This window comes from Neofelis nebulosa, chromosome 18 (genome assembly GCF_028018385.1).
Source record: "Neofelis nebulosa isolate mNeoNeb1 chromosome 18, mNeoNeb1.pri, whole genome shotgun sequence".
Lineage (NCBI taxonomy): Eukaryota > Metazoa > Chordata > Mammalia > Carnivora > Felidae > Neofelis > Neofelis nebulosa.
Window position 1 is genome coordinate 30,212,743 of NC_080799.1, and position 279,827 is coordinate 30,492,569.

The 279,827-nt window shown below is 46.2% G+C and overlaps 5 protein-coding genes and 2 long non-coding RNA genes across 13 annotated transcripts in view; 6 read left to right on the plus strand and 1 right to left on the minus strand.

Moving 5' to 3' along the window:
* Positions 1–226: 226 nt before the first annotated feature.
* On the minus strand, positions 227–16,185 carry LOC131500768 (uncharacterized). The gene is made up of 4 exons (XR_009256451.1): positions 15,982–16,185; positions 5,019–5,111; positions 2,560–3,130; positions 227–339 (listed from the first exon to the last, which is right to left on the minus strand). It is a non-coding gene; the product is annotated as an uncharacterized LOC131500768 (long non-coding RNA).
* A 5-nt stretch (positions 16,186–16,190) lies between these two features.
* Positions 16,191–75,984, plus strand: TMC7 (transmembrane channel like 7). Of its 4 annotated transcripts, XR_009256450.1 has the most exons (17): positions 16,191–16,411; positions 32,801–33,044; positions 36,539–36,687; positions 38,842–39,009; positions 41,112–41,194; positions 46,927–47,072; positions 50,454–50,601; positions 52,144–52,317; positions 53,953–54,110; positions 56,584–56,701; positions 57,137–57,234; positions 59,730–59,916; positions 62,106–62,236; positions 68,715–68,870; positions 72,689–72,767; positions 73,775–73,912; positions 75,193–75,984. XR_009256450.1 is itself a non-coding variant. In XM_058710225.1 (16 exons), exons 1-16 carry the CDS (start codon positions 16,345–16,347, stop codon positions 73,853–73,855), a joined length of 2,187 nt encoding a protein of 728 aa, XP_058566208.1. In that variant the 5' UTR covers positions 16,191–16,344; the 3' UTR covers positions 73,856–73,953. The 4 variants fall into 4 exon arrangements, 3 of the variants coding, with proteins under 3 accessions (XP_058566208.1, XP_058566210.1, XP_058566211.1); XM_058710225.1 differs by lacking the exon at positions 75,193–75,984 and having other exon boundaries at positions 73,775–73,953; XM_058710227.1 differs by lacking the exons at positions 68,715–68,870; positions 75,193–75,984 and having other exon boundaries at positions 73,775–73,953.
* A 4,832-nt stretch (positions 75,985–80,816) lies between these two features.
* On the plus strand, positions 80,817–103,536 carry COQ7 (coenzyme Q7, hydroxylase). 3 transcript variants are annotated; one of them, XM_058710331.1, is made up of 7 exons: positions 80,817–80,929; positions 85,461–85,639; positions 87,071–87,185; positions 87,933–88,072; positions 88,754–88,822; positions 89,231–89,309; positions 103,518–103,536. In XM_058710331.1, the coding sequence occupies exons 1-6, from the start codon at positions 80,857–80,859 to the stop codon at positions 89,306–89,308; spliced, it is 654 nt and encodes a 217-aa protein (XP_058566314.1). In that variant the 5' UTR covers positions 80,817–80,856; the 3' UTR covers position 89,309; positions 103,518–103,536. The 3 variants fall into 3 exon arrangements, with proteins under 3 accessions (XP_058566314.1, XP_058566313.1, XP_058566312.1); XM_058710330.1 differs by lacking the exon at positions 103,518–103,536 and adding an exon at positions 89,895–90,815; XM_058710329.1 differs by lacking the exon at positions 103,518–103,536 and having other exon boundaries at positions 89,231–89,573.
* A 12,706-nt stretch (positions 103,537–116,242) lies between these two features.
* ITPRIPL2 (ITPRIP like 2) lies at positions 116,243–122,101 on the plus strand. Its single transcript, XM_058710211.1, has one exon. It carries the CDS (start codon positions 117,138–117,140, stop codon positions 118,734–118,736), a length of 1,599 nt encoding a protein of 532 aa, XP_058566194.1. The 5' UTR covers positions 116,243–117,137; the 3' UTR covers positions 118,737–122,101.
* A 7,077-nt stretch (positions 122,102–129,178) lies between these two features.
* Positions 129,179–133,274, plus strand: LOC131501139 (uncharacterized). Its single transcript, XR_009256658.1, has 3 exons — positions 129,179–130,308; positions 132,242–132,435; positions 132,915–133,274. It is a non-coding gene; the product is annotated as an uncharacterized LOC131501139 (long non-coding RNA).
* Positions 133,275–170,641: 37,367 nt separating this feature from the next.
* SYT17 (synaptotagmin 17) lies at positions 170,642–253,693 on the plus strand. Of its 2 annotated transcripts, none has more exons than XM_058711931.1 (8): positions 170,642–171,067; positions 174,721–174,738; positions 175,413–175,561; positions 182,943–183,091; positions 185,653–186,272; positions 219,506–219,626; positions 221,168–221,323; positions 252,311–253,693. In XM_058711931.1, the coding sequence occupies exons 1-8, from the start codon at positions 171,053–171,055 to the stop codon at positions 252,505–252,507; spliced, it is 1,425 nt and encodes a 474-aa protein (XP_058567914.1). In that variant the 5' UTR covers positions 170,642–171,052; the 3' UTR covers positions 252,508–253,693. The 2 variants fall into 2 exon arrangements, with proteins under 2 accessions (XP_058567914.1, XP_058567913.1); XM_058711930.1 differs by lacking the exon at positions 170,642–171,067 and adding an exon at positions 174,258–174,548 and having other exon boundaries at positions 174,716–174,738.
* A 6,490-nt stretch (positions 253,694–260,183) lies between these two features.
* CLEC19A (C-type lectin domain containing 19A) overlaps positions 260,184–279,827 on the plus strand; it is a 23,015-nt gene continuing 3,371 nt past the window's right edge. Inside the window, exons 1-3 of the mRNA XM_058711932.1 lie at positions 260,184–260,397; positions 269,615–269,780; positions 277,287–277,380. Of these exons, the coding sequence (XP_058567915.1) occupies positions 260,310–260,397; positions 269,615–269,780; positions 277,287–277,380 (348 nt within the window). The 5' untranslated portion in view covers positions 260,184–260,309. The remainder of the gene's footprint in view (positions 260,398–269,614; positions 269,781–277,286; positions 277,381–279,827) is intronic.

Genomic DNA, 279,827 nt, shown 5'->3' on the forward strand with positions numbered 1-279,827 from the left:
AACTCTTCCCAGACCCAAAGTTTTCATGGAGAAACAGAAAAAAAACTGTTGAGACTTGCCTATGACTCAGCAAATTGACTTGCAAATTGACTCAGCAGTGAAAGAACTATGATTCACCCATGACTTCTGACCCTGAGTCCAGGAGTCTTCACCTCAAGCAAAAAGGCTGTGTGTGCAGTGGTTAGACCCACCAGCTGTGGAGTTTGAACAAACAAGACCATGAAACTTACCTCTACTACTCCCTAGCTGTGTGACATTGGGAAAGTTGCTAGCCCTCTCTGTGACTCCCATTTTCTCAATCATCAAGCAGGGATAATAATATCCTCCTCATACGTTGTCCTGAGGGTTGAACGAGGTAAGATTAGGTCTGTCATGATTAGCCAGTTAAAAAAAAAAAAAATACTTTGAAAAAATAGGAGCATGTTATTTCGTGGTCATTCACTTTTTTCAGTGGCCCCGGCTCTGCCCGTTGCTCCAGCTAACCTGATGGGGAGAGACTGGAAAGTATGATGCCATCTATCTTAAAGGTGGTGAAACTAAGGCTTTTTGGTCCCAAAAGGGATTTGACTCGGTGCTTTTGGGAAGAGAACGGCTGTGAAAATTCCATAGCAACCAGAAGGCAGGCTCCCCAGAGGCAGAGCAGAGCTGTTGCCACCCCCCGGGGCACTCATTATATTCACGACACAATCTCATTCAGCCACCTCCGGAGAGGACAGGACCGTGTTTACACATACTCCAGGGATGTTTGCAATGTTGTGGCCGCTGAACCGCTGTAGCCCCCACCGCGGCGCTCAAAGGGCTGCAAGGCACTCACGCCCGCTCACTTGCGCCCTCTTGTGGGAAGTTCCGCAGTCCGTCCAAAGGGTGCGATGACTGGAAACGCAGCTAACCTACACTGAGTAATTCAGGCTGGGAGTCCGCCTGACACTTGACATCACGGATGACCTCACTTAATATCTCCATGAGGTGGCTTTACAAATATGGAGACTGAAGGAGAGAGACTGATACAAAGAGAAGCAAACCTTGCCCAGAGTCATCCTGCTAGTAAGCATCAGAGCCAACATTCAAATCCAGACTTGCCTTGACTCCAAAGCTCACAGACTTTCCCCAACATTTGCATTACAGATTTGAAATAGAATCAAGCCTACCGACCTATCTGGGGATCAAACTTTGTCATGACTCCATTATTCCATTCCACATCGTGGAATGGTAAATTATGAAAATATGCCCCTACTCCCTAGGAAAAAAAAATCTCTCAATGGTCAGTCCCTGGGGAGTAGGGTGGGACTGGCGACCATCACACAAATGCACAGACATAACATACATGATTCCCAAGATAAACCATTCAACCAATTTCTAAGTCACCCACCCATACACACACTAGAATCCCATTTATTTAACACTAGTATAATATATCTATAAATTAGGATAAAGTGGTCAGAAGAATATAAACTTAAAAGTAGTTACTCCCAGGGAGGGAAACAAGCATATATTATACATACTTCTGTAAGGTTGAACAAGCATTGTTATTTTCATAAATTTAAAAACCACTTAAAATTGTTTTTAAAAGTATATATTTTTTAAAGTTTATTTATTTACTTATTTATTTAGTGGGAGAGAGAGAGTGAGCACATGCTCATGTGAGCAGAAATGGAACAGAGAAGCAGAGAGGGAGAGAGAAAATCCCAAGCAGCCTCCATGCTCAACTCAGAGCTTGATCCCACGAACCCGTGAGTTCACAGCTGGAACTGAAATCAAGAGACCAACGCTTAACTGACTGAGCCACCCAGGCACCCATATTTATTTATTTTGAGAGATGGAGGGGGAGGGGCAAGGGGGGAATCCCAAGCAAGCCCTGAGCTGTCAGTGCAGAGCCCAACAGGGGTTCCACCTCAGGAACCATCAGTTCATAACCTGAGCCGAAATCAAGAGTCAGACTCCCAGGGCACCTGGGTGGCTCAGCCAGTTAAGCGACCGACTTCCACTCAGGTCATGATCTCATGATTTGTAAGTTCGAGCCCCATGTCAGGCTCTGTGCTGATAGCTCAGAGCCTGCAGCCTGCTTTAGATTCTGTGTCTCCCTCTCTCTGCCTCTCCCCCATTCACACTCTGTCTCTCTCTCAAAATCAAAATTAAAAAAAAAAAAAACATAAAGAAATAAAAGAGAGTCAGATTCCCAACCAACTGAGCTACCCAGGTACTCCTAAAAAGTAGTATTAAACTGAAAAATCCCACAGGTGATTTTGAGGAGTGCCCTAGGTTAAGATAGGTTAAGAGTGAAAGATTATTGCCTTAAAATTTGTGACAGTGATATATAGTTAAAGAAAAGCAAACTGCTACCTTGTGGGCCAATAATACCAAAAGCTAACATTGATAAGAACCTACTGTATGCAGAGCATTGGTCTGGAATCCTTTCCATTTATTAATGCATTTCATTCCTTCCACAACCCCATGAGGTAGGTACTTGTGGTAGGCAGCCTGTAATATGGCAGTCAGGGACCCTCATCCCATGGTGTTCACACCCCTGTGTACTCTCTTCCCACACTAAATAGTACTGACCTGTGTAACCAATAGGATAATGTGGAAATGATAGTATGTGACTTCCAGGACCAGGTCATAAAAGATACTAGTGCTTCTGCCTTTCACTCTCTTGAATCACTGGCTCTGGGAGAATACAGCCGCCATGTTGTGAGGATGCTCAAGCTAGCTGCCCTGGGGAGAGGCCCGAAGGATCATGAATGGCATTTAGCTTCATGCCTCTTTATCCTTCTTTAATCTCCTTTTCCTTGAATTTTAATTTGTCTCATCTTTTTTTTTTTTTTTTTTCTCGTAAGACATTGGCACTGCTGAAACACCCTGGCCAGTTGCCTCTCAGGAGCATCCCACAATTTGCATTTGCCTCTTTCTTCCTGAATAGCTCCAGTTAACAGGTGAGGTTGTGTCAGAGGAAGAGGTTCATCCCACCGGTGTGGTTGACCTGATCTCTTCTTTAATCAGGTGCTTACAAGTTTCTCTAATGCACAGATATTGTTTGTTTCTTGCTGATGATCACAAATCACTCTGGTATTTGACTTTTTTTTTTTTATTGCAAAGATGTGATTAACCCAAATCTTGACCCTGAGAAAGGACCCTAAAGAAAAATTATAAATGTTAACAAAAGGAATATAATTTACAGATATAACTATAAGCAGAAAGAGTTGGGGGGGGTCCCCAGAAAAAGAAAGGTGAGATATAACTTTTGTGGCACAGAAGTCATTTTAAACCCCCAGCTATCTTCTGTGATCTACAGTTCACCAGCACTACTTGCCCTGGCAACACTTCTTACAGAACTCTTCCTAAGAGGTGTAAGAACTAAGAAATACAAAAACCTCAGTAGTTAAAGATCTTAAGGGAACAAAAGGGAATGCAAAACCCAATGGTCTCTACCAAGCCAGAAAATAGCCTAAACATATCAGACACAGTAAATCAATTGTAACACTCCCAGCACTGTTCAAAAATAAAGATTGACCTACTGCAGGATTGAAACTGTGCCCCACAGGATTAATGAGGTTAAAACTGTCACCAGCAAGTCCCCTACTCATCCCCCTTCTTGACAGAAACATTAACCTTATCTTTTTTTAATTTTTTAACATTATTTTTGAGAGAGAGAGAGAAACAGAGCGTGAGCAGGGGAGAAGACAGAGAGGGAGACACAGAATCAGAAGAGCTATCAGCACAAAGCCAGATGCAGGGCTCAAACCCATGAACCACGAGATAATGACCTGAGCTGAAGTCTGATGCTTAACTGACTGAGCCACCCAGGCACCCCAACCTTGTCTTTTAGAGGCAAACAAGAGCTCCCGCCAGCCTAGACCAGTTTGAGCTCAAACACCTACTCACACCTGCTGACAGCGAGCTCTATCTCATTCTAATGTTAAAATCTCCATCCAAGGGGCACCTGGATGGCTTCCTTGGTTGAGCATCTGACTCTTGATTTCAGTTCAGGTCATGATCTCAGGTTCATGAGTTCCAGCCCCATATCAGGCTCTTTGATGACAGCACAGAGCCTGCTTGAGATGCTCTGTCTGCCCCTCCCCTGCTGACGTGTTCTCTCTCTCTCTCTCTCTCTCTCTCTCTCTCTCTCTCTTTCAAAATAAATAAACATGAAAAAAAAATTAAATCCCCACCCACGGAGGAACACAGGTTTATTAACACAACATGGGATACATGCATAGGCATGTTTTCAAAGTATGCCTGGGCAACCTTACGCCCAACTTTACATGCAGTGACAAGATTCCCTTTTCTGAATATTCATTCTAACCCTAAAGAACAGCAACCCACTCACCTCCACTTGAAGAGTTACCACTTTGCAAGTTATTCCTCCTGATCTCCTTATTTGCTCCAAATAAAGTTTCCCTTGTGACACAACTCCGCCTAGAGTGGTCTCTGCCTGTAACTCACCAAAGAGCAAACGCGTCACCAGCTAGACCCCAGGAACTGACCTTTACAGCCCACCTGCATGTACTCACTAGCCTTTGTCTTACGTTTTTCCTTAAGCGCTTTTTTCCAGCTTTCCTCTTAACTCTGGCAAATGAAACCCAAAACTACCTCAGGGGTGGGATGGCGACTGCCCTGACCACACCCACAAGCCAGACCGTTTGGCCCTGCGCAGATGGACTGTGGAGTGACCCCTAGAACGACCCAACATAACCTTTACCTCATTATACCACTAAAATCCCCTCCCCAGGAGGAGCACAAGCCTCATTTGCATAACACACAACGTTGTCTAGGCACGTTTCCTTATGGCGCATGTGCAATTTTATGCCTGCCTCTCGTCCAATGACAGAGATCCCCTATCTAAATATTCATCCTAATCCTAAAGATATCCATTCACCCTCTCTTGGGGAGTCAGGGCTTTGGAAGCCATTCCCGTGACCTCATTTATTTGCTGCAAATAAAGTTTTCCTTGTGCCACAACCCACCTGGTGAAGTTTCTGTGACTGGTCGAGAATCGCACTCACGTTGGTTTGGTTACATACCTGGAATGTTTGCAAGTCAAAGTGGTCCAAACTTGGCGCTTTAAAATTCCCAAATGCGAGAACTTAAGAAAACAGTTCCATCTGCAATTGCCCCTAAAAGAATAAAATGCCAAGGAATAAACTTAACCAAGGAAGTAAAATTTCCAAACCTAGCATCTCAACAAAGCCAACATCCATCATCAATCAGTGTCAGTGGGACAATCTGACATCATATGCCTCCTGGTGTGGTGACTGAAATGTACAAAACAGTAACATTTCTCGAATAAACTTTGGGAGCAAACCCAGGGTTACCAGTCTTTTTTTCCACATGACCAACACCGGGCAAAATTATATAAAAAGAAGAGAAAACGAAGGGCACCTGGGTCGGTCAGTCGGTTAAGGGGCACCTGGGTCGGTCAGTCCGTTAAGCGTCGGACTTCAACTCAGGTCGTGATCTCACGGTTTGTGGGTTTGAGCTCCCCGTGGTGCTCTCTGTGCTGAGGGCTCAGCGCCTGGAGCCTGCTTCAGATTCTCTGTCTCCCTCTCTCTCTGCCCCTCCCCGACTCACACTCTGTCTCTCAAAAATGAATAAACATTAAAAACAATTAAAAGAAGAAAAAAGGGGCGCCTGGGTGGCTCAGCCGGTTGAGTGTCCGAGTTCGGCTCAGGTCATGATCTCACAGTTTGTGAGTTCAAGCCCCGCGTGGGTCTCTGCACTGACAGCTCCGAACCTGGAGCCTGCTTCTGATTCTGTGTCTCCCTCTCTCTCTGCCCCTCCCCCACGCTTGCTCTGTCTCTCTCTGTCTCTGTCTCTCAAAAATAAATGTAAAAAAAATTTTTTAATAAAAAATAAATTTAAAAAAGAAGAAAAAACAACATTAGCATTTAGTAATATAAACCCTTAATAAAAAATGTTTAGTGCATTTAACAAACATTTATATAGCAATTATTCTGGACCAGGCACTGTTCTAAGTGCCTTAGAGAACTGATCTCCTTATGTCATTCTGATGTGGAGAACAAAGGCAAAAGAAACGTAGATAAATTAAATTTCCTTATAACCTGCAGCCCCTTGACAAATACTGGAGATAGGCAGAATATGACATTCCTCCAGCAACTTCTGTCTTAAAGTCAGTGCTTTGCTAGAGGGGAAAACAATGTTTGCTAGGCCTCCAGGATCCTGTAAATCTTCTTTAACATAAGAGAATCCTTTTTGAAGCTTCCGTTGCCTTTACCTCCCTCAACTCCAAAGTATATAACCAGTCACTCCTCACAACCTCAGTGCAGCTCTTTCTGCCCACAGGTCCTGTCCCTGTGCTTTATTTAATAAAGCCACCTTTTTGCACCAAAAACATCTAAGAATTCTTTCTTGGCCGTTGGCTCTCAGACTCTACTTTAAGCCACATCAATTCCAACAATCTTAAGAGCTCGGCTGGGACTAGGGTTGGGGGAAGAAGAAGAGGGTGGAGGAGGGAGATACTCTCAGGTGCTAACCCTGCACTTGCAAAACGCTGGATGTCTCTATAAATGTTGCCCCCAGGACCCCTGCCTGCCTTACAGCCCTGTGTTGGTGGTAGATGATGTTGATGGGGTTTTAAGGTGGTGGGGGTCCGGAGCTGCCCAAGAAAGAATTCTTGAGATGTCTTTGGTGCAAAAAAGGTAATTTTATTGGAGAAAAAAAAAAAAAAAGGTGATTTTATTAAAACACGGGGACAGGACCCGTGGGCAGAAGAGCTTCCGGTGGGGGGGGGGGTTGTGGAGAATGACTAGTTATATACTATGGAGTTGAGGAGATAAAGGCCGAAGGGAGGCCTCCAGAAGGACTTTCGTATGCTAAAGAGGACTCCTAAGATACTTGAGGCCTTGCTATTGTCAAGCTAAGGTGGTTTTCCCTCTAGTAAGGCATTACCATTAGGACAGTAGGGGGTTCTGGAGGAATGTTCTACTTTGTATTTGCCTCAAGTATTTGTCAATGGGCTGCAGGTTATAAAGAAATTTCATTTTACCAGCCATTTCCTTCTTGTCTTTGTTTCCCACATCACTATGGAGGGGAGGGTGATGTTGGGGCTCCAGGAAACTGAGTCTATAGGTTCCTGGAGATTAGGCTATTGATAAGATTGCCGTTTTCTTGTAATTTACCAAGACATATGTAAACTGATGGAGACCCCTGTCCTGCATGACTGTGATCTGAGTTAACCATTTGTTTCCTTTCCTTTCCTTGGTTCTTGGGTAGCCATGAGTGCCTAAGGAATGTCACACACATCCCACCTGGGGGAGGGGTGTTTGCGGGGTGTCAGCTTGCCTTATGCTCCCTCATCACTGCCATTAGAATCCTTTGATGAGAAATCAGGAGCACAGAGAGGCTTAGCAACTGGCCTCAGACCACACAGCTATTGAGTGGCAGAGCTGCCTGTGGAACCCAGGCTGTCTGGCTCCACAGCCCATGCTCTCAGCCACCTCTCTCTGCAAATGGACATTTTCACATGAAAAAGGATAACAACAGAATAAAACAGTCCTTCTGAGAAAGAAGGCTTTGCAACCTGATCCACTCAGAGGCACAGGTGAACCTAGGCGTTTACAATAAAAATTTAATGTGGCAATTGTCCTGTGCCCCACAGCTTGGAGGTGTGTGCAAAACAAGCTGAGGGGACAATTTTTTCTCCCCTGTCACCCAAGTGGACACGGTCGGCTCTAACAGCTGTGTTTTAGGCTTGTGAGCAGACTATGGGAATACTCTCGGCTTTTGTTGGGATTCAGCTCTTCAAGGGAGGGGATTAAAACTGAATCCTCCTGGGGGGAGGGGGATGGTCTGTGCTTTGTGGGAAGGCAAGGGAGTGGTTTAAAGCTGCAGTCCAAGTGGGGACTGAGAGTCAGGAAGGAAGCGATTTCCAGATGGGCCCTTGGTCCATCTCTGAGCCCCCTGGGAAGGGACAGGCCAGTGTGGAAGTGCATGGAGGCCTGACTGTAAACACTTAGGTCTTTAAAATAGCAGCTGAGCTCTCTCCAGCAGGGTGGGGTCCTTTGCTAAGAGCCTTTTCTTTGCTGACAGCCAAGAGCCTGGAAAACTCAAAACGGGCTGAGCCTCTCCTGACCTCAGAGGTGTTTGGCCATTTCTGAATGACCTTGCAATTTGCCTTAAGATTGGTTTTCATGACTCCAAATAAAGAAGATTTGTATTTAAACATCCTGGGACAATTCATACCAGGAAGAGAGAGTCCCCCTCCCACACCCCATTATTTTTCCCATTTTCACAGAAAATTTCATCAGGAGCTGACTCAGAGTTTGGATCCCCTTTTATAATCCTAAATGAACAAACCCAATTTATGCAATCAGCTGGAATCGTCGAGCGCCTCCTGTGTGCTAGACAATTGAGACAAGGGGAATCTGTCAGTGACCACTGACACCAGGATCCCTGCCCTTGTGGGACTTTCATTTTAGTGAGGGAGACACACAATACACATAAAACAGTCAAATGTGTATGTGTATTTGTTATGTTCGTGTTTTGAGAGAGAGAGAGTGTGAGCAGGGGAGGGGCAGAGAGAGAGAGAGAGAGAGAGAGAGAGAGAGACAGAATCTAAGGCAGGTTCCAGGTTCTGAGCTGTCAGCACAGAGCCCAACGCGAACTCACAAACTGTGAGGTCATGACTTGAGCCGAAGTGGAACCCTTAACCCACTGAGCTACCCACGTGCCCCCAGTCAAATGTATATTTCGTTAGAATGTGATGACTGCCAGGAAAAAAAATCATACAGAGTAGCAATGAGGGAGCATGGGGCAAGCTGAGGGCAAAGTACAGGCTAGCAGCAACCCCCCTCCTCCAAGGTGAGGTATGTGTGATATTCCTGACACTCTTGGCTGCCCAAGGACAAGGGAAAGGAAAGAAAGCAGATGGTTGCCTGATAGAGATCAGAGTCATACAGGAGTCTCCTTCAGGCAACTCAGTAAACCGCAAGAAAAAAGGCAAGCTTATCTATAGCCTAATCTCCAGAAACCTATAGACCCCATGTCCCGGAGCCCTAATATCACCTTCATCAAGATGTAAGGGGGTTTAAGTGCTTGCCATGGTGATGTGGGAAACAAAGGCAAATGAAAAATTAAATTCCCTTACTGTCTTACTCTGCCATCTTTTTTTACCCCACTTACTCCACCATCACCCCAAAACCCCATGAGTAGGTTACAGTGTTATAGACAGTTTGTGGAATTTATGTGGTTTGAAGTGTTGGGGTTCAGAGCCTATGGCTAAGAAAGAATTCTTGAGACATCTTTGGTGCAAAAAGGTGGTTTTATTAAAGGACAGGGACAGGACCCATGAGCAGGAAAAGCTGCACTGGGGTTGTGAGGCTCCTCACAACTGACTATATACTTGGGAGTTGGGAGAGGTAAAGGCAACGGGAAGTTTCCAAAAGGACTTTTAGGGCACCTGGGCAGCTCTGTCGGTTAAGCATCTGACTCTTCACTTCGGCTCAGGCCACGATCTCACGGTTCATGGGATTGAGCCGCACATCGGGCTCTGTGGTGACAGAACAGAGCCTGCTTGGGATCCTCCCTCTCCTTCTCTCTCTGCCACTCCCCTGCTCTCTCTCTCTCTCTCTCTCAAAATAAATAATCTTTAAAAAAAATTTAAAAATTAAAAAAGAACGACTTTCATATGCTAAAGAAGACTCACAGGATCTTGGAGTTCTTGCTATTGTCAAGTTAAGGTTATTTTTCCCTCTAGTGAGGCATTAACTTTAAGTCAGGAGTTCCTGGAGGAGAAATGTCATACTCTGCCAGCCTGAAGTATCTCTGAACTGGCTGCAGGTTATAAGGAAATTAAATATTACCTATATTTCTTTCTACCTTTGTTTCCCACCTCACCAGGAAAACCTACACGAAGAACATGGGTGATGAGGCCAAGAACTTATTCTTGATTGAAGTCAAGGGTCAGAGGGGTAAGGATAGGGGAACAGAGGGGGCAGTATTAAACACGTGGTCTGGAGGAAGACTGGTGAACAAGGGGCATGTGAATCTACTTAAATGAAGGAGAAGCAAGGGAGGGAGCCTCTTGGCTCTCAACAGGTGTTCCCTGAACATGGTATAACCCTACCTGCACAAATAATGTGGGAAACCAAACAATATACTGACCCAAGCCTAAGAGGAAAAAAGGATAAAACCAAAGTATTTGTAAGAGGATAATAGTCATGAAACAGTGGATGTCTTCTAGAAGAAACATCTCAAAGGCTTCAGCTACAACAGCAGAGTGATACAGGGGTGTAGTAGTGATGACCCAACTACCCTGAGCAGCTTTGATTTTCTGAAATAGCGAATAACTCTTGACAGAATTAGAAGCTAGGAGATATGCACTCTCCTCAATGTATACAGTGGCTGTGTTCCTGAGAAACTCAGTACAGGTTCAAATCATGCAAAAACACTGGGTATTTATTTGTCAGATGGGGTTTGGTTTTGGCTCTGATCATTAGAATGGGTTTTCATCTGCTTGCGTGTCTGCTTGGATCTTGGGCACTTTGTGTCCCAGGAAACAGGATGTTTATTCTGTGGGATGGAACCCATCAGCTCATTGCTAGGGAGTAACCTGGCTTTCACTTTTGAATTAAGTCAGTAGCATCCCCTGTCCATGGTAACTGCTAAGCTGCCTCCCCACATTCCCAAAGTGCCCCCTGGCAGGGTATCACTTTAGGTTAAGAACCACTCCTCTAATCTGTTGATTTTGCAAATGTGAAATCCGGGGACTCTATGGGTAAAATTGTTTATGAACACACAGCCAAACTAGCAGGCATATATTATTACCTGTTGTAGCAATGATAAAAATTACATGTTCAGCATCTTTGTGTTTTTCTATTAAGAGCGTGACTCAGGGGCATCTGGGTGGCTCAGTAGGTTAAGCATCCGATTCAGCCCAGGTTATGATCTCGCGGTTCGTGAGTTTGAGCCTCACATTGGGCTCTGTGCTGACAACTCAGAGCCTGGACCCTGCTTCGGGTTCTGTGTCTTCTTCTCTCTCTGCCCTCCCCCACTCACTCTCTGTCTCTCTCTCCTCCAAAAAAAAAAAAAAAAAAAAAAGTTTGACCCAAGAGGAAGCACAGGGATAAAGAATAGGTGTCCTATAATATGTTTAAAAATAATAACTTTCATTTATCGATTATGAGTGCAATTTTGTAGCGAAGCTGGTGAATACAGAAAGGCAATAAGAAAAAAAAAAGATGTCTACCGTCATCACCTAGAAAAACTGCTCAAACCTTGGTATGACTGTTTCTGTCTCCTTCTGAAGCCCAGTAGCATCTTGCCCACTACCCTTCCGACAAATTCCCGTTATCCCTTAAGAGAATCACACTGGGTTATCACTGCAGCCAAATAAAAACGAACCAGCCTACACCAAGTTAAAAAATGAGTTAAAAAACCAACCAAATGAGTAAAAAACGCAAACAAACCAACAACAAACTCAAATTATCCACGAAAATTTAAAGTTGCAAAAACAGGGGCGCTTGGGTGACTCAGTCGGTTAAGCGTCTGTCTGACTCTGCACTTCGACTCAGGTCGTGATCTCACTTCATGAGATGGAGCCCCGTTAACAGGCTCTACACTGACAGTGCAGAGCCTGCTTGGTCTCTCTCTCTCCCTCTCTCCCTGCCCCTCCCCTGCGTGCTTTCTCAAAATAGATTTTGAAAAATGCAAAGTAGCAAAGACCTTGGCTAATTCTTTTTTCGTAAATTAACTGAAACAATATGCTTTATTTGCTGCATCTATTGGTGTGTAAAATTCTCTCTCCTTTGTCCAATTTTGCAAACCTATAGTTATAAGTCTATAGCACAGCCAAGCTACTGTATAAACATGTATTTAGAGATTTACAGTTTACAGAGCATTTCTGTTGTAGGCAACGTGTGGAATGACAATTGGTGGGGGCAGGAAGATGAAGTTTCCAAGGCTGTCAATGCACAGGGAATCCTGTTTGTACCAGGACAACCTACATGAAGAACTTGGGTGATACGGCCAGAAATTTACTCTTGATTTAAGTCAAGTACATCAGTTTCAGTGTAAGTATATCAGACGCTCCCTCCCAGGACTTGGGAATTATGACTCAGATCTCTACTCAGTCCTCACAGAGGTTATGTAAACTTGGAGCTGAGACACCACCATCTTTTGCCATGGGAAGAGAGAAATGGACAAAATCAGGGGCAAGTGTGATATGCAGGTTCCAAGCATAAAGAAACAGCAAACATGAATTCCGCAGGCAAGAACATGCTAGATGCATCCAAGGAGCAGAAAAGAGGCCAGCCACAGTGGCGATGGTAGGAGATGGGGTTCTGGTCCATACACAATAAGCAGGGTGCATATGTATTCTAAGTGGCAAGAGGAAACCATTGGAGGAGGGTTGTTTAAGCAGGAAAATGCCAAGATCCAACTTTCTTTTTGGAAATTGGCTTTGACTGCTGCGTAGACAACTTTTGGATAAGTCAGGGAGACAGTCAGGAGGCAGTCCCTGCCTTGGGGGAGGCAGCGGTGCTCTGGGTGGTGACCCAGAGGAGGATGGTGGGAAGGAGGAAACAGGAGTGATTCCATTGTGCCTCTCTCTTAAGGAAAACATGGCTCTTTTCTCTATAAATGGGGTTTAGAGACTCCCATTGTCTTAGTATTGATGAAAGTTAAGTGAGGTAATGTATGACAAAAGGTTGATACAAAGTAATTTTTCAATAAGCAGTAATTATTATTATCATTATTCCCCTAATAATAAAAGAGAATCCTCACCAAGCCTCCTACATTGTCTTGTAGAAAATAGACAAAACAAAGCGCTAAACTGAGAAAGAAGATGGGGTGCTGTGGCAAGACGTGTGCCTCCCCTTGAAAATGAAAGCAATGTTCTGTTCTGTTTTCTGTCCTACTTGCCATCCTTCTGTCTGAATTTATCCAGCTGACAGCCTTCTTCCTCTTCTACTTCAAACAGGAGATTTCTGTGACTTTTTCCTGAAGAACTACCCTATTTCTATTCCTGTAAAATTAGTCCTTGGACACATGGGTGGCTCATTCTGTTAACTGACTGACTCTTGATTTCGACTCAGGTTATGATCTCACTGCAGGGCTCTGCACAGTCAGCATGGAGCCTGCTTGGGATTCATTCTCTCTCTCTCTCTCTCTCTCTCTCTCTCTCTCTCCCTCTCTTTCTGCATCTCTCTGCTCTCTCTCTCTCAAAATAAATAAAATTTTAAAAAAATTAGTTCTCTCCTGGGAGAAAGGAGTCTTCTTCAGCAAGCTGGGCTCATTCCCTTGCTTTGGAGAGGATCTCAGGCCCCGCCTAGTCCAGGATGCAAACCCAAGCCAGGGCTAGGTGCCAGGTGAGACCAGCAGGAAGGAGCTTTGCACCTGGAGTTCTGAGCCTCTTCTCCAAGGTCATCACACACCTCTACCCCATTGGGTTCCAGCCACTCCCTTCCAGGCCAGGACAGGGGACTGGGAGGTAACTAACCTCTAGTGAGGAAGGGAAGAGGGAGGCACTGTGTCATGATAGAAATTGCCACCATTTGTCAATATTTCTCTGCCTCAGACTTTTACTTTTTAAAAATACAAACGTGCATATAGGTAATATGTCTATGCAGTACAAAAAAAGAACACTTGCTAAATACCCCCACCCTACAACCTTGTTTGGAGATAAACTATCCATTTACAAACATATACTTTCTTTTTTTTAAATAATGTTTATTTATTTTGAGAGAGAGAGAGAGAGAGCAAGCAGGAGAGGGGTAGAGAGAGAGGGAGACAGAGAATCCCAAGCAGGTTCCAACAGCTGTCAGCACAGAGCCTGACTCAGTGCTTGAACTCACAAACCGTGAGATCATGACCTGAGTTGAAACCAAGAGTCGGTCACTTAATGGACTGAGCCACTCAGGCGGTGCAAGCATGTACTTTCTTTACCTAAATGGTAGCTTATCTAATACACTTCTTTTGTTCTTTGCTTTTGTCACTTAATTATATACTTCTACATGCAGAACTTTCTATATGTCTACGTGTAGAGTTATATAATAGCTGGACACTTGTGTCAAAATGTATTTAACCAGCATCCTACATATGGAGATTTAGGCTACTTCTGGTCTTTTGTTGTTATAAACAACACTGCAAAGAATATCCTTGCACAAATGTCACTGTGTTGCAGAACTTTACATTTTTATATAGTTGGATTTATGCTTCTTTGGCTTCTGGGTTTTGGTCAAGCTCAATAAGGCCTATCCCCTTGATGATACTCTAAAAAAAAAAAAACCCTTCTCTAAAAATTTTTTTTGAGTACTTCCATGGTTTTACTTTCTCACTTATATCTTTGTTTGGATTTTCTTTTGTGAAGGTGTGATATTCGCATCCAGATTAGGATTCCTCCCCTATCAGCAGATGCTCTCCCAGGCATTTCAGACAAGAGTATTGTCACTACAGCTCAGGACCTACGAATATATCTTCATTTTACATGTGAAAAACAGAGGCCCAGAGAGGTGGAGGCATGTGGCCCAGCTCACTGAGGGAATAATTGGAAACTGGGTTCCAACGGGAAACCCAGAGACCCCACCCTTAACTACAATAAAAATAGCCTTTATTTTGAGCCAAGCAATTACTTAAAAAAAATAAATACATTTTCTATTTTGGAACAGTTTTAAAGTAACAGAAAATAGTCCAGAGAGTACAGAGTTTCCATACAGAGAACAGTAGGGAGAGAATAGTACAAAGAGTTTCTCTACCCCCCACCCCCAACTCCTTTGAATGATACGTTTCTCACAGTAGATGAACCAATACTGACACATTGTTATTATCTAAAGTCCATACTTTATTCAGATTTGCTTAGATGCTTCTCCCCACCCCCTCCAGTTCCACATCCTGTATCCTCCTCATCCCACTACACTTGAACTTGGTAGTCATGTCTCTTTAGGTTCCTCTTAGCTGTTGACAGTTTCTCAGACTCCCCCCGTTTTGGATGAACTTGACAATTGGGGGAGTACTTATCAGGTATCCTGTAAAATGTCCCACGTTTGTGGTTTGTCTGTTTTTATTTCTTTTAATTAAATTTTTTTTTAACGCGTATTTTGAGAGAGAGCACATGCGTGAGCAGAAGGGCAGAGAGAGGGAGACAAGAGGATGGAATCAGTTCCACGCTGAAAGCACAGAGCCTGATGAAGGGTTCAAACTCATGAAACCTTGAGATATGACCTGGGCTGGAGTTGGTCTCTTAACTGACTGAGCCACCCAGGCACTTCTGTTCTTTGTTTCTTTTTTTTTAGAGAGAGAGAATGAGGGAGAGGGGCATAGGGAGAGAATCTTAAGCAGGCTCCACCACACCAGCTTGAGGCCCCATGTGGGGGCTCAATCCCGAGACCCTGGGATCATGACCTGATCCAAAAAACCAAGAGTCTGAAGCTCCCAGGCACTGCTGTCTGATGTTTTCTTATGATTGATTAGGCTATAGTTACAGGTTTTGGGGAGAAAGACCCCACAGTTAGCGTGATTCTCATCACATCATACCAAGAGTGTATGCCATCAATGTGAACTTATCACCGTGGCGGTGACACTTCTGACAAAGTGTTTCCCAGGTTAAGTTACTTGCCCTCCCACCCATAATGTACTCTTTAGAAGGAAATCACAGTGTGTAGGCCACATTTAGGGTGGAGAATCAGGCTCCACCTCCTTGAAGTATCTAAATTATTTGGAATTCTGCACAGGAGTTTTATCTACACTTCCTCATTTATTTCACTTGGCAATTACTTATATACAAATGCATATAGAATTACATTTAGTTAATCGTTCTACATTTATTTACATTTGGCAATTACTTTTAATTGTGTTTTAAACCGTACATGGATAGATGTAGAGCGATGAAACATGGATATGCTGCGAAATTTGTAACACACACTCATATGGTGAGATCCTCCCTTGCACCTTACTCAGCCAGCTCCCCAATCGCATTTACAAACGGTACAGGTATCTTTTTTTCCCCCTTTTTGTACCCAAATGGTAACTTACTAGATACACTTGTTCAGAGTCTCGGTTATTTTTATTAATCAACCTTTTTAAGTTTAGTAAGACGTCGGGAAGCCTCCCCTTATCTCGGCCGCTGGGTGGAGCCTTCCGGGGCCGTGGGCGCCGCAGCCACGTCTCCGATCCCGGCTCCCGCAGCCGGCGACCGGCACTTCCACCAGCTCCCGGGCCCCCGAGGGGTCGGGCGGGCGGCGCACGTGCAAAGGGCCTCCTCCGCGCCCCGCCCCCCGCCCCGGCCTCTGTGACGTCCGCGCCGGAACCTGGAATTTCGGCTCCGGGAGCTGGCGGCGGCGGCGGCGGCGGCCAGAGCGGGTCCCCGACGGCCTCTCCGGGGCGCAGGGCGCAGCCATGAGCGAGTCCAGTGCCAGTGCGCTCCCGCCAGGCAGGCCCGGCAGGCAGCCCTTCAGCCACCCAGGTAGGGCGACGGGGACCGCGCTCCGGGCGGCCCGCGGGCGAGCTGCCGGGAGCTGGGCGGGGGCCCAGCCCCTCGCCACCTGCCCGCGCCGGGTGCTCCTGGCTTTGGGGGAAAGCGGATCTCCCATACTCCTGGTCTCCTTCCTGCAAGCCATACTCATTCAATTCAGAGGCCGCATGCCCTCCCCAAAGGAGCACCGGAATGGGAGCCCTGACCGTATGGTGCCTTCCCGTCACTGCTCTAGGGATCCCTAATCTGTTAACTGAAAAGAGTGTGAGCGCCTCGCCAGCCCTAACATTGTGGTACGAGATGTCTGCCTCCCGTAACATTTCAGGCTTTACAGTTAGACAGACTTGGAGCTGAATTCTGCTTTGGCTGTTTATTGCTGTGTGATGTTTGGTAGATGGCTTGCCTTCTCTGAGCCTCAGATTCTTCAGCAGTAAAATGGGACTAGGATGTTGGTGGGATTAGTTAGGAGAAAAATATGTGAAGTGCCAGGCACAGTGCCTGGTACACTGTGAGAAAGGCATAATAAATGGTAGCCAGCCAAGTGTTATAGTCTTTTTCCTTTAAAAAAACAAAGTTTATTAATTAATTAATTTATTTAGTGCATGAGCAGAGGAGGGGCAGAGAGAGAGAGAGAGAGAGAGAGAGAGAGAGAGAGAGAGATTCCTAAGCAGTCTCTACACTCAGTGCAGAGCCCCACACAGGGCTTCTTCCCACAACGGTGAGATCATGACCTGAGTCAGATGCTTAACTGACTTAGGCACCCCTCTTTTTCATTTTTTATCAAGTAAAACTTACAGTGAAGTGTAAGCATAGTGAATTTTTACATAAATATGTACAACTGCTACCCATTCAAGATAAAAAGTTGCCAGCACCCGGGCGGGCTTCCCAATAGTGTTTGCATCTTACATGTGCCCTGAACCTGCTGTGAGTTTTACAAGCAGCGTTTCCTCTATTTCAATTTGAGAATAGAAGTTTTGTCACAAGAATTTACAGTAAGTAAACCGTGAGTGTAGATTGGGGCATTGGGCCCTTCTGATTGGATTGTTCTCTGCATCTTGAAGAAGAGGAAGGAAGATATCTAGAGAGACCCAAACCCTGGAAACTTGCTCAGGAATCAGAAAACAGAAGTCAGATTCATTTGGATGCGAATTATTTTTTAGCTCATTGTTAATAGTGTTGGCATCAGTTCAACTTCAGGCATTCAATCAGAGCCATTCAAGTGTTTTTCTAGTTGGTTTCCATTTACCTCGCTCTTAGTTTGGCACAATCCATCACATTTAAGATGCCAGCCGTGGTTTCCCAGACAGAGGGCATGAGATTCATCTATTTTCGATCTCTGCTGGGTGTTTAAGGAGACTTTGTAAGCCTCTTTTTATGGCTTCTCTGACTGAAAGGTCTTCCCTGTCCTTAGGAAAAATGATGTTTTATCATCTTGTATCCACCAGCCTGACTGGGAGGCTCAGAAGGGATTGTGTTTGTAACTCTGTTGTACTTTGTAAATGGTGGCCTGTTCTATGGGCATCACGAAAGCACAGTTGGAATGGCAGGAGACAAAGGGGATCTGGTTTACAGATTGGGGAATATGCATCTTTCTAAATGATGAAAATTCCTCCAATATATTGTTGCTGCCTCGGGGCCTTTGCACCAGCTGTTCTCTTTGCCTGAACTACATTTCTCTTTGATCTTCCTATGGTAGCCTCTTCCTCCTCCTGTCAGATCTCTGCTCAGATGTCACCTCAGAGAGGCAGATCTCTGGAGACTTTCTCTGAAGAAGTGCTCCCATCTCTCTTCCCCTGATTGGTTCCCTTGTTTATTCCTTCAAAGCACTTACCACCTTCTGAAGTCATCTGGTTTGATTGTTTTCTTGTCTATTAGATGTCTCTTCTACAATGTGCGTGCCATGAAAAGCAAGTGCTTTGTCTTTTTCTGCCAACACCTAGAACAGTGTCTGGTACGTAGATGCTAAATATGTGTTCAAAGAATGAATGAATGAATGAATGAATGAATGAAGTGTACCCGAAGCCACACTGACAGCTATAGCGTAGTGGCTGAGAATCTAGACTCTAGATTCCCAGATGTAAATCCTCATTTTCCATGTACTGGTTTTGTCTTCAGGCAAGGCACTGAAGTGTTTGGTGCCTCAGTTTCCTTATGTATTAAATGGAGGTAGTGACAGTACCTACTTCGGGGGTCAGTATAAGGATTAAGAAAGTTAATTTACATTAAAAACTTCGTAAGGACTTGTATTAGTTATCTATACTGTTGACAAATTATCCCCAAACCCAGAGGCTTAGAACAGTGATAATCTCTTCTTATCTCACAATTTCTGCAAGTCAGGAATTTGGGGATGACCTATCTATGTGGTTCTGGCTCAGGGTCTCTTATGAAGTTGCAATCATGGTATCAGCCAGGGATGCAAATCTTAGGAAAGCTTGCCTGTGGCTAGAGGTTCCCTTCCAAAGATGGCTTGCTCAGATGGCGAACCGACACTGGCTGTTGGCCGGAAGCCTCTCCATATGGACCTCCCAGAAGGCTGTTTGAGTGCCCTGTTGACATGGCAGATGGTCCAGGAGAGGGCAAAGAAGTCCTAATGTCTTTGATCATCCGCTCTTGGAGATCACACCTGTTATTTCTGCAATATCTTATTGGTCACAGGGGGCAGCCCTGTTCCGTGTAGAAAGGACCTATGTAAGGATGTGAATATCGGTATTTGGGGGAGAGGGTCACTGGCAGCCACTTTGGAGACTTTTGTGGCTGTCACAGGACCATGTAAGTATTAACTGTTGTTATTAATGTCTCTGTTCCCTACTAGATGATAAGCCCCAGGAGGGCAAGGGCTGGGCTCACCGTCATGTCCCCATGCTTAGTATAGTGCTTAGTACATAGTACACCTTCAGGAAATAGTTGAGTGCACACCTTTCATGATTTGGTACTGTGATGCTTCTAGAGCCTGCAAAGCCCCTTCTGTTCCCTCTGCCATGGGTGCCATTCATTACCTTATTCCTTTGTAAGGCATACTCCTCTTCTTTTAGTCTGGTGTCACTTCCTCCTGGAAGCCTTCCCTGACTGCCTCCCCTTTCATAGGCTAGACTCTGTCCCTGCTTCATGCCCACATGGCCCACTGGCCTCATCCTGTCCAAGTATCCATTGGACTGTATTCTCACTTCTCTGGAGTTTTATCAGTTTTTTTTTTCAACTTTTTTTTTTTTGTTTTGTTTTTAATTTATTTTTGGGACAGAGAGAGACAGAGCATGAATGGGGGAGGGTCAAAGAGAGAGGGAGACACAGAATCGGAAACAGGCTCCAGGCTCCGAGCCATCAGCCCAGAGCCTGACGCGGGGCTCGAACTCACGGACCGCGAGATCGTGACCTGGCTGAAGTCGGAAGCTTAACCGACTGTGCCACCCAGGCGCCCCAAGTTTTATCAGTTTTTAAAATGTTTACTTATTTTTGAGAGAGAGAGAGTGCATGCAAGTGGGGGAGGGGCAGAAAGAGAGGGAGACAGAGGATCAGAAGCAGGCTCTGGTGCAAAGCCCGATGCAGGGCTCAAACCCATGAGCCATGAGATCATAATCTGAACCAAAGCTGGATGCTTAATCAACTGAGCCACCCAGGCACCCTGAGTTATATCATTTAAAATAGTTTTTTAGGGGCGCCTGGGTGGCGCAGTCGGTTAAGCGTCCGACTTCAGCCAGGTCACGATCTCGCGGTCTGTGAGTTCGAGCCCCGCGTCAGGCTCTGAGCTGATGGCTCGGAGCCTGGAGCCTGTTTCCGATTCTGTGTCTCCCTCTCTCTCTGCCCCTCCCCCGTTCATGCTCTGTCTCTCTCTGTCCCAAAAATAAATAAAAAACGTTGAAAAAAAAAAAATTAAAATAGTTTTTTAAAAAATGTTTGTTTATTTTTGAGAGAGAGAGGCCGAGCACAAATGGGGGAGGGGCAGAGAGAGAGGGAGACACAGAATCCCAAGCAGGCTCCAGGCTCTGAGCTGTCAGCACAGAGCCTGACCCGGGGCTCGAATTCACGAACTGTGAGATTGTGACCTGAGTCGAAGTCGGATGCTTAACCGACTGAGCCATCCAGGTGCCCCGGCAATTTATATCATTTTAAGAGCAGGGATTTTGGAATTGAACAGACCCAAGTTCAGACACTGATTTGCCTCTGTTTCCATGACTAGGAAGTGAAGGTTCTGATAGGAGTAAAGGCTGGAGGCCCACCTTCTCCCAGGATCTATAGACAGGATTGCCACTCTGAGCCAGCCCCTGGCTACCTCTCCTGACCCCTGCTCCTGTCCCACTCATGCCCCCAGGCCCCAGCCACCCATTGTTCCCTTCCAATGTTCTCCTCCTCAGGTCTGGAGGTCATTGTTCTGTTCTGCCTGATCTCAGCTGAAATGTCACCTCCGAGGAGCAAAGATCCCCCTCTATCTCAAGTGCCCCCAGGAGGCTTTTGCCCACTCCATACCCCTCAGTCCCATGACTCCTGGCATGTGCTGTTTGTTGAATGGAATGACTTGGTGTTTCCCCTTTGCCAAACATTTACCATATTCCAGTCAGTAAGCACTTCATATGACATCATCTTCAACCAGAATGCATTCAGTGATTTATTTATTTTTTAAATTTTTATTTATTTATTCTCATTATTATTATTTCAGTGTTTGTTTTTGACACTGAAAACAGTGTCAAACTCTGTTTGGGGGGGGGAAAGGAGGAGAGGGACAGAGAGGAGAGAATCTTAAGCAGGCCCAGGTGCCCCATTCAGTGACTTTTAAGTTGAGGTATAATTCACATAACGAAATCAACTATTTGAAAGGGTCCAATCCAGTGGCATTTAGTACATTCATCACCTCTATCTAGTTGCATTGTCATCACTCCCAAAGGAAGCCCTCTGTCCATTAAGATATCACTCCCTGATTCCCCTTCACCCAGCCCCTGGCTGCCACCAGTCTGCATTCTCAGTGGGTTTTACCTAGTTTAGACATTTCATAGAAATGGGATCATACAGTAGTGTGACCTTTTGTGACTCCCTTCTTTGCTTAGCATAAACAATGTTTTCAAGGCTTATCCACATTATAGCTGGTATCCATTCTTCATTCCTTTTTATGGCTGAATATTATTCCATTGTATGGTTATACCAGCGTTTGCTTATTCGTTCATCCGTTAATGCACATCTGGATTGTTTCCAGCTTTCAGCTCTTAGGAAAGATGCTGCTGTGACCACTTGTGTACAAGTGTTTGATTGAACATCTGTTTTCAGCTCTTTTGGGTAGGTACTTAAGAGTGGAATTGCTGGGTCATGTGGTCATTCTGTGTTTAACCTTTTGAGGATTGGCCAACCTCTGGGACTCTTAACCCTCATGTGGGGGTTTGCTGTGACCATTACCCCTTTGTTTATCGGGGGTACCGAAGTGACTCAAGATGGCCTGATTGTCATTGTGTCATGGCCAGGCTTGCAACTTCTGTGATGGCTTCGGAGCCACTCACCCCTCCTCTGTCCTCCTCAAGAGGCACTACTCTGGGGAGGGGCCCTCGAGGGCCCCGATGTTGTGACTATTTGCATTGACCCCATTTTCCAGAGGGTGGGACTTAGTCTGGGCCTTTGGAGCAGGAACGCTTGGAAGGGTAAGGGGTAAAACTACACAGCCCCTTTAGACTCCTTCTGTGAGGGGGTGCTGGGACCCATTTTATTATTACTCTTATCGTCATTATTATTATTATTATTTTGTTTTTAAGATAAAGAGAGTAGTAGTTTGTACCTGGCCCAGATACAAATCCCAACTTGGCCAGTTATACGGTGTGTGACCTTGAGCGAGTCCTGTTACCTCTCTGACGTTCAGTTTTCTTACCCATAAGATGGGGATAATCAGACCCCTATTTGCTAGGGTCTCTGAGAGGATTTAATGAGATAAGCATGTTGAAGGCTTGGGTGTTGAGCACTCAAATGGTAGCTGTTCCTATTATTATTATTATTATTATTATTATTAATTATTAGGGGCTTCTGTAGCCTTAATCTTATACGATTTGCTGATTTCATGTGCTGTGTACTTATACTCTCTGGAGTTACGCTATTAGATAATTAAAGCAATTCTTTGGGTTGTTTCAGCCCAAGAGGTTGTATTAAGCTTGAAGACAAGTAACCATTCATCCTGCAGTGTTTGTTGTCCTTACCCGCTAAGCCCATTCATCAGGGTCACTCGGCACCCTTACTTACACATGTCCCAAGGGTCACTTGGGAAGGTGGTACCCTGAAAGGTACCCTGGGAGGGAGGGATCTTCTGCAGGACTGGACACAGCTGGAGACTGCACGCATCACTTCAGGCCACACTAGTTCTCTGGTGAGCCAGCAGTCTGACCTTGAATTGTTTTTTCCCCTCTGTCTGAAAAGGCTGAGCTCTGCCCAGCAACTCAGGCCAGATGAGGCCCAAAGGCCCTCGGTGGCTTTTTTTTGTTTGTTTGTTTTGTTTTTTTCAGGAAGTGAAGAATTTAGAGGGATAAAAGGGGGAAATGACTTCTCAGTGTTGTAACCATTGTTGCAATCTGGTTGCTTTTTAAAGGAGCTTTGTTTGAGTGTGGGAGCACCCAGACCTTCAGTTGGGCTCCCCCCCTCCTACCAGCAGGGAGAGGAGGAAGGGAACTGACCCTGAGTCATGACCGTGTACCAGGCGTGGAACCTAGTGCTGAAAGAGGCAGGCCAGGGACATGCTTTTAAGAAGCTTCTAGTCAAGCGGGGGAGACACTCACTGAACAGGTAAAGAGGGAAATAGGGTAGTTACAGCTAAGTGTAATTGCTGAGAAGGAAGTAAACAGGTGATGAGCTAGAGAGGGGAAAGGCCTGCTTAGCTGAGGTGGTCAGAGAGGTCTCTCTGAGCTGTGGACTTGTGGACGGAGGCTGGAGGGTGTAACAGAACAGCCATAGGGAGTGCAGGTGGAAAGAGTGTCCAGAAGGGCATACAGCGAGAGCACAGGGTGGAGATGGCAGTGATGTTGGTGTCTTTGGGGAGGCCTCAGGCTGGAGCCGGCAGGAGGAGGAGAGGGGAGGAGGTCAGGTGAGCAGGAACCCGTTCCTCATACGGTAGGCCCTGGTCAGCAGTGTGACTTTGGGCTCAAGTGGGTAACTTTCTCGAATTACAGCAATTCCTGAGGTGTTATTTGCCCATTTGACCCCTGAGGAAACTGAGACTCTGGGAAGTTACTTGACAAAGTACTGAAACAGAAGGACATTAATGTTGTGACTGTAGAGCCACATGTAATAAACAGCATGTCTGCGTGTTTATTAGACAAATGTTTGTTTGATTTGGGAGTGCTAGGCCCCATGTCAGTCTCCAGAGATATAAGAGTGAATCAGGGGGCGCCTGGGTGGCGCAGTCGGTTAAGCGTCCGACTTCAGCCAGGTCACGATCTTGCGGTCTGTGAGTTCGAGCCCCGCGTCGGGCTCTGGGCTGATGGCTCGGAGCCTGTTTCTGATTCTGTGTCTCCCTCTCTCTCTGACCCTCCCCCGCTCATGCTCTGTCTCTCTCTGTCCCAAAAATAAATAAAAAACGTTGAAAAAAAAAATTTAAAAAAAAAAAAAAAAAAAAAGAGTGAATCAGACCCGTGGAAGTCTTTGCCCTCAAGGTTCAGACTTCAGCTCAACCTTGGGCAGAGTTCTCTGAGCTTTCCTTACTGCAGAATGAAGGCACATGTAAGGAGGACCCAGGGATGAAGCAATTGTAGGGATGACAGGAGATAGGTATATAAAGGGCTCGGCATAATCATGGTGCATGGTAAATGCTCAGTAAAGGCTAGTTTCTGTTGTTGCTTCCAGGAATGTTGGAAATCTTCTTTGGAGAAATCTTGGCCAAGGAAGGTAAACACTCCACAGAAGGAGTAGCTCGGTCCATAGCGAGATCCCTCACGGCACGTATAAAATCTCCCTGTACATTGAGTTCATTACTAAATGACCGGGTATAAAGCACAATGTGCTGGGCACTGCTCTAAGCCAAGGGTCTGCAAACTACAACCCACGGGCCAAACCCAGCCTGCCACCTATTTTTATAAATCAAGTTTTATTAGAACACAATCATGCCCATTCATTTATGGATTATGGCTGCTTTCCTACAGCAACGGCAGAGTTGAGGAGTTGTGACAGAGACTGGGTGGTAAATAGTAAGTAAATAGTAAGGTTTGCTGACCTCTCTTCTAAGCATATAATAGCCATCCAATCCTCAGGATGGTCATGCCAGGCGGATCCCCATTTTATAGGTGGAAAACTGAGGCATGGAATGGTCAACAAAGTAGCAAGTGGACCTTGTATTTGAATCCGGGCAGTGGGCTTGGAGGCTGTGCTCTTAACCACTACGTCTGTGGTCCACTCAGGTCCACTGGGACAGAATCCCAGTGATTGCCCACGTATAGCCCACCGGATGCTCCGCCCACTTGAAAACCAGGACACTTGGGTTCAGGGCCCAGCGTGGCTCTGATTGCCCAGTTAGTCACTCCTCTTGAAGGCTGTTTGCTCATCTGGTCGTAAAGCCTTGCACCCAGCCAGTCCCTAGGCCCCACCCAGGTGCCAAGCGGTGTGACTCATACAGGTCCTCCTAGCCTGGCAGTTGTGAAGTCTGGCAGATGGGGCAGGCTCCCAAGGCCCTGGATCCTCCCTTCTCAGACCAGGCTCTGGCCTCCTAAGAACGAGGCCCCTCTACATTGTCCGGTACATCGCTACTAGCCACATGGGGCTATGCAAATATAAATTTAATAAAGTTTGCTAAAACTAAAAATTCATTTCCTGACTCTCACCAGCCCCATTTCAATTGGTCAGTAGCCACATGTACTGGGCAGTGTGAACATAGAACATGTCTGTCATTGCAGGACAGTGCATTTTGACATTTGATGCCCTGGGATAGGACATAGCCATGCCAACCTATGCAGCTCATGGACAGAAATAGCCACAGGGCTGGCCAGAGAGATCTTGTTAAATCGGAGTCAGAATATGTCATTCTGCTGCCCCAAACCCCTCATGGCTCCCACCTACTCAACTGAAAGCCAGAGTCCTCACCATGGCTCACAGACCCTGTCTGGTCTGGCCTGTCTCTCCCCTTGAACTCTTACCTCATCACTCTCCTCTCTGCTGACTCTCCTTCAGCCATAGTGGCCTCCCTCCTGTTCCCTGAACTGAGTGGGCATGGTCCTGCCTCTGGGCCTTTGCACTTGCCCTTCTCTCTGCCTTGGATGCTCTTCTCCCCAGTAACCATGTGGCTCTTACCCCCACCCTTCACCTTCCTGCTGGCTTTGCTCCAACCCATCCCTGCTTTACTTTTCTCCACACAGTCTGCCTCTGAAATATATTACCTTTTTTTTCTTAACCTGAGCCGAAGTCAGACACTTAACCGACTGAGCCGCCCAGGTGCCCCTGAAATATATTGTTCTTAACTTGCTTACTGTTGGTCTCCTCTGGCTAGAATGTAAGTCCCATAAGGGCAAGAGAATTTGTATGTCATATTCAAGGCTATGTCCCAGTCTTAGAGGAGTGCTTGGCTGGCACATAGCAGTTGCTCAGTAAATGTTTTTGAGTGACTGAGGGAATGAGTGAGTGAATGATGGATGGACGGGCTGGTGGGTGGCCTTTCCAGGAGTAAGACAGTGATGAGACCCTGGCCTTGGAGCACTTGGGGGAGCTGTCATAGCATCTTCCACTAGATCCCCTGGGTTGTGAGCCCTTGGGTTAGGGTTAGGGTTAGGGTTAGCTGTGAGCGTATATTACTTTGGTACCCCACCTTCAGTTAGCATTCAAAATAAAAACAATGTCAAAGAATGTGAGTGGAAAGAGGTCCCCAAAATTCTGAAATCAGTGTCTACATTGCCTCATTGGTAATATGAGACCAGATGTGCATGAGCCATTTGATCATTTCTTGAGAAATGACAGCAAAGCATGCTTCTAACAGGGCTCATTTGTGTGAAGTACCTAAATAGGAATAATAGAGTATTCAGTCAACATCTCAATCATTATTTTTTGACGGCTTATTTTTTCTCCTTAAAAAATTTTTTTTCAATTATGGAAAAAATATATTATCCGTATAGAGAAGAATAATGCTTATGTTCCTTAAACCCTTTTCTCACTTTTTAGTGTCCCTGCTTTGCTGGTGTGCTGAACACATGCTTTGGTCTGCCTGGTGGGTTAGCTAATGTTGCCTGTATCCCAAACACCAAATTCATTCATTCATTCATTCATTCAGTTAGTCAGTCAGTCAGCAGGTGTTTATTGAGCAGTCACCATGAGTCAGGTTCTGTGCTAGACCCTGGGGACTTGGCAGTGGGGGAGAGAGATGGGGCCCCTACCCTCATGGAGGTTACAGTCTTAATGGGGGAGGAAGGGGGTGAGACACTAGGTGCAAGTAAACAGTGAGGAGGATAGAATTAGGGATGAGGGGTGCCTGGGTGGCCCAGTTGGTTAAGCATCTGACTCTTGATTTCAGCTCAGGTCATGAGCTCACAGTTCTTGAGTTCAAGCCCCACATTGGGCTCTGCTGACATCTCAGAGCCTGGAACCTGCTTGGGACTCTCTCTCTCTCTCTGTCTCTCTCTCTCTCTGTCCCTCCCCTGCTCATGTGCACTGTCTCTCTCTAAATAAGTAAACTTCAAAAAATTTTAAAAAGAATTAGAGATGAGTGCAGTGGGGTTGAAGGAGTTAGTGAAAGCTCACTGAGGCAGGAAGCAAGTCTGCAAACCCTCCTCCCTTCCAGAGTCCCTGCCTCAGAGTCTCGTGCAGAGAGGGGCTCCATACAGTATGTCAAACAGAACTCGTTCCCCCGGCAGCTGGCGAGAGGCCTGGACCAGATGACCCAGAAGGTCCCTTCTTGCCTGGAGTTTCTACGATTCTGTGAGTGGGAAGAAAAAACCCTGAAGTGAACCCAGCACCAAATACGGCTGGGCTAGATTCTTGGCAAGCATGAGAGGGACTCTGGTGGTGGTTTGAGTGCCATTTAGATCACAGTTGGCCTGTGCCCACGTCCTGACAGTGTTCATGCTTATGGGTAGGATTTCGTGGCCTGTGGAAAAAGCTGCTAAGGAAGTTGGGCCTAAGGATGCTCTTCAGGTGTACCTGCCTCTCCGCATTCATTCATTCATCCATCCTTCAGATGGAGGGCTGTCCCTCAGCAAGACACTGCTCTAAGTCTCAGAGAGAGTAACTTGGGCCTTAACCTGGAAGGATACCAGAAAACAGAAAAAGTACTTAATGGCCGCCCCGGCCCCCACATTCTCTGTAATTACCAGTCATCCTCCCACCTAAATAATAATCTAAGTGCCCAAATCCAGCTCCAATGGCCAATGGGTTCTAGACATTCCTAGATTGAGGCACCCCAATGTCTTAAGTATGCTCCTGCCTCCCATGCAAATAAATGGCCAACAGGCAGCCCACACACCGCCCACAGGACTTAATTGGCCATGCTGATGATAACTTTCAGCTGGACCACTTCAGGAGCACATCTGACAATAACTATGATGAGACATTCTTACTCTCTAAGGATGAGAAAAGCAAGTCTCTGCGAGATGATACAACCTGTCTTTCTAAGAAGGTAAAACCAGGAGTCTGTCTGGACAGCAAAGTCTTGGGCAAGCTGCCATTTCTCTGGGCCCCAGTTTCCTTGTTGAAAAGCCAGGGCAGGGACGCCTCTGTCTACCGCTCCAGGTTGGCGTGAGAAATCCGGTGATGTCATGCTCTGACCAATGTGTGGTCGTATGAAAATGGAAGGCGGTGGATCGTAGTGTTAAAAATAATGATGCCTGTGTTCAAAGGGTTGCTTGTAATTTTTTGTTTTCTTGATTTGAAGATGAAGCACTTCCCGAGAATGTCTGAAGAGGAAGAGTCATTCCTCTTTGATAACGGCCATTTGAAAATAGAGTTTTCCACCAGGGACTGTTGTTATGAAATATGAATAGGAGTACGTGGAAGAACAATTAAATAATTTGTATTTTAGTGTTTATGAAGCACTTTCTTAAAATTTTTTTAATGTTTATTTTTGAGAGAGAGAAAGAGTGCAAGCGGCAGAGGGACAGAGAGAGAGGGAGACACAGAATCCAAAGCAGGCTCCAGGCACCAAGCTGTCAGCAGAGAGCCCTACGCTGGGCTTGAACTTGCAAACCGCAAGATCATGACCTGAGCCGAAGTCGGACACTTAACTGACTGAGCCACCCAGGTGCCCCACGAAGCACTTTCAAATCCATGGCCCATTGAGTCATTTCATGGTGAAGACTACAGCTTTGGCATTTGGCAAACCTGTGATAGGTTCCTAATTCCCACACTTACTAGCTGTGTGAGTGGGCAAGGCACTTAACCTCTCCAAACCTCGGTTTCTTCATCTGTAAAAGGGGATGATTGTATTCAAAGAGCAGTTTAGAGTATTTAGTGTGGTGATGCATACAGAGCACCTCCAATAGCCTGGCACAAGGTAAGTGCTCCGTAATCCTAGCTAATGTTATTTGCATTGTTTGTAACACCATCCTCATGATCTCACTGATGAGGTCCATGGTATTATGTGCCCCGTTCCTGAGAAGAGAAACATGTGACTCAGAGACAGTCCTCGTGTTGCCTGGGGTGGCCTGGCTGGTGGGTGACAAGCCAACCCAGGCTCTAGCTCCAGCCCGTGGTCCCTGACCTCACAGTTGCTGAATATTCGACTGGTTGATGCTGCTTCATATTCAAAGACCTTTGTTTGTGGTGATAAGAGCTCTTTGTTGGTGGCCAGAAGGAGTGGCCTCCAGCCAGGGCTCTGACCCTTTAGCCTCCAGGCACACTGCGGCCCCCCCACCCCCCCACTCCCCACATTTGCTTTAGGAACTGCTGTTACTAATGGAAGTGTGTCATTTCCTCAGGGTGTGTTGGAGCAGGGAAATGCAAGGTTGAGTGAGATTCACAGGCTTGCACTTGGCAGCTGGCAGGGCTCCAGTCGCGTGTCTGTGTGTCATCTGCAGTGGGACAGCTGTTCCTTTGTGCCTGAACGTGCTTATCAGAGAGGCAAACATTACAGATCTGCACCGTCAGACTCCAACTCAGACAGCCCGGCCTTGGCTGGTTCCCCCCTCCCCAGCACCCCCTCCTCGTAATAGCTGTAAGTACATTTTATGGAGCCACTGTGTGCCAGGCGCTAAGTGTTTCTCCCTATGCGATTGCCTTTAATGCGCATAAGCCGGCCCCTGTGGTGGGTCCCATCCTTAGCTCTGCAGCCCCCAGAGGGATCCTCTAAAATGTGGTCAGATTGGGACATGTTTCGCCTCTGAGCCCTCAGTGGCTTCCTGTCTGCCACATCCAAGGGGCATTCCTGACCCATAGAGTCTCACTCGGTGTGGCCTCAGCCACCTCTCTGACCTCTACTTTTCCATGCTCCCTGTCCCAGTTACCTATTGTTGCTAACAGACTACTCCGAACGTGATGGCTTAGGCCATTTTATGGTTTCTGCTGATTCTGTGCATCAGGAAATCAGCAGGGCATGGAAGAGATGTTTTGCTTGGGCGCATGTCATGTCTGTTGGGTCTGGAGCGTCCAGGTAGTCCCTTCCTGCCCCTGGTGGTGCTAAAAGTGAGGGCGACCCAAGGGCTGGGGGCAGCTACAGCAGCTGCTGGGGTCAGAGCTGGGGTCTCTGGTTCTCACTGTCTGCTGGTTCCTCGCTTCTCTTCCTTGGACACCCGGGGCCTCTTCCTCTCCACTTGCCAACTTTCTACACGACAGCCTCGGCGTCCCAAGAACACAAAAGCGGACGCCTCTAGGCCTTTCAAGGATTGGGGCTACAGATGGCAGAGAAACACTTCTGTTGCGACCTTTGGTTAAAGCAAGTCACAGGTCCAGTCCCGATTCAAGGGGAGGGGACCGCAGAGGGGCTGGTGTGGTTCATCAGAGGTCAGCAACACCAGAACCTATCACTGCCTGTTCATTCACTCCTCTCCAGCCACACAGACCTCTGTGCCCTTCCTCAAGCATGCCGCACACACCCCAGCCTTGGGGCCTTTGCGTTTGCTGTTTCCCTCCCCTTGGATTCCCTTCCCCAAATATACGCAGGGATCAGGTCCTCTATTCAACCTTGGCTTACATGCTACTTTAATACCAAGATCATACCCTACCTACCTTATCAGAAACAGTGCCTTCCTTCCACATGTCACCTGTCTCCTTACCCCCCTCTGGTTTTGTTTTTGCACTTTTCACCTCCTGGTGTATTTATCACCTACTTACTGTCTAATCTTTCCCTGTCCCCACCCCAGAATATAAGTGCCATGTGAGTAGGGCATTTGCTTTGTTCACCGCAGTGTCCCTAGCTCTAGATCTGACCCGTGGTAGCCACATTTGGTGAATGAATGAGTATTTGAGATGAGGAGAGTGAAGTTCAGAGAGGTTAAGTAACTTTCCCAAAGACACACACACTAATATTCGACAGAGCTAAGATTCAAATCCAGGCTTAATCCATGAAGCCTTAGAAGTTTCACTACCTGTAGGGGTAATTGCTGCTTAGGTAATTATGGCTGTTTCCTATTTCCTCTCCCTGTTTCCTGTCTGCACTCAAGGTGGTTTTCCCACAACTAAAATTGGATCAGGCATAAACCCATCTTGAAGGGGGCATCCTCACCTTCCGCAGAAGGCCCTCCCTTCTTAGACCGCTGCACAAGGCACAGCAAAACTTGGCCTCCAGCTGTAGCCTGGTGTGGTAGAGCAAATAATAGATTTTTTAGTCAGGCAGACCTCGTTCTGTTTCCAGCGCTCCCACTCATTAGGCTAAGCATGGGCAAATTAGGAATGTCATCCATCCACCCATCCATCCATCCACCCATCCATCCACCTAATGAGTCTTTATTGAATTCCTCTCTGAGTCAGGGACGGTGCTAGGTTCCAGGGTGCATTGGTGAAGACATTGTCACCGCCCCAGCCCTCCGAGAACTTCCAGTCCACTGGAAGGGAAAGATGTGCTCACACACTCACACAAATAAATTTATTTACAAATACTCTACTTATTTACCTATTGTGATAAGTACTGTAAAGGACTTAGTGTATGTGTAGGGGGGGAATGGCACCTGTAATAGTACAGTGGGGCAGGGGCGGTTTCCCTAAGTGACGTTTGAGTGGGAGCTAATGGGATAAATAGATGTGGCCAGTTCATTCCAGGCAGAGGGAACAGCATATGCAAAGGTTCTGAGGAGGAGGGAGCAGGGCCCATCTTAGTGTCTGAAAGATCCTAAGAAATGTGTGGTCGGAGGGCAGAGAGCCTGAGGAACTGGAGACACAGATGGGAATCCAACCAGGCAGGGCTTTGAGGGGCCTGGGCATGGGGTTGGGGAACCCGTCAGCTTTATTTTTTCCTCTGTAAAATGGGAATGGCAACAGTACCTCCCTCAGTATGAGTGAGCAGCTGTGGCCAGCTGGGTGACAGCGGGGTGTGGCGAATCTGGGATGGTCTCAGCTGGGTTGATCATCCTCTGCTGCAATGGTCTCATCCTCCAGTGGGTTAGCATTGGACTTGTTCACAAGGCAGCAGCTGGGAGCCAGAGAGCAGCAGAAGCCAGCGAGGCTTAGGAAGCGGCACAGCATTGCTTCTGCTGCATCCTGTTGGTCCGAGCAGATCACAAGGCCGACCCAGATCCATGAGTGCATGTGAAACTCTCCACACAGTGCCTGGTGCACAGGAAATGCTCTGTAAATACGATTATTATTGTTGTTGCTATTGATGTTATCATCGTGCATTTGCATAGTGCTTTACGCTTTTCAAAGTTTTGTCCTATACATCATTATAGCCTACACTGTGTGAAGAGAGTTGGGGCAAATGGTACCAGCCCCATTTGACAAATGTGGAAGAGTTCATATAACTGTCTCAGGTCACACATTTAGCTGGTGGCTGCAGCCAAACACTAGAACTCAGATATCATGTAACCTAACGCATATTTGCACACACATCTGCTGAAAGTGAACCCATTTGTGGATGATGTCGTTGTCCCGAGCACCGTCCTGGTAAACAGAATAATTTAGATACAAATGTTTTAGGGGCGCCTGGGTGGTTCAGTCAGTTGGGCGTCCGACTTCAGTTCAGGTCATGATCTCACAGCCTGTGAGTTTGGGCTCCACGTCGGGCTCTGTGCTGACAGCTCAAGCCTGGAGCCCGCTTCAGATTCTGTGTCTCCCTGTCTCTCTGCCCCTCCCCCACTCATGCTCTGTCTCACTCTGTCTCTCAAAAATAAATAAATGTTAAAAAAAATTTTTTTGAAGACATTAAAAAAAAAGATACAAATGTTTTTGTCTGTGGCACAGGCTAGTGACCATCTGCTAGGTTTGGGTATGGCCTCTGAGACTCAAGTTCTCCTATGCAAGTTTTGTGTTTTTGGCTCCCAGGCTCAGTGGGGTCACTGATGATTCTCTTTTTTTCTTGCTCAGAGAGCCTCTCATTGGACTCCAGTTGCTTTTCCTCTCCACCTGTGAATTTCCTTCAAGAATTGCCAAGCTATCGGTCCATTGCACGCAAGAGGACGACCATTCCTACCCGAGAGAAGCAAAGTGGCACTTTGCTAAAGCCGACAGACTCTTACAGCTCCCAGTTGGAGGAAGGAATCACTGAAAACCTCAATAGCCAATCGATTCGGAAGTATGCACTGAACATCTCTGAGAAGCGGAGGCTAAGGTTTGTTCAGTAGCCATCTGGAAGGCATTTGATGTATGTTTTAGGCACGGGTGTGTTGTATGCATGGAATGCATTTCCTGAAGAGTTCATGTAATTAGAAATGTATTACTTAAGGTAATCCACACTTCAGTGACAAAGTTACCCGAACATGTAATAACTCAACATATTAGAAATTTCTTTCTTTTTTTTTTTAATGTTTTATTTATTTTTGAGAGAGAGAGAGAGAGAGAGCACAAGAAGCAGGTCAGGGAGGGGTGCAGAGAACAGAGGATCAAAACAGGCTCTGTACTGACAGCACAGAGCCACATGCAGGGCTGGAACTCACAAATGGTGAGATCGTGACCTGAGCTGCTGAGCTGAAGTCAGACATTCAACCAGCTGAGTCACCCAGGTGCCTCTAGAAGTTTATTTCTTGTTCACATAAAAATCCTGGGTTCAGATCAAGGGGGAACTTTGTAGTCATTCAGGGACCCAGGCTCCCTCCGTCTTGTAGCTCTGCAAACCCCCAAAGCCTCATCTTCTGTAGTTACTCCTCTCTGTTTCCCCTCCCCTCAGCTACTAATCTACTCTTTGTCTTTAGATTTGCCATTCTGGACATTCATATAAATGGAATCTTACAACATGTGACCTTTTGTACCTGGCTTCTTTCACTTAGCATCATGTTTTCAAAGTTCATCCAAGTGGTGGTGTATATCAGTATGCAGTTCCCTTTTTTTTTTTTTTTTTTTTGCCTTTAACAAGGAGTGGCTTTATTTATTTATTTATTTTCTGATTTGAATATTTTATTTTTTTAATGTATGAAATTTATTGTCAAATTGGTTTCCATACAACACCCAGTGCTCATCCCAAAAGATGCCCTCTTCAGTACCCATCACCCACCCTCCCCTCCCCCCCCACCCCCATCAACCCTCAGTTTGTTCTCAGTTTTTAAGAGTCTCTTATGCTTTGGCGCTCTCCCTCTCTACCTTTTTTTTTTTTTTTTCTTCTTCCCTCCCCCATAGACTTCTGTTAAGTTTCTCAGGATCCACATAAGAGTGAAAACATATGGTATCTGTCTTTCTCTGTATGACTTATTTCACTTAACACTCTCCAGTTCCATCCACGTTGCTACAAAGGGCCATATTTCATTCTTTCTCATTGCCACACAGTATTCCATTGTGTATATAAACCACAATTTCTTTTTCCATTTGTCAGTTGATGGACATTTAGGCTCTTTCCATAATTTGGCTATTGTTGACAGGGCTGCTGTAAACATTGGGGTACAAGTGGCCCTATGCATCAGCACTCCTGTATCCCTTGGGTCAATTCCTAGCAGTGCTATTGCTGGGTCATAGGGTAGGTCTGTTTTTAATTTTTTGAGGAACCTCCACACTGTTTTCCAGAGTGGCTGCACCAGTTTGCATTCCCACCAACAGTGCAAGAGGGTTCCCGTTTCTCCCCATCCTCTCCAGCATCTATAGTCTCCTGATTTGTTGATTTTAGCCACTCTGACTGGCGTGAGGTGATATCTGAGTGTGGTTTTGATTTGTATTTCCCTGATGAGGAGCGACGTTGAGCATCTTTTCATGTGCCTGTTGGCCATCTGGAGGTCTTCTTTAGAGAAGTGTCTATTCATGTTTTCTGCCCATTTCTTCACTGGATTATTTGTTTTTCCTTTTTTTTTTTTTCAGTTTGCTTATTTACCTTGAGAGAGAGAGGGAGAGTGTGCACGTGTGCTCATGAGCCTAGGAGAGGGGCAGAGAAAGAGGGAGAGAGAGAATCCCAAGTGGATTCTGCACTGTCATGCAGGGCTTAATCTCACAAACTGTGAGATCATGACCTGATCTGAAATCAAGAGGCAGATGCTAAGCTGATTGAGCCACCTAGGCACCCCCCCCTTTTTATTTTTTATTTATTTTATTTTATTTTATTTTATTATTTTTTTTATTAAAAAAAATTTTTTTTAACGTTTTATTTATTTTTGAGACAGAGAGAGACAGAGCATGAATGGGGGAGGGGCAGAGAGAGGGAGACACAGAATCAGAAGCAGGCTCCAGGCTCTGAGCCATCAGCCCAGAGCCCGACACGGAGCTCGAACTCACGGACCGCGAGATCATGACCTGAGCTGAAGTCGGACGCTTAACCGACTGAGCCGCCCAGGCGCCCTGGCACCCCCCCTTTTTAAAAATTTTTTTTAATGTTTATTTATTTATTTATTTATTTATTTATTTTTCAACGTTTTTTTTTTTTTTTTTTAATTTTTTTTTTAAATTTTTTTTTCAACATTTTTTATTTTTTTATTTTTGGGACAGAGAGAGACAGAGCATGAACGGGGGAGGGGCAGAGAGAGAGGGAGACACAGAATCGGAAACAGGCTCCAGGCTCCGAGCCATCAGCCCAGAGCCCGACGCGGGGCTCGAACTCACGGACCGCGAGATCGTGACCTGGCTGAAGTCGGACGCTCAACCGACTGCGCCACCCAGGCGCCCCATTTTATTTTTATTTTTGGACAGAGAGAGACAGAGCATGAACGGGGGAGGGGCAGAGAGAGAGGGAGACACAGAATCAGAAACAGGCTCCAGGCTCCGAGCCATCAGCCCAGAGCCTGACGCGGGGCTCGAACTCACGGACCGCGAGATCGTGACCTGGCTGAAGTCGGACGCTTAACCAACTGCGCCACCCAGGCACCCCTAATGTTTATTTATTTTGAGAGAGGGAGAGATAGAGCACAAGCAGGGGAGGGGCAGAGATACAGGGAGAGAGAGAGAGAATCCTAAGCAGGCCCCACAGTCAGTGCAGAGCCAGATGTAGGGCTCAAACTCAAGAACCAAAACGTCATGACCTGTGCTGAAACCAAGAGTCAGATGCTTAACCAACCGAGCCACCCTGGTGCCCCAATATGCCATTCCTTTTTATGGTTGAATGATATTTCATTGTATGGATGTGCCTCATTTTGTTTGTCCATTCATCCATTGGTGGACATTGGGTTGTTTCCACCTTTCAGTTCTTGTGAATAGTGCTGCTATGAAAATTTATGTACAAGTTTTTGTTTGAGACCCTGTTGTCAGTTCTTTTGGGGGTATCTACCTGGGGGTAGAATTGCTGGGTCATATCAGAATTCTGTGTTTAACATTTTGAGGAATATCCAGACTGTTTTCCTTAGCGGCTGCAGCATTTTGCACTTCCACCAGCAGTGTATGAGGGCTCCAGGTTTTCCACATCCTGTTGGCTGGGATTTTATTTGATACTGAGGCTTGATGACCTTGTCATGATCATTATCATGACTTTTATTTATTTATTTATTTTGAGAGAGAGAGAGCGAGTAGGCGCATGGGGAAGGGCAGAGAGACAGAGGGAGGGAGGGAATCCCAAGCAGGCCATGCCTTCGGCGCTGAACCTCAGGCAGTGCTCAATCCCACGAACTGTGGGATCATGACCTGAGGCGAAATGAAGAATCGGACGCTTAACTGACTGAGCCACCCAGGCGCCCCTGTCATGACTGTTTTTTAATGCAGGAACATTCAGGAGACCCAGATGAAGTATTTATCTGAGTGGGACCAGTGGAAACGGTATAGCAGCAAGTCTTGGAAGAGGTTCATAGGGAAGGCTCGCGAGATGACGACCCACCTGGAGCTGTGGCGGGACGACATTCGCAGCATAGAAGGTACCACGCCCCACACTCTGCGCACGGGCTCCGCGCTCCTTGGCAGAAGTCTCCCATGCCCGGCGGAAAGTACAGCTTCATTTTCTCTAACCTCTAGATGAAATTTAGCACTTCTTTCCGTGATGAATGGGAGCAACAGCCCCAGTTAGGATTAGCAGAACCTGTGTCTTTGTCAGCAGGAAAATCAGATATTTTCCTATCCCTTCCGGCTGTAATTGTCTTGGAACACCATTTATGCTCATCACTACTTTGAAATTGTAGCAGTTAACCTGCAGGATCTGCCATTAGGTCTTGTTATTTAATGTGCAATTGAAGATGCTACTATATTATTGTAGCACACGTTTGGCTTTTCATATTATAACCGGTTTTTAATATTATAACCATAGGTCTATTTGTATTTGGGGCATTTAAAATATTATTCTGAAATGGGGTTCATTAGGCTTCACTGGACTGCCAAAGGTGCCCGTGGCCCTGAAAATACCGAGGATCCGTCCTTCCCCATATTGGGGGGAATTGGGCTGCAGGATTCCAACAGTCAGCTCTGGTTGCTCTAATCAGATACTATAGACAGGGTGGCCTCAACGACAGAAATTTATTTTTTTATAGTCTGGAGACTGGAAGTTCAAGACCAGGCTGCCTTCTCGCTGTGTCTTTACATGACCTCATCTTTGTGTGCTCTTGGGAAAAGAGGAGAGAGGGGGGCGGTGAGAGAGCTTCAGTTCTGACGCCTCTTCTTATAACGTCACCGATCCCATCATGGGGCCCCACTCTTATAACTTCATCTGAACCTGAACACCTCCCAAAGACTCCACCTCGAAATACCATCAGATTAGGGCTTAGGGATTCAGCATATGAATTTGAGGGAGGGAGGAGACACAATTCATTCCATAGCAAGTATACAAAAAATTGCAAGTTGTGCCACAATATAAGATTAGAAAGAAACATTTCAACATTTGGGTGACATAGCAGGGCCAGGGAGAAAATACCTCTTAGGGTTACGTAGCCATAAAGCAAAAACAATTTACAAACAACTCCTCAAATCTGCTAAAGTGGGAATTTTGTAAAGTTTGTAGTGAATGTGGCAGGATGAATGGGAGAAATGCGGTCAATATTACTATTTTAAGACCTATAAAATACTCTTGGTAATTTATTCAATAAAATGGTTTTTAAAATTGTTTTATTGGGAGAATATAAACACAATCACAAGGGATTTCATAGGCTCACTTAAAACTTAACCATCTGGGGGGTGCCTGGGTGGCTCAGTCGGTTAAGCATCTGACTGCAGCTCAGGTCATTATCTCATGGTTCGTGGGTTCTAGACCCACATCGGGCTGGCTCTGTGCTGATAGAAATTCTGTGTCTCCCTCCCTCTCTGCCCCTCCCCTGCTCGCTCTCTCTCTCTCTCTCTCTCTCTTTTCCCCTCCTCCCCCCTTCAAAAATAAATAGACATTAAAAACAAACAAACTTAACCATTTAGTCGTACTTTTTTTGTGATCTAAGCACAACATCATGTTTGGAGCAAAATAATAAAAGCTGACCCCAGTTGAGCCTTTATTATCCAGTAGGTGTTGTGTTAAAGATTTCACTCATAACTAGCTTAGTTAATCCTCAGAAGAACCTTTCATATAGGTATTTATCATTCGCATGGCTCTGATGGGTTAAAATACTTGGCCAGGTTCACTCAGCTATGATGAGGCAGCTCCAGGATTTGAAGGATTTGATCCTGGCGGTCAAGCTTCCATACCCAGCTTCCTTTCTGGTTTAGTGATGGCCTTTCTGGAGGTTTTCATTCAGAAAGGGGCTTGTGAGAATTCAGAAACGGGTTCATACAGTCATGGTCAGTTACAAAAGCACCTATTGCAATTCACTGGGGAAAGGGTAGCCTTTTTAGTAAGTGGTGCTGAGTCAATTAGATATTCATATAAGAAAAGATACTGAGTCCTACCACACACCATTGTCAAATAGCTAATTCAAGATGGAGTGTAGATTTACAAGTGAAAGAAGGAGAGCCTTAAAGCCAACAGCAGATACACAAAATGTTTCTTCCTCCCTCCCCCACCAAGTCCCTCAGCTTTCTGGCTGATTGGATGTATCGCGGGTAGTGCGTGTGGGTCGATGCTCCTGGTTGGTGATGTCTGGATTTCTTTTTTCCAGGGAAGTTTGGCACTGGGATTCAGTCCTATTTCTCCTTCTTGCGGTTTCTGGTGTTGCTGAACTTGGTGATCTTTCTGATTATCTTTATGCTGGTTTTGCTCCCTGTCTTGCTCACCAAATACAACATCACCAACAGCACCTTTGTGCTTATTCCGTCCAAAGACACGGGTGAGTCTGAGGCCTGGTTTGCTGTGAGAATGTTCTTGTCACTGTGTGCCTATCTACCACTTGGGAGGAGCACTGTGGGCTAGGAAAGTGGAATATTTAGGAAGCATGATATAACCTACTCCAATAACTTTATTTCGAGACTTTTATCTCTGGTAACGGTGACACTCAGTTCCCACCAGTTATGTGCCAGACATTATAGCAAGTGCCGGACGTGTATTTCTTTACTGAATGCTCAACAGAAGTCACATCTTTTGGGCATTCTGTTTATTCTAATGTGGAGGGTTTCTGTCATCCACAGACATTTATCGATTCCCTTCTTGATTCCTAGCTCTGTGCTAGGGGCCAGAAGTAGGGTGAACTGAGTCAGTGCCTACTTATGTTAGAATTATAAAATGGCAGAACTGGAATTAGCCTTGGAGGAACTGGTGCAACTCCTTTTTTTTTTTTTTTTTTAGTAGCATTCACGCCCATTGTGGAGCCCAATGCAGGGCTTTAAGTCACCACCATGAGTTCCAGACCTGAGCTGAGATCAAGAGTCAGATGCTTAACTGACTGTTAACTTTCTTCTTTTAACAAAGGGGAACTGAGGTTCGGAGAAGGGTTCCGAGAGTCAGGGTTCAGAGGTTCAGAGATTGGGTTATTTTCCTCAATTTGTCACTCCCCTGTAATTGTGACTTTGTAGGGCCTCCCACTATGGCAGAGAATACTTTCTGCCCTGTTGGTATTGCAGTTGGCCATGTGACTTGTTTTGTCCAGAGGAATATTAGCTTGAAATGGTTTATGTGGTTGACTTGTCTATGAGAAGAGTCCTGGGGAGGGCCCATTGCCTCAGCCTGGGCCCCAGAATGAAGTGATATGGTGTAGACTTGAGCCCAGCTGGAAGACTGGAGTCCGTCCTAGCTCAGCCTAAATCAGCTACATGAGCGCAAACTGTAGCTCCATGAATGAGAAAATATATATTTAGTATGTTTAGTAACTGAGGCTTTGAAGTTATTTGTTACACAGCAAAGGTAACTGATAGAGAAAAAGTAAATCAGCTGTTCAAGGATAAGGTAGTTTCACTAAAATTAGTATTCAGATAATCTCTTGATCATTTGTACATATGTAAATATAGGTTGTTTTAATGAAGCTGCATGTTTATTTACACACCTGCAAAGATCTTTTAAAATTGGATGTGCTTCTGCTAGGAATTTATCCAAGGGATACAGGAGTACTGATGCATAGGGGCACTTGTACCCCAATGTTTATAGCAGCACTCTCAACAATAGCCAAATTATGGAAAGAGCCTAAATGTCCATCAACTGATGAATGGATAAAGAAATTGTGGTTTATATACACAATGGAATACTACGTGGCAATGAGAAAAAATGAAATATGGCCTTTTGTAGCAACGTGGATGGAACTGGAGAGTGTGATGCTAAGTGAAATAAGCCATACAGAGAAAGACAGATACCATATGGTTTCACTCTTATGTGGATCCTGAGAAACGTAACAGAAACCCATGGGGGAGGGGAAGGAAAAAAAAAAAAAAAAGAGGTTAGAGTGGGAGAGAGCCAAAGCATAAGAGACTGTTAAAAACTGAGAACAAACTGAGGGTTGATGGGGGGTGGGAGGGAGGGCAGGGTGGGTGATGGGTATTGAGGAGGGCACCTTTTGGGATGAGCACTGGGTGTTGTATGGAAACCAATTTGACAGTAAATTTCATATATTAAAAAAAAAAATTGGATGTGCTTACAATGGAATAACAATACATCAATCACATATTCCAAAACACGTGCAAACATGAACCCCAAAGCACACAATACCAATACAAACAAAACACATGCTATAAGTAGACCCACATACAACATGTACAGAAAAAGACACACATCCACAGATGTGTAGGGAGAATAGCGAGAGGGGGAAAATGCTGCTGTACTTGGTGTATTGAGGTTTGGACTGCAGACAGAAAACACAAGTTCATAAACACATCCACACATAATTATGTGCGACATGTCTAAATATATATACATATGCATGCATATGTACACAAATTATGATAGACAAATTGTAGAGACTGTGAAACTATTTCCACTGAAGTTCTTGTTTTTGTTTTTTCACAGATGTTCAATGCACAGTGTATCCAATAAGTAGTTCTGGACTCATTTACTTTTATAGTTATATCATAGACTTGCTCTCTGGCACTGTAAGTATTTCACATAATTCTGTATTTGGACCCTCGATATACTGCAAATAGGTTAATTTAAAATTTTTAAAAATGTTTATTTATTTTTGAGACAGAGACAGAGACAGAGTATGAGCAGGGGGGAAGCAGAGAGAGAAGGAGACACAGAATAGGAAGCAGGGTCCAGACTCTGAGCTGTCGGCACAGAGCCCAGTGTGAGGCTCAAACCCACGAACCGTGAGATCATGACCTGAGCCGAAGTCAGACACGTAACTGACTGAGCCCCCAAGGTGTCCCAAAAAATAGGTTAACTTAAAGATCAGTTTCCTGAGTATCTGTGGTGAGCCAAACATAAGAGTTGACCACCATCGGCAAGGATAATGTTCACCCACCTGCTGCTAGATTATACAGGAAATGGGCTTTGTCACTTTCAGCCTTTGGCCTTTCCTTAGTCCCTGCCACCTTTGTATTGACCTATAGCAGAATACTGAGCTCTCCCACAGAAAGAAGTTTCAGTGAAAATAAACCCAAATAGAATTTATTTAATTTCTCAGACATTGTAATACCTTACATTTTGGGGTCTTCAACCACCCGGATGAAAGCCTGGACTCTTCCTCCCAGAAATTACACACAAAGACCTGAGTCACACACATGTTTGTACACATCCATACACATTCCCTGAAATCCGGAGTTGATTAATCCCAGGTTAACCCCCTGCTCTAAAGTGGAACTAATCTCCTCCTTGCTATAGTACTTCCAAAGGGTTTTAATCTTCTTTCTTCTTAAAAAAAAAAAAAAAGATTTTTTTTGTGCACTTCCATTTGTTTATCCCACTTTTTCCAGGAAATGAGATTGCAGCTATGGAAAATGGCCATCTCTGCCTTCTAGACCAGGATTTCTCAACCTCAGCACGATTGATATTTGAGAGCCATACTTCTTTGTTGTGGGGGCCGTCCTGTGCACTGTAGGAAGTACAGCAGTGTCCCTGGCCTCTACCTACTGGACGCCCGTAGCAGCCACAGTTGTGACAATCAAAAATGTCTCCGGACATTGCCAGATGTTTCCTGGGGGACAAAATTGCCTCTGGTTAGGAACCACTCCTTTAGAGGGGTGCCTGGCGGGTTCATAATAGAGCCTGTGACTCTTGATCTCACGGTTGTGAGTTCTAGCTCCATGTGGGGCATGGAGCCTACTTAAAAAAAAAAAAAAAAAAAAGAACCACTCCTTTAGATGTTTAAAAAATACAAACATATAGGGGCCCCTGTGTGGCTTAGTCGGTTAAGCGTCCGACTTCGGCTCAGGTCATGATTTCACGGTTTGTGAGTTCGAGCCCCGCGTCGGGCTCTGTGCTGCCAGCTCAGAGCCTGGAGCCTGCTTCGGATTCTGTGTTTCCCTTTCTCTCTGCCCTCTGCCGCGTGCACTCTGCCTCTCGCATTATCTCAAAAATAAATAAACATTTAAAAAAAAATAAAAAATACAACTATATAAAAAGTCTTTCTGAAAGTTACTAGTCTTCATTTTATTTTTTTATTTTATTTTATTTTTTAAATAGACTCCATGCCCAGCATGGAACCCAGCCCAGGGCTTGAAATCACGACCCTGAGGTCAAGACTTGAGCTGAGATCAAGAGTCAGACACTTAACCAACTAAGCCACCCAGGTGCCCCTGAAAGTTACTTCTGCTTTACCGAATGTGCAAAGCTTTGAATTTGTCCATTGCATTTGATTTCGAAAAAGTGGTTTTTACATCTCTGAGCTTATGTTTTTCTCACAGCAATTGAGAGGAATTATCAGACACGTGTTAAAATGTCCACTATGCAAAAGAAGAAACAGAAGCTATATAAAACATGCAAGGGGGAAAGAAATTCAGTGAGTAACCCAAGGTGGCTAATGATAGCAAAGTGGGACCAAATTCCCAGAACTGCTGTTAGGCCCATTTCTGTAAATTACATTCCATAAGAAAAGTTTCTTTTTATAGATCTCCACACACCATAACCTTTTTTCCTTATAGGAGAAATTATAGGAGGCTTAGATGCACTTGATCATAAATGTTTAGCATACCATGATAAAAGGAGAGATGGCCAGAGAGGTTAAACAATGGCTTGTCTTTGCTGAAAACAGTTGAGCTCATGATCAAATCAGAGAAATCTTTTTCCAGGCCCACTGGATCTTGGCCCTATAATGTTACATTATTTTGAAGGGGAGATACTGATGACAGACAGCCCTGATACCGACCTGGGCCAATGAAAACAGGTTTCGTGTAGTTGGGCAAGTTTTTGTAGCCTGTGTACCCAGCCTTCAGAAGAATTAAAGATAGAATCTTCTGTTTCTACATTTTTATTTCTAATAAAAATTGACTTAAGGGAAGCCATGATCTCGTGGTTCGTGAGTTCAAGCCCTGTATCAGACTCGAAGCAGAGCCTGCTTGGGATTCTCTCTGCCCTTCACTTGCTGTCAAAATAAATAAATACGTGTAAACATGTATTTAAATACTCAATATAACAATATATGGTTATCATAAAAAATACAAAATTTATAGAGTGAAAAGTGAAAGTACCTCTCCCCAGAGGCCACCTAACCTTTAACACTGGTTCATAGCCTTCTTGACCTTTCTCGTGACCTTCTGGTTCACAGCTTTTTTGACTTTACTCTCAACCTTACTTTATATGGTCTTACTTCATATTTTATAATATGGATTTTTCATGGTCCAGACAGCCTTCTATTGCTTCCATATTCCTCCTTTATAAATGATACTATACTGAACATCTATGTACCTTGTATACTATTCCTGCTTTCTGTATATATTCCCTTTCCACTCTCCTACAGTTTTCCTGCTGTCAAAGGAGAAGAGTGAGGTGTTTGGTTATTCCCACCCTAAGTAGTCTGTGGGCTTTTCTATGCTATATTTTCACATAGGGCGCCTTTGGGGTTTTTGTTTTGTTTTGTTTTGTTTTGGTTTGGTTTTGGTTTTGTTTGGTTTTGGTGACAGCTTTATTGAGATATAGTTCATGTATCATATAGTCCATTTAAAGTGCACAATTCCATGGTTTTTCTGTGTGCCATCATTGCCAATCTTAGAACACTTTCATCACCTCAAAAAGAAATGTTGTGCCCTTCAAGTATCACCTACCAATCCTAACCAGCCCTGAGCAACCATTAATCTACCTTTGTGTACAAAATGCTGATTCCTGACATTTCATATACATGGAATCATACAATAGGTGTTTTTTTTTTGTCTCTGGCTTCTTTCATTTAGAGTGTTTTTAAAGGTTCACCCATGTTGTGGCATCTCTCAGTCTTGTTCCATTGGAACAAGATTCCAGTTGTGTAGATTCCATTAATAAGATTCCACTGTGTAGATACACCACATTTTGTTTATCCATTCACAGTGGACAGTTGGATTGTTTACAACTAGTGATTCCACACCTATACCTAGGAGTGAAATCACTAGGTCAAATGGTAACCCTGTGTTTAACTTGTTGAGGAACTTCCAGACTTTTCCAAAGTAGCTGCACCATTTTCCATTCTCACCTGTAATGTTTGAGGATTCTGATGTCTCCACATTCTTATCAACACTTGCTATTTACTGACTTTTTGATTATAGCCACCCCAGTTTGTGTGAAAGTGGAACCTCTTTGTGATTTTGATTTGCATTTCCCTAATGACTAATGGTGTTGAGCATCTTTTCATGTGCTTACTGACCATTGTGTATCTTCTTTGAATAAATGTGTATTTGGATCCTCCTTCCATTTTTAATTGGATTCTGTCTTTTTATTGTTGAGCTATAAGAGTTCTTTTTTTTTCTTTTAAGATTTTCTTTTTAAGTAATCTCTACACCTAACGTGGAACTCGAACTCACAACCCTGAGATCAAGAGTCTCATGCTCTATCAACTAACCAGCCGGGATCCCCAGGGATTCTTTATATATTCTAGATATAAGGTCCTTATCAGACACATGGTTTACAAGTATTTGCTTCTATTCTCTGGATTGTGTTTTCACTTTCTTGATAGTATCCTTTGAAGCATAAAAGTTTTTAATTTTGATGAAGTCCAATTTATTTTTTCTTTTATTGCTTGTGCTTTTGGTGTCATACTTAAGAATTCGTGGACAAATTCAAGGTCATGGAGACTTTAGTCCTCTATTTTCCTGTAAGAGTTTTCTAGTTTGGGCTCTTGCATTTAAGTTTTTGATCCATAAGTTAATTTTTATATAGGGTAATGTAGGGGTTCAGCTTCTTTTTCTTTTCTTTCTTTTGCATCTGCTACCAAGCTGTCTTAGTACCATTTCTTGAAAAAACCATTCTTTCCCTTTATCAAAAATCAATTCATCATAGATGTATTTGCTTCAATTCTATTCCATTGATCTATGTCTATTTTTATATTACTACCACAATGTATTGATGAGTGTTGTTTTATAGTAAGTGAAATTGGGATGTGTGAGTCTTCCCACTTTATTATTCTTTTTCAAGATTGTTTTGGCTATTCTGGGCCCCTTACAATTCAATGTGAATTTTAGGATTAGCTGGTAAATTACTGCAAAGAAGCCCCCAGGGATTCTGATACAGATGTGTTGAATCTGTAGATCACTTTGGAGATTGCCATTATTCTCCTGATCCATGAACATGGGATGTTTTCCACTTATTTAGATGTTTAATTTTTCTTAACAATGTTTGATAGTGTTAAGAATGAAAGAAAGATGGGGCGCCTGGGTGGCGCAGTCGGTTAAGCGTCAGACTTCAGCCAGGTCACGATCTCGCGGTCCGTGAGTTCGAGCCCCGCGTCAGGCTCTGGGCTGATGGCTCAGAGCCTGGAGCCTGTTTCCGATTCTGTGTCTCCCTCTCTCTCTGCCCCTCCCCCGTTCATGCTCTGTCTCTCTCTGTCCCAAAAATAAATTAAAAACGTTGAAAAAAAAAATTAAAAAAAAAAAAAGAATGAAAGAAAGAAAGAAAGAAGAAAGAAAGAAAGAAAGAAAAGAAAGGAGGGGGGTGCCTGAGTGGCTCAGTCAGTTAAGCGTCCAACTTTGGCTCAGGTCATGATCTCAACGACTCATGGGTTCGAGCCCCATGCTGGACTCTGTGCTGACAGCTCAGAGCCTGGAGCCTGCTTTGGAGTCTGTGTCTGTCTCTCTCCGTCCCTCCCCCACTCATGTTCTGTCTTTCTCTCTCTCTCTCAAAAATAAACATTAAACTGGATGGGGCGCCTGGGTGGCGCAGTCGGTTAAGCGTCCGACTTCAGCTAGGTCACGATCTCGCGGTCCGTGAGTTCGAGCCCCGCGTCAGGCTCTGGGCTGATGGCTCGGAGCCTGGAGCCTGTTTCAGATTCTGTGTCTCCCTCTCTCTCTGACCCTCCCCCGTTCATGCTCTGTCTCTCTCTGTCCCAAAAATAAATTAAAAAACGTTGAAAAAAAAAATTAAAAAAAAAAAAAAACATTAAAAAAAAAAAAAAAGACTGTGCGATTTACACTTCATGTTTTAAATCTATACCTAAGTATGTTATTCTTTTTGCACATGGAATTGTTTTCTTAATTTCATTCTTGGATCATACATCTCTGTATTTTTAATGCTCGGGTTTTATCCGTGCTTTGTTCCTCAAACACTAACCAAACATGCCTTATGATTCTGGCATTGTTCTGGTGTCTGGGAATTCAGGGATGAACAATGACACCGGAATGCGCGTTTCTTGAGGCAGAGACTGGTCTCCTGTTCCCTGAAGTGAATTCACCAGTCTGACCTCATGCCCTTGGTTTTGTTTCAGGGTTTCTTGGAGGAGACCTGCCTCTTTTATGGACATTACACCATTGATGGGGTGAAATTTCAGAACTTCACCTATGATCTGCCCCTGGCTTATTTGTTAAGCACGATTGCCTACCTGGCCCTGAGTCTTCTTTGGATAGTGAAAAGGTAAAATTTATCTCTTCATTGTGTTCTTTTTGCATTACCTTTGATGGCTGGGGTTTATTGGAGGTCTGTGGACTCTCGGAGCCATTGCCCAAAGGATGAGCAGAGGCCAGGAGGAGGATTTGGGAAGAAAGGTCCATGAGTCTTTTGCAGGCAGGGGAGACCTGGAGGAAATGGAAGCAAAATTTGGGAGCTGGAGCAGAAGCCTGGGGTGCTTCAGTCAGTCATAATTACACACACTGGCCAGCGCCATAATGTAACCTTACCTTGGATCTGGTGTGGATGCTAATCAGGTCTCTACTGGGTTGCAAGTGTTAGAGACCCTACTCTGATTAACTGCAGTAAAAGGGAACTGAGGGGCTCAGAGAACCAAGGTAGGGAGGAAGCTCCAAATTATAGGAAGGGTAAGGATATAGGTATGTCTTCCAAACAACCAAAAGCAAGGGCTCCTTCCTCTCTGATTCTCCTGGTGGCAGCTTCCTTACATAGACTCTCAGTCACAGGTTCAGAAATCCTTTTGAAGAGACTCATTGACTGCTTCATTCAGGTATCCAAACCCAACCCTTCAACTAAGGTCAGCAGGTCAAGGTCATAGGAGAACGTCTCATTTTCCATGGTAGACCAATGTTTCAGTGGGAGATGCCAATTCCCAAGACATGTATAGCAAGGAATATTAATTACTTTAATTACTAACAAACAACTGTCCTAAAAAGTACCAACAGCCAAACAATAGGAGTTGTATATCTTTCTTACATGAAGTTCTGAATAGAGACACAGGTTACTGTGGTAGACTCCTTCTCAGTCATTCTGGGATTCAAGTTTACCAAACTTCAGCCATTTTCAGCATTGGCTAAAAAGGCAGAAGGGAAAACAAACATGGAGGAGTATCACATGGGAGGTGTTTATAGGCTAGGCCTGGAAGTGATGCACATCGTTCACATTCCATTAGTTATAGACCAAAGATAACTGTGGGGGAGGCTGGGAGATGTCCCTGGCTGGCAGCTATTTTCTAGCACTAATATAATACTATAGGAGAACCGCAAGTTTTTAATGGACAGCTTGCTCGCTCTGCCCCAACAATGTTGGTCGGCAGGCAAGGTTATGGGTGGGCACCTCTCTTACCCGCTTCACTGTCTACATGAGAGCATAGGTGCTATAAGCCATGGGGCTCTGAAGCTCCTTATCACAGGCATAGAAGGGACCAGGATGTTGAGGACTGAGTTGCCCTCCACATAGACTAGGATTTATCACCACAGAAAAAGCCCCAGAGACTAGCTGGGCACTCATATCCTGTGTTGGCATCTATGAAATGAAAATTAAGTGCTGTGTGTCCATCGCCCACTCAAATGGGCAGCATACTGATGCAAAAAAGCAGTGGCTCGTTTTGAGAACAGAGAGATGCATGGTAGAGAAATGTTAGTTGATTGGGGTCTGGCTTTGCTACTCTATGATTATGGCAGGGACAGATCCAAGTTTTATGGGCCTGCGGTTTAGACAGTTTGGAGGGGCCCTCTTTAAGATGAAGAATACAAAAAGGTCTTGTGTAAAGTCTGAAAAAATAAACACAACAGGACCATATGAACACATTGCTGGAGGCTCTCCCAGGACCTTGGAAGGAGTCCTGGAGAAGATTTAAGCTTTATTAGCCGAATAGTGACTCCACCTTCAGACCTTGCCCAAGCTCCTCACCTCAGGGCTCTGATTGCTTCCTGAGGAAGACTGGAGGGAGGCCTGGGTGTGATGTCATGGGGAAAGTCTATCCCAGGAAGAGGAAGTGCTATTAACAGCTAAGAGCATGGACTTCAGGGTCCAGAGACCAAGGTTCAAACACCCCTTCACCTCTGTGAGCCTCATTTTCTTCCCCCTGTGAAATGGAAGATTAACTGAAACAAGGCAGGTAAAGGACTTAGTACTGGCACCTTCCAGACATTTATTGAATTAAAATTACCATCGTTGTCACCGTCAAATTAGCCCCAGTTCTTGCCCTCACTCTCTGGATCTAGGGAAATAATTTTTCCCATCTCTGTATCTCTGCTTTCTCATCTGTAAAATGTAGTTTTGGTCTAAATCATAGGGTTTCAACTGGGATAGGACCTCAGAATCCCCATGGAGCTTGCTAAAATAACGTATTTCTGGACCCCACGTGGGATCTCCTGAATTAGGAATCTCAGAGTGTGAGGCCTCCTGGGCGTCTGCATTTTGGAAGAGCACCCCAGGTGGTTCTGATATACAATTTTTGCTGTAACCTTTTGGCAGAATGACTGATAACTGTAATTTCCTTACACTTCAGCTGTCTTTACAACTCACTAGCAAATCCTAAAAACATCCTGTTGCCTCTACACAGTCTGTGGCATTCGATGTTTTCATATCATCAAAGGCTGGGGTGTATTTTTTCCAGGAAGGCATTTGAATGAATTAAAATTATGAAATGTGCCACCGAGTGGCATCTGACCTAAATAGGTGCTCACTAAATATTTGGCTATTTTACCATTTAAGTCATTTATACATTGATTTATCCATCAATTATATTTGGTCATATTATGGTCCAGGCATTCCAGATATAAAAATGGCCAGATAGCCAGGGTACTTGCCCTCAAGGAATTTAAAATCTAGTCAGGTTGGGGTGCCTGTGTGGCTCAGTCAGTTAAGCGTCCGACTTTGGCTCAGGTCATGATCTCGCGGTTTGTGAGTTCAAGCTCCAGATTGGGCTCTCTGCTCTCAGCACAGAGCCCGCTTCAGATCCTGTCTCCCTCTCTCTCTGCCCCTCCCCTGCTCATGCTGTCTCTCTCAAAAAATAAACATTAAAATTTTTTTTTAATTGAGTCAGGTTAAGGGGCTGCAAGATGATTGCGGATTAGGTTCATTGCCTTGAAGAAAATAGACTAATTTGAAGCAGGGGTCACAACTTTAGATGGGGCAGTGAGGAATCTTTGCAAGGGATATTTGAGCTGAAACCTGAATGATGCAAAAGGAGCAGCCTTGGGAGGAGGCAGGGGAAGAACTGTCCCAAGAGTGGGTAGAGGGTCCTGTAAGTACAAAGGCCCTGGGGCTGGAGAAATTTGTGTGTTTATAGAAAGGAAACAAAGCCATGGTAGTTACAGCAGAATGGCCGTATGGGAGGAAAGATGGCACAGTGCAGGATCTCTAGGCTGTGTTAAAGAGTTTAGATTTATTCCAGCTGTGAGAAAAGCCACTGGGCAGATGACATAATTGTCAACAAGCTACCTGTTTAACTGCCACTCATATTTAGAATGGTCCAGAACGTGTCCATGTCAAAATGAGTGGGAAATGCAGCCATGCATTTTTTTTTTAAATTGTAAACAAAGCCAATCGGTGGGCCTGTATGCTGTTCTTAAAAGAAGGGGAATCATGTCTTGGGCTCAGGTCAGTGGAAGGGTTCAAAATCAACCTGATCCGGAGCGAGGAGCACTTTCAGAGTTACTGCAACAAGATCTTTGCTGGCTGGGACTTCTGCATCACCAACCGTAGCATGGCGGACCTGAAGCACAGCAGCCTGCGGTATGAGCTCCGGGTGAGTGCTGCTGGCTTTTCCCTCGGCAGGTTCCTTGCCAGCAAAGTTGTGCCTTGGAAAGCGGGGGTTGTAGCTTGCAGAGCAGCTGGGTCGGGGCCAGGCTGTCTTCAGTACTCAGCAGGTTTCCCCAGTGTTGGTTTCAAGAGCTTTCCACAGAGGATGCCACTGGGTGGCTCAGTCGGGTAAGTGTTCGACTTCGGCTCAGGTCATAATTTCATAGTGTGTGAGTTCAAGCCCCACATCGGGCTCTGCATTGGTGGTGCAGAGCCTGCTTGGGATTCTCTCTGTCTCTCTCTCTCTCTCTCTCTCTCTGCCCCTTCCCCACTTGCGCTCTGTCTCAAAATTAATAAATAAACTTCAAAAAAAAAAAAAAAGAGCTTTCCACAGAGATCCCCTTACCCTAAGCATGGAGCTGATGGACTGGGGATTGGAGGAGATGTGGGGACATGATGGTGGGTGGGAGGGGAGAGTATCTTCCCTCCTTCCCCACCACCTCATGCTGTTATTTTTCCACCTGTTGAGAATCTGTCATGCATCACTTATGCCAGGAGAAACAACTAAGGGGGGAGGCCACAACGATAAGGTGGAGTGGAGAATACAAAAAAGTACAAACGAATTTCCAGATTCATAAGGGGAGAAAGAGGAACAAATAGTATCTTGACCAAACCTACCAAAAAAAAGAGGAGGGGACAATTATATCAAAACCATAATAAAGTAAGATGGAAGGAATCAAATTAAATGTATTATCTGTTTAAAGGAACGGCACAGGGGCACCTGGCTGGCTCAGTCAAGTAAGCGTCCAACTTCGGCTCAGGTCGTGATCTTGCAGTTCAGGAGTTCAGCCCCACATCAGGCTTGTTGCTGTCAGCCTGTCAGCACAGAGCCCGCCTTGGATCCTTTGCCCTCCTCTCTTTCTGCCCCTCCCCCGCTCACGCTCCCTCCCTCCCTCCCTCCCTCTCCCTCTCTCTCTCTTTCTTTTTTTTTTTTTTAATTTATTTTTTTTAACGTTTATTTATTTTTGAGACAGAGAGAGACAGAGCATGAACGGGGGAGGGTCAGAGAGAGAGGGAGACACAGAATCCGAAACAGGCTCCAGGCTCTGAGCTCTCAGCACAGAGCCTGACGCGGGGCTCGAACTCACGGACCGCGAGATCGTGACCTGAGCCAAAGTCGGCCGCCCAACCGACTGAGCCACCCAGGCGCCCCTCTCTCTCTGTCTTTCAAAAAATAAATAAAACATTTAAAAAAATTTAAAGGAATGGCACATACTGCATGTAAGTAATGTCATGAATAGGTTATGCTTCCGTTTTCACATTTATTATGGAGTCTAACTGTTGCCTTAAATAGGAGGCTCTACCTTGACTTAGGTCTTTAGTAGACATGAAGACTAGTTGAGCTTGGTCTGGGAAGATACCTGGGGGGAGATGAATGCTTAAGGAAGGTCTTATAGATGGCTGGATAGAGCACGACGGTGAATCACATGTTCAACCCCTGAATATCGCTTCACCCCGTGCTCACAGATGAGTTTTCTTTGGCCCTCAGGCAGATCTGGAGGAAGAAAGAATACGGCAGAAGATAGCAGAAAGGACCTCGGAAGAAACAATACGGATTTACTCTTTGAGACTGTTTTTGAACTGCATTGTTCTGGCTGTTTTAGCTGCATGCTTTTATGCAATTTATAGAGCAACGATATTCTCACAAGAGCACATGAAAAAAGTGAGTACTCTGTGAAAGTCAGTTTAACTTTTACTTTGGCTGGACATTTTGTAGGCCAAGTGCATTGTCTGAAGTGGATATAAATTTGGCTGATATGACAGAGAACTGGAAAATCAGAGGTGACCAATTTCCACTTTGATTTTATTTATTTACGTATTGTTTTAAAAGTAGGCTTCACTCCCAGTGGGGAGCCCATCGTGGCGCTTGAACTCACAACCCTGAAATCAAGACCTGAGCCGAGATCAAAAGTTGGACGCTTAACTGACTGAGCTGCCCAGGAGCCCACAATTTCCACTTTTAATAAAAATACAAAAGCATCCAAAAAGAGTGTTTGGAATTCCTCCTGGAATCCACAGGATTCAAAATTCAGGCTTGCCTGCCTAGATTTAATCGCCAACTCCACTACTTACCAGCTGGGGCCCCACTTTACCTAAAATAGCAGTTGTTTTAGGGGCGCCTGGATGACTCAGTCGGTTAAGCGTCCGACTTTGGCTCAGATCACGATCTCGCGGTCTGTGAGTTCGAGCCCCGCATTGGGCTCTGTGCTCACAGCTCAGAGCCTGGAGCCTGCTTCGTTCGGATTCTGTGTCTCCCTCTCTCTCTGCCTCTCCCCCACTTGTACTCTGTCTCTCTCTCTCAAAAATAAATAAAACATTTAAAAAAGTTTAATAGCAGTGGTTTAAAAAAGCCAAGTTGGTCTGGTGGCTCTACTTCATGAAATCAATCATCGGGGTCCCAGGTTCATTCCTGTTGTGACCCTGCCATTCTTAGGATGCGTTCTCTTCTATGTGGTACGAGACAGTTGAGCACATTCACGTTCTAGCCAATGGGAAGGGGTCGGGGAAGGCGCACCCTTTCCTTCAAGGGCAAGACCTAGTGCTTGCACTTAAAACTTCCACTCACATCCCTGATGGCTGTACCTAGCTATAAGGGAGGCCAGGAAACATAGTTTTATCCCAGATAGCCACATATGTGACCAATTAGTCTGTTACTCTGAAAGGAGGGACTGGCTAGTCCAAATCAATTACTACTATGGCCTTAATAATACTTTAAATTGCCCATTAATACAGATTCCATGGATTTTTTCTTTCTTTTTTTTAATGTTTATTTATTTATTTTGTGGGGGAGAGAGAGATATACCATGAGCAGGGGAGGAGCAGAGAGAGAGAGAGGGAGAGAGAGAATCCCAAGCAGGCTCTGCACTCGGCATAGAGCACGACTTGAGGCTCGATCTCACAACCATGAGATTGTGACCTGAGCCAAAATCAAGAGTCAGATGTTTAACCGACTGAGCCACCCAGGCACCCCATCCATGGATTTCTTTCAATACTTGACCTTAATCCAATAGAGCTAATTTTTCTTCCTGAGGTGCTAGAGCACAGTTTCTCTATTTGAACACCGAGGAAGGAAATGACTTATGTTTATGGGCCATGTTGAATGACATATATGTTTTCTTCTGTTTGTTTTCTAAATATGTATAGTTGAGCTCTTTTTTGTTTGTTTCTTCCAGTTTTATTGAAATATAATTGACATATAGCATATAAGGTGTTCAGCATAATGACTTGACTACGTCTGAGTTAAGTTCTTTCAAGGTCGATTCATCTGGGTGCAAACTTCCCTTTGTTATCTTCACAGGAAATTGACAAGATGGTTTTTGGAGAGAACCTTTTGATATTGTACCTGCCTTCTATTGTGATCACGCTGGCCAATTTTATCACCCCAATGATCTTTGCCAAAATCATCCACTATGAGGATTATTCTCCAGGCTTTGAGATCCGGCTGACACTCCTTAGGTAATGCCTAGACATGCCAAGCAGATCACCACTTGCCCGCTTTCTTGCTCATGGCAGACATTGCTGATCAATTGTGGCACCTTTTCCTGCTGAGCCAAGAGGCCTCTACAGCCTTCAGACAGCCCCTGTGAATGAATCGGAGTGTGCCCATGCAGTGAAATCTCTTTGACTTAAGCATGTACTCAGCGGTACTATATTTTTTGTACATGTGTTAGCATATCAACAGCTGAGGGCATGAGGTGGGGGCCCTGGGAGGCGGTGTTGCTCAGAAGATGTTAGTGTTTACCAGCAGGGGAGTGAGGGAATGAGAGAGAGAGAGAGAGAGAGAGAAGGGATAAAATGTATCTTACTGGAGCTGTTGGCAGCTGGGGCTCAGTCCTACTGGACAACTGGGAGTTTGGGTAGGAAAGCTCTTAAGAGTGTTCCCACCCAACAAGGTACTCATCCTGGACTTCCTAAAGGTGGCTGGCTCCTGGAGGCATGAATTCCCTCACATTGCCACCTCACTACGCGGTGTAAGGGCCTTGGGAGGAGAGGGGAGGAAAGTCACAGGGGTTTATTGCACGAACCTGCCTGAGGCATCTACTGGTATAGTGAGTACCAAGAAAATGTGGCTCAGTCACTGACCAGATGTGTTTCAGCTGACTTATTATAACTTGTTGTAATATCTCTCTTCATTCTTAATAAATGTTCAGTTTCCTAGATAAAAGAAAGAAAGGACAGCTGTAAAGCAGGGTCTGGGGAGCTAACACAAACGAGCTGAAGAGAACCAGGTGGGGACAGTGTGAAATAGAGCGTTTCATGCCTCAGAGGGCATTTGCTTCTTAAAAACAAATCTTTTTTTTTTTTTTTAATGTTTATTCATTTTTGAGAGAGAGACAGAGCACAAGCAGGGGAGGGGCAGAGAGAGAGGGGGAGACAGAGAATCCCAAGCAGGCTCCAGACTCTGAGCTGTTAGCACTGAGACCAACGCGGGGCTCGAACTCACAAACTGTGAGATCATGACCTGGGCTGAAGTCGGATGCCCAACCGCCTGAGCCACCCAGGCGCCCCCAAAACTTTTCCAGAACAAAAGGTATAATGAGCCCCCCATATGCCCATCACTTAGTTTCAATCATTACCAACATTTGGCTAATCTTGTTTTCACCTGTCCCGCTCCCCAACTTTTGCTGGATTATTCTGCCCAAATCTTATTTCACCTTTTTTTTTCTTCCTTAACATACTATCATCATACCTAATAAAATCAAGCCAGTTACCTGATGAAGTTGCAAATGGCTTTCTAGGATTGTTTTGTTCCAACCAGGATCCAAACAGGATCCACATGCTACGTTTGGTTGTTACGTCTCTTAAGCCCCCTTTATTCTTTTAAGAATTCCCCTTTCCCTTCTTTATGCCATTGATTTGGGTGGATACTAGGCATTTGTCCTGTAGAACATCGCCTAGTGTGGATTTAGTTCGTTGTTTCTTCGTGGTGTATTGTATCCTCCTGTTGCCTACAGTTGCTCTAAACCGTGTCAAATCTGACTTTTCGTTAGATTCCATTTTTAGTTGTGGGACCATCCCCAGTGGTGCTTGGGTACTCACATTCTGCCAGGAGGGACACAACGTCAGGTGGCAGGCTATGTATCCAGAAGAGTGCTTTGCTCCCCCCTCCTAACTTTTTCATATTTCTGTTTTTTTTACAAGCAAACAATAGAAAAGCATCTTTAAAAAAGGTTAGCCACTCTGTCCTCCTGTCTTTGTTTATTTGTGAGAGAAAGAATGCATGAGAGGTGCGGAGAGAGAGGGAGACAGAGAATCCCAAGCAGGCTCCACATTGTCAGCGCAGAGCTTGACATGGGGCTTGAACTCACAAACCTTGAGATCGTGACCCGAGCCAAATTCGAGAGTCGGACGCTGAACCAGTTGAGCCTCCCAGGCGCCCCTGCCCTCCTGTCTTGAATCCTGCTTCCCCCAGGCAGCACTCATCTGCATGGTTGCCATTGTCCATCTGCCTGTTTTGTGTTCTTCCAGAAATAGGATCCTATCTAAGTGACACTCTGTAACATGCTTTTTCCACTCCCCAATATACCAGACATCTCTCAAAGCTTCTACTTAAAAGACACAATTAGTTCCCTTCAGGAATGTGTAATGTTCTGTAGTGTGGCTGCATCATCATGGATGCAGGAATTCCCAGCTTTTTGATCTCCCCCCCGCCCCGCCATTTAAAAAATTGTAGCAAATTACATATACAGCATGAAATTTCCCATTTTAGATATTTTTAAGTGTACAATTCAGTGGCATTAAGTACATTCCCAGTGTTGCTACCAGCACTACTATCCTTTTCCAGAACGTTCTCATAATCCCAAACAGAAACTCTCTAATATTTCTAGATTTGCTTTGAAGCTTTTCCACTCGTAGCTTCAGTTCCAAGGAGCTGGCCTGCCCTGAGGCCTCCTCGTCCTGTGCCCTCCCCTCCCTCTTTTCCCTGCAGGTGTGTGTTCATGCGCCTGGCCACCATCTGTGTGCTGGTATTCACCCTGGGCTCCAAGATTACATCCTGTGATAACTACTCCTGTGAGCTCTGTGGCTACAACCAGAAACTCTACCCGGTGAGGCTGCAGGGATGCGGGTGTCCTGCAGGGTGGGTCATCCTGGGGTGACAGGCTCCAGGTTAAGAGAACAGCCCTCAAACCTCTGGGTTTGAATCCCAGATTGGCCCACTTTCCTGCTGTATGGCACAGTCCGACACAGGAGACACTTCTCTAGGCTTGAAAACCAAAGTCTGTGCTGGAGCTCAGAGGAGCATCTGCTGGTGGCCTCCAGAGGTAGCAGGATCTGTGGGCAAAAAGGGCTCTGGAAGGAATCTGAGAACCTGGCATTCTCTCTCTCTTTTTTTTTTTTTTTAACGATTTTATTTTTAAGTAACCACTCCACCCAGTATGCAGCTTGAACCCACAACCCCGAGATCCAGAGTGCATGCCCTACCAACCGAGCCAGCCAGGAGCCCCAAGGGCCTCATTTTCTCTTGATCTCTTTGGTTCCAGTGCTGGGAGACCCAAGTTGGACAGGAAATGTACAAGCTGATGATCTTCGACCTCATCATCATCTTGGCCGTGACGCTTTTTGTGGATTTTCCTAGAAAGTAAGCATGAGGGATACCCCTCTTATTTCCCCTACCCCTCCGACCCCCTCCTGAGTCCTCGCTGGAGGCTCCCACCACAGCTGCTTCACAGAGTGCTGACAGAAATCACCAACAACCATCTGGTGACTTTTAACTTGCTCTGGGCCATTGACCTCATGGTCCATTAGGTGCCCCCTTGAAAGGCAGCATAAACAGAAATGGTGCTGCTTTCCATGGGGCTTCCGTGGAGGTGGCTTCCAGCCATTAGCACAGCCACTGTCAGGGGAGACCTGGGTTCATCCCCCAGGACTGCCACTTGCTGGTCATGTGACCTTGGGCAAATTATTTAAGCTCTGTGCCTCTTTTCCCACCTGCGAAATGGGGATGGTAGCATTAGCCACTTGACTGCACTGTCGTGAGGATCACATGAGAAAACGCAGAGATAAGTACTGAGCACTCAAGAAAATACTATCACCACATGATCGCCATTATTTAAAAAAATTTAAAAAAATTTTTCTTAATGTTTATTTGAGAGAGAGAAATAGAGCATGAGCAGGGGAGGGGCAGAGAGAGAGAGAGAGACACAGAATCCAAAGCAGGCTCCAGGCTCTGAGCTGTCAGCACAGAGCCCGATGTGAGACTTGAACTCATGAGCCTTGAGATCATGACCTGAGCTGAAGGTGGACGCTCAACGGACTGAACCACCCAGGTGCCCTACATGGTCACCATTATTTTGTCATCATATTATTACTGGCATCTCCTTGAGCCTTAAGTGAAACTGTTTACTTAACCACTTTTTTTACCCAGGTGTACAAATTATTCAGGCATGTCAGAAGTCCAGTAAGCCCTTCAAAACCAACTTTAAAAAAGAAAGTGTCCTTTTATTTTTTTTTTTTAAATTTTTTTTTTTAACGTTTATTTATTTTTGAGACAGAGAGACAGAGCATGAATGGGGGAGGGTCAGAGAGAGAGGGAGACACAGAATCGGAAGCAGGCTCCAGGCTCCGAGCCATCAGCCCAGAGCCCGACGCGGGGCTCGAACTCACGGACCGCGAGATCGTGACCTGGCTGAAGTCGGACGCTTAACCGACTGCGCCACCCAGGCGCCCCGAAAGTGTCCTTTTAAAAACCTACACAAATATGACATGAATGTGTGCTTATTTAAAAATGTTAAATATTTAGTATTTAAATAAATACAGAAGTCCAGAGAATAGACTTCTCTTTTGTTACTGTCCCCTTAACTCCCCAGTCCTACCTTATTTCTCAGACGTGGCCATTGGGGTAGATCCAGCAGTCCTGGGGCATCTGGGTGGCTCAGTCAGTTAAGCATCTAACTCTCGATTTTGGCTCAGGTCATGATCTCATGGTTCATGAGATCGAGCCCTGTGTCCAGCTCCATGCTAACAGCATGAAGCCTGCTTGGGATTCTCTCTCTCCCTCTCCCCATCTCCCCTACCCATACATGTGCATTCCCTCTCCCTCTCTCAAAAAAATAAATAAATAAAAACAAAGACACATTTACATAACTGCATGTATAAGTAAACACACAGTCTTGCTAGAAGTGTTCTTTTTCCGCCTTTAAATGGGATCACGGTACATCTGCATTGGTCTGCAGCTTACTTGTTTTCCTCCCTTGCACACACAAAATATCATGAATAACTTTCCAGTCAGGACACATGGATTTTCCTTGTTCATTTTAAGGACTGTATAATGTTCCACTGTGTCTGTGGCATATAGTTTGTCAATGTAGCCCCTACTGATGGTCATTTAGGTTGTTTCTAGTATTTAAAAAAAATTTTTTTTTAATGTTTGTTGCATTTTTGAGAGAGAGAGAAAGAGAGAGGGAGAGAGAACATGAGCAGGGGAGGAGCAGAGAAAGAGAGAGGAAGACACAGAATCCGAAACAGGCTCCAGGCTCTGAGCTGTCAGCACAGAGCCTGATGCAGGGCTCGAACTCACGAATCATGAGATTGTGACCTGAGCTGAAGTCAGTGCTTAACTGACTGAGCCACACAGGCACCCCTGTTTCCAGTATTTTTGCTAACACGTGGCAATCCGCAGTGAACAACTATGTGTGTTAGTCACAGGCCCCTGCTTCTGGGGTTTCCGTGAGAAGATTCTAGGATTCCAGGAAGCGGTTACGCTAGGTGGTAGGATTCTCATAAGCCATTTTCTGTGTGAATGCACATTACTTTTTGAGCCGAGTGGCAAGCCAGAACACAGAGACTGCCATTAATGGTCACCACAACCTGGTGTGGTAGGTTGTGTTATAATTCCCCTACATTCCATATGAGGAAATGAACCTCATCTAACCTTATCTGGCTGGTAAACTGTAGATCTGAGATTCAGACTCTGGTCTCAATGATTCCAGAGTTCACGGTCTTCTGCATCTAAACATATGACTAACCAGTTTCCATGAGAAATGTATGTGGAAATAGCCGTGATTTGGAGGACGTGGTTCTGTGGCCTTGGCAGGTACTGGCAATCCAGGTGAGAAATTGTCCTGTTGTTTCCAGGCTCCTGGTGACCTACTGTTCTTCTTGGAAACTGGTTCAGTGCTGGGGACAGCAGGAATTTGCCATTCCTGATAACGTTCTGGGGATTGTTTATGGGCAAACCATTTGCTGGATTGGAGCCTTTTTCTCCCCTCTTCTCCCTGCAATTGCAACCTTGAAACTCATTATCATCTTTTATGTGAAAGAGGTAAGGAGAAGGTTGGGCAGGGGGCTGATATTCTGGACCATTCTTGACCTTGCAAGGCATTCGGCAGTCGTGTGACTGGAGCCTATCCACGTCCCATCAGATGTATTAAAACTACATTCCTTATCTGATACATATTTTTATTCTGGAAAAAAAGACTTTGAATGGATTTCCACATTTTTATAATTTTGAGAGTCTTAAGATTTTTTTTTTCTCCTGTGATTTAAATGTTGTTTTTGTAGGTAACCATCTAAAAGTTGAGTTGTAATTGATCCATCAGTTGGTAGTGGCACACTGGTGGTGTTTAACAAAGCATTTATTAATTTAAGTTTTGTCATTTTCTGTTTGGACGTTGGAGGCATTGTATTTATTTTCAGGTGTCAGTTATTTGTGTAGCTCCTTGAAGGGCTCACGGGAAGTAAGTATTGTGTCTGAACTAAGTGCTGAATGGGTAGAGTGGCCCTGCAGATGACTGACTGATCTGGGCTTCATTACTGAGCTTCTTTTATTATTATTGTTGTTGTTGTTGTTATTATTATTATTATTATTATTATTATAGAAGCAATAGATGCTCAATATTAAACATTTAAACAATGCAGATATGTATACAGTAACTTTCATCCCTTCTTCCAGAGGTGCCATCTACTAATAAGCCCCACACTTATTAATTACCTATTATGCCAAGCCCTGAGGATTCAGAAATGGAAATAATAATTATAATATTAATATTCATAATGACAGTAATCATAATGATAAGAATACCATGTACTCCCCTGCCCTGCTGAACACTTTCCATAGGCTGTCATATAATGCTTATACACATCTTTTGAAGTAGGTACTGACGTTAATCATATTTTATAAATCAGGAAGCTGAAGTTCAGAGAGGTTAAGTAACTGGTCCGAGGTCACATAGCTTATAAGTGACTCCAGGTTTACTTCACTCAAGACCTAAGCTATTTAATCCTTAGGTAAGCAGAGCCTTGAATTGAGCCTACCCAGATGTTTTGGCCTTTGAAGAATGTTCTGATGCTTTCATTTGGAAACTTCAATTGGTTGAAGTAACCGAAGGAGAGGTAGATGTGAGAAAACATATAGGAACTTGTTCCCTTTCCAGAAAATATTCGTTACCCAGTGCTTTCCCGGTGTGTAGCCCAGTAAAGATATGTGGGAGTAACGGAATAGGTCAGGGGCGCATGGCTGATACAGGCCTGACCAGCTAGCCACCCCCAAACAGGACACCGGGGGTCCCTAGTACTCTTTGCCTTCTGGCTTCTGCTGAAGTCAGAACGGCTTGCTGCTCCCTCCTAGTAATGTATTTTTTAAAAATATTAAGGGGGGGCGCCTGGGTGGCGCAGTCGGTTGAGCGTCCGACTTCGGCCAGGTCACGATCTCGCGGCCCGTGAGTTCGAGCCCCGCGTCGGGCTCTGGGCTGATGGCTCGGAGCCTGGAGCCTGTTTCCGATTCTGTGTCTCCCTCTCTCTCTGCCCCTCCCCCGTTCATGCTCTGTCTCTCTCTGTCCCAAAAATAAATAAAAAATGTTGAAAAAAAAAAAAATTAAAAAATATTAAGGGGAAATCTTATGCCTATTGCTATACCTTTCACCCTCTTTCCACTTGATATTTCCACAAGTCTTTTTGGCCCTGATGGAAATATTTGTTTTTAATATACAGGAGAAATAAATGCTTATAAAAAATTCATATGATGAATTGTATGTTCTCATGGATCCATTTAACACATATTTAAAGTCCTGTAAAGTTTTTTAAAAACTTAAATGAGATCATACAGCACAGAGTTCTGAAATCTGCCCTTTCATTTCATAGTACTGTCAGGGTAGGACGCAAAGCCCATATCCTTTCTACCGGCTCAGGGTATTCCATTGTGTGGATGCACTTTAACCTTTAAGTGACCCCTGTCGATAGCTCTTTCATTGCTTCCAGTTACTTCCTGGTATCAGTAACTATAGCAGTAAACATCCATATACGTGAACTTTGGCCCATGTATTCTATTTTCTCATCAAGATGAATTTCCCAGCGTTGGGGTCCGGATTAAACATGTTTCATTTTCATCTGTATTGCTGACTACCCTCTAGAAAAGTGGCATCAGTTTACATTCCCCTGGGATGCATGAATGTGCTCATTTACCTTCAAGGAAGCTATGCTCTTACTTTTTTCTCTTTCTTTCTCTCCCCTTAGATAAGTCTTCTTTACACCTGCCGGCCCTCCCCAAGGCAGTTCAGAGCATCCAATTCTAATTTCTTCTTCCTGTTGGTGTTGCTGATAGGGCTGTGTTTGGCAATAATACCTCTGACGATCAGCATGGCACGGTAAATATGATTTTGTTTTCGAGAACGTTTCCTTGCTTCTTGACATGTTCCTCTTTTATATCAAAGGGTCCATTGTGTTCTTTATTGGTTTTCCAAATTCATGGCGTTCCACCTGCAGAAGTCAGTAAGTCACTCCTGGTTTAGCCAGGCCCATCGTTGTTTTGGAATCTCTCTCTGGATGCTGGAATGTCTTGGTCCACTTCCAGAACTTTGGCTGGCTGTGTTGCCAGTGTTTTAGAGTACTGGTTGGGTCTGCCCTCCCCCACTCCCTTTTCCTAGGACCTCTCTGCTGGTATCCTTTTGGATTATTTCTTTGTTTCTGATTACAAAAATAATACATCTTCATTATAGAAGAATTTGGAGTATCTTCATTGTGACAGGCACTGGGCTCGGTGCTAGGAGTATGGAGACGATTCAGACATGGCACAAGGAATGTTGAGTCTAGTGTAGAATTTGGTAGGAGCAGAAATGCTTAAGACTAGGGATCAGAAGTTGAGTGTTCAGACCTCAGTGACCCTACTCCTTAAGAGTATAACCATTTATACCAAAGGCCAACAAACATTTTCTGTAAAGAGGAATCCTAAATATTTAGGCTTTGTGGCCATATGGTGTTGGTAGCAACTGTTCAACCCTCCTGTGGCATCACGAAAACAGCTGTAGACAGTATACACACTAATGGGCATGACTTATTCCAATAAAACTTTACTTATAAAAAACAGATGGTGGGCCACATTTGACACTAGGGCTATAGTTTACCAGTCTCTCTGACTTATATTCTCATGGAATTCCATTTCTTCATCTTTCAGTTAAAATCCTTGAACTTTTCTGTCTCTCAGATTTTATTTTTTAACCAATTTGACTGTATATCTTTATTGTTTTTTTATTATAGTAGTAGATGTTATGTATAAAAAAACTGTACACAAGGGTGTAAATGAAAGAGAAATAAATTTCCCATTATCCTCCCTTAGTTGCACTCCACCAAGGTAACCACTACGAATATTTTAATATTAATATTTAATATATTAACTATTCAGTATATTAATATAAATATATTACTTCCAGAAATTCATATGAACACTATTTATTTTTAAAATATTTTAAATTTAAAATCATTAACATTAAAAATTAATTAGTTTAAAATTATTAAAATATTAAGTTTTAATTATTTAATATATTAATAAATATATTTATTACAACCCAAAATTCATATGAACACCCTTTATTTTAAAAAATATTTTTGGAAAAAAAATATATATATTTTTGGGGCGCCTGGGTGGCTCAGTCGGTTGAGCGCCGACTTCGGCTCAGGTCACGATCTTGCGGTCCGTGAGTTCGAGCCCCGCATCGGGCCCCTGTGCTGACAGCTCAGAGCCCGGAGCCTGTTTCAATTCTGTGTCTCCCTCTCTCTGACCCTCCCCATTCATGCTCTGTCTCTCTCTGTCTCAAAAATAAATAAACGTTAAAAAAAAAAAAAATTAAAAAAAAAATATTTTTAATTTAGGGGCGCCTGGGTGGCTCAGTTGGTTGAGCATCCGATTTCAGGTCGGGTCATGATCTCACGGTTCGTGGGTTCCAGCCCTGCATCGGGCTCTGTGGTGACAGCTCAGAGCCTGGAGCCTGCTTCGTTCGGATTCTGTGTCTCCCTCTTCTCTCTGCCCCTCCCCTGCTCACACACTGTCTCTCAAAAATAAATAAATGTTAAAAAAAATTTAACAAAATATTTTTAATTTAAAATCATTAAAGTTTTTTAATGATTTAAAAATTTAAACTTAATTAAATTAATTTAAAAGTATTAAAATATTAAAATTTAATTGTTTAATGTATTAATAAATATTAATATATTTATTACTTCCAGAAAGTCATATGCACACTATTTATTTTTATTTATTTATTTTTTCCTTTTTTATTTTATTTATTTTTTTTAATATGAAATTTATTGTCAAATTGGTTTCCATACAACATCCGGTGCTCATCCCAACAGGTACCCTCCTCAATACCCACAGCCCATCCTCCCCTCCCTGCCACCCCCCATCAACCCTCAGTTTGTTCTCAGTTTTGTTTTTTGTTTTTTGTTTTTTTTTTTTTTTTATTTATTTTTGGGACAGAGAGAGACAGAGCATGAACGGGGAGGGGCAGAGAGAGAGGGAGACACAGAATCAGAAACAGGCTCCAGGCTCTGAGCCATCAGCCCAGAGCTTGACGCGGGGCTCGAACTCACAGACCGCGAGATCGTGACCTGGCTGAAGTCGGACGCTTAACCGACTGCGCCACCCAGGCGCCCCTGTTCTCAGTTTTTAAGAGTCTCTTATGCTTTGGCTCTCTCCCTCTCTAACCTCTTTTTTTTTTCTTCCCCTCCCCCATGGTCTTCTGTTAAGTTTTTCAGGATCCACATAAGAGTGAAAACATATGGTATCTGTCTTTCTCTGTATGACTTATTTCACTTAGCATCACACTCTCCAATTCCATCCATGTTGCTACAAAAGACCATATTTTATTCTTTCTCATTGCCACATAGTATTCCATTGTGTATATAAACCACAATTTCTTTATCCATTCATCAATTGATGGACATTTAGGCTCTTTCCATAATTTGGCTATTGTTGAAAGTGCTGCTATAAACATTGGGGTACAAGTGCCCCTATGCAGCCGTACTCCTGTATCCCTTGGGTAAATTCCTAGCAGTGCTACTGCTGGGTCATAGGGTAGGTCTATTTTTAATTTTTTGAGGAACCTCCACACTGTTTTCCAGAGCGGCTGCACCAGTTTGCATTCCCACCAACAGTGCAAGAGGATTCCCGTTTCTCCACATCCCCGCCAGCATCTATAGTCTCCTGATTTGTTCATTTTAGCCACTCTGACTGGCGTGAGGTGATATCTGAGTGTGGTTTTGATTTGTATTTCCCTGATGAAGAGCGACGTTGAGCATCTTTTCATGTGCCTGTTGGCCATCTGGATGTCTTCTTTAGGGAAGTGCCTATTTATGTTTTCCGCCCATTTCTTCACTGGATTATTTGTTTTTCGGGTGTGGAGTTTGGTGAGTTCTTTATAGATTTTGGATACTAGCCCTTTGTTTGATATGCCATTGCAAATATCTTTTCCCATTCCGTCGGTTGCCTTTTAGTTTTGTTGGTTGTTTCCTTTGCAGTGAAGAAGATTTTTATCTTCATGAGGTCCCAGTAGTTCATTTTTGCTTTTTAATTCCCTTGCCTTTGGGGATGTGTCAAGTAAGAAATTGCTGCAGCTGAGGTCAGAGAGGTTTTTCCCTGCTTTCTCCTCTAGGGTTTTGATAGTTTCCTGTCTCACATTCAGGCCCTTTATCTATTTTGAGTTTATTTTTGTGAATGGTGTAAGGAGGTGGTCTAGTTTCAATCTTCTGCATGTTGCTGTCCAGTTCTCCCAGCACCATTTGTTAAAGAGACTGTCTTTTTTCCTTTGGATATCCTTTCCTGCTTTGTCAAAGGTTAGTTGGCCATACTTTTGTGGGTCTAATTCTGGGGTTTCTATTCTATTCCATTGGTTTATGTGTCTGTTTTTGTGCCAATACCATGCTGTTTTGATGATTACAGCTTTATAGTAGAGGCTAAAGTCTGGGATTGTGATGCCTCCCACTTTGGTCTTCTTCTTCAAAATTACTTTTGCTATTCGGGGTCTTTTGTGGTTCCGTACAAATTTTAGGATTGCTTGTTCTAGCTTCGAGAAGAATTCTGGTGCAATTTTGATTGGGATTGCATTGAATGTGTAGATAGCTTTGGGTAGTATTGACATTTTAACAATATTTATTCTTCCAATCCATGAGCACGGAATGTTTTTCTATTTCTTTATATCTTCTTCAATTTCCTTCATAAGCTTTCTATAGTCTTCAGCATACAGATCTTTTACATCTTTGGTTAGGTTTATTCCTAGGTATTTTATGATTCTTGGTGCAATTGTGAATGGGTCCGTTTCTTTATTTGTCTTCCTGTTGCTTCATTATTAGTGTATAAGAATGCAACTGATTTCTGTACATTGATTTTGTATCCTGCGACTTTGCTGAATTCATGTATCAGTTCTAGCAGGCTTTTGGTGGAGTCTGTCGGGTTTTCCATGTATAATATCATGTCATCTGCAAAAAGTGAAAGCTTGACTTCATCTTTGCCAATTTTGATGCCTTTGATTTCCTTTTGTTGTCTGATTGCTGATGCTAGAACTTCCGACACTGTGTTAGACAACAGCGGTGAGTGGATGGTGGCTTATTTTTTTTAACTTAATTTTATGATGTTCCCTTTTCCATGCCAGCACATACAGAACTCTCTCATTCCTTTAAAATGTTTTTTAACTTTGATTTTTTAATATAATAAATAAATATATATAATATATAATATAAAATATATAAAATATAAAGTTCTACAAAATATGTAATAAATAGTTTACATCCCACAGAATTTAAATAACATAAGAATATATGATGGAAAAAATTAATTTTCCAATCCTGTTTCCCAACTATTTTCTGTATGGGAGCCAGTCATTTTACATCTCAATGTCTCTTTCAGTGGTTTTTTTTAGTGTTCTGTTTTATTTTTTTATTTTTTATTTTTTTTAAATTTTTTTATGTTTATTTCTGAGACAGAAAGAGACAGAGTGCAAGTGGGGGAGGGGCAGAGAGAGAGAGAGAGACGCAGAATTCGAAGCAGGCTCCAGGCTCTGAGCTGTCAGCACAGAGCCCGACACGGGGCTTGAACTCACAAACTGTGAGATCATGACCTGAGCTGAAGTCAGTGGCTCAACCGACTGAGCCACCCAGGCGCCCCAGTGTTCTTTTTTATGAATGGATCATAAATTGTTCATCCATTGCCTTAAACAATAGTTAGGTTGCTTCCAAGAATGTTTTTTTATCCATAAAAATAGGGCTACAGTGGAAAAGCTCATATACAGAACTTAATTCTTTTAGGCCTTAATTACAGATTTTTTGCATTGAATTTTATTTAGTTTTTATTTAGTTTTTTATTTTGAAAAATTTCAAATGTGTAGAAAAGTTAAAAAAAATAGCAGTAATGGAGGTTCACATACCCATCAACTGGATGTCCCAGTTGTTAACATTTTGCTACATTTGTTTTATCTCTCTCTATGCATATGCTTTTTGTGGGTGTGGTGACCTATTTGAAATTGTTATAGGCACCATGACATATGTAAATAATAACCTCAGCCACCCCCATTTTGAGATCTGGGGGTGCATAGAAGATATGAGCTAAATACTTGATTGTGCAGCTCTTAAAAATAAGGGTATATTCTCCTCATGCATCTGCAATAACATCACATCTCAGAAAATGAATACTGTCTTATTCTTGCCATTGTCAAATTTCTCCAATTGTCCCCAATAGTCTTTTAGAGCCTTATTTTTATATTTAAAAATTTTTTGTGTGTATTTATTTTTGAGAGAGACAGAGAGCAAGCATGAGTGGGGGAGGGGCAGAGAGAGAGGGAGACACAGAATCCTAAGCAGGCTCCAGGCTCTGAGCTGTCAGCACAGAGCCTGATGTGGGACTCGAACCCACGAACTGTAAGATCATGACCTGAGCCGACGTCAGACGCCCAACCGACTAAGCCACCCACGTGCCTCTATAGCCTTTTTTAAAAATGAGGATCTATCGGGGCGCCTGGGTGGCGCAGTCGGTTAAGCGTCCGACTTCAGCCAGGTCACGATCTCGCGATCCGTGAGTTCGAGCCCCGTGTCAGGCTCTGGGCTGATGGCTCAGAGCCTGGAGCCTGTTTCCGATTCTGTGTCTCCCTCTCTCTCTGCCCCTTCCCCGTTCATGCTCTGTCTCTCTCTGTCCCAAAAATAAAAAAAAATAAAAAATAAAAAAAAATGAGGATCTATCTATCCGGGGCGCCTGCGTGGCTCAGTTGGTTGCGTGTCCAACTCTTGATTTCAGCTCAGGTCATGAGATCAAGCTCCATGTGGGGCTCCACACTGAGCATGGAGCTTGCTTGGAATTCTCCCTCTCTCTCTCTCTCTCTCTCTCTCTCTCTCCCCCTCTGCTCCTCTCCCCAACTCATACACTCTCTAAAATAAAGTTAAAAAAAATTTTTTTAAATAAAATAACATGAGGATCTTTCGAGTTTTACCCATTGCTTTCATTGCCATGTCTCCTTACTCTCCTTTAATCTTTAATTCTTTGAAGAGTCCACAACTGTTTCCTCCCCTCCAAACTGAGAGATTGGTGCACAAAATCACTACCACCTTCTGGATCTATTTGATTGCTGTCTTACAGTGTCATTTAACTTGCTCTTCTGTGCTACATTTCCTGTACACTGGAAGTCAGTCTACAGATTAGATGGAATTTCAGGGTCAGCATTTTTGTCCAGAATATTCCAGAAGGCCCATAAGATTGGGCTGTTCCTCACAGGTCGCTGGATGACAAAGCCTGCGGCCGGGTGGAGGAGTGACACTCAGCCTGTGCCGCATGCCTCACCCTGAGCCCCTTGGTCTGTGTCCCGGCAGCGTCCCTTCCTCAAAAGCCTGTGGGCCGTTCACCAACTTCAACACCACCTGGGAGGTGGTCCCCAAGACAGTGAGCACCTTTCCCAGCTCCCTGCAGTCCCTGGTCCATGGCGTCACCTCGGAAGCCTTTGCAGTGCCTTTCTTCATGATCATCTGGTGAGTAAGAACTGCTTAGACCCTTGCAAGGATTCTCCATTGAGACATGTGGACTCCTCTCCACTGGGAAATGGAAGCCCACCTGTTACGCTTGATAAGTCACTAAACCTCTGTGAGCCTCACTTTCCCATCTCTAAAATGGGCATAATAATAGTGATTCTTAAAGAGGGTCGTTGAGCGGGTTCATTAAGATCCTGCAGGTGAAGCCCTGAGCCCAATGCCTGACATAAATCCAATGAACTTTGTCGATTAATATTACTGATTATTCACAAAATCACTGGCTCTTTGATAAAGTAAATCATTACTGGGCAGAGAGAAGAGCACCAGGTTAGACACATGCACTTGAACCCTGGCTCTACTGCTTCTAAGTAGTCTGTGTCCTTTCTGGGCCTCCATTTCCTCACCTGGAAAATGGGGATAAGAATGGCACATACCTTATAGGGTTGTGACATGAAGGAAATGTGGTTAATGATGTAAAATGCTGGTGCGCCTGGGTGGCTCGGTCGGTTAAGTGTCCGACTTCAGCTCAGGTTGTGATCTCACAGTTCGTGAGTTTGAGGCCCGTGTCATCGGGCTCTGTGCTGACAGCTCAGAGCCCGGAGCCTGCTTCGGATTCTGTATCTCCCACTCTCTGCCCCTTCCTCCCTCCCTCCCTCCTTCCCTCTCTCTCTCTCTCTCTCTCTCTCTCTCTCTCTCTCAAAAATAAACATTAAAAAAAATTTTTAATGTAAAATGCATTTTTATTTTATTTTTTTTAATTTTTTTAATGTTTATTATTTTTTTTAAATTTTTTTTCAACGTTTTTTATTTATTTTTGGGACAGAGAGAGACAGAGCATGAACGGGGGAGGGGCAGAGAGAGAGGGAGACACAGAATCGGAAACAGGCTCCAGGCTCCGAGCCATCAGCCCAGAGCCTGACGCGGGGCTCGAACTCACGGACTGCAAGATCGTGACCTGGCTGAAGTCGGACGCTTAACCAACTGTGCCACCCAGGCGCCCCAATTTTTTTAATGTTTATTTATTTTTGAGAGACAGAGAGCGAGAGAGTGAGAGAGAGCATGTGTGGAGGAGGGGCAGAGAGAGAGAGGGAGACACAGAATCTGAAGCAGGTTCCAGGCTCTGAGCTGTCAGCACAGAGCCCTACGTGGGGATCAAACTCGTGACCACAGGGGCGCCTGGGTGGCACAGTCGGTTAAGCGTCCGACTTCAGCCAGGTCACGATCTCGCGGTCCGTGAGTTTGAGCCCCGCGTCAGGCTCTGGGCTGATGGCTTGGAGCCTGGAGCCTGTTTCCGATTCTGTGTCTCCCTCTCTCTGCACCTCCCCTGTTCATGCTCTGTCTCTCTCTGTCCCAAAAATAAATAAAAAACGTTGAAAAAAAAATTTAAAAAAACAAAACAAAACAAAAAAAAAAACAAACTCGTGACCACAAGATCATGACCTGAGCTGTAGTCAGACGCTTAACCAACTGAGCCCCCCAGGCACCCCTAAAATGCATTTTTAAATGTAAAATGCCAGCAGAGGACCTGGCCCTTAGTAAAGGCTTAGTAAATGACAGGTGTTATATGTCAGGGTGACAAGAGTCATTGCTGCATAGTGATTGATTTTGCGTGTTAAAGTAATTCTAATCACAAATGTACATTGAGGGCTTACTGTGTGGTGGCCATTGTTCTAATCACAGTCTTATAGTCTGTCTTCGTTATTCATAGATCTCAAGGTGTTTTTTTTTTGTATTGTGAATATGCCTACTTGCTAAAATATTTTACAACCCCCAAAATCAGTTTCGAACCATCAGTTTCATGGTCATTTGTGGACTTGCACAGGGTAGCAAAAAATTTGAGTCACCCAAAGGGCATTGTCTTAGTCTGTTTGGTCTGCTATAACAAAATATCATAGACTAGGTGGCTTATAACAACAGAAATTTATTTCTTACAGTTCTGAAGACTGGGAGTCCAAGATCAGCATGATTAGGGGAGAGCCCTCTTCTGGCTTAGACTTCTGGTGTCCTCACATAGCAGAAGGGCTGAGCTAGCTCTCTAGGGTCCCTTTTATCAGGGCACTAATGCCATTTGTGAGGGACCTAATCACCTCCCAGAGGCCCCACCTTCTCATGCCATCACCTTGGGATTAGGATTTCAGCGTACGGATTTTGCGGGCACACATTCAGACCATAGCATGCATGTAAACAGCTGAGGTCAAACAAGGCAATAAGCCTGCTATCTTCTTTCCGCTTTCGTACTACAAATGTCTTTGGTGACCTATTTAGTGCCATGTTTCTTGCATTTTGTGCTTTTGGTGGCTCATTTCCCAGTATAAAACCGTCCCAAGCATAGTGCTGAAGTGCTTCTCATGTTCCTAAGTGCAAAGAGGCTGAGATATGCCTTACAAAGAAAATCTGTATGTTAGATAAGCTTCATTCAGGCATGGGTTATGGTACTGTTGACACCGAGTTCAGAGTTAAGGAATCAACAATAATGGTAACTAAATTATCTTTAAACAGAAGCAAGATTACGTATTGATAGCTGATTTGCTCAATGAATAAGAAACATAAGACAAGGTATTGATCAGTTGACAAAAATGTTGTGACCAGTGACTCAAGGAACCTCCCCTTGTATTTCCCCTAGGGCCATTGGTTCAGAATTCACTAATCAGGTGTTCCTAGAAGCTTTATAGAATGGAACTACCACAAATAACTAGAATTGATTGTAGCTGGTATGTATTAACTGTAATGAATGAAATCATCGCAATATACCCCATGATAGAGATATTCTTACAGTAAAACCCCACCCAATGAAGGAAGTGAGCTTCAGAAATGTATTTGTTAAAGGCATGATACCTTTGATGAGATTAACAACATGGTTTGGGGGAGCTGTGCAGACAACCAGCCTGGAATTCTGAGGACCCCAGGATGCAGAGACTCCTGGCCCCGTGCATTTACTCCAGCTGTCATTTGGCTGACGCCATCTGGTGGCGGTTACCTGATCTGGCCATTCTTGTCCTGTGGCCATGGTATCTTCTAGAAGAGTTTCATTGATATCAGTGTTTCCAGTGGCCCTCATTTCCTCAGCCCTATCTGGGGAGATTGGACAGGAAACCACCTCCCCTTCATGGAATGGAATGAGTTGCCTACTCTTTTCCTGGGGGCTTGCTCTCCACTCCACTTGCCCCTCACCTCAAAGACAGTCATTTCACTCACCCCACTTTGAGATCTGGGACTACATGGAAGATAGGAGCTAATTGCCAGTTGCTTTTATTCAAAAATGTATTATCCTAGGCTTGTTGTCCCTGGGGTTTACTATATTATCCCCATTTTACAGATGAGGAAACTGAGACGAGGGGGGTTCCACAGTGATTATCCACATCCAGTGCATTCTATGCTGAGCTGACTTTCTGGACCATTTCCTTGTCTCTCCCTATCATATTCTATGTGCCAAGGGAACAGCAACAACTTTTAATATTAGCTTAAAAAGCAGGGCATGAATCAGTCTCTGCTACCACTGCCAACTCACAACCCCTCTGGGGCCGTTTCTGATTGCCTTCTGCTTAGGATGAATGAGTTTTGTCTTTCTTTTTCTTTTTCTTTTTCCTTTTCCTTTCCTTTTCTCTTCTTCCCTTTCCTTCCTTCCTTCCTTCCTTCCTTCCTTCCTTCCTTCCTTCCTTCCTTCCTTTCTTCCATTCCTTTCTCCCTCCCTCTCTTTTTTTCCTTCCTTCTTTTCCTAACAACAGTAAAACTGTCCTGGGCAAAATGGATCAGGTGGTTTTTCTAATGGCCTTCAAATGGTGCAAACTCCCTACTGACCTCTCCACCTTGTGTTGCAGCCTCATTATGTTTTATTTCATCGCCCTTGCCGGAGCACACAAGCGGGTGGTGGTCCAGCTCCGAGAGCAGCTGTCCCTGGTAAGGAAGAGCAGGTCCAGAGGGTCATGGCTGGGGACCTTTACCCAGGACATCTAACAGAAAGTGGCACTTTTCCCAGGGAGAGGGTGGAATGCTGTGGCCCCGCTCACCACCACTTCCCTAAACTCTGCGTTCAGGCCGGGCCTTCCCCAGCTTCGTTCATCCAGTCCTTCAACATGTGTATTGATCACTCCCTGCTCTTCACACTGTGCTGGAATACAGTGGTGATAAAGGGAGACAAGATTGCTAAATAGTTACAGAAAAAGTGATAAATTTCAATAGCAGTAACTGCCGTGAAGAGAACACAGACAAGATGAGTGGCCATCTACTGCTGTCGATGGTGGCCACTGAAGCCCACTTTGAGGAGGTGACATTGGAGCTGAGACTTGAATGCTGTGGGAGGTCTTGGGGATGAGAGTAACAGGCAGAGGGGACAGTGAGGGCACCCCTGGGGCTGGAGGACGGTGGCTTATCAGCCGGGGTCACAGCACAGCCTGAAGGCTCTGTTGAGAAGATTGAATTTAATTCTGAGTGTGATGGGAAACCAGTGAAATGTGTTCAGTAGCAGTCTGGTGTACATTTCTTTTTAATGTTTGTTTATTTTTGAGAGAGAAAGAAAGAGAGAGAATATGAGCAGGGGTAGGGCAGAGAGAGAGGGAGACAGAATCCGAAGCAGGCTCCAGGCTCTGAGCTGTCAGCACAGAGCCTAACGCAGGGCTTGAACCCACAAACCGCAAGATCGTGACCTGAGCTGAAGTCAGATGCTTTACCAACTGATCCACCCAGGCGCCTCCTGATGTACACTTTTACAAGACTGTTGGCCACTTTGTGGACAAGGGGTCATGAAGGGGCAAGAGTGCCAGAGGCAGACCAGTTTGGAGGCCATTACAACCATCCGGGGGTTAGGATCATTAACCGTGAGTCTGACAGGCAATTTATTAGGTTGAAATGATGATACATGTATCCAAAAATATTGAATGTGCTCTTGCACCCATCTCTGTCCTTAGGAAAGTCGTGACAAGCGTTATCTAATTCAGAAACTAACAGAAGCCCAGAGGGATATGAAGAACCGTCTAGACTGGCAGTGAGGATCCTACTGCGTGTTGCTCAGAAGCTGACCTGCTGAGCCTACAGAGTCCACCTGGGTTTGGAGCAGAGATTTTAAAATATATTTTTCTGGAGTTGAGGTTTTTCCTGAAAGTAGCTCCATATTATGCAGCTGCGGTGGCTGTAACCCACCCCTAATGTAACCCAGCCCCCCATTTTAGTGTCTTAGAAAGACCAGGTTCAAACCTGGTTTGCCTATAGACCAGCAGCTTGGTGACTCCCCCACAAAACTAACTTACTTAGCCATTTAGGCTGATAGAACAAAATTTGAGGAGGAGAGCCCTTTTATATTTTTCAAAGTGCATTTGTGTTGTCTTTTACAGTTAATTGTGGGAGTCATCCGTTCATGAGACTGGGCTCGTTCTTTTGAACCAGGTTCTGGAGTTTTAGGCTGAAAAGTGTTCCTTAAGAAGTAGTAATCCTTTTTAAATGGTTCTGAGACCTGATTTTTTTTTTTTTTCATGAAGAGAAATCCTTGAATTCAGATGTTTGAAACGGATGGTGGAAACATGGAGAGGGTGGCTATATAAGTCCAGTTACCTGGTAGTAATATGAGAGAGAAAAGCCATCCCTGCTGTGTGAATAAGGTTAAGTTTGGGGAGGAGGGGAATGCTGTGGATTGGGGGCCTTGATGTCTTAGTTCCTGGGTATTTTGCTGCCGCCTTATTACTCGGGGGTGGGGAGGTGCTCAGGGTTGGGGGGGAGCTGTCTCTAAGGTGCTGGGTATCCATAGGTCTTGAGTTCCCTTCTGGTCCTGAGATCTGAGAGTTAGCAGAGGGCCCTGGGTATCAAAATTAAGAGGCAAAGCTTGTCTTTCAAGTCTTCCAAATGCCATTTTCCTTCCTGCACTGAGGTCCCCGTTTCTCATGGACACTTCACATTTCAGAGCCAGGCTGGAAAGGGCAGTTGAGTATGTGCACGGAGCACAGGGGGCCATGGTTTATGTGCGTAAGTGTTTGAGGATCAGGGGTTGCAGCATCAGACCAGCCTGTGCAAGTGTCCCAGAGGACACTGAATGCTGGCATCTGCAATGCCATATGTTCAGGGCTATTGTTTCCTTGTGCCTAAAATTTTAAGTTTTATTTTACATGATAGGCAGAGTATTGCTTAAGATTTCCGTTACAGCAAAAACCACATGCAATAAATACCTCATCATAAACTTACATGGAATTGATAGCTCTGAACCTTTTAGTAAGCCTAAGTTATGGTTTCACGTAATCAGTTTGTGTCTTAATTATCTTCAGAATCTTTTTTAAAGTACTGAGTTTTGTAACAGACCATCGGAGCCTTTCTTCTGTTGTTTTCCTTCCTTTCACAGGCTCTAAACCTTTCCTCGGGAGTAACCTGGAGTTTAAAGCTGGGTACCTGTTTTGGAAAGCTGTGCTCTGCTAAGAGTATTCCCATCCCCACCCCCAACCCGCCATTAGTCAAAACGATGGACCCCTTGCTCTGAGGAGCAAAGTATGCTTTCCACAGTTTACACATTTCTATATATTTGTCCCTTTGTCAGATCATTTTCTTGCTGTTCCCCAAAGTTACCATTAACATGTGATACTTTTGTACCTGTGAGACAAATGAGCCTTTCTGGCTAATAACTAGTATCACAGAATTTTGAGTAACCAAAAGTTCACTCTATCCTCACTTGAAAAAAATTCTAATTGTTGGTATTTTTACCTACTGCACTTATTTATATGTTTTTGCTTTCACCATGCTTCTGAGAACAGTCAAGTTTGTGTGTGTGTGTGTGTGTGTGCGCATGTGTGTGTACATATGTAAGTGTGTGAGATGGAAACTCCATTTTCTTTCCCTGTTATAAAATTGATACTGAAGTATGCTAATATATTCATTTTGGTTAAATGCTGCTGATTTGCATACCTCTTACTTGAATGTTTTTATATATTTTGATAACTTTAATAACTTCAAGTGATGTCTGTATAATTGTTGAAGTACAGGTCTCTCTAACAAATGTGCCTTAAAACTGATTAAACAGTGTCTTGAAGGTTTTAAAATGTGTTTGCGTATATTTGAATTCCTGGAGGTTTCTTGTCAGCAATGAAGTGATTGTGGAAAACTAATAGTTTGTAAAGTTGTTCTTTGCCTTTTCCTAGAATCACAGAAGTGTTTTTTTTTTTTTTTTTTTTAAGTTTATTTATTTTGAGAGAGAGTGTGCACAGGGAAGGGGCAGAGAGAGAATCCCAATCAGGCTCCATGTTCAGCACAGAGCCCAGTGGGGCTCAATTCCCCCAACCATAAGGTCATGACCTGAGCTGAAGTCAACTGACTGAGCCACCCAGGTGCCCCAAATGACAGAGGGTTTAATGCAGTCATCAGATGAGTGCTTTTAAGACTCCTTGGCTCTACCGAAGCCAGGAAGGAGTATAGGTATGTGTTTTAAACTAAAAACACATAAAATTATTTCAAGCACTCCTCTCCCAATCCTCCACCCCCCAGAGGGAACCACTGCTAATGATGTTTATTTTCTTTTCCCAGAAAATTATAATACATATTCAAATAGATATATATGTGTGGTTGAAGGCATGAAAAATGTATATTTCTGAGCTTCTCCCTTTTTCCTCCTTAATAACATCTTGAAGATCTTTCCATATAAATAGCCACATAGCATCCCATTGTATCTTTTTAATAGCTACATAGCATCCCATTGTATCATTGTGTACTTCCATAAGGATATGTTCCTTGCTAGGTACTTTATTTTCAACTCACCAACACTGCCCTCCACCCTCTCCTGTTACGAACATGGGGAGTTTTAAAAGTCCCTCCAATCATGTCTCTATTGTCTCTATTTCCCTGTTCTGCTCCATTCTCCTAAAGAAGGTTCTTGTTACTATTTTTTTTTTTTTTGCCTACAAAACAGGGCTTTATTGGAATTTAAAATTCTTAAAAATTTTTTTAACATTTATTTATTTTTGAGAGACAGAGACAGAGCACAAGGAGGGGAGGGGCAGAGAGAGAGGGAGACACAGAATCTGAACCAGGATCCAGGCTCTGCGCTGTTAGCACAGAGCCCGATGTGGGGCTTGAACTCGCGAACCCTGAGATCATGACCTTGAGCTGAAGTCGGACGCTTAACCGACTGAGTCACCCGGGTGCCCCTAAAATTCATAAATTTTTAAATCAAAGGAATAAAATTTAAAACAAAACATATATATATTTTTAATTTTCTATTATTTTCTATTCTTAGATTTTATTTCCAATTTTAATATAAATTCTAGTTAGTTAACATATAGTATAATACTGGTTTCAGGAGTAGAATTTAGTGATTCATCACTTACTTATAATATGCAGTGCTCAATGCAGCAAGTGCCCTCCTTAATGCCCATCACCTATTTTAGTCCATCCCACCCCCCACCTCCATTCTAGCAACCCTCAGTTTGCTGTCTTTAGTTAAAAGTCTCTTATGGTTTGCTTCTCTCCCTTCTCACCTCCCCTGTGTTCATCTGTTTTGTTTCTTAAATTCCACATATGAGTGAAATCATATGGTATTTGTCTTTCTCTGAATGACTTATTTTGCTTAGCATAATACACTCTGGCTCCACCCATATAGTTGCAAATGGCAAGATTTCATTCTTTTTGATGGCTGAGTAATATTCCATTATATATATGTCCATTATATATAATATCCATTATATATACACATATATACATGTATACACATATACATATACACACACGATCTTTTTAAAAAAATTTTTTTAAGATTTTTTTTTTGGGGCGCCTGGGTGGCGCAGTCGGTTAAGCGTCCGACTTCAGCCAGGTCACGATCTCGCGGTCCGTGAGTTCGAGCCCCGCGTCAGGCTCTGGGCTGATGGCTCGGAGCCTGGAGCCTGTTTCCGATTCTGTGTCTCCCTCTCTCTCTGCCCCTCCCCCGTTCATGCTCTGTCTCTCTCTGTCCCAAAAATAAATAAAAAACGTTTGAAAAAAAAAAATTAAAAAAAAAAAAAAAAAAAAGATTTTTTTTTAACGTTTATTTATTTTTGAAACAGAGAGAGACAGAGCATGAATGGGGGAGGGTCAGAGAGAGGGAGACACAGAATCTGAAACAGGCTCCAGGCTCTGAGCTGTCAGCACAGAGCCCGACGCAGGGCTCAAACTCACGGACCGCGAGATCATGACCTGAGCTGAAGTCGGCCGCTTAACCAACTGAGCCACCCAGGCGCCCCTCAAGAAAATTTTTAAGGTTTGTTTATTTTTGAGAGAGAGCGTGAAGAGGAGAGGGGCAGAGAGAGGGGGAGGCACAGAATCCGAAGCAGGCTCCAGACCCTGAGCGGTCAACACAGCCCGAAGTGGAGCTCGAACTCATGAACTGTGAGATCATCACCTGAGTTCAAGTCAGACGCTTAACTGACTGAGCCACCCAGGTGCCCCAACACATCACATCTTCTTTATCCATACATCAGTTGATGGACATTTGGGCACTTTCCATAATTTGGCTGTTGTTGATACTACTGCTATAAACATTGGGATGCATGTGCCCTTTCAAATCAGTATTTTTGTAGACTTTGGATAAATATCAAAGGCTATAAATTTGCTTAAATTGCTGGGTCGTAGGGTAGTCCGTTTTTTAACTTTTTGAGGAAACTCCACACTGTTTTCCAGAATGGCGGCACCAGTTTGCATGCCCACCAACAGTGCATCAGAGGGTTCCCCCAGAACATGTTCTTGTTCTTTCTCAAGGCAGCCTTGCATGTTCTTGCAATCACAGAATATTCTCATCCCAGCAAAGAGAAGAATCCAGCTGGGCAAGGGTTTTGTTTGCATTAATTCTTAAGTTGGCAATATCTGATAGCAGCTACTCAGGAGTAAGTAATGATGAAGAAGACAATCCATTTTGCCAGAGTGGAGCTGCAAGGTCTGATTCCTGGGAAGACAGGATTTCTGAATGTATCTTCTTTATATAGGGTATGGCTTTATTAGTAAATTCCATTTTCTGTATTTTCTCTCCAATGCATGGGATGCTTAGGGACCTGGAACGGCTTTGCTACTTGCTTCGTGTCTTCACCTTTCTGAGATAAAATTCCCTTTAAAATGGAAAATAATACATATGGTTACTTTTATTTTTGAGAATGGAGTTAGGGACTAATATACTTTTTCTTTCTGAAATGTTGTTTTCTCCTTATAAAAATACTTGTTTGTTATAGAAAATATTGAGAACACTGAAAGGTACAGAGAAAAAAATCACATATAAGCACCATTTATTGACATTCACTGCTAATCTTGCCAAATTCCTCTTAAGATAGAAAGCACAAAGGGAGGGAGGATGGGATGAAAAGAAAGAAAAAAAATGTTGGTATTCTTTTCACTTACCGTGTTATTTCATGTTATCAAAAGTTCTTTATAAACATTTCAATGGGCTACATAACATCATAAAGATGGGTCATAATTTCTAACATTCCTTTGCTGCTTAACATTTTGTTTTCAATTTTTCCTGACAATAACTTGGACTTCCATAAATTTTTGTCAATGTGGGATGGGATTACACTAAAGGTTTAGTAAGAATGTTTTAGGGCTTTTGAGAGACAAGTTTACACTCAGCTTTACATTAGAAGGTCACATCATCCTCACACTAATTGCTTGGGTTTAAAAAGCTATGGAATAGTTTGCCATAATTTATAATTACTGTACTGTGTTAGAAAAGTTTGAAACAACTGTATTAAATATTTTATTAAAATATAAATTATATTGGGGCGCCTGGGTGGCTCAGTCGGTTAAGCGGCTGACTTCAGCTCAGGTCATGATCTCGCGGTCCATGAGTTCGAGCCCCACGTAGGGCTCTGTGCTGACAGCTCAAAGCCTGGAGCAGGCTTTGGATTCTGTGTCTCCCTCTCTCTGAGTGTCCCCCGTTCATGCTCTGTCTCTCTCTGTCTCAAAAATAAATAAACGTTAAATTTTTTTTAATATAAATTATATTAAATGTTTTATAACTTGGAAAAAATATATAGTTCAAGGGTGTAAAGTAGAAAGTGAAAGCCCCTTAACAATCCCAACCCTCAGACGTTACTGAAATTAAATGTTTTGTTATATCTCCTTCCAGATACGCATCTTTGATTTTTTGCCTTCAAATATATATCCTACATTTGGAAAATTTCTGTTGGTTAGATCCCTTGACATAGTCAGTGGATATGCGTTATTTAAAAAATATTCCACAAAATTTTTTTGATAAAAATTTTTAAGTAGTTTCAGGATCACAGAAAAATTGACAGTAAAGTGGAAATGACCCTTTCCCCCTACATGCATAGTCCCCCCGCATTCTCAACATCCCCCCACCGGAGTGGTACATTTGCCAGAATTGATGAGCCTGCACGCACACATTGGGCATTCACTTTCAAAAGCATGATATGCGTTGCAAAATCTCCTTTTCCCCACCCCACACCCCTCAAAACAATTTGCATCAATAAAGATACACATCAATCGTAAAGTGGAGACAAACAACGAAACAAAAACCATGTTCTCTATACAAAACCTAAAATTAGAGAAAAAAACTAAGAATTTAAGTCGGCCGTTAGAACCATCACCTAGAGACACTAGAGACCATGCGGTGAATTTAATTTCGTCAGGCAACTTCTACAAGTGGATGCAGCATGTGAGATACACATAGGGAAAACTCTCCTTCCATGTTGGTAAAACAAAGTACAACAGCTGTGACAATAAAGAGTTCCCTCTTGGCCCTCTTTCCCAGGAATCTACCCAGTCGGCATCTTGGGAAAAGCAATTTAGCATCCTCAACTCCCTAGCAACCCAAGTCTCCTTTAGAAACGTCGGACTCCTGAGTGATTGATGGTGATCATACCCAATATCATCTTTTCCTTTGCCCTTTCCAACCAATCGAATGGAAGCCGGGGCCTAGGGGCGTTCCCACCGCTGCCAGGGCGGGCAGTGTCTGTCTTACGTCTGCTGTGCGTCATCAGTCTGCGCTGAGCGCACGTTTGGCCGTTGCGCTCAGGGAAGCGGTTACCTTGTCACAGCAATGAGCTGCGCGGGGGCGGCGGCGGTTCGCTCCCTGTGGCGGCTGCGCACGGGCGCCCTGCGGCCTCTCCCAGGTAAAGAATCAGCGCGGCCGCATAAGCGCGCTAAACCGCCGAACCAGGGAATTTTCGCCTGTGACTTGGGCCGTAGAGGTCACGGGGCAGACGTCGTATACGTCATAGGGCTGCGACGGCGCGCGACTGCGAAATGGGAAACTCGGACCGCTGACAGGAGGGGCGGAGTTTGTGGTGCTCTGGGGGAATGTGGGGCGGGAGGGCGTGGTTTTCGGCTGGGGCGCGCTGGAGTGTCCGTTCGCAGTTGGCACGCGGGAGAATGACATAATTGTACACTTCTGACGGGACGTCACTGCCGGTGTCGTCGGCATTCCAGGCTGAGGACAGGTGGAGGGAGACCTTGCAAGTTCAGTGTCTATGGGCGTCATCATAGCCGCCTTTTGGAGCCCTGCTAGGCAAAGTAGTCGCGCGACCTGCCGCGTGGGCTTGTTAGAAGTGCAGGTCCCACTCCTGACTTACAGGGTCGCATTGTCTTTTGTTTAGCTAGACCTTCGAATGTCTTGCATGTACTAGAAAAGTTTGTACTTTTGATTACCAAATGTGTTTTTTCTATAACCGTGTTCCATCTTTTAAAAATATTTATTTTTATGGGGGGAGGAGAGCACAATCGGGGGAGGGACAGAGAGAAGAGGACAGAGGATCCGTATCGGGCTCTGAGCTGACAGTCTCACAGCAGTGAGCCGGATGTGGTGGGGCTCCAACTCACCAAACCGAGAGGTTGTAACTTGAACCGGAGTCAGGATGCTCAACCGACCGAGCACGTCAGTGTGTTCCATTTTTAAATTAAATAATTTCACGGAAGCTAAGTTCTTATGGTGAAGACGGAAAACCAAGTATTGCCTGGCCCAAATAGACTAATCAAAAAATGAATGGGTTAAAAACAAAAAGTACGTTGTATTAGATACTATTGCCTACCAAGACTTGAACCCCGAACAGTCTTTCTGGGTGGGGGAAAAAAAGATTAGCAAATATTAGGAAGGTATTTGTAAACTGAGACATTCTCCTTGATGAAATCAAAGGGATTGCAAAAGAATTTAAAAGAGAGTAACTCTTAACTACGTGGGTGTTATTAAATGCATGTTCATAAGCCACTTAAGATCTTCCTGTATACTACTTTAAATCTCCTAGGTACCATCATTATTAGATTTTTCACACTGTGGGAAAGCACTAACTTAAAATGATACATTTGAGAGCTTCTAGCACAGGGCCTCAACTTATTTTTTCGCAATTTTAAAGTGTGTGACAATGCAGGCAAAACTCAATGCAGGATATTTAAACATGACTTTTAATGCTCCTTTGTTGAGCCAATGAGCATAACAATAAAAATCATTCTTTATCACTTATAAAGTTACTTTGCTTCCTTTATCTCATTTTATCTTCATGATAATTCAGTAAGAAAAGTGTTACTATTGTAGGTTTCCTTAAAAAGGAAAAAACCTGATTATTGCCAATTTTATATGTAAGAAATGGCAATTCTGATTTGTCCAAGGTTAGTGTTAGAGAATAGAACATGTATACGGTGCCTTGGTGGCTCAGTCGGTTAAGCGTCCAACTATTGGTTTCAGTTCAGGTCATGATCTCACATGGTTCGTGGGTTCGAGCCCCTCAGCTCTGCTGGTGTGGAGCCTGCTTGCAATTCTGTCTGTGCCCCTCCCCTACTCGCTCGCTCTCCCTCAAAATAAATAAGTAAACTTAAACAAACAGGACACAGTTTCTGGCTCTAGCTCTGTGCTCCTTCTGTGGTTCATCCCATACTTTTTATTTTTATTTTTTTTAATTTTTTTCAACGTTTTTTATTTATTTTTGGGACAGAGAGAGACAGAGCATGAACGGGGGAGGGGCAGAGAAAGAGGGAGACACAGAATCGGAAACAGGCTCCAGGCTCCGAGCCATCAGCCCAGAGCCTGACGCGGGGCTCGCACTCACGGACCGCGAGATCGTGACCTGGCTGAAGTCGGACGCTTAACTGACTGCGCCACCCAGGCGCCCCGATCCCATACTTTTTAAAGATACCTTACAGAGATTGTGAAAAGATAAAAATGGCAAATAATACAACCCAATCCTCCACACACCCCACAAAAAATCATTTATTAGGTGCCTGAGCCTGGAAAAGTGCAGTGCTGGGGAACTGTGTGGTATGTTTTTAGTACAAATACAGTCCTGCCCATCAGAAGTCAGCTGTGTGTTTACACTCATCCTGTGTACTCAGCCCCTTGCTATTTCTCATGAAATGTGTTTTTAGAAAACGAGTCCTGGGCTGTAAGTTCTTTCCTATTAACATGTTTTGGGATGGGAGTAACAAATGAAAGAACAAGCAAACAAGATTATCTTGAGAAGTAGAGCCAGCTCATTGTTTTCAATTCCAATTCCTAGGAGTCCTATTTCTGTAAGGAGGTAAGATTCATGGGAGCATCAGTCCTTGGACCTGGAGGAGAAAACTTTGGACAGGCAACCCTGACTTTGTCAAATGTGTCAAATTGTTCTCCATACGAGAACATGGTCATGGGGGCACCTGGGTGTCTCAGTTAAGCATCTGATTCCTGATTTCAGCTCAGGTCATGATCTCACGGTTTGTGAGTTTGAGCCACATGTCGGGCTCTGCAATGACAATGCAGAGCTTGCTTGGGATTCGCTCTCTGCCCCTCCCCTTCTCTCTCTCTGTCTCTCTCTCTCTCTCAAAATAAATAAATTTTTAAAAATAATGATAATAAAATAAGAAATCACAAAAACTGGACCACAGTGACCCACTGTCTGATGGCACAGATCCGAGTGGTACATTACACTCAGCAGAACTTGCACTCCATCTAGTTTTTGGTGTCCAGTTCCTAGACTCCATCCAGTTTCTTGAGTCAAGCAGGCACAGTGAGATGGAGCAGGTCCTGCAGAAGAGTGGATTAGAGCTGGGTCACAAGGCCTCAGACCCCCATATCCTTGCTCCTTTGTTTAGTGAAGCATTTAAAACCCCAGAATACAGAATCACTCAGATTTCAGCAGACCTACCCCATCACCTGTGTCCAAAGCACTCAAATCTTTTTTAATAAAAGTGAAGTTTTGCACCCATTTTCAGGGTGTTGAAGTTAGCCTAAATGAATAGAAGTATGTGTTAAAGATATGGTAGTCATGCATAAGAGCCTTAAGACACATCTCAAGATGACACCAGTACAAGTCAAAGTTCACATGACAGCTGCGTCCACCGCATTTTCATATCTACAAAAAGAGCTGATAACATCTTATACACATAACAACACATTGGAAGGCTCTTAGGGGAAAAAACTTTGGGGATGCCTTAATGCAAGGCTCAGAGAATACAATCAAGGCGTTAACGATTAGGAGATCTTTTTTAAGTTTATTTCATTTATTTTGAGAGAGAAAAAGAGAATGTGAGCGGCGGAGGGGCAGGGAGGGAGAGAAAGAATCCCAAAAATTCCAATGTGTGAGATCCCACAAACCATGAGATCATGACCTGAGCCGAAACCAAGAGTCAGATGGTTAACTGACTGAGCCACCCAGGCACCCCTCTTAGGAGATTTTTTTAAAGACAAAATTTAATCTATCTTGAAGAATTTACATTTTGAAGACAAGAGTTCAGTTGAACTGATGATGTACCATAAGGAGATGAAACTCAAGGTGTAAGGCTCTGCTCTCAAAATCCAACGCCCATGTGTGTTTTGAGAGAACTTAAATCTATGGTTCTCAACCTTGGCTGCACAGAACTTTTTAAAAATATGGCTGCTTCCTCTCCCCACCCCGGGGATTGACTGGGGAGGAGCATCCATGGTTTTGACAGCTCCCTAGGAGTTCTTATGCAGCCAGCATTGGGAACGAAGAGGCCTGAGGGGAGGTGAACTGGAGAAGCATGCTCATCTAGAGGTCACTGCCACGTTAAATACTGAGCCTGTCTTTTTCACTGCCTGATGAAAAGACAGGCTCAGTATTTCCAGATCTTTATATGTTTAACATGAAGCCAGAAGAATCAGATCTTTAGGTAAACTCTATGTTTTAAGTGTTGGTAATTAATTCACTTTTAAAAGGGGGTGGGGGCTGGCTGGCTCAGTCAGTAGAGCATGCAACTCTTGATCTCAGGTCATGAGTTCAAGCCGCATGTTGGGCATAGAGCCTACTTTAAAAAGTAACAAAACTATGGGGCGCCTGGGTGGCTCAGTCGGCTAAGCATCTAACTTCGGCTCAGGTCATGATCTCGCAGTTTGTGAGTTCGAGCCCTGTGTCGGGCTCTGTGCTGACAGATCGGAGCCTGGAGCCTGCTTCAGATTCTGTGTCTCTCCATTCTCGGCCCCTCCCCTGTTCATGCTCTGTGTCTGTCTCTCAATGATGAATGAACGTTAAAAAAAAGAATTAAAAAAATTTTTTTAAAGTAACAAAACTGCAGGTTTAACAGGATACATTTATGGGGATATCCTTCCTACGAGGAAGTCATCTGTGACCTTAGTTCCAAGGTACCCCTTTCTTCTGTCTGTAAAAGGAAACATCTGTTTTACCCGAAAGTAATGAAGAATAAACATTTCCATTGCAGCTTATGGAAGAAGAATCAGTGTCAGATTTTACAGTTCAGGAATGACCTTAGACAATATCAATTGGGCAGCTGTGGATCGAATAATCCGGGTGGATCATGCAGGTGAATATGGAGCGAACCGAATCTACGCAGGGCAGATGGCCGTCCTGGGTCGGACAAGTGTCGGGCCAGTCATTCAGGTGGGTGCTCCGTTATCCCTCTCAGGCTGGCCTCACTGAATAGCGTGGGGATCCAAAGGTCTTCAAGTCATGAATCACATTACGTCATGCACTGTCAAGGGAGGTACTGTCCCCAAGAGAACAAAAATCGGTTACTAAGGTGGGGTCAAGGGAGGGAAAAGTATATTATTATTTGTATGTATCAAGTAGAGACATATAGTACATAAACAGATATATGGTATATCTGAAGTATTAACATTTCACTGTGGGGTGGGCAATTAAAAACGTTTGAGAATCATCACATGAGGTGAAAGCACCAATTGCTGAGAGGTTGTGATCCTGTTCCCAGTGGAGATATTTTATATTTTATACTGAGAGGCAGAGGGAGGGGCCTGGGCTCTGTAGTCACAAAGACCCAGATTCACATTCCAGCTTTCTTCCACCTCCTACTTCTGTGACCTTGGGGAAGTTACATGACCTCTCTGGGTCTCTATTTCCACATTTGCAAAATGAACTGATAATACCTACCTCATTGGGTTTTCGTGAGGAATAAATGAGCTGGCATAGAGTAGCTAACACCACATCTGGTATGTAATAGACACTCAGCACAAGTTAAATTGCCTGCTGTGAGCCCTTGGGCAAGTTACTTAACCTCTCTGTGCCTCACTTTATCTGTGTAATGGGGATAATGACAATTAGTGCAAATTAAATGAATTGCCTTCATAAATCTATTTGATAGCACCTGGCACTTAGGACGTGCCAGCTAAGTGTTAGCTCTTTTGTCTTTCCCACTTAATCCTTTGATGTAAATGATACTTCTAGCATTCTAGAAGGAAATTACACAATCGGTGATTCTCTGCTCTCCTAATTGCAGAGTGGGCTGAGGATCTCATTTCTCTTTAGTGTGGACCTTGTCCTCAAAGAGGCATGTGTTTGGGCACCTGGATGGCTCAATCAGTTAAGCATCCGACTTCGGCTCAGGTCATGATCTCGCAGTTTGTGCATTCGAGTCCTGCATCGGGCTCTGTGCTGACAGCTCAGAGCCTGGAGCCTGCTTTAGATTCTGTGTCTCCCTCTCTCTCTGCCCCTCCCCTGCTCGCATTCTGTCTGTTTGTCTTTCTTAAAAATAAGTAAACATTAAAACACAAAAGGCACTTGCAGGTCTCAGAACTTCTGGAACCATGGTTCATGGCCCGCTAACCTGGAATGGAGATAATGGCTCTTCTTCTGGTTTGCTGGCACTCTCTTCTCCATATCCAAGATGCTTTTTAGTCCGATGCTTCGCTTTTTCCTTGGGTGATTGAAGGGGAAGGGGAGAAATAGCGGTTCTCATTCTTCCTCCATCTCCCTTGTGCTTCCTGTCTCCCACAAGGACAGGGCATGGAGCTTCCTTGGCATGTAGCAGGTGGTCTCTGAGTAATGCTTGCATTTATTTTTATGTTTTTCTTACAGAAAATGTGGGATCAAGAAAAGGACCACTTGAAAAAGTTCAACGAGTTGATGGTTGCATTTAGGGTGCGGCCCACCATTCTGATGCCCTTCTGGAACGTGGTGGGGTTTGCACTGGGTATGTGTCCAGAAGAGCTTGCTTGAGCTTAGGGATCTGGGGCAATTGCATCGTTAAAGTACTGAATCCACAGTTCTTTCTGTGTCCTCTTACAGCCTTTTTGTTGACTTAATATTTCTTAAAGTTAAATTGACGTTTTTTTTTTTGGCTTAAATTTATTTAAATATTTATGGATTTAAATCAGTGGTTTTATAAATAGAAAGTACAGTAAAAACAAACACATTGGAGGAAGAAAAAAACTAGAGCAATTCAGTTGTAGCCCGATGATGTTCCCTGACAAAGGTTCTAAGACCTGCTCACTCTTAAAAAGGGAGAAGAGTAAATGTTGGGAAAGAAATAAAGATGTACTCACTCCAGATGAGGACTTTCTTCTTGCCATAATCAGAGGGCTAAAAAGAACATTGAAAAGAGAATAGCATTCTTACTCTGTGATTCAGGATTTGACAGTGTGACCTGGTACCACCTAAAACAGCGATTTTCACTGGGGGCAGGTTGCTCCTAAGAATGCTTGGCAGTGTCTAGAGACATTTTTGGTTGTCACAACCAGGGGTGTTTCTGGCCTCTAGTGGGTAGAGGCCAGGGACGCTGCTAAAGTATCCTCCAGTGCACAGGATGGCCCCCACAAAAAGGAATTACTGAGCCCTAGAGCCTGTAGTGCTCCGGTTGATGAACCCTGACCTGACATGATCTCCCGCACCGGTGTAGTGTCTGTCCCATCCTTTTCTGTGCTGGATTTGACAATTCCAGGTGCGGGAACCGCCCTGCTTGGGAAGGAGGGAGCAATGGCCTGCACTGTGGCTGTGGAAGAGTCTATAGCACATCACTACAACAACCAGATCAGGACGTTGATGGAGGAGGATCCTGAAAAATATGAGGAACTTCTTCAGGTATTTGAATATACTCTGGAAATAGCCCAATAAGGGCGAAAAGGGTAGGTAAGCAACTTGGTGGGGAGGAAAAAAAATAGCAAGTTGGGGAATGACATGGCCTTAGAAACCTAGGTGAGTGCCTCATTCTATAGGCAAGAGACACAGAAAGCTCAAGTCATGTGCCCTGGTCACATGCTCGGGCAGAACTGGGACCAGAAGCCATGTCGTGTCTCCTGAGCCCACAACTGTATTCTCTCCACTTCTGGATCATTGATAGATTCTGAGCCAATGCTGTGAGCATAAATACTTCAGCTTAAATAAATTAACCAATAGATATCTTCATGTAATTTTCTATTACAAATAAGGGAACTGTTTAATTTTTTTTCAAGTGTAAATTGGGGGTTGGTAAACCCTGGCCTGGGGCCAACCACCTGTTTCTGTAAATTAAGATTTGTTGCAACACAGTCATACCCATTCTTTAATGTGTCTGTGGCTGCTGTCCCCCAAACATTGGCGGAGTTGAGTAGTTGTGGAGAGGCCCATACAGCCAGCGGAGCTTGAATAACTGACTTTTTCGCCCTTTATAGGAAAAACTTTGCCTACCCCTATCTTAGACCGTAGAATGAAGCTTTAGCCTCTAGAAGAAGATAGGACAACAGATTTCTTTTGATTTTCTTTGATTTCTTTTTATTTAACCAGGTGATAAGGAAATTTCGGGATGAAGAGCTCGAGCACCATGACATAGGCCTTGAACATGACGCACAGCTGGTAGGGGACCTTTCTTTACTATTTGCTTGTGCTGCCCCGGGCACCTTATTTGGAAGAGTAAAGGGTGGGAAAATTTTTGTTTCCAGAAAAATAGATTTCATAGTGACCACCAATACTTTGCTTTGATAAAAAATCAGGCAAAAGCATTGCTCCCAATGGGAAGTCTTATTTCTTGCTTCCTTTCTCATCATTTCCCCCTAGCAGCTTCTTTCCTCTTCCCGATGAGAAACCAGATGATTCAGATTTTCTGGCAATAGTGGAAGCTTCCCAACCTTTTGAATTAAAAGAGATGTTTAGATCTTATGTCTTATCCAGAGAGCTGCAGCCCTGCCATTTCAGGCCGTATCTTACTGCTACAAGTGAACGTAGAACATGTTTCTTTTGTTTGCTTATTGTCGTTTTCAACAGGCTCCAGCATATGCTGTTTTGAAGAGCGTTATCCAGGCCGGATGCCGCGTGGCAATATATTTATCAGAAAGGTTTTAAAGTATGTCCACTTTTCTGTCTATAAAAAAGGATAGTAATTAAACAAGGGGCATTGGCAGAAAAGGAACTGTGCAATTGTCATTGTATGAATTTTGTTAATAAACTGCAAGAGGTTATTTTTTTTCTTCATTAATAAAAGTCTCTAGTGATGATTTTTTTTTCTCCTGTGCCACCTTACGCCAGAAGGCTGACTGTTGGCCAGGTCTGTTCCAGTTAATAACAGACGAAGCTGCTGCTTGTTTGGGGCATAGTTAATTTTTTTTTTTTTAAACATCAAGAATGAATCATTAAGAAAATAACAGAAATCTTTAAGGGGAAAAAAATTTGAATTTACTTCTAACCAAAGGTAATTTAAAACATGAGGGTGTTGAAGATTGACAAAGCAAGACTGTCAAATCCATCGTTAAGTGGAAGACTGTCATTGTCTCCATTGTTTCCAGTGGCCTCCTTAGCTGTTGTTCCTCTTCTCTGGATTTTTCAGTGCCAGAGGGTCCCAGGCTGTGGTTCTTGGCCCTGTTCTGTCTGTCATCTTTTTCTTGGTATCTCATCCTGCCTTGTGGTTGATTCCTTCACATTCCTGTTTCAGCCCAGCTTTCTCATCTTCAAATATCCACCTGCCAGCCGGTCCCCTCCATTTGGAAGTCAGAGAGAATCTCAAGTTCCATGTGCCCCAAGCAGAACTCCTCGACCCCCACCCCACCATCCTGACACCCCAGTGGCCTTCCTTATCACAGTTAATAGCCACTCCATCCTTCTGGTCCTCAGGCCAAAAATCTCTGCAGTCACCTTTGACACCTGCTTTTATCACACCCCCATCCAGTCAGTCAGGACATCCTGCAGACTCTGCCAAATCCTTTTTGCGGCCTCAGCTGCTGCCACTCAGGGCCCAACCACCCTCATCTCAGCTAGGTTATTTCAGAAGCCTCCTAACTATTCTTCCTGCCCTGCCTGGCCTCCCCCAATCCATTCTCAACCCAGCAGCCAGAGTGATCCTTTGAACCAGAAGCCAGACCTTGTTACTGTTGCTCAGCTCGGAACCCCCCCTCCCCAGTGGTTTATCCCACTTTCCTCAGCACAAAAGTCAAAGTCCCTAAAATGGTCTCTAAGAACCCGCATGATCTGGTCCTCTGACCACTTCCTCCTTCCTCAGTCTGCTCCAGCCACACTGGCCTCCTTGCCATTTCTCAAAATACCAGGCACTGTCTTGTCCTAGGGCATTTGCAGTGGCTTCTCTTTCTGCCTGCAGTGCTCCTTCCTGTATATCTGCATGGCCAGATCCCTCACCAGCTCTTGGATTTTTGCTTGATGTCACCTTTTAACCAGCTGAGCCACCCAGGTGCCCTATTGATGTCACCTTTTAAAGGAGGCTCTCCCTGACCACCTTTTCCAGAACTGCAAACCCCACCCTACTGCTTGCCTCATCCCACTTGCTCAGCTCTTGCAGTTTTTCCCCACAACACTTACCGCCTTCTGACATATTACATGATGTATGTATGTATGTATGTATGTATGTATGTATTTATTTATTTATTTATTTTTGTCTGTTTCTCCCTGCAAGAGTGTAAGCTCTCTGTAAGGCAGGAATCTTTGTTTTAATCACTGACCCATAATAGGTGATCACTAGATAGTCTTCAGTGGGATTGAATGAAGAAATAGCTCTCCTTTGTTAGAAGTCATTTTCACATAACCAGTAATGTAAGAATTCAAGACTATGTGCTTCGCAGCAAAATTCAGTACAGATTTATTGAAAAGATGCTACTGGGCCAGGCTGGGCTCCTGGGTTCTGGGTCCATACCATATGATTTGCTATAAAACTCCAAATCTTCCAGCCAAAAGGAAAAAAAAAAAAAAAAAAAAAGACGCTACCAAGAAACTCAAGGCCATTCTCTTTAAAAAAAAATTTTTAATGTTTATTTTTGAGAGAGAGCACAAGTGGGGGAGGGGCAGAGAGAGAAGGAGACAAAGAATCCAAAACAGGCTCTGAGCTATCAGTGCGAAGCCCAGCATGGGGCTTGAGCTCATGAACTGTGAGATCATGACCTGAGCTGAAGTCGGATGCTCAACTGACTGAGCCACCCAGGCACCCCTTTTATCTATTTATTTATTTTAATGTTTAAAAGGCCATTCTCTATGCTTCTTGCTGATGATTAAACTAACAAACATGCAAAAGAATGAGTTTGGACCCCTGCTTCACAGTATATATATAAAAATGAACTCAAATGGATTAAAAATCTAAATGGTAATGCTAAAACACATAGAAGAAGACATAAGAGTAAATCTGTGTGACTGTGGATTAGATTAGTTTTCTGCATAGGATGCCAAAAGCATAAAGCAACAAAAGAAAAAAACAGATAGATTGGACTTAATCAAAATAAAAACTTTGGTGCTTTCAAAGAATACTATCAAGAAGGTAAAAGACAACCCAAAGAATGAGCAAGAATGTTTGCAAATCATAGATCAGATAAGGGATTTGTATTTAGACTATATAAAAAACGCTTTAACAACTCAACGATAAGAGCGCAATTAAAAATAGGCAAAGGATTTGAATAGATGCATCTTTAAAGAAGACACAGGCCACTAGCATTTGAAAAGAGGTGTAAAATCATTAGTCATAGGGAAAACCACAATGAGATACCACTAGTGTGGCCAGTGGGTAGTGTGGCGCTGCTCAAATAGTGGAAAATAACGTGTTGGCAAGGGTGTAGAGGAATTGGATCTGCGCACACTGCAACGGACACGTAAAGTGGTGCAGCCCCCTTTGGAAAACAGTCTGGCAGTTCCTCAGACAGTTAAATACGGAGTTACCATGTGACACGGTGACTCCTCTCCTAGGTATAAACCCCAAAGAAATGACAGCATATATTCAAACAAATACATATTCACGAATGATTGTAACAATGTTACATAGCCCAAAAGTGGAAACAATCCAAATGTTCACCAGCTGATGAGTAGATAAGCAACATGTAGCCTATCCATACAATAGAACATAAACTGGTCATAAAAACCCTTCAAAACATGATGTTTGGGTACAAAGTTTCAGAAAGGAAAGAGGAAAATAGTGAAGGCAGATGGTGGTGTGAATGTACTTACTGACACTGACCTCTGCACATAAAAATGGTTAAATGATAGGGATGCCTGGGTGGTTCAGTCACTTAAGTGTCCGACTCATGACTTTGGCTCAGGTCATGATGTCACAGTTGATGAGTTCAAGCCCCACATCGTGCTCTGTGCTGACACTGTGGAGCCTACTTGGGATTCTCTCTCTCTCTCTCTCTCTCTCTCTCTCTCTCTCTCTCTCTCCCTCTCTCTGTGCCCCTCCCATTTGCACTGTCTCTCAAAATAAATAAAAACTTAAAATGTTTAAATGATGTTATGTATACTTACCACAATTAAAAAAAAAAAAAATGCTAAGTGAAGGAAGCCAGACACAAAAGGCTAAGATTGTAGGATTCTGTGTATATGAAAATGTTCAGCAGAGGCAAATCCATAGTGACAGAAAATAACCTAGTGGTTACCTAGGGTTGTAAAGAATGGCGGGACACGAGGACCAATTGCTTTTGGATACAGTTTCTTTTTGGGGTGATGAATGTTCTAGAATTAGCTGGTGGTGGTGGCTGTACAACCTTGTGAACAGATTTTTAAAAACTGCTGAATTGTACACTTTAAAATGGTGAATTTTATGGAATGTGAATCATAGCAATAAAAAATAGACGATTTATAGTTATTTATAGTTTTATGCCGTATTTGAAAGCCAATTTCAATCCAGTCTGTTGAATGGGGGAACGATTTCCTTAATGTGCCACCCTTCAAGTCAGCAGAGCCTGTAGAAGCCTCAATCTTCTGAGATGCTCTTGCTGTTTCTTGCCCTCCCATATCAAAGCTAATTCTGTAAGTATTGCAGTCAGGAGTCTTAGTCCTATAAAGACATTTTGTACAATACTTATTAAAAGCCCAGATTTGCTGCCGTTTGTTTAGCACCTGCTTTAGAACTGATGGCTGATGTTTTATGCTTCTGAGAGCTTCCAGAACAAGACCAGAGAGATTTTCTGAATCCTCCTGGGATTGTTTATAATTCCATTACAGATTGTCCTCGTGTATTAACAAGGTAATCTTGTCTTTCCCTTACTTTACTGCTCTGACCTTTCAGGGAAAATGTGATTTCAAAATTGGACACCATCCAAAGATGATGCCAGGAGGACAAAGGATGTTATTCTTGCAAGCAGGATAGTTCCAAAGAGACAACCTGAGCTATAGTTCTTTGCATGTCTTGGATTCCCTTGCTGTTCAAAGTGTGGTCCACAGACCAACAGCTAGTGGCATCACCTGGCAACACTTTAGCAATGCAGAATTTAGGGCTCCTCCCCAGACTTTCTGAATTAGAATCTGCATTTTGACAAGATGTGGTGGTTTTCTACTCTGGCCAGAAATTCCTGGATAGTCCTCTGTTCAGTGGAGCCTTGTTCCCCTTGCCTTGAATGTGGGCTGTACTTAGTGACTTGTTTCTAACAAGTGGTGGAAATGATTGAGTGTGACTGCCAAGGCTGCCAGCTCATAAAAGACATTGCAGCTTTCACCTTTCTCTCTGAGATCACTCAATTTAGGAAAACATACATGCCAGTAGTCACGTATGTGTGCCATCTTGGGAGTGAATCCTGCAGCCCCAGTCGTGCCTTCAGATGATGCAGCCCCTGCTGACATCCTGACTGCAACATAATGTGGGACTCGGATTTCGAATCAGCCAGCTAAGCCACTCCTCAGTTTCTGACTCTCAGCAACTATGTTAGATAATGTTTGTTGTTTTCAGCTGCTGAGTTTTGGGGTAATTGGTTAAGTACAGCAATAATTAACCAATACATGACACTTAAGCACATTAGATTTGAGAAGCTGAACTAGACGGTGAACTCCTGGATGGCAGAGACCACGTTAGTCGTTTCCATGCCTTCACAGCTTGGCACAGTGCCTGACACTCAGTAAATTTTTGCTGGACTAAATACAATTTTCAGTTGCCATTTTTAAAAAATGAAAACTACCGACTTCGGCTCAGGTCTCGATCTTGCGGTCCGTGAGTTCGAGCCCCGCGTCGGGCTCTGTGCCGACAGCTCAGAGCCTGGAGCCTGTTTCAGATTCTGTGACTCCCTCTCTCTGTGACCCTCCCCCGTTCATGCTCTGTCTCTCTCTGTCTCAAAAATAAATAAACGTTAAAAAAAAAAAATTAAAAAAAAAAACTTTTTGTAAAAAAAAAAAAAAATGCACACGTCCACATGGTGAAATATTCCAACAGTGCTAAAGGTATTTACAGTGACAAGTAAATCTCTCTGCAGACCACTGTTGCTTTTCAGGAAACTGACCACTTGCCTTACTTTGTGATTAGTTGTTAGCAATCTGTCACATAAGACAGTACATTTTTTTCTTTCTTCCCCCCCCCCCCCACTTCCCAAAGAAATCGCTGCTTCGAAATGAAACAATATAAACTGCATATAGGTTAAAAAACACACAAAAAAACCACTGTTTCCAAATCTATCTTTAGAAGTAACCACTATTAAGAATTCATTGTGTACCTTTCCAGACTCGTTTTAAAACATCTCTTATTCAGGGGCACCTGGGTGGCTCAGTCAGTTAAGCATCCGACTTTGGGTCAGGTCATGGTCTTCTGTTCATGAGTTCAAGCCCTGCGTCCGGCTCTGTGCTGACAGCTCAGAGCCTGGAGCCTGCTTCAGATTCTGTGTCTCCCTCTCTGCCCCTTCCCTGCTCACGCTCTCTCAAAAATAAATAAATGGGGGCGCCTGGGTGGCGCAGTCGGTTAAGCGTCCGACTTCAGCCAGGTCACGATCTCGCGGTCCGTGAGTTCGAGCCCCGCGTCAGGCTCTGGGCCGATGGCTCGGAGCCTGGAGCCTGTTTCCGATTCTGTGTCTCCCTCTCTCTCTGCCCCTCCCCCGTTCATGCTCTGTCTCTCTCTGTCCCAAAAATAAATAAAAAACATTAAAAAAAAAATTAAAAAAAAAAATAAATAAAATAAATAAATAAATAAATGTTAAAAAAAAATAATAAGTCTTTTATTCATACATGTACACCTTTGGGTTTGTAGTGTTCCCTGTGCAGAGTGATACTGTGTGTCTTGATCTGCAGTTTGTGCTTTCCTTTTAGAGACCTATGCTGGTCATCCTTCTAAGACAGCATGTATAGATCCACCTCATCCCTCTGACCCGCTAAGCCACCACCACTACCGCGACACTGGCCTCCTGCCACCCTGCAGAACTGCTCTAACTGCTTCACCCACCGCATTCCCACCACCGCCTCTCAGAACAGGTACTTTCCTCACCCCTTTTAGGAGGAGGAGGTGGAAACAGAGTCTGCAGGTGCTGGAGAGCCTCGAACTTAACCACCGGGTCCCTTGGCTTCTAATTTCCTCTCTTCCTCTGTCAGGTGGACGTTTGGGCTATTAATAGCACCAAAATGGGGGACCTCTGATGCTTTAGGCGACCACCTTTGAACATAGTTCTATGGAATTTCAGGAGGAGAGACCTCTCAGGGTTCTTCCCCCTTTTTGGAGGTTCCAAACTTTTTGAGAATGTGATAAAAAGTCTGAATCCTCACCCCAGGGCCTCCTTAAGGCCCTCCTTAAAACTTCTTGATCCGGTGATTTGAGAAGAAAACTTGACCTTTCCCAACAGAGAGGAACAAAAGAAACCTTTCCACAAAACTGCTCTTTTCTGGCTCTGCCAGAGCACAAGGCGCTTTCCTGCTGAATGTATTTTCAAAGGTTTAAAAAGCTCCTCTTGCCTTAGGGGACGTGCTTCCTCCCACTCCTGTCTCCGGAAATGGCAGCCCTGCAGGGCTGTGACAGAACACGACAGGTCCTTTGATCTGGGATCGTGTAGGAAGATCAGCTCCCTGGTGCGCCAAGGGCAATGGAAGGTCCTGGGCCTCATTTCGCCCGCCTGCGGCCACCAGAGGGCGCCCTCGCCCCGAGTTCTGAGTCCGGGCGCGCAGCCTGCCCTGCTCGTCAGTCCAGAATGTCCCAGGAACAACGCCTGGTGAGCAAGGCGAGGTCATTGCTACGTGTGGTGATAATCGGGCCCCAGTAGTCCCACCTCCTGATCTCCGTTGTTGAACGGGAATGGATTGTCACATTTGCACACTGCAGGAGACGGAGGGCTCTTCCAGTCTGCTCTGGCCCACTGACTTGAGAGCATCCCTTATCAGGGAGGATGATTCATTTTCTCCTTTAGGAAAGGGAGAGAGGAAAACAGGGCAGGACGATTAGTCTCTGTATAGGAGTAAAACACGGAGAGACCAGCTTCAAGCATCAAACAGTATCCAAGGGGCAGCGTTGAATATTTATTCTTCAGTTCACGCTGCTCCCTGGACACACCTTGGTCACACACACCTTCCTCCCATTTGTACAATCCGCCCTTTTTCCGATGAAGGCGATGAAGGCCATTTGCCCTTCTAAACTGCTTATCTCTTAAGTGACGTCACCCCACACCGTCTCTTATCTCTCCATACTTGAGCTTCTTGCCCTGGTACTTTATTCTACCATCGTGTGGTCACTACCTGCCTTCCTGACATCTCTCCAACATGTTGTGGCCTTATTAAAGTCAAGGGCTGTTCGCACACCTCATTGGCCCTCCGCCAATGTGTGATAGATGAATCTTAGCTAAAAGAAAAAAAAGCCCATGTGAACGCGTGAGGTGGAAGAAAGTGAATTGACACGAGTAATTACGAGTAATGACAAACAATCTTCCTGATCTCAGTATGAACAACCTAGACACTGTGGTGGGACCCGATGAGGTGGAGGCCTGAGGTGCAGGCGGTGAAAGAATTCTGCTCAAGGCAGAATACAGGAGATACAAGAGCTAGAAGTTTGTTGAATACATTGCAAGGGAGCGAAGAGCAGACTGTCAGTCCAGAGGCAGTGGTGGGGGGTGGGGGGGAGGCTGGAGTTAAGGAGGAGAGGTGAGGAGGTATGGAATGTATGGAATTCTCCTTTTTTGGTACCTGTGCCTAGTTGGAAGTAGCCCATTGGTCAGCTAGGGCTCGTGCATGTTTTGAGGCGGTCGCCTCCTGAGCCTGTTAGCATTCAGCCCAGTGGTCACTGGGGGCACTTTTACCTTACTTAGGTTTCCATTGCTCAAGCCTCTTGCCTAAAAGAGGCTTCTACAGAAACTTCTGGATGAAAGGATGAAGTCAGGCAGGAGGGTCAACCTTTGAGTGTCTTCTTGTGCATCTGCATCCCAAACCCGGGATGAGCCTGGCCAACATTTAACCTGCGGCCGTGTCTCAAGTCTTCTTCCTCAAAATGCTTTTATTTTTTGCTGCTGTGTTTTGGTTTTTTTTTTTTTTAGAATTTCTCTTCATGTGACTTTCTTCCTTAAAAAAAAAAAAATTATTCATTTATTTTTGAGAGAGAGAGTCCATGTGCATACATATGCTCCCGTGAGCAGGGGAGGGACAGAGAGAGAGAGAGAGGGAAAGAGAATCCCCAGCAGGCTGGCTCTGTGCTGTCAGCACGGAGCCCAACTCAGGAACAGTGAGATCATGACCTGAGCTGAAATCAAGAGACGCTTAACCGACTTTCTTCCTTTTTTAAAATGTCAATTACATTTCTAGGGCTATACAGAATTTTCTAACTCTTAATCCTGGAACACTTAACTGGGCATGCTCCATCAGAGTCAACCCTGAGATTAAAAACAAATGTGCATCTGTTCTACCCAGCCTTCCCGAAGCAGGAGCTCCACGGCTGGCCTGGGGGATAAATGTCTTTTAAAAACTCACATAGGGGCTCTGATGTGCAGGCCTAGTTAAGAATCAGTGGTTCATTCCAAGGGCTTTATTTTAAATCTGCCCCCGAATAGACGCTTTTCCCCTGCTTTACATTTTATTTTTCCAGGCTGATTCGGGATTTCCACTCTGTTCCATTTCTTTCCTGCTGAGATGTGACTTGTAGTTCCAGTGTTCTCCGGCCCATTCAGTGCCATGACAGCTGGAAACACGTTCTTCATCAGGTGGAAACAATGGTGAAGAGCGATGCTCCCCGTTCTGCAGGGGGTGGGGGTGGGGAGCAGCCTTTGTGTGATGTTTTCCATGCCTAGCTTCCAACTGGCCTTATTGAAACAATGAAACCCTGTGTGGAGATGCCACCTGTTGCACTTGCTTGCTGATGCTCTGTGTATGTATACATGCTTAAATGAGACGTGGCCACTAAATGAATAATTATCTCAATTATTTGGTTTTAAGGGAGCATATTATTGTAAGTACTGTGGAGCAAACAAAAACAAAACCTTTAGAACATGAACTTCAGTCCTTTTTTATAACATTTAGAAGAGACCCAAAACATCTCATCTCTGCTGTAAAAGGAACTATTAGTTTTGCTAAATGAAAAACCCAGAGGTTGTTCTCTTCAGCTATGGTTTGATCCAGGAGCACAAACCAAATACTTGGCTTCTCTCTCTTCTCTCTGCTTTCCACAGTGTCGATATCAGGCTCACAATGACCCGCCAGGGGCCCTCCCCACGTGTGGCGGCAGAATTACTGCAGCAGTTCCATGCATCACCTCCTAACACTGCTCCAGCCACTAGAAAGATGAAGATCTCTTCCTCTAGCTTCTGCAGAAGAGAGAAAACTTTGCTTTCCCAGAGTCCCCAGCACATACCCGTCCCTCACCTCTAGGCTCATTTTTCTCCCATCAGGTCACACTCCTCACCATCAGCCAATCACTGTGGTCCAGGAGATTGCGGTGCTCTCATTGGCCATCCTTAGTCACATGGTTGCTTTTTAAAAAAATGTTTATTTATTTTTGAGAGACCAGACAGAGCACGAGTGGGGGAGGGGCAGAGAGAGAGGGAGACACAGAATCTGAAGCAGCTCCAGGCTCCGAGCTGTCAGCACAGAGCCCAATGTGGGGCTTGAACTCCTGAACCATGAGATCATGACCGAGGCCAAAGTCGGATGTTTCAAGGACTGAGCCGCCCAGGTGCCCCTCCAGTCACGTGTTTGCTCTTGAAACAAATGGAGTGGGAACACCTCCACCCAACCCACATGGGCCAAGAGTAGGGGCAGGGTGGTTTCCACAAAGGAAGCCAGAATTCCCTCACCAGGATGAGGGAGAACGGATGTTGGGGAAGGAAAAGGCCTGTTGTTCCCTGAGCCCTGGGGGTCATGATGGAGACAAAACTTGAGTGAAGGTAAATGGGGCAGCGGGTTTAGGATGGACTATGTACAGCAGGGAGGACTGACACCACTGGGGGGACATTAGGATAGTGCTCCCGTTTAGCATGGTGAGGACCTGGGTGAGAGCTCTGTGGTTGCAGGCAGAGTAGCATAACGGTTCACAACACCTGGGTGTGAATTCTTGCTCTGCTACTTAGTGGGTGTTACCTAACCTCTCTGTGCCTTAATTTCCCCACTTGTAAAATGACTGCACCTGGGTTGTCACGGATGACCCTGAAAACAGCATGCGAAGTGGAAGAAGTCAATCATAAAGGACCACAAATTATGGTTCCATTGACACGAAACATCCAAAGTAGGCAAATCAATAGATACAGAAAGTAGATTAATATTGCCTCCGTTTGGGGCAACAGAGATGTTGGGAGGTGATGGCTATGGGGTTCAGGGTTCTTTTGGGGGTAAGAAGTATGTTCTAAGACCGTGGGGATGGTTGCACAACTGTGTGAATGGACTAGAAGACACTGAATTGCGACTTAACTTGGTGAATTGTAGGATATGTGAATTATATCTCAATAAATTTGTGGATTTTTAAAATTATGTATTTATTTTGAGAGAGACAGAAAGCACGGGCAGGGGAGGGGCAGAGAGAGAGGAGAGAGAGAGAGAATTCCAAGCAGGACACAGGGCTCAGTCCCACGAACCACAACCCTAGCCTAAATCAAGAGTTGGACACCCAACTGAGTGAGCCACCCAGGTGCCCCCAAATTGTGGGTTTTTTAAAAGTCATAAGTGTCAAGTGCTTTTAATCGCACCTGGCACATCCTCTCTGCCTGCTCCATCGGGCCCAGAGGTCACGGTTGCTTCTGACTGATGTAGGCCCTAGGGGACTGTAGACCAGTCCTCAAGTCTAAGTTTCCTTTATCCCGCCCTTGCCTTTCTGAATAGTCCCATCATAAACTCCCTGTATTAGCCTCTTTTGAGTGTGCCTCTCTTTGCTGCCAGGACCCTGACTGCATAGAGACTACCTCTCCAGAAGAAGAGCGGGAATTGTTGGCTAATCAGAAAGGACTTGTCAATTTTTGTGTTCAGTTGACTGGGCCACAGGGTGCCCAGACATTTGGCTAAAGAGGATTCTAGGTGTCTCTGTGAGGGTGTTTTTTTGTTGAGATTAACATTTGAATTGATAGACTGAGTAGAGCAGAATGCTCTCCTTGACATGGGTGGGCCTCATCTAATCAGTCAAAGGCCTAGATAGAACATAAAGCCTGTCTCTCCAGAAAGTAGGAGGGAACCCCTTCTCCCTGACTGCTGGATGGGGACATTGGTCTTCTCCTGACTCAGGACTTGCGTTGGAACATCAGCTCTTTGGTCTTTTGCAGATTCGAGCTAAACCACTGGCCCTCCCGGGTCTCCAGCTTGCAGACGGCAGATCTTGGGACTTAACAGTGTCCTGAATCACGTGAGTCTCTTTTTTTCTGTATATGTAGATCCTTTTGGTTCTGTTTCTCTGGAGAACCCTGACTAACACAGGACCTAAAGAAAAGATGAGTCAGTGATGAGTTTCAGGCGAAATGACTGGGAAAACAGTCAAAATATAGGACAGAAATAAGGAAATCAAATCAAGGGAAGTGGTTGCTTTGGGGAAAATTTTTTTGGTAAACATTTATTTAACATCTGCCCTGTACCAGATAGAGTGCCAGCCGTTGGGGATTGAAAGAGCCACCCAGCTGACTAAACTAGACACCAAATCCATCCTTGACTGTATCTCCAGCCTCACTCTCAATACTGAATTAATCTCAAGATCTGTAATTTTACCTCCTTGAATTGCTTTCAAACTCATTTCTTTGGCAGGTAGAGAGGGCTTCTGTTGGAATTACCATCCCCCAACCCTTTTATTTTTTTATTAATTAGTTAATAAATTAATTAATTAATTTTTAGGTAGGCTCCATGCCTAGCATGGAGCCCAGTTTGGGGCTTGCACTCACGACCCTGAGATCAAGACCTGAGCTGAGATCAAGGGTCTGACACTTAACCGACTGAGCCACCCAGGATCTCCCCTCCCCCAATCCTTTTAGACCCATAACATTTTGTAATGACTTCACTCAGGGTTCAGCAGGACCGTGACATATTTGAGGTATTTGGAGAGCTTTTGTACGTAGAATTAGAAAATAGAAAGTCACAGGTATCGATCAAAGTACATGGAAATAAGGTTTATTTTGCAATTCCATATTAAGGTGATAAGGAAGGGTGTGGCTAACAATGTGAAGTGTTTGTTAGGGGATGAGATGGTGTCTAAAGAAAAATTATCTGCAATTTTTCTGCAAAATGCCATTAGTCAAAACAGGGCCTAGAGTAAGGGAAAGATGGGTGGAGGACAGGGGATACCTCCAGAGAGAGAGGGAAAAGGTGCCCTTGGTGTCCTGGGTGACAGCCAAGACTGAGAGTCCCCTCACACTTCATACTTTTTTTTTTAAGTTTATTTATATTTATTTATTGTTGAGGGAGAGAGAGAGAGAGAGAGAGAGAGAGAGAGAGACAGATTATGAGCAGGGGAGGGGCAGAGAGAGACGAAGACACAGAATTGGAAGCAGGCTCCAGGCTGAGCTGTCAGCACAGAGCCCAACGTGGGGCCTGAACCCATAAACTGCGAGATCATGACCCTAAGCCAAAGTTGGACGCTCAACCAAGTGAGCCACCCAGGCGCCCCTTTAAGTTTATTTTTATTTATTTTGAGAGAGAGAGAGAGAGAGAGAGAGAGAGAGCGCGAGCGCGCGCGCGCGCGCGCGCGCGCGCGCGCAAGTGGGGGAGGGGCAGAGAGAAGGGGAGACAGAATCCCAAGGCTCTGGCAGTGCAGAGCCTGAAGTGTGGCTTAAACTCATGAACTGCAAGATCGTGACCTGGGCCAAAGTCACCGAATGAGCCACCCAGGTGCCCCCACACTTCATACTTTGTCCTCCTCTGAGGGAAGGGTATCTTAAGAAGCCACAGCAAGGAGGGACAGCTTGGACCACCCCTGCCTCCTTGGAGTCCTGTAGGGTATCATGTTCTCCACCGATTTCCAAGGGAGCCCAGGGGAGGCGCTCAGACTGAGATCATCTCAGGTGAGGGTGGTGGGAGGTTGTCCATTCTCTGCTGAGTGAATCCAACAGCAGGAAGCCTTTTCTCCCTCCGCCCCCTTTCCTTCTTTTTGTTCTAGATGACTGGAGATGAGAGAAAGAATAAATCACTTTGCAAAAGAGACGCGGCTTTTGGTATTGATTTCTAGGCAGTGAAGCTAGAGAGTATTTGGAAGTTGTTATCATATTTAAAAAAATTCAAACCCCTGCCATTTTCTCTGCATTCCTATCACCTCTTCACAAGTATTGGCCGCTGTCATCTCTTACCTGATGCCTCAGTCTCCACGTTGGGCTCTGTGCAGCCCGCATTCTCTCCCTCCACATTGCAATGGGATGTGCCCACGTGACTATATTCGGGCCAGAAAAACAAGCAGAAGTTCTTAGGTGGGGTTTTGGGAAAGCTTCTTAAGGAATGGGGCAAAGAGCTAAAACTGGCTTTTGTTTTTCCCCTTCCCCCAAATCTTGCTTCCACCAAGGATGTGCATATGATGGCTGGAACTCCAGCATCTGTTCTGAAGACACAGTTCCGCATGTGCAAAATGACACGTGTACAGGGATGTTTGCTGCAGCGCTATTCACAACAGCAAAAGATTGTAACCCATCTCAGTACCTGTTAGGAGGGGACCAGCCAAACAACTTAAGACTCAGCCATATCGGGGATGACCCTGCAACCATTAAAAAGAATGAGGTGGCTCTATTTGTTGTAATATGGAAAAATCTCTAAGACTTACTATACTGGGGCTACGCAAAGATGCAGAACAGTGAATTACAGGTATATATAAGTATAGTTCAAATCCCAGATGAACCACTTCACTAGCCTGATGAGGTTGTAGGTCAGGGGTCAGGGAACTACAGTCAGGGAGCTAAATCTAGCTGTTATTGTACATCAGTTTTTATTGAAACACAGCCCTGTCCTTCATTTACAGGTCTATGGTTGCTTTCCCTCCAGAAAGACAGACTTTGACACCTGCAGCAGAATCCGTATGGCCCACCAAACATTAGTTTTTTATCTACTGGTCCTTTACAGAAAGCATTTGTAAACTGTGATCTAGACCTTGCTCTCATTATCTTTAAAATGGGTTGATAGAAACATGCCTTGGTTCACAGGGATTGTAAGGATTATGGAACACTTAGTTCCATAATCTACTTAGTATTTATAGTAACTAAAACTACTTAGTATTTATAGTAAATCCTCAATAAACATAGGTAATTATTAAGATTTTTCTCATTGATCTTATTCTCTTTTCTTCCAATAGAAATTTCCCTGTAGCTATTTAATGAATATAAGTTGTCTGTTTGTTTTTGCAGATCTAAGTAAATTGCTTAGCTATTAAAGAATAGTTTCCAAATCTAGGAAGTGTGTGTGTGTGTGTGTGTGTGTGTGTGTGTGTGTCGGGGGAGCTGGCCCTGAGTTAAGGGTAGGAAACCAATATTTGTTAAGCCCCTACTATGTGCCAGGTGTGGGATGAATGCTTCCCATGTGTTACGTCACTGAAGTTTTATTACCCAGGAAAGGACACATGACGCTCAGAAAGAAGGGATAAGTAGTCAATGACACCGTTACCAAGTCCCTGAGCTGGGACTCAAATCCAATGCTGCTTCCCTCCAAAGCACATGCTCTCTCCATTATAGAAGCACCTAACTGTTGAGCTGTGTCCACTTCAAGGCAAGATCTTGAACCACTGCACGCCTCGCTGACAGCCCTGGCCAATGCCTCTTGTCCACCTTATTTATCCATGGTAACCGTTTTCCCTCTCAAGAGCGAGTTCGGACAATAAATTCTGTGGTCCCCACTGTAATGTACAAGGCTGAAAATAGCAGCTCAGTGAGGGCTGATGTCTTTGTTCTGTTTCCTGAGTGCACTTGGAACACCTAGGTGTTCTAAGCACCTAGGACAGAGGATGGCACATAGTGAATAGGTGGTCAATAGGTGTGTGTTGAATTGATGGATGTTGAATGGATGATCAGTAACCCACACAGGTAGCTGCCACGTAAACAAAAGCCGCACAGTGGGAAGAGGGTTGTTCTGTTAAAATAACTCCGAACATGCCTGGGTACCTGGCTCTTGGTCCCTCTACAGGGTTACAGCAAACGGTGCCTAGTTTGGGTTTGGGGTTTTCAGTGATACATATTGAACACCCACTTCATATGGGATATGGACCAGTTGGGCATCCCGGATAAACGAGGTGAGTATTGTTCAAGGCCTCGTAAAGAACGGGGATGTTGGGGAAGGGGCCTCTCATGCAGGATCAGAAATTAAACACACGAAAGTGAGCCCCGGGTGGCCTTGCCAAAGAAAAGGGAGGTAGATTATGTGCTCAGCACAGCCATGACATGAAGGCAAGGCTGATAAGCCGTCCCTTTTATGCACACAGTGTGTCATGGGCCACTTCCAGCTGCAGAAGAAAGCCTGACCTTTGCAGAGGGGCTATAAAAAGACAGCCGAGCTCGCTCCTTCTCTCCTCACAATGTATCTTTAACAAAGGAAGAGAAGTGAAGGATGTTCTTGTGTTCAAGTGAAATGTATGTGAAGGCGACTTGGCGTTTTGTCAAGCTAATGGCCAGAGCACAGAGCGACAAACAAGATGCTCCTTTGGCTGGGATGGCCTCATGTGGCCTGGCAAGAGTTGGACAGTGGGGCTGCCAGCCGAGAGGGGCATCTTTTACGCCAGCTTTCCAGCACCATCAGACTGGGGCGGGGGACGGTTCTAGAAGATGCTCGAGAACTCCAGAGCCAGGAGTCCGAGATCACTGACAAAGCTAACTCTCCAAGACTTAGAAATCACATCTACATCTGCAAGGGGCTCAAACGGATAGGTTGAAGGGCGTCGTACCCTCCAGTGAGAGCATTCCAAGCGGCCAAGGACTAAAACATCCCAGAGGATGACAGTTGCTGAAGGTTCAGAGAAAGTGAGCAACCTGTTCGTTCTCCCCATCCCTTGCAGCCTAGGGATGGGATGTGGGAGGCTCGAGTCCACAAGGATGACGAAAAGGCACGTGTTGTCAGACACCCTTGAAATAATTTCTTAAATTCCTAGAATATGCAACATTGTACTATCTCCATACACCTGGTTTATTTTTTTCCAGGGCTGGAACAGGGTTGCTGCATTTCTGTGGTCGAGCTCAATACGTTGTTTCCTGGGACCATACTGAAGGAAATAGCAGTCTTTGAATATTAGTCACACCCAGGAGGTGGAAATTAGATAGAGGGAGGTGACAAGCAGATTGTCAGCTTCCATCTCACATTTAATCATGAGCCATGTGCCCGATGGAGTCAAAGGCAGATGGGTGGCTTTCCTGCAATAAATGTTAATATGTAATTCTCCTATCCCCCCTTTTCCTCCCCCCTCCCCATCCCCTGCTCCCCTATCTTTCTGCCAAGCCGTAGCACAGGCACCTCTGTCTAGCATTCCGTGGGGTCAGAAGAGTTCTCGCATCCTGGTGCAGGCCCTTGTTTTCTCCAAGCCTTTAGATTTCACAGGCTGGTAAAATAGATTCAACAAATATTTATTTATTGAGCGATTCTTGTGCCAGGCGCTGAGGAGATAACAGAGCACAACACAGATAAAAACCCTGCCCACATTCCAGTGCCAGACGGAAGTGATTTGGGACTCTGACCTAGGATTGCCCGCTTTTCACTTTGCTAAGTTAGGACTTAAGGAGAGAGACAGACCTCCTGTGATCATCATTATTATCAATTTCTCCTTAGGAGAAGATGGTTTTTTTAACCTCCATCAGAGTGAAAGGGCATACTCTTACTATTTTTTTAAAAAGCTTTTGTTAAAAAAAATTTTTTTTAATGTCCATTTATTTTTGAGAGAGATACAGAGTGTGAGTGGGGGGAGGGGCAGAGAGAGAGGGAAAGAGAATCCCAAGCAGGCTTTGCACTGTCAGCACAGAGCCCAGTGTGAGGCTCGATCTCACGAACTGTGAGATCATGACCTGAGTGGAAACCAAGAGTCAGACTCTTAACTGACTAAGCCACCCAGGTACCCCTAAAAGCCCTTAAGTAATCTCTACACCCAATGTGGGGTTCGAACTTACAACCCTGAGATCAAGAGCCGCATATTCCACTAAATGAGCCAGCCAGGCTACCCAGGCATACTCTTAAAGGACAAATTTTTTTTTCAATGATTTTATTAGAACCTTATTATATGCAAGTATAAGTTGTTGGGATTCAGCTACATAAACAAAACCGCTTTGGGTGTGGGAGAGAGCACTTTAAATAGTGTGGACAATTTTGCTCACTTCTTTACTTAAAGAGCTGACTTCCCCTGGTCTCCCATTTTCCATGTCTTACAATGGCTCCTTCACCATGCTGAATGCTTAAAGATATGTATTATTTATACAACTTGGTCGATAACTCAAACCAACTCCTTCATCAGGTGCTCAACGGATGGTTTCAAAGTTGGAGAAACATCAGACTGTGAGGGTCAGCGAGAGACAGAATATCAGTTTCCAAGACAGCAACTTTCTACTAGATTTTGAAATGTATTTTCTTCTTTCAACATTATATTGAAAACAGTTTTCTTTTTTTTTTTTTTTTTTTTTTTTTTAATTTTTTTTTTTTTTTCAACGTTTTTTATTTATTTTTGGGACAGAGAGAGACAGAGCATGAACGGGGTAGGGTCAGAGAGAGAGGGAGACACAGAATCGGAAACAGGCTCCAGGCTCCGAGCCATCAGCCCAGAGCCTGACGCGGGGCTCGAACTCACGGAACGCGAGATCGTGACCTGGCTGAAGTCGGACGCTTAACCGACTGCGCCACCCAGGCGCCCCTGAAAACAGTTTTCAAGCATACAGAGGAACCAAATGAATTGTGCAGAGGACGCCCACTACTGCCACTTAGATTCTACCGTGAATGTTTAACTCGACTTGCTTTCTCATGTCTGTTCGTTTATCCAGCCCCCTCTCCACCCATCATCCCAGCTCGTCTTCTTGGTACATTTCAAAGACAGTGGCTGAAATCAGTACACATCACCCCTAAACACTTCACCATGCATTTCACTCCCTAGAATCCAATTTGTGTTTATGATTTTTTTTTTTTGAGGTAAAACTGAGATACAGTGAAATGCACAAGTCTGAAGTGGACTATTCAATGAGTTTTGACAAATGTGTAATCCAAATCCCTGTGCTGATCTATCAAGGGTAATTTAAACGAAATGCAATTTTTCTTCTGCTATGTGATGACTTTGAAATGCCCCTACCCAGTGAGACGAGACTCCACTGTAAATTGAACCTTATGAAAAATTCTCTTTACATGTCTTATTTTGCTCTTTTGCCCCAGACCCTGGAAAACATCCTCAGATGTCCATTTGGAAGCAATTGAGGCAGTTTGTGGGGTGGTTCAAGTTATCAGCATAAGAAGCATGGGTTTGAATCCCAGCTTTTCCAGTTTCTGGCTCTATGAACTAGGGCAAAGTATATAGTGTGCCTATATGCCTCAGTTGCCCCATCTACAAAATAAAGGTAAAGATAGAACCTCCCTCATAAGGTTGTTCTGTGTGAATGAGTTAAATGATATAACGGCCTTAATTAGAACATTGCCCACCACTCAGCAGACATTCAGGACAGGCTGACCTGTATCACCACATTGGTAGCAGGAGACAGGGAAGGAGCTCTCGTATCCGACTCATTGACTTTGTAGACAGTGGCTTTTGGAACTCAGTGATTTTATGGTCCTCTCCGTTCTGAGTCTCTCTGGCTGAGTTGGCCTTCCAGCCAGAAATTTAATGACTGTCAAAATTCTCACCATGACATCACCAGACAATGTCAGTGGGAAGTCTGTGTCCATAAAATGACTCAAACTAGAAGAACTGGAGCAGGTGGGAGATCGGGTTCTTACTCTTTAATTGTGTTGGGTTTTAGTGTAAATCTCATGGCCTTGAATTTAATATTGCGCCATTTTATTGGCATCAAATTGCATTACAGACTCATTAGCTCTCTCTTGGCCCTTCATCTCTGCCGGACCAAAGCTTTCCTTTGACTGATGTTGGTTTCATTATTCAGGACTCTGAAACAGTGTCTTTGAAAATGGAGATCAGGGAAGGACACTTTCTGGTGGACAAGCTCTGTATCGATGTAGGGATACTTTGCTAGACTTCTGAAGGAAGACTCATTCATTGTTTCTTTCATTCAGTCAGCCATTCAACAATTAGTAATTGAGTATGTGCAAGACAGTTATGGTCCCGTTTGCAAAAACTCTCACAATATATTTAAAAATACAAGCACTTATTTAGTAATCACACAAATAATGAATCACAATCAGGATAGAACTCATCTCACAGCAGCCCTTGGAGCAGATCCTATTGGTTGCCTGCTATGGCAAAGGCTGATAATTGTCCCCTAATATTTATTTCCTTTCTTTTCTGTAGTCACAAAACACTTATTTTTAGCAGGATACATGCTATCTAGGGTAATGACTACATTTCCCAGCCTCCTTTGCTGTTCTATGTGAGAAGTAAGGGAGATGATTCATTTTCAGAAATACCAAATAAAAGCTGTGCTGTCTAGTTAACAATAGGTTTACCACCTATCGGAAATATATATGAGTCCTCTACCCACCCACAATGGAGTCCCAAACCCTTACACACTTCACTTCCTGGTTCTTTTTCCCCCTTTCCATTTCGCGGGCTTATTTTCATGGGCTTTGCGATGAGCTTGAGCCAAAGAACAAAGGAGGGACTAAAAGTCTCTGTGTGTTGTCAGGAAATATACATTTGTTCCAATCAGACTACTTTTTGCCTTACACGGGCATAGGTGACATTTGGGGTAAGGCTGTAACCTCTGTGGTACTCAGCCAATGAGGAATCAGGGGAGGGACTTGCACCCTAAGAGATAAATTGTCTGCTGTAACTGCCCTGAGTGCACCTGTCCATCTGACACCCGCTCTTGCAAGACCATTGATTAAAGCCTCACTTCACTGTGCTCCGAGGCCCCACGTCCCTCCTTTGATTGAGTCAGTGGCCTTATTTCTCACATTCTATAAGGCCGTGTATGATTCTAGGACCAATTCCAATGTATGGAAGGGGGTTCTCTCATATCACCAAGCAATTGTCCAAAACTAGCTCGGTGTCCAACAACTCAACTCAATTCTGACATTATGTACCTGGAGACAGTCAGATTCCAGTCCCAAAAGAGGTCCCCTTACCACCTCACTTTGGGTGCCATTTGCAAGACTAGTTTGTCACCTGTGCTTCTGCTATGAACTGAAATGCTCCCCACCTCATGCCATGACCAGCCCTGCATCAGGGTTACGAGGACGAGGCACACTCACGTGATCTGAGACCCCAGTGGGGATTATTATAAGGATCCAAAGAAATGAGGCCACAGCCTCTCACTCAAATAGGAATGAGGTCTGGAATGTCATCCAGGCACACAGTGGCTGTAGTGTCCCAACATCAATCATTCTTGGACACCCACCATTCTTGGATCAACTTCTTATTCTCCCTGCTTCTTCCTACCCTCCCCTGACCTGCCATGGTATCTATTTTCTCAAGGTCTTTGCATATTTTTTTTCTTTAAGTTTATTTATGTATTGAGAGACAACAAGTGGGGAAAGGGCGGAGGGGTGGGGACAGAGGATCTGAAGCAGGTTCCGTGCCAACATCAGAGAGTTTGATGTGGGGCTCAAACTCACAAAACCATGAGATCATGAGATCATGACCTGAGCCGAAGTTGGACACTCAGCTGACTGAGACACCCAGGTGCCACAAGTTTTTTGCATATTCTGTGACTTCTGCTTAATTCTGAATCCCGGTTCATCATGACTTATGCGTCTCATTCAGAATCCCTATGGGAAAAGATAGGTTTGGGGCATTTGGTCACCACCTAGTAGTGGGTGGCATTGTTGCAAAGCTGTGGGGGCAGACTCCCTTGTTCCTGGCTGCCCTGGTCCAGTCACTTGAGAGTGAATATTTAGAAACATATGCATCAACTTGGCATTGCTGTGACATCCAAAGAAGTGTGATTGATGAATTTGTCTCTCTGAAGAGGATAGACCAACATGGGTGTTCTGAGCTGTATGTGACACGAGCTGTGTGATAGTCGTGCATATGAGAACCAATAGGAAATTTTTAAAGAAATGGTAATAGATCATTTATCATATATGGTTTGAGAGGCCCTGAGAAAGCTGCAGGAAAGGACTGTGACCCCAACTTCCAGAAGATTCCTCAGCCACACAGCAGAACTGGGCCATCATGGGAGCTGTTGCCTCAGCCTCCACCGGAGAGCTGCCTATGAAATCAAGGCCCAGCTGTGGGTCGCAGAACCACCCCACCTTTGCCACCAGCCATATTACCAAAGTAGGTGTCTTGGGTGGATTCTGTCCCTCGGCCGGAGAATCCAAGAATGTGTCTGGGTTTCCAGTCCGAGATGCAGAAGAAGGGCTGCTGGAGAAGGCTGGAATGGATGGCCAATGAATGCCACCGTGTCCATTCACAAACTCCAGGCTCTTTTTTTTTTTTTTTTAACATTTATTCATTTTTTGAGAGAGAGACAGAGCACGACTGGGGCAGGGGCAGAGAGAGAGGGAGACACAGAATCCGAAGCAGGCTCCAGGGTCTGAGCTACCAGCACAGAGCCTGATACAGGGCTTGAACTCATGGGGACTGTGAGATCTTGACCTGAGCCAAAGTCAGACGCCTAACTGACTGAGCCACCCAGATGCCCCCACAAACTCCAGACTCTCGTGACAACAAGCCTGATGTCCTGCTCCCCACAACTGTCACATGCCCCTCAACCTCCGTGCATTTGCACATTCTGTTGCCATTACCTGAAACGGACTCCCCGCATTCCTGCTACCCAAAATCTTATTCATTCATTCAACCCTTGCTGGGGACACCAAGTTGAATATGGCCAAGTCCCTGCTTCCAAAAACCTCATCACCTGGTTAGGGAGATAGAAATGTAAATTAACCTGCCTTTCCAGAATGCTCCCTTTCTGTGCTATAAAACACTTTACACTGTGAAAGGGAGTCAAGGACCAGGTTTAAGCACTCAGCTCTGGGGTCAGATTTGCCAGCTGTGTGACTTGGTAGAAGTTGCTTACCCTCTCTTAGCCTCACTTTCCCCATGTGTGGAATGGCCTTAATAACAGAGCCTGCCTCACTGGGCTCGTTCTGACTATTTCAGGAGATGTTGCATGGGCAGGACTCCGTCCAGGAGGCACATGACATCTATCAAACGCAATGTCCTTTCCCATCCTTCAAAGCCTGATCATATATCTTATCCCAGTCCTCATGAGCCTTCCCCAAGCGTTCGGTGAGAAATGAATCACCTCAACCCTCTCTCTTCCTCTTACTAGCATTTTCCTCCACGGGATACACCTCTGGGATATCAGAAATGCTGGGAGAACTGTGTGTATATATTTGCTGACCTTTTAAAAAAAAAAAAAAAAAAAAACAGGAGTGGCCTTAGTCAAATATTAAACAATAAAGGCTATTTTTTTATTTAATTTAATTAAAAAAATTTTTTAACGTTTATTTATTTTTGAGAGAGAGTGCAAGTGGAGGAGGGGCAGAGAGAGAGGGAGACACAGAATCCGAAGCAGGCTCCAGGCTCCGAGCCGTCAGCACAGAGCCCCACATGGGGCTCGAACTCGGGAACAGTGAGATCATGAGCTGAGCCCAAGTTGGACGCCTAACTGACTGAGCCACCCAGGCGTGCCCCCCCTTTTTTTCCCTAATTTTTAAATGTTTATTTATTTTTGAGAGAGAGACAAAGAAGACTGTTTTTAATGAAATAAGAATCAAAAGTCAGTGAAAAAGTGGCAGTTTTCTGAACCCTCCCATGCAGTGCGTCTGGCGTTTCAGTTCCTGAGCTTGAAGCCCCGGGATGTTTTCCTTCACCCTCCCCTCTGCCTGGCACAAGGTGAGAACCCATGGAGGTGTGTAATAAATTAATAATAAATGAATTTGTGTTTGTTCTGACACATACAGCAGATTTTCCAAGAGCGAAGTTCTGAGGCTTGTACCTTGTACTCTTTGGAGGAAATGAGCTATGGAAACCGATTATCGGCTGGAAAAACCGTAAGAGCGAAGCATCATTTACTCAGTGTAGTGGGGTGAATCGTGGCCCACTGTGAGAGCATCGAAGACAGGTATATATTGGTCTCTGAGCCTGGTTCTTGGCACAGAGCTCCTTAAACCCTCGAAATTTCCTAGGTGATAAGAGCGCTAAGAGTATCTTTTGCTCTAATGAGATGACTGGGGCGGGGGCTCCTGGATGGCTCCAGGATTGGGGTGGTCACCAGAGAGATCAAGCCATGATTAGAAGCTTGGAATTTTCAGCACCCCTGCCACTTCTTTTCTTTTTTAATTTTTTTTATGTTTATTTATTTTTGAGAGAGAGACAAGGTATGGGTGGGGAGGGGCAGAGAGAGGGGGATACACAGAATCTGAAGCAGGCTCCAGGCAACACAGAGCCTGATGCGGGGCTTGAACTCACAAACTGTGAGATCATGACCTGAGCTGAAGTCGGCCGCTTAACCGACTGAGCCACACAAACATCACTCTGTTAATATTCCTCCCATTTCATAGATTAGAGGGGAGATTGAAGCAAAGCGAGATAAAGAGGTTTATACCAAAACGGCGGCCACTTTGCTGTCTCTGCATGCCTGAGCCTCCCCCTTCTTCCCAAGAAGTGCTGGGACTTTCCTTGAGGGGTACCCCTCCTACAGTCCCCGTGGGTTGGGCAGGGCTTACCCCACCTCCAACTGTAGTAGTCAGTGGGGGCCACATGTACCATAGACTGGATGGTTCAACCAACAGAAATGTATTTTCCCATAGTTCTGGAGGCTAGAGGGTCCAAGATCAAGGCACTCAGGGTTCGGTTTCTGGTGCAAGCTCTTCTCCTGGCCTGGCCTACAGATGGCCACCATCTTGCTGTGTCCTCACAAGGCCTTTCTTTGGTGTGCATGTGCATGGAGAGAGACCCCTATGTTTTCTTATCATGACACCAGCCCTATTGGATTAGGGCTCACCCTTATAACCTCATTTCATCTTAATTACCACTGAAAAGCCATTTCCAAATACACTCACATTAGGGGTTAGGGCTTCAGTATATGAATTTTGAGGGGACACAACTTAGTCTATAGAACCAGCCCAGACCAGGTGTATCAGCGCATTCTCTAACTTAGTCACTTTTATTTATTTTTTTAAAATTGTTTTTGGGGAGGTGTCTGGGTGGCTCAGTCGGTTAAGCGTCCGACTCTTGATTTCAGCTCAGGTCATGATCTCATGGTTTGGGAGTTCGAGCCCTGCATCTGGCTCTGAGCTGATGGTGTGGAGTCCGCTTGGGATTCTCTGTCTCCCTCTCTCTCTGCCCCTCCCCTGCTCACTCTCTCTCTCTCTCAAAATAAAGAAATAAACATTTAAAAATAAATAGGCACCTGGGTGGCTCATTTGGTTAAACATCAGACTTCAGCTCAGGTCATGATCTCACGGTTCCTGAGTTTGAGGCCCATATCCGGCTCTCTGCTGTCAGTGTGGAACCAGCTTTGAAAACTCTGTCCCCCTCTCTCTGCCTCTCCTCTGCATGTGCGCGTTTGTGCTCTCTTCATAAGCATTAAAAATTCTTTTTAAATAAGAATAAAAATAAATAAAATTTTAAATGTTTTTTAAATTTATTTTGAGAGAGAGAGAGAGAGCACACGAGTTGGGGAGGGGCATAGAGAGAGAAGGAGACATGGAATCCAAAGCAGGCTCCAGGCTCCCAGCTGTCAGCACAGAGCCCAATGCAGGGGCCCGAACTGAACCATGAGATCATGACCTGATCCGAAGCCAGACACTTAATCGACTGAGCCACCCAGGCGTTCCATACACACACACACACACACACACACACACACATATATATATATATGTATATAAATTTTTTTTTTTTTTAATAAATTCAACTCTCAATGTGGGGCTTGAACTCGGGATTCCAAGATCAAGAATCGCATGGTCTACCAACTGAGCCAGCCAGGCACTCCTAACATGGCCACTTTTAGCATATATCTCAAGTCTATCTCTAGGCATGGCCTTTGCTACAATTTCCAGGCAAGCACAGTTCTCTCTTCCTCTATGATGAGTTTAATGTGAAGATAACATGAGGGGAGAGCCACTGCAGGAGATGGAGGAGGCCTGGCAGAGAGCGCCCCAGCTTAGAAAAAAGCAGAGTCAAGAATAGGATGGAGAGTGTCTGGATCGAACTGTACTGAAGCAGGATCTCCTGGGTATCTCACTTAACATGACACAATAAGTTATTTTTTAAATTTTATTTTTTTACTTTACATCGAAGTTAGTTAGCATATAGTGCAACAACGATTTCAGTAGATTCCTTAGTGCCCCTTACCCATTTAGCCCATCCCCTCCCACAACCCCTCCAGTAACCCTCTGTTTGTTCTCCATATTTAAGAGTCTCTTCTGTTTTGTCCCCCTCCCTGTTTTTATATTACTTTTGTTTCCCTTCCCTTATGTTCATCTGTTTTGTCTCTCAAAGTCCTCATATGACTAAAATCATATATTTGTCTTTGACTGACTAATTTCGTTTAGCATAATACCCTCCAGTTCCATCCACGTAGTTGCAAATGGCAAGATTTCATTCTTTTTTTGATTGTTGAGTAATACTCCATTGTATATATATACCACATCTTCTTTATCCATTCATCCATCGATGGACATTTGGTCTCTTTCCATGCTTTGGCTATTGTGGATAGTGCTGCTATAAACACACAAGAAGTTATTTTTTAGCTATGTTTCTGTCACTCGCAGCCCAAAGAACCCAGACTAATAGACGATGGTCCAGTGGCTAAGAGTAGTAGAGATGGGATCTGAAAGCAGGTCTCCTCAGCTCTAAGAGGCTCAATCCAGGATTTCCTGAGAAGCATCTTGGTGCTTAACTCAGGAGCCATCCTCTTTGTGCTGAGTCCCAGATGGCAGCTGAGTTCTGACATTTTTAAAGCATTCCACCTTTGCTCTCTTTAAATGGTGTTGGGAGCAGGGAGGTGCAACTGACATAAGTAAATAAAGATAATGATTTAAATAAATCCAGGTTAGCTAAAGAAATCCCGATTATTTCAGGGAGTGCTCCCCGTTATGAAACAAAACAAAGCTTCTCAGGGACCGAGGCCCCAGTGTATGTCCCGACAACACAGACAACTCCCAGTAAGTAGGTGGAGAAGGGGCTTCTTGGTCAACCTCCTGGAGTCTTGCCCCCTGGCTTCTCTGGAGCCGGATGCTGGTGTTCAAGGCACAGCTCTGCTAAAGCTGTGTGACCCTGGGCAAGGGGCTGAACCTGCCTGTGTCTCAATTTCCTCCTCTGAACAATGGGGAAAATCATAGCGGACGTTTCATAGCATTGACAGGAGGCGGGAGCGTGTGTAAAAGGATTAGCCCAATACCGGCCCACAGTTAAGTCTTCTGTAAAAGCTGCTATTGTGATTCCCAAGGCTGGCTCCTCCTCGTTCAGATCTCAGACCAAATGTCAGCCGACCGCGAGAGCTTCCATCTTCTACAGGGCAACCCCCCGCCCCCGCCCTTCTCACTCCGTCGCGCAGTGTTATTTCCTTCAGAGCATTTTCTGCTATGGAATCCTTTCTCTTTTGGTTTCCTTTTTTAAGAAAGGCTGTATGTAGGCTTTACGGAGGGCAGGGACCTTGTCGATTGCTATTGCCCCAGCTCCTGGCCTACTGCCTGGCACGTAGTAGGTACTCAGTAAATATTGGTTGAATAAGGGACTGCAGCACAGTGGCAGCGGCCGCTTCCGTGCCCAAGCCTGCCACGCCACCAGCGCCACGACTTGCTTGGCTGGGGGATGGGGAGGCACACCCTGGGTGTGAGTCCTTTTCTCCTCCTTTTCAACTTGCCAGTGTAACTTTATGTGAGCACAACTCCAGAAGCTCCCAGGACAAGGCCACCGCCCCGGAATCAGGGCCTTCCCAGTTCTGCCTTCGGGGAGGGGAACGGGGGTGGCCCGCGAGAAGCCAGTTACGAGCGCCTCCTGAAGTCCCTCCCGCCGCCCCGCGTCGCTCTAAGGCGGAGGCCGGGGAGGGGGCCGCGCCGCCCGCCCGCTCTGCGCTCGGCTCCAGACTTCGGCATTTCCTCCCCGCTAGCTGGCGCGGACTCGCCTCCCCTCGGAAGAGGAAACTCCTGGGGCCGAGTAACGGGAACAAGAGCGGAGGAGAGCGGACACGAGCGCGGAGGGGGAGCCCGGGAGTGCCGCCCAGGGTAGGAGGCAAGCCGGGCCGGGTCGGAAGCTGGCCGCGGGCGGCGCGCCGGGCGGGGCGGGGAGGGCCGCCGGGCGGGACAGAGCTCGCAGCCCGCGCAGGGCGCGGCCCGGGGCCCGGGAGCGCAGGGCGGGCCGCAGCTGGAAGGAAAACTTGAGCTGGGAGAGGAGGCCGAGCTGGAGGGCGCCTTCCCCGGACCCTGCGAGGGGAAAGCCGCCGCGGAGGCGAAGGAGACCGGGACCGCGGGGCTGCCGGGGCGCTGCCCGCATGCTGGGCCGGGGGCGCCGCCGGGGCTCGCGCCCTGGGCTGCAGGGCCGCCGCTGTCCCGGGCGCCCGGTATGTCGGTGCACTACACCCTCAATCTGCGCGTCTTTTGGCCCCTGGTGACCGGCCTGTGCACTGCCCTTGTGTGCCTCTACCATGTCCTCCGGGGAAGCGGGGACGACCGGGCTGAGCCCCCCGACGGTGCGGACGGCGGCTTCCCGCTGCTCAAGGTGGCCGTCCTGCTCCTCCTTGGCTACATCCTCCTGCGCTGTCGCCACGCCGTCCGGCAGCGCTTCCTGCCAGGGTCTCCCCGCCTGGGGAGACACTCCACCTTCTCTCCTAAACACTTCCGAGAGCCGAGCCTTGGCATTTTGCTGGAGAGTTACTACGAGCACGAGGTGCGCCTCTCTCCGCACGTGCTGGGCCACAGCAAGGCGCACGTGAGCCGGATCGTGGGCGAGCTGGTGCGGGCTGGCCGCGCCCGGGGGTCCCCGGGCCCCATCCCCGGCGGGGCGCTGGCGTTGGCCTTCCGCGGAGACTTCATCCAGGTGGGCAGCGCCTACGAGCAGCATAAAATCCGGCGGCCCGACGGCTTCGACGTGCTGGTGCCACTGCGCCTCCCGCCATTGGTGGCGCTGGAGCCTCGGAGCCTGGGCGCCGAGCCCGCGCTGGCCCCAGCCTTCCACGGCTGTTTCGTGTGCGCGCTTAAGGCGCCGCCGGGGGCCTCCGGGGGCCACTGGCTCCGGGACTGCAAACCCTTTGCCGACGGCTTCTGCGTGGACGTGCTCGGGCGGCGTCACCTCTCCGCCACTATGGTGCTTCGCTGGTTCCAGTCGCACCTGCAGCGTTCCCTGGCCACCGTGCGCTACAGCCTGGAGGGGCGTTGTCGGGTCAGCCTGACCCCCGGCGGCCTGGAGCAGCCTCCTACCCTGCACATCCTGCCGTGCCGCACGGATTACGGCTGCTGCCGCCTTTCCATGGCAGTGCGTCTCATCCCCGCTGTGCATTTGGGCGATGGCGTTTTCCTCGTGGCACCACCGCCGCCACCCTCACCTGTGGGGCCCCTGTCGGAGCTCCCGGGAGGCCTGCGCACTGATGCACTGTGGGGTGTGAATACAGCGCGTCAGGAGCAGAAGCTGCTGAGCTGGCTGCAGGAACGGGCCCCTCCAGGTGCCTGCTACCTCAAGTGCCTGCAGCTGCTTAAAGCTCTGCGAGACCTGGGCGCCCGCGGGCTGGACCCGGCGGCCGCCACCCAGTGGGGACGCATTCTGTCCTCGTACATGCTCAAGACAGTGCTGCTGGCGGTGCTGCTGCGTGAGGGGGCTCCGGTTCAAGGCTGGGACGAGGCACACCTGGGTGAGCGGTTGGAAGAATTAGTGCAGTTCCTTAGAGACTGCCTGCTGCGACGCCATACGCTCTTCCACTGTGTCCTGGGCCCTGGTGGGGCCGCTGCCGAGGTGGGCCCACTGCCCAAGGTTCTGCGTGAAGCTGCCCCGGTTGACCTCCTGGCCGCGTTCGACAGACATGCCCGGGAACTCGCGGCTGCGAGGTTGCTGTCCACGTGGCGAAGGCTGCCCCAGCTTCTCCGGGTCTATGGGGGTCCTCGCTACCTTGCCAGGTGCCCCCCACCCCGGAGTCAGCGCACCCAGGGCTTCCCTGAAGATGAACCATAAACCTTGACAGTGCCTCCACCTGGCCAAAAGCTCCTAAAGCCAACACCCCCCACCCCCCACCCCGGGGGTGGGGACGGCAACGAAGCCAGTTTATCGCAAGGAAATGAGCTGCCACAGGTGTTGGAAAATTCGGAAGGTGACATCTGGTGACTTATTATGTCACCCCTGGCTCCAAAGCCAGTATAGTTATGGCATCTTTTTCACACCCACTAGCGTGTCCAGAGCAAGCCACAGAAAGACATCCAACCCCAGCAGCTAAGAGTTGGTCCAAATGTTGATTTGTGTGAAATGATTCTGTAGAAGGATCCAGCTTTTAGGGAAGTCCAGTAAAGGAAGCAAGAAATAGCTGCAGAGAACGTTTCCGCTGTCGGTTTTTGAGACACAGATCTCTGGCCCCCAGATTTAAAGAAGCTAATGTTTTTTTGATATAACTACTTGCTAGGTCCTGGGTTCCTGATGGTCTTCCTAAAAATCGGAATCTTTACAACTGGAATTGAAGTTCTATTCTAGGGGCTAATGTTCTGAGGAACACAGGTTCCACCGTTCAAATTAATATTCATGTATTTTTTAAATGGTGCAATCACGGGTGTCTGACAGGATTGCAAAGAATGAAGTCACATATTTGAGAGAGAGGTCGTCTAGAGTTGGTTAGAGAAACTCCCAGAGTAAACAGCACTGTATTTTGATCAGACCTTTCATTTTGTGCTAATGGCCAGTGCCAAGTTGTTGCATCTGAAAGGGAGACCAGTTCCATTTGTCATTAAGAAATGTGCAGTCTTAAAAAGCAGGCTTGCTTAACATCCCTGCAGGCATACAATGGGGTGAGTACCAGTCAACACCCATTCATGGAGAGCCTACTGCGAGCCAGGCACAGTGCAGAGTAGCAAAGAATCCATGTTTAGCACGACGCTGGTGAGGACGTAGAAACGTGTTGGGTTTTGAGGAAGATATAGTTCGATCTTCGTCTATGAAGATGACTCACCATAGCTTGCTGCTGGCTAGAGACAGAAACATGTTGGTTGGTTTGTTTGTTTTCAGCCTTTTTAACACACTCCTCTGCCCGGTGATTTCTTTCCGAGTGTCATGAGATGACGAAGAGGCAATGCGGGCTGTAGTGCCTAGGATGTGGTCAGCTCTCTCAGTCAGTGCTTGGCGATGGTTAAAAGTTCCTCTCCCATCGCCCCCCCCCCCCCCCCCCCGCCGCCCCCCGCAGCCTTTAAGTAAGTGGTCCTAAGGCCAACTTGAGGAGTAGTTGATTCAGCCCAGGTCTTGCAGGGCCTTTCGCAAAGAATTCAGTATCCTGGGTTCTGGGCTCCCTGACTGATCAGCCGAGGAGAGGAAGTGAGGGGGAGGTGAGGGGAGTCCTTGTCAGGAGTCTGCTGTTGTTTCTCTTTGGACATAAATGTCCCCAACTTGGCTGAGGTGTCAATAAGTCCACCATCCGCTTGCTTGCCGAATAGAAAATGTAACCAGTCCCACCCAGTGCTAGACTTGGGGACTTTTATTTATTATTATTTTTTTTGACAAAGACATGTACTTCCTTAGATTCTTAAAGGTAAAACTTGGAAGACAGAAGGAGCCATCTAAATGGGGCCGTTGTTCAACTTCTGAGTTGTTTTGAGGGAATTCTTTAAACTTGCTTGAGGGGACCTACTTGGCCACTGCAGGAAGTCATTGTGAATAAATGGTTGGCAGGGTATCCTCGTGGGAGCTGAGGAGACAACTTCTGTCCTTTGTCACTTTGGACTGTAAGAGAAATAGTTGCGAATGTTGCGCCTTCTCTTTGAGGTTGTTCTGGGGACAGTTCCTCTTGATGACACAAAGGTCATTCCCAGCTTTGGAGGTCAGTGTTAGGTCATAAGGTACTGCATTTAGTAAAGGGATCCGTCTACCAACTTCCTGCGAAGATATAAACTGCACAGTGTTTCTTAAACTTGTTTCTTAAACTTTTTAAAATAGATGCCAAGAGTACGTAGATCTTTATAAATATATATATATTTATAATGTTTCCATATCAGCCCCAATTCCCCCCATAGTCATTAAGTCTACTGAAGTGGGGAACAGCAAGGCTATTGGAGGGATTATAAAGCTTTAAAAACTGAATTTTTCAGATGTTTCTAGCTGAGTCAATAGGTTCCTTTTTTTATTTTTATTTTTTAAATCATACTAGTCTTTTGAAGTGTAAATCTGGTAACATTCTGTTCTTGTAGTGTTTTTGTTATTTTTTTTCTTCAGGTTAATTACCCAAAGCCTCATCCATCCTCAAGATTTTTAAATTTTATTCTTATTTTTTAATTAATGGGGCATTGTGTTTGTGAATTTTTAAAATATTAATGTTTTATTTAAGTGCCATGCTGAGCAGTTGTTCTCTGCACATGGTAACCAAAAGTTAGAGATGTCGATCAATTTTGATCAATGTTTAGTGATCCCAAACATGTACTGTGTACAAATGAAATAATATGGCATATTAGCCAGGTGTGATGGTTGTCTGAGGCACTTAAATTAAGCTCAATTCTGTATTTTATCAGGGCTCTGTCATGTCCTTGATCTGAAATGTACATACACATTTTTGGTGTATACTTGGTACTAGAGATTCATTTATGCAAATATTCTTATTCGAGAAGCCTCACAATTGCTCATGTTAAAGAAAAAAGATGAATTGTCCAGCCAGTGCCCAAAGAAAAAGTTTTAGGGAAGATGACTCAGCTGTTTTGCCCAAAGACACCCTTCAGTAACTCCCACTGACCAGTCTTGGGAGCCGTCCCGGAAGGCTCATGTGCTGAGAGAAGGAGATGTTTTTTGCAAAAAGGAAATGGAAGCTGAAAGAAGAGAGAATGGAAGCATGGAGGGGAGGGCGAAATCTGAAGAATTCAGGAAGAAGGCCTTAAGAGAGAAGTGAAGGAAGAGACGGGAGAAGGGCAGATGGTGTGGAAATCACATGGGGGTGCAAGAGGTTTGGGTAGGAAACACATTTTTAGGTATGTGCTATTTCAAACCAGGGGTCGCAAACTCAGCAGCCTGCAGAAGTAAGGCAGGGAGATGAATATGGGAAGGGGTGGGTGGGTGGTGGGGACTGTGCCCATCTTAAGTGGGGCAGCCAACGTTCAGCTCTGCTGGGAAAAGGGTAGGGAGAGGCCGGAAATCAGGATTTTCTTTCAAGTGGAACTTTCTCATTTTTAAACAAAATAATTTTAGGGGCGCCTGGGTGGCGCAGTCGGTTAAGCGTCCGACTTCAGCCAGGTCACGATCTCGCGGTCCGTGAGTTCGAGCCCCGCGTCAGGCTCTGGGCTGATGGCTCAGAGCCTGGAGCCTGTTTCCGATTCTGTGTCTCCCTCTCTCTCTGCCCCTTCCCCGTTCATGCTCTGTCTCTCTCTGTCCCAAAAAAAAAAAAAAAAAAAAAAAAACAACGTTAAACAAAATAATTTTAAAATCTTCCAAACACCATGTGGGCCGAACAGAACATTTGCTGGAGCCTGGGGGCCACCAGTTTGCGGCCCCTGCCTTACACAGTATGTATAAGGTTATATTTATTGTTATGGAGATAATGTTGTTATACATTGTTGGGGTTGTGATACTTCAAGTTCTTTTTATCTCTCAGAGCTAAGCTTTATTGTAGAAACAAACCAAAAAAAAAAAAAAAAAAATTAACATGGCCACAGATAACACTTAACTCATAATTCCCAGGAGGACCCTTGATCCTGGAGTTGTTCATTCCCAGTCACATCCTCCAATCAAACCGCTGGGGGCCAGTTCTTGGCATTTCCTTCCTGGTGAGTTGGGGCTAAACTCCTTGGCTCAGTTGGAGTTCGCAGATGAGTAATCAGGAAGGATTGCAGAAGAACTTGTTTCCTTTTTATTTGTATTTTGTTCTTATTTTTAAGTGAGTTTTTAGTAGGATCCCATACCGTGCCTTAGCAAGGATGGTTGGTGGCCATGGACAACAGAAATCCAGTGCTGGGTTTTCAAGCTCCTACTGCCAAAGAATACCGTTCTGATCAGATGTTTCTACCCCTTTCTGACTTGGGATGGGATGTCCCACCAAAACGGACATCCTAGGATTTGGAAGGAATTAACCTAACATGCTTCCAAAGTATCTCTTTTAACCTCACGGAGTAAGTCACTCTTTCTGTAAAATGTGGCTTTTGACCTTGGTGAAGACTTAACTTATCCCTACCTACAGGGAGGAAGGCTATGACTTCCTTCCCCAGTAGTGGGGAAGATGAACCTCATTAACATTTCCAGTGACCCTAGAGAGGGGGGGAAAAATGTTCAGTGTTATCATCTTGGTGTTCGTTAATTTTTTTTTTTTAATCGTACATCTGTTACTTAGACACTACTGTTTGTTTCCATTTATACCTACATAGCACATGATTTGGTGGAAATTTAGCAAGTATAAGTTGGGAGAGGGTGAAGATAATATGCAATCATCTATACAGAGAGAATAGACTGAAAAAATTATATATAATCTGGTTTTTGAAGTATCAGAGATATTCAGGAATATTTTTAGCACCTTTTGCTTTAAAAAAAAAATGTGCCTTGATTCAGTGACTTGACTTTAAAACATTCCTCTTATTTTATTGTTATTTTAAATGTGTATTCTGACCCCCAGCTATATATTATGATGTAGCCCATTGGCTGCAGTCATGGTGTATGGTTTGTTCCAGTAACAGAGACCAAAGAGTTAATCAAATATGATTCCGCTGCTACAGTTGTGTGATTCAAAGGAGTTTTCAATCACACCAAATTTCCATGGCCCAGGCAGTTGAGGCCAGCCATTTGTCTTCTATTTCAGGTTGGAGTAAATTTGCACTTTTAATCTTTTGGGTCATCTGGGGGGCCTTGTTCTTTTATACTTGGCTTTGTTAATAAAGGAACTTGTAGAAAACCCTGGACTGAGTGTCTGATTTGGGGAGAGCTCTCCTCTTCCCTTGGGGAGGGCATCCCATGGATGTACTGGCTTATGATTCCTTACACAAAGCTCACTTGACTTCCACCTCTGGGTGTCTGGGAGTCTTTTCCCACTCAGCAAAGCTAGAACAATTGTTCATCTAGAACTGGCACCATACACAGGTGGGAAAAGATGTTAGTTCATAGCTCTGAAGGTGTGCAGCCTGGGGTCCTGCCTTCAAGTCTTCTTCCTCGCCTAGAACCTTCTGCCTGGCTCCCCCACACACTCCCTAACACAGTTCAAGTCTTGGCCTGTAGCTAATTTATCGCTCAAGAATTTTGCTCAGAAATCTCTTAGGCCCCTGGGCCCTCTCCAAGTAGTAAACGTTTGCAAATAATGAAAAACCACCGGGCTTAGTGAAAGATGGAATCTTGGGGACGATGTAAGACTCCACAAAGCCTTGGAGCCAAGTGAAAGCTTAGAGAAACCTGCAGCCACAGGCTGATTAAACAGTAGTCGTGTAGGATACTTGCCCAGGGCAGAGGCGGTGGGTGTGTTTCATTCAGTTTTCAACAAGTAGTTATTGAGTCTTTACTGTCCCCAGTGTTGAGGACACGTGTAGAAATGACCGAGGCAGACGGGGTCTCCCTCTCAGGAACTCGCACACTAATTGTGAGAGGTTGGCAATGCAGTCGTTTCCATGCAGTGTGGTGGTTGGCGATGAGGAAGGGCTATGGAAACACAGAAGAGGGGCACCTTGTGCAGTTCAGGAGGTTCGGGAGAGCTGCTCGGAAGAAGTGGAGTCTAATGTGAGATCTAGAGGTAGGCAGGAATTCGCTAAGTGGAGGGAATTGGGTAGCAGAGGAATGTATCAAGAACAGAGATGAGTGGCTGGAAAGTGGGGGTGGGAGGGAAGAGGCTCCAGTAGCAAAGGATGGGGGCGGGGGGAGACAGGCAGGTGCCAGGAGACGGGGGTCCTGAAGACAGGGCTTCCCAAACCGGAGTGTGCAAATCACCAGGGAGACTGGTTAAATGCAGATTCTAACTCGGCAAGTACAGGGTGGGACCTGAGACTTACTTTCCCAACAAGCTCCCACATCATGGTGATGCCGCTGGCCCAGGGGCCTCACTTTGATCACAAGGTCATACATACCGCGATAAAGGTTTGGACTGATCCTGGAGATATTGGTGAAACACTTCAGGTAAGGAATGACAGGGTCACATTTGAGTCTGGCCCACTCTGGCTGCAAGGTGGAGAATGGATTAAGCAGGGGGTGGGCATTTAATTTATTTTTGCCAATGAAGTTTTATAGACGGTGTATATACTGTCTATACTGGTAGAACTGAATAATTGCAACACAACCCTGAAAATACTTACTCAGTGGACCTTTACAGAAAAAAATCGGTTGGAAGTAATCAGGCTGGAAGTCTTCAGATCCTGCAACAGTCCAGGCCTGGGCAGGGGGCCTGAGGTGGGGACAGAGAAACAAGTTGGCCTAAAGATAGAACAATGTCCTGATTAGGGCCAGTGCTTTGACACCAAGAGATGTGTCTTCAAGTCTTGTGTCCTGCATTACTCATCCTGTGTGTCTTTCTGCAAATTACCTAATCCTCTCTGAACCTTGATTCCCTCATCTATAAAATGGGATTAATAATGGAACCTCCCTCACAGGAGTGATTGAGGATTCAGTGAAATGGTGTTTAACATAATAAGCACCTGGGAAGGGGCAGTGAGTGTAGAAGTAATTATTGGAATGGAATTTTGATTTAATCTGTGTCTCCATCCTCTTCCTCTGTTTCCTTTGCTGCTCATTCTTTCTCCACTACAGGGCATGTTTCCCTTTTGTCCATGCAACCATCTCTCTATCTACTGTGATTTGGTTTATCTCTTTCCTTGATGTCCATGGCCATCCACTCGATGGAAAGCCCTCACTCTGGGTACGACAGTGGACTGATGACAAAAATGGCCCCTGTCCTCTTTCTCTTCCTGTGCCAATGTCTCCACAGCCTGTCTCATCAAGAAGGCGAGCCTTTTTACCTACCCCTGAAACTGGAAGGACTTTGGGGCTCTCTTTAGTCAATAGCATGTGGCAGAAGGGATGCTGTGCTAGTTCCTGGCCTGAGACTCAAGAGGCCTCGTCTGCCTCTGATTGTTCTCTTGGAAACCTGCAGCCACTGTGTGAATAGCCTGCTGGAGGATGAGGGACTCTGTGGCCCAATCAACCCTGTCCCTGAAGCTGACAGCGAGCTTCCTATGAGACTCGTGAATGAGGCCGTCCCAGACTGATGTGACCACGAACTGACCCAAGCACTTGAGCGAGCCTAGCCAAGACCAGTCACAGATTGGCCCAGATCAGCAGAAGCATTCAGCTGGCTCATAGCCTCTCAGGAATAATAGGTATTGTTTTAAGCCACTGAGTTAGTGGTCATTTGTAGCTCAGCAATAGAGAATTGATTTGGAATCTTAAAAAAACAATCTGGCAGTGATGCCTGGATGGCTCAGTTGGTTGAGCATCTGACTCTTGGCTTCTGCTCAGGTCATGATCTCATGGTTTCATGGGTTCGAGCCCTGCAACAGGCTCCATGCTGACGATGTGGAGCCTGTTTGGGATTCTCTGTCTCTCCTCTCTTTGCCCCTCCCCCACTTGCACTGTCTCTGCCCCTGTCAAAATAAATAAAGTTAAAAAATTAAAAAAAAACAAACAAACCACAATCTGGCATACTGGGCTGCCACTGGAGTGTGTACAGGCAGTCCTTAACTTTTGTACGTTTGACTTTCAAACAGCCTGACTTTGATACACGTGCTTGACTGACGCCCCAAAGCACCTTGCCCACAGTAATCCGGGTTTCCCTCATCAGCTGTGGCAGGAGGGTGTTGGCCTCCCCTTCAGTGGATGAGTTGGGCTAGTGTTGCCATCTTTGTGCAGATTGTTTACACAGTTGTTTGACTGTGTTCCTACATTCGCCCTTATCTTGTAAAAACAAATGGAATCTGGGAAAACGAAAGTGCTGATTCGGGTGACAAAAATGTCACAGGTCCCAAAGGTAATACAGTTAGGACACTGATTCAATGTGCCCCAAGTGGCTAAGCTTCAGCTGCAGTCAGATGCTGCCTGCTGTTGAGCTGGTGGGTGGGGTGCTCAACTGTAAAGGAAAAGACCCACCATAGTGATGAAGGGCATGCAGGAGACTGTGTCACTTAGACATAGATTAGGTCACAATTTATAAAAACCTAACCTACGGTGACTTAAACAGAGGCTTGTTTTTCCTCAACAGCCAGAGCCTGGAGGTGCACAGCCAGCAGTTCAGGGATGAATCACGGACCCAGGCATCTTTCTGCTCTGTCATTCTGGGTATTTTCACTGACCCCCCAACATTTTTTAAAATGTGTATTTATTTATTTAAAATATTTTTTTTAATTCTTTAAATTTATTTTTGAGGCATAGAGACAGCGATACAGAATCTGAAGCAGACTCCAGGCTCTGAGCTGTCTGCACAGAGCCCGTAGCAGGGACTGGAACTCACAAACCATGAGGTCATGACCTGAGCGAAGTCTGACGCTTGAACAACTGAGTCACCCAGGTGCCCCTGGGTATTTTCATTTTTATCATCATACTTGTCATCTCCAGATCCCACAGTTGCTACTACAGTTCCAGGCATTGTTTAAGGCAAGAAGAGAGAATGGATTAGGGAACGTAGTATACGTCATTTTACATCTCATTGGCCAGGATTAGGGAACGTAGTAGCCGTCTTCTTACATCTCATTGGTCAGGATGGTGTCACGTGACTATGCCTAGCTGTGAGGAAAGCTGGAGGAGAAAGCCTGCCCCATGGCATACAGCTGCCCAAGCCAAATATAATGGAAGAATGGATATTAGTGGGTAAATAAGATTCTGCCACAGAAATGCTAAGAATAGCCGAAGGTGGTGTCAAAGATGTAATCAGGGAATATATAATTTCATAGTTATATCATTTATACTTGTCTAAGTCTTTGCATATAGTAAATGCGCAGTAAATGTTAGAACTAAAGTCCCAGCTCCACCATTCAGTGGCTGTAATCTCTTGGGCAAGTCAGCTAACTTATCTGGACATTAATTTCCTCGTTTGCAAAATCGCCGGGAGGGCGGGGCGGGGGGGGGGGCGGCGATGAAGGAGGAGAATCCTGCCTTTTAGAGGTTGGTTGGGAGCATCAAAGAGCGATGCATGCGAACTTGAGAAGTGCCCTCCAAGTGTTAGCTGCTGTCTCAGGAGCAGCGCCCCAGCATCTGTGGAACAGGAAGAAGGTAAATCCATTTCTTAGGGGATAGTCACCATCTGGCTCTCTGCCCGGCACCTCCCCCCACCGCCAACCTTTTTCTTCAGGCCTGTGAGTGAGCTGCAGCTGTGAGTACTTGTTATACGTGTTCCCAGGAGGGAGGACGCCCAGAGAGAGGATCCAGTACCCCCGTGTCTCTTTCTTCTGAACTACGTCATTTTCTTACAAGCTTTCTCTGTTTCATTTCTCAAACGAAATTTCATTTTCGTGGCTTGAGTCCGAGGCAGAAAGCTTAGTGAAAGCTCGTAGTTCTCAGTCCTGGCTCTCTAACAACCTATGAGGGGCTTTGTGAAATTATCCACGCTCGGGACTCCACCCTGGCCCGATGAGGTCAGAAGCGCGGGGAGTGCGGCCCAGGTGTGGGTACTTTTTGCCGCTCCCTTGATGATTCTAGAAGGCCGCCAGGGTGGTGAACCACTTCCTTTAGTGAGATGGCCCTTAGGTCCGAGAACCTGGAACCTCCAGCTGGTATGTGTGAGGTTTGCTTTGCGGTAGAGACAGCGAAAAGAGGTGGTTGGCCGTAGTGGTGGTGGCGGGACAGAAATAGAAGCCCAGGATAGAATTCTTCAGCTGGGAGATACGGGGCAAAATAATACCAAGCAGGCATAGGATTTAATTCCTTTGGCACTCCCCCTTTTCTCCAGCCCCAGGGAGATAGAAACAGTTAAAAAAAAATTTAATTTAGGGGCGCCTGGGTGGCTCAGTCGGTTAAGCGTCTGACTTCGGCTCAGGTCACGATCTCGCGGTCCGCGGGTTCCAGCCCCGCGTCAGGCTCTGGGCTGATGGCTCAGAGCCTGGAGCCTGCTTCAGATTCTGTGTTTCCCTCTCTCTCTGCCCCTCCCCCATTCATGCTGTGTCTCTCTCTGTCTGAAAAATAAATAAACGTTAAAAAAATTTTTTTTTAAAAAATTAATTTATAAAAGGCATCAGAGTCATCCTGAAACTTCTCAGCAGAAAAAACAAAAACAAAAACAAAAAAAAACACCCAGCGTCTCTATTCAGAGGCACACTGCCCTTCTTCTTTTGTCTTCTAGCCTGGTGAGAACACACATCATATATAGCCTGTCTTTACAAACTGCTAGCTCTTTTCATGAATATTCAATGGTTTTGCCCACACTTTGTCTCAGTCTCTCTCCTCCCCTTCCCCCCATTACCATCTTAGATGCAGTGACTTTGAGCTACCACTTAAAAAAAAAAAAAAAAGTAAAGTCCATCAAGGCGCCTTCCAGTGAAGCCCAATGTCGTAGGGGGGTGGTGGTGGAAACTAGGAGTCCTACTGTGTACCAGACTCAAACTAAAAGGTTGTAATGACCTTATCTCAGCAAAAGATTTTTATCTTCACGGTTTATTTAATCACTGGTCCCCTCGAATTAGGAGCTAAGCCTCTGATGGGCGACTGTCGATCCTTATCAAAACTACCAAGACATATTTCAACCGTGGAGGAAAATGGTGTGGCATCTGGAGATGGGGGGCCCTCAGGGTCTTGCATGGCAAGAAACTGCAGACTGGAAACACTGCTCCTCGTATCTTAAGTAAAGGCTTTGCGATGATTGATTATTTTTCCTCTGATAACTACCTGGTTTTCAAAAGCAGTCTAATTAGTAGGGATCTCCATTTTCCAAGTATTCGAAATGCATTTGGCTGTCCTATCATTAAACCCAGACCCAGGAGACCAGCCGAGACGTCTGAGCCCTTCCCACGTTCGCGGCAGAGACATTCCTGCTCACTGAATATCCTTGAGTAACCCTGTATTTCCCACCCCGCTGCCATTTGCCAGGGCCAGCCGACTGGTTCTGAGCAATGGGCAGGGAGCACAAGGGACTTGTACATGATTCTGCAGAAGCCCTAAAGGTCACGCGTGAAAGCCATCACAAGATGGAACTGAGTCACCACAAAGAGCACAGCTGCCCTTGACGGTCACCTGATTCATCGTGGCCTTTGTATGAGTGAAAAACAAACCTCTGTGGTGTTAGCCTTCTGAAATGAAACACTGGGATTTTTTGTGACTGCAGAAAAGCCCAGCTTAACCTATCAATACAACAGGACGCTGAAGAGGGCTCCTATCATCACCCCATTTTGGAAGACCCCACTGCAAGCCTCTTATCTTGATGTGTTTGTAGTAGATGGAGAGAAGATGCTCTCTCCTCGGACCCCAAGGACTCCCCAGTCACGAAATGCTCCATCGGCATTCACACGTGCAGTAAATAATCATTGAGTGCCAACCACATGCCAGGGCCCTTATTGGCACTGGGGATTGCGTGGTTAGCAAAACGGACTCCATCTCGTCTTTGCCTACAGCTTTCAGTCCGTCGGAGGAGACTGCTGCTTGACAAATAAGCATGCCGATGAGCGCAGAATAACTAGCAGAGGTGAGTGCTTTGAAGGAAAGAGGTTTCTAAATCAGAAGGGACTTTACGGCAGCCCAGGGGGCTAGAGAAGGCTTCCCCGAAATTCTGAAGCCTGGCGGGCACGCTAACCATGAGGGTCTGCCTCTGGACGTCACCCTGCAGAGCACCTGCTATGTGCAAAGCTCTCTGCCAAAATGCTAGACACACACCACCCTCACTTGACCGTTGCAACAGTCCTGGAAGGTAGTAGTAATATCATCCCCATGTTACAGGTGAGGAAACTGAGGCTCAGCAAAAGGAGGCCACATGCCCTGTGTAAGTAAGTGCAAACAGGGATTTGAATCCACATCTGGCTACAACGCTAACACTCATTTCTGGCCCTTGCAAACCAAGCCAGGGAGGTTAGTCATGCAGGAAGTCACCCCTCGTGAGGCCCACAGTGGGAGATCAGAATGAAACCAGCAAGCAGATGTTGACAAGTTGCCTGGAAAAGCCACCCACTGTTGGGGGGGGGTGGGGGATAGCTTTCTCTCCAGTTCCCAAGCTCCTCCTTAAAAGTTCCAGTGTTCCTTTTTCATTTTTACAGCATCCCCTCCCCCTCTCCCCAGAGGACTGACTTCTCCTTTCAGCGGACGGGAAGGCGTGGGCTGCCTGCCCTACAGTAGCCCAGCCACTGACAGATGATGGCTTCCCTCCAAACTTAACCCAGATGAAAACGATAGGGACATACCAGCTCTTTCTTCCCTTGGCTTTGTACCATGCTTCCCTTTCTCCCCAGAATAGAAGCAGGAAGGCCTGAGGTAGCTGCGTTGAAATGTTAGCTGAGGGGTGCCTGGGTGGCTCAGTCGGTTAAGCATCTGACTTCGGCTCAGGTCATAATCTCACTGTTTGTGGGTTCAAGGCCTGAGCTAGGCTCTGTGCTGACAGCTCAGAGCCTGGAGCCTGCTTCGGATTCTGTGTCTCCCTCTGTCTCTGCCCCTCCCCTGCTCATGCTCTCACTCTCTCTCAAAAATAAATAAAACATTACCAAAAAGTTAAAAAAAAAAGTTAGCTGATATGAACCTATTGCTTTGTCTTACAGAAGGACTAAACGGATTCTGCATATAGACACATTTACACTCATTCTGGCACATGCTTCATGCAGACATGCCCGTATGCACGTGGGTACATAGACATACACTCTCTTTAACACATATACTCATAGCTAACACATTATAGTTATTTATTTTTATTTTTGAGAGAGAGAGAGAATGAGAGAGGGAGGGGCAGGGAGAGGGGGACAGAGGATCCAAAGCGGGTTCCTCGCTGGCAGCAGAAAGCCTGATGGCAGGGCTCAAACTCACGAACCATGAGATCATGACCTGAGCCGAAGTCAGACGCTTAGCCGACTGAGCCACCCAGGCGCCTCGTAGCCAACACTTTAAAGCACTCACCAGATCCCAGGCAACTTTCAAGCTCTGGGCAAACATTTGACTGCCAGGGGGGCAGATCCAGCCTGCCACCTGTTTGTGTAAATAAAGTTTTATTGGAACACAGCCATGCTTATTCATTAACGCATTACCTCTGGCTGCTTTTGCACTACACTTCAGAGTTGAGTAGTTGTGAGAATGACTGCATCACCTGCAAAACCTGAGATATTTACTACCTGGCCCTTTGCAGGAAAAGTTTGCCAACTTCAGTTATAAGTGCTTAAAAATTTTACAAGGCATGCCTGCTGCGTAGCTAACCATCCTGAAACCTAATGGCTTAAAAACGGCCACTGCTATTATTGTCTCTTATGATTTCTGTGTGTTAACTGAGTTCTGCTGGCAGTTCTGCTCCTCATGATGTCAGCTAGGACCACGGTCCTCTACAGCAAAGGGCAGTTGGTGCTACTGTGCGCTGTGAACTCAGCTGGCACTGACAACCCACACACGCTGGTTTCCCTCCTCATGGCCTTACTTTTCGGTTCTAGCATCTCACAGCTCAGCCACTGGGTTCCAAGAGGCAGTGTCATGTTTGCAAATGCAGAAGAACGGCAGATCTCCTAAGGTCCGGATTCCATTGGTCAGAACAGATCACAAGTCCAGCCCAGGTTCAAGAGGAAGTGACTCCACCTCCTGGTGGCAGGACTAGCAAAGGATTTGCAGCCACCTTCAATCCACCAGAGTAAGTACTTATCCTCACTTTAGACATAGGGACACAGAGGCACAGAATAGTTGAATAACTTGCCCACGACAGCCGGGGAGTGACACACAACCTCATACACACTCATTCACACAAATATGTGGGTGCATACATATTCACACATTATACATACATTCATCACACACACGTCCACAATTCACATACAGGCATACAGTGACAGTCACATGTTTACATCCTCATATTGACACCAAGTCCTCATGCACGTTCACATATACATGCATACATATTTGCACATAAGCACTCACATATACACATGTACACACATGCACATACTCCAGACATACACACCCTCACACACACACCCTCCACTTCCATGTGTAGAATCACACGTATCCACATGCGTGGGCACACATATACACACATTGTTTGATCCCTCTCCACTGAACATGGTAATTTCCTCCAATGACTCAGAGACCTTTTCCTCCTCTCTTTTGAACAAGCTGTTCCGATGCCAGAAAACCCTCCTGTCTTCCTTCCGTTGTGCAAAGTCTCTCTCCACATGAAGAGGCCCAGAGGCTCGGGACCCTGGATCCCTAGCCTTACTCGGAATGGCCATGGGGCTAGAGACCTACACATCTTTGTTGATGTTAGACGTGAGGGACAGGGAAGTTAAGTGCATTGCCCAGTGTCACACAACAGAAGCCACTAGGCTGGTGGTGATCACTGACAGCTGGGCTAGGTGCTGGGGCTCAGCGGTGCTTGATGAATGAATGAATTGGAAGTCCTTGTTCTGTACGGATTGTTTTTAAGAGAGTTTATTCTTTTAGAAGCAGTTTTAGGTTCACAACAAAATTGACTGAAAGGCACAGAGATTCCATTTATACCCCCTGTCCCCACATGTGGATAGCCTTCCCCATATCCACATTCCCCACCAGAGTGGTACATTTGTTATAATTGACGAACCTATATTAATGCATCGTTATTACCCAAAGTTCATGGTTTTAACCTCAGGGTTCATTCTTGGGTTGAGCATTCTATGAATTTGGACGAATGTACAATGACATATATCCACCATTAGAGTATCATACAGAGTATTTTCAGTGCCCTGAAAACCCTCTGTGTCTAGTCTATTCATCCCTTCTTTTTCCATAACATCTGGTAACTACTGATTTTTTTTTAATGCTTATTAATTTTTTTAAAGAGAGAATGAGTGGGGGAGGGGCAGAGAGGGAGAGAGAGAATCCCAAGCAGGCTCCACACTGTCAGTGCACAGCCATACACAATCTGTGAGATCATGACCTGAGCTGAAATCAAGAGTTGGACACTTAACTGACTGAGCCACCCAGGTAACCCGACCACTGATCTTTTCAATGTCTCCATAGTTTTGGCTTTTCCAAAAGGTCATATAGTTGGAATCATACAGTCCTTTTCAGACTGGCTTCTTTCACTTAGTAATATGCATTTAAGATTCCTCCATGTTTTTGCATGGCTTGAGAGTGCATTTCTTTTTAGCGCTGAATAATATTCTCTTATCTGGATGTAACCATAGTTCATTTATCCATTCACCTACTGAAGGACATCTTGGTTGCTTCAGCATTCATTTTTGCTTGTGACTGTAGAAAGCAGGTAGAACAGAAATGCTCCCCAAACCTTATGAGTCAGACATCAAGGACATCAGAGAGACACTGAAGATGTAGAGAAGCCCATTTTTCCTCCTTCATTTGGTCATCATTTATCCCAGCCATCTTCAGCCCTAGCCAGACATTATAGTGACCTGGGGAGGGGGATTTTTTTATTTTATTTTATTTTTTTAAATTTTTTTTTTCAACATTTTTAATTTATTTTTGGGACAGAGAGAGACAGAGCATGAACGGGGGAGGGGCAGAGAGAGAGGGAGACACAGAATCGGAAACAGGCTCCAGGCTCCGAGCCATCAGCCCAGAGCCTGACGCGGGGCTCGAACTCACGGACCGCGAGATCGTGACCTGGCTGAAGTCGGACGCTTAACCGACTGCGCCACCCAGGCGCCCCTATTTTTTTAAAATATTGATGCTTGGGTCCCACCCATAGGGACTGTGATTCAATTGGTCTGGGCTGGAGCTGAGGATCATGGTTTTTTTTTTTTTTTTTGGAAGTTACCCAGGTGACCCCACCAGGGGCTTGAAAACCATTGGTCCACCAAGACCCCACTGTAGGTGGAAGATTCTCCTGGTGGCTCTAGAGTAGAAGGTGAAGTTCATCTGTTGGGTTTAAAACAGATGGGTCTGGCTCGCCGGTAGGCCCTGTTTGGTACGTTGATTTCACTGAAATGTAAAGGTTCTAGCAGGACACGCTCTCTTTGTCCGCTCTCAGATACCATCCTCTATCACCTTCCACCAGCTACTTCACACATGTAGTTACTGGCCTGGCACCTGGGGCCACTGGGTCTTGCTGACTGTGGGACCTGGCTTTGGCCAAGGTGACCAACATGTCTCAGTCTGCCCAGGGCTTTCTAAGTTTCAGCACTGAAAATCCTGTGTCCCAGGACACTTCCTCAGTCCGGAGCAAACTGGACATTAGTCACCCTATTTTTTGACCCTTCTTATAAGAAAGGGAAGACAGACCTACCAATCACTCTAAAACACCTGTTCTCAATGTTAGCTGCACATTAGAATCACGTGGGTAGCATTAATAACTCAGGTCCCAGTATCACTCCCCATCATGCTCCTAAGTGACTGTCACAACCCCAGAGATTCTGATGTCGTTGATCAGTGTGCAGCTCAAGAAAAAGATTTTTAAAAGCCTCCCAGATGATTCCCATGTGAAGGTAGGGACAAAGAGCTCTGAGCAAGGTAAGAGAGAATTAGCCACCAGGGGGACAGTGCTGGGAAGGAGCAGGGGAAGCAAGCCTCCCAAAGGAAGTGACATCGCAGACGACACAATGTAGTTTGACTTCAGAACTTTGAGTAAAGTCCCTTTATCTCTCTGAGCCTCAGTTTCCTTATCTGTAAAATGGGAACCCCCTTTGAGGTCCTTGTGAGGATTATATAAAATCAAGCATGGAAGGTTTTGGGCACAGAACATGATTGACATTCATGAATAATAATAAAGGTGCCATTTATTCAGTGCTCATTATGTGCCAAATACTTTTAAGTCTATGACTTGTTTGGGCCTAGGAGGTAGCTAGTGGTCTTATTTCCACTTTAGAGTCAGAGTGGTCTTCAGTGAAGGAACCCCTGAAGTATCCTCGTTCTGTTAAATTATTTTTGCAGAGAGCCAGGCCAAGGAGCAAGTGACCCAGATAAATCAGAACTGACCCTGGGAATCTAGAAGGGTCAAACTGGCCTTGGATTCATTTTTCAAAATGAAAATAGCTTTGGTGGGAGGAGGGGAAAAATGAAAATAGCTTTCTTGTTTGTGATCATAGATGTAATAAAAATAAATAAAATAAAAAGTTCATATAATGCAGAATCCTACGAGACAGAAGTGAAGATCTTCAGGGCCAAGCTTCCCCCCCTGAGACCAGGAGCGGGAGAGAAGGGCTGCCTTAGCAAGGCCCCTCCCCACCCACCCTTGCCCATCCCTTTAGGAAAAAACCCATCAGTTCCCATGACATCATCTCCCGCCTTGGAGCTGGAGTGTTGGGGACAATGGCAGGATATGGAGTTTAAGGAATTCTGACATCAGCCTCATTGGAAAGGGCTTGGCCTGGAGCTGGGACTTGCCCCTGATGAAGGCCTCTCTGAGGGACCATTTCAGCTGGTGTCCAGAGCTGTCCCCAGAGTAACTAATAATAATGATATTGATCAAACACTCACAGTGTACCAGACATCACTCAGAAGGTGAATTAACTCACTGAATCCTCTTGACCACCCGAGCAGTTAGGTACCATTATGCCCTTCTTATAGAAGAGGAAGCAGGCTCAGAGAGGCAAATAACTTGCTAAAGGCCACACAGCTGGTAAGCAGCAGAGTCAGGATTGGCCCTGGTCCCCAAGCCACATGCTTTGCCTCGTGCCTCAAGAGGCTGATGTGATGCTCCGAACAGCCACCTGGAGCAGGTCTGTTTGGCATCCTCATTAGATAAATGAGTAAACCAGGGCTATGAACAGGCTGAGCGGCCTGCCCAGGGTCTTACAGCTAATGAGCACCAGTGCCAGGAAAGAAGCTCAGGGTCACCAGCCTGCAGAGCTGGCTCTCTTAGTATCAGGTTTCCTCAACTCTGGCCCTTGAGCCGCCACCTTGACTGTCTTTGCTACATCAGTGTGCCTTATTCATTTCATCTGTTGTTTCTTAATGTTGACTTTTGTCTGTAGCCTTATTCCAAACAACCATCTGTAAAACCGTTGGTTCAGTGCTAGTTACAACGTATTTTTCTAATACATTGAACACCTACTCCAATAAACCATATATGTCATATTCAACCAATTATACATGCACTCATCTATAAAAAACACAAGAGTTTCTGCGATGAAACCTGAATTCCACCTTTATTTAAGGAGCAGGTGAGTGGGGAGACGGGCAGTATTATGGACTGAATTGTGTCCCTCCCCCCCCCCCCCAAAATTCATATGTTGAAGCCCTAACTCCCAGTATTCAGAATGTAACTATATTTGAAGATAGTCTTAAAGAGGTGATTAAGTTAAAAACAGGCTATCAGGGTAGGTCTCTAATCCAATAGGACTGGTGTCTTTCTAAGAAGAGAGAGAGAGACACCAGCCATGCGTATGAACAGAGAAAAGACCATGCGAGGACACAGTGAGAAGGTGGTCACCTCAAGCCAAGGAGAAACCAGCCATGCTGGTGCCCGATCTTGGACCTCCAGCCTCCAGAACTATTAGAAAATAAACTTCTGTTGTTTAAGCCACCCAGTCTATCTGGTGGCATTTTGTTATGGCAGCCCTATAAGACTAATACAGATAGGGGGGCACCTGGGTGGCTTAGTTGGTTAAGTGTGTGACTTTGGCTCAGGTCGTGATCTTGCGGTTCGTGGGTTCGAGCCCCACGTCGGGCTCTGTGCTGGCAGCTCGGAGCCTGGAGGCTGCTTCAGGTTCTGTGTCTCCCTTGCTCTCTCCCCCTTCCCTGCTCACACTCTGTCTCTATCTCTCTCACAGTAAGTAAATATTACAAAATTAAAAAAAAAAACCCTGATACAGATAGGTTCTCAAATCAGCAAATCATCTGAGATGATCAGAAAAGAGGGCCATGGTGGGAGGTGGGAGCTGGGAAGGGACCAGGTTCAAGTATCCAAACTGGCATCAAGAGGGATGGTGGAAGAGATAATGTCTTACCCTAGGGGTGGAGTCAACGCTATAGACCCTGGTAAGGATCTGGGACAGGAAGGTAGACAGAGATGAAGAATGTATCTGCTACATATTGCTCCTTAATAAAGCATCCCAAATTGTAGTAGTGGCTTCACAGAGTGACCATTTATTATTTTTCACAATTCCTATGGGTTGACCAGGCAGTTCTTTTCTTTTTTTGATGTGTATTTATTTTTGAGATAGAGACAGAATGCAAGCAGAGGAGGGGCAGAGAGAGAGAGGGAGACACAGAATCCCAAGCAGGCTCCAGGCTCTGAGCTGTCAGCATAGAGCCTGACACAGGGCTCGAACTCATGAGCCGTGAGATCATGACCTGAGCTGAAGTCGGACGCCTAACTGACTGAGCCACCCAGGCACCCCGACCAGGCGGTTCTTTTGATGGTCTTATCAGGGCTCACTCAGGCAGCCACATTCAGTTGGCAGATCCACTGGGGTCTGGGCTTGTCCGGGGCCACCAGATGGCCAGGCCTCTCTTCATGTCGCCTTCCATCCCAGGCTCCTTCACAGCATGGCAGTCTCCGGGTTCTAAGAGAGCAAAAGTGGAAGCTGTAGGGCCCAGGCCCAAGAACTCACACACCACCTCTGCTACATTCCACTGGTCAAAGGAAATATTGGGTTCAGCACAGGGGCAGGAGATAGAGAAGTAGACTCCATCTCTTGAGTAGAGATGCTGCAAAATACTGTGGCAAAGTTTTTCAATTGATGGCAGGGAGGTTGATCTTACATGCAATCCCAGACTTTTAGCTAATGGGAGATTCATCCCAGGTTCTTGGATAATAATCAGATTAGTCCCTATCAACCTTCTGTGAGTGAGATGGAGCCCCATTAAGAGAGGCTAACATGGGGGCACCTGGGTGGCTCGTCGGTTGGGCGTCCGCCTTCGGCTCAGGTCATGATCATACAGTCTGTGGATTCGAGCCCCGCATCGGGCTCTGTGCTGACAGCTCAGCGCCTGGAGCCTGCTTCCGATTCTTGTCTCCCTCTCTCTCTCTGGCCCTCTCCTGCTCATGTTCTGTCTCTCTCTGTCGCAAAAATAAATAAAAACATAAAAAAAATAATAAAAGAGAGGCTAACATGGAATTTGGTTTTGTTTTCCACCCTAGATTTACCAAGGCGTAGAGATTCAAATGCCTACTAAGGCCAAGTGTAGCGTTTGGTGGGGGGGGGCGGAAATCAAGTGATCTGCTCGGCGATTGCTCATTTGCCCTCTCTTGAGAGATGACCAGAGCACCAGCAGCCATTTTGGTCCATGAGGTGACCATGATGATGAAAGTCGTGAGCTGAGGATGCTGAGCAGGAATATAGTGTCTGGGTCCCTGCTGACGCTTGGAGTCTCCATCCCAGCTCTGAGCTGTTGATTCTCCAGATACTTTCTGATACTTTTATCTTAGCCTTCTTGTTTTGAGGTTTTGTCATAAGGAGGAAATCCTAATCCTAAGTGATTTAGCTGCTAACAAAACTGGGAAGATTTCATATTCACATTCAAATACAAATTTATATTTTCACTTGAAAAATGAGATCTGGCTACACTGGGGCCACATTCCCAAGTGGCAGTCCTAAGGATGGGACTGAGGAGGGGCTGTCGCCTTTATTCTCAGTTCATACAGTCCTCACTAATCCAGACTGATATCTTATATCCTCCCATTGCCCCCATTTATATTGCCTGTGTGCTCCTGGAGGCATTTGAGTTTGTGACCCCTGACCTGCGTTCTTTCTCTGCACCTCAGTTTCCCCATTAGCAAAACTGGGCTAACAATAGAACCTCCTTCTCAGGCTTTTTGGGAAGTGGGAAGATGAGACACGTCACTAGGTGTAAAGCACTTACCTGAGTAATGCCCACCAGTCTCAATAGCGAGAGCCCTGTTATTATTGTTACTATTATCATTATTTTCAATATGAGAAGGAATTTGAGTTTTTGGGTGGGTGATCCCAAACCGAAAGAAGAGAAAGCAGGGCACAGCTCAGGCTCCAGCAAGAGGTTCTCAGGTGTGATCATGCCTGTGGGTGACTTTTCTTGTCAATCCGGGGACAGTTGCCATGTTAATTTCATCTATCCCTTTTAAGGTGTGCGTAGCTCACCGCTTGCACAGAGGATGGAGCTGTCTTTGATCTTCTTCAGGCAACTCACATCTTCTCCCTTCCCAAAGGCAAGAAGCACTCTTGGCTTCCCCCCCCCCCGCACAAGGCCTTGGGATCTGTCCTGCCCGGGCTGTCTGCCATCGTCGCTTCTCCGTTAGGCCAGGCTGTGGGCAGGGCGGCCAGCCCACTGAAGAGGGGGGATTCTGGGTGAGCCCACAGCAGAGGGGAGAGTGGGTTTTTTTCCTTTGCCTGAGGCTGGTACCTCCCAAGGATAAGGCAATATAAAAGGGGGGATTTTGTGGAATAACTCAAGGCTGGGAAGGAGACAGACACATTGTGCATACTGGGGTCTGGGCAGGGGAGGGTATATGCTGGCAGAGGTCACCCTCAGCCTGTGTGGTGGATCTCTGCAGTGACTCCTGCTCTGAAGGCTGCCTCCTGCAGCTCAGGTGGGAGGGTGCTTAGCCAGCCAGGGTGGGATTTTCCACCCACGTACAGGGCCAGGAGAAAGCGCTAGAGCATTAGAGCCCTCAGAGCAGCTCTCGGGCACCTGGGAGCAGATCCTGGCTTTCTTTTTTCTTTAAAAAAAAAAAAAAAAAAATTTAATGTTTATTTTTTGAGAGACAGAGCACAAGCCTGGGAGGGGCAGACAGAGAAGGAGACACAGAGTCTGAAGCAGGCTCCAGGCTCTGAGCTGTCAGCACAGAGCCTGATGTGGGGCTCGCGCTCATGAGCCGTGAGATCATGACCTGAGCCGAAGTCGGACTCTCAACTTACTGAGCTACCCAGGCGCCCCAAGATCCTGGCTTTCTGATTCACAGGCTGTGTGATCTTCAGCAAGTCACTTAACCCCTCTGAGCTTCTGTTTACTATCTCAGAATCCCTGTGGTGAGTATTCCAGTGTCTCTCTGGGCAGTGGGCAGGAGCCTCTCTGGAACATGCCCTCGGGGTCCAGATGTTATGGGGTGTGGGTAACTCCAGTGTGATTAATGAGGGCCACTGCTCTGCAGTGATTCACAGTCGACACTTCCAAGGGGAGCGTGTGAGCTCTCCCCATGTTGTTGGGGATCCTTTACAAACAGAATCACAACATGTTCATTCTTCATCTTGCTTTGTTTCCACTTGCCATGTATGTTAGAGATCTTTCCATATCAACCCATCTAGATATGCCTCATGAAAAAAATTTTTTTTTATTGGGGCAGCTCAGTCAGTTGAGCGGCCGACTTTGGCTCAGGTCTCGATCTTGTGGTTCGTGAGTTCAAGCCCCACATCGGGAGGTCGCTGCTGTCAGCCTGTCAGCACAGGGCCCGCTTCAGATCCTCTGTCCCCCTTTGTCTGCCCCTCCCCCACTTGTGCTTTCCCCAAAATAAATAAATATTCTTGAATAAATAAATAAAATAAACATTTTATTGAATTACATTGTAATTACAGGAAAGTGCACACACAGCACAGTGACTTTCAAAGTGAAAAACACCTAAGTAATCACTACTTAAATCCAGAAACACAACGTTCCTCTCATCCTAAATGTCCTCTCCCAAACCAAGTGGGTTTATAAATAATATGTACTCTTTTCGTGTGTTTGTTTAGCTTTTTTAGCCAAACATTATGTTTGTGAGATACAGTCATGTTGTTGCAGGTAGCAGCACTCAGCAATGACTAGAGACCCTCTCGTCACACCTTGCAGAGGGGAGTCCCGTCGTCGGCATCTGGTGGGTGGGGTCCAGACATGCCCTCTGCATCCTACAACTCACAAGACAGCCCCCTTCCCCCCCCCAACCCCCCCCCACCGTCAGAGACTATCTGGCTCCAATTGTCAGTAGTGCCGATGTGGAGGAAGCCTGATGTGGACCAGGCTAAGAACTTTCGATTTTATCCTGAGGGTAGCAGAGGATGAGAATCCCGGGTCAGGTGTATGTTGAGAGTAACTAGATACCGCCAAATATTTTTCATAATTAATTGTGTCCTCATTCTTTAGTAACGCCTGTATCCTTTTCCATCATATTTTGCCAGTTCCCATCAATTATATTGTTTCCAATCTTTGGCCATTACACCAACTCCAGATGAGGACACCTGTCACAGCCTCTTTACAGAGAATATCGTATTTGGATGTAAACACATACACACTCTCTCACAGAAACCCACAGTTTCTCTTTCTGGAGATTCCAGACAATGGGAACTTGATCGAAGTTTCATTTAAATGTAAATTTTCTTCACTCCAGCATGGTTAACATCGAACTGACTTACAGAAATAGCTCCTGTCATCCTGGCCTCTGCTGCTGATTCACATCTTGTGCGAATGGACACAAGATCCGGAAAGATAAACAGGAAGTCCCTTGAGGCATGGGAACATAGGGGCAGGCCTCTGCTCCTCTGAGAGCTGGGACTCAAATAGCTAAGTGCCAGCCAGGGTGGAGCCCAGAGGGACCAAAGCTGACCTTCCTCTGCTTGCAAACAGGACTGACGAGGTCTGGGGTGATTTACAATTTTTCTCCCTAAATGCTTCTTCTGAACTAATTCCACTTTGAAATTCATCTCTGATTTCTCAGTGTCTTTTATCTTTGTCTAAAATTCAAGTAACGGGTAGTGCTTTGATTTCAAATGCACTGTTTTAAACTATAACTACATAATATGTCTTGTTCATTTTTATCTCACCCATTGTTCAAGCAGTTGCATTAACAATTGTTTTACATTAATTCTAAATGTTACAGGAACAATAAAGTCAATAGAACAGAAAATTTTAAATGCGCATGACAGAAAGGAAGACAGCCCAGATTCATTCAGTTACTCTTAATAAGATTTAAAAATTTCGCTTTGAGCCTTCTGGCGGCCAAAGCAAAAAGGGAAACACAGTGCTACACACAATTTCTTGTTTTCTAATCAAAGGAAAACAACACATCTTTAGTTGAGATAATTATTTTCTTGATCCTAAGTTCTGAAAGGGGCTGAATGTGAAAAAATTTTAATTTATTCTTCTAATCTCTGGTTCTATCTCTGCTTTTCTTCCTTACCCTGGATGGGGTGTAGGTATAATATTGTAAAATAATAATGTTTGAAATGATAGCTGCCCAATGCTGGGCTATGTGCTTTATACACTGGATATGGGCTGTTATCCCCATTTTACAGCGGAGGGAACTGAGTTTAGGTAACAATCCCCAACTCCCGCTTGGGTGGTAGTGGAGTTGATAGACGGTCAGGATGGTCCTCTGAGAAGGTAAGTAACTTGTCCAAGGTCCCACAGCTGGGCAATGTCAGAGCTGGGATTCAAACAGGAGACTTTAGACATCTTAGATATCTTTAGCGCCTAAATGCCAGGTACACCTTAGGGCGTTTTGTATAATTGTGAGGGTGAGAGTAAGTTGAAGTTAAAAGAAGAGCTGATTTAGGCCCAATTCTGCCTCCTAAGAGCCATATGACTCTGAGCAGTTTGATTCCTTTGAGCCTCAGTTTCTTTATCAGAAAAATGGGTAGGTAGGTAATGGCTCCAACCTCAGAGGGTACTGCGAGGATTTAGCATATTGATGCCTGGAGGGGGTTTAGCAGAGAATCTGGCAAGGACAGTACCCATCAAACAGCTCTTAATGCCAAGAATCCTTGATGATAAAGAAAATGTGTTATGTGTGTGTTGTGTGTGTGTGTGTGTGTGTGTGTGTGTGTATATATATATATATATATATGTATATATATATATATATATAATGGAATATTATTTGGCCCTAAAAAGAAGGAAATCCTGTCATTTGCAGCAACATGAATGGACATGGAAAGCATTATGCTAAGTGAAATAAGCCAGACACAGAAAGTCAAATACTGCATGATCTCACTTATATGTGAAACTGACACACTCAAACTCACAGAAGCAGAGAGTAAAAAGGTGGTTGTCAGGGGCTAGGAGGGAAGGAGAAGTGGGGAGATGTTTGTCAAAGGGTACAGAGTTTCAGTTATGCAAAATAAGTAAGTTCTGGAGAGCTATTGTACAGCACAAGGCCTATGCTAAACAATATTGTATTATATACTTAACTATTGGCTAAGAGGGTAGATCTTATGTGTTCTTTTTTTTTTTTTTTTTTTTTAATGTCATGTGTTCTTACCATAAGAGGGAAAAAACAAAAGGAACCGGAGGAAGCTTTTGGAGGCAATGGGTAAGTTTATGGCCCTGACAGTGTTGATCGTTTCACGGGTATACACTTATCTCCAAACACATCAAGTTGCATACATTAAACAGCTACAGCTTTTTGTATATATCTATATCTGTGTATCTATGTTATAAGGAATCCTTTTTTTTAAAGGTTTATTTATTTTGAGAGAGAGAGAAAGCACAAGCAGGGGAGGGGCAGAGAAAGAGGGAGAAAGACAGAATCCCAGGTAGGCTCTGTGCTGTCAGCCAGAGCCCGATGTGGGGCTCAAACCCTGAACTGTGAGATAATGACCTGAGCTGAAATCAAGAGTCGGACGCTTAGCCAACTGAGCTACCCAGGGGCCCCTCTGTTATAAAGAATCCTTGATGAGGCAGGAATGGCCAGCTCTCCACCTCGGGTAGGATCACCCTCCCTGTCCCTTTTTATAAGCCTTTCTTGTTCCCAGCCCTGTACTCTCTGATTGCCCTGGGGGGGTGGGGGTTGAGGGGAGAAACAACCAGGAAGGGGCTGGAATTTAATAACGAAGCACCCTTTGAAATGGCCGGAAGGTCCCAACTCTGAGCTGTCTGCAGTGGTTTTCACTGCAAGCTTCACAGTAATACTGTCTGTTTTTATTTATACTACATTTCCTGTTTACGAAGCCCTGTTGCCACATGCTCTCATCTGTTCGCTGCTTGCCTCGCTTCACTTCTCTGGGCAGTTATCTGAAAGGGCAGGATTCTCATCTCCATTTTATAGATGAAGCAAATAAGGTGCAGAGTGGGGAGGTGACTTCCTTAAGGTCAACCAGCAGAGAGGCTGATAGAACCCAGCTCTTGTGAGTCCATGTTCAGGGCTTTCCTCTAGCACATGCTGCTGCAGGCCAGCAGTTAATAGAATTGTTTCCAGAAGTAGTTAAGAGAGCCAGAAAAAAACACATTTTGAATTGGCCAAGAGGGATTTGAAAAACCAACACACAGGGGGCACCTGGGTGGCTTAGTCGGTTAAGTGTTAGACTTTAGGTTTCAGCTCAGGTCATGATCTCACCGCCCGTGGGATGGAACTCCTCATGTGGCTCCCGCTGACAGTGTGGAGACTGCTTGGGATTCTCTCTCTCCCTCTCTGTCTCTGCCCCTCCCCTGCTCACTCTCCCTGTCTCTCTCAAAATAAATAAATAACCTTAAAAAAAAAAACTAAGACACGTCAAGTCCTGGCTTTTCTCCTAATGTGGCTGCTTGTCCTTTGTCCTCTGTTCCTTCAGTCTTCGTGTTTCTCTGACCGTCCTCACTCTCCTGTTCAGAAACCAAGCAGAGGACTGGTTCGTTCATTCATTCATTCATTCATTCACTCGCTGTTAGGTACTGAATTGCCTTCACCTCCTCAAATTCGTATATTGAAATCCTACCCCCAGTATGTCAGAATGTGACTGTATGTATGTATGTATTTAATGTTTATTTATTTATTTTGAGAGAGAGCGAGCAAGCATGAGTGGGGGAAGGGCAGAGAGAGAGAGAGGGAGAGAGAGAGAATCCCAAGCAGTCTCTACTTTGTCAGTACAGAGTCTGATGTAAGACTTAATCCCATAGACTGTGAGATCATGACCTGAACCAAAATCGAGAGTCGGATGCTTAACCGACTGAGCCACCCAGGAGACCCAGAATGTGACTGTGTTTTAGAGATAAGTCTTTTAAAGAGATAATTAAGGGGTGCCTGGGTGGCTCAGTCGGTTGAGCGTCCAACTTCAGCTCAGGTCACGATCTCGTGGTCCGTGAGTTCAAGCCCCGCATCGGGTTCTGGGCTGATGGCTCAGAGCCTGGAGCCTGCTTCCGATTCTGTGTCTCCCTCTCTCCCTCTGCCCCTCCCCCATTCATGCTCTGTCTCTCTCTGTCTCAAAAATAAATAAATGTTAAAAAACAAAGAAAAAAAAAGGGATAATTAAGGTAAAATGAAATCTCATGGGTGGGCCCCAGTCCTAAGCGACTGGTGTCCTTACTGGAAGAGATTAGGACACAGACGACACAGGCAGAGTGGCAACCTTGTAAGGATGCGGTGAGAAGGAGGCCATCTGCAAGCCAAGGAGAGAGACCTCAGGAGAAATCAACCCTGCCAGCACCTTGGTGTTGGACTTGCAGAACTCTGAGAAAGAAATTTCTGTTGTGTAAGCCCCGCGGTCTGGTATTTTGTTGCAGTAGCCCCAGTAGAAGAAAACACTCGCTCCTTTATTCACACTTCCCTGTACATCCCCTCGTGTAGGTCATGCCTCACTATTGCTGAGCAAGGCTTCCTGGTTACTCTCTGTAAAACTGCAACCCATTTCCACTATCTGGGAATCCATATATTTGCTTGTTAAGTGTTTATTGCCACCCACTCCCCACACCAAGATATGCATGCAACAGGGGCCAGGGTTTTGGTTTTTTTTTGTTCATTGCTGCATCCACAGTGTCTACGTCACATTAAGTGCTCAGTAAGTGTGTGTGTGTGTGTGTGTGTGTGTGTGTGTGTGTGTGTGTATAATATATATATATATATATTATATATATATATATTATTTATTTATTTATTTATTTTTTTGAGAGAGAGAGAGAGAGAGAGAGAGACAGAGTACAAGCAGGGGAGGGGGAGAGGAAGAGGAAGACATAGAATCCAAAGCAGGCTCTAGGCTCCAAGTTGTCAGCACAGAGCCTGATGAGGGGCTTGAACTCATGGACTGTGAGATCATGCCTGAGCCAAAGTCAGACTGAAGCACCCAGGCACCCTTAGTAAGTGTATCTTGAATGAATGAGGTCATGCCTGTACTCAACCCATCAGCAGTTTCTGAGCTATGACTTAGCACCAGGCCCTGTGCCAGGAGCTGAGATATACCTGGGGACCCAAGTAGTCTGTCCCCATACTGGCCTGAGCATCCCTACCAGATGCTTGGGATCGTTTCAGAATCACTCCTGCACCCTCCACGTTCATCCCAGGCTTGCTCTGGAATTGATGCTGGATCAATGCTTGTCGAATGGCTCAGTGTTGGGAGCAAGGGCCTGACATATCCTTACATGCTGGATGCGAAGGTGAATGGTCTCACTGTGGGGCCATGATGTGGCAGGTAGTGTATTACGTATTTGTAACAAAGTCCCAAAGTCTGTAAACACAGGGATAGAGGAGGTAATTGCCCTCTCCATTACTTGATTCAAGTGTATCCTCCTGAGTATGAGAAAAAGGATGGATGGCAGGATGCTTTCAAAGCAGAGATTTGCACAGAACCCCCCGAACTTCTAGGACCCATGGTGACCCACACCCCGCACCCTCCTGGCTTGCCATCCACAGCTTGGGGGACTATGAGTTGTTATTTTAGAATTACATGCATTTGTCTTTGATTTTACCCATGGAGATATTTTTACTAAGGTAGAAGATCAGAAGAGGTGAGCACAGTATGAGCACGGGTACTTTCTGGGGTGCTGGTGATGTTCTGTATCTTGAGAGGGGTTTGAGTTGTGTGTTCCTTTGTCAAAACCCATTGAACAGTGTACTTAAAATCTGTGCAAACTACTGCATGTAATTTCACTTATAAACAAATATTGAACTCTAGGGAATAATAATCTTGCTGAAGTATTTAGGAGGAAGAGAAATGAGATCTGCAACTTTGTTTGAAATGCGTCAGACTTCAAGGTAGATCAACAGGTGGAAATGGGATGGATAGACTGATGATAAAGCAGGTACAGTAAAATATTAACCGTAGAGCCTGTGTGATCACTGCAACATTCTTTAGACTTCTTGGTATGTTTGGAAATTTTTATATTAAATTTTGGAGGTAAAAACTTGAGCAGTTTCCATAGTGCTCCTGGGTTTCTTTACCCCCTCCTGCCTCCCTTCTCCCCTCCCTGATCCCTTCTCCTCTCCTCTCCTCCTCTCCCACCTCCTATCCTCCACCTTCTTGCCTTCCCCCTCCTCCCCTCTCCTCCACCTCCTCCCCCCTCCTCCCCTCTCCACCTTCTTCTAGGTTTATTTATGTATTGTTTTCAGTAATCTCTATACCCAACATGGGGCTCAAACTCAACCCTGAGATCAAGAGTCACATGCTTTACCTCCTGAGCCAGCTGGGCACCCCTCTTTTCCTTCTTTTTTTAAATTATTAAAAAAAATTTTTTTTAATATTTGTTTTTGAAAGAGAGACAGAGTGTGAGCAGGGGAGGAGCAGAAAGAGAAAGGGAGACACAGACTCCAAAGCAGGCTCTAGGCTCTGAGCTGTCAGCACAGAGCCCAACACGGGGCTCGAACCCTCAAACCGAGAGATCATGACCTGAGCTTAAACCAAAAGTTAGATGCTCAACTGACTGAGCCACCCAGGTGTCGGTAAGATAAGACATATTTATGTTTCTTTATCAATAGTACATCTGGAGAAGCTTGCCAGATTTAGTGAATAAAAATGCAAAACACCTAGGTAATTTCAAATTTCAGATGAACAATAAATTTTTTCAGTATAAACATATCCCATGTAATATTTGGGATATATTTACACTAAAAATAAGTTGTTTTTCTGAAACTCAAATTTAACTGGGCTTCTTGTATTTTATATGGTAACCCTGCACACAGACTTACCCTGCAGAGTAGAAACCTGGAAAACATTAATACTGATTATTAAAAATCTTTTTATTTTCGAATATTTTATATTCACAGGAAAGTTGCAAATATAGCATCGAGAGTTCCAGTATACCCTTCACCCAGTTCCCCCAATGTTAACATTTTTCAAAACCGTGGTGCATTCATCAAAACTTAAATATTCAGTTGGGTACAATAATAGTCACTAACCTCCAGGTGTTATTTGAATTTCACCAAGTTTTCCACCCATGCCCTTTTTCTGCTCCAGGACCAATTAAACATACTGCACTGCATCTAGTAACTCTGATTTTCTTCTAACTTTTTGTATTTTTGGAGGTGAGGCTGGGTGTGTCTATTTGCCTTTTCTTATGAAAGGGGAACTTTCTGAGATTCTGCGAATGACTATTTTAAGTTTTCACAGGCTGGCAAACTGTTCAGAGGAGAGAACCACAGCACAAAAGAAGAACACATCCTGAGACACTGGTTAGTGCCTAACAAGTTTTGGCTTGGTCACAAGCTGGGTGTGCCGAGAGGAGTGCGTTGCACGTGTGTGCAGCTCTGAATCTGAGCTGCAATGATAGCGGTGGTATTTATCGAGCAATTGCTACTTGCCAGGTATTGTGATGTTATTATTGCTATCAGATCGTGGGCCCCATGAGGGCAGAGACGATCTTTTACTCGTTTTTGTTAACCCTGGCACAGTACTTGGAATACAGCAGGTGATCTGCAAATAATTACTAAAGAAATGAAGTATATATTTGTTCTCCCCAAATCTACCACAACCAGTTTAAATGGTTTAAAAGTCTAGATTTCAAACTAGTTAGATGAAGCTAAATTATGCTGTGGCAATAAATGAGTCCTTGATTCTCAGTGGCTTAAGAAAACTAAGGTATATTTCTTATCCCTGCTACCTAAGTTAGGTCAGTAGGGACTGGGCTGGGGCTCTGTTCCACACAGTCACTCAGAGACTCAGGCTGACAGATGTTCATATATCTCAACCTTGATCGTTCTTGGTCCCCAAAACAGGGTAAGAGAGAACTGAAGCTTGTACCCTGCTTCTTAAAGACATTGATCATTTCTTGGGGCACCTGGGTGTCTCAGTCGGTTGAGGATCTGACTCTTGGTCTCAGCTCAGGTCATGATCTCACGGCTCATGAGTTCGAGCCCCTTATCAAGCTCTGCACTGACAGTGTGGAGCCTGCTTGGGATTCTGTCTCCTTCTCTCTCGGCCCCTCCCCCGTTTGCTCACTGTGTCTTTCTCAAAATAAATAAAAATAAACTTAAAAAAAAGACATTGGTCACTTGTGCTACCACCCTTTGGTTAGATTTGGTTACATGGCCTCACCTAGCTGCAGAGGGGCTGTGGAGTGTAATCTTCTTTGATCCAAGAAAAGAGGGAAATGGAAGGGGACTTGGTGGACACATGTGTCATGTGTTTAATTACTTTCCTTTAAATAGAGCATACATGGGGCGCCTGGGTGGCTCAGTCGGTTAAGCGGCCGACTTCGGCTCAGGTCATGATCTCACGGTCTGTGAGTTCGAGCCCCGCGTCAGGCTCTGTGCTGACAGCTCAGAGCCTGGAGCCTGTTTCGGATTCTGTGTCTCCCTCTTTCTGACCCTCCCCATTCATGCTCTGTCTCTCTCTGTCTCAAAAATAAATGTTAAAAAAAAAAAAATTTAAATAGAGCATACATGTGGGGGCACCTGGCTGGCTCAGTCGGTTGAGTATCCGACTCTTGGTTTGGGCTCAGGTCATGATCCCAGGGTCATGGGATCGAGCCCCATGTAGGGCTCTGCGCTGAGTGTGGAGCCTGCTTGGGATTCCCTCCCTCACTGTCTCCCTCTGCCCCTCCCCTCTGCTCATGCCCCCTCTCTCTCTTTCCCTCTCTCCCTCTCTAAAAAAAAAAAAAAATATATATATATATATATATATATATATATATATATATATATATATATATAAATGGAGCAAAGCTGTGATATGTAGCTAAACAACCCAAGGTGGAGAAAGATCGTCCATTTCTATCCACATGCCTAACTCCCAGCATAGGTTGGCCCACACACAAAAGGTGCACTGTCAGAGGCGCTTGGGTGGCTCAGTAGGTTAACTGTCCAACTCTTAGTTTCAGCTCAGGTTAAGACCTCACCGTTGGTGAGATCAAGTCCCATGTCAGGCTCTGCACTGACAGCATGGAGCCTACTTGGGGTTCTCTCTGTCCCCTCTCTCTCTGCCCCTCCCCGACTTGGGTGCATGCTCTCTTTCTCTTTCTCCCTCTCAAAATAAATAAACATTTTTTAAAAAGGTGCACTGTCAGGCTTATAAGGTTTGTGGGCTGAATAATGTATGAATAAATCAGATGAATGATCATCTCACTTTCGCCTGGCTTTAGGAAGCACACACTCTGAGTCATATTTAATTCCCGCACTCTGAGGCTGAATCCTTTAAAAGATCCTAATTAGATTCTTGGAAGAAATAATACCCATCAGACAAACAAATGACAGGAGGTTGCCTGCGGAGCTAAACTCCAGGCTGGGAAAATGTAATAAGAGGGCCTATCCCTCTGGAGACTAAACAGGCAGAAAAAAGGTCATGCCAATTCCTAGCGGGCATAATACCCGTAAATAGTGTCCTTCAAGGATCAGGGCCCTGTTCTCTGTTAGCTGTTAGTCTGAGGAGGAGGAAGGGATCCTTTCATGTGATTCTAAGTACATACTTTGTTTCTGATAAATTAAGCTCCAGAGAGTTCTGGATTGTTAACAAGGGTGTTTTACATTCATAAAGGCTGTATTATGGGCAATATGGGGATAAAGCAACAGCGAGGCTTCCTGGGAAGGCAAAAGACACCATTGTGTTCTTGCCTATTTATTATTCTCCTGTGTGAATACACATGGTCTGTTACCGTATCACAGGGTCTCACAAGGGACCTCCAAATCAGTCTAGAACAACCAGCTCAATTTGCCAGTGATGAAACTGGAGACCATGCAGGTTAAATTTAGCACAGCTTGATATCTGTGGTTGGGCAGGTTGTGCACTGCACAACTTAGAGGGTGCTGTTAACGCAGGCTCTGTATGAATGGTGTCTGCTGGGGTCGTGCAGTTCGATTGTCCTGTATGATTTTCTTGTGAAGAGAAAATGATCTCTTGCTGCTTTGATTGAAGAATGTATATAAATTTCAAGTATCTTTCAACTGAGAGTATTTAAAGAACATTAGCATAGCTTTGCAAAGCATGATTCTCAAATTTTTGAAGAGTCTCATATTTTTGTTTTCTTTCTGGAAGTCAGTATTCCATTGCAGCTAAGAGCTCGGACTCAGGAATCAAGGAAGAAATGTGATTTGATTGTTAATTAGCTGTGACCGTAGGCAAATCACTTCTGCGTTCTAATATCGGGCTCTTTATTTCTAATATGAACATAATATTACCACTGGCTTGTACAATGTTACCTACAAACCCCACTTCTTTGCATACTGTGAATTCGTTGCAGGTAGGAGTGGACTTAGACTATGGATCATGGTTGGTCACTATGCCAATCAATCGGCAATCCCATTCCCTGCTTTCCCAGACTCCTTTGCACCTAGGGATAGCCATGTGATCCTATTCTGGCCAGTGGGAGTGTTGCTTTCATTTGTACAATACTTGGTTACACTTGAGTCCCTTTCATTCTTTCATAGAGTTCGTAGTTCTTGAAGGCTGTGTCCAGCTGGAAAGAGCATCCACCTAAACTCTGAATTAGAAATCACAAACCCATTTTCCCCTCCAGCTGCACCAGTGGTCTAGTTGCATGACTGTAGGCTAGCCACTTCCCCCTTAGGGATCGAGTTTTGTCATGTAAAGTGGATGGGGTGCAGTTGATGGGGCCCAAGAGGTTATTTATTCATTCATTTACATAGGCAAAGAGGATTCTTCAGACCTCATGCCTACCCACCCATTGCCCAGCACCCTTCTAGCTCCTCTCCAAGGGAAAGGTGCTAGTTGGCTCCTTCAGAGTCCCGGACATTCTCTGGGCCATGCGTCACTTGTGGGAGGGGTCACTGCGTGGCAATGGCTGTTCTTTTGCTTTGCCTCCTCTCCCACTTCAGGGGGCTCAGCAGGACCCTGATCTAGGAGTGCCTGCCTGAACTCTTGTACTTTCCCATTGGGAAATTGGTGGCCATTGGGTTATGCTCCATATTAAGTTTGGTAAGACCTCAAGATTTATATCCATGAACTGGAGGTTAGGAGTTAGGAAGCCTGTTGTAGTCTAGCACTCAAACTAAGTTCTCTGATCTAACTTTTTTTAGGGAGTTCCACACTGGTGATTATTAAGTCCAAGTTCAACTATTAATACAGAAATGTCTTGGGGTGCCTGGGTGGCTCAGTCGGTTAAGTGTCCAACTCTTGATTCCAGATTTCAGCACAGGTCGTGATCCTAGGGTCATGTCAGGCTCTGCAGTGAGTGTCCTTAAGATTCTCTCTCTTTCTGTCTCCCTCTGCCCCTCCCCCTGTTCCCATCCACTCTCTAAAAGAAAGAAAAAAGAGAGAGGGAGGGAGGGAGGAAGGAAGGAAGGAACGAGGGAGGGAGGGATGGAAAAGAAAAAAAAAAAAAGAAATGTCTTGATTCCAGTCTAGTTTCTATTCCCTGTATATGGGTCCCTAAGGAAATTTGAGAGTTGGATGGAGTGGGAGGGAAGGAGGTATAAGGAGATTGACAGTGTGAAGTTTCAGGTGTCTCTGGATCTCCCGCTTCAATGGCATCAAAAAGATGAGCAAAATCCCAACCCAAGATAATTCTTACTAAACTTTTAACAACTACTTCTGAAACACTCATTTTGTGCCATGTCACAGTCAGCTCTGGTGTTCTAAAAATTCTACTACGTTGGTTGAGATCGACACTGAACCCCAAATTCCCATCCTCCCTATGGCTTGTGCTTTCCTCTCCTGAGACCTGAACACCAGTGGAAATAGCATTGTGGAGCTTCAGCCTTTCCCATCCCGTTTTCATCAGCCCACTCTTTAATATGGGCTACTAACATTTTCTTAATTTCATGTGGTATTAAACATCTTCGTCTTCAAGTCCTCATTTCTTCCAGAGACCCAAACCATTCCTCGTATAAAAATTCTGGGGCTACTCCTGCTGATGAGACCCCAAAGATTTACACTTTCTTTTTGTTTTAATTTTTTTTAAGGTGTGTTTATTTTTGAGAGAGAGAGAGAGAGACAGACTGTGAGCGGGGAGAGGCAGAGAGAGAGAGAGACACAGAGTCCGAAGCAGCCTCCAGGCTCCGAGCTGTCAGCACAGAGCCCAATGCGAGGCTTGAACTCACGAACCGTGAGATCATGACCTGAGCCAAAGTCAGATGCTTAACCGACTGAGCCACCCAGGCACCCCAAGATTTACACTTTCTAAAACAGAATGGGTTCCATTTGTAGAGAATACTTTCTTGAACAGCAACCATCAGAAAGGCACACTGAGTCCTGGCCCGGCGGGTTTGGGGCGTTAGCTCCGTTACACGGTGCCATTTATCTTAGGCACCAGGAGCTTCAGGACATGGCCATCCTCGCTCTTTGAAAATGGAACAGGCTATCGTGGAGGACGTGGACAGATGTTTTTAAATTGGCCATGCGCAGTGTATTCTTGCTCTTTTCCCCAGGCAGGATGTAAAGCAAATTTTTAAAAATTAAAAGCGAACAAACAAACAAGAACACTCCAATGGGTAGGATCAGAAGAACTTGATTCAATAGCTGTTTCAGGCAGTTTTCTATAGCAGGTGTTCAGGAAACAGGAGTGGAAAGGTACAGTCCTCGCCCTCAGGGGGTTGGTGGCCTGGGGGTGAAACAGACGCATAACATGTAACTAAGATAAAGGCTAGTCTTGGCCAGTGCCAGCCAGAGTTTAATATGCCCACGAACCACCCGAGCTTCTTAAAATGCAGATTCTGTGCACATTTGGGATACAGCCTGAGAGTCCGTGTTTCTCACAAGCTCCAGGTGCTGCTGCTTTAAGGACCACATTTTGATTAGCAAGGAACAGCCTGTGAAAGCATAGGCTCTGGAGCCTGACCTCTCTAGGTTCAAATCCTGGCTCATCCACTTACTAGCTGAGCGAGCTTAGAGAAGCTTCTTCACCTCTCTGAACTTCAGTTTTTTCGTCTTTATAATGAGGATAATAATTCCTACCTCACGGTGTTGTGTCAGCATCATATGGTATAATTCAGGTTAAGCACTTACCCCATGGTAAATGCCCAACAAATGGTAGCTGTTGTCAGGATAGGCTATGAAGAGCTATTTTAGAATTCTGAAGTTAGTGCTGTGGGCATTCCAGGAAGACTCCCTGGAGGTGGTGACATTTGAGCCAAGTCAGGCAGAATGGGAAGACATATAGGGCAGGGGGACAGCGTGAGCAAATGTCTTACAACTGGCAGCATGCTGGGCGTAATTGTTCTTGAGTCAAGACTCGGTATGACATGGGGTTGGCAGAGGCTCAGCTCTTCCGGATCCTTCTGTTTCTTCCTCACTCCTGCTGTCATCCCTGCTCTGGAAGGGACAGGTGCAGTGATCTGCATGGAGTTTCTCCATCCAACATGGTCACCACTAGCCACATGCAGCTCGTCAACACCTGCAATGTGCCTAGTACATGTTGAAATGACAATATTTTGGAGATACTGGGTTAAAGAAAATATGCAAAATCTATCAAGGAAATATATAATAACACATCTAAGAAGACACAGTATAGTGTTAAAATTAATTTCACTGTTTCTTCTTACCTTTTGAAAAATGTGGCCAGCTGAAAATTTTATAATTTTTTAAAAATGTTTTATTTATTTTTTTGAGACAGAGAGAGACAGAGCATGAACGGGGGAGGGGCAGAGAGCAAGGGAGACACAGAATCTGAATCAGACTCCAGGCTCTGAGCTGTCAGCACAGAGCCCGATGCGGGGCTCGAACCCATGAACCATGAGATCATGAGCCAAAGTCAGATGCTTAACCAACTGAGCCACCCAGGTGCCCAGCCAGCTGAAAATTTTAAATTAAATATGTGGCTCACATTGTATTTCTGTTGGCCGGAGCTTGTTTAGAGGCTCCATCTGCTCCTGGCGGGTCCGCTTGCTGAGGCTCGGACAGAGACATAGGGGTATACCTATGCCAGGGTACGCTTGTGGTGTCTGGAAAGTGGGGAGAGCAGGCATAGAACAGAACTGAGGGCTGGGATTGAGGAAAGTAAGGTTATCAGTCACTGCCTTATCAGATGTTCTTACTGTGCTGTGTATCAGTTAGCTACTGCTGGATAATAAACCACCCCGAAACCTCATTGCCTAAAACGGCAATCATGCTTACGTGTCTGTGGGTCACCTGGGGAGGTTGCTGATCTAGAGGAGGCTGGGTAGATTTTGGCTGTATCTCCTTTTTTTTTTTTAAGTTTATTTGTTTTGAGAGAGAGAAAGCATGCACTCTTGGGCGTGAGTGGAGGAGGGGCAGAGAGAGAGAGAGAGAGAGAGAGAGAGAGAGAGAGAGAGAATCCCAGGCAGGCTCTGCACTGGCAGTATGGAGTCCAATGTGGGGCTTGAACCCATGAACTGTGAGATCATGACCTGAGCCAAAACCAGGAGTAGGACGCTTAACCAACTGAACCACCCAGGTGTCCTTTTGTGTATCTCTTCATGGGCCTCAAAGTTAATTGGTCTGTGATGGAGCTTAGCAATCAAGAAATTTTAAAAGCTCCCAGGTGATGCAGCTAGGGTGGCAAAACTATCGATTCAGACCCTAAAGCAGAGGCTCTCAAATTTGAACGTGCATCAGAACCCTCTGCAGAGCTCATCAAAACAGAAATTGCTGGGCCTCACCCCCACACTTTCCAATTCACAAGGCTTGAGTTAGGCCCTAAGATTTTGCAGTTTTTACAAGTTCCTGGGTGACGCTGATGTGCTGGTCTGGGGACCACTCTTTGGTAACTACTGAGCAGGAAGAAAACAGTCATGAGGTAATGCTGGAAGGGGATTCCTACCATATGTAATGGGGAAGTAGAACCACCATCTGGGCTGGGAGGGGGAGGGGAGAGAGAGGAAGTGAGGTAAGAGATTAGGTTTAAGAGTCCTCATTCTTAACTTCCTGGAGGAAGTAGCTAATGCCGGTGAGCTGTAGGAGCCTCCACCAAGGTTCTGGGGACTCAGAGAGTTGGTATTCAGTTTACCATAACACAGCCTGGAGGGATTGCATGTCTCGTGGAGAAACCCACGTTGGCACCCAGTGCATCAGTATGGCATGGCAGTGGTAGATTAACCAAGACTGAGGGAAGGTCTGGGGTGAGGGTGGCCTCAGGGGCAGCCTCCCAGAGTCCAGACTGCTGCAGAAAAGTCCCCTGGTGTTTACAACAATCCACCCACCCCTACCCCCATCCCGGGGACCGTTAGAAGTCTGGGGCTGGGAAGAAACACAAGCAATCACAGGGACACAGGCAGGACCCACAGCCACTGGGAATGGGTTCCAGCATGAGATCCAGGAGCCAGTACAGTCCAGACCAGCATAGACCTGCCACTCCTCAGCGAAAAGCAGCAAGAACAGAAGGTCACATGCAGAGCAGGGCCAGGAACTAGGGTCAGGCAAAGGAGGCACCTGGGACACAAAATTTAAGGGTAGTGCAAATACAGGGTCAGCCCTCACCCTAGCCCCCATCCCTGTGCAAAGACAGGAGGGATGAGACCCCCCCTAAACGGAGGCCCCACAGACTCAATGGTCTCCCTACAATGCTGTTGGGATTCTGACATGTTCTCTGCATCTGTCATGGAAAAGGCTCAGAGCTGGGGACACCCCTGGAGCTGGTGGAAAGTGTTCTATTCACTCCGTCTCCTGGAAGAAGGCTGCTTTCAATCAGAAGAGACTGGGTTATCATTAACAGGTAAGTGTACTGAACCAGAAAGGGAGTGTCAGGTCCAGAAAGAAGAATGGAAGGAAACAAAGACACTTGGGTGTTTTGCACAGCTGGACCATAGAGTCCAGTTTGCTAGCGGGTGTTTCACAGTTGACATAAGTGGCATCAAAAAGTTTTTAACAAAGGAAGATTTGTCTGGCACAAGAAAGGATTTGAGCCTTATAAGAACTTGGGTGAGGAGCTTGGTAGGAGGCTCAGATGTGTTACGCATGAGATCCGTCAGGAGTTGATGAGGCCGGGGGGTACCTAGGTGGCTCAGTTGGTTAAGTGTCGACTTCCGCTCAGGTCACAATCTCACAGTTCCAGCCCCACATCAGGCTCTGTGTTGACAGCTCAGAGCCTGGAGCCTGCTTTGGATTCTGTGTTTCCTTTTCTCTCTCTCCACCCTTCCCCTGCTCATGCTCTCTCTCTCTCTCTCTCTCAAGAATAAATAAACATTAAAAAAAAAAAAAGTTTTGATGAGGCTGGGCAATGGATGGGTAAATGCACCTCTCTCTGAGAAACTGGCTGAACCGTCAGTGTGAGGGCAGGTCTGGAAGGGAGCCCCACCCGGTAATTACACTGTTATTAACTCAGCGTTTACTTTGGAGAGGAAGGGAGCCTGATGGGCAGGAATACTCTCTGGGTCATGACAGATCCAGGGAAAAGCCTAGGCTTGTCAGCTGAACTTATCCCCAAACAAGAGGCACAATTCTGGGTGTCAGATGCCATTCGTTCTGAGACCATGGGGGGGCACCTGATCCTCTCCTCAGGGAGTTCTGTGGCTCTGGTGGTCATGGAGGCACATGTGGTCCCCCAAAGAGTGAAGTCAGCCCAGACCCATTGTTAACCTGGGTGTGACCCTCGAGAGATACTTCCCTTCCTAATGTCTGACCTCACTTTTTAAATTGAGCTTTCCCTGTAGGAGCCCTTCCCCTTCTCCAGTTTTCCATGCACGGTAGGCCTTCCCTCTACAAGACAGGATGAAGGCAGCTTAGGGAAGGCCTGCCATGCCAGGCAAGGGTGGGTAGTTATCCTGCAGGCAGTGGGAGCCGTGGAAGACTTTTGAGCTGAGCGTTGGCATGCCTCAAACTTCCCATACCCTCACCTGGACAATGCTTGGCTTATAGAAATTTGCGCTCAATATACTTGATAGAATAAATGATCTATGCAGTGTTTTTGGAAGAACTGAGTAAGTTTCCACTTTTTTAGCTTAGCCTCTTCTCCACTGCTGTGAAGCAATCTCCCACCCACCCTTTCTCTGCAGAATGATTTACGCTTATTTCTACTGATCCCCCATTTGCTTTATTCAGGAAGATAGCAGCTCAGGCTTCCCAGATCTTATCTCTGAACCTACAAATACCTAAAACAATGGATAGTCTAGTGGGGTTTGACATTGGTCTTCACCCAAAGCTCTGTGGTTGGCCTTTGACTTTTTTTCCATGAAAACCTTCAAAGTTGATCAATTTTCATGGAATTAGAGCACTATAAAAGGCATTGATAGCACAAGATACTAATACCTTCATCTGTCCTATGTTCAGTCTCCTGAACTCTATGGGGTCAGAAATGGAATGATCAGGCGTCAGGCGTCGTTTGGTGTAACAGAAAGAGCGGGAATTTTGCTCGCTGTCAGACATCATTCAGATCCCAGCTCTGCCAATTATTAGCTATCTGGCCTGGGACGGTTTGCTGAATATCTCTTGGCCTCAGTTTTTTTTCTTGAAAAGTGGGAGCTAGCTGCCTCTGTGTCTGGCTCACAGAGTTGTGAGGATGGTAAGGAAGACAAGTATTCAAGTGTTCAGGGCAGTGCTTGGCCACATAGTAAAGGCTCAAAAAACAGAATAGTAATTGAATACCATCGAGCATCAAAAACCCTAGTGATTGGGATTCCGCTCAGAAAGCTACTTGGCTTTTTTGACCCGAGACCCATGAAAGATACTGGGGCTGTTTCTGGGCAAGGATGAGAATAAATACTGTGGGACATGCTTGAATAATGTATGTATTTTTTAAGAATAAAACTCTTATTTTTATTATTTTTTAATGTTGATTTGTTTGTGAGAGAGAGAAAGACAGAGCGTGAGCAGGGGAGGGGCAGAGAGAGAGGGAGACACAGAATCCAAAGCAGTCTCCAGGCTCTGAGCTCTCAGCCCAGAGCCTGACGTGGGGCTTGAACTCATGAACCGTGAGATCATGACCTGAGCTGAAGTTGGATGCTTAACTGACTGAGCCACCCAGGCGCCCCAGAATAAAAATCTTAGAGTAAGAATCCCTTTCTCCTCACAGAACTCTCCAGCCCCAGAGATATTTGGATTTGAGCTTGTCAGGGAAGGTGTTTTTGTATGTGTTAGTTTTCAATACTGGGTAAGAGTGGGGGTGTGGGCAAAGGGGGAGAGGATGCAGGAGTGATTCAGAGAAGGAGAGGAGTTACGAGAGTCCTTCAGGCAGGACAAGAAAAAAGAGATTTGTATCACGAAGACAGGGCTGGCTTTAGTGACAGTGGTACGGCTCCTGTGCTCAAGAAGATCCTAAGCTTGGCTTGATGCCCTGTTGTCCTTGTCGTCTCGAGAGTTTTAATAATTTTGAACAAGGGGCCCCGCATTTTCATTTTGCACAGAGCCCCGAAAATGATGCACAGCCAGTCCTGTATAAGCAGAAGAGTGAGGAGCGGAGGGGGCTTGGCAGACCCTGAGTGCCCACCCCCGTGGGCCAGCCAGCGACCATCACCTTGGGATCCCGTGCTTTCCCAGAATCATTCAACACTTGTAATTCCTCTTTTTTTTTTTTTTTTAATGTTTATTTATTTTTGAGACAGAGAGAGACAGAGCATGAACGGGGGAGGGTCAGAGAGAGGGAGACACAGAATCGGAAACAGGCTCCAGGCTCCGAGCCATCAGCACAGAGCCCGATGCGGGGCTCGAACTCACGGACCGCGAGATCGTGACCTGAGCTGAAGTCGGACGCTTAACCGACTGCGCCACCCAGGTGCCCCTGTAATTCCTCTTGAATGAAGAGAGAGGACACGGATGTGTATGGCACTGTCTTTAAGAAGTGAAAATCGGGGCGCCTGGGTGACTCAGTCATTAAGCATCTGACTTCGGCTCAGGGCACAATCTCACAGTTTGGGAGTTCGAGTCCTACATCAGATGAGCTCAAGCCCCACTTCAGGTGAGTCCTGCTTTTCTCTCTCCCTCTCATTCTGTGCCCCTTGTGGGATTCTCTCTATTTCTCTCTGCCCCTCGCTCACTTGTGGCCCTCTCTCTCTCTCTCAAAAAAAAAAAAAAAAAAAAGAAAATCTTGCTGCCCCTGGATATATTCAGGGTGGATCTGAATATAACCAGGAGGGCATGTCCCTATGAGCACCTGTTAAACCATCACCTACCTACTGTGAAGTCCACTTTGGCTGTCCTTGGCCATGGGACATCTTGGCCTCTTACGATTTTTCTGCACACGAGAGTAATGTAATGGTCATGCGGTGTTTGTCTTTTTACCCTCCCTATTTTCTTTGTGGGCTCTGCCCTTCTGTTTTCCACGTGTTGCCTGTGGTGCTGCCAATCACAGTGTGTCGTCTCCCCCCTTAGACACGGGGACGTGAGCCAGGCTGGGCGGGTCAGAGTGCCCTGTCCCCCTTCACGTCTGCGACTGACTCACAGTGGCAGTTTAGGGGCTACCAAAGCTGAAGTTGCATTGTGACAGACCTTACAGTCACCCAGAAACAGACTAATCAAGAGTACTTCGTGCTTCTAACAACCCCTGTAATGACAATGTAAGATGTTACTCCTACTGCTCCTACTCCCTGCGTAAATGTGGGAGCTCTGATGCGCACAGATCCCTAGAGCTGGTGCAGTTCACTCAGTGGTGAAGTCAGACAACCAAGGGTCTGCAAACACTTCAAAAATGTCAGAATGTGGGGCTCCCGGGTGGCTCAGTCGGTTGAGTGTCTAACATTGGCTCAGGTCACAATCTCACAGTTCGTGGTTGGAGCCCTGCGTCAGGCTCTGTGCTGACAGCTCAGAGCCTGGAGCCTGTTTCAGATTCTGTGTCTCCCTCTCTTTTTGCCCCTCCCCAACTCATGCTCCGTCTGTCTCTCTCTCTCTCTCTCTCTCTCTCTCAAAAATAAATAAGCATTAAAAAAACTTTTTTTAAGTGTCAGAATGTTATGACCCCTTTTACTGTCTTACTCAGGGCAGAAATAAGGCCTGTTTATAACCTTGATTTGTATTAATGGGAACACCAGTGGGGGCTATGCATTGATCTTTCATAGAAACATGTATCTAAAAAGTGAGGAAGCGTAATTCTCAAAGCGAATTTGAGAGAAGAGCCTGTAGACATAGAACAATAAGAAAAAACCAAAAGGTTTTTTGAAAGCAAGAGCTTTCATTTTAATTTCTTTTTAAAAATAGCTTTGTTGACATGTAATTTACATACCATAAAACTCACCCATTTTGAGTGTAAAATGATTTCCAGCAATTCACAGAGTCATGCCTCCATCATCGCAAAAACAGTTTTCGAACATTTCCGTTACCCCCCAAAACTCTCTGCATCCATTCCCCACTCCCAGCCCCAGGCCCCCAGCCCCAGGCAACCACAAATCTCCTTTCTGTCTCTACAGATTTGCCTTTTCTGGACATCTCATCCGAATGGAGTCATACCACACGTGGTCTTTCTTGTCTGGCTCCTTTCACTGAGTAAAATGTTTTTGAGGTTACCCACGTTGTGGCATGTTCCTTTCTTTTTATTGCTGTAAAGTATTCCATTGTGTGGCTATACCACATTTTGTTTATCCATTCACCCATCGATGGGCACTTGGATGGTTTCCACTTTGAGGCAATTATGGATAGTGCTGCTGTGAATGTTCACATACAAGCTGCCATTCAGGGCGATGGCTCTTTAGATGATGCTGAATGCCTCTTCACCTCGAACAAGCTCTTTCTTGGAAGAGTACTAGGCCTCCAAGAGCCTTGCTTTGAAACATGGATAAAGAGTTAAACCTCACATGCTCCCCTGAGAAGGCAAAATTGCTCCCAGGGGGTGTCAGCAGGTCTCAGTTTCTATACAGGACATGTCCCCGTGTCTCTCTTAACGAGATGGGGCAAGACCCAGGTGGGGCCATTAGTTCCTCCCTGGCTTGATACATATGGATGTCTGGAAAAATCTCATTGATCAGTGGGGTGGCTAGGCTGAGAAAATGTAAAGTTGTCTCCTCTCCGTGGAAGGCAGATATTGTTGGCAAAATCCATTCATTCATTCAGCAATACTACTGAGTGCCTTCTACATGCTAGGTACTGTTCTAGGTATTAAGGATACAGGTGTGGGAGAAACACACCAAAAAAAAAAAAAAACCCACAAAAAGCCCCCCTCAGCTCATACAGCTCACTTCTAGTTGGGGAGACAGACCATAAAAAATAGGAAAGATGTAAGGTATGTTGCATGGTGATATGTGTTATAGAGAAAATTAAGCAGGGAAGGTGAACAGAGTTCCTGGGAGAGGCAAGAGGTTGCTATTTTGAAGAGGAAAGTTGAGGAAGAGCAGATTGAAAAGGTGACATTTGAGCAAAACCTAAAGGATGTTGTATTGTCTGAAGCTATCTAACAAATTACCACAGACTTAGCTGCTTAAAATAACCCATATTTATTATCTCACAGTTTCGATGGGCCAGGAGCCTGGGTATGACTGAGCTGGGTCCTCTGCTTCAGGGTCTCCCACAAGTCTGTAGTCAAGAGGTCAGCTGGGCTGGGGTCTCACCGGAAGGTTCAACCAGGGAAGTATCCATTTTATTTTATTTTTTATGTTTATTTGTTTTGAGAGAGAGTGAGTACGTGTGAGCAGGGGAGGGGCAGAGGGAGAGGGGGAGAGAGAATCCCAAGTAGGCTCTGTGCTGTCAGTGAAGAGCCCTGTGTAGGGCTTGAACTCACAAACTGTGAGATCATGACCTGAGCCAAAATCAAGAGTCGGGCAATTAACCAATGGAGCCACCCATGTGCCCCTGTTGTCAGAATTTTAGCTCCTCTAGGACTATTGGACTGGAGTGGGGCGGGGGAGGGGGTGTCTCAGTTTCTAGCTGGGCATCCTTATCTCCTGGCCATGTGGGTCTCTCCAACATGGAAGCTTGTGTCATGCAGAAAGAGCCGGCTACCAAGACAGAAATTACTGCCTTATGTAACCTAACCACAGAAGTGACATCTCATCACCTGTGATAAGTTCTGCCCATATTGAATGGGAGGATTTTATGCATGGATGTCAATAGCAGGGGCAGAATCATTATGGGCCATCTCATAGGCTCCCTGCATAGAGGTGAACGAGTGAGCAAGCAAGGGGGAGCTCAGAGGGAGGAGTGTAACAGGAGGAAGAAACAAGTGCAAAGGCCCTGGGGCAGGAACTTATCTGGGGTGTTCAAGAAACAGTGAGGAGGTCATTGTGTCTGGAGTGGAATGTGCAAGGGGTAGGGAAGCAGAGGTGAGGACAGCGGGGGAGGTAATGAGGGGCCAGGTTATTATGTGAGACCTTTTTAACTTTTACCTTAGATGAGAGTTGCTGGAGGGTTTCAGGTGGAGGAATGACATGAGCTGGCATTTGTTCTGGATCCTCGATCCTCCAAGTGTGGTCTGTGGACCACTCTTTTTTTTTTTTTTTTTTTTTCCAACGTTTTTTATTTTTATTTTTGGGACAGAGAGAGACAGAGCATGAACGGGGGAGGGGCAGAGAGAGAGGGAGACACAGAATCGGAAACAGGCTCCAGGCTCCGAGCCATCAGCCCAGAGCCTGACGCGGGGCTCGAACTCACGGACCGGACCGCGAGATTGTGACCTGGCTGAAGTCGGACGCTTAACCGACTGCGCCACCCAGGCGCCCCTGTGGACCACTCTTAAAGGCTGTTAGAAATGCGGAATCTTGGGATCTACTGCCCCAGACCTGATAAGTCAGAGACTGCATTTAACAAGATCCCCAGGTGATGGGGCACCTAGGTGGCTCAGTCGGTTGAGCATCCAACTTTGGCTCAGGTCATGATCTTGGGTTCTTGAGTTCCTGAGCTTGAACCCCATGTGGGGATCTCTGCTGCCAGTGCAGAGCCCGCTTTGGATTCTCTGACCCCCTCTCTCTGCCCCTCCCCAACTTGCACTCTCTCAAAAATAAAAACTAAAACATTAAAAAACAAAACAAGAACATAAGATCCCCAGGTGAGTGGAATGCACAGTGAAGTTGGAAACTTAGTGGTTCTCACCCTTCAGCCAGCATCAGAATTACCTGGATGGAGTGTTTGTTGAAACACAGCTTGCTGGTCCCCCTCCCCGAACCTGCAGAGTTTCTGATTCACTAGGTGCAGGGTGGGGACTGAGAGTCCGCATTTCTAGCAAGGTCCCAGAGCTGCTGATGTTGTTGGGCCAGGGACCATGCTTTGAGAACCACTGGTCTACAGTGTGCCTGGCACCAGGGCGCAGGGCTGAGGAAGGACAGAATCTTTCCTTTGAAGCTGTCCAGAGCATCAGACCCTGCTGCTGGCCTCTGGGGGAAGATGACACATCAGACTCAAAGCTCTTTCCTTGTCATATGTCCTACGAAGGTAGATTTTATATGCTGCCCCTTAAAACCACATCTGTGCCATCACACTCGTGTCTCCCCTGGCTCTCTGTTCTGTTTGTGCAGTTAAATCCCATCTCTGTTTCTCCTGTATGTGGTGCAGAGAGGGAACAGGTGGTCACCAGTGCCCTGCTAATAGCTCTTCAGATGTTTGCAGCCCATTATTAAATCGCCCTCAGAGTTTCCTTCTTGAAGACTAAATAATTAGCTACCCTTTTCTGAATCATGGGGTGGAGAGGTGAATGTAGTCACCAGCCTCAGACGGGGGCATATGTGGTAGAAATTCTTGAACCAGTGTGGGGGCTGGAGGTAAGATGGGGTGAGCGTTGCAAAAGCTAGGCCATCAGACTCCTTCATTTCAGCAAGATCCTTGGAAGTGATGCCAGCAGGCAGCATACAAGATGACAGGTCTAGTGCCATGCAGAGATCAGCTGGAGGTGAAGTGTCACCAGTGAGCCAGACATCTTCAGGGGTTATGGGCACCGTCAGGTGCACCCCTGCCCCGGTGCAGCCCCCCACCCTGACTCATTCCAGCCAACGGATTGGCACCAGCAGTGATCGTCCTCCTAGGCGGGAGGCATGCGAGCATCACAAAGATGATGTCCTGGCATGCCAAGGTCAAGGTCAAACTGTGGACCACCTGCATCAGCATCTCCTGGGAGGCTTGTTAGGAAATGCAGAACTGCAGACCGCGTCCTCCACCCACTGCATCAGAACGTCTGGGTGAGGAGTCTGAGAATAGGGATGTTAACCAAACACCATCCCCCGCCCCCCACGTCCACGCACAGTCAAGTTTGAGAATGACTGCTAGTGTGTGATGTGGCTGTCTCTCCTCCGAGTGTTGGCCACCAACAAGAAAGAGAAAACCGTCTAGGGTAAGTAAAGCACCTAGTACAGTTATTAGTAATAAGAGCAACTTTGTGTGGTTGTTTCTATTTTGAAAACCAAAAATAGTGATAGCTAGAATTTCTGGAGCAGATCCTCAGTGGTGGGCACCGTGCCAAGGGATGGATATAGATTGGCCTGTAGAGTCCTCACCTCCATGAAATAGTGGCTGCTAGTGTCCCATTCAGTGAAGAGGGAGCTGAGATGCAGAATTGTCTCAAGTCCCATGGCTGCTAAGTGGCAGGTGGCATGATTTAGTCCCAGTCCTGGCTGATCCTAGAGGCCAGGATTTTAACCTCCACTTTGTCCCTTCCTTCTCCCTAACCCACATTTCCATCCAACTCTAAAATAGACTAAGAGGCACCACAGCCACAGATTCAATGTTATGGGAGAAAGAAACAGAGAACCACTCACTGTGAACCCACGCTAGTGTTTCACATACATTTTTTCTCATTTGCTTGACTCCACACCAGCCCTCAGAGGGAAGTATTATACCCATTCTGCTGGTAAGGAAAACTGAGGCTCCCAGGGATTAAGGGGCTTACCTAAGGCCACACAGCTATTATGTAGACAAGGCTGGACTGGACTCCAGATTCTTGTGATCATCAAACCACACTGCCCTTTGGTAAAGATGGAGAAGAAAGGGGTCCAACTCCTTACATGGGATTACTTGGTCATGTCAGCCCTGGAGCTCATACTTAACAGGTGGCTGCCCTTCCTATTGCCAGACCAGCGATTTAATTAGCCCAGAGCCTTCTTACTTCCCCAGAGTTCAGAAACACTGCCCAGGGTTACAGGCACAGCTAAAACAGAATCTGAATGGCAAGTTCGGGAAGCCGTATAATTAAAACTGACTTAGGAGACAAGTACCGTCAGCCTGTTTGGCAGAAATAGAAAGTCACCTAACCAGAATGCGTATTGCCTATATGGTTGCCAGAGACTGCTTTTTGCTGTTCTGGCACTTTTTAATTACAATAGATACCCTGAGGTCTGTGGTTTGCACTGCCTTTTCTAACTACCTTCTGAAGGACCCTGAAGAGCAAACCATTATTATGCGTCTGCCATCTGGGGTTGGGTCTTGATGAGGCGCCAGGTTCCCCTAAGAGGCTGTAGACTGAGGTGAGCCCACAAGCGCCCCCAGGAGGTGGCTGAAGCCTTAACTCTTCTGCTAATCTGAGCCCCGTTCTCTGTTAGGAGGGTCTGAACTGTTTTAGGGAACCTGATCCTCTCCCTCTCCACATGGTCTTTGTGAGATGGTGGCTCACGACCTCTGTGCACCTGGTCCAGGTGGACACAAGCAGCGTGCTGGCTCCTTTGGACACAGTGCTTCGTCCAGAGGTAGGCACTTAACCCAAGCAGGACCACTTAGAGTTTTTCCTTAAGATTTCATTAAAAGTCCCCCTTACTTTTGGAGCATAAGCTATTAAAATCTAAACTCAAGTGCACTAATGGCCATCTTCCTGCCATGTGAAGCAAACCTATCCCAGGGAAAAAAAAAAAGCCCAATGTTCAGAGAAAAGCTGCAAAGAGGTGCGATATGGAGTGAGTCCTTATGACTTCTTTTGCATCTCTAATCCAGCCCTGACACTAGGATTTGCCCTTGGACTTCCCACTTAATGAGCCCATAAGTTCTTTCTTGTTGGATGGAATTGAGTTTCTTCCAGGAACCCTACATAATACATATCTGAGATCAACATACCCAAATATAAAACCCCAACTACTCCCCCAGCAAACCTGCCTTCCTCCAGCCTCCCCTGCCTTCCAGAACCTCATCACTGCTTATTCAGTTACAGCCATCGGTTCATTGCCATAACCATTGTTCAGTCTCGAATCACCTCATACCTGGATTGCTACAACATCCTCCCTGCCTCCAGGCTTGTGTACCCCATGTCCACAGACACACACACACACACACACACACACCCCTGCCAAAATCTTTCTGGGCCTGACCCTTCCTGCTCTCCTACGGGGTAACTTACCAGGTTGCCAGGCATCTGGCCTCTCCTACATGTAAACCTCACCTGGCAACACTCTCCCTTTGCTCCAGCCAGACAACTACGTGGCAGTTTTGACTCTCACCCCTAAGCTAATGAACCTGCCACTTGTGGGGGTTCCTAATCCCTTCTGTGCCATGGACCCCCTGCTAGTCTTTTGAAGTCTGTAGACCCCATCTCAGAATAATGTCTTTAAATCATAGAGTGGAATACATAGGATTATAGGGAAATGATAGAATTCTTTTTTTAATGTTTATTTGTTTATATATGTATTTATTTTCATTTACTTCATTTTGAGAGAGCACGACAGTGGGGAAGGGGCAGAAAGAAAGGGAGAGAGAGAATCCCAAGCAGGCTCCACGCAGAGCCCGATGTGGATCTCAATCGCACAAACCATGAGACCATGACCTGAGCCCAAATCAAGGGTCGGACACTTAACTGACTGAGCCACCCAGGTGCCCCTGAAATGATTCTAATGAAACACACTTATCAAAAATTTAAAACCAATTTAAATATGGTAATGTATGTGATTCTTCATTAATGCATTCAATAGAAAGATCTACTGGTTGTGATTTTTCAAGCAGTAAAGAATGTAAATAAAATTTCAAGTTATTCACAACAACTCTAATGTGAGGTGAATATATCTGATTTCTATTGACTTCTATTTCTATCGGTGACAAACCCAGGTAAAAGTTAAGATTGTCGTGGTTTGCTGCCTGCTCCATAATGAAAGGAGATAATGGATTGCACGCAGAGGTTAGTGACAAGGGAGATGTAACTCTTTTCTTTCCTAAGTTCAGGGACCCTGCAGAATTCCAAACTGGGGGTTTTCCCACCGAGACCCGGGTGGGTGCCAGCTGCCTTGTCCTAACAGGCACAGCCTTGGTCTGAGTCCAGATTATACCTCAAAGCCCAGACTACAGGTCCCTGTGAAGAGCAGGGAGAGGCTCACAGAGCTGGGGACCCGGAAAGCCAGTCTTGGAGTGACATCTGACGAATGACTTCGAGCTGACTTCTTGTTCATGCTTTCTTTGGAGGCAGAATGGCACAGCTGTGAGGAGCTGGGCCTTGAGAGTTAAATTAAAATAACTGGCTGCATTGGAGGAGGGGTGCTTGGTTTTCTCAGACAGTTTTAAGTCTTTAGGGATTAAGGGATCAAACCAACCCCAAGGGTTTCCTCCCCCTTCCCCCAATACCCAGCACTGTGAGGCAGTATGGTGTGGCAGCTAGGGGAAGGATTCTGGTGTAGGCTGTCAGGGTTTGAGTCTCAGCTCCTCAATGCCAGTACCCCCGGGGCAAGTTGCCTCAAGGCTTTCAACCTCCTCTAGTCTCATCTAGAGAGAGTAATCTCATCTAGAGATAGTAACAGAGCTCACCTCACGGTTATCAGAATTGAAAGTTGTACTTGTGTAAAAGGTTTAAAGCAGAGCCTGGCACACGGTCTCAGAAAGGTTAGCTATTCTTCCTGGGAACACCTGGCAAACGCTGTCACCTCTCTCAAGTCCCCCAACCCCCCGCTCCCCCGCCCAAACGCCCACCCCGGTAGACAGCCCTTCTCTGTGAAGCCCTCTCCCCCCAAGCACCGTTTCCATCCATCGCTGAAGAAACATTATAGATAAATACCATTAAGTGGTCAGGAGCGCACACTGTGCGGATTCAAAGGCCAGTGCGTGTAGCTACCAGCTGTAGCTGGAGGGGATCTACCTCACTGCACCCCGGTTTCCTCATCTGGGAACCGGGGGCAACTGCAGCACCCCCCTCAAACGGTTAAGAGGAGTCAACAGCAACAGCAGAAACTACCGAGCGCCTACTCTGGCCAGGCGCTGTGCTTGACGCATAGCGAGCAAGGCGGAGGACGATGAAATGCAATCACGCCTGTGAAGTGTTGAGCACAGTGCCTGCCGGATTACAAACGCTGGGCACTTTGCATGCCACGTGCTTCGAATGAAATATTACATACTAAAAAATGTAAACCTGTTAGATTTTTACAAAGAATATATACACATGTGCACATTACACCTTTTGTTTATGACTTGCACGTTCATTCCCTCAGTTGGCCCTGGAGAAAAGGCAGGGCAGACAGATTTTAAGTCATTTTTAGTGATGAAAAGACAGAAGAGTTGATAAACGGGAGACGGCTGGGGATTTTAAAAAGAGAACCGGCGGAGGGCAATGTTCCACTTCAAATCCCTCTGTGCAGAGTGGGCCCCAATTCTGTGGCCCCGGGGTGGGAGAACCGGCTCCGGGGAGGAATCCAGGCCCTGGGCGCCCCGGAGACGCGAGCAAGCGGGACAGGATGGACACGCCCGAGGGCGCACGCTCGCTGGCGCGGAGCTTCGAGCCGGCAGAGGCGCGCACGTCGCGGGCGCGACGCTGGGTGGCGCTGCCGGGCCGCCCCGCGCCAGACCTGTTGAGCCGAGGGCGCAACTCGGGCAGGTTTAGGGCAAAGGGGCGCTCCGCTTTCCTCGCACGCCCCTGCGACCCCGGCCGCAGCACCTCCCTCGGGGTGCCCCACGCCCCACCTTATCTTGAGGCTCCGGTTCATTTGGCCCCTGCGTTCCTCGCCGCAACAGTTCTAGGCTCGTCGGGTGGGGCGGGAATAAAGTTTGTCCGAGCTGGACTGGGAGAGGGGTGGTGGGGAGGACCCTCCCCGCTCCAGACTCCATGGCGGGCAGGACTGTGCCCCCTCGGCTTCAAGGCTGTCCCGGGGGCTCTGCTCTCGGTAGGTGCCAGCCCGCGTGCCGACCGGATGGGCTGACCCGCGCACCGCCCCCTCCCACCCGCTTCCCCATCCCCTCCCCCGCCTCTGGCGCGCACCGGCCCCGGCGTCTCCAGCCCCGCCTGCGCCGGGGTCGCTGCAGTCCCCGCGGTCGCCCCGGGCTCCCTCCCCAGGCGCCCCGGCCTCATTCCAGCCAGGGGAGCGCCTCGGGGGGAACGCCGGACAGCGAGGGTGGCCGAGGCGGGGGCTCCAGGCGCCCTTGCTCTCCCAACCTGGGAGGCGGCCCCGACTCCGAGAGCCTGAACGCAGGGAAAGGCAAGGACGGGGCGGCCGGCGGAGGGGCGGGCGCCGCTCATCAGCCACGCCAGTCACGTCTGGGGCCACCCGGCTGCCTTTTTCTTCCTTTCCCCCTTCGCTTTCTCCCCCCACTCCCCTGTTGGCGAGGGCAAAGTGGCCGTGGCGGCGCCATGCCCGGGCCGGAGTGAGCGCGAGGGCGAAAATGGCGTACATCCAGGTAGGGCTGAGGCTGGGGGGCAAGGTCCGCGGTGCGGGTGGGGGGTGCTGCGCCCCCTCCGGCTGTGAGCCCGCCAAGGGAGGGCACACGGCTGGGCTCCCACAAACTTGCCTCGAGAAAAAGGGTGCCCGAGGGCACGCAACCTGTGCAGCGGTGGGGTACGCCCCAGGAGAAGGGGCTGGGGACCCCCACACCCGGGGATGAACGGCCCCTGCGGACTCTGCACGGGCGCCCTCTCCTCCTAGGGAGGGAATGGGGTTGGGGCGGACTTTTCAGCCCCCCCTACCCCACCCCCTCCCCTTGCACCCCACCCCTGGGGAGGGGCCGCCGGGAGGGCGGCCCGGGACGCGCCAGCCGCCCGGCCCGCCAGCTGCCGTTGCCGTGGCGACGGCTCTGGCTAATTGGCCGGCGGAGCGAGCCTGAGGCGGCTGTTCCGGCCAGGAGGGACAAGGACGTCGTCTCTCTCGGACCCTGGGTGCTGAGGGGTGGGGGACACACCATAGGCGTGCTGTTGGTGGGGGGCGGGAGCAACCGATCACTTTCGGCCATTGCATTGTGGTCTGGGAGTTGTGGACCCCCATCACCTTGAAGAAACTCTCACAAGAATCCTTGAACTGAAATGATTTCCAAGTATCCTTCTTGAGGGGAGGCTGCTTGACTACCAGACCTTTCTCTTCTATACGAGGTGTGTGTGTGTGGGGGGTGGGGGGGGGCGGGGTGGGGGAGGCAGTGGCGACAGGTCAGCGCCAAGGTCATGCAGTCAGACCTGCAGTCAGACCCGTGGAGCCTCTTGCTTTTTGGGGTTGGCTCCTCAGAGCCCAGCAGAGAAGCCTACAGGTTCCCTCATTTAGGGTGCATCTGGGCTCACTTCTTCTACCCTCGGCTACAGCTGGGGGGAGGGGGGGGTGGCTGCTGGTTTCCCAGTTCCCCACTGGTCACATCTCTCTCGTCCTCAGACTTTTCAGCCTGCCAGGAACTCTGTGCTCTGTCACCTGCCTTGGTCTCCCCATCCCTCTCCTGGCTTAGATTTGCTCCATTGGCTTCCATGCAATCTTTAGGTCCTCTTTTCAAGTTCACTGAAGGTCACATTTACTGTGCACATACTGTGTGCTGAATGTTGTTGTGGGGTTTTTCAGCAGTCACCCAACAAACACCCAAGTGACCACCTACTGTGTGTGGGCACTGGGGATACAGCTGCGAAAACAGCAGTCTCTGCCCTTCAGAATCCAGTGAGAAATAAACAATATTAGAACATGCTTCTGTGGTTTTTAATAACCACCTTCAGGACAGAGATTAGTGATTTGCCCAAGGTCACACAGCTGCTTAGGGGTCATGGTGGGATCTAGAAGGGAGGATGGGGAATCTGAGGAATTTGTTAAACAGCTAATATGAGAATGGCTTGGTGATACTGTCTTTGCTTCTAGAACAAGGTGTGAAACTTTTTCTATAAAGATCCAGAGAGTAAACTTTTTTCTTGGAGACCTACGTGGCCTGTCACAAATATTCAACTCTGACCGTGGCACTGGACAGCCACACATACATAGATAATAGTAAATGCATGGGCGTGGCTGAGTTCCAATAAAACTATTTGCACTAGTCAAGAAGTAGTACTTTTGATTTTTTGCAACCATTTAAAAATGTACAAACCATCCTTAACTGGAGGACCGTGCAAAAACAGGTTGCGGGCTGGATTTAGGCTTGCAAGTCATAGCTTGCCAACCTTTGTTCTAGAATGTCTGGGTTCTCCTTCTTCCTGTTTCTTTCTGGCTTGAATCAGTGCTCCTCCATCCAGTCAAATACATGAACCCAGTGGACCCAATGCATGGCAAGCGTGTCTTAGCTTCTTCCCTCTCCTCTTCCTTTTCCTTGGTTTCTCTCATCTTGCCGAACCTGGGGTTTGAGAAAGCTGGATGATTGGGCCCCTGTAGTGGCCTGGTCTCTACTCACATGGTTTTATAAATGGTGTCTTTTGATTGCCACACACCCAGGAAATGCTTTCCTCTATGAAAAGAATGGGCATGGACTGTTGGAAAAAAGCACTTTATCCTTGCACTTGATTTGAAACATTTTCAAGCACTTTCATTTGTAAGCGCATGAGGGCATAGCTTTTTCCTGCTTTTACCTGCGTGGGCCGGCCTGGACAGTCTGTGGTGCCTAGTAGGTTCCAACTGGTCTTGACAAACCACCTCGTTCTCATAAAGCCACAGAAAGGGTGCAGATATTTTGTAGTGGGGCATTTGCACAGTCCGAGTCCTAGCTTAGCCATTCCATGAAAGAGAGGTAACAAAGGTTCAGAGTGGCCCCCTGACTTAACCCAAGTCACGTGATTGGCCAGTGGTGACGCAGCACTAATACTTAACCACTCAACTCTGCGTGGCCCCCAACCATCTTCAGGCCTTGCCATGTAGGGTTCCCAGTTTTGCTTTGGGAAGAGTTTGTGATTAGTGCCTGAGACTTCGTTTCCCAAGCCGTAATCATTCCCTTATCACTTCAAGGATTTTTGAATTTTTTGTGAGCTATCACTTGTACCAGATTTATTTAATACTTTTTCCTATAAATTGGCTCGCTTATTATTATTTTTTTTTACTTAAAATCATTTGAAAAGGAAACTTTATGTCACTAGCATAATGGAAACCAGAATCACTTGATATGAGCAGAAGGCAACCGGAAGAATAAACAGGATGATAGTAATGCCACGTGATTAGTTAGGTCCCAGGCTCTGAGCTGAGGTTTGCTCTCTATTTAAAAAAGAAAGAGGGGGTGGGGGGGATTTGCAAATGTGAGAAACCCGTTAACACATGATGATACCAAAGGGAGACCTCCTGGAAAGGGAAATGAAAAAGAGGGTAACTTTCTCCCTCTTGATTTAAAGTTCTGAGTTTGAGTTCCTCTCTGGGATATATCCCAGGCTGGGATGTGGAGTTCCTAATCTACCTGGTTTACTTGGCCCATTCACTTGGAAGCCACTGTGACTCTTCCCTTGAAGAGGGGGAGGGAATCTGTGCCTTGGAAACCTGTGAGAAGAAGTGGGGGTGGGAGGTGGGGCTGAAAAGGGAGGTAGCCCCACCCCCTCCGCCCTCCCCAGGACCAGATTATGGCTTCCTTTTGGGCTCCCTGTGTTTGTGGGTGGTCATAGGAACTCCCCACCATCACCATTGGAGCAGAATTGTAAGGTAGGGCCTCTGGGAGGGTGCGGGAGCCAAGTGACATCCACTGTGTGCCTGCCTGCATGTTAGCTAGTCATGTCCTTTTGGGTTGGCTTTATGGCTATTTCTGTATAGGAAGGTTTGCTCTTCCCAAGCGTGGCTGCATTGGATAGCATGACTATCTATCCACCCGCTCTGATTCATAACAGCATACGGTGCAAATCAAATCGAAATGCTAAAGTTTCCCATTTATTCGGTGTTGGTTAGCCAGGAGGCTACCAGCAGCCCCGCAGATAGCAGCACCTTGTTAGGGAGTCAGCTCCCTTCCCAGGATGGTAAGTGGAAAGATGCAGGGCTTTTTTTTTTTTTTTTTTTTTTTTTTTCCCTCTTTCTTTCTTTTTTCTTTTGTGAGTTGCTGGAATATTGCTAAACTGGTCTTGTCTCTCTTTTTGTAATCCTCTCACCCCCGACGCCCCTTGGCTTCTTCGTGGATCTCTAAAAGGGCAGTTGGAACCTTTAAACGAGGTGGGTTAATTCGATGATTCGTGTGGTCTGGTTTCTGATCACGAAGTGCTTGCCTTTCATTTTGGAGTCTTATGTGGGGCTGTGGGGACGTTGAATATTAAAGCAATAACTGGAGGTTAAGAGCGGCACAGTTTCGCTGCGTTTCTGTGGAAGGGAGATCCCGATGAAAACACACTAAGGGAGAAGAGGTGGATATCCCTCCCCACCCCCTCCTTACTCCGTTTGATTACCTCTGTTTACTTTCATGTCACGGAGATTATTTAAAAAAAAAAAATCTTTTTGCTTTGCTTTCAAGAAAACAGTAATATTCATTGTGTTTTCGAGAACATATTGTATAGCCCTCATGATGTTGTATAAACCACCCACATGTCAAGAATGACATTCACATAAACTACAAAAGGGAATACCTGTGAATGTTTTGCTCGCTATTAATGGCTTCAGCGAGTTGGTGTTTGCCATCTTTGTGCCTGCAGTTGGTAAATAGAAACGGAAAACATTTTGTTCTAAGTGTTCAGCAGCAGAGACAGACCTCCTGAATGTCATTATTTCTCATCAGGGATCAGCTGCTTGTAATTTCGGGTGTTTTTCCTTTTCCTCCTCTCCACCCCTCCCACACCCCCCCCCCCGCTCCCCCTCTCCCCCTCTCCACTGCCCACCTCCCCCAATGGCCTCAGGGTTTTCTTTCTAGAATCTCCGATCTGCTGCTGTGCAGATGGACTTTCAGGCATTGCTGTCAGAAGTGTTATGAGTCCAGCTGTTGCCAGTCGAGTGAGGACGAAGTTGAAATTCTGGGACCTTTCCCTGCCCAGACTCCTCCCTGGCTGTAAGTAAAACCGCTCTGAACTTCCTTGAAGGCAACCTCAAGACCTTTCTTTTCTCGGTTTGCGAGAGAGGGCGCGGGCAGGAGTTTAGGGGTAGGAAACAGGGAAAGGCTGGGTGTCCGTTGACGTCTTTGCTGCTGATGGAGACATACTCTCTGCCTCTCCTCTTGTTGGGCAGGCCAAGGGGCGGGGGGCAGCTGGTGGTGAGGCTGTCGTTGAACTGGTTTCCCGTTGGTCCTCCTGAGATATGAACCGTGTGGTGCTGAGCGTGTGGGCACTTTTAATCACGTTGAGTGTCACTCCAAGTGGAGGAAGAGCTCTGTGAGCATCTGTATGCTTCAAGGGATGTCCAAGTTCTAAAGATTCCCATCCAAGTCAGTATGACAAACTGTCCCACCGCCTGACCCGGTGCTTGGCACATAGTTGATGCTCAGTAAAAACTGCTACATGGGTGGTAGATGGAATGAACAAACAAATGCCTTTTTGCTGGTCTGAACAAGAACTTCAGAAACAGGGAAGCAGAAGAGCACCCCCAGGCTCCATCCTGTCCTCCAACGCTGTTTATGTTCTCTCTGGCATCTCTCATTTTATTTCTAATTCGTGCTCCTCCCGCGCCTGCACACAACATCTCCATCTGCCAGTCGCTCAGATATTTTGGGAACACAGTTTTGAAGCTTCTCAGCCACGTGTCTGGTCCACCTCTCTGTGGCTGAGAGAGGAACGTGGCCAGAGAGTCTGGGTTGAGTTTGCCGGTCCAGCGCCGAGAAGGGGCCTGGCCGTCCTCGAGGACAGGTTCTCACGACACGGACGGGGAGGTCCAGAGAGGGCAAGAGACAGTGCAAGGGCCCACAGCCAGAGCCTCAGTGGGAACCCGGTGCTGTTTCAGCTGCGTTTCTGGAAGTCCATGATGCCCCCTCTTTCCCTTCACGTTGGCGGGTCATGGCTCACCCCTCTCACCTGCTCTCCTTAGAAGCAAGCATCAAATATTTCCATAGCAAAATGGCTCTGTGTCAGGCTCCATGCATTCATATCCAGTTTCTCCTACTTTTTTTTCTAGTTCTGTGACTTTGGGCAAGTCATTAGATCTCTTTGCCTTGATTTCCCATCTGTAAAATGGGGGTGATAAAAACAATAGTGTTTATCTCCTATGGTTGTTGTGGCGACTGCATGGATTAGTACACAGAAGAGCACTTAAGAATGATTGTCACCTGGTCAGCAGTCATAAATGTAGGTGACCCATCTCACCCTGTTTTGTCTCGGTTTTCTCATCTGTAAAGTGAGAACAGTAACAGAACTTATTTTCTAGGGTTGTGATTAAGCATAACCTGCTTTGCAGAGCAGTTAGTAATCACCTTTTATTATTATTATTATTATTATTATTGCTGTTTTATTGTTTATTTTTGAGAGAGGAAGAGAGTGTGTGTGAGCGGGGGAGGGACAGAGAGGTGGGGGGACAGAGGATCTGACAGCAGAGCCTGATGTGGGATGTGGGGCTCAAACCCATGACCATGAGATCATGACCTTGGCCGAAGTTGATGCTTAGCCACCTGAGACACCCAGGGGCCCCAGGAATCATTTCTGTTATTTGTAGATTCTTTTTTTTTTTTCTTTTAGGGACAGAAAGAGTGAGTTGGGGAGAGAGGGAGAGAGAGAATCTCAAGCAGGCTCCACACCCAATGCAGAGCCCGATGCAGGGCTCAGTCTCACAACCCTGAGATCATGACCTGAGCCAAAATTAAGAGTCTTTTTAAATTTTTTTAGGGGCGCCTGGGTGGCTCAGTCAGTTAAGCGTCTGGCTCTTGGTTTCGACCCAGGTCATGATCTCACTGTTCATGAGTTTGAGCCCCACATCAGGCTCCGTGCTGACAGTGCTGGGCCTGCTTGGGATTCTCTATCGCTCTCTCTCTCTGGCCCTCCCCAGCTTGTTCTCTCTCTCTCTCTCTCTCTCTCTCTCTCTCTCTCTCTCTAAAAATAAATAAATAATTTTTTTTTTTGATGTTTATTTTTGAGAGAGAGACAGAGTGCAAGTGGGAGAGGGGCAGAGAGAGACACACACGCAGAATTCCAAGCAGGCTCCAGGTTCTGAGCTGTCAGCACAGAGCCCGACACGGGGCTTGAACTCACGGACTGTGAAATCATGACCTGAGCCGAAGTCGGACACTTAGCCAACTGAGCCACCCAGGCGCCCCAAGAGTTGGATGCTCTTGACTGAGCCACCCAAGAGCCCCACTAGAGATTCTTTAAACTGGTGTAAAGATAGTGTTAAGAAATTATTTCATCAGTCATGGATTGTAGCCTGAATCCTGCAGGTGTGCATAGGGTTGAGGTGTTTGGTGGAACCAGTTCATTAATCAAGAGGTCATTCCCATTTTCTAGTGCCCTAGGTACAGAGGTTGGCTCAGCCCATTTGGTATCTTGAAAGCCGTACTCAGGCAGTACCAGCTCTGTGAGGGCAGGGTTTTTATCCGTGTTGTTCACACCAAAAAATAGTTACTGACTAACTGACTAACTTACCGGCAAAAATTGAATCCTGGAAGTGCCAGTCATCTGGTTGAAACCTTACAGTTTCTTTGGTAATTATTTCTCGAGTATGCACTGTGTGCCAGGCACTGTGGGATGCAGAGGCTAGATAGAGTCCCATCCCTGTGCTCAGGAGATTTAAAATCTAGTACAGGAGATAAGGCAGGTACATAGGTCCAGCTACCCCCTGGAGTTGTGCATTCACACCCTGCACACCAATATGACAGTTTTTCATAGAGTCTCACTGTGGAAAAAGTCCAGGGATAATGGCTTTGGGCATCGGTGGATCCAGGGGTACAAATGTTGTCATGGGCATGCATTTGTGCCCTCTCCGCCTCCCTGTCTCTTTCTGTTTCTTCTGTATTGCCTGATTCTTAAGCTGGTTTTCTTCTTTGCTTCATTCTCAATAGCAGCAAACAAACCAGGAGAGGCTCTTATTGTCCTGGTTTGGGTCATGTGCCAAACACTTGAGCCAATCACTTTTGCTTGGAGGAAATGGTGCTAGGATCATGCCTGGATTGTCTGACCACCTGGAACCAGGGAAAGGATCATTCCCACCTGACACACATGAACTCAGCTCGTGGACCAGGGGTTGGCAAACTTGTCCTGTAAAGGGGCCAGACAGTAAATATTTTAGCCTCGTGGGCTTAGTCTCTGTCTCAGCCACTCACTTCTGTCATTGTAATGTGAAAGCATCCATAGGTGAGGCATTAATGATTGGGCGTGCTATGTTCCAGTCTTACTTCATTTACAAAATCAGGCAGCAAAATCTGGCCCCATAGTTTGCTGATCTCTGTAATAGACAATTTGAGCGCTGTAACCAGAGAGGAGAGAATGGACCCAGGGTAGGCAAATACCACAAATGGTCACAATATCTAGAAAGAGTAGGAGAATCATGGAAAATGAGCCTGCAAGCTCAGAGCATGTAGGGCTTTGAACGTCAGATTGCAGAGTTAGAATTTGAATTTGCTTCTGAACCACTGGAGAATCCTTTTTTTTAAGTTTATTTATTTACTCAGAGAGAGAGAGAGAATGAGCTGAGAAGGGGCAGAGAGAGGGGAGAGGGAGAGAGAGAATCCCAAGCAGGCTCCACACTGCCAGCTTGGAGGCTCCTGAACCGTGAGATCATGACTTGAGCCAAAATCTAGAGGGATGCTTACCAACTGAGCCACCCAGCCACCCGTTAGTGGAGAATCCTGATGGACATTGAAAATCAGTCAGGTACCTTTTTTCCCCAGATACCCAGATGTTAAGTATTACAGATGCATGGCCTGGGTTCTACCACTGAGCTGGTGAACAGTTGCACTTTACCTGGGCTGCTGACCCTTTGTGCAAGCGGGGGACTCTTTCAGGGGGTAAGGAGTTGGGACCCTCTGGGATGACACTTTGGTTTTGCCACAAGCAGAGAAGAGCACTGGAACCTTCCCAGCAGGGCCGACACATGACACAACTCCAGAAGGCCCCTTTCATATGGCCGTCATTATGAATGATAACACCTAGAACTCTGCAGTCTAGATCCTGAACAGCGGTACATGACCTTCCATGCTTCCCAGGATGAATATCTTGCATCCTGGGTAGCAACTTAGTACCTTTGTGGCACGCAACATAATGCAAAATGTTAAGAGAAATCTGTAAAGGGGAGGCGGGTTAAATCATTCAGAAAGTGAATTTACAGCTTGTGCTTTCCCCAGATTTATTTACCAAGTGGGCAGTTGCATGTTATCAAACAGGCAGGGAGTAGAAATGTCAAGTGTACAGGCTTTGCAGTGCTGTTCCTACTGTGACATTTGAGCTCAGAACCACAGGACATGCCTCTCTGTGGGGTGGCAGGTACCAGATGAGCCGGTCCTTTGTGTGTGTGATTTGGGGGGACACACCATTAATTGCCACAAATGCTCCTGTCATTTGGATCCCCCATTCTTTCCTTGGCTGGGCTGGGCTGGGGAAGGTCAGGAAAACTGTACAATCCCACTGGCTCCTTTTGGAGCAATGCCAGAAAGACCATCATTGAAGAGTGAACTACTCAGGTTATTTCCGTGTCCATCAAGCATGTATTGAATACCTACTATATGCATAGCTCTTACAGGCCTCACAAGGGATGCCCAGTTCAGTAGTTTGGGGTGTGCAGCTTAGAGGCTGGTATTGCTGGACTTCATTGGGAGTTTAACAGTGGTGCAAAATAAATATCCATCCCAACCCCCACCCCACCAGGCTTCCATTCCCTGGTCTGTAAAGAGGATGAGGGTTGTTAGTAACAGAAGTAAACTCCAGATTGTTTTAAGGGTGAAATGAGATGGTTCAGACAGAGCATTTAGCACAGTGCCTGGCACATAGTTGGTGCTCAGCACCTGGTACCTTTGATCAAGATAAGTACACATCTCCCTCTCCCACCCCCCCCCCCCCCATTTAAGAAGTGTACCCTGCTGTGGGAGGCGGGACAAGATAAGCACTCAGATCATCTTGAGACCATATAAATCAGATAAGAATGCCAAGAAGGGTGTGTTCATTCATTAATTTACTGAGAAAATGAATGTGGAAGGCTCTGCACGTGCCAGACTCTGTGCCGGGGCAGGGTGGGCAGTGGTGAGTGAGACACCACCCTCGTGGGGCAAGGATCTGGTGTCAGATGCAGAAGACAAGCCACAACTAGAGAGGAGTTACGTGCGTTGTTAAAGGGGGGAAAGAAGGTGCAGGGCCAAGGGCTGATGGAGTAGGAGGAGGTGACAGCGACAGGGTGGGGGCTCTCTGAGGAGGTGCTCTTGAAGCCGAGACCTGACTGATGAGAAGGAGCCGCACAGGAGATGGAGACGGGAAGAGCATCCCAAGCAGAGAGAACAGTGTGGCCCGGCTCGCTGTGTTGGAGGAAGGGCCGGGAAGCATGGTGGGTGCAGAGAGGGCAGGGGCTGCTCAGACAAGGGCTGAGAGGACTCGACCGGAGCTCCAGGGGGCGATCGTGCCCAAGCCGGGTGGGGCCTCACAGGTGCAGGTGGAGGTGCTGAGGTGGTTCTGCCTTCTTTGGAAGGTGCTGCCGCTTGCATCTAAGGGAGAGAGAGAAGAATGCATGATACAATATGATTGCATTTCTTTGCCTTCTCCTCCTCCCACCCCCCACATTTTATCTGCTATATTCACCTTTTACAGACCAGGAGGAGGAGGCAAGCAAGGACTGAGCATCCTCCCCTCCCCCTGCAACATGCCTGGTCTTGTCCTGGCTGTGACCCTGATCTTGCTTTGGAAGAACATGAGATCAGTCTCATTTCATGCACAGGATGCATCTGAAGACCTCCTAGAATTGGAAACTTGCGTTTTTCAAGACCAGCTCCACGCAGGCTTAAATGTCAAGTTGGGGGGTGGGAGGTGCAGTCTCGGAAAGTATCAGTCTACAGCCACAATAGCTTAGGGGCATGTTATTAGCGGCATCCATCTCACAGGCCACACCGCCAGCTTTGCCCCCTCTCTTCCCCTTCCCCAAGCACCCTTACCTAGCTTTATGGGGATTGGGGGATCTTACAGGTTGTAATAATACCAGCTGAAATGTATTGAGCACATACCTACTACATACCCAGAACTGTTCTAAGTATATTATATGCGTTGACTCCTTCAGTGTTCACTGGAACCATACGAGGTGAGTATTATTATTCCCACTTTACAGATGGGTAGATGGAGGCACAGAGGAAGGGCGTTGCCCAAGGTCACCCAGGCGGGGTTCAAACCTAGAGGTTGTGCTCTTAATTACCACCCTGTATCTCCCTACCCCCCGACACGGTGTTTTTTATTCTTTCAGTATATGGAATCAGAGCTGCTGCTCAGTTTTTAGCTGTTTCTTCACATCGAACTATTGTTCTCAAGTCATTCATTCTCAGTACCATTTTGTAGCTCTTGCCCTGCCGCTCCAAGAACTCTCGAGTGACACTGTTATAGGGTATTTTTTAGATATTTATTTATTTTGAGAGAGAGTGCGCACACACTTGCGTGTGAGTGGGGGAAGAGGGGCAGGGAGGAAGGAAGAGAGAATCCCAAGCAGGCTCCATGCTATCAGGGCAGAGCCCTAAGCGGGGCTCAAACTCACGAACTGTAAGATTATGAGCTGAACCAAAATCAAGAGTTGGATGCTTAACCGTCTGAGCCACCCAGGCGCCCCTGTTATAGGATATTTTTTAAAGATATCAAAGTAGAGACACAGTGAAGGTTGAAATACCAGGGCATTCCTCACCAAAAGCCATCTGCAGAAGATCAGATGGGTAGAAACAACCTTCTGGTGTCTTCCAGACTGAAGACCAACAGGCCTGGTCTTGACTTAGCCAAAGTGGTGCCCCCATGTGGCAATATCATGAGTAAGTTCCCTCCCCATGGTCTGTGAATGTGAAATTATGCACATTCTTGACAGATTGTTCTAAATTGGAAGGTATTTATTCAATATCATTTCATATTTTGTGCAAAACGTAAGATGTTATTGGGGCACCTGGGTGGCTCAGTGGGTTAAAGCGTCTGACTTCAGCTCAGGTCATGATCTCACGGTTCATGAGTTCAGGCCCCTTATCTGGTTCTCTTTTGTCAGCTCGGAGCCCACTTTGGATCCTCTGTACCCCCCCCCCACCCGCCTCTCTCTGCTCCTCCCCCACTCATGTACACGCTCTCATGCTCCCACGCACACTCTCTCTCTCAAAAATAAATAAACTTAAAAAAAAAAAGTGAGGTGTTTTTGAGAGCTTAGGGCTACCACACTGATTCGAGTTTCTATTATTGCAAGTAGTATAAATTGGATCCGCGACAGTTTCATCATGGGTCTGTCCTCTAAGGGGAGAGAGATGCCAGCCCCTGGAGATTTTTTGACAACCATTGAAACCTCTTCTTTTCCTGTAGGATGGCCAGCCGGAGCAGCGACAAGGATGGGGATTCCGTCCATACAGCCAGTGAAGTCCCTCTGACCCCACGGACCAACTCCCCAGATCGAAGATGCTCGTCCTCAGACACATCTAAGTCTACCTACAGCCTGACCCGGAGGATTTCAAGTAAGCATCTTTGCTGTGACTGTCTAGGGCTCGTGGCTCAGCAATCCTGTGCTGCTCAGCCTCTGATCAGAGCCCGTGATTCAAATCCAGTTAGCTGGGTCCCCAGGGCAAAAGAAGAGAGCTGATGGCATCCCCGCATGGATCCACGTGAGGGAAGGGGTTGTCTCAGCCTCCGGAGTTACCAGGGCAGGGTGGGGACTGTGGCCATGAGAGCTGATGCCCCACTGGAAGGGGGCAGTTGCTACTCGGCCCTCGCTGAAGGAGATGGTGGGCTCCGTATTACCTGACTTTTCCAAAGAGAAACTGGCAATCTGTGTTTCTATATGAAGCTTCCTTTGTTTTAAACTCCAACAAAATGTATCTGTGGGTCAAATTTGGTCTCTAGGCCCCCCAGTTTGTCCACTCTGATGTGCAGAGTATGTGTTTGACCAAATGGCATGATTTGGATGGGGAGGAGAAAGGAGGATAAAGCCCAAAGACTCCCAGCCTCCTCTCACCTCCTCAAAGTGTCTCTGCTGTCTCATTCAGCTGCCTGCAATTCACTTAACAGAGGGAAAAAGCTTAAAATTCATGAAATAAATCCACTCAGGTGGAAATATTGGTGTCTGATCTTTCCTGGGAGTAAATAGGGAAGAAAAAGGAAGCAGAGAAAAGTTCGAGGGCTTGAAAGAGTGGAAAAGAGGGGATGTGAGGCTTCTCTAGGCCTCAGTCTTTCCATCTGTAAAATGGGAGGGCTTTTCTTGACCTATGCAGTCCAATGCATGTTGCTGGTGACCATTTAAATGGGGGGTTAAGCCCAACTGAGACATGATGTATGCGTTGTGTACCCATGATGTTGAAGCCAGTACATAAAAGAGACTTTAAACTGTCTCACTAAAATGTTTTTATTTTGATTATATGTCAAACAAATTAAAGTTAATTTCACCTGTTTCTTTTTTTTTATATAATCTTTTTTTCAATGTTCATTTATTTTTTTTGAGAGAGAGAGAGAGAGAGAGACAGAGTGCGAGAGGGGGAGGGGAAGAGAGAGAGAGAGAGGGGGAGACACAGAATCCAAAGTAGTCTCCAGGTTCTGAGCTGCCAGCTCACAGCCCAACACGGGGCTCTAACTCACGGACTGTGAGATCATGACCTGAACCAAAGTAGGACACTTAACTAACTGAGCCACCCAGGTGCCCTTTCACCCAATTCTTTGTACTTTTAAGAGAATTGTGGCTACTGGAAAATTTTATGTTCCCTGTGTGGTTTGTATTTCTGGTCCCCATTGTATTTCTCTTGAATAGCACTGGTCTAGATAGTTCCTAGGTCTCATGCCCAGCTCTATACACGGATGATTTCCATTTAGCACACAGCTGTCAGAATACCAACCATGCACGAGACACAAGTCTCACAATTTTCACAGGCAAGACAGGTGTTCAAGCAATTAACAAGAATGTCATGAAAGAATAAATACATGACTCCATGTAGATGGGGAATCTAATGGTCAAACTCCTAGGAGCAGAGAGTAAGATGGGGGAGGGACTCTTGGGGAGGGGGTGGTTTTAGTTATGCAAGACAAATAAGTTCTTGAGATCTGTACAGTACAGTGCATATTGTTAACAATATTGTATCGTATCCTTAAAATTTTACTAAGAGACTAGATGTTACATTAAAGGTCCTTATCACCAGGAAAATTAAATAAATGAAGAAGGCAGGAGAAAACTTTGGGAGGTGATGGTATATGTTTATGGCATAGATTGTGGTGACGGTTTCAGGATGCCTGCCTACCTCCCAACTCATCAAATTGTGTACATTAAATATGCACAGCTTTTTGTATGTCAGTTGTGCCTCAATTAAATAGTTTTTTAAAAAAAATTCCATGTGCTTATTGCTAGAATAGAGGGATGAGCAAAGATTCAAATGATGAACTTGGGAGCAATGAACTCTGCTGGTTGATAGGCAGGGAGGAGGCTCCCCACAAGCGGTGAAGTCCAAACATGGTTCTTGCAGAAGTGCATCAGTTACCCTTGAGTGAGCTTGTACCCTGTGCACATTCTATGCCGAGCCCTTTCCATGCATTGGCTCTGTGAATCACCACAGTCTTTGAAGTAGGTGCTATTATTGACTCCGTTTTACAAATGGGGAAACTGAGTCCCAGAAGTTCTGGCTCCAGAGTCCACTCTCTGAAAGTGGAGACAGTATAGGGTACCAGCTAGAGTCAAGACTCTGGGGCGGGACAGCCTGGGCTTAACTCCTGGCTTCTCCTCTTAGTACTTGTGTCCCTTTTGGAGAGTTACTGTCTGTCAGATTAGTCATTCCCTAATACCTTGTGGCCATCAGGTGACTTGATATATCAAGGCGTTTAGAACAGTGCCTGGCAGTGATGGAGGTGATAATGCCATCTTGTTGCCTCTCATAGAATAAATAAGAGGATCTCAAGGTGTGGAGAGCAGTTGGGGAAGAGCATTGTGAAACAGAGTGAACAATATAGGAATCTGGGAAATGTTGCCAATCTCAAGAAGCAGCCCGGGCTTGGCCCCATATGTGGTGGTGCTAATTGTTCTTTTTTGGCGGCTGTTTAGGTCTTGAATCCAGACGACCCAGCTCCCCACTCATTGATATTAAACCCATCGAGTTTGGCGTTCTCAGCGCCAAAAAGGAGCCCATCCAGCCCTCGGTGCTCAGACGGACCTATACCCCAGATGACTACTTCAGAAAGTTCGAGCCCCAGCTCTACTCCCTCGACTCCGACAGTGACGATGTGGACTTTCTGACAGACGAAGAGATCTTGTCCAAGTACCAGCTGGGCATGCTGCACTTCAGCACCCAGTACGACCTGCTGCACAACCATCTGACGGTGAGGGTGATCGAGGCCAGAGACCTGCCGCCCCCCATCTCCCACGACGGCTCGCGGCAGGACATGGCCCACTCCAACCCCTATGTCAAGATCTGTCTCCTGCCAGACCAGAAGAACTCTAAGCAGACGGGGGTCAAACGCAAGACCCAGAAGCCCGTGTTTGAGGAGCGTTACACCTTCGAGATCCCCTTCCTGGAAGCGCAGAGGAGGACCCTGCTGCTAACTGTGGTGGATTTTGATAAGTTCTCCCGCCACTGTGTCATTGGGAAGGTCTCTGTGCCTTTGTGCGAGGTTGACCTGGTGAAAGGCGGGCACTGGTGGAAGGCGCTGATCCCCAGTTCTCAGGTAAGGGGGTGACTTTGTGCTGTTTCTTGGCTGGGGACTTTAAAAAAGAAAGAAAAAAAAAAAAGTTTTTTTTTTTTTTTTTTTTTTGTTTTTTTTAATTTAAATTGTCTTTGCGTTTTGAAACCTTTTTATTTGGACGTAGTTTTGGACTTACAAGAAGGTGCAAACGCAACACAGATTCCTTGTGTTCTCTTTATCCAGCAACCCCGGTGATAAATCTTACACAACCAGAGTGCGTTAGCGATACCATTGTCAACTAAACTACGGACCTTATTCAATTTTCACACATTTTTACATGCACCACTGCGTGTGTGTGTGTGTGTGTGTGTGTGTGTGTGTGTGTGCTTGTTCTATGAAATTTTATCACATGTATAGGTTCGTGTAACCACTACCACCCTGGGAGCTTTTTTGTCATCAATGCTGGGGTATTTAATAAGGACAATGATTATCCAGGGTATGAAGCGATCAGTCATTTTGACTTTCAGAAATTGATTTGGGAAAAATAAAATGAAGGCTGAAGAACGGGTGATATATGGATATTTTTCAGGCAAATTGTGAGACTGGCTTCTTTCCTCCACCAGCCCACAGACATGTAATTGGCTGCTTGGGAAACCACCCACAGACCAGGCTCTGTCCCCAGTGGGCTGATAGAGTCTCTCCCTTGGGCATTCTGTGGACTGGAGGACGACAGCGCATGTACTGTGGGTGGAAGGATGAGGTAGAAGTCCGAGGGAAGGAAAAGACCCAGCCGTTTGGAGGCCAGTCTGGTCCATTCATGCTGAGGGTGACAATTCTGTGTAATGCAGGTGGAATTATTTTGTGTCAGACACACCAAGGTGTTTTTCAGAGCTGAACCGTACTGGCCAGGGATTTGATGATCCAGCCTCACATTTGGGGTATGGGTTTTAAACTTGGGGACTGGAGGGGTTGCTCTACTGTGTGTGTGCGTGCGTGTGTGTGTGTGTGTGTGTGTGTGTCCATCCATCGGTCCGTACAAAGAGAGATTTATCCTTCTCTTAGTTTGTATTTCCCCAGAAGAAGAAAATCCCAAGGCAAAGGAAGTCATTTTTTAGGGAGGTGACACCAGAGGAAATACCAGGAGGCAGTGGGAAGGTCACATAAAGTCTGCATTATTAGGCCCCCACCCCTGTGTGTGACTGGAGCTGTAAAACTGGAAGCCAGCGTTAGACACATCCTAAGAGTCTTTCCACCTGAGGGGTGGTGCAGCCGGGGGGTTTATACACTGACTCCTATCAGCCATTGAATGAGGGCAGTTGGGGGATGGGAACTTTCTTCCCCTGGCATTCTTGGCCTGTTACACTGGGCAATAAAGAGACCTTTGACATCCACAGGTGCAAAAAAAAAAAAAACCAACCCAAAAAACAAAACTCTAGAGCTGGCAGCTGGATGCAAGTGTGTGTGCACTGAGGTGATCAGGACCAGGAGGTGGTGGTCAAGGTGTTAGCAGTGCTTGCTCTGATCCCGTATCCTCCTCCCATCACATGATCAGGATATATTGGATGCTTTCCGTGTATCCTCCTCAATATGTGATATCATTGGGTTTTCAACCATTGAGAAATTAGGGAAACCATTGAAAGAGGGAGACCCGCTGGACAAAATAAACTCTGTGGCCAGCCTGATTCTGCACATCTATGGAACACCCTGGACATACAGAGAATGTGGACATCCACACACCTTGCCTCCGAATCTCCTGAAATCTGAGGCCAAGGCCAGGACGCGGGTGCAGGCAGTTAATTTAGGAGGTGATCCCAGGAAGCAGGAGTGAGGACTGAGGAGACCCAGGGAAGGAGGGCACCTCCGGAGTGAGTGGTGACTCTTCAGGCTGCCGTTCTGGCCCCTGCACACTGGTCAGGTGGGCTCCCATAGCCTCACGCAGGGGCGGGGACAGAAAAGAGAAAGAGACCACGTGTGCTGCTGATACTGTGCCCAAGTGGCGCTTTGAGACCGTCTGTAGCTGGCACCGGAGGCGGTGTCTGCTGCATCCCTCTGCTGCCATGGCAGCCCCCTCCCCCTCCCCCGAGGTACTCCTTCTCCCCCTCCCCTGCTTTTACTTTTCCCCACGACACTTACCATCATCTTGCAGGCCATATATTTTATGGTCTACCCCCCGTACTAGTATGGAAACCCCATGAGAACAGATTTTTGTCTCTTTCGTTCACTTCTCTGTGCCCTGCACCTACAACAATGCCTGGCATTTGTTGAATGAATGAAGGATGGCAGGAAGGAAGGTTTCCCCCAAGTGAATTTCTTTCTCCCACCTGCCACCCTCCCCTCCTCTCCTTCGCCACCTTCCTTCTCCCTCAAAGAAAGTCTCGTGGAAACTGACAGAGAGAAGAGCAGACTCCCATCCCCCATTTCAAGGCAGCTCTGGACTTCACACTCTGGGGGTCTCTGGCTGGCTCAGTTGCCGTTTACACTCCGTGAGTAGACAGGCCAGTTGTCTGAGGTTGGGTTCCCTGGAAGCAGAGCTTGAGATAAGGATTTGGCTGTGGATTAGTTTGTAGGGCCGCTGTGACGATACGTCACAAATTAGAGGCTTAAAATGACAGAAATTTACTGTCTCACACTCTGGATGTAAGAAGTCCGTGATCAAGGCCACGCTCCCTCTGAAACCTGTGGGGGAAAATCCTTCCTTGTCTCTTTCTGGCTTCTGGTGGTCACTCTAGTCTCTGCCTCCGTCATCACATGACCTTCTCTCTGTGTGCGTCTGTGTCTTCTCTTTTCATATAAGGACACTGGGGGCCCACCCTACTCCATTATGTTCCCATTTTAAATAATTACATCTGCAACAACCCTGTTTCCAAATAAGGTCACATTCTGAGGTAGTGGGGGGTTTAGATGATAACATATCTTCTGGAGAGGGGGAGTGTCATTTAGCCCAAACCCGAATGTAGGAGAAAACCCTGCAGGGGAGGGAAGGGAGCAGTCTAGGGAAAGGGTGAGAGCCCAGCGAAGATATGGTGTTAACAAGGCCTGGCCTCAGCTGATCTGTGGTGGGGAGGGGACTCTGGATCGTGGGTTGGCATTGCAGTGCCTTCCTCCCTCAGGCCAGGAGCCAGCCTTTTGTACTCCCGTATTTGCCAGACGTTGGTTGGGACAAGCCTGGGAAATCTGATCTGCAGCTGGGCAGCCACAGGCCTGCTTAAAGCTTCTCTCCTGCAGAACAGTTGTTCTGAGCCAGGGACAGCTTTGCTCTCGGGACACTGGGCAGCCCTGGGAACCATTTTGGGTTTGGCAGGTGGCGATCAGGGGTGCTGTAAACATGTGCAGTACACAGGACAGCCCCCACCATGAAGAATGGTCTAGCCCAAAATGTGTGCAGTGTCAGCGTGAGAAAGCCCACTATGGAAGAAGGGGAGAATGGAGGTTCAAGGACCACAGCAGGGTCTGCCATGCAGGCAAGGTGAGGGCAGGGTTGGTCCCTGCAGGGTGGGGAGCATTTTTCCAGGAGAAACAGTTGTTGGGAAGCGGGGAGACACAGGGTCAGAGGGTGTTAGGAGCAGATATCCAGGTAACTCTGTTGTTTTTCATTCCATACGTAGAAAAGGAGATACTGGTTCTGAACAAAAATCCACATTGAGCAAAGTAGGCTTGTGTCGGAGACAGAAAACAAAATCCTCACACAGTGTTACTGAGGCCATTGGATGTCAATGCTGATTTTCATTGCAGGCCAACATCTACCTTCACCAAAGCATCTGTTGGCCAGCTGAATGGGCGGGGAAGATGGGGTTGTGCAATAAGGTGAAGGCAGAACTCTCCAGTCTTGTTCCTGGCCTGCCTCTATGGCGTAGGATCTCAGTGTCTACCTCTACATTCTGTGCCTTGGAGAACCCATGGGAGCAGGTGCCTGGTCGCGCCAGCGTGTAGGCATTCTCTGGCTCACAGCGGAATGTCCCAGCTGTTTTGCGGCTTTGAACATTGTGTCTTTGATCTTGACATTCGGGAAGCTAGTAGCTAATGGAGCTACTGTAAATTTGGGGGGCTTGTTGATAAGGCTTGGCTAGGAGATCATGAAAATGGGGACAGAGAAATAAGAAGCATATGGGGTGATCACGTAGGTGTGAAGTTACTCTTGCTGCTAAGAGAAATTCTGCTCTAAGTGGACCACAGTGAGTCGACACTTTGGCCGTTAAAGGTGAAATCCGTGTAAACCTTTCTTTTAAAAAATTATTAGTAATTATGACAAAACACACATCCATTTTTTTTCTATTCACATAATAATCTCTGAATTTATCTTTTATTTATTTATTTATTTATTTATTTATTTATTTATTTATTTTCAATATATGAAGTTTATTGTCAAATTGGTTTCCATACAACACCCAGTGCTCATCCCAAAAGGTGCCCTCCTCAATACCCATCACCCACCCTGCCCTCCCTCCCACCCCCCATCAACCCTCAGTTTGTTCTCAGTTTTTAACAGTCTCTTATGCTTTGGCTCTCTCCCACTCTAACCTCCTTTTTTTTTTTTTTTTTCCCCTTCCCCTCCCCCATGAGTTTCTGTTAAGTTTCTCAGGATCCACATAAGAGTGAACACATATGTTATCTGTCTTTGTATGGCTTATTTCACTTAGCATAACACTCTCCAGTTCCATCCACGTTGCTACAAAAGGCCATATTTCATTCTTTCTCATTGCCACGTAGTACTCCATTGTGTATATAAAACACAATTTCTTTTTTTTTTTTTTTTTTAAATTTTTTTCAACGTTTTTTATTTATTTTTGGGACAGAGAGAGACAGAGCATGAACGGGAGAGGGGCAGAGAAAGAGGGAGACACAGAATCGGAAACAGGCTCCAGGCTCCGAGCCATCAGCCCAGAGCCTGACGCGGGGCTCGAACTCACAGACCGCGAGATCGTGACCTGGCTGAAGTCGGACGCTTAACCGACTGCGCCACCCAGGCGCCCCATATAAAACACAATTTCTTTATCCATTCATCAGTTGATGGACATTTAGGCTCTTTCCATAATTTGGCTATTGTTGAGAGTGCTGCTATAAACATTGGGGTACAAGTGCCCCTATGCATCAGTACTCCTGTATCCCTTGGGTAAATTCCTAGCAGTGCTACTACTGGGTCATAGGGTAGGTCTACTTTTAATTTTCTGAGGAACCTCCCCACTGCTTTCCAGAGCGGCTGCACCAATTTGCATTCCCACCAACAGTGCCAGAGGGTTCCTGTTTCTCCACATCCTCTCCAGCATCTATAGTCTCCTGATTTCTTCATTTTGGCCACTCTGACTGGCGTGAGGTGATATCTCAGTAACACACATCCATTTTTTTTTTTTTAATTTTTTTTTTTCAACGTTTTTTTATTTATTTTTGGGACAGAGAGACATAGCATGAACGGGGGAGGGGCAGAGAGAGAGGGAGACACAGAATCGGAAACAGGCTCCAGGCTCTGAGCCATCAGCCCAGAGCCCGATGCGGGGCTCGAACTCACGGACTGCGAGATCGTGACCTGGCTGAAGTCGGACGTTTAACCGACTGCGCCACCCAGGCGCCCCAACACACATCCATTTTTAAGTGTACATTTCAGTCATATTAAGTACATTCATGATACAACCATTGCCACCATCTGTCCCCAGAGCTCTTTCCATCTTGCCAAACTGAAACTTTACATCCATTAAACAACAGCTCCCCAGGCCCCGTAGCCCCCAGCACCTGACCATCACCATTCCTTGTGTCTCTATGAATCTGACTACTCTAGGTACCATGTAAGTGGAATCACGCAGTGTTTGTCTTTTCATGACCAGCTTATTTCACTCAGCACAGAGTCCTTGAGGTTCATCTATGTTGTAGCAGGTGTCCGAATGCCCTTCCTTTCGAAGGCTGAGTAATATCCCTTACTTTTTTTGTTTTTTAATTTTTTTAAATGTGTATTTATTTTTGAGAGGAGAGAGAGAGAGAGACAGAGACAGAGTGCGAGTGGGGGAGGGGGCAGAGAGAGAGAGAGAAAGAGAGGGACATACAGAATCCGAAGCAGGCTTCAGGCTCTGAGCTGTCAGCAAAGAGCCTGACCAGGGCTCAAACCCACAAACTCCAAGATGATGACCTGAGCCGAAGTCAGACGCTTAACCGACTGAGCCACTCAGGCGCCCCTGAATAATATCCCTTTATATGTATATACTCCATTTTGTTAAATTTTTTTTTTTTTAACATTTATTTATTTTTGAGACAGGGAGAGACAGCATGAATGGGGGAGGGTCAGAGAGAGAGGGAGACACAGAATCTGAAACAGGCTCCAGGCTCTGAGCTGTCAGCACAGAGCCTGACGTGGAGCTCGAACTCACGGACCACGAGATCATGACCTGAGCCGAAGTCAGATGCTTAACCAACTGAGCCACCCAGGCGCCCCTATATATACTCCATTTTGTTTGTCCATTCATTCATCTGTCAGTGGACATTTGGGTTGTTTCCATCCTTTTGGTTATTGAGACATATGTTACAGTATATATTGTGATATTTTATAATATATTATGTGATATATATTATTATAATTTAAATATATAATGCTCTAATGTATGATAATATTATGAATAATTTTGCTATGAACATGGGTGTATACATATTTTTTCAGGCCTTTTTGAAGCCAGAAAAATATCCAAGGATAAAGGCAGTTTATCTTCTCTTAAGATCACGTGGCTTTAGGAAGGGTGGGCAAGGTGGTGGGAGAGGAGGTGCCCCATGGACATAGCAGAAACTCGCAAAGTGTTAGGAAGGACCAGAGTTCCTGGGGTGCCTGGCCGGCTCAGTTGGTGGAGCATCTGACTCTTGATTTCGGCTCAGGTCATGATCCCAGGGTGGTGGGATCAAGCCCCACATCAGGGTCCACGCTGAGCCTGGAGCCTGCCTAAGATATTCTCTCTCTCTCTCTCTCTCTCTCTCTCTCTCTCAAGAAAATAAATAAAATAAATACAGGGACCAGAGTTCTTACTCCAGCTTGTGGCTGGAATCCTGTAACCCGTGGGTCGTGCTTTGGTTGTGCCCAAGTGGAGACACAGCACCTACGACCTTCCATCCCTTACAGTGCATCTGTATGGAGCTAAACTCTTCTCAGGAGAAAGTACTTTTTGGAAGTGAAAGTCCCTCGAACTGGGGGGAGATTATAATTATTTTGACCCAGTAAATACACAACACAAATATTGTACCTATATAAAATTTTCATGTATTTAGTTCATATACATTTGTCAGGTGCTAATCAGGTTCTAGGGGTTGGGATTTCTTTCTTTCTTTCTTTCTTTCTTTCTTTCTTTCTTTCTTTCTTTCTTTCTTTCTTTCTTTCTTTCTTTCTTTTTGTTGTAAGCTTGTTTATTTTGAGAGAGAGAGAGAGACAGCAAGTTGAGCACAAGTTGGGGAGCGTCAGAGAGAAGGAGAGACAGAATCCCAAGCAGGCTCTGTACCATCAGTGTGGTAGGGGCTGGGATTTCTAATGTAGCTATAAGTCAGTGTCTCCTGTGAGCCCAGCAGTGCTCTAAATTATTTACATGTGCTAACTCATTTATCCTAACAGGGGCCCATTTTACAAAGGAGAAAACTGGGCAGAGAGAAGTTAAGTAATTTGTCTGTGCGACTAATTTAGACTGAAGCTAAATTAGACTGTAGGACTGAGGCTGTTTGACTTAAAAAGTGAAGTGCCATAACCATAGCGTTATACTGGTTCTCCACAGCAAGCCAAACCAAGTCCCTGCCCTCGTGGAGTTGACATTCCGGTGGAGGGAGGTGTGTAGCAAATAAGTGAGTTAGCAAATAATGCCATGTTTCACTGTCTATGCCAAGAGAGAAAACAAGGTAGGATATGGGGCTGCAGAGGGAGGGCTGGGTGGTGAGGGTGGGGAAGCTACTTTAAATGGGTGAGCTAGATGCAGTGAGGGGGTCAGCCTGGAGGATGTCTGGGGGAAGAGCATTCAAACAGCGAGTTGAGGAAGTGCAAAGGCCCTGAGGCTGGTTTGGCACGTTGATGACTGGAGTAGAGTAAGTGAGAGGGAGAGCATGAGAGATGAGGTTGAATTGGTATAAAAGGTCACTTCACATCAGTCTTAGAGCTAAAAGTATAGGTAAAGGCTTGAATTCTATTCCTAAGTGTGATGGCAAGCCCTGGAGAGTTTTGAGAAGGAGAGGTGACCTGGTCAGGCTGCCCTGGAGAAAAATCACTGGGAGACAAGATACTTGTATCCAAAATATAAAAAGAACTCCAATGACTCAAAAAAAAAAAAAAATTCCAATTTTAAAATGGGCAACAGTTTTGAACAGACGCTCCACCAAAAAAGATACATACAGATGGTCTATAGGTACATGGAAGGGTGCTTGACATCATTAGTCATCAGAGACCTGCATGGCGAAATACCACTGCACACCTACCTAAAAGCTACACACACTGACAACAACAAATGTTGGTAAGGATGTGGAGCAACCAGAACTCTCAGACAGTGGGAGTATATAAGGTGGTGTAACCCCTTAGGAAGAAGTTCTGGTAGTTTTTTGTGAAGCTAAACATTTATCTACCCCTATGATCTCGCTGTGACACTCCTAGGTCTTTATCTAAGAGAGATGACGATGTTATGTCTGCACAAACAATTGCACACACATAGTCTCAGCAGCTTTACATGTCACAGGCCCCAGACTGGACACAGCCAGGTGTCCCATCAACAGGATGAAGGATAACAAACTATAGAATATTCATATAATGCAACATTATTCAGCAATAAGAAGGAACAAAGTACCGATACGCACAACAGCATAGATGAGTGTCACAAACAGTATGACAAGGAGAGCATTATTCTGAACAACATTACACTAAGTAGAAGCCAGACCCAGGAGAGCACGTCTGCATGACTGGTTTGAGAACCAACAAAACTAATCTGTGGTCCCGATGGGACTTTGATGCCCAGGTGTGTGCATTTGTCCAACTCACATGGTACACTTGCAGTTCAGGCATCTGGTTGTACGTAAGTGTCATTTGTACACACACACACACACACACACACACACACGAACCCAAAGAGCTGTAAACACACAGTGAACGCTGGCTACTGACCTGCCTCCTGAAGTGTTTCAGGGAGAAGCGTACCAATGTCTGTAACTTATTTTAAAATGCCTTCCAGGGGCGCCTGGGTGGCTCAGTTGGTTAGGCGGCCGACTTCGGCTCAGGTCATGATCTCGCGGTCCGGGAGTTCAAGCCCCGCGTCGGTCTCTGTGCTGACAGCTCAGAGCCTGGAGCCTGTTTCGGATTCAGTGTCTCCCTCTCTCTGACCCTCCCCCGTTCATGCTCTGTCTCTCTCTGTCTCAAAAATAAATAAACGTTAAAAAAAAAAAAAAATTAAAAAAAATTAAAAGCCTTCCAAAAAGATCGTTAGGTACGCAATAAGGCAAGTCTAGCCTATCTCTAAATTATTAATGTAGAATTATTAATATTAATAGCTGCATTGCAGAAGTGAGGTGATGTGTATAAAGGAGGTGAATGTATAGGTCTTTCAGCTCTTCTGTATTTAACCGTCTTTATAGTAAAGTGTTGGGATGCAAAGAGAGAAGAAAGCAGAGGCACACTTAGGAGTCATTTGCTACGTACAGTCTTATAGATAGGAGGTGATGGCCCCAACCTGCGTGTGAGGTGCAGGGGCACGAGGGGCCAGCTGGAGAGACAACTTAAAGGCACAATCTTTGGGGCGCCTGGGTGGCTCAGTCAGTTGGGCGTCTGACTTGAGCTCAGGTCATGATCTCACGGTCTGTGGGTTCAAGCCCCACATTGGGCTCTGTGCTGACAGCTTGGAGGCTGGAGCCTGCTTCAGGTTCTATGTCTCCCTCTCTCTCTGCTCCTCCTGTGCTCGCACTCTGTCTCTCTCAAAAATAAACATTTAAAAACATTAAAAAATAAAGGCACGATCTTTATTGTCCAGGACCAACCCTTAGACGTTCAACTCTGGCTTCGGGGCGCTGTAGACGAGACTGTCTGACAGAGTGGGAATTTTGCCATCATGCTGGCTCTGCCCTTATTTTCACAAGCAGTGGTGGCTCCCAGACTTCAGCCTCACTGATTCCAAGGTCCTGAGTCTTGGATGAATCGCAGTTGGGCGAATGTGCTAGGAGATTCTAAATGCGGTCTCCTGCTGAGCAACGCTGGGTGGCTGGGGGCAGGTGGAAAGGGCCAGCTATCCAAGCCGGGCATACGGGTCTAAAGCATGGCTCACTGGTTGGCTCTTGTGATGGTTGAAGGAGCCGGGTGGTCCACACAGACTGCCATTAGGACTATGTTTTATGGAGCCATTTGGGAAGGAGCAGACTCAGGTTAGAGTGCTCTTAAACGTTATTGGGGCATAATTCTGAGTCGTGTAGGGGTGTAGCATCTTTTATTACAAAGCCAGATTTCCTACTGAGGAGAAGTGTTTGATTTGCGCTCAGAAGAAGAAAATGTGTTTAGTCAAAAGTGATATTTGCACACTGGGATGCTGGATATTTATGTTTCTGAAAATTGCTTTAGCCTGAGATTTACTCTGACCAAAGGAACGCCTTTTAGATCTTCGTTGCCTAGTATTCAGGGTCTCGTGGCTTAGGAAGTGAAGTCTGTGCATATTGCCTTTGCCAGATAAGATTCAGAGACCCACATTTAGCAATAAATGTATTCTGTGTACTCCTGCATCCCAGCCCCCTGGGCTGGGTGCAATACTTACATTACCCTACCCGATGGGTAGTAATGGGACCTGCATTTCATAGATGAGGAGCCTGAGGCTCAGAGAGTTCGAGGAACTTACCTATGGTTGCACAGCTGGAATGGGGAATTGAACCTGACACTAACTCTAAGCCCACACCCATGACCGCATGATATAATCTATTTAGGAGAAAGCCCTGGCCGATGACATTGTAAACTGATCTACCCCCATGTAACTCGAGTATGTGATAAGACTGTATCTCTCATAAGTATAACTGCATTTTTATATGAATATGTACCTTGCTTCCTTCTACCTTTGGAGTTATTCCCTTAGAAGGAATTCTACATTTGCTTGGAGCCTGTTTAGGAAAGGCTTTAGAGACCAGGGGGCATGCTCATGGCTTTCCTCAGGAGCACCAAACTGATTGGATTTTTGAAAATGTGCATAGAACAGTCTGATTTGGTGACCAAGATAGGTGTCATTGTGGGAACTGCCTTTCCTTAAATTGAAGAATAGAAAAAAAAAATTGCGTGACTCTGAGGTAAAGAGATTTACTTTCTTGGATGGCCCTCAAAATGTCTGTTTTCATCAGGAATCTTCATTAAAACTGAGAGAACCAGAGCGGCTGGATGGTTCAGTTGGTTAAGTGTCCAACTCTTTTTTTTTTTTTTAAATGTGTATTTATTTTTGAGAGACAGAGCACGAGTCAGGGAGGGGCAGAGAGAGAGGGAGACAGAATCCAAAGCAGGCTCCAGGCTCTCTGGGCTGTCAGTATAGAGCCCGATGTGGGGCTCGAACTCCTGAACCGTGAGATCATGAACTCAGGTGAAGTCGGACGCTTAACCAACTGAGCCACCCAGGTGCCCCCCACCTTTTTTTTTTTTAATAAGCATCCAGCTCTTGATTTTGGCTCAGGTCATGATCTCTTTGTTCATGAGATCGAGTCCCATGTCAGGCTCTGCACTGACAGTGCAGACCCTGCTTAGTACTCTGACTCTCTCTCTCTCAATCTCTCTCTCTCTCTCCCCCATCCCCCTGTCCCCCTCTCAAAATGAATAAATAAACCTTAAAAGAAAAAAAAGCTTACAGAACCCATTTCAAACTAGCTTTGGGCAGAGAGGAAGGTCTGTGGTAGTGTGGGCTCCCGGCACCCCTGGGTCTAGGAGGTAGGTTGTGCGCTGAGAATCTTTCTCAGTCGGAATGTTCCTCACCTGTGCCTTCCTCCATTACCTTTCTCCCAGGAAGACCTTTCCTGTGCAGAAGCAAAAGCAGCCACAAGATGCCCCAGGCTAAGCTCCCACCAGCCAGGTCATACACATGGGAGGAGACATCCTGTCTTCTAAAAGTTCCAGAAGTCCCAGGGAGGATTCTCAGGGGCCTGTCCTTCCCTGAGTCCTGCCCCTGTCGACCTGGTAGAAGAAGGTTTGTCACCACATCCACATTCCAGCCTGTCACTGCCACTCAGCGGCCTCACAGTGGGAGGGAGTGTGGTTTAAGAGAAGGAAGAGTGAATGTCTCTTCTTTAGCTGCCACCGTTCCAGTTCTTTCTTTGGTATTGTTGCCGTTTCCCTGGCTAACACACCAAAGAACCTTGGCAGTCAGGGGTTTAAGACCTGGCCCTGGCAGCAGGCAGATGTCACCTCTTGGAAGTTCCCGGAGTGGATGGGGGCTGCCCTGGCCCTGGGAGTGTACCCTTTGGCCTTTTGCTGTTGGGCTACCTTCACTGGAGGACCAGCTCTCAAAGATGAGTCCTGATCAGATGGCCCAATCGCACTGCCTTCTATGGGGCTCACTGGCCATGGGAAAGTCATCTGTGACCTGGGCTGGGCTTTCCTAGAAGCAGACCCCAAGACCAAGATTTGAGTGCAAGTATTTTATTTGGGGGTGCTGCTGAGAAAAACCAGAAGGGAAGTAGGAGAGTGAGACCTGTACAGGACGTGTTATCAGGCAGGTTACCACCATGGGGCGCAATTTTCCCAGGCACTCAGTGCAGGGGCGAGGGCGCCAGGGCGTTTATTCACCAGCTCCCTAAGGCAGTCATAGGTTGAGGGCTGCTTCAGGAACCCTTAATTCCCTGGGCTCCTCCAGCCTGCTTCGTGGACATGAAGAGAGAGGACTGTGGTGGCCAGCGAGACTCCTGGCTGGAGAGATATAGCGCTGGCAGCAGGGAGCTCGGCAGTCTGGGAGCTGGGGTGACACCTTCTGCATCCCCACGCTTACTCTTGCCACCTCGAGGGCTCCGAATGCAGGATCTTCCCTGCTCTCCCTTTCTCTGCTTGCCACTTCTCTCCATTTCTCCTTTCCTCTCGTCAGGATGGTGACAAACAGACGAGCAAGACCCCTGGCTAACCAGATGCTCCTAGAGAAGAAGGCACTAGTGTCTCCTTCCTGTGGGGGCATGAGTCACTTTGCATGTGACTTGCTTGGCAGCCATCTCTCTCGGCTTTGGGGTGGATGGGCAGGGACAGCCCTCAGCTTTCCCCACTCAGCCAGTGTCAACTTTTTTGCTTACAGAGGCAGGGAATGGGGGTGGGCTTGAGTACTGCGAGCAGTACTCCTCTGCCTCTTGAAGATCCCAGAGGGAGGTGCTGGGACCCACTGTTGCTGGCTCCTTAGTTCCTGTGTCTTGTCCCCAGCTTTGGGCCCAGGAGGTCAAAGGAAAGGTTCCCCTCTGCATCCTGTCGATGTATGGCTAAAGGCTTGGCCAGACTTCCCATAATATCAACGTCTCCTATTACTTATTCTTGGTATTGGGGCACATAGAAAGAACTTGGTAGATGTTTTTTGAACTGAATAAATATTGTTGTGTGAAGAGCATTAGCTTTAGAGTTAGACTGACCTGGTCAATGTCCCGGCTTCACCATTTACCAGCTGCATGAACGTGAGTCCAACTCCTCACCTATAAATGAGGGATAATAATGCAGTGCTTATGGTATAGGGGACTTGGAGCAGATAATAAATACAGAGAGCTGACTGTGACATAGTACTCACTGTATGACAGGCATGGTGCTAAGTGTTTCTATTGTATTAACTATTGTTATCATCCCATTTTATAGATGGGGAAAACTGAGGCATGCATTAAGTAACATGCCCAAGTCCACAGAACTGGGATTTGCACCCAGGCTGTCCAGCTCCAGAGGCTGTGCTGTTAGCCACTCTACTCCACTACATTACATCTTGATAAACCAAGATCAGGCAGGCAAAGCACCTGGCATATAATATACACTGAGTAAGTATTGACTGGGAGCTCGTGCACTGGGAAGGAGGAGGGAGGAAGCCAAAAAGAGAAAGAAGAGGTTGGGAAGCAAGTAAGATCCAGGCCATGAGGAATTGGCCATAGGGTCCAGTTTGTGTTTCGGCATATACTTTGGTCTTACCATGTCTCAGGCAGACAGAGATCAAAAGAATTTAGGACATCTTTTAAAAGGAAAAATAGTTGACGATTTGAGGTATCCAGAGTTGTGTTGCTTGGGCCAAGTTCCTGGAAACTGCCTGGAGTGATACACGGCCCCGGCCTCTCCCGACTGCATATTGTATTTTGAGATCACTCACCACCTGATGCCATAACCGGCGAGGCCCTCGACAAGGCAAATGTCAGGTTTTTAATGAGCATCCCTCTTTAAGCTGCTGTCAGCCTTGACCCTCTCAGTCGGATCCTGGCCTCTGTGTGTGTTAAAAGGGTTTCCCGCCCAGGTTTTGGTGAACAGCAGTGTTTTGGCAACACTGTGCAGCCAGGGCCGGCCCGAGCAGAGCCTTAGAAGGGAACATTAACTAGAAGTTTCTTTTCATGTAGTCCTTCCTGTTTTTCTCCTCCTAGAAAAGAAGTAGAGTTTGCGTTTCTGATCTCAACATGGGTTTCTGATTCCTAGTTATAATATAAACTAGAAGGGGAACCGGTAATGACTTGCACCAAGCCTGTTTTCTAGATGAGAAGACTGTAGCACAGAGTGGTTGAGTGACTTGTCCAAGGTCACACAGCTTTCAGTGACAGCTTTCAGAGACTAGTCAGTTGCCTGACTTTTAGGTGGGGGCTGCTGTGCCACACTCCTTCACCCCATAAGGGAAGGGATCTGTGGTGACTTAAGAGCATAGGCCCTGGAATATACAGACCTGGGTTCAAGTCCTGATTTTTATATCCTCTAGGGGTGTGGTCCTGGGAGAGTTATCTTATCATGTCTAAGCCTCAGTTTCTTTGTCTATAAAATGGGGATGATATGGTGTGCTGGAGCTAGCTTGCACTGGCTCACAGAGCTCGTTTTAAATTGTCAGGAATTTCGCAAGCCGAAGGACTTCACATTGAGGTCAGCCCTTGTGTATGAAATTGACAAATACTCCAAATCAGAGCCTTTTCCCCTCCTGGAGGGTTAAATATCCACATACCACTGATCACAGTGGTACTTATTTCAGGGTGTGTTTGTGGGCCACAAGAGGGCCCCTTAAGGCTCAAAGCACAGGGCACGATGTATGTATACAGTGGTGCCATATAAAGAGTACAGCTCAGCCATCCCACAGATCCTCAGGTCAGAGTCAGCCCAGCCACTCCCAGTGAGGTGACCTGGGGCAGTTACTGATTATCCTGAAAATAATGGTGATCGATGACTCTTCCTGAGTCTTCCCATTGACCAGGGATTATATCGTTTTAGGGCTTTCCATATAAATTTGAAAATCACCCAGGAACTATCATTATCCCTATTTTTCATGAAAAAAAAAAAAAATGAGGCACAGGGGTGCCTGGCTGGCTCAGCTGGTGGAGCATGGGACTCTTGATGTCAGGGTTGTGAGTTTGAGCCCCATGTTGGAGGCAGACATTACTTTAAAAAAAAAAAAAATCTTAAAAATAGGTAAATAAAGAAAATAATGTTAAAAAGTTAAAAATCTGAGGCACAGAAAGTCTGAAGTAACTTACCCGAGGCCATGCAGTTAGTGAATGGAGGAGTCTGCATTCGAAGTCTGGCATCTGCTCTTGGCCTCCACCCTCTCTCTCTCTCTGAAGGTGAGCTTCCTTCTATTTTCTATGGAAAATGGCAGGAAAAGCAAATGCGACCTCAAGAGTTGCAGTGAGGGTGGCATCTGATAATGCCTGTGGCGTTCGCACGGGCCCAGCCCATCACAAGGCTTCTGTTGATGTGCACTCACTGCTGGTAAGCCCCAAGTAAGTGTTGCTGGCAGTCACTACCATGGGATTGTGCTAAAGTCTTCTTAGCTAAGGAACGGTGACTCAGTTTGACCAAGGAAATTAAAGCAACATGAGCCAGCAAGTGATTTGTCAACCCCGGGAGGGGTCGAAGCAGTAAAGCTGGGCTCTGCTCAGAGAGGCAGAGGTTGAAGATTTCAGTGGACTATCACCACTGACTGAGCCTGTACCAGTCGCAGGTTCTGGGGCTACAGGCAAGAGTGAGACCTGGTCCCTTCCCTCAAGACTTGTCACTCGAACAAATCGTGAGCACATGTCAATACGTCCTATTTCCTGACACCGTCCAAAGGAAGCATTTTCCAACTTGACCCCGCCGAATCATACAAACCTTGAGGGACAGCGATCATCCCCATTTGACACCTGAGGAAACTGAGACTCCAGGCAATGAATGACTTTCCTCAGAAGTTCACGGAATAAATGGCGGAGCCAGGACTCGAACTTAGGTGACTCTGGAGCTCAGTACATCTTCATTTCCTGCAGCGGCCAAACAAGTCATGGCCATCAGTGACTAGGATGCAAAGTGAAAGAGTGGGACTGAGAGAAGGGACTTCGGTTCAAGCAGCCGCAGAACTGACTCTGGCCAGCTTGAGGGAAATGATATGTAAAATGATAACGGATTCGCTTGCTAACTGCTGGGCTCTCAGTTCTTCCCATATATTAACCCACTGAATTCCTTCTTCAGCTTTACATGACAGGTGTTCCTACTGTCCCGTTGGGCAGAGACAAACACGAAGGCTGAGGAGTTGGAGAACCTGGTAAATGGTGGAGCTGGCATTCACCAGCTCTGGGAGAAAATGAGGGTAGTACAGAAAGGGCACTGGGACAGGGCATAGAAGCAAAGGAGGAATTGAACCGCGAGGCATCCGGGAAGCTCTGGGACCTTCTTGAGCACAGCTCCACAGACTTCTCCCGTGGGGTCCAGTGCCCAAGGTCAGCCCCACCCAAACCACAGCCAGACTGCTTCTGATACCAGAATAAGCGGCGAAGGATGCCGAGTAGACAGAAACATTTGCTGCCTGTAGCCACCCCCCCAAACTGAGGCTGAGAGAAAGTGCGATTTTTTTAATAACAGGGCTTTTGAGGGCAGCTGACATAAGAGAGCAAAGTAGCTACAGGAATGCCTGTGCTTTTCTTGTTTTTTTCTAAAATTGATCACTAGGTGTATTAGACTCTTTCCATGTGCCAGGCCCTGGACTAGGTAAGAGGGTGGGCTTTGAAGCCTGACAGACCCAAGTTCAAATCCTGACTTGACCACATATACCTTCATCCATTCAGTAAATATTTACTGAGCTCTCAGGCAGGGCACTCATGTTATGGGGATACCCAGGCAGGGGATACTCACTGTGCGACCTTGGGAAAATTACTTGCCTTCTCTGAGCCTCAGTTTTCAGTGGGGGACAGTGGGGGTAAAAGCCAAGGAGCACAGTTGTCAAGAATGTACAATCTGGGGCGTCTGGGTGGCTCAGTCGGTTAAGCGTCAGACTTCAGCTCAGGTCATGATCTTGCGGTCTGTGAGTTCAAACCCCGTGTTGGGCCCTGTGCTGACAGCTCAGAGCTTGGAGCCTGCTTCAGATTCTGTGTCCCCCTCTCTCTCTACTCTCGCCTGCTCACACTCTGTCTCTCTCTCCCTCTCTCCAAAAAAAAAAAAAAGGCACAATCTGGAATCAGGCTCCTTAGGCTCATACCCTATAAGCCGTTTTTACTCATAACACTTCTGACACTAAATGTATGGAGTGTTTTATTCACACCAACACATTCCCCGTTTGTCCAGACACCAACGGAGTATCCTACAACTTAGTTCAGTTCTGACACTCACTGCCTGGCGTTTGTTCAGATCCCACAGTTTAAGGGCTCAGTCTCACCAGACCGCCCCCATCACAGATGCCAATTGCAAGTCCCAGGTGTCCCCATACTTCTCACTGACCCAGCTATAAACTAGGGGTTCTTCTGACCTCTGCCTCAGCTTCCATAATTTGCTAGGATTGCTCGCAAAACTCAGGAAGACACTTTACCATTCGTTTATTTTAAAGGATATAAACTCAGGAGCAGCTAAACAAAAGTGATGCATAAGGCAAGGTATTGGGTGGAAAGGGGCACGGAGCTTCTGTTCCCTTTCGGGGTCCACCATCCTCCCAGCACCTCGATGTGCTAACTCTAAACCCTGTTATTTAGGAAAGTTCTTTTGTTTGTTTTTTGTTTTTTTTAGTGGAAGTTTAATAACATAAGCATGACTGATTACATCACTGGCCGTTGGCGATTGAACTCAGCCTCCACCCCCGCCCCTCCCCAGAGTTCCAACCCTCTCATTATGCTTTGGTCTCTCTAGCAACCAGCCTTCCTCCTGAAACTATGTAGGGAACCCCAGCCCTTAGTCATCTCATTAGCATACACAAGCCCTTCTTATCTCCCCAGAGATTCCAAGGGTATTAGAAGCTGTATGCCAGAAACAGGGGACAAAAATCCAAATATGTATCTCTTATTAGATCACACACTGGCTCTGCCCCCTGCTCACTGTGTGATGTCAGGCGCATGCCTTGACAATCCATTGTCTCCCTTTACTCATATGTACAGTGGGGATATTAGTAGTCCCTCTCTCAGAGGGCTGTCGTGACGATCAAATGGAACACTAAAGGAAAGCATTCAGAATTCTGTGCCTGGCACAAAGTTGCCAAAAAACACTGTATAATGTAAGAAGAAAAGGTGACCAGGAGTTGAATTCTGGGGAAGACTGTACTTAAGGGCCAAGGAAAAGGAATGAGAATGGTGAAGACCAAAAAATGGAAGCTAGGAGTAAGAGGAAAACCAGGAGGGACCCCGGTGATGCCAGCAACAGAGGAATTTAGAAAAGAGCTATTCTCTACTAGAATGTCATGGGGTATATATTTTGTCCCCCGTTTTCCCAGGAGGATAGGAAATGGGGCCCAGAGAGGTTCAGCAGCATGTCCAAGGCCACACAGTCAGGACCTGCTAGAGCTGGCATTGGAAGGTAGCTCTGTGACCTGATTCCTTTGCTTAATCTATCACCGTGTTAGTTTCCTGGAGCCGCCATCAAAAGTTCCACAGATTCGGTGGCTTTATTCAGGAATTTATTCTCTCTCAGTCCTGGAGTCTGGGAGTCCAAAATTAAGGTGTTGGCAGGGGTTCCTTTCTGGAGGGGCTGAGGGAGATTCTGTCCCATGCCTTTGTCCTAGCTTCTGGTGGCAGGCAGTCCTTGGCGTTCCTTGGCTTACAGATGTAGCACCTGGATCTCTTGTCTGTCATCACGTGGTGTTCTTCTCTGACCACGTCTGTCTTATAAGGACACCAATTATGTTGGATTTAGGACCCACCCTACTTTCAGGAACTGCATTACAGGGACCTTGACTGTCTTGCTCACTTCTGGGTCCTTGGTGTCAGGACAGTCAGGATAATCATTGAGTGCCTCCTGTATGCTAGCCCTGTGCCCTACATGTGGTAGATAGTCTATAAGTAACTATTGACAGGATGCTCGGGCTGGATCTGAAGTTGGGTAGGTGTTGGGGAGACACAGAGAAGCAGAGGGGGACTTCCTACCCAAAAATGGAATGAGCAGATGGAAGAAGGGTCTGGGGCTGGGCCTTCTTGGCTCAAAAGCTCTCCCTTAGCTGGTAGAACTTCTCCTGGCCACTTGCCCCTAAGTGCCCTGGCCTTTCCTGAGTGCTGCTCCTTCTACTTGAGGGAGACTCTCCCTTAACATAATTGTGTCCACTGTTAGTCCTTTGTTATGGATACTGGGTAGCTGGAGACAAGGCTTCGTGCTGTCACTTTAGGTTTGGGTTGATAGTGCCGCATGTTGTGGAGTGATCTCTGTTAGACCAGCCATCTTTGCTATAAGATGTTCTCTGGGAGTTCAATTTATGATAGAGTCAAGATCTCACTCTTTTTGAGATGCTTGAGTAGGTCTGAAGTATGTGGACTGAATTTAGATGGCCATTGAGTGCTGTACAGAAACTCTCCATATCCAAAGATTGAGCTTCTCTCCTATCTTCCCTGGAAAGTTTAGCTTCATTTGCAGGATATAAACAAACGTTTCTGTCCATCAGCATTTATCAAGAGTCTGTTCTGTACCTGGAGGGATGGACAGAGTAATATAAAATTACAAAGTCATTGTCTCATGGGGCAGAAAGACAGGAGAAAAAAAGATGGTCGCTACCTCAAAAATGGAAACAGAGCCTTACCTCACACCATATACCAAAATCAAGTCCAGATAATCCAAGGATTTATGTTTGAAAGGCCAAACTTTTAGAAGGCAAAACAAGCAAACAAACGAAAGAAAAAAGAAAAAGAGAATATCTTTACAACCTTAGCATAACAAAGCATTTCTAAAAAAGTCATAAAGTGCAAACCATAGAAGAAAAAGATGGGCATATTCTACCATGTTAAAATTATGCACTCTGCTTGTCAGAAAATACAGTAAAAATTTTTTTTCTTAACTAAAGCCACAAACTGGGAAGATACGTTTGTTATACACGTATATTTGTTTACTGGGGCTGTTGTAACAAAGTACTAAAAACTGAATGGTTAAACAACAGAAATTTACTGTTTTGGAGGCCAGTAGCATAAGATCCAGGTGTCTGCAGGGTCATGCTCCCTCTGAAGGTTTTAGGAAGGATCTTTTCTAAGCATTATAACTTAGTTCCACATGGTACTGTCTCTAATATGCATATCTGTGTCCAGATTTGTCCTTTTTATAAAAACAATGGTCATATTGGATTAGAGGTCCACCCTACTCCCATATGACTTCATCTTAACTAATTAACTCTGTAAGGACCCTATTCCTAAATAAGGTCACATTCTGAGATGCTAGGGGTTGGGACTTAAACATGAATTTGAGGGTGGGGGAGAGACACAATTCAATCCATAACAACACATAACAGGTGGGTAGTTTAGTATCCATAATATTTAAAGGCCTTTTGTAAATTAATAAGAGAAAGACAAATACCCAATAGAAAATAGGCACAAAGAAATGAGCAGAGTCTTTTAAAGGTATAAATAGCCAATGAACGTGAAAGCAGCCAGGGAAATACAAAGTAAATCCACAATAAGATACCCAGTGGACAGGAATACTTAGAATGGCTGACAGGAACAGGTAGACACATTCCGGTGGGAAATGTATGTTGTCAGGCAGCCGTGGGCATATAGCAGGGCATTGAACTCACCCAGAAAGACTGTCAACATTTTCATGCAAAAGAGGAAATGCAGTTAAATCAATATATGATTAGATATTCAATCAAAGAAATACAAACAAAAAAATATTTCAGCACCCCCACAGATCCCATACCCATGTGTTAAAATGTTAATGTTCAGTGCTGGTGACTTTGTGGGGAGATTTCTATCCTGCTGGTTGCCATGAAGTTATTTTAGCCCTTTGGGCTGGTCTGGCAGTTAATACTGAGCAGCATAAAAATATTTGGATGTTTTTTATATATCTTGATATATTCTTTGACCCAGTAATACCACTGATGGGTTTTATTGGAAGGATGTAATCTGAAAGAAGAAAAATACCAAAGTGCTCAATTTTAGGTCATTAAAAATAACCTAAGTACGTAGCAGGGTGCCTGTGTGGCTCAGTGAGTTGAGTATCTGACTCTTGATTTTGGCTCTGCTCATGATCCCAGGGTTGTGGGATGGAACCCCACAATGGGCTCCATGCTGAGTGTAGAGCCTGCTTGAGATTCTCTCTCTCTCCTTCCCCTCTGCCCCTCTCCTCTGCTTGTGCTCTCTCAAATTTAAAAAAAAAAAAAATTGGGGCGCCTGGGTGGCTCAGTCCATTAAGCATCCAACTTTAGCTCAGGTCATGATCTCGCAGTCTGTGAGTTTGGGTGCCATGTTGGGCCCTGTGCTGACAGCTCGGAGCCTGGAGCCTGCTTCGGATTCTATGTCTCCCTCTCTCTCTGCCCCTCCTCCACTCATCCTCTGTCTCTCTCACTCTCAAAAATGAATAAATGTTAAAAAAAAAATTAAAAAAAAAATAACCTAAGTACCTAGCGATAGGAAAATGGTTAAAATAAGTTACAGTATTTCAGCCTAATGGAATATTCTGCATAGACATTAAAAATGAAACTTAAGGGTCTCAGGTCAGGTTAGCATCTGCCTTCAGCTCAGCTCATGGTCTCATGGTTCATGAGTTCGAGCCCCACATCGGGTGAGCTCGAGCCCTGCTTCAGAATTCTCTCTCTCCCCCTCTCTCTCAAAAATAAATGAAAAATAAGTAAGTAAATAAATAATAATAAATAACTAATTAAAAATGAAGCTTTGTGGGCGCCTGGCTGGCTTGGTCAGTAGAACATGTGACTCTTGATCTTGGGGTCATGAGTTCAAGCCACACACTTGGGATGGGGGGGGCAGCAGTGGAGAAAAGGAAGCATTTGATGAAACGTGTAAAGTGCTGGGATTATCGTTGGATTTCGCTTTTTAAAAAATCCGTTCCTATTTTAATTGTTTGCACAGTAAATTAAGAGACAAAGGGTTTCTCCCAACACATGAGAACAAAGTTAGGGAAACACAGAGCAGCCTTCTTCGGGCCTTGTTAAAAGTTGTGTGCATACCTCTGAAACCCTCTGCTCGGTGAGCAAGGGCCAGAGCCAGAGCGCCATTTAGAAGCACTTAAAAGGACGAGTCTCAGGAGGAGAGCCAGGCTGTTGTTTTCCCCAGAAAGTGTCTTTTGTCCCAAATGGTTTTCTTTGATTTCCTTTTTATTGATTAGAATTTAGCTGTTTTCAAAGGCTGCAGGGAGAGCGAATTTTTGTCTGGGTAGAGAACGGAGCGGCATTTGTACAAGCCGGCTGCTGGGGGGTTGCGGAGAGGATGGCTTCTGGATTCTTTTGAGTAATTTACAGATGGTCTATTTCCATCCTCCCAAGCCCACCCCACGTGGCTCAACCAAATTCAGCTCATCGGACTCTTAAAAAAGGAAACCAGGCCTGTTTATTTGTGACATTGCATTAAAATGAGAAAAGGTAGAAATGGCACCTGTCCCCTGGCTTTTGTCTGCCAACTCCGCTTCACTTCTCTTGAGGTCGGGGGGCAGGCAACAGACACGGGGCCCCCTCTCTGGACCGTGATGTAGTGGTAGCAGGCCTCCATGTCAGGGCTGCATATCTCATTCTCATGGTCATCTGGATTGAAGTTCCACCGTGTGTTGTGAATGTAGTTGTGGATAATGGATGGATAATGTCCTTGCCTCCATGGAGAACCAGAAAATATCAGATAAGGACAAAGTGCCTTTATCAGAAATAAAGTAGGTGCTGAAAACAAGCAATTGAGAGGGAGGGAGGCTGGGGGACTATTTTCAGCTGGGTGGTCTTGGAAAGCGTGGTTGAGGCAGTGATATTTGAGTTGATGTTCCCAAGCTGAGGCAATAGCAGGTGCAAAGACCCTGCGGCAGGAATGGTCTTGTTTTCAAGGAATAGAAAGAAGGCAGATGGGGCTGGCGGGTGAGGTCTGAGGTGTAGGCTGGGGTCAGATTATTTAGATCCTGGCAGAGCAGTGGTTCCCAGTTGGGGGGTTTTGCCCTCAGAGGATGTTTGGTGATGTAGAGAGACATTTGGGGTTGTCTCACTTGGGGGTGGTATGCTACTGGCATCGAGTAGATGGAGACCAGGGATGCTGTTAAACATCCTACAGTGCACAGGACTGCCCCCACAAGACAGAATGATCTAGCCCCAGATAGTACCGAGGTTGACAAATCTTGTTGTAGATGAGGCGAAGGACTTGTTATTGTTGTTGTTTTAAAGTTTATATATTTAAGTAATCGCTCTACCCAAGGTGGGGTTCAAACCCATGACCCATGTGATCAAGAGTCACATGCTCTTCTGACTGAGCCAGCCAGGCACCCCTAGATTAGGCTAAGGACTTTGAATTTCATTCTAAGAGCGGTGGATGGAGGGTGTTAATTAGGGAAGCAAGAGAATGGCCCCGTTCTGTTTTCTTTTCTAAACCAGAGTGTTGGACCAAGTTATCCAGCTCTGACATGCCAACCTTATCTGACTAAATTTGGGTGGGAGAAGGGAGACTTCATAGCGTTGGAGAATAAGCAATCTCCCAGAATAAGCAATCTATTCTTCCTGGGGAGGCTGAGCCCACTTCCTGGGTTTTGTGTCGGGTGCTTGGGTTTCTGCTTACAGCAAAGAAGAAAGGCTCAAAGAGGAAGCAGAAGGATAGAAATTGTACTTGATACGTGGTTTCCAGCTGGTACTTTGGCCTCCTTCAATCTGGAGAAGAAGACCCAAGACAAGCTTAGCTGAGGTAGTGAATAGACTCTCGTCGTATCTATTGGAGAAAAATTCAGTCTTTGGTTGGTATTAACATTTGTCCAGGCTAGAATCATGGATACGAAGAGAATATTAGTTAATATTTCAGTACTGTTGATATTTTGGGCCAGATTATTCTTTGTTGGGGGGTTGGGGTGGAGGTATCCTGCACTTTTTAGGATTTTTAACAGCATCCCTGGCCTCAACCCCCCACATGTCAGTAGCAACCCCCTCCCAACTTGTGACAACAAAAAATCTCTCCAGACATTGCCAAATGTCCCTAGAGGTGTGAGAGAGGGAAAAATTGCCCCAGGTTGATGTAAATTTCAGGGGCCAGTACTTCATAGGTGTCCATAAAGATCACCATAAATTCCATGATTCTTCCGGGGAGGGTGGGGCAGGTTGGGGAGTTATTGAGCTAGATGGTCCTGCTTTTTCTGTTCTGTAATCTAAGTTCCTTACCATCTGGCCGCCGGTCAGCTTTCAAATTTAGCATCGGATATTTCTAGGGAGGAGGGACAAGGAAGATGCTGTCTTCAGGAATCCTCCAGGGACATTTTTGCCTTCAGATTGTTTAGAGCCGTAGTTTTGGATGTCTGAGTGGATGTTATTGTTCAGATGTGTCACACATTCTGGAACAAAGGCCCTGAGTTTAGTGAGAACCCTCCGGTTTCTTGGGGGGCTGGGCTGAGATACAACCTTGAGATCCCAAGCCCTGAAAATTATGGGACCTGTCATAAGTCACTCAAGAGAACAGCAATGGTTGACTTTCTCCACAGTGATTACTTCAGAATTATTTCTGAATATCAAATATTAAATTCTTGCCCCAAGATGTATTTCTCTCTCTTTTTTAAATTTTTATATGTTTTTTTTATTTATTTTTGAGAGAAAGACAGAGTGTGAGCAGGGGAGATCAGAGAGAGAAGGAGACACAGAATCCAAAGCAGGCTCCAGGCTCCGAGCTGTCAGCACAGAGCCCGACGCGGGACTCGAACCCACAGACTGTGAGATCATGACCTCAGCCGACATCAGACGCTTACCCGACTGAGCCACCCAGGCGCCCCTCTCTTTTTTTTACTTGAAATGGAGGTTGGGGATATCCACAGCACACACCTGTTCTGCCTGAGGGTGAAGCCAGCATCATCTTCCCCATTTAAAAAGCAAAGGAAAACATAAAAACCCAGAGTACAAATAAGTGGGGGTGATGTTATTTGAAGAGAATCTTCATTAATTTATTTTAGAAATCCAAATTAGTAACCGTCTTTGCCTGCTTTACTGTTAAGTTAGCAAGTTACTTGGGACTTTATCTTTTGAAATCAAGAACTTCAGGACCAGAACAGCAAAGGGTAGTGGGACTGCAGTGCATGGTTCTGTTACTCAGGTCCATCTGCATGGAGTGTCCTTCCCTGAAATATTTCCTGGGCAAAATCCTACCTATCGTTTTTGTCCTAGTTTTATTGAGATATAGGTGACATACAACAATATGTAAGTTGAAGGTGTACAATGTCATGATTTGATACACATATATTTTGAAGTGATTACCATGATACAGTTAGTTAATACATCCTACTTACCTTTTTAAGTTTATTTTGAGACAGAGAGAGAGAGAGAGAGCATGAGCAGGGGAGGGCAGAGAGAGAGAATCCCAGGCAGGTTCCCTGCTCAGTGCAGAGCCCAGCTCGGGGCTTGATCTCGTAAACTGTGAGAACATGACCTCAGCCAAAATCAGAGGTCCAACACTTAACCTACTGAGCCACCCAGGCGCCCCTCTTTTTTTTTTAAGTAATCTCCACACCCAATGGCAGGCTTGAAACTCACAATCCCAAGATCAAGAGTTGCATGCTCCACCGACTGGGCCAGCCAGGCGCCCCCATCCTACTTATCTTGAAAGACTTAACTCGTGGGGTGCCTGGGTGGCTTGGTCGGTTAAGCGTCTGACTTCGGCTCAGGTCATGATCTCATGGTCCGTGAGTTCGAGCCCCGCGTCGGGCTCTGTGCTGACAGCTCAGAGCCTGGAGCCTGCTTCGGATTCTGTGTCTCCCTCCCCTGTTCATGCTCTGTCTCTCTCTGTCTCAAAAATAAATAAACGTTAAAAAAAAAATTTTTTTTTAAAGAAAGACTTAACTCGAGGGGCACACCTGGGTGGCTTAGTCAGTCAAGCATCCGACTCTGGCTCAGGTCATGATCACACGGTTCGTGGGTTCGAGCCCCATGTCAGGCTCTGTGCCTGTGCTGACAGCCCAGAGCCTGGAGCCTGCTTTGGATTCCATCTGGCTCAGGTCATGATCTCACGGTTCGTGGGTTCGAGCCCCATGTCAGGCTCTGTGCCTGTGCTGACAGCCCAGAGCCTAGAGCCTGCTTCAGATTCTGTGTCTCCCTCTCTCTCTGCCCCTCCCCCTCTCATGCTCTGTCTCTCTCTCTCAAAAATAAATAATAAAACATTAAAAAAATACTTAACTTGAATGCCTCCTCTGGGAAACCTTCCCTGACCATGCCCCTCCCAAGAATGGGTTGTACTTTACTATGTCTTGCACTAGGTCAGGTTTATGTGGCTCATTAACACTTAGGACCCATAATTTGTTTTCATTGAGGTAAAATTTACATAATGTCAATCTAAACTTTTTGTTTTCAAGATTATTTATTTATTTAGAGACAGCAGAGGGAGAGGGGGAATCCCAAGCAGGCTTCACTCAGAACAGAGCCCGATGCAGGGCTTGATCCCGTGACCACGAGATCACAACCTGAGCGGAAATCAAGAGATGGTCGCTTAACGAACTAAGCCACCCAGGTGCCGCTTAATCTAACCATTTTAAAGTGTATACAGCTCAGTGGCATTTAGTACGTTCTCAGTGTTGTGTAACCATCACCTCTCTCTAGTTCCAGAATATTTTCATCATTCCAAAGGAGACCCGTGCCCACTGAGGAGTCACTCTCCATATCTGTTCCGCTAGCCCCCAGCCTGTCTCCTACAGATCCTAGCAACCACCAATTTGCTCTCTGTCAGTCTAGATTTACCTGTTCTGGATGTCTCAGAAATAGAATCATACCATAAATGATTTCGTATCTGGCTTCTTTCAGCTACCATAATGTTTCCAGGGTTCAGCTACAAAATATTGTAGCATGTATCTCTACTTCATTCCCTTTTATAACTTTCTGTCCGATGGTTATGCTACATTTTGTTCATCCATTCATCCATTGGTGGACATTTGGCCCACTTCCACTTTTTGGCTATTGTGAATAGTGCAACCATGAACATTCACGTACAAGTTTTTCTGTTCTCTTGGGAGAATGGAAATACCAAGAAGAATTGCTGGGTCATGTGGTAACTCTAGGTTTATCCTTTTGAGGAAGAGCCAGGCAAGTAGCACAGTGGTGACACCATTTTATATTCCCACCAGCAGCACCCAGGCTTCCAATTTCTCTACATCTGCATCAACACTTGTTATTTTCTGGTTGTTGTTGTTGTTTTTCTAGCCAACCCAGTGAGTGTGAGGCCACTGGAATTTTGATTTGTTTTTGTATCTTTCCTGCTCCCCACCCATAAGCCGAATTGTTGGTGGTGGTGTACTTTCGTTACCAGCCACATTTTATAAGAGTTAATGAGCGGGCTGAGCTTGCCTCCTGTCCTTATTTATAATGTGATCTTGAGCACGTCACTCGGCTTCTCTGAGCCCAGATTCTTTCCTCTGTAACATGGGAACCTCCAGAGCTGTTGAGGGGCAGAAATAAGCCAGAGTCAGTGCCTGCCCCAGGGTGATTTCGCAATACAGGTTTGCCGTAATTATCACGATCATGATGTTCCGGTGCCTAGGACTGAGTAACTGTAGAATAAGTGTTAATTAAATAAATCAGTGAACTCTTGGATATTGCTAGCCATCTTTTTTATTTCTGCCAACTGTTCCCTGAATTTGAGGCAACTGTCTTGCAAATTGATCACTCCCAAGGTGAGGCAGAGAGGAGTAGTGGATCAATGGGACGACTTCCCTTGGAAAAATACAGCGTGAAAACCTTGATAGGTGTGTGTTGGAGGGGAGGGTGGGGGGGAGCTGGAGAGAACAGCTGCTCATAACCTTCGAGGAGAAAGAGGAATAAAAGAGTTTTTGGTTGTTGTTTTTTTTTTTTTGACATGAAAAACAGTTTTCTTAGAAAGCGGAAGATAGAGGATGGCACTAGCAGCTGCCTTGTTGAAGGTTGGTCAATGGCCCCCGGAGAGGAAAAGAGCAACTCTCTTCACTCTGGAAAGGGCTTGAGGGCCCCTTAGACGCTGAGAGCCCTGTAGCTGGCCTTGCTCCTTTTTCCATTTCCTGTAAGGACCTCTGGAGTGGACATACTCCCACAGGTCAGCCGCTGGGCAGCTTTCTTTAGCTGCTATGGATCTTTCTAGAATCCACCTCTTAGTTCACTCTAGCCACTCTGGCCTTCATTCTCTTCCTGCGTCTCTCCCTCTTCCCACCCCTCTGTCTGGTGTGTCCCCCTCTCCACCTCACTTCCATTAGGCCTTCCTCAAACCTCACCTCGCAGAGGCCTTGCCTGAGCGCCCTGGCTGACGTGACGGCCCCCACATGTGCCCCACCAGTCACCATTCTCTTACCCTGCCTAGGATTTCGTGCTTGCTTTTTAAATGTTTGTGTTATGTTTTTAAATGAAATATTTCTAACTTAAAAGAATAAAACAAATACCCAGGTAACCATGTCCGAGATCTGACAAATGCTAATAATATTCTTCCCTGTTTAGTTATTTCATATCTCCCCTTTTAATCAACTTTATTAAGGTGTAATTTACATACGATAAATACATACAGTTTAAATATGTAGCTTGTTGATTTTTGGCAAATGCATGCATGTAACTGCCACTATAGTCAAGATACAGAGTATTTCCCGCACCCCGGAAAGGTCTCTCATCTCCCTGCCCTGCTGGATTTTTCTTTTTTTTTTTAGTTAAAATTTTTTTTCTTTAATTTTTTAATGTTTATTTTTGAGAGAGAGAGACAGAGAGAGTGAGTGGGGAGGAGCACAGAGAGAGGGAGACACAGAATCCAAAGCAGTCTCCAGGTTCTGAGCTGTCAACACAGAGCCCAATGCGGGGCTTGAACCCACGAATCGTGAGATCATGACCTGAGCCGAAGTCGGATGCTTAACTGACTGAGCCACGCAGGCACCCCTCATATTCAGCACTATCTGAAATCACCTCATTTGTGACTTTTTTTTTCTTTTAAGTTTATTTATTTATTTTGAGAGAGTGTGCGAGTGGGGGAGGGGCAGAGAGGGGGAGAGAATCCCAAGCAGGCTCTGCAATGACAGCATGGGGCTCAAACTCATGATCATGACCTGAGCCAAAACCAAGAGTCAGATGTTTAACCAACCGAGGTGCCCCCATTTGTGTCTTTTTTAGTCTGTCTTTTTTAGTCTCTCTCTGTCCAACCACAGTGTATGTTCATGGAGGCAGGGACTATGTTGTTCCCCACTCCTTGCATGGCATGGCCCACAATCAATCTATCAAGGTCATGATACTGTATTTATTATCCTTGTGTGCACATCTTTTTTTAAAATTTTTTTTTTAACGTTTATTTATTTTTGAGACAGAGGGAGACAGAGCATGAATGGGGGAGGGTCAGAGAGAGGGAGACACAGAATCTGAAACAGGCTCCAGGCTCTGAGCTGTCAGCATAGAGCCCGACGTGGGGCTCGAACTCACGGAGCGTGAGATCATGACCTGAGCCGAAGTCGGCCGATTAACCGACTGAGCCACCCAGGCACCCCATTTTTTTTTTAATTTTATTTTTAAATTTTTTTTTAACTTTTATTTATTTTTGAGACAGAGACAGAGCATGAATGGGTGAGGGTCAGAGACCTTGTGTGCACATCTTGACACACAGTGAGGTACACTGATGGGGTAATTCCTGGAAATGGAACTATGGAGTCGACAGATATTTCCTTCTTTTGCTATCCTAAAAGAGACATCTGTCCCCCTTTCTCTCTTCTAACCCGTGTCTCAGTCTGAGCACTGTGGCCATTTCGGGCTGGACCATTCTTTGTTTTGGGAGCGGAGGGGGCGGACTTGTACACTGCAGGATGTTGAGCAGCATCCCTGACCTCTACCCACTAGCTTCCCTAGCGTCCCCCACCTCAGTTGTGACAACCCAAAATGTCTTTAGACAGTGCAAAATGTCCCCGGGGGAGTTAGGGGCAGCAACAGTGTCCCCATATGAGAACCACTGGTCTATCTCTGTAGGCTGATTTCCTGCCATACAGTTTTGTCCCTCGGTTGGGCCTATCTCTAAATGAATTACCCTCGATGACATTAGATGTGTTGAATTTATTTTTCCCAGCTCAGTGGACTGAAGTACACCTTATGATCCCTACCTGGAGAGCTGTATCATGAGTTGAGCAGCTGGTTAGTTGTAGAACCAGGGAAGTCTTTGCTCTAAGTCTACAAGGATATGAATGCTTCTCCCTGGAGAATTCTCTTCATTTCTCGACTCAGGATAAATATGTCTGCAGGGTCAGGCCCTGAGGATACTACGTCTTCCAGGCCTTAAAGAACAAGGAGGAAACCCCTTACAGCTGTGTATAGGGGCTGTCTGAACTTCCCTGATGAATCAGCACACTGAGTTGGCCATTCTTGTCTTTAAAAACCTGCAAGCTTGCCTGTAAAGCAGTGAAGGATAGATGGGGACATAGTGAAATGAAGCGGGCAGGTCCCATCCGGGGGTGGGGAGGGTGGGCTGCACTGTGGCCAGATGATACGAGGTGGAGATGTGGAGCCCAGCCTTGCCAGACCTTCATTGTTCAAGAAAGGCAAGAAATCCAGAACTTTTTTTGAAAGTGTGATGTCTTGATTCTTGATTTTTATAATAATTAGCAACTTATTATGTTTCAACTTGATGTGGGCCAAATGAAATGCATCTATTTATAGGCTGACAGTTTGTAACCTCTGAGGTAATGTGTGAGGTTACTTCTTGTTTGGGGACTAACTCACTCAGCCCGGAAATCTTTTGGCTTGACTGTGGATCCAGTCAGTGAATGTTTATTGAGTATCTACCGTGTGCCAAACTATGTTCCAGAGCTGCCGCTTGACGTAAATTTGCTGGAATGACTGATAACCGAAAGGGATAGAGATTATGGGTGGGCAGATGGATGGACAGAGTGATAAAAGAAGGACAGATGGATGATGGATGGCTGAAAGATGGATGGCTGATGGATGGATGAAAGATGGATGGATGATGTGTAGAGGAAGGATGGATGAATGAATAAATAGATGGAGGATGGCTAGCTCATGGGTGGTTACATGGATGGATAAATAGATCAATCTGATCTTTTAGAGATATATACTAAAATATTATAGATAAAATAATATGATGTTTGGGAATTACTTCAGAATGATATGGGGAGTTGAATGAGAGTATAAGTAAATCAAGATAATTATTGAATCTGAGTGATGGTGGACATGAGGAGTTTCCTTATACTTTTTTGCTGTCTTTTGAATATGATTGGAAATTTCCCATACTAAAAATATTTGTTTTAATGTTCTTGTCATTTAGAGATACACTCTGAAGGATATACAGGTAAAATGACATCATGTCTGGGACATGGTTTAAAATATTCAGCTAAAATTTTTTGCAAGTTGGTGTATAGATGTGCTATGCTCTGAATGCTTGTGTCCTCCCAAAATTTATATGCTGGAATCCTAACGTCCAATATGATGCTGTTGCAAGATAGGGCCCTTGGGAGGTAATTAGGTTATGAAGGTGGAGCCCCCTTGAATGGGATTAGGGGCCCACATTGCTCCCCAGTCCCTTCTACCATGTGACAACACAACAAGAAACCTGTGACCCAGAAGATGGCCCTCACCCAACCATGCCGGCACCCTGATCTTGAACTCCCAGTTTTCAGGACTGTGAGAAATTTTTGTGGTTTATAAGCCAATCTATGGTATTTTGTTGTATGAACAAAGACAAGTACAGACTAAGACACGATGAAACATCCTTTAGCAAAATGTTGATCGTTGTTACCACTGGGTAGTGGGTATATAGAGATTCATTACACGGGCCTGTGTAAATCTGTATATGGTTGCAAGTTTTTACAATAACATATATATATATATATATATATATATATATTTTTTTTTTTTTTTTTTTTTTTTTTTTTTTTTTTTTTAATGGGACAGAGAAGTGGGGCCTCCTGTTTTCCAGGTACTTTTGGAAGTGTGGAATCATGCTCTGAGTGAATTTCTCACAAGCATTGTAGTGTTGACATCAAAGGAATGGGTATTTAAAAAAAATGTTTTTTTTAACATTTATTTATTTTTGAGACAGAGAGAAACAGAGCATGAATGGGGGAGGGTCAGAGAGAGAGGGAGACACAGAATCTGAAACAGGCTCCAGGCTCTGAGCTGTCAGCACAGAGCCTGACGCGGGGCTTGAACTCACGGACCGTGAGATCATGACCTGAGCTGAAGTCAGTCGCCCAACCGACTGAGCCACCCAGGCGCCCCGGAATGGGTATTTTTTAGCAAGGGATGTCACTGGCTAAGTGTTGCCATAGTGAGGCTAGAAGCCAGGGCTCTGTTGTGGACCACAGGTTGAGAACAGATTTCTTGCCCACATAGGTGCTCCCACTTATGTTGGGAGGCAGAAAAGCACAGTGGTCAGAGTGTCTGGAATCAGCCTCCCTGGGTCCAAACACCAGTGCTGCCATTTTCTAGCTGTGTGGCCTTGAACATGTGATTTCACTATCCTGTTCCTCAGTTTCCTCATCTATTAAATGAGAGTTAATAGTAACATGTTACAGACTCATTATGCAGATTGAACTATTTATTCCACAGAAAATGCTTAGCACGGTACTTGATATGTAGCATGTATTTATTATCATTATCAGTGCTTTGTTGTTACTACTGCTAAGTATTTTAAGAACAGAAAGAACTTTCTGAGATAGGTGGGATGATTGAGGGCAGAGGCTAAGAGAAGCCCAAGAAAGAGGCACCCACTGTCAAACGATCCACCCACAGAAGCCCATTCATAAGCTGCTGGAATCACCTTCCTACAAGCTAGGTACAAAAAGGAATACAAGAAAAAAGCAACTTCCCAACCATTTCTTTTCTCTGCAGAATGAGGTAGAGCTGGGGGAGCTGCTTCTCTCGCTGAATTATCTCCCAAGTGCTGGGAGACTGAATGTTGACGTCATTCGAGCCAAGCAACTTCTTCAGACAGATGTGAGCCAAGGTTCAGGTACAGTGCGACCCTTCCTTCCCCCCTTTCCTTAACGTAGCATCTTTGTTTGTTTGACATGGGGACTTGATTTTATTTTTTCCTGCATTCCTGAGACTATTAAGAAGACCCTGTGAGGGTAAACAAATAGCTTTTAGAACTAGGATGTTAGACCAAGAGGAAAAATAAAGAATCAGATGTCTCTTAGGATGAGGCAGGTAAATGATGCCATCTCAGTAACCCATCTGAACTGGGGATTTGACTGAGACCACGTGTGATAACTACTGACCTCTGCATGCTCTTTGTATACACGCAGCCCCAAGGAAGTTACTTGCCTTTCCAGATGCTATGCCTGCAATGCAGATGCTATGCTCCAGGTGGCGGTAGTGTGCACTGACCACACCCTCTGGTCTCTGGGCGTGTGGGGTACACCCTGAGGTTTTTTTCCCTAGCTCATTTCAAGTGGACCGTGAATCTTTTTAAATCCGAGCTCTGAAAAGACTGTTGTATTTAAAGTGTCTGACTGTATAGCAAACCAATTCAAGCATGACTTTTAATGAAATGGAACAGATTCCATTCCATCTGTATGTAGCTTCTCCCTTGACAGCAAAGGATATTATCATGAAAGTAGCCAGGGTCTCTGGGACCTCTTCAGCTCAGTGGAGGAACTACTGTCTCCTCTAAGTACAGTAGCTAAAATAAATCACTTTTGCTATAAGGTGACAGCTGCATTTAGAAGACAACTTGCATTCTCAAAAACCACATTATAAAAATAGAGGCTTTGAAGGGGCCATTGGAGGGGATGGTATTAAGGCTGGAGAGTTTCAGACTCATCACCATGGGAAAGTCAGTATGATAAAATGATTAAGGGTTCGAAAGTCAAACTTCCTGAACCAAGTTCTAATTCTACTGCTTACAAATGATGTGACCTTGAAGAGGTTATTTAACCTCCATAAGCCTCAATTTCTCCATCTGAAAAATTGAGATAATAACAGTATCCATCTCACTGGATTGTTTCAACAAATATTAGATAAGGTACGCGAATCTCTTTGTAAATTAGAAAGTGATCTAAGAATGATAGTTACTATTCTGATACTCCTACGTATGAGCTATGGGCTCACTGACAAGGTAATGGGTTTCTAGGGGCAGAAAAATGAGGGCAGGCTCTGGGTCTGACTCTTCTCCCACTAGTCTGATCTTAAGTAGATCATTTCCTATCTTGAGTCTTCAGTTTCTTCATCTGTTAAATGCATACAGTGCTTGACACATGGGAGGAGCTCAATAAATCTTGGATGGCTGGAGGAAGAGAGAAGGGGATGAGCAGATAAACAGCTGGATGGGGAAGAGAGAGGAATGGATAATGGACGGATGGATGGGAAGATGGATGAACAAAAGGAGGGGTGGATACCTGGACTGATGGATGGAAAGATAAATGGATTGATGGGGAAAAAGAGTGACGAAAGGATGAGTAGGTGGTTGGGTTATCAGATAGATGGCAAGTTGGATTGATGGATTGGGTTTCATGAGCTCCAACATTCTATAATGCTGTGTCCGATGCCCAGACCCGTTTGTGAAAATCCAGCTGGTACATGGACTCAAGCTTGTGAAAACAAAAAAGACATCCTTCTTAAGAGGAACAATTGATCCTTTCTACAATGAATCCTTCAGCTTCAAAGTTCCCCAAGAAGAACTGGAAAATGCCAGCTTAGTGTTTACAGGTACGTTGTGTTCCAGATCCTGATGATCTCCAGGTGAGGCTATTCCATTTATTGTCCTAAAGACAGAAGGTATCTAGAGAGGACAGTCTTTAAGAGCTTCATGTCTGGTATTCAGCTACCTGGGTTTGAATTCATTTACCACTTGTGAACTTGGGCAAGATCCGTAAAACTGTACAGCATGATTATTACAAATGTAAACTTTGGAGCCAGGTTTCCTGGCGCTTCCACATAATTACTGAAGACTTGGGCAAGTAGCTTGGCCCCTCTGAGCCTCAGTTTCTTCACCTATGAAATGGGCAATAATAGTACTTGCTTCATAGGTTTGTCGTGAAGACTAAGGGACTTACAACCTGGAAATAGTAATGAGTGCTCACTATGTTAGTTTTGGTGGCATGATCATTCCAGTAGCTTATAGTCTAATAGGGAAACATGAGGAAATAGGGTCACCTAACTCAGGAGGATTTTGAAAGCCTTCCCAGAGGACATGGTGTTTAAGTAGAGGCTCCATGTGCCACTCTGGTTGAATGTAATCGGTTGTTTTCAGGGTGTATTAGTTATCTATTGCTGCACAACGAATTTAGTGACTTAAAATAGTGAACATTTATTAAGCTCATAGTTCCTATGGCTCAGGAACCCAGGCATAGCGTCGTTCGGTGCTCCTGGCTGAGGTTATCTGACAAGGCTGCACTCAAGGTATTGGCTGGGGCCGCAGTCTCATCTTAATGCTCATCTGGGGGAGGATCTGTTTTTAAGCTTATGCACATAGTCAACGGTTGGCAGGATTCCATTTCTTGCAGTGGAGATGCATGGGATTGGAGGCTTCAGTTCCTTCTTGGATGTCAGCCAGTGACCTTCTTGTGTTTCTCATCACATGGGCTTCTCCATGGGGTAACTCACAGCATGACAGATGGCTTTCATCAGAGCAGGCACGTGAGGGAGCAAGATGGAAGCCGGAGTCTTATTGTTAACCTAACCTTAGAAATGATGTCTCGTCACTTTTGCCGTATTCTGTTGACTAAAAGCGACCCAGTGGGTCCAGCTCACCTTCTAGGGGAAGGGGATTACAGGAGGGTGTGAATACTGGGAGTTAGGGATCGTTGGGAGCCATTTTGGAAGCTGGCTACCGCAGCATAGAACCAATAGAAGTAATGGTTTTTATCTCCTGTGTCCTCGTCATAGGAGGGGCTTCACTTATATTATCGCTAATACTCATCATGATTCCCCCTGTCAAGTCAGTATCATCCCCGTAGACTTACAGGGCTGGGGACTGAGACCAAGGCTTAAAACCTGAGCGAGCCACCCAGCATCAGACTGGTAGAATCAAGATTCAGGCTCTAGTCTTCCTCGCTCCAAAGATGAAGGGGTCTGCCTTTCCCAAATGTGCAGGTGGTGCTGGCATTGGGGTTCTGACATCACAATGAAGAGTCCTGCTCCAGAGTAGTCGGAAGCTTCATCTGTTTAGATCTAGTCTAAAACCCTTAGCTGCAGGTCTACCAAGAAAGAAGGCCGTGGCTGAAAAGTCGTTGCATGTGAGGCTTCCTCTGCATGGGCTTATTGCTTCTCATCGCCAAGATTGCAAATGCGCTGTGCTCCAGGACTCCCCCGAGGCAGGTTGGTTCTGGGTTTTCTAAGGGCCTGTCACCCAGAGAGTCTGCATCCATTCAGGGGATGCCTGCCCTAAGCAGACACGACAGTCCTATCTGTTGCAGCCTGCGATGGCTGCTGTCCAAGGGTCCCACTCTCCCCAAGGTTTCAGGTGAAGACAGAAGACAGTGATTCCCCTGAATCTTTAAATGGTAGAGGGCAGGCAGTGGGAGCTTTATTGAACCAAGATAAGATCCAAGCATGGAATATGGATTCCCAAGGCCCTACTGAAAATAAAGGACTTAATGTTGGACATGGAGATCAGGAGGGGGCCCAGGGGGCATTGAGTGCCCATAAGGAAAGCCCTGACACTTGTGTATTTTACTTTACTTAAGATTTTATGACAAAAGTAGCACACGCCCGTCACAACCAAAAGATGCGAATGGACAGAGAATCAGAAGAGCAGGCGGGTTTAAATGCATGGGCTGTGGAGCCAGGGCCTGGGCCTTGGCTTTGTGGCCTTGAGCAAGATATGATGGCTATCAGTTGGACAACATAGCTCTAGGTTTTACCTGGATTTATTTTCAGTTCTTGGTCATCCATAGCTTTTTTTTTTTTTTTTTTTTTTTTTAAAGAATGTTCTTATTTTTTTTGCGTCTTTAATCATCTCTTCTAAAATTTGAGCATTTATCGCTCTAACAGCTATATGCTTACTAGGGTGTAAAATGGGTGTAACTACACAAGGACATCTTGAAAGATTGTTATGTGGGTTAAATGAGAAGAAGACATAATCTTTGCTAAGCACTGTGTCTAGTGCACAGTAAGCACTTGGTAACCGTTAACTATTATTATTTTTTGTTTATTTATTTTGAGAGAGAGTGCATGGGGGAGGGGGAGAGAGAGAGAGAGAAAGAAAATCCCAAGCAGATGCCACCTTGTCCGCACAGAGCCCAACTTGGGGCTGGAACTCATGATTTCGAAATCATGACCTGAGCTGAAATCAAGAGTCAGATGCTAAACTGATTGAGCTGCCCAGGTGCTTCAGTAACTGTTAATTATTATTTAAAAACAATTTTTTTTAACATTTATTTATTTTTTGATAGAGACAGAGCATGAGTGGGGGAGGGGCAGAGAGAGAGGGAGACACAGAATCCAAAGCAGGCTCCAGGATCCCAGCTGTCAGCACAGAGCCGGACGCGGGGCTCAAACTCACGGACCGTGAGATCATGACCTGAGCCGAAGTCGGATGCTTAAACCACTGAGCCACCCAGGCGCCCCTGTTAATTATTATTAAAAGGCAGTTTTACTCTCTTCTTCATCCCCCTTCTAGTCCCTTCTCCCTTAAGTCACCAGTCACCACCTTGAGTGTCCTGGTATGCATCATTTCACACTTTCTTCCTTCTTCACACAAACATCATGCACATACAGAAAATTCAGCTCTTTTAAGAAGTTATTCGTTAGGGATATCTGGGTGGCTAGTCGGTTTAGTGTCAGATTCTTGATTACGGCTCAGATCATGATCTCAGGGTTCGTGAGTTTGAGCCCGGCGTCCAGCTCTGTGCTGACAGTGTAGAGCCTGCTTGGGGTTCTCTCTCTCCCTCTCTCTCTGCCCCTCCCCCCTGCCGAAATCAATAAATAAACATTTCTTTAAAAAAAGAAGTTATTCATTAAGTCAGGAAGTATGTATTGAGCACGTGCGATGTCCCAGACACTGTTTCCGAGGGCTGGGAATATAGCAGTGAACAAAACAGCCCCTGCTCTTCCTGCTCTCATGGAGCTTTTGGGACTGTTCTGTGGACACTACTCTGAAACTTGCTTTTGTTTCATTAACAAACGAATGTGTGCAGTCCCTCCAGGTCAGTGCAAATGTTAGTGGGCCTAGCTCCTTATTTTTTATAATCGCATTATATGCCGTCCTCTTGTGTAGTACAGTAACAGCAGAGATTACACATAGTCGGGGGCGAGGGAGGGTGTGGGGAGGTCAGGGGCATGTGACAGAGCTTGAGATAATGTGGTAAGAACCTTGCAGCAGAAAAATACCCAGAAGGACAGAAAGTTTTGACATCCGTTCAGAGGTGTTTTGAAGCCTTGAGTCCCATATGTGAACACTGTAGGGCAGAAGCCTCAAACTGGGGCAGCTCTCCCGCCCCCACCCCCATACATCTTTCAGTCACCCCCCTGCACTTATGGTGACCGTTATCAGACAAGGCCCGTGCTCTCCATTTGTGGAAGACCTGCTTCTCTTGTTTAAATGTTGGGGTTTTTGAGGGGTGCCTGGGTGGCTCAGTCGGTTGAGTATCTGACTTGGGCTCAGGTCATGATCTCACGGTTCATGAGTTCGAGGCCCTGTCAGGTTCTGTGCTGACAGCTCAGAGCCTGGAGCCTGCTTCTGATTCTGTGTCTCCTTCTCTTTCTGCTCATCCCCTGCTCATTTTCTCTCTCTTTCTCTCTCAAAAATAAATAAACATTTTTCAAAAATTTATAAATGTTGGGGTTTCAGGCTCCTAGCTTGAGGGTACCTCTTGCCAGCTTAAAGCCCATTGAAAATATTCTTTCTAGAGAAGGAAGAATCTCAGGTCTCCCTGCCTTCTTCACTAAGGGATTCTTAACTCTGGCTGTATGTACTTCAGAATCGACTAGGAGCTTTAAAGTGCTACCAATGGCCAGACCCCACTCCCAGAGACTCTGACCAACTGGACTGAGTCTGGGGTCTCAGCTCTCTCTCTGTATATGTGTATGTGTATTTCTAAAGCACCCCAGATGTTTAAAGCAACGCAGTCAGGGTTGAGAACCATAGCTGTGAGTGGAAATCCCAGCTGGGATGGCATTTTTCATGAAGGGCCCTGGCTGCAATAATAAAAGAAATACAGATTGAACTAGTATCTATCTAGGCAATTGAGGAATTGTCCTGAATTAAAATCTAGAATGTTCTAACTTGCTTTATTTATCAGCTAGGGGAAAGAGCTGTCACCTCCAGGCTAAAGATCTGAAACCTACCTATTAGCTTGTTTCCAAACACTTCCCAACCAAAGTAAGGTTGATCTGCATTTTGAGCATTTGTGGAGAATCCTGGTAAAAGCCTGTAATTAGCTGGTGGGCGGGGCTTTCTTGGCAGTTACTTTCCTGTGTGGGATGAGGGTTCTTCTGCAGTTTTCAATCAGGTGACTTCTGCAGCTGAAGTTTAAAAAGGGGGTGTGGGGTGGCTTTTCAACTCATGGGGGAGAAACATGCAGCCCTTAAAGTCTTCCGGGGAAAGTAAAGTGGATTTGGCCACTGTGGTTAGTGGGCTATTATTGGAAGTGGGGGAAGAAAAGAAGGAAAAATAGAAATGCAGATTGATGGTGCCTCTGCAAAAAATTAAAAATAGAATTACTATGTGATCCAGCAATTGCGCTCTGGGTATATCCCCAAAAGAATCGAAAACGGGACTCAAAACAGACATTGGCGTATCCATGCTCATAGCGATAGAAGGTGGAAGCAGCCCAGGTGTCCATCAATAGATGGCTACATGGATAAACAAAATGTGACCTGTCCCTTCAATGGACTGTTATCCAGCCTTCAAAGGAGGGAAATGGTGACGTGCTACAAAGCGGATGAACCTTGAACGCATCCTGCTACATGAAATAAGGCAGATATGAAAGGTCAAATGCTATATAATTCCATTTATGTGAGATGCCTAGAGTAGACAAATCGATAGAGACAGAAAATAGAATAGAGGTTTAACCGGGGCTGGGGGGGGAGGAGAATGGGGACTAATTTGTTGGCGGGTGTGGAATTCTAGTTTGGGAAGATAAAAGCTTCTGGAGACGGATAGTGCGGTGGTTCTGCCACAATTGGAATCATCTCAATGCCACTGCACTGAATATCTAAAAGTGTGTAAGTGTAAATTTTATGTTGCCCATATTTTATGACAATTTAAAAAACAAAAACAAGAAATGCAGCTGGAGCTCCACAGAATGCAGGCGGTTCAGAGTAGTACGTGGATGCTGAGGCTGGCCCCTTGCCGACTGTTTTCCTGAGAAAAGTCCCTGCCCTTTCATTGTCACTTGAAGGACCTAAATGTCATTGTTAGGGGCCACGCACTGGAGCCAGATGCCCAGGGGTTCGTTCTATGATCTTGGCGCTTGCCTTGACCTCTTTTTTGCCTCACCTTCCTCATCTGTAAAATGGGGATAATGGTTCCTACATCAGTAGATTGTTGTCAAGTCCAAACTGGGTTAATAATGTACACAAAGGCATAGAATGGTGCTTGGCTCAGAGAAAGTGCCCCATCAGTATAGCTATTATTATTATTACTCAGAAGACACCATATTTATATAGCTAGGTCCACCTTAAGGCTTTTCTGAAAGAAAGCAGGGCAGTACACACAAATAAATAATATTTTCTACCCACTTGCTAAACTTAAAGTCAGAGTTTCTGTGGAAAACCCAAAAAGGGAAGGAAAACTTATTTTATAGGGGCGCCTGGGTGGCTCAGTCTATTAAGTGTCCGACTTCGGCTCAAGTCATGATTTCCGGTTCATGGGTTCAAGCCCTGCGTTTGGCTCTGTGCTGACAGCTCAGAGCCTGGAGCCTGCTTCAGATTCTGTGTCTCCTTCTGTCTGCCCCTCCGCTGCTGGTGCTCTATCTCTCTCTCTCAAAAATAAAATAAACACTTAAAAAAATACATATATTAGGGCGCCTGGGTGGCTCAGTCGGTTGAGCATCCGACTTTGGCTCAGGTCATGACCTCACGGTTCGTGGGTTCGAGTCCCACATCAGGCTCTGTGCTGACCGCTTGCTCAGAGCCTGGAGCCTGCTTCAGATTCTGTGTCTCCTTCTCTCTCTGCCCCTCCCCCGGTCACACTTTGTCTCACTCTGTTTCTCAAAAATAAATAAATGTAAAAAATTTTTTTTGAAAAAAAAAATTACATATATTATGTTGGGACTTTAAAAAATCCTGAGGCCCAGGCCCCAGGCCAGAGCAACTGAATGAGCCAGAGCATCTGTGTTTGGGGAAGGAGAAGGGGGTATGTGTTTCACGGCTCCCCAGGTGATTCTCTTGCACAGCCTGGGTTAGCAGCATTCGCCCGCACTGTTCTGCCTCCCTCCTCACCCCACTGTCTGCTTGGAGGCCTCCCAGGCCTCTCTTTGAGGGTGAGTTCCAAGGCACCTGGTCTGCTTCCATAATTGCTTGGCTTTCTGCAACTCTAGCATCAAATTGGTTCATTGAATCTGCTGGTATGATGAGGTGGGGGGGTCGCGTGGTGGAGGGTGAGATAGAAGGTCTGGAGTGATGCTGCTACCTTCGCGCCCGGGAAAACTTCAGGGCTGATCGGGCAGTGGAGGACCCGCTGGAAAAAGTGTTGGGGTTTGGGAAGCAGGACATTGGAGAAGCCGAGGGCTTCCAGCCGAGGAGAGGAGAGGAGGCCAGTCTGAGAGGGGCAGAGCCTTTCTGTGAGAGCCAGAAACTCCCTCGAGATGGAGAGATGCTGTGGGCTTGTTCGGGGCCACAGATGTTCCCCAGCATCTGGCCTCAGCCCACCTCTGCCACGCCTCCTCTCCAGCCTCTGCACAGCCTCTGTCTCCTCTCCCTGCCCAGCTGACTGGGCACCAGGTGTAGCTCTGCCTCCTAGAGAAACGGGTGCACAGCCATTCAGAGTATGGATCGGGGTGACATACGGCTTGGTTCACATGACACCCTTACCATGTAGCAAGTGCATGTGACCTTGGGTCAGGGACGTCCCTTTCTGAACCTCAGTTTCCTCCTCTTACACCCTTCCAACCTCAGTACATCATATAAAAAGCTTTACACGGTGCCTCGTACACAGTTCGTGCTCCGTGAACACCAATGTGATGGTGACGGTGATGATGACAGATGTTGCCATAGAGGAGCAGATGGACTCTGGAGTTATACAGACTTGGACTTGAATCTTGGCCCCACTGTTAGCCAGCTGTGTGACTTCAAGCAGAGGACTCCACCCCTCTGAGTCTGGACTTTCTCTTGTGTAAAATGTAGCAAATTATTCCAATATTGGGAAGTAAAGGCAAATCAGCATGTGGCCTTGTCCACCCCAGAAATAGCCCCTTGGAAAATCATGCCTGTCATTTGAATAATTCCAGTGTGTAAGAGTTGAAATGCTGGCGCTTTTGAGGTTAACGGCTCGGCCCGGCTGCCTGTGGCTGTCTCCCTAGCCTAGCTCCCTCACCTAATCATCGTCACCCCAAAGCTGCCAGCTGGTACAGTGTCCACGAGCCAGGGATTGACACGAAAGCTGTGCCAACTCAGCCATAGAACCAGACCGGCTTGTGCTCCCTGAAGTGCCCTGGGGTTGGCAGTGTGTGGGAGGACCCGGTGGTAGGCGCTTGGCTCCAGCCAAGACCCAGATCCGGTCACAGGAAGCGAGCAGCCGAGCGTGGAGACCAAAGCCTCTGCTTTCTGGACAGAGGGTAATGAAAGTGGGCCCCTGTGGGCCAGAGTGTGGGGAAGATTGCAGAGAGGAAGGCAGACCCAGAAGGAAGCCCATGAACTTACATATGAACTCCTGGGCTCACCCCGAGCTGCTCGTGAGTGGATATGACCCTAAGCAGTACATGGGAGACGTTGAGAACCGAACTACAAAGTGTAGACTACCACCCGGGTCTGGAGCTGGCCCCTTGGGGACAGATAGGAATAACACCGAAAAGACCTTGAAAACTAACTGACATTGGAAGAACAGCATATAGAAGGCGGGTTAGAACATGTGGTCTGAACCTAACCTAGCCAGTTGCCTGATGCAACTGAAAAACCAATATATTTAGAAGGATTTATTTATTTATTTATTTATTTATTTTATTATTATTTTTTTCAACGTTTTTTATTTATTTTTGGGACAGAGAGAGACAGAGCATGAACGGGGGAGGGGCAGAGAGAGAGGGAGACACAGAATCGGAAACAGGCTCCAGGCTCCGAGCCATCAGCCCAGAGCCTGATGCGGGGCTCGAACTCACGGACCGCGAGATCGTGACCTGGCTGAAGTCGGACACTTAACCGACTGCACCACCCAGGCGCCCCTATTTATGTATTTTAAAATAATTTTTTATTATTTTTATTTTTGAGAGAGAAAGAGAGTGGGAGCAGGGTGGGGGCAGAGAGAGAGGGAGACAGAAGATTGGATGCAGGCTGCAGAGCCTGATGCAGGGCTTAAACTCACAAACCACGAGATCATGACCTGAGCTGAAGTTGGACGCTTAATCAATTGAGCCACCCAGGCGCCCCTATTTAGAAGGATTTAAACAAGACCTAGAGTCTCATGATATAATATTCAAAATGTCCAGGATACACTCCAGAATGACCTGGTTCACAAAGAACCAGCAAAGTCTGGCAAATTGTCAGAGGAAATATAATCAGCAGGCACCCAATGCAAGATGACCCAGATATTGGAATGATCACACAGAGACTTTAGAGAAGTTCTTACAACCATGCTCCAAGAAGTAAGCCTGAATCCTCTTGGAAAGAATGGTATAGTAGAGAATGTAGCAGGTTAGTAGAGAAACAGAAAAAAGAACCAAGTGGAAATTTTTGCACGGCAAAGTAGAATGACAAATCAGATATTCACTGGATGGGCGCAAAGGCAGAATGGAGATGATGGAGGAAAGAGTGAACTTACAGACAGATCAAGAGAAATGATGTACTATGATCAGCAGAGTAAAACAATTAGAGGGAAAGAGGAACAGAAGGGGAAAAGAGAGAAGTATGGTGGCGACCATCAGGATGGGAGTGGGGGACTTACCCCCCAGACATCCCATGAGTTCCTTACCAGGTTGCTGGACCACTAGCTCAGGGGCCCCACGACTGTCCTTCCCTTCCCAGAAAGCATTAGCAAGTCACGAGGAGGCAGTATCGCGCTGTGGTGAATTCAGCCAGCCCTGGCCTCAGACCATGACTGTGGGCAAGTGGCTTTGCCTTGGTGAGGCTCAGTTGCCTTGACTGAACAGTGGGGACATTATATTTATCGTGAAACCCCTGTGAGTTCGTTATCTCATTTGGTCTTTCAATAAACTTATAAGGTGGCCATTATTCATTGGGGAAACTGAAGCTCAGAGAAAGGGATTGCAGTGAGTCGAGCCAACTGCAAAGTCTGCGAGAATGGTCCCCACAAGACTGCCCTGTTCTCACTTCAGACCAGCCAGCTAGAAAGTCAGGGTCCCTGTGACTGTGCAGTTTCAATGATTCACAAGAATGACTCACAGGACTCCAGAAAGTGCTACTTAAGACTACAGTCTCATGGTGGCAGAAGGACACAAATGAAAATTGGCCCAGGAAGGAGACACACAGGGCAGAGTCCAGAAGGGGTCCAGATGCGGAGCCTCCGGTCATTTTCTCCGCAAGGAGTCCTGGATGGCGCTGCCTCTTCCTGGTCACTAGGTGTGCACTGTGCATAGAATGTTACTGATTAGGGGAGTTCACCGAGCCTTTGGTGTCCAGAACTTGTACTGGGGCTCCATCTTGCACTCTCTGACAGCTGAACTTCAGCCTCCAGCACCTCCCAGAGGTCCAGCTAATACCTCTCATCATCAGTTCCTCCAGGAGACCCCAAAGCTCTCCCCATAAATCACATTGTCCAGTGCCCAGGGTCCTGAGGCAAACACAGCCCCTGCAGGATATTCCAGGAGCCAAGGACATAGACCAGATCACTCTGTGGACACAGTGAATTCTTTACTACGTAGGAAATAACTGGTCACTTGGGGCACGAGGTCATCCAGCTGGTGAATGGTTGGGTCAGGCTTCCAACCCAAGTTGTTTGGTTCCCAAGTCTTCCTCACTCTTAACCAAGTACACTTTGATGACCGTGTGAATCTCCTGGCGATCTTGTTAAAATGCAGATCCTGAGTCAGTAAGTCTGAGAGAGACCTGAGCCTCTGTGTTTCTAATAAGCTCCAGGTAACACTGATGCTGGCCTGAAGACCACGCTTTGAATAGTAGGAAGATACTTCACCTGTTCTCCCAGCTTACCCCATTATGTCCAGGGCACAGAAGGCAGTGTGAGTTTGGAAAAAGTACCACAGGGCAGGTCAAGTAGAGGCTGTAGGATGAGAAGCTCACTTTTTTTTCCTAAGTGCCTTGAGAAGCCCTTGGAGGGTATTTGGCCAGGGAAGTGCTATGATCATGTTTTAAAGTATCAGTCCAGGGGCGCCTGGGTGGCCCAGTCAGTTAAGCTTCCGACTCTTGATTCCAGCTCAGGTCACGATCACAGTTGTTTGTGGATTCAAGCCCCACATCTGTGTTGATGGCAGAGCCTGGTTGGTATTCTGTCTCCCTCTCTCTCTGCCCCTCCCTTGTGTGCACTCTCTCTCTCTAAGTAATAAATGAACATTTAAAAGAATTAATAAACTATCACTCCAGCTGTTGAATGGAGGGTGGTGTTGTCAGAAGGCAAGAGGGGGAGCCAAGAGACCTTCTGGAAGGCTACAGTGCTGGTCAAAGGGACAGGTGATGGTGGCTTGGACCACGGAGGTGGCAAAAGGGGGTTCAAAAAAGTAACAGTGAGATCTAAGGTAGGAGGCAGAGTCCAACAGAAAGTGCTCATGGTGTAGATGTAAAGGACACTCCTCTATCTTGGCAAGCTCCTTAACTCCTCTGAATGAACATTTCCTTGTCTGTAGATTTCAGTCTCCCAACTCTTAGAGTGCCATGGGGACAAAAGGAAATGATGTACGTAATGTTATGAGCACAGCAGTTGGCCCTTAGTGAGGGCTCGGTGGATGTGACATTGAGCCTGGATGTGAGCATAGGCAGTCAGCAGATGGAAGCAGACGCCTGGCTCTCCTGGCAGAGCACTCCCACCTCACTTCTCCTCCGGAGAGCTCCTTGAGGCTGCCAGAGTCCATCCACCCAGGTGGTAAAACTTGGCTGGGTTCTGGTGGCAGCCTTGAAAGACCAGGCCAGCTGCCAGGGCTCCTGGGGATTTTCACTCCATTTGCATGGTTGTTTAATGTGTTTGGTGCCTTTGGAGGGAACCTCATTCCAGGCAAATCTCCATGGGGGAAAGCATCAGGGGGCTGGGGATTTATTCAACCACACGTGTCCCTGCAGAGCCTCAGCAAGAAGTGGGAAAGGAGAGCCAGTGAAGGCCAGATTCAGCCTTGCCTTGTGCTTCAGTGCTGGCGAGAAGCCGCCGGGCTCAGCAGCCAAGGCCAGCACCTGGTGGCTGTAAGACGAAGGCTTGCTGGTGGAATAAACCAGACACCATGAATATCCTTTCCGGAGAGTCCTTCTGTCCATTCTTTGTCTTGACTGCACCAACCCAGAGCTGCTCGTGCGGGAGAAGGCTTAACCTTTAAAACACTAGGGACTGTGGGGCACAGGCTGAGTGTCCCTTATCTGCCTGCGTCTCGGGGAGACCTTGTGGATCAAGCTTTGGCTTAGCAGTCAGAGAACCAGATCCAAAGAGCGTGGTAACTGAGTCATCTCAAGTAGGACCTTTTCATGTTGTTGAACCTCCATTTTCCACCTGTCAGATTTAAATAAGATCTACCTGGAGGGGGCATCTGGGTGGCTCAGTTAAGCGCCTGACTTCAGCTCAGGTCACTATATCACAGTTCGTGAGTTTGAGTCCCACATTGGGTGAGCTCGAGCCTCACTTTGGGTGAGCCCCACTTCTCTCTCCCCCTCTCTCTGCCCCTTGCTCGCTTGCGCCTAAAATAAAATAAAATAAATAAAATGAAAATACAAAAACATAGGTCTACCTCGAGGTAGCTCATTCCGTCTTTAGCAATGATAGCAAACACATTCATGGCACTTCCTGTGTGCCCAGCACTGCTCTGAGTGCTTCACGTGAATTAACTCATTTAATCTTCATGGCACTGTGACATAGGAATTGCAATTATGTTATGAAGGAGGAACTGAGGCACTGATTGGGGAAGTACTGTGCTCAAGGTCTTCTGGGTCCAGAATCTGGACTCTCGGTCACTGAGTTACACAGCCTCAAATATTTATCAAGCCCCTACTATATTGAGGTGCTGTGCTAGTTGCCGGAGAAATAGCAGAGAGGCAGAAATAATTAATCCTTTCATGAGACTGGTATGCTAGCTGGAGTGAGACAAAGAAACACCTAAATAATTACAGAGTATGGTGACAGGGGCCGGAGCATCACTTTAAACTGGGTAATATAAGCTTAGAAAGGGCTGGCTATGCAAAGATCAGGGAGAACAGTCTAGGCAGAGGAAATGGCAAGTGCAAAGGCCCTGAGGCAAGAATGAGCAAGAAGGTGAAAGTGGCCAGAGCACAGTTAATGAGGGGAGTGAGTTACACTAGAGGTCAGAGTAAAAGTAGCTTAAGCTTACTTGTTAAGCTTAGATGACAAGTATTTCTTTCTCTTTTATTTAAGTTTATTTATTTTGAGAGAGCGAGAGCAGGGGAAGGGCAGAGAGAGAAGGAGAGAGAGAATCCCAAGGAGGCTTTGTGCCGCCAGTGCAGAGCCCATTGCGGGGCCTGATCTCACAAACCGCCCCCCTGAGACTGTTAGGCACTGAGAAAACTGGCGAACGTGACAGATGTGGCTTCTGCCTTCCGCCTTCCCGAAGGAGTGAGCTGATGTGCGTGTAGGGATACTTAGCACATAACAGATGCTCAGTGGGTGTAATTTTCTCTTTCCATGTGTGTAAGCTGACATGAAAGCTGCTCCCCTAGGTTTCTGCCTAACCCCCAGCCCCCACAGGAAAGCAGGATGTAGTTGGCTTATAATGGCAATCGTTTCTGGAGACAGCCTTAGGCAAGGGCATTCTTCACCCGCCAACAGGTGGGTGAAGAATGAGCAGAGCGGGCACAAGGGGTAGGCCTTCCCTCTGTCTTTAGGCACTGGTGCCCCACTCCGGCCGGGGGAGGGAGGGTCTTTGCGGCTTACCTCACGGCTGCTTTCTTTGTGATCCTGAGTTACACAGGCCCAGGAAGGTGTCCGCTGGCCGGGCACCAAACTTCTCATTACGTGTCTGCTTTTAGATTCTATTCTGCCTAATTTTATCAGGGCTGGAGAAGCAGAAGAGAGGCAGCCTATGGATGATTCGTGGCTGGGATCCTCTTCCATCCTGGTTCAGGGTCATCTTGGCCCTCTCAGTGGTGTCTTGGGTCAGGAGGGGTCAGGACACTTCAGGGGGGCATGGACAACTCTGTGATCAAATGAGGGTCCCCAGCCTTACTACAAGAAGCTTCTGTAAAGCCCAGGGTGTTCCTGAGGCATTTGAGGACTGGGGCAAATCATTCTTTCCCAGGTTATTGAGGGTGCCTCACAAGAGAAGTCACAGAGGGGATAATGGGAAGGGCAGGAACTCAGTGGTAGCTCTCTTCCCACTCTTTTTTTTTTTTTTAATTTTTTTTAATGTTTATTTGTTTTTGAGACAGAGAGAGACAGAGCATGAACGGGGGAGGGTCAGAGAGAGGGAGACACAGAATCTGAAACAGGCTCCAGGCTCTGAGCCGTCAGCACAGAGCCCGACGTGGGGCTCGAACTCACGGACCGCGAGATCATGACCTGAGCCAAAGTTAACCGCTTAACCAACTGAGCCACCCAGGCGCCCCTCTTCCCACTCTTAATAAGAGGCAACCTTCATTAAGGCTTAGTGGATTCCAGGCACCGCCCCAAGGACTATCTGAGTTGGCCCTCACAACAACCAGACGAGGGAGGTACTACTGTTATCCCCATTTTATGGAGGAGGAAGAGCTTGGATGATTTGCTTAAAGTCACTGTATGAACTAAGGGAGGGGAAGGCTGCTGTAGTAGACCAGCCACACTGTGTGGGGCTTAGCACGGTAGAAGCTTCTTTCTTGCTTGCACACTGGTGTTTGTGGGCTCTTTCATGAGTAGCCTTCTGTGCAAGGATTCAGCGACCCAGGCCCCTTCCGTTTTGTGGCTCTGCCTTCTCCTCAGGCCGTGGAGGGTTTCACCTCTAGCTGGTGGTTGGGAAAGAGAAAGTGTTGAGGATTGTGTGGGAAGTTTTAATAGGCCAAGCCTGGAAGTTACGAATATCACTTTCACTTCCATTCAGACTCCGTTGGCTCCAGCTCTCCGCGAGGGGGAGGCTGAGATAACATCCTGCTGCTCGTCCAGGAAGAAAAGGCTTTGGTGACCTCACGGCCATCTCTGCCAAAAGGGCCCAAGTGGGCAAATAAAAGCCAACCTGGGCCCTGAACAAGCTTGCTCCCCTGCCTCCCCGAGCACCTGCTGCCTCTGAGCTCCCCATGAGTGTCAGTGTTGGGGGGATCCCACCTCACCGAACCCCAGGCTCAGGGAATTCAGCCCAACGAGAGCAGTTACTGTAGTGAATTCGCCAGATACCTTTTGGCTGGCAAGCCCTGGACACCTGCTGACGAACGAAAGGAGTTGACCACTGGTTCTCAGCTGGGCTGATGTTGTCTCCCAGCGGACATTTGGCAGGGTCTGGAGGTGTTTCTGGTTGTCACAACTCCAGGGGTGCCACTGGCATCTGGTGGGTAGGGCTCGGGGATGCTGCTGGCATCCCACAATGCACTGACAGCCCCCCACGATGGTGCTGAGGTGGAGACACCCCCGAAGCAGAGCGGTGGATCTGCTGGTCTTGGAGTTTGCGGGGTGAGGTGGTGACCTCTGTGAAGGGCAGGCGGGGTGCCGGCTCAGAGCCAGTCTGTTCCGGTTAGGTGCCTGTTAGAGGCATGTTTCTTCTCCTTATGGCATTTTAAGCTCTCTTCATTCTTAGTGGTTTTTCTTTGGCTGCCTGAGTGTGAAGAATTCAGGGGTAGAAACTCTTGGGTGAATGTGTGCTCATCTGTGCAGATTTTTCAAATGGCTTCCTTGCTTCCACCCATAAAAATGTGGGCAGACAGAAGCATGCTCTGCAAACAAGCCTCCTTCCCAGGTGGTATGACCTGGACAGATGGAGTGCAGCCTGGCTCTGCGGGCGAGGGGGTGGGGGGCCCTCTCAGGAAGAGGAGCAGGGTATTTTTAAATCCGGTCTCTGCTCCTCCCCACCTTGTGGTTTATGGGTACGTGTCACTTGCATGTGGTGATGTGCAGGGTTCACAAGGGAAGAGGAGTTCTGATGGCTTTTCAGTATTGTAATTATAAAGGATATATATTTATACACACATGTATGTGTATATAATACAACCATTAGGAGAGAGTAGAATAAAAAGTAAAAATTCTCCCTGCTTAAAGGTGGTTACTCCTAACAAGTCTTCTTTCTAGGAATATATGCATTTATGTGTATGTGCACATGTATGTGCCTATATATCTGGCAGATGTACATGAGTGTGTGTGTGTGTGTGTGTGTGTGTGTGTGTGTGTGTGTATCTCCACCTGCTATTGTGCTATTGTGAGTATCCAAAATATATATGCTTTTCTGCAACTTGCTCTTTTCACATAATGGTTCTTGGACATTTTTTCATATTAGCATACTTATATATAGGAGAGCCAGGCACCGTGGACACATTAGTGAACAAATTAGACAAAAATCCTGGTTTTGGGGCACCTGGGGGATGCTCAGTCAGTTAAGCGTCTGACTCTTGATTTCAGCTCAGGTCATGATCTCACAGTTTGTGAGTTCGAGCCCCGGATCAGGCTCCATGCTGACAATTCCAAGCCTGCTTGTGATTCTCTCTCTCTCCCTCTCTCTCTGTGCCCCTCCCCTGCTCTCTCTCTCTCTCTCTCTCTCTAAATAAATAAATACATGTTAAAAAAAAGTCCCAGTTTCATTAGATGGCTACTGGAACATGGGAAGACAAGTAGCAAACAAAACAAATCCGTATGATGCCATGTAGAGATGATGTTCGGTGCTAAGGAGGAACAGAAGGAAGGAAAGAGAATAGTGAGTTTTGGAGTGAGGATTGCAAGTTTTTCCAAGGTAGCCGGGGAAGGCCTCATGGAGAAGGGGACATTTGAGCCAGGATGTGAAGGCAATCAGAGAGGAGATCGGAGATGTGCCACGTGGATGTGAGTGAGTGTGGGAAGAACATTGCAGCCAAAAAGGATAGCAAGTGTAGAAGCCTTTACATGGGAGAGCTAGCAGGCAGACCAGCATGGCTGACACGGAGCACAGATTCCCCTAATTATTTGTACCAACCACGTGATATTTCATCAAGTCCAGGAATTGAAGAAGTTATTTAATTAGTCCCCTGTTGGTACCATTGGGACTAATGCCAGGGTTTTTTTTGCAGTTAGAAGAATCATTGGGGTTGGCATCCTCAACGCGTCTCTGCTGATGTGTCCAAATATACCATGAACTAAAACCCAGCCATGGGATTGCTTGGTCGAAGCATAGATGTTTGTCTGTTTTGATAGCTAGTGTCAAAATCTGCAACCCCCCCCCCCCCAAAAAAAAAAAGTGGCACAGTTTTATTCTTTTCTGTCTCCTTGCAAACGAAACAGATGGTTTTGGCAAATATTTTTGCACCTTTGTGGCCCAGGGAGGCCCCAACTCCTGGCCGCCCAAAAAAGGATTCTTGTAAGGCTGAAATAAACAAGTTTTGAAGATTCTGAAGTGCTGAACAGCTACGAGGTGATTTTTTTTTTTTAACCTTTAAAAAGCATTTTGATTTTTAATATATATTATATAATAATTCAAATATATGGAAAAGTACAGAAAAATAATCACAGGCAATCAGCACCACCCTCCCCACCCCCCCCACCCCGATCTGCCTCAGATTAATTTTTCATTTCTTAGTTGCCCTCGGCAAAGCAATTCCACACTGGTTGCTGGCTTCCAGAACCCAGGGTGTGCAATTATTTTATTTTGAAGTGAACTGTGTGAAAAAGGGATACATGGACTTAATCAAGGTTTAAAACTTTTGCTCTTTGAAAGAGTTAAGAAAACAAAAGAGCAAGGCACACCTTGAGGAATTTTTTGGGGGCGCCTGGGTGGCTCAGTCCATACAGCATCCGGCTTCAGCTCAGGTCATGATCTTGCAGTTTGTGGGTTCGAGCCCCGTGTCGGGCTCTGTGCTGACAGTTCTGAGCCTGGAGCCTGCTTCGGATTCTGTGTCTGCCTCTCTCTCTGCCCCTTCCCCACTCGCTCTGTCTCCTCTCTCTCTCAAAAATAAATTTTAAAAAAAGAGGAATTTTTTGCAACACATAACCAATAAAGAACCTGTATCCAGAATACATAAAGAATTCTAGTAGCTCAGTAACAAGACAACAGTCCACAATTCAGTAAAAAGCGGGCCAAGGTTTGAACAGATGCCCTTCACAAGAAGACACAGGAATGGGAAAGCAGCACCAGAAAAGATGCTCTACCTCCTTAGTCATCAGAAATGCAAAGTAAAACCACCGTAAGATCCACTGCACATCCACTAGCACAGCTAACGCCGAAAATACTGGGGCGCCTGGGTGGCTCAGTTGGTTGAGTGTCCCTCCGTCTTCTGCTCAGGTCATGATCTCGCAGTTCGTGGGTTTGAGCCCCACGTCGGGCTCACTGCTGTCAGCCTGTCAGCACAGAGTCTGCTTTGGATCCTCTGTCCTCCTCTCTTTCCCTCCCCCACTTACGCTGTCCCAAAAATAAATAATTTTTTTTTTTTTTAATTTAAAAATAAGGGCTGAAAATACCAAGGGTTGGCCAGGATGTGGGGCAACTAGAACTTTCCTGCATTTCCGGTGGGAATGCAAGACGCTGTAACCACTTTGGAAAACAGTATGCATGGCCTTCTAAAGTTAAATACACATTTACCATACAGACCAGCATTCCACTAGGAGTGGAAGAGAAACGAAAACATACGTCCACAAAAAGTCATGCACACAGATGTTCCTAATGGCATTATTTGTTAACAGCCAAAAACCTGGAAACAACCCAGATGTCCATCAACTTGTGGATGGATAAACCAATTATGATACATCATGCATTAGACTACTACCCAGCAATAAAAAAGAAAAAGATACTAATACACATACACATGGATGAATCTCAAAAACATTATGGTATAATGCAAATGACTATATACTGTGTGATTCCATTTTTATGAAATTCTGGCGTAAGCAAAACTTAGCCCACTTGGGTCAGGGAAAAGGATGGAAGGGAAAGGGAAAAGAAGGAACTTTGTTGGAGAGAGAGAACTATGTATCTTGATTATAGTGGTAGTTACGTGTTCGTATACAATAATCAGTATACATCCAATTGTGTTCTTAAAATGGATGGATTTTATTCTGTGAAAATAATACTTTAGTAAATAAAACCGAAGAAAATTTTTTTTTAATTTTTAATTTTATCTTATTTATTTTTTTAGTTTTAGTGACTTCTTTATTTTTTAAGTTTATTTATTTGTTTTGAGAGAGAGAGAGAGAGAGCACAATCGAGGGAGGGGCAGAGAGAGAGAGGGAGAGAGAGACAATCCCAAGCAGGCTGTCTACTCTCAGTGCAGAGCCAGACATGGGACTCAAACTCATGAACCGGGAGATCGTGACCTGAGCTGAAACTAAGAGTTGGACGCTTAACTGACTGAGCCACCCAGGAGCCCCATAAGTGTTTTGTTTTGTTTTTTTTAATTTTTTTTTTTTAACGTTTCATTTATTTTTGAGACAGGGAGAGACAGAGCATGAACAGGGGAGGGTCAGAGAGAGAGGGAGACACAGAATCTGAAGCAGGCTCCAGGCTCTGAGCTGTCAGCACAGAGCCCAACGCGGGGCTCGAACTCACAGACCGAGAGATCATGACCTGAGCTGAAGTCGGCCGCTTAACCGACTGAGCCACCCAGGCACCCCAGTGTTTGTTTTGTTTTTTTTTTAATAAAATATGTGGATGTGATTTTAATTTGCATTTCTTGGGAGTCTTGTGGCATGGAACATCTGTCATGAGCTTTTCCTGTGGAAGGAGAAAGGCATTTAAGGCAGGGGTGCGCCTTGAACAGGATCCAGCGTGCTCATGGGTCAAAAGTAGACTTGAATCTTTCATTTGCTGTTGTGATTAGACAGCACATCAGGGTGCTGGACCCTTCTGTTCAGGCCCAGGATGGTGTTTCTGGCCATGTGTGGTCTGGTTGTTGTGGTCACTGGGATAACCTGGCGGGACCCACCGGGAGCTCCTCGGCCTCTCTCCGGGGACTGTGGCCTTTTTCCCTCCTGTGACCAGCCTGTGAACGGAGTAGCCGCACAGACCCGGAAACAGATTTCTGGGGCAGAAAGAAGCAAGTTAACGGCTATGAAAGTAAAACGGTTGAGTTTGTGTGTTTGTCTTTTACTGTCTCAACATTTTATTGAGACCCTTTAAGAAAATATTGGAAGAATTACTCAGTCAACACCTGTATCCCCATCACCTAGATTTTACAATGACTATTTTGCTGTTTGCTTTGTCACACGTCTAACCATCTCTCTGTGTATCTCTCAATTCATGTTGTTTCCATGCCTTTCGAGACCAGTGGCAAACTTTAGTTCCCATTCGTTGTTTAAAGTTGACTTTTTGCTGAAGCTTGACATACAGAAAATCGTTACACAGGCGTGACTTATGAAGAAATCACTGGCCATTGGTGATTAAGTGAGTCTCCTGCCCCTTTCCTGTCTCCAGAGGTTGGGCATTTGTGATGGGCTGAAAGGTCCAACCTTCTAATCATGCCTTGGGCTTTCTGGCAGCTAGATCCCATCCTGAAACCATCTGGAGACCTCAGCCATATCATTAGTATACAAGAAGACACTCACCAGTTGAAGATTCCATGGGTCTTAGAAGCTCTTGTGTCGTGAACCAGGGACTAAGACCAAATATTATAATAAAAGATGCTCCTATCATCCGTTTCACTTGGAAATTACAAGGGTTTTAGGAGCTCTGTGTCAGGAAGTGGCGGCAGGGACCAAATATGTATGTTTTATTATGTCATTTCATGTGCACTCATTTACATATTGTCTGTGACTCCTTTCTTTTAATGTTTGTTTATTGAGAAAGAGAGAGAGAGAGAGAGAGAGAGAGAGAGAGTAGGGGAGGGGCAGAGAGAGGAAGAGAGAGAATCCTAAGCAGCCTCTGTGCTGGGAGCCCAGGGTCCAATGTGGGGCTCAATCTCATGAACTGTGAGACCGTGACCTGAGCCAAAATCAAGAGTTGGACACGTAACCAGCTGAGCCACCCAGGCGCCCCTGTGGCTGCTTTCTGCTGCAATGGCGGGGTAGTTGCAACAGAGACTACAGTTGGCCCTTGAAGCCTAAAATATTTACTGTCTGGCTCTTTATGGAAAAAGTCTGCCTACCCTTCTCCTGATGTAACACCTCTGGGCTCTCTTTCATTCATCTTATTATTTGATTTATTCTCTGTTATTTTATATCCACTCCTCCCAGGGAAGAGTTGGCTTACCTGACTGGGAACAGTTTTCCTCTGGAGGTCCACAGCCTTCTGCTGGATGGGATTAAGGTGGGTCCCAGCCCTCCTCTCGCTGGGACCTACCTGCCTACAATGGGCGGGGAGGGGTGGGATTCTCTGTAGCTCCTTCAGGGCACCTGCTGTTCAGGCTTGGCCCTGCAGGGCCAAGGCCTCCACTGGTTTTGGTCAGAGAAGTTTAATTCCAGAACAACTAATAGGGCCAGGCCTCCTCCCACGGTCCAGCTGAACTACCAATCCAACCACTGTTTTGTTCTGCATCTAACACAGTGTATCTAACCCGGCCCCGTGAGAATCGCCAGGGGAGCATTTGAAAAACCCTGGAATCTAGCCCCTGACCCCAAACCAATCAACAGAATCTCTTGCACTGAGTTTCTGGGCACTAGGCTTTTTCAAAGCCTTCCAAGTGACTCACATGTCTGCGATATTTCTCCTTTATTTTCTCAATTGTTTCTCAATTATTTCTGAAGACTGGGAGGGGAAGATTCGATTAATTACCCCCTTGGAGGTTCAGCAGGTGTTTTGCAAATAGCTCTGAAGCCAGTTTGTAGCGAACATTTCCCCCAGAGGGATGCCAGCAGCTCAGAAACAAGTGTACAAAGATGATCCTCTTTCAGATACATACATTGTGGTTGTTCGTGTAAAAACAAGCACATTATATTATAGTCACACCTTTAAATGCTTCCTCCTAGATGGTGTGATTCACACGCAGAACTGAAAGTGATTCTTCCACCCATATGCCATCTTTATAAACGCAGGCTCCACATGGCTCAGTTTCCGCACAGAGGAGTGGAAAAGTGGACCAGCGGTGGTCCAAAGGAATTTCAAAGGGAATTTCAGTCTTGAGTCCTATGTCTTGAGGAAGGTGGAAAAGACCTAATTCCAAGGCCACGGTGACAGTTCTCAGAGCCTCTTCCTCCACTCCCAGGTTTGCGGATTAATGAAGGGAAACCCCAGGCCACATGCTTTTTTCCCTTAAGGCAGGGTTGCTCATTCTCAGTGCTTGCGGGCATTTGGGGCCAGATGATCCTTTGTTGTGAGGCTGTCCTGAGTACAGTAGGGTGTTGAGCTGTATTCCCCCTCTGGTTGTGACAGTCCAGATGTCTCCTAACTTTGCCAAATTTGGGGAACAGAACAGGCCCAGCTGAGAACCACTGCATGAAAGGAATTGAACAACTCGTTAAGCTCATATATATCCTGTAGACCTGGCCAAAAGGGACTTCCACCCTGGGCCTTGTGCTTTCTTTTTTTTTAATTTTTTTTAATGTTTATTTCTTTTTGAGAGAGAGAAAAACAGAGCATGAGTGGGGGAGGGGCAGAGAAAGTGGGGGGAGACACAGAATCCAAAGCCAGCTCCAGGCTCCAAGCTGTCAGCACAGAGCCCGACACGGGGCTCAAACTCACGAACTGCAAGACTCTGAGCCGAAGTCGGATGCTCAACCGACTGAGCCACCCAGGTGCCCCTGGGCCTCGCGCTTTTAGTGGGGTGAGAGGTCTGAAGGCAAGTCCAAGGAGTCAAGGTAACATGCCCACCGCACGCTCAGGGCTCTCTCTAGCGCATCCTCAGGAAAGCAGGCCATGACGGTAGTGTGTGGGCCCAAGGAGACAATAATAGTATTCACCTTGTAAATAGAGTTGCGGGAATGAAATCATTTAGTGTCATCACGAATCCATAGAACGGGGGCTGACACACCATATGCACTGTTTTTCGAATCGATAGTCGGTAGACATAAGACAACTTCCTTGTCTGCTGCCTCCCTAAAGAAGTAGCCATTCAGATGCTGGAGGCAGACCTGCTGAAGCCTAGAGAGATGATGGGAAGGTCTCCAACATGGCGCCTCACACACCAGCTGGAGGGTCTAACTCCCCTACGAACACATTCACATGCAAAATATTTCTACTCCCAATCTTGTTGTCATATATCAGGGTCCGTGGAAGGGGGAATGGGTGAGACTTTTCCTTCTAAGAGAAGAAGTGATGCTGAGCTCTGAATGTCCGTCCTTTTTGCCACAGGCAGGCTCTGTGACCTTGGGCGCTCAACCTCCTAACCCCTCTGAGCCTCTAATTCTCTGTCTGCAAAATGGGGATATAAACAGTACCTTCTCTGATAGGATTGTGGTGGGAATTGAGTCAAAAAATGTATATAAACTACTTTTCTCAGTGCCTAGCTACAGGACTCAGGATTTGGACGCTGATTTTTAATTACAATAACATTGTTATCTAAATTGTCCTTGTGACTTGTCGGAAGGAAAAACATGGAGAAGAACGTGCTGTTTGAATAGCTGCTATGAATCACAAAATGAAACCTCACCCTTAAGTCATGGATGAAACTTCCTTAGAACCAAAGGAATGTTACAGTTGAAAAGGGTCTTAAAACCTAAATAGACATACCCGTTGTAAAAATGGGAAAACTGAGGCCCAGGGAAGGGATATGATTTACCTAGTTTTGAAGAAACATCTGAAACATTCAGAGAGAAAAAGAAACAAAAGGGAGTGCTATAGTTTGAGGAAGTTTTGCAAAGGTTGACAAGAGAATGGGCACCATCTTTGTTGGGGTGCGTCAGAGCTGGCCAGTGGGGAGGAGAGACAGGAGGAAACAGGGCCAGGGTGACTGCTTTGGGGCTTCTTTGAGGGTTGAGGTAACTCTTGAACATCTAGACAAAGTCTGGGGATCCCTCCGTGCTGAGGAATTAGGGAGGACTGGAAAACAGCCCAGAATGGGTTTTGCTGGCTTCACGCATTTTTTTTTTTTTTTCAGAAGTGGGGGAACAGCTCAACTCAGCACCCAACAGGTGGACTACAGGGTCTGTGACGAGGTGGGGCTCTGACCGTGACCTGAGAGCACGCCTGCACTGTGCTGTCAGCCTTGAGGCTGCACATGGGGTATCACCTTGGGAACCATACATGCAAAATGGGGAGCTGTTGAGATTTTTTTTTTTCCTTTTAATTTGCAGTGTTTATGACACCCACACGCTAAGTCATCCAGCTTCCCTTCCAGACCGGCTGCCTTGGCAAACTCAGTTAACAACCCAAAGAGTTTAGCTCTTGGGGGGGTAGAACAGCTTCATTTTCACAGCAAATATCAACATGTGAAAGCCTTAGCTTGCTCCTGACTCACTCAGGGCACCCAGATTTTGACTGGAGCAGTGGGCGATCTCCCTGCACCTCCCTGCACCTCAGTCTCCCAAGCTGTAAAGTGGGCCAGTGATAGCAACTGCCTCAGAGCCGTGGTTCTCAATGGAGAAGGGTTGGATGCTGCTGCTGGGGGATGTGTGACAGTGTCTGGAGATAACTTTGGGTTGTCACAACTGGGGAGGGGACTGCTTGCTAATGGCATCCAGTGCTCAGAGGTGCTTCTGAGCATCCCGCAATGCTCAGAACAACCCCACAAGACAGAAAGATCTGGTCCCAACTGTCACTAGTGGTAAGGGTGAGAAGCCTCACTCTAGAGGGGTGATAGGAGATTTCACAAGTTAATCCACATGATGTGCTTAGCCCTGGACCATGCATATGGTAGGTGCTTAATAAAGGGGCGTTATTCTCCATGCTCCTTCGAAGCCTGGTCCTTGAGCCCAGTGGGTACCTCTCATCATGCTTTGGCTTTGCCAGAGTTCTTTCCCTCGCCTGAATTGCCATGGTGAGTGGTGCCACAGAGGCAGACAGATTTGTTGATAATTCTTTAGAGATAAGTTGAGCCTAAAATTCTAGGATGTGGAACGTGCCAGGTGTACCCAAGCCCTGTCTGAGGATGGAACTGGACTTTGGTGGCTCATCTGTCTGCACAGAGGACCGTCCCCAGAGACAGAAGCATCAGGGTGCTTGAGATTTGTCAAGGCTAGGGAGAGAACACAGTGTGACTGACAGGTGGCAGCATGTTGCTGGGCAAGGTGGTGGCTCTACTCTATAACCATGGGGGAAAAGGGCACTAAAGGGGTTTTGTGTGAGTAAATCTTCCACTGACTGGACCCTCTCCCCTTTGACTTTAAAAAAGGCTTTAAAATTTTAACTGTGCTTAATAGAAAACTTATCATACTTTCTTTGACCCGCTAACTGGAAAACTGAACTTTCTGACTGATTTGGAGTCATAGCTGTAAAAATAAATGGTTACAAAGTGAATATCCCTTGGCTGGATGAAGGAGTACAGGGTTGTTTGCCCCTTTACCAAGTGGCCCCCTTCTCCTGTACCTTTTTTTTTTATAACTTTTTTTTTAAGTTTGTGTATTTATTTGAGAAACACAGTGTGAATGGGGAAGGGGCAGAGAGAGAGAGAAAAAGAATCCCAAGCAGAGCCCAGCGCAGAGCTCGAACTCACGAAACCATGACCTGATCCAAAACCAAGAGCCACCCAGGCTCTTAACCAAGGCTGAGCCACCCAGGTGCCCCTCCTGTACTTTTTTTTTTAAATGTTTATTTGTTTATTTTGGGACAGAGTGTGTGTGAGCGAGTGGGGGAGGGGCAGAGAGCACAGAGAGAGAATCCCAAGCAAGTTCCACGCTCAGTGCAGAGCCCAACGCCGGGCTCAATCTCACGACTGCAAGACCACAACCTGAGCCCGTGTCTAGGGGCGGTCGCTTAACCGACTGAGCCACCCAAGTGCCCCTCTGCTGTACTTTTTAAAGTTCTTGTATCTGTCTGCTAGTCACAATCCACTAAATTAATTTAAATTACTGCACATGGGGAAATCAGATGACCAAGCTTATTCGGAGTATGTCTAAATCCACGAAGAGGAAGTAGATTCTTAGAGAATATGTGAGGAGCCCTCTCTATGGGTTTGACGCACGGGCTTGGAATCTGTTCTGACTATTGTGATGCCTTTGTGCTACCACCGTGCAGGTCATTGGAAAGTTGCTTTCAGATGACTAGGGTACATCGTCCACTAATACTAGTGACTGTAGTAGAATGAGTCCCCAGAACAACCAGTAGGAATATTTGGGGATGCCTTACAACAACATTGCCAATTGTGATTATTCCTAAAGAGGAAGAAAGTAGGGATCTAGTTACGAAGAACTGGCTCCCTTCACGGGGTATTTGCTGCAAATATTCGAGTTTTGTCACAACGAGCTCAGTGACTTGGTTTCCTTATCTGTAAAATGGAGGGGTTGGGGTATCCAGCCCACTGTCTCTGGGCCCCTTTCTGGATTCTACGTGTATCTGGTCTTAAGTCCCCGTTTCTCCAACAACACGCTCCCTAGAATTTACAGTGGTAGCAAATCTTGATACTCTCCCAGGCCACTTTTTTATAATCGAAGTCATTAGTTTTATTCTGCTCTGGCTTACTGTCATTTGCATTTTAAATGTTCGATTTCTAAAAGACTGTTAAGATTGCCATAACTTTACCCAATGGTGTGCGAGTGCTGAAGCCTGCCAGTTAACTCAGATGGTCACAGCAGCTACTGTTTCCCTGTCAGAAAGGCTGAATCACTGAGGAGCGCCTGCCTTTCGAGGGCCAAATGATTCACGGAGCCAAGTTACTTTGCAAAGTAGGATAAGGAGCGTAGGATATTAGACTTCCTTTTAGTCTTCTTCCCCTTCTGGCGATTTAGATGTGGATTCTCTAATGGCAACTTGTTTTTCTCTTGTTTTCTTTCCAAAGCAATATGTACTTGGAAGAAGTGCAAACTGTACATACTTATATAATACAGAAGGCAAAAAGTTCCCTGTTTTCCCTCTCTAGAGAGAGCCACTCTCAACAGTTTGGTGAAATTCCTCCAGATTGTTTTCTATTCTATATATTAACACTTTTTTAACAAAAAAAGAGTGTGTTTATGTATACTATTTTGCATCTTCTTTTGTCTCCTAGCAATATGCCTTGGAGATTTTTCCATCTCATATATATATAGGTCTATCTCATTTTTAACAGTGACATTGGTTTCCATGGCATTATTACATCAGGAATGATTTAATTAGTCTCCTCCAATCCTACTCTGGATGCCTCCCAAAGCTGATCTGAAGACAATGACTTGGGTTCAGGTAAACTACTAAGGAGGTGATCCCAGGAAGTATTGACAGGAAAGTGAGGAAGTGAGGCAGAAAAGGGAGGCACGCCAATCGGGACATTTGGTAAGTGGATAACTGCAGCCTGGAAGGTCCCTAAGACCATGAAGTGATTGGCTGGAAGCATTCACCAACTTAGAAAAGCTATTACCATTATTTTTTTATGTTTATTTATTTTTGAGAGAGAAGGAGTGTGAGCGGGGAAGGGGCAGAGAGGGAGGGAAACAGAAGATCTGAAGCGGGCTGTGCTGGCAACAGTGAGCCCGATGTGGGGCTGGAACTCATGAGATCATGACCTGAGCCGAAGTCGGATGCTTGGACTACTGAGCCACCGAGGTGGCCCTAGAAAAGCTATTATACTCACGGTTATGGTTTATTACAGAAAAAGGAAACAGACTCAAGTCAGCAAAGGAAAGAGGCACACAGGGCAGAGTGCAGGAGAGACCAGACCAGAGTTTCCAGTCGCCCTCTCCCAGTGGAGTTGTAAGGACAGCACTTAATTGTCCCAGTTAAGTGGAAACACACTTGGAGGGCTGTCAACCAGAGAATTTCACTCAAGCCTTGATGTCTGGGATACTGATTAGGGGATCAGTCACATAGACATTCCAGTGGCTGGCTGACCCTAGTCTCCAGCCCCTGCTGTTGAGTGGCCCAAGCATTCCACCAGAAATCATAGTTAGCACAGACTGGCATGGCCCAGGCAGAGGGCTCTGGGTGCTTGAGGTAGGACACGACCCACAGAGGCTTTGGGTGGCCTCTAGGGTGGGCCGAGGGGGTGGACAGAGGACCACAGCCTCAGCTACGTTTCTTCATGGACATTTTGATTATTTGCATTTTTCATTCTTTTTAAAATGTATTTATTTATTTTATTTTAGAGAGAGTGTGGGAGCAGGGGATGGGGGGTGGGAGGGAGAGAGAATGAATGAATGAGTGAATGAATGAATGAATGAATTCCAAGCAGGCTCCATGCTCAGCACAGAGCCCAACATGGGGCGTGATCCCACGACCCTAGGATCCCAACCTGGGCCGAAATCGAGAGTCTGATGCTCAACCGACTGAGCCACCCAGATGCCCCTCCATTTTCCATTCTTACAATGCTCTAGAGCAAGAGTCAGCAAACTTTTCCAGAAAGGGCATGAGACAAACTACTTTCAGCTTTCTGGGCCACACAATCTTTTTTGCAGGTCCTCAGCTCTGCTACTGTAGTGTAATGGCAGCCACAGACATTATGTAAACAAATGGATTTGACTGGGTTCCGATAAAACTTTATTTACAGGGGCACCTGCTGACTCAGTCGGTTTAGTGTCTGACTCTTGATTTCATGCAGGTCAGGATCTCACAGTCATGAGATCAAGCCCTGCATCGGGTTCCTTGCAGGGTGTGGAGCCTGCCTAAGATTCTCTCTCTCCCTCTGCCCCTCCCCTGCTTGCATGCACTGGCACATGCTCGCTCTCTCAAAAAAATAAATAAAAATTTTATTTACAAAAACAGGTATTAAGCCAGATTTTACTTATAAGGCTCTGATATCCAGACATTATCCAATATTTAATATCCAGAATATACCCTTGTATGTATATCTTTGTCTGTGCAGATAAATCTATGAGATAAATTCGTAGAAATAGAACTGCTGGATCACAAGTTATAACATTTTTATTTTGAGTAGATACTGTGAACCTCTCCCAAAAGTTGAACCAACTTCCTCTTTCACCAACAGTGCATGGGAGTGTTTGAGATTTCCTTTCTTTATTAAAACCCCTTTCCCAAGGAAAACCTACATTCCATTTACTAGGGTGTATCTGCATTTTCCTTCTTGAGCTTTGGAGAGGCAGAGGAAGGTAGAACATTCTGCCTGCAAGGAATGCCTGGAGTGGCCTCATGGTAGTTATCTTGCTTTACCAAGGCCCACAGAGAAGGGCACTCTGGTAACTTGTTTTTGTTTGGTGAGATCAAACCTTACACTGCCCACGAAGCATGGTTCAAAACAATCCTGAGTGTTACCTTTTCAAAAAAAAAAAAAAAAAGCATAAATGCATCAGAGAACTCCTTAGTAATGTCTTATTAAGCAAAGATTCCAGTCCTGATTTCTCCCTTCTGTAAGGGATCTTCACGTAAACAAGATTACCCACGCATACTGAACACTTTACCAAGTTACAAAAAATATACGTGGTCCAATTTTCGTCCACGTTACTGACAGGTGCTGGACACTTGAGTGGTGCTAGACCTGATTGGTACAGGCTAGCCTCGTTCATCCTGGGCCTTTTTGGTGTTTAGACAATGGATGGGGTTTTGGGGTTTTGTTTTCCCACTTTTCTTTTTTTCTTCCCATTCCCCCCCTCCCCAATTTTCATCATTTAGAATTCTTGGTATGAACCTCACAGGGGAGAACAGAGGCTCATTAGCATTCAAGTTCTGTTTTTGGCTGCATATTTTAGCTGGTTTATTTGATAATCGGCATCCCTCCTGGGATCCAGCTCGCTTTTGCTCGGCTCATGCTGGGTGAATCTGTGATATTTCCCATTCTGCAGTCCTTCATTTATAACACAGACACAGCCTGCTTTCCCGTTAGCGAGATGGCATGCCCGGACTACCCACACGCAGATAAAGAATTAGGCGGAACTTGGCCGAGAAGATAAATCAAGCTAACTATCTCATTAGGCTTGAAAGACACAAATTAAGCTTGCATTAGAATTAACAGGGAAGCCTTCCAAAGAGACACACATTACAACAAGGGGTAGAAGACATTGCCATGGCCGTTTCTATCAGGAAACTTGCCTTCATGGCTGGGAACAGAGGAAACATAAAATCTCTTTTATAAAAGGTCCACAGACAGGGGCGCCTGGGTGGCTCAGTCAGTTGAGCGTGCAACTTCGGCTCAGGTAGTGGTCTCGTGGTTGATGAGTTCAAGCCCCACGTCTGGCTCTGTGCTGACAGCTCAGAGCCTGGAGCCTGCTTCGGATTCCCTGTCTCTGTGCCCCTCTCCCACTCATGCTGTGTCTCTCTCTATCTCAAAAATAAATAAACATTAAAAAAAAATTTTTTTTTAAAGGTCCACAGACAGAAATCTGGGATCAAAATAGCAGGATAACATTCATCAAGTGCTTATCTAAGTACTGTGTGCTGAGAGCATTCCACACATTATCTCACTGAAACCTCACGGTGACTTGTGAGGTCAGGTACTATCACGATTACTGTTGCGGGGCACCTGGGCAGCCCAGGTGGTTAAGCGTCCGACTCGTGATTTTGGCTCAGGTCAAGATCTCACACTTCGTGAGTTTGAGCCCCAGGTCGGGCTCTGTGCTAAGAGCGTAGAGCCTGCTTGGGATTCTCTTTCTCCCTCTCTCTGCCCCTCCCTCCTGCTCACTCCCTTTCTCACTTTCGAAATAAATAAACATTAAAAAATTCTTTACCAAAAAAAAAAAGAAAAGGTTCCTGTCTCATCTAGGAGGAAACCGAGTTTCAGTCTGCATTTGTCCCAGGGTCCTAGAGCTGCCAAATGATCGCCCAGGGTGTCTGGCCCCGTGGCCCGCAGTGGTTCATCCAGCATGAACTGGCCCCCCAGGGGACATTGGCCCCGCCTGGAGACACGTTGGGTTGTGACGGCTCCTGGCATGTAGTGTGTAGAGGCCTGAGGCACTGCTAACCATCCTGCTGGGCACAGGACAGCCCCCATGACAAAGAATTACCCGACCCCAAATGTCAGCAATGCCACGAATGAGAAGCCCTGGGTTAACTCCGCGGCCAGCCTCCAGTGACGGCTGACTGTCCCGCTAGAAGTCCCCAGCCGTAGTGCTCTGCAGACGGTGGGGTGGGGCGACGGCCGTAAGTTTGAAGCTGCACGTTGGAGGGTATGCGGGTGTCTGGTGGAGCCACGACAAAGGCTGAGCGACGGGAACATGCCTGGCGTGGTGAGGGCCACCTGGTGCCGTGGGAGTGAAGGGACCACGAGAAGAGGAGATGAGGGACGTGGGGAGTTGTCACCGATAAGAGAAACAGACGGTGCCCGAAAGCAGGAGCCCGTGTCTGCAGCGGAGGACCGTGTAGACTAACGACCTGTGTCTTGTTCTTGCCCCCTTGTTCCGTTCTCCTCCTTCCTTGCAACCTCCCCCCTGCCACCCCCGCCCCTCTGGCTCCCCAGTGTTCGGCCACAACATGAAGAGCAGCAACGACTTCATCGGAAGAATTGTCATCGGCCAGTATTCTTCGGGCCCCTCCGAGTCCAACCACTGGCGACGGATGCTCAACACTCACCGCACTGCCGTGGAGCAGTGGCACAGCCTGAGGTCCCGGGCTGAGTGTGACCGTGTGTCCCCTGCCTCGCTGGAGGTGACCTGAGGGCTGCGGGAAAAGCAGCTTTCGTTTGTTTAAAAAAAAAAAAAAAAAAAAAAAAAGGAAGAAAATTTAAGACGGAAAAAAATGTGTCACATGCCTGTTACATCCACACTTAAACACTCACAACACACACACACACACACACACACACACACACACACCCTAAATCCTCTCAGAACAGTGAGGAAGCTGACTACTGAACACAAAATGGCTGCCCTCAATGAGCAAGACCTGAGAACTTTCTGGAAACCCCATCTATATGTCACAAGCTGACTGGGCTCTGCCATGAGACTCATTGGCAGTGTTTGTTCCTGTTGATACCCCTGCCTCAAAATGCACTTTCAACCCTCAGGCCAGAGAAAGGGCCTCCTCAAGGGCGCCAGCCTCCTTTGAGACGAAATTCTGTAAGAGCATGGCCACTGTGTGGGAGGCCCGACCCCCATGTCCAAAATGCACACCCGCTGACTGGGTGATTTCTGAGCAGGCCGCTGATCCCTGGGGTTCTTCCAACCTGATACCTTTCCCCCAAAGTGTAAGTACTTTGCCTTCTCTTTAGTGGACGTGATAGATTAGACTATTTGGAGAAAACAAATGGCAACAAAAAATATTCCAGTGTAAGAAACTTCCCTGGCTTAACTGAATTTGTCCTTGTGTTAGCTTATTCCTGGGGACCCCCTGTGGGTACGTGTGTGGATGTTCTCATGTGGGTGCCCTCACAGGTGAACGTGTGTGTGTGTCCCCGTGTGTCCTCTTGGTGAGCACCTCTGTCCTGAGCTCTCCCTTCTCTCTGCCTCTCCCTGTGAAATTTCACCCAGTGTCCTCCTGTCTGTCAAGACCCCACCTTCAGTAACAGCATGTGCGTATGTCAAGTAAATAGAATACGATAGAGCAAAAGTAACCTTCTTTGACCGAATCCTGGTAACAGTGACACACAGAAGACCTGCAAAGGACAGTTACGCGGATTAAAATGGCCACCGCACCCCCATCCAAGATGACTTCTTCCTTGTCATACTCCGAGGATCTCTCTGTATTTGTGTGTGAACCAAAGTCATTTTTCTCATGTAAGGAGTTAGTGTAGTTAGGCTAGATCTCTCCCCGTTGGATGCTTCTGTATCTTTCCCACAGCCTAATGTCTGGCATAATGGGGAGCTATTTATTGAAATTAAAGATTATTTATTTGTGCCATGCATTTGAGTTCTCTTTCTTCATGAACATGGGGCATAAAGCGTGCGAGGATGTTTTGGTTACTACTGCTGTGTAACAAACCATCCCAGCAATTCAGAGCACTGGTATGGCCTGGAGGTCAAGGACAAAAGGCAGGAAGGCTAGGTTAAGTTTCTTAGGAGGAAAAAAGAGCACTTTCCTTCTCTATTAAATGACTTCCTTGGGGCGCCTGGGTGGCTCAGTCGGTTAAATGTCTGACTCTTGGTTTCGGCTCAGGTCAGGATTTCACGGTTTATGGGTGTGAGCCCTGTGTCAGACTCCGTGCTCGCTCTCTCTCTCTCTCTCTCTCTCTCTCTCTCTCTGCCCTTCCCCTGCTCGCTGTCTAGGTCTCTTTCTCAAAATAAATAAATAAACATTTTAAAAATGCATTGGAGAAATGAAGTGAAATGGCTTTCTTCCCATGGTTGTCCAGAAGAGGGTAAAAGCATGAGAGAAACAGGGAGTGAGGGAAGGTGGGTACACAGCAGGCATTCGACACTAGAGATGAGGTGATAACCGTGTTCGGGCCCCTGGGCTTTGGAGCCATAGAAGCCACAGATCAAATCGTGGGCCCACCATTCCCTAGCCACGTGTCCTACAAGCCTCACGACTCCTCTGGGCTTCGGTCTCCTCGTTGTCTTAGTTGAGATCACCTCGAAGCAAGGGCTTGGATGCAGCTTGGGCGCTGGGGTGGTGACCGCCCCGGAAGCCTAAGTGGAAGAGTAAGAGGAGAAAAGCTGATGAAGGCTGCATCGACCGGCACTGCGGGCAGCTGGGGCTCAGTTATGCTGGGGACCCCACAGAACACACTTGAGAACGATCGCGATAGGGAAACTGGAATAGTTAACTACTGACCCTCATCTCTCAGGGCCCGAGGGTTGTCGCTGACCTTAAACGTTTGGCACTTTAGGACGGTCCCGTGTGGGCTCAGAAAGCTTCAGTAGCACCAAGAAATCCTCAGGCAGAGAGAATGAGGGGCATGTGATCAGCCGGGTGTGTGGCCTACGGGCACCACCAGCTGTCCTGTCTGAAATAGGGTGACAGCTCCCCCCCAGTAGGGCTCATGCGAGGATCTGCCTGGACGATGCTCGCACAGCCTAAGCATGCGGTGCGTGCTGGCTCTTCCCAGGAGGCATGCGTCAGACGACGTTTGCTGGTTGACCGGAGGGGACGGTTGTAGGACGGATGTCAGAGCCGTCCACGTCTCCGAGGAGAGAGTTTGTCAGGGATGAGGGAAATGTGTTGGAAGGTGAAGGAATGACTTGGTTTCTATAAAACTTGAGCCCCAGGTGCCCTGGCCGGGGCTCCCCATTTGTTTTCGTTAGCATCTTCCTCCTCCTCAGCGAGAAGGTGGGAAAGGAGATTCATGGGCCACCTACACACCCTTCTTTGGGGCCTGGGGCCCCAAGTTCAAGGGGAGGAGGTAGGGCAGGAGCAGTGCTGTGAAGTTTAGAAGCCGAGTCTGTTTTCCCACCCCCGGTCCTTGAGTCCTCTCGGTTCTTGGGACCCAGAGCCTCTTAGGATTTCAGTCCACCCCCTGGGACTTGACATGTGCTGTGACCTGTGCCAGCCCTGCTCAGACATGATGAGTCCCGGGGCGCCAGGAAGATCTATTTGGAGCACTGATAGGGTTTTTTTTTTCTAGAAAGCTGGGATCACTGCAGGGGAATGAAGAAAAGGATTCCTTTCCTTTCTGGGTGACCTGTCTTCTACTGCCAGTGGGGTACCTGCCCTTTTTCCTGTTCAAAAAGACCATTTAAAATAACTCAGGAATTGGGGTGCCTGGCTGGCTCAGTAGTTAGAGCATGCAACTCTTGATCTTGGAGTTGTAGGTTTGACCCCACCATGGGTGTAGAGATTACCTAAAAATAAAATCTTTTAAAAAAATAGGGGCACCTGGGTGGCTCTGTCGGTTAAGCGTCCGACTTCAGCTCAGGTCATGATCTCACAGTTCACAGGTTTGAGCCCCACGTCAGACTCTGTGCTGACAGCTCAGAGCCTGGAGCCTGCTTCGGATTCTGTGTCTCCCTCTCTCTGCCCCTCCCCCATTTGTTCTCTCTCCCCTCTCTCTCTGTCTCTCTCTCTCTCAAAAATAAACACTAAAAAATATTTTTAAATAAATAAAAGCTAAGAAACTAAGGGAGATGGTTGATAGATGATAGGTAGGTAGGTAGATAGGAAGGAAAGAGGGAGGGAAGGAAGGAAGGAGGGGAGGGGAGGGGAGGGGACAATCTTCACTGAGTCCTCAGGTCACCATGAGCACAGTGTGTGTGAATGTGTGTATGAGTGGCCGGGGCGGGGATGGGGCAGTAATGCCATCACACAATAAATACAGCTTTAGGAAGACAAAATATATATACTATGTTATGATGAGATCTCTATTACAACCTCCAAATGACAGCAAAGATCATATTTGTTAAGGAAATTACCTACTTTCTGGTCAGTATATTGAGGTCTAAAGCAGAGGTTGGCAAACTACTGTTTGGCAAACAAGCCAACTGCTCATTTTCGTAAATGAAGTTTTATTGGCATCCGACCAGGCCCGTTCCTAGTCTTTGGCACAGGTGAGTAGTTGTGACAGGGTCCCCGTGGCCTGCAAAGCCTGAAATACTTGCCCTGTGGCTCTTTACAGAAGTTGAAGTTATAGTAATGTAGGATGAGTAGGTCTAGAGAGCTAACGTACAGCATGATGCATATAGGTAAATAACACTGCACCGAATACCGAAATTTGCTAAGAGAGTAGATTTCAGGTGCTCTCATCACCAAAAAGAAGGTAACTATGTGAGGAGATGATAATTAGTTTGACTGTAATAACATTTCACTGTGTATGTGTGTATCAGGTCATCACATTGCATACCTTAAATACATACAATTAAAAAAAAATTTTTTTTTAATGTCCATTTTTGACAGAGAGAGAGACAGAGCATGAGCAGGGGAGGGGCAGAGAGAGAGGGAGACCCAGAATCTGAAGCAGGCTCCAGGCTCCGAGCTGTCAGCACAGAGCCCAATGCGGGGCTCAAACTCACGGACTGTGAGATCATGACCTGAGCCGAAGTCGGATGCTTAACCGACTGAGCCACCCAGGAGCCCCAGTATCTTTCATGTTTCAAAAGAATTTCCAGTGGCCTGTGTCTGAACACCCTCCTCCCCACCTAGTGGGTTCGCACTCTGAATGTGCTTGATTTCCGTGACAGCAGGGGCCCCGAAGTGCAGTGCACCCGATGACTGAGAGTAAGGAGAAATTATCCAAGCTTTATGTTTTGTTATCAATCTTAAAAAAAAAAATTGTTGGAGTGACTAGGTGGCTCAGTATGTTAAGCGTCCGACTTCGGCTCAGGTCATGATCTCACTGCTCTTGAGTTCGAGCCCCACGTCAAGCTCTGTGCTGACAGCTAGGAGCCTGGAACCTGCTTTGGATTCTCACTCTCCAGCTCTCTCTCCCCCTCCCCTGCTCATGCTCTATCTCTGTCTCTCTCTGTCTCTGTCTCTCTCTCAAAAAAAAAATACTTTTTTTAAAATTCTCAATTTGGGGGCAGAGTATTCTGTAAGACCTGATATATTAGCACAGTAAGTAATCCACACACATCACTTATATAATAAATGTATGTCATTCCTAAATAAATACATGTGCCTGCGCTGGGATGTGCACCAGCACCCGGTTATGAGGCAACTGGTAGATATGAGGCATGCTGTAGGCTGAAACTGAGCCTAAGCTGTGCTCGGAGCCTGAGTCAGGCTTTGGCAGGCCCCCCGTGGCCCCCCCCCCCGCCGGCCCAGAGCCAGCAGGGCAACGCACGCATGCTGCGTGGGCACAAGCTAAGTTAGAAGTTATGCCTCACAGGCACAGCCGCGGGTGTTCCAGAGAGAAAACCAGCGACTGGGACGGGTTTGACTCCCTCCTGTGAGTGCCAGCCACACAAAGTGTCAGAGTACCTGATGGAGCATCGCAGGAGAGGAAGTGGGGAGTGGGGAGTATGCAGGGTCCCCTGCCAGGAAAGGGCTGGCACTGGCTCAGTGATAATCCTAGCAACATTTGCTATCATTTATTGAACATCTACTACTTGCCAGCATCTATGCTAAGTTTTAACGAACAAATAATTTCATTCAATCTTTGTGGGGTAGGTTCTGCTGGTGTCCCCTATTTTATTAAGGGGGAAGCTGAGGCCTCAGAAGGGCAAAGTGACTTGCCTGACAATACACAAAGTGGAGGAGTGAAAGACTCCAGTTTTTAGAGACATTAATTCCTAAACGCAATGACATTCCCAGTGAAAACAGCAGTGGATGTGAAAACATTTATTTTAGGGGCACCTGGGTGACTCAGTCGGTTAAGCGCCTGACTTAGGCTCAGGTGATGATCTCACAGTTCGTGAGTTCAAGCCCCGCGTTAGGCTCTGTGCTGACAGCTCGGAGCCTGGATGGAGGCTGCTTCAGATTCTGTGTCTCCCTCTCTCTCTGCCCCTTTCCCACTCATGCTCTGTCTCTATCATGAAAATAAATAAACATTACAAAAATTTTTTTAACATGTATTTTTTTTTAGGAAATAAATATTTATTAAATTCTTGGACCTATTTAGTGAACAAACATAATTGTTAGCCACTTTTTAAATTTGCATCCAAGTTAGTATAAAATTCAATAATGATTTCAGGAGTAGAATCCAGTAATTCATCCCCTACATATAACACCCAGTGCCCATCCCAAGTGTCCTCCTAAATAAATGCCCCTTGCCTATTTAGCCCATCCCTCTACCCACAACCCCTCCAGCAGCCCTCAGTTTGTTCTCTGTAAGACTTTCTTATGTTTTGGCCCCCTCCTTGTTTTTATATTATTTTTGCTTCCCTTCCCTTATGTTCATCTGTTTTGTATCTTAAATTCCACATATGAGTGAAGTCATATATTTGTCTTTCTCTGACTAATTTCGCTTAACATAATACCTCTAGTTCCATCCATGTTGTTGCAAATGGCAAGATTTCATTCTTTTTGATTGCTGAGTAATACTCCATTATATATATACCACATCTTCTTTATCCATTCATCCATCAAGGGACTTTTGGGCTCTTTCCATACTTTGGCTATTGTGGATAGTGCTGCTATAAACACGGGGGTGCATGTGTCCCTTCGAAACATCACACCTGTATCCCGTGGATAAATGCCTAGTAGTGCCATTGCTGGGTCGTAGGGCAGTTCTATTTTTAGTTTTTTGAGGAACCTCCATACTGTTTTCCAGAGTGGCTGCACCAGCTTGCATTCCCACCAACAATGCAAAAGAGATCCTCTTTCTCCGCATCCTCGCCAACATCTGTTGTTGCCTGAGTTGTTACTGTTAGACATTCTGACAGGTGTGAGGTGGTATCTCATTGTGGTTTTGATTTGTAATTTCCCTGATGATGAGCAATGTTGAGCATTTTTTCATGTGTCTGTTAGCCATCTGGATGTCTTCTTTGGAGAAGTGTCTAGTCATGTCTTTTGCCCATTTCTTCACTGGAGTATTTATTTTCTGGTGTTGAGTTTGATACGCTTTTTATAGATATTGGATACTAACCCTTTATCTGATATTTCATTTGTAAATATTGTTTCCCATTCTGTCCGTTGCCTTTTAGTTTTGCTGATTGTTTCCTTCGCTGTGCAGAAGCTTTTTATTTTGATGAGGTCCCAGTAGTTCATTTCTGCTTTTGTAAAAAAAACACTTAAGTCCGGGCAAACCACACACTAGAACTATGCATGAATGATAACTTTTGCTTCTCATTGTTGAGCACTTATTCTGTGTCAAGAACCTTCTACAGGCACCTCCTTTAACCCCTAAGAAACCCTGAAAGGTGGAGGGATGGGGAGGAGGTTAACTCACTTAGGTCTTCCTAGGCAAGCAGCTAGTTCTTTTTTTTTTTTTTTTTTTAATGTTTATTTAGTTTTGAGAGAATGACTGCACGCAAGCAGGGGAGAGGTAAAGAGAGTGAGACAGAGGATCCAAAGTGGGTTCTCCACTGACAGCAACGAGCCCGAGCCCGGTGAAGGGCTCGAACTCGTGAGGCATTAGATCATGACCTGAGCGGAAGTCGGTTGCCCAGCCACCCAGGCCCCTCAAGCAGCTAGTTCTAATGCCTGCAGGGCCGGGGTGGAGGAACAGCTGAGCCGAAGCAAGCCTCCTGCCCGCTGTGGACTTCCGACTTCCTTCCGCACTGGGCTCCGACTTGCATTTTTATCTTCTGGTATGTATGTATTTCCTCTACGGGATCCAAGATACTTTCTTTCCTGTGACAGGCCCAGATACAAACTCTGTTATTATCCCATCTTACAGAGGAGAAAACTGAGTCTCACAGAAGTGAGCACATGCCCAAGGCCACGCAGTGGCTCAGAAGCAGGGCTGCGGGTTTCTCTTAGTTCCCCGGAGGGGGCTGACCCCGGCAGCCTTCAAGCTGTCACTCGGAGCTGTCTCCAGCAGTGCCAGTGCCGGGAGGAGGGAGGAGAGAAGGGAGGGGAGGAGGAGGAGACTGGGGTCTACCCAGTGAGTCCGGAGCTCCCAGCAATTCTCGCCTGCGCCCAGAAGAGCTCCCAGAAAGGCTTCTCTCCTCCACTCAGGCCTGGAGGTGGCTTCCTCGGGGCTCAGGATGCAAAGGTGGGGGTTGTGGGCCGCGGCCTCACTGACCCTCCTTTCTGCACAGGCTTTTCCACAGACGGACATCAATATCAGCCCAGGTGAGCATAGGGGCCAGGGCCGGAGCAGGCGGAGAGGAGGACACCTCACAGATGCTTGAGGTTGTATCCGTGAGGCCTGGCTGCCTGGGCTGCAGGCCTGCCTGACCCACGGTGTGGCGGGAGCTGAGCTGCCCCCCCCTCCCCCACAGCCCTTCCATCTCCCCTCCCTGGGCCCCAGGGGCATTGCGTTAGGGTCACGCCCCAAAAGTCCTGATTTTAAATCCCAGTTTTGCACCTTAAAAACTGTGTGACCTTGCCCAAGTTTCTCAACCTCTCTGAGCTCAGCTTCCTTTGGACAATGGGGGTGAGAGTGGCACCCTCTGGGGCTGCTCTGCAAGGGAAGTCGGATAAAGTGGGGGAGTACTTCATGCTTGGTGCCTGGCACCGTAGGAAGATCTGAAAAGGCTGTTTCTGTTAGGGATTTGGCATCTGGGCTCCCCACCCCCACCCTGGCTGTGGCAGCTGCCCCCAGGGAGCTTTCAGATCTGCTGCTGCGCCACCACCGTTGGGCAGGCTGAGGGGACACAGTTGTCCCTCTCGTGACCTCCCTGGAGGTCACTGCTCTGTGGCCCACTTCTGAGGGTTTTCTGTGTCCCTGGGAATTGGGACCTACCGGCCTCTGACGTGTGGCGTCCCAGTCTCCAGCTTGAAAGTCTCAGGGCTTCAAATGAGCTCAGTTTCTCCTCTTGGCAATGCGGAGGCTGGGGGCTCGTTCTGAGGGACCCGTCCAGGTGGGAAGATTCCTGAATCCTGCAGCCTGCTCAGGGCTGAGGATCTTGCCTGTCACCTCTGCCACGAAGGTTATTTCCAAATGTTGTTTAAAATATATGAAAATAATAATAATTATTATTATTAATGGGGTGCCTGGGTGGCTCAGTCTGTTAAGTGTCCGACTTCGGCTCAGGTCATGATCTTGCTTTTTGTGAGTTTGAGCCCCGTGTCAGGCTCTATGCTGACAGCTTGGAGCCTGCTTTGGATTCTCTGTCTCCCTCTGCCCCTCCCCCGCTTGCACTCTGTTTCTCTCTCAATAAATAAATAAATAAATTAATTAATTAAATAATACCTATAACCAATTAAGATTTACACAGCCCTTACTATATGCCGGGCATTGTTTTAAGCACTTTTTTTGTGTGTATAGATTTATTTAACCTTCACAATAACTTTATGGCAGAGATACTGTTTTGATCCCCATTGAAGTACGACTAATAATGAACTACTTGTAAGACTCCCATAAGACCACATTATTGGGCTGTTATAGTGTTGGGACCAACTTAAACACTGGGGTGATAGGGTTACCAGAGAAAATGCCTGGTGCCGTGTAAATTTGTATTTCAGGTAAACAGTCATCTTTCAGCATAAACATGTCTCAAATATTACGTGGGACAGGGGCCTGGAATGCTCAATCGGTTGAGTGACTCTTGATCTTGGCTCAAATCATGATCTCACAGTCTGTGAGTTCGAACCCTGCTTCAGGCACTCTGCTGTCAGCGCAGAGCCCGCTTCGGATCCTCTGTGCAATTCTCTCTCTACCCCTCCCCTGATCGTGCTCTCTCTCTCTCTCAAAAATAAATAAAAACATTTTTAAAAAAAAAAAATTACATGGGACATAGGCTTAAAATTAGTTGTTTATCTGAAATTCAGATTTACCTGGGCCTCCTTCTTAATCTGGCCACCCTGATGGTGGGAGATGAGTTCATTCGGGCAAGTGTCAGGGGTTCCAGTTCTGTCATAAAATCTCTGAGCATCTGTCTCAGTCAGCTCTGGCTGCCATCACAAAGTACGATGGACTGGGTGGCTTCGACAACAGGAATCTGTATCTCGAAGTTCCGAGGCTGGGAGGTCAAGGTACTGCCTGATTCAGTTCCCTGGTGAGGGCCCTGTTCCCGGTTTGCAGATGACCACCCTCTTGTTATGTCTTCCCATGGCAGAGAGAGAAAGAGCATGTGCACACTCTGGTCCCTCTTCCTCTTCTTTTTTATTTTTATTTATTTATTTGTATTAATTTGTTTAATGTTTATTTTTGAGACAGAGACAGAGTGCAAGCGGGGGAGGGGCAGAGAGAGAGGGAGACACAGAATCAGAAGCAGGCGGGGTGCCTGGGTGGCGCAGTCGGGTTAAGCGTCCGACTTCAGCCAGGTCACGATCTCGCGGTCCGTGAGTTCGAGCCTCGGCTCTGGGCTGATGGCTCGGAGCCTGGAGCCTGTTTCCGATTCTGTGTCTCCCTCTCTCTCTGCCCCTCCCCCGTTCATGCTCTGTCTCTCTCTGTCCCAAAAATAAATAAAAAACGTTGAAAAAAAAAATTAAAAAAAAAAAAAAAAAAAAAAGAATCAGAAGCAGGCTCCAAGCTCCAAGCTGTCAGCACAGAGCCCGATGCGGGGTTCGAACTCACAAGCGGGAAGATCATGACCTGAGCTGAAGTCGGATGCTCAACCGACTGAGCCTCCCACGCACCCCTCTCTTCCTTTTCTTATAAGGACACTAGTCCCATCATGGGGGTCCCACCCTCCTGACTTCACTGAACCCTCATTACCCCCCCAAAGACCCCACTTAACCATTATATTGGGGGGTAAGCCTCCAACATATGAATGGGGGGGAACAGGGGGACACAAACATTCAATGCATAATAATGTCTTTCATCCTTGCTCTTATGGCTTAGTTTCCGCATCCATGCAATGGGCAAGCAGGAGAGAAGATGGACAAAATATCCTTGAAGTCTGCCTTGTATATTCCAGTCTTTCCTTTGTATCCAGTGTGTGGAAAGGGCCCGAGGCTGAGTTTGCAAGTGGAAACAACTGGGGAGTCTCCTGGCATCTCTGGGCGTCAAGTTTCCTCCTCTAGAAAGTGGGGATAATTAGCGGTGCCTACCAAACATTTGGGGGATCTTCAGTGAGGTCATGATGTGAAGTGCTTAACACACAGTAAGTGCTTAAAAACTGAGTTCTTACTGCTAGTACTTCTGTTACTGCAGTTGTTGATGAGATGATAGAAATGGCCAGAGACGGTTTTCTGCTGTGACAAAAACCTCCATTGGAGAAAGGAACTTCCAGACATCTCTCCCCCAGCTCACCCCCAGCTCAGCTGAGAGGGGCACTGAGATCACTTCAAACCCCGGCAACCTTGGAAAGCTCAGAACTGAAGTTGGCAGGAAGGGTTGGGGAATCCATGGAGCCCAACCCTTCGATATTACAGGTGTGGAAGTCGAGGCCTACAGAGGCCAGTGACCCTGCCACGGTCATCATCTGTCCAAGTGGTAGTTCTCCTTCTCTCCAGGTTCCCAGCCCAGCAGAAAGTCTAGTTGGGGCCTGGGCAGACAGATCTTCTAGAGGAAAGTGACTTCAAGTCAGAAGAGAACGCGTGTGTGCAGGTGTGTGTGTATGAGTGTGCATGTTGATGTGTGACTCGGGAGGGCTCATCTTAGGGTGTCAGGGGGCCCCTGCAGACCATGAAGCTGAGGGCACAATCAAAGCCCTCCTTATTGAGAATGGGCCTAGTTTATCCTCCCCTGGTTACTCCCAACTTTTCCTTGCAGAAAAGAGCATTGGTCATACTATTACTGATCCCAGCGCTCCTAACCTTCCATGCACGTGAAGATATATGCACACAGTGCATCAGAGCCACACCTCTAGATTTGCTTGAGATCACTTTAGACACTTCTGGAAGGCTTGGGAGGCTTTAGCCAGACTACAGCCTTTCCGTAAAACCTTTTCTCCAAACCTGGCTTTGATCACATTGTTTAAGTGGATTAATGAGTGTAAAGTGCTTAGAAGGGAGGCTGGCACCTAGTAAAAGCTACATAAATATTTACCATTATGATTCTTCAACCGTTACCAACAAGTTTCATTTCCTGGCTCCTGAGGCCAAGTACTCTTCACAGCAAAGGACATTCCAGCAAAGCGTTTGAAGTCTGAAGCTCACTGGCTGCTTCCGCAGGCCCCCGGGGGTGGGCAAGGGGGAATCTGTCTTCTCTTTCCTCCAGGAGGCTGGCACTGTACTCCCAGCTCCAGGCAGGTTTCGGGGCCCAAGCTGTCTCTGTAGTAGTAATATCTAATGCTTACTCGGATGCCAACCATGAGTCAGGCCCTGGCTTCCCTGTGAAGTCGGCATTATCGTCATGTCCATTTTTAGATGAGAAAACAGAGGCACAAAACACTGAGTGTCCAGCTGGGGCCGTTGGACTCCAGAGTCCACGCTGGAGCATGGAGGTCTGAGCAACTGGATGTCCCTACTTCCTTGAAGACGTCTCAGAGCCTGGATCATAGAGTCAGATCCCAGAGTGCCGCATGTACGCTCTGGCCCATTCCCCACCCCTCCTCCACGGTCACGGAGCCCTCTGCATATTTCTGAAGTGCATCTCATTGCCATGTGTGTGTTCCTCTCTCCAAACTGAGCGACTTGAGGTCACAGACCTCAAAGCCCAGTAGGCACCCAGGAAACATTGAATTATTTGCTTAATTAACTTTTGGTCTTAGCTCAGGCTGCTGTAACCTATGGTGAAAACACCATACACTGGGAGGCTGAAATAATAGGAATTTATTTCTCTCAGTTTGGGAGCCTGGGAAGTTCAAAATCAAGATCTTGAGCAATTTGGTTCCTGGCGAGTACTCTCTTCCAGATGCTGTCTCCCCCCACAGTGGAGAGAGGGGGGTGAGGGTCGGGGGCTCTGTTCTCTCTCTTCCTATAAGGGCACTTATCATAGGTCCCCCCCATGAACTTATCTAACCCTAATCACCTCCCAAGTGTCCCATGTCCAAAGACATTGAGGAGTTAGGGCTTCAGCATATGAACTGTTAAATTTGGTGTTTGATATATTTGTCTTACAAATGAGAAAACCAAGACCAGAAAAAAAAAAAAAAAAGAGGTTTCCTGGAGGCACTTAGTGTTTAGGGATGTCTGAGTCCATCCTGATACCACCACCATTTGCTAGCTGTAGGGGCAAGTGACTTCAGCTCTCTGAGCCTCAGTTTGCTCAGCTGTAAAACGGGCATGATACCGATACCCCTCTTAGCCTGACCTGAGCAGTTATACACTCACCACCCGATGAATGGCTGCTGTTATTAACAATATAAGACATTTCCCAGTGCTCTTTCCTCTCTATCTTGTGGCCACGAGAGTGGCCCAGAGAAGGGAGAGCAAAACTTGGGCATGAGAAGCCCAGGACCACCAGTGCGGATCCAGGACTCACTAGTGAGGAGGACGGTCTGACAGTGGGCTGTGTGAACCAGGGAGGCATCGGGAAGTGAGGCAGCCCTCCCAGAGGCCACCTTCCCGGTCTCCTGGGACATCTGGGGCCCAGGAGTGGGGGTGGGGCTGGGGGTTGGGACGTGGCCCCCAGAGCCTCCCTCACCGCCCCTCCTGGCTGACTCCCAAGGCGGATCTGGGCGGGAGGCAGCGTGGTAGTGCACTGTGGGCGGCTGGATTGGTGCCAGGGGAGCGAGCAGCCAGATTGAGTGGGAAGGTGACAATTTCTTCTTTTAAAAAGAGAGAGAGAGAGAGAGAGAAAAAATGAGGCCTGAACTCCACTGGTGTGTTCTTTTTTCTTCACAAGCTCAGAGCTCCCAAAGACTTTGACTCCCACCCCAGCTGGGAGACCTTGGTGGCCTTTAGTGCTGCTAATTGAAGGAAAAGACCACTGCAGGCTCCTGGTTTCCAGAGCAACAAGCCCTTTTGTGCATCCCCTCCCCTCCCTTCCCCTCCACCCTCCCTCTGTCACCTCTGGCCTCATCTCTTACCTTCTCACCCTCTCCGATTCCCAGCTTGGCTGAACCATTTGCATTTCTCCAAATGTTCCATATTCTCTCATACCCCCAGGCCTTTGCACCTGCCGTGTCCTCACCGGAAACATGTTCCCTGACTCTTATCTTTGAGGTCTCAGTTGAGACATCATCCCCTCCCAGAAGCTTCCCAGATCTCCAGATCCTAGGTGCCACTTTTAGGTGCTCCTGTGGCAACACCCTGAAATTTCCCCATCTGGGAAGGGGGCTCTGGTGTCCTGTCCTAATCACCATGAGCTCCTTGAGGAGACAGTTGGAGCGGCCACCAGTTCAACTAGGGAGACAAAGCGAGTAAACAAATAACCAGCCTCCGAAAATAATTTGGGGGTGCTCCCTCAAGTTTTTGCCAGCATGACCCACATCCACAAATGACATAATTTATTTCTGTGCTTATTTTTCTTAAAAAGTTTTTTAACGTTTTACTTATTTTTAAGAGACAGAGACTGAGTGCAAGCAGGGGAGGGGCAGAGAGAGAGGGAGACACAGAATCGGAAGCAGGCTCCAGGCTCTGAGCTGTCAGCCCAGAGCCAGACGCAGGGAGACCACGAACCATGAGACCATGACCTGAGCCAAAGTTGGACGCTTAAATGAGCCACCCAGACGCCCCCATTCTTATTTTTCTTTATGTCAATCTTGTAAAACCGAAGCGATCAGAAGCCCCCTCTGTGTAGCTGGCCACAGTATCTCCAGCTAACTGCCTGAGCCCAAGTGGGTGCTCAAATAGAATTTGTTGAATGAAAAAGGAAATGAATGAATGTCCAGACCGTCAAGACTGAGTCAAAAGGAAATGGGCTTAAATCCGACAGGAATCTCTAAATTAGGTCTGGAGCCATACAGCCTGGCTTTAACAACCACCTCCGCCACTCAGCTGCTGTGTGATATTGGGCATGTTACTCAACCTCTCTGTCCTTGGTTCCTTCCTCTGTAAAACGAGAGTGATTGTGGTATCTACCTTGTAGGATGTGTGAAGACTAACTGAGCTGATATGTACAAAGAGCCTGACACCATGCCTGGTTCAGGTGACAGCCCATTGGGGTTGGTCCTGTTTGTTACAGTGCCATCATTACCTGACTCATCAAGCTGTAAACCTATAGAAATCCCTTCATGAGAGAGACACGGATTAGCGAAGGCTACTTTGGGGTTCAGGCTGATAAAAGGCCTCTAAGATCCTTCTAGTCTCAGTTTCTAGAAATCCCAGAGGGAAGGGGGGTGTGGGATACCAGGCAGGGTGGAGTTCATTATCCCATGTGCAAACACGTGGCTTTTTGCCTCCCAGATCCTTCCAATTAAAGGCCTTTGCCTGCCCAGGTGGAAAAGGGAATAATTGAGCAGTGACCTGTCACAGCCCCATTTTCTGGTATGTTTCACCCCAGGCATCCATAACCACCATTTGTTCAGTAGACAAAATCAAAGGAACCAGGAGGGTGAAGGAGGGAGCTTGTTTTCCACAGGGAGACCTGCTTTGGAAATATCCACCAGGCTTTAGGACCCAGGAGAAGCCTTTGGACCTTGGGGAGAGGGGAGTAGGAACCCTGGCCGCCTCCTTTCCCCTTCCAGCCCCTTTCATTTAATTATTAAAGTCTCTCTGCATCTTCAAAGGTAGTGCCACAAAGTTCCTACAAAGAGCTCAGCAACATCCATGGTTTCAAGAGGTGGAACAAAGCAGGACTGACGGTGTGGCTGTCTGGGGCAGGGGGGGTGTGCAGGAAGGGCAGTTCTGGTCAAATGAGAAAGCCCAGTGGCTCTGGTCAGTGATGGGAGACATGGAACCTGTCTGCTTAGCGTAGCTCTCTGGATTAAGACATCTGACTCTTTCCCCCAGATAAATGAGCATGCACACGTACACACTCTTGATTTTGCACTTCATTTCAGGGGACACAATGGATCCCCGAAACCCCATCAACCCCGGCTATGAAACCCTGAGCTAATCACTAATAATCATACTATTACAGAGCAATCCATGGACGCCAAGCATTTGGCAAACTTCTATGAAGTAAGGTGCTAAAAGACAGTGAACCATTCTCAGCCCCGTTGATGTCCCATGATGAGGCATCACGTGGACTTTCAGATCAAAGACTCTGGTGTCAGGAGGTTCGGTTCAAATCCCTACCTGCCACTTGCGAGCAGGATGACCTTGGGCAAGTCACTTAACCTGTCCAAGCCTCAGTTTCCCTGTAGGTGTGTGACACATTACAAATGCTTCATAAATGTTGTCCACTACTTTATTATTCAAGAGCTCAGCCAGCTGTTACAGTGGCTTGAAAGGCAAAGATCCCACACCCTTGGGGGTCCACAAAAGGGGCCCCAGAGATCAACCAGTTTGACAGCTGAATGTGCCGTTGTCACCTGGCATGTTAGGCACAGAGCTGGCAGCTGGGACCCGGACCTCCAGAGTCCCAGTCCAACAGATGTTAGCCCTGCCCCCCCACCGTGGGTGAGCTACCTAACATAGCTCAAGGCAGGTTCTCAGTGCGCCTTCTTCCTCACAACCAGTCATCTTGAGTTGTGGTTTCCAAAAAAAAAGATATCTCCTAAGAGGCCTTCAAGGGGGTCGAGGCTTGGAGGAACTTTATTGTCTCAAAAGTGGATTTCCATCTGTGCTTTTTCAGAATTAAGGATGCTTCCTGAACCCCAGTAGTTCAATGGGCTACAGATATAAATAGTCTTGGCTATAGTTTGTCAGTAAACACGTGGAGAAATGTCTGCCCTCACCACAGAACCCAGAGTTGCACATTGAAACAAGGCACCTTTTTTTTGCTTATAAAATTTGCAAAGATTGCCATTAAAGTGACAACACCCGGCACTGGCGAGGGCACTGTGAGATGGGCACTCTCAGACATTACTGTGGGAGGATAATTGCTTTCAGGAGGCAATTTAGCAAGTTGTATCAAAGCCTTAAAAATCTCTCCTTGGAAAATCTTCAGAAATGTTGAAAAAAGCTTGATGTACGAGGCTGTTCATCTCAGCATTATGTCTATTTATTTTTAAAAAAAGGGAACCAGTCTAATTATCCACAAATGGGGGAATGATTAAATAAACTCGAGGGGGACCACTCCGTGGAGTATTCAAGAGCTATTTAAAACAATGTTTATGAAAATTTATAATAACAGGAGGGGAATATATTCTAATTTTTGGAACTCTGAATATTGACAGGTATGTACAGTACAATATAATAATTGAATTTTTACAAATCGCTGCGTTCAAGCGTGATACGAAGAAAAACACACCAAAGCAGTAACATTTTTCAAGTGTTCTATAATGAGCATATATTACTTCTGTCATTTGGTAAATTTTAGGCATGCATGTATTTTTTGGACCTCAAGCATAGAATGTTACTAATCACAATGGGACATGTTTTACTTTCACTCTTGAAAAGGTGTCATAAGCTGTAGGAACAATGTTTCCACGCTACCAGCCCTCCTGCCAGTCTCTTTCTCTGCCCACAGCCATGCCCGAGCTGCCCCCGGCTTCTCTGTGCCCACTATTCTGGATGGAGTTCAAAGGCCACTGCTACCGATTTTTCCCTCTCAATAAGACTTGGGCCGAGGCTGACTTCTACTGTTCTGAGTTCTCCATTGGCAGGAAGTCTGCGAAACTGGCCTCCATCCACAGGTGAGTGGACATCCGTCCCCCATAGCCCAACCAAGCACCCCCTTTGGAACAGAGAGTGAAAACTGGCATTTCTCACTGGTGTTTCTCTTTGGTAATTCAAGCTAACTTTGATCTAGCCCAATTTCTCATTGAAACTGATCCGGCCTGGGTGGCTCGGTCGGTTAGGCGTCCAACTTCGGCTCAGGTCATGATCTCGTAGTTCATGGGTTCAAGCCCTGCGTTGGGCTCAGTGCTGACGGCTCAGAGCCTGGGGCCTGCCTCAGATTCTGTCTTCCTCTCTCTCTGCCCCTCCCCCACTCCTGCTTTGTCTCTCTCTCTCTCTCCCTCTCTCTCAAAATTAAATAAACATTAAAAAAAGAAGAGAAAGAAACAAACCAATCCAGCCCAATTTCTCATTGAAACAGTTGAAGGCGAAGCGTGTAGCATGGGAAGCTAAGAGCTGCTACAGGATCCACCTTCACATGTGCTGATTTTGTGCTGTGCCCCGCATGACAACACGGGGCTTGACCCTGCGATACAATGCGCATAATATATATGCCAAGAAAATAATACGAGGAATAATAACTGACGTCTATTTGCTGAGTGTTTGTATACAGCATCATTTTGAAGCTCTCTCAAACCATATTGGGTAGGTATCTTCCTTTTCACAGACACCGAACCCGATCCTCCAAGAAGGTAACTTGCTCAAAGTTACATAGCTTTAAAGTGGTGGAGCTGGGATTTGAACCTGAATAGTCAAATTACCACCCACCAAGGCCACCTTCAGCATACCTCTGTGTCTCCTAAGCCCCAGCCACATTGACCATCTCAAAGTTTTACGGTCTGGTGCAACCGTTTTACTCCTCCAGACCTTTGCACATTCTGTTCCCTCTGCTGGGAATTCCCATCCCCTTCTCCAACATCTCTTCACTGAAGTCACCCTAACTCCGTGGCACCGTAATTGCACTCATTGCCCACCTTTCCTGGAGCCCATTTTTCATCACCTTTTATTTATTTGTTATATTTATTTATTTATTTTGAGAAGGAACAAGCACGAGCTGAGGAGGGGCAGAGAGGGAAAGGGAGAATCTCAGGCATGCTCTGACATTGGGCTCGATCTCACGAACCGTGAGATCGTGACCTGAGCCAAAATCAAGAGTGAGACGCTTAACCAACTGAGCCACCCGGGTGCCCCTTCATCACCTCTAACTGACTTGCTTTCACACCCGACGGCCTTGCCGATGTATGGCTTCTTTTCAAGGATCTCAGAGACTTGAAGTCAGAAAGACAGTTGGTTCTTTATGCTTTAGAGTCACTGACTTTTGTTAAGAACAGAGAAGGGGTCCTGTATCTTAGTTTTTGTTTTTAATGTTTATTTTTGACAGAAAGAGATAGAGAGCGTGAGTGGCGGAGGGGCAGAGAGAGGGAGACAGAGAAGCAGGCTCTGCACTATAAGCCCGACATGGGGCTCGAACTCATGAACCATGAGATCATGACCTGAGCTGAAGTTGGACACTCAACAGACTGAGCCACCCAGGCGCCCCCGTCTTAGTTTTTAAATGAATCCTCCGTGTATTCAGCCAACAGATACATAGAGCTCCCACTGTATTCTCAGTGATGCTGAAGAAGATGAGAGGCAGTCATGGTCTATTAGGAGAATGGGAACCACTTCAGACATGCAGAACAGAATTTAATACGCACGAGTGATGGAATCTAAGATCGTAAAGAGGCAGTAATGAGGCAGTCTAGAGATCACAACAGCAGGAAGCCAATTCCACCCCTAATGGGAAGGCAAACCAGTCTCATAGAGCTGGAGCCACCAAGGCGAGGCAGCCCCCGCCAGCAACTCCCGAGGCAGGGAGAGAAATACCGGGCTTCTCTCGGCTTCTCTCTGCCCCCTTCCTCTTCTGGCCCTTCCCGCTGCTTGCGGGGAAGCTGACAAGAAAAGGTGGGAAAGGCAGTCTTCAGGGCAAATCCGCTGTGATACAGGCAGAGCACAGGACCGGCCCGCACACCGGTGGATCAAAGAAGTTGTCAAAACTTTCAAGGCTGTAGAGGAAAATGAGATACTCGGAATAAAGAGTACATTTTAAAATGATTCCAAGTGAAAATTTCTCTTTAGCCAGCCCACAGGCAGGACAGTGCAGCCACTCATGGTGCTTATAACCTCAACCTTAGCTAGGCATCAGCAAAGATTCTGGGCAAATGTGGGGAGTTTCCAGGCAATTCTTGACCCAATTCTGGTCCTTTGCTGCCTCAACCTACCTTCTTCCTGTCTTCTCAGCTCCGAATGCCCCCTCCTTTTCCTTCTTGTACTACTAACATTCTCAACATTCTCTCCCTTTCCTCTCTTTTACAGGTAGTTTTCCATTTTGGTATTAATACTTTTTTTTTTAAGTTTATTTACTTATTTTGAGAGAGAGAGAGAGCAAGTGGGTAAGGGGCAGAGAGAGGGAGAGAGGGAATCCCAAACTCTGTCAGTGCAGAGCCCAACGCGGGGCTCAAACTCATGAACCATGAGATCATGACCTGAGCAGGGATCATGAGTCAGAGACTTAACTGACTGAGCCCCCCCGGGCATCCCGGTCTATGATACTTTTATGAAAACATTTTGGAAAGTTGGATCTGATCAACTCCTTAACCTGTTGTATGTGAAGTTCAGTTCACAGAAAGCTAGACGCTATTATAAAATCCCTAATTACATCTTGTCTTTGAGACACAATCCAATTCTATATTTCTGGTGTTTTCTTCATGCTTTTTTTTTTTTCTTTCATAATTAAACACACAATCAGCTTATGTCTGTCTGTGGAGCATCTGATTGAAACTTAAGATCCTCATACTTTCTGCTTACCTAATCATTTCCGCCTTTGTTTCAAGAGGCTGTTGAGGTGAATTAAGTTCAACTGCCCTATGCTCCTTATTACTTGCAGTAGCACCTTGGGCTTCTCTATGTTCCAGTTATTTTGACCAGTTATGGGGAAAATGCAATGAAATATGGAAATTTTTTCCCAAGCAGGTGCTGTTGAACAAAGATGACAAAGTGCTAAAATGCCTAGGCGGCCACTCTACCCGATGACTGCTCAACGTGTATGCTCAGCAGTCAATGTAGGAGACCCCAAATTGTGCGTGAGAGAGGCGTGTGGGGATGCCAGTGCTTACGCAGTGGGGCAGGACCAAGCTCAAGGACCCACTAGGGTGAAGAACACCCTGTCCCCAGAAAGTGGATTCCCTCACACAGCGGAACACATACTCTTGGAACATCAATGTTGAAGAGAGCCCTGCTGATGTCAAGTAGAAGTAAGGTTTGGTGTTGGTTTGTGTGGTCCTTGTGGCTCATTTGAGGACACCAGACCTTAAGAAATAGAGAAATAAACCAACCAGCCTGCCTCTGGGAAGTCAGAAATGTGTGCTCCAAGTGGTCCGGAGTGGATAGGGGGTATTCAGGGAAGGTTTCCTGGAAGGACCATCTTGGATCAGGATATTCAAGGATGAGGAAGCCTAAAGAATGGAAACAGCAGATGTTCCAAAGGAAGAAGCAAGGACACTAGACTCAGACAGTCCTGGACTAGTCCCAGCTCTGCCACTTCCTCCCTACACCGTCTGACCAAGGAGACCAAGCATCTGACCAAGGAGACCAAGCATCTGAAGTTCTTACAAAGTTAGCTCGTCACTGAGTGCTCAAGAGAGGGAGACATTAATAGTTTCGTTTATTATAATTCTAGGCATCTCAAGGGGGCCAGTTCTTACTTAGGGTTCCCAGGTCAGATCGTCTTTCTGAGGGCCAGCAAGCCCTGCCCCACTCACACTTTTTCCCTTCCGTTTCCTCCAATGGTATCTCGGTTCTTAGTCCATTCAGGCTGCTGTTACAAAAACACGACAGACGGAGTGGCTTACAAACAACAGAAATGTATTTCTCCCAGTTTGGTGGTGAGAAGTCCAAGCTAGGGTGCCAGCTTGGTCAGGTTCATAGTGGGAGAGCCTGCTCCCTGGTCCACGATGGCCATCTTCGAGCTGCATCCTCACCGGGGAAGGGGTGGGAGCTCTCTGGCATCTTTTCAGGGCACTAATCCCATTCATGAGAGCTCCACCCCCATGACCTAATCACCTCCCAGAATCCCCACCCTCTAATACCATCACACTGGTATTAACATAGGAATTTGGGTTCATATATTCCCAACATATGAATACGGGGTTTCAACAAATGAATTTGGGGGAGACCCAAAGATTGAGTTCCCAACTGTATCTGCAACTCCCTGAATGTGATTGCCTGCAGCACGGTATTGAGAAAGATTCTGAGTGCTTCTGGAACGGATTGGCAATGTCTTCCACAAACACAGAATGAAGCAGAATAAACGTGGGTGTTCTGATTTGCTACCAGGGCCTCAGGACAAAGGGAATTTAATAGGGGGCATTTTAGACAAGGTGGCAGCCCGTGGAGAGTGGCCATCCGGTGAAGCCGATGACAGCAGATACGCTTTGTTGCAGCATAAAGGGCACCTCACCAGAGTCCCGTTTTAAAGTGAGTTATTTGCTAGTTATTCAGTCTGAGGCTGCTAAGTATGACTTGATAAAGATTTCTTGAAAATACTGAAGTCTACCTTAATGCCACGTGGAAGCCGAAAATGGGACCCCTGGTCTGGTGGGATCTGCCCCTCTGGGTCTGTGAGCTCCTTGAGCCGAGTCTATTGTGTGTCCGTTGCCCTCACCTCCCTTACCTGCCCTCTGGCCTCTGCCGATGGCGTTCTCCAGGCTCCCTGGTAGCAGGGCGCTGGGTGAGCTGTTCCCTTCCCCAGGCTCTTCAGTGCAGCAGCTTCAAACATCAGGTCCACCCTCAACTATAACCCAAGAAGGAAAGGCTGCGATGGACCCTGCAGCCTTTTCCACACACCTGTCTCCATTTATCAGGGAGGGCAGTATTTCCCAGATGCCCCTTACGGAAGTCCGCTTACATCCAGTTGGCCCACCTGGGGTTGATGGCCAGTGGTGGCTGAAGAGGAGGCTAGAAAGTGAAACCTAGCTTTCCTAACTTCTTTTTGGGTGGTGTTTTTATTTTAGAGAGAGAGAGAGAGAAAGCATGTGGGCATGCTCAAGCAGGGCAGAGGGGCAGAGGATGGGGGGAGAGAGAGAGAGAGAGAGAGAGAGAGAGAGAGAGAGAGAGAGAATATCTCTAGCAGGCTCCCTGCTCAGCGCAGAGCCTGACTTGGGGCTCAATCCCACGAACCTAGGATCATGACCTGAGCCGAAATCAAGAGTCAGATGCTCAACTGACCAACCCACCCAGGTGCCCTCCTCTCCTAACTTCTTATGTAGGCAACAGTCAAAGAGACCAGAGATGGCTGTGGAGTAAGCAACCAGGGGTGTCCATCCCAGTGTCCCATTGATATGACAATGCAAAAAAAAAAAAAAAAAAAAAAAAGGCAATGCAGTGACTTCACATATGCAAAACATGCAACACGGTACCTGTCAGGAAGTCAGCACTCAGGAAACATTTTAATGATCCAAGGAAAATCTCTATGTGTCTATCTCTCTATCCATCCATCCATCTCTATTTCTTTGTTGCTCTGGGCAGCAGACTGCTTTCAGTGTCCTCCACCGACGTCTTTTGTTAGGTGAAGTATTTTCTGAGTTCTTTGAAATAGGAGGTGAGGGTCCCCCAAGAAGACACCAATGCCTTCTGCTATGGTTTGAATATTTGTGTCCCACCCCCCAAATTCATAGGTTGAAATCCTAATGCCCAACGTGACCATATTTGGAGGTTGGACATTTGGAGGTGATTAGGTCATGAGGTGAAGCCCTCATGAATGAGATTAGCACCCTTTTTCTTTTAATGTTTCTTTACTTATTTTGAGGGTGAGAGAAAAAGAGAGACAGAGAGAGAGTCCCAAGCAGGCTCAGCATGGAGCCTGACACGGGGCTCAATCCCATGACTCTGGGATCATGATTGGGGCTCAATCCCATGACCTCAGGATCACGGATCCTGAGCCGAAATCAGGAGCCAGATGCTTAACCAACTGAGGCACCCAGGCGCCCTGGAATTAGTGCCCTTAGAGAAGACTCCCCACATTGCTGTCTTGCCCCTTCCTCCTCCGTGTGAGGACACAGCGAGAAGTCTGTGACCCAGAAGGCCCTCATCTGACCATGCTGGCCTCCTGAACTTGGACTTCTAGCCTCTAGAACTGTGAAAAATAGATTTCTGTTGTTTGAAAGCCATCCGGTCTATGATATTTTGTTACTGCAGCCTGAAAAGGCTGACACTTTCTTTTTTTTTTTTTTTTTTTTTTTTTTTTAATTTATTTTTTTTGGGACAGAGAGAGACAGAGCATGAACGGGGGAGGGGCAGAGACAGAGGGAGACACAGAAGCGGAAACAGGCTCCAGGCTCTGAGCCATCAGCCCAGAGCCTGACGCGGGGCTCGAACTCACGGACCGTGAGATCGTGACCTGGCTGAAGTCGGACGCTTAACCGACTGCGCCACCCAGGCGCCCCAAGGCTGACACTTTCTAAGCGGGGGTGGCCTGTTAACCAAAGGGCTTTGGTGTTGCTGAGTGGGCTATGCAAGTTCAAGCCCGGAGCCAAATTTTCCAGGGAGGCAAAAGATTTTGGAGGCGGTATGTGAACAAAAACCTGGTAGGATATGTAAGGACTGGCAGCATAGGAGGGCTTCTGAGAGAAAACGAAAGTGTCTAGTGGAGATTTCCATCAAGTTATTTGATGTGCAGAGCACATGAGAAACCCCTTTCTCTGTCTCTTCATGATATTGTCAATATAATCCACCTCATTTGCTGGTATGTTTGAGACAGATGTAAAATTTTAGGATGAATAGTGGGGCTGAGATCTGCTTTGAACTGGCATGGATCTGATCCGGAGGTGGCCATGAAAAGACAGTCACATATGGGTGGTGTAATTAAAGAAAGAAAAAGAGGGACGCCTGGGTGGCTCAGTCGGTTAAGCACCCGACTTTGGCCCAGGCCATGATCTCACAGTTTGTGGGTTCGAGCCCCATGTCTGGCTCTGTGCTGACAGCTCAGAGCCTGGAACCTGCTTCAAATCCTGTGCCTCCCTCTCTCTCTGCCCCTCACTCACTTGTGCTCTGTCTCTCTCTATCTCTCAAAAATAAATAAGTTTGAAAAAACAATTAAAAAATAAATAAATAAAAGAAAAAAAGAAAAAGAAGGAGGGGCACCTGGGTGGCTCAGTCAGTTAAGTGGCCGACTCTTGATTTCGGCCCAAGTCATGATCTCATGGTTCATGGGTTTGAGCCCCGCATGGGGCTCTGCACTCACAGCGTGGAGCCTGATTCAGAGTCTCTGTCTCCCCTCCCCTCTCTCTGCCCCTCCCCCACTAGAGTGAGCTCTCTCTCTCTCAAAAATAAATAAATGTTAAAAAAAAGAAAACGAAGGAAAAGACAGGATTGCATCATACCCTCGATTTACTTTGAACCAGATTAACAAGGATTGCTTTCAGTTTTTGACTCTGTCTTATGAACAGAGACAACGAGTAACACTACTGCGTTTCTTACGCTTGCAGCTGGGAAGAGAATGTCTTTGTGTATGACCTTGTGAACAGCTGTGTGCCTGGGATCCCAGCTGACATCTGGACGGGGCTTCACGATCACAGACAGGTAAGGAAGCAGGGGCCATCAGGCCTTCTTGGCAGCTGCAGCCAGGATGCCATTTTGACTTAGCCGACCTTTCACCTGGGGCCCATACGGCAGGTCACTGCTGTGTGCCCAGCACGTGGAGAGAAACCAGACACCGGGATGCCCCAGGTAGAAGGTAGTGTTGTGAAAGAGTATATGACGGGGACATAGTAGGATCAGGGAAGGCCTCTCTTTGGGTGTGAGTTCCCAAAACAGTGGACACAAAAATGTGACTAGATGTGTAAAATATTTCTGAGGGGGAAAGATCTGTGAGGGAGAAAAGAGGAGGGGACATAAGTGTGATGATAGCACAGTTCTGAGAAAGACTTGGCTAGGCCTGTGGGGAGTCCTCAGGCAAAGGATGGCCACTAGAGGAACCCCGCCTGGGGCAGGAATGGGCCGGCACCAGCACCCCTGAGTACCTGCTGAGTCACTGACTGGGCACAGCCTGGAGGAAACCTGGTCTGGCTGTGAACGCAGCAGTGAATCCGAAGGGGCAGGGGAGCTGAGGCTGTGGGTCAGCCGTGCTCCCTGTAGCTGGTCCTCCTGAGGGAGTTCCAAGCAGTGCACTTCCGTGGTTGCCACAGCCTCCCTAAGTTAAAGACATTTAAGCTAGTATCTAATGGATAAATAGGAGTCAGCCAGAGGAAGAGCATTCCAGGTAGAGGGAATAGCATGAGCAAAGGTCCTGAGGCGTGAGAGATCATGACCTATTCGAGGACCTGAAAGACAAGTGGGTCTGGGATGCAAAATGGGGCAGGGGTCAATGGAATAATAGTGAAGAGCAAGGCCAGATCTCATACCTGGCGACATCGCAGCAGAGTCCCCCTGGGAATTCTGTCCCCAGACTTTCCCGGGGTGAGCTGAATACTGTCTCTGTTTTGCATGTATGCTACCAGCCCTGCCCCCAGAGTACTGCGGGGAAGAGGGCTCCGGTTCCAGCCCCCATCCTGCCTCTTACTGGCTGGTAGGTGACTTTGGGCAATTTTATTTTGTTGACCCCTCTGAGCTTCAGTTTCCTCAGCTATAAAATGGGGGTAATGATAACAGTGCCTTGTTATGAAAAGTCAATGAGCTTAGCCTGGCACTTGGGACACTCTAAGAGCTCACTAGGGCTGGTAGAAGTCACTGTCAAATAGCAGAAGCAACAGTAGTAGCCAGACTCAACAGAGATGGATATATATTTTTTTAAATCAATAGAATTCATCTTGCAAGAACCTACATAGAAGTTGTAATTGAAAAAAACAAACAAACAAACAAACAACCCCACAAGGGGCACCTGGATGGCCCAGTCAGTTAAGTGTCCTACTTCGGCTCAGGCTGTGTGATCTCATGGTTCATGAGTTCGAGCCCCTCATCGGGCTCACTGCCATCAGCACAGAGGCTGCTTGGATCCTCTGTCCCCCTCTCTCTCTGGACTTCCCCTAGTCATGCTCCCTCTCTCAAAAATAAATAGACATTAAAAAAAAAGAACCGCAAAATTTCTATTCATAATAGTGACTTTCAAATGGGATTATAGGAGTACCTGGGTGGTTCGGTCAGTTAAACATCCCACTTGGGCTCAGGTCATGATCTCACGGTTCATGAGTTCGAGCCCCACATCAGGCTTGCTGCTGTCAGTGCAGAGGCTGCTTGGGCTCCTCTCTCTCCCTCTCTCTCTCTGCCCCTCCCCCACTCTCTCTCATAAATAAATAAATAAATGAATAAAGAAAGAAAGAAAGAATTTATTTATTTATTTATTTTTTAATTTTTTTTTCAACTTTTTTTTTTTTTTTTTTTTAATTTTTGGGACAGAGAGAGACAGAGCATGAACGGGGGAGGGGCAGAGAGAGAGGGAGAGACAGAATCTGAAACAGGCTCCAGGCTCCGAGCCATCAGCCCAGAGCCTGACGCGGGGCTCGAACTCACGGACCGCGAGATCGTGACCTGGCTGAAGTCGGACGCTTAACCGACTGCGCCACCCAGGCGCCCCAAGAAAGAATTTTTTTAAATGGGATTATAGGGGCGCCTGGCTGGCTCAGTCAGAAGAGCCTGTGACTCTTGATCTCAAGGTCATGAGTGTGAGTCCCACGTTGAGTATAGAAATTACTTAAATAAATAAACTTAGAGAAAAAAAGGATTGTGAATACACTTAGGGTTTAAGGAACTTGTATTACAACAATTAAATGTAGTAATAACAAACAATACAGTAAAAGATCTTGTTTTTTAAAATCTTCCTTGCAGGGCACTAGCTAAGTCCTTTGTGCCCTTTACTTCATCACTGCTCACAACAGGTTTCTGAGGGAGAGACTAGCTCCATTGTAAAGGTGTGGAAACTGAGGCTGGGGAGGTTAAGTAACCTGTCCAGATGGCAGTGAGGAGGTGGGTAGCATCTAGCTCTAGCCTCTCTCTCAGAAGCAGCATGCTGTTTCCATTATCTGATGCCACCT

What these genes read in the sequence shown, in the direction of transcription:
- TMC7 (XM_058710225.1), top strand. Translation starts at nt 16,345, where the DNA reads ATGAGCGAGTCCAGTGCCAGTGCGCTCCCGCCAGGCAGGCCCGGCAGG. An exon ending in CTTCTTTGGATAGTGAAAAG is followed by an intron (nt 47,073 to 50,453) that starts GTAAAATTTATC and finishes TCTTGGGCTCAG; the next exon opens with GTCAGTGGAAGGGTTCAAAA. An exon ending in TCCGAGAGCAGCTGTCCCTG is followed by an intron (nt 72,768 to 73,774) that starts GTAAGGAAGAGC and finishes CTCTGTCCTTAG; the next exon opens with GAAAGTCGTGACAAGCGTTA.
- COQ7 (XM_058710331.1), top strand. Translation starts at nt 80,857, where the DNA reads ATGAGCTGCGCGGGGGCGGCGGCGGTTCGCTCCCTGTGGCGGCTGCGC. An exon ending in GTGTCGGGCCAGTCATTCAG is followed by an intron (nt 85,640 to 87,070) that starts GTGGGTGCTCCG and finishes TTTTTCTTACAG; the next exon opens with AAAATGTGGGATCAAGAAAA. An exon ending in TTGAACATGACGCACAGCTG is followed by an intron (nt 88,823 to 89,230) that starts GTAGGGGACCTT and finishes CGTTTTCAACAG; the next exon opens with GCTCCAGCATATGCTGTTTT.
- ITPRIPL2 (XM_058710211.1), top strand. Translation starts at nt 117,138, where the DNA reads ATGTCGGTGCACTACACCCTCAATCTGCGCGTCTTTTGGCCCCTGGTG.
- SYT17 (XM_058711930.1), top strand. Translation starts at nt 174,446, where the DNA reads ATGCTAAAGTTTCCCATTTATTCGGTGTTGGTTAGCCAGGAGGCTACC. An exon ending in AGTTGGAACCTTTAAACGAG is followed by an intron (nt 174,739 to 175,412) that starts GTGGGTTAATTC and finishes CAATGGCCTCAG; the next exon opens with GGTTTTCTTTCTAGAATCTC. An exon ending in GCCCAGACTCCTCCCTGGCT is followed by an intron (nt 175,562 to 182,942) that starts GTAAGTAAAACC and finishes CTTTTCCTGTAG; the next exon opens with GATGGCCAGCCGGAGCAGCG.